The sequence below is a fragment of the Salmo salar genome, chromosome 09 (assembly GCF_965601325.2).
Source record: "Salmo salar chromosome 09, fSalSal1, whole genome shotgun sequence".
NCBI classification, from domain to species: Eukaryota; Metazoa; Chordata; class Actinopteri; order Salmoniformes; family Salmonidae; genus Salmo; species Salmo salar.
Window position 1 is genome coordinate 137,853,255 of NC_138299.1, and position 258,863 is coordinate 138,112,117.

Below are 258,863 nucleotides of genomic sequence, written 5' to 3' on the forward strand. Positions count from 1 at the left end.
AATGGAATGAAAGGAACAAAGTCAAACGTGGTTTTCTCAGGGGCACACAATTTTCACGCCATTTCGGTGCTATACATCACGGTGGGCGTAGATTTCAGCACGCATACGGGTGCACATAGTATCAAGAACAAGACTGGTGTCATGTAGAAAATGACAGCGGATCAGATATCCATATCATGGAATCTATTCAACACACAACTAAAGCCATAGAGCACAGTTTGACAATTTGGCCACGCCTAACTACAGTAATGGATGTTACTGTTTCATCAGGGAGACATAAAAGATGAAGTAAACAACTGTAATCAAGTTTGCTATTTCATGCAGCCACAGAATAGAGAGATGCTAAACAAATATTTTGTATTCAAATTTCGCATTGTTTAAAGTTGAGAAATGGCCTATTATCGTGAGACTGGGTGTGTATGTATGCCTCCAAAATAATATGGTAACATTGGCCTCGTGCATATGCCCTCAAACAAATAAATAAAACCAAGGTCATCCAAAATCCATCAGATTATGAGTTTTTTTTTATTAAACCAGCAACGCAAATAATTAATCTTAGTGATTGACACAATACTGATATTTGTATATGTTGACTAACTAATCGCATTGAAATTAGATTACATTTAGTCATGATCAGTTTCATATATTTCATTTAAGTACATTTTGTAGGTTGGCGTGATAGCGGCATTGACGTTGTTGGTTGGTTAGCAAACAAAACTTGACGTTACAAATTAACTTTGGGGGAAACTGGTCCAGCCACTTGGTAGCTAGCTATTGTTAGTTCAAATAAAGCAACATGATGTACTCATATTAAAGTGCAACTGTAAACTATAAACCCACCACAGTTAGATTTATGAATTACGTCCTAGGTGGAGGGTTCTCGGTTGAACGTGGACGCTCATCATCCGACAGTCCTAGCACTTTGAAACCCACGCCCACCGTGACGTACAGCACCATCCACCCGACGAAACGGCTTGAAAAGAGTGTGTACCGTTTCTCTCACCTTAACCTGTCATGTTCACAGAGAATGACATTTGCATTGATTAGTTATCGGGGTCAAAGCTGCGTATGGGATATATCAGAGAGAATTAAGGAGCATGAATCTTGTTTTGCACATGAATGAAATTGCATTATTGGACACCATCATTATAAAACAGATGTAAAGGCATTTCCGGTTTCGGGACTATGCCTTTTCCGCCCTGATGCCCTTGTAGCTATGGAAACGTCCACCAGCCTGTTCACCCCTTCAGACCAGGCACTGCGTGTGATGTAGCTAGGGAGATGGTTTATGTGTGCCAGAATTACCGATAAATCAGACGTTTCAAGATGGCGTTACAACGACTGATGTCTTTTTTCATCCTTTACTCGATTCTTGGTAAGTTATTTTCATTTCCACTAAGATAAGGTGTAGTTTAACGGTACGTGTTGTGCATCGCAAATGTATTAATTCGCAGACATGGCTATGCTTTGTTATGAAAATGATCGCGCTGACTAGTTAAAAGGTTTTCCTACTATCCTAGCATACTAGTAGTAGCTTGGCCGGGTGTAAACATGCTGAGGATGAGCCACACAATTATTAGATGGTAATTCATTTTCTTTATACATGCGTTATAATCACATTGAAACGCTCACACAATCCTCAGCAGTTTTTCGTTAATATTTAAATAAAGAGAGAACAGGTTGTGCACACTGCTTTTGTATCTTCTAACGTTGAGCTCTCTTCATCTGTCGCTCAAAATGTGATGATGATGTCAACCGTTATTTCCATCCAAGCTGTCAGGTAGGCCTACATTTCATTGTATGAATTATTTTATTCTGCTAAAGACTCCGCTACCGCACGGCAAGCGGTACCAATGCACCAAGTGTTGAACCAACAGGACCTTGAACAACTTCTACCCCTAAGCCAGAAGAATTCTAAACAAGTCTGCTAAATATCTAACCAAATGGCTACCCGGATTACCTGCATTGACTCTCTTGCACTGACTCTATACACATACACTACATGACCAAAAGAATGTGGACACCTGCTCGTCGAAGATCTCATTCCAAAATCATGGGCATTAATATGGAGTTGGTCCCCCCTTTGCTGCTATAACAGCCTCCACTCTTCTGGGAAGGCTTTCCACTAGAGGTTGGAACATTGCTGATGGGACTTGCTTCCATTCAGCCACAATTTCATTAGTGAGGTCGGGTTCTGACGTTGGGCAATTAGGCCTGGCTCGCAGTTGGCGTTCCAATTCATCCCAAAGGTGTTTGATGGGGTTAAGGTCAGTTCTCTGTGCAGGCCAGTCAAGTTCTTTCATACTGATCTCGAAAAACCATTGCTGTATGAGACTCGCTTTGTGCACGGGCACATTGTCATGCTGAAGTTGGAAGTTGCAAGCACAGAATAATCTAGAATGTCATTGTGTGCTGTAGCGCTAAGATTTTCCTGAATTGGAACTAAGGGGCTTAGCCATGAAAAACAACCCCAGACCATTATTCCTCCTCCACCAAATTTACGGTTGTCACTATGCATTGGGGCAGGAAGCCTTCTCCTGGCATCCGCCAAACCCAGATTAGTCCATCGGACTGCCAGATGGTGAAGCGTGATTCATCACTCCAGAGAACTTGTTTCCACTGCTCCAGAGTCCAATGGCGGCAAGCTTTCCACCACTCCAGTCGATGCTTGGCATTGAGCATGGTGCCAATGTTTGTCTATGGAGATTGAATAGCTGAGTGCTTGATTATATTCACCTGTCAGTAACGGCTGTGGCTGAAATAGCTGAATCCACTAATTTGAAGGGGTGTATACTTTTGTATGTATAGTATACACACAGACTCAGCACTGGCGCTCCCTGTATATAGCCATGTTCGTTTCTACTCCCTATATATAGCCATGCTATGTTTACTCATTCTTTTTATTTGTTATTCACTGTCACTATTTCAACAGCAAAAATTATTACATTTTTTGTATCTTTTTACTCATCCATAGGGGATCCGTAAGTAAGTATTTTACTGTCTACAAAGCATGTGACAAATACAATTTGATTTGGCTGCTTTTACAGTGGCTGTGTTATAATGTCTGGGAAATGGGTTTTGAAAAAAGATATAGATAGATGGATGGATGGATGCACTGGATCAACAGCTTGGGTCTTTTGAGAGAGAGAGAGAGAGAGAGATCCCTTTCTTTATGTAGGCTATACAGTGGAAAGCTTTCGGCTATGGAATGCTTTTATTCCAGGCACACAATAGCAATCAGCCATTGTCTTCTTAATTAACCACAGATTCTCTCCCACAGTCTGAAAACTGTCTGAGTCAACAAAGCCTCATGCAGGTGGGGGGATACAGTGAAGCTTGGACACTGTCTGCCTGTCTGTTTGTAGGCAGAAAAAAATGAGACGTAGTTTAAGCTATTTATAGACTAGTAGTTCATATTATTACATTTACATTTACATTTAAGTCATTTAGCAGACGCTCTTATCCAGAGCGACTTACAAATTGGTGCATTCACCTTATGATATCCAGTGGAACAACCACTTTACAATAGTGCATCTAAATCTTTTAGGGGGGGGGGGGGGGTTAGAAGGATTACTTTATCCTATCCTAGGTATTCCTTAAAGAGGTGGGGTTTCAGGTGTCTCCGGAAGGTGGTGATTGACTCCGCTGTCCTGGCGTCGTGTGGGAGCTTGTTCCACCATTGGGGTGCCAGAGCAGTGAACAGTTTTGACTGGGCTGAGCGGGAACTGTGCTTCCTCAGAGGTAGGGGGGCCAGCAGGCCAGAGGTGGATGAACGCAGTGCCCTTGTTTGGGTGTAGGGCCTGATCAGAGCCTGAAGCTATGGAGGTGCCGTTCTTATGTTCAGTCTAAGTACATTGTAAAGGAATTGAAGGTTAATGAGTGGTTTTACAGGGATAGGCTGTCCCTGCTCTGTTTACCAGAGGAAGATTTGCTGGACAAGCTCTTCTCGTATCTCTCAGGATGGCCAGTCACTTTTGTTGTAAAAATAGCTCATGATGTACAGGGGTTTGAAAGTCAGTCGCTGTGACGGAAGCTGAGAGTCAGATCTCATCAGCGCTCACAGCTGAGCTAATATGACTGAGTGCTCCACTTTGGCAGGATCCATGTTTTCTCCACTCTCAGGGCTGGCTGAAGCCTTTGAGGCAGTGATCAAACCCATCCTAAAAGCTTACACGTGTTCTCACAGTCTCTGAGAGGGACGTACAATAAAACTAGCCTATCCTCCACCAAACCGCCAGGTTATTGGAGTACAGGCCCATCTTGCATATGAGGGAATTGTCTTTCATGTGCATCATGAATTGATAACCAGAGACATTTTAAATCAGCCGCAGTGCTTTTATCTGTCTGGATTATACCTTGGAAGTGCTTAATACACTCAGATGAATTGTGCTCCAATACATTCCAGTCTTGATTTCACCCCTCATTAGGAGTCCTTAATATCGCTGGCGCCCACACAGAAGGAGGGACTGTTTTTATTACTCACTGTGTGTTATTTTAGTAACTCTTAAGCCTCCCTAAGTATATCTCCCAATTGTTTCATTTGAGAGTGTTTTGTAGAGTTAGGATAAGTGATGAAATGACACTAATACTGAGACTTGTGTTCCCCTTGAGATGTGCTCCGCCTGTCTCCACCTAGACATGAGAAATTATTCAGGAGAAATGGTTAATTTTGACCCTAAGGCTCTTTCTCACCCTCTCTGTAGCTATAGGCCTACACCTCCTGACCCTCTAATCATTTAGGCCTATCTGTTTAACGGGCATTGGCATTTAACGGGCATTTCTTGACTTTTACAGGCTACATTCCATCACTTGGGGTAATCCTCCGAACCACAGACAAGACTGTGTGGGCAAATGAATTTGAACGTAAGTCACTGAAACACTGACTAATTCTATCTGAATTATTTTTCTTCCATTGCCCGTCTGTCTGCCAGTCTCTTCTGTTGTCTGCCGGTGTTTTGACATCGTAGTATCACGGTTTTCTTTCCAGCTATTGAGTTGACCTGCTTGATAGAGTCCATCTCAACAAACAACCCCAGAATCGAATGGAAGAAAATCCAAAACGGCGTCCCTAGTTATGTGTACTTTCAAAATCAAATTTCGGGTAAGATTATTATTTTTTTAAGCCCCTCATCAACACCATATTGGCCTCAGAACTGTGTTATTATTCTCTGTAAGTGAATGAGAGGTTGGAGTGGGTTTTTGCCTCTCTATTAGGGGACTTGGAGCACAGAGCCCAGCTGATCCAGCCGGCTAACCTACTGATCCTCAACACCAGCCGTGCAGACACTGCAGAGTACCGCTGTGAGGTCGCTGCCATTGATGACCACAAACACTTTGATGAAATTCTAATCAGTCTTGCTGTCAGGGGTGAGGTCGTATTGTCATATTCCCGTGTCACTTAACCAATGCAGAGCTCCCACCTTGTCATTGGCCTGCGATATATGTGTGTCCGCTGGTCAATCTCAGTATAGGCCTAGTCAGTGTTAGGTGTGTTGTTGACCGATGTTTTAATCCTGTAGTAGAGTTTGCTGTGTTTTTTCAGTATTGTCTATTTCTAAGTAAAGACTGTGTTATGTGCTCACTCTCTCTCTAAAGAAAACTGTTCTTTGGGTGCCGCAGTATGACCTCTGCCCTTTGCCTATGTGTATGTGTGTCTTCCAGAGCAGTTGGGAAAAAGCAGAAGTTGAATTCCAGTCGGACCATTGTGTACAATTATTATTTATTTATTGTCTGTGCAGTAAAGCCTGTGGTGCCCAGGTGCAGTGTGCCTGTGGCGGTGACTGTTGGCACGTCCTCTGAGCTGCGCTGCCTGGAGAACGAGGGCTTCCCTGCTTCACAGTACCGCTGGTTCCGCAACAACGAGGAGCTTCCCCAGGACCCAAAGAGCAGCCCCAAGTTTATCAACTCCACCTACTCCATTAACGCTGACACGGGTGGTCTGGTAAGGAATTAATGGGACTGGGAGATTGAACGGAAACTAGATATATGAATATCATGTTTAATGAGACAGTAGATCCAACTGTTGGATGATGTTGGTACAAGAGAAAAGCCGTTGATTTTGGCATTTTTCCCTCCAGAAATTCCGCCGGATGAGGAAGGAGGATGCGGGGGAGTATTACTGCCAGGCAAAGAATGTAGCTGGACATGCACAGTGTCCCACACAGCTGATGGACGTCTGTGAGTAGGCCATGCTGCACTAAACACCCGACTGACATTCTTACTGCGACTATGTATTGTTTACATCCCCGTTACATCCCCGACATCCCCGTTATTTGCAAGAGGATGCGACGCAGGACAAAGAGCCGGATGTCTTGTCAGGACCCGGAGAAGGCGAGTGGGAAAGCTGCCATTACCGTCAATACTACTCGCCAACGTGCAATCATTGGACAATAAATTAGACGAGGTACGATCACGAATATCCTACCAACGGGACATCAAAAACTGTAACGGCTTATGTTTCACGGAATCGTGGCTGAATGACGACATGGATATTCAACTAGCGGGATATACGCTGCACCGGCAAGATAGAACAGCACACTCCGGTAAGACGAGGGGGGGCGGTCTGTGCATATTTGTAAATAACAGCGGGTGCACGAAATCTAAGGAAGTCTAGATTTTGCTCGCCTGAGGTAGAGTATATTGTGATAAATTGCAGGCCACACTACTTGCCTTGAGAGTTTTCAGCTATACTTCTCGTGGCTGTTTATTTACCACCACAGACAGATGCTGGCACTAAGACCGCACTCAGCCAGCTGTATAAGGAAATAAGCAAACAGGAAACCACTCACCCAGAGGCGGAGCTCCTAGTGGCCGGAGCTCTCCCTCGCCCTCCATTTTGTAAGTCCGACCACAATTCTATCCTCCTGATTCCTGCTTACAAGCAAAAATTAAAGCAGGAAGCACCAGTGACTCGGTCTATAAAAAAGTGGTCAGATGAAGCGGATGCTAAACTACAGGACTGTTTTGCTATCACAGACTGGAATATGTTCCGGGATTCTTCCGATGGCATTGAGGAGCACACCAAATCAGTCACTGGCTTTATCAATAAGTGCATCAAGGATGTCATCCCCACAGTGACCGTACGTACATACCCCAACCATGGATTACAGGCAACATTCGCACTGAGCTAAAGGGTAGAGCTGCCGCTTTCAAGGTGCGGGACTCTAACCCGGAAGCTTACAAGAAATCCTGCTATGCCCTGCGACGAACCATCAAACAGGCAAAGCGTCAATACAGGGCTAAGATTGAATCATACTACACCGGCTCCGACGCTCGTCTTATGTGGCAGGGCTTGCAAACTATTACAGGCTACAAAGGGAAGTACAGCCGCGAGCTGCCCAGTGACACGAGCCTACCAGACGAGCTAAATCACTTCTATGCTCGCTTTGAGGCAAGCAACACTGAGGCATGCATGAGAGCATCAGCTGTTCCGGATGACTGTGTGATCACGCTCTCTGTAGCCGACGTGAGTAAGACCTTTAAACAGGTCAACTTACACAAGGCTGCGGGGCCAGACGGATTACCAGGACGTGTGCTCCGGGCATGTGCTGACCAACTGGCAGGTGTCTTCACTGACATTTTCAACATGTCCCTGATTGAGTCTGTAATACCAACATGTTTCAAGCAGACCACCATAGTCCCTGTGCCCAAGAACACAAAGGTAACCTGCCTAAATGACTACAGACCCGTAGCCCTCATGTCCGTAGCCATGAAGTGCTTTGAAAGGCTGGTCATTATTCACATCAACACCATTATCCCAGAAACCCTAGACCCACTTCAATTTGCATAACACCCCAACAGACCCACAGAAGATGCAATCTCTATTGCACTCCACACTGCCCTTTCCCACCTGGACAAAAGGAACACTTATGTGAGAATGCTATCCATTGACTACAGCTCAGCGTTCAACACCATAGTACCCTCAAAGCTCATCACTAAGCTAAGGATCCTGGGACTGAACACCTCCCTCTGCAACTGGATCCTGGACTTCCTGACGGGCCGCCCCCAGGTGGTGAGGGTAGGTAGCAACACATCTGCCATGCTGATCCTCAACACTGGAGCTCCCCAGGGGTGCGTTCTCAGTCTCCTCCTGTACTCCCTGTTCACCCACGACTGCATGGCCAGGCACGACTCCAACACCATCATTAAGTTTGCAGACGACACAACAGTGGTAGGCCTGATCACCGACAACGACGAGGCAGACTATAGAGAGGAGGTCAGAGACCTGGCCGGGTGGTGCCAGAATAACAACCTATCCCTCAACATAACCAAGACTAAGGAGATGATTGTGGACTACGGGAAAAGGAGGACTGAGCACGCCCCTATTCTCATCGACGGGGCTGTAGTTGAGCAGGTTGAGAGCTTCAAGTTCCTTGGTGTCCAGATCAACAACAAACTAGAATGGTTCAAACACACCAAGACAATCATGAAGAGGTCACAACAAAGCCTATTCCCCCTCAGGAAACTAAAAAGATTCGGCATGGGTCCTGAGATCATTTTAAAGGTTCTACAGCTGCAACATCGAGAGCATCCAGACTGGTTACATCACTGCCTGGTACGGCAATTGCTCGGCATCTGACCGCAAGGCAGTACAGAGGGTAGTGCGTACGGCCCAGTACATCACTGGGGCTAAGCTGCCTGCCATCCATGACCTCTACACCAGGCGGTGTCAGAGGAAGGCCCTAAAAATTGTCAAAGACCCCAGCCACCCCAGTCATAGATTGTTCTCTCTACTACCGCATGGCAAGAGGTACCGGAGTGCCAAGTCTAGGACAAAAAGGCTTCTCAACAGTTTTTACCCCCAATCCATAAGACTCCTGAACAGGTAATCAAATGGCTGCCCAGACTATTTGCATTGTGTGCCCCCCCCCCCCTCCAACCCCTCTTACGCTGCTGCTACTCTCTGTTTATCATATATGCATCGTCACTTTAACTATACATTCATGTACATACTACTTCAATTGGCCCGACCAACCAGTGCTCCCGCACATTGGCTAACCGGGCTATCTGCATTGTGTCCCGCCACCTGCCAATCCCTCTTTTACGCTACTGCTACTCTCTGTTCATCATATATGCATAGTCACTTTAACCATATCTACATGTACATACTACCTCAATCAGCCTGACTAACCGGTGTCTGTATGTAGCCTCGCTACTTTTATAGCCTCGCTACTGTATATAGCCTGTCTTTTTACTGTTGTTTTATTTCTTTACTTACCTATTGTTCACCTAATACCCTTTTTGCACTATTGGTTAGAGCCTGTAAATAAGCATTTCACTGTAAGGTCTACACCTGTTGTATTCGGGCGCACATGACAAATAAACTTTGATTTGATTTAAATATGTCAGTGTGTCATACCGCTGCCACACTGAACATACTATTATGTGTTACCAAACCTGCAAGTGACTCACATGCATCTACTCTAGTGCACATTAATCATAGCGGTTGACATGGACATGTATTCCAAGGTCATTCCTTTAAGTCAGGGTTCCCAAACTGGTGGCCAGTGGGCTAAATTATTATGTTTTAGATTAATATTATATCTGATTGGGCTTCTTGCGGTCAATTTGCAGTCTACAAATTATTTGTAATTTTCCTTCGGCCCCCCTCCATCCTCTCACCCCCCAAAAATGTATTGTACCACGGCTGTAAGTTCTTTAAATTTGGGTTTATGTTACCCAGATCTCATCTCAAAATGCCCTGTTTGTATTTTCAGATGATGTCGACATTGTGTGGATTTTCCTGAAGGTGTTGGCGGCATTGGCTGGATTCATTGTTGTGATGGTGGGGGTTTGTCATGCACACAAACATCGCTGCTTCTCGTCCGGCAAGGATCTCACAGGAACCAAGTGAGTAGGGCTATGCAGTTTCAAATAGAGGTCGACCGATTAATCGGCATTGGCTGATTAATTAGGGCCAATTTCAAGTTTTCATAACAATCGTAATCGGCCTTTTTTAATGCCGATTATGGACAATTACATTGCAATCCACATGGAAACTGCGTGGCAGGCTGACCATTTATTACGCGAGTGCAGCGTCAAAAGGACCTTGTGGCTGCAAGAAGCCAAGGTAAGTTGCTAGCTAGCATTATACTTATCTTATAAAAAAACAATCAATCTTCACATAATCACTAGTTAACTATGGTTGATGATATTACTAGGTTAACTAGCTTGTCCTGCTTTGCATATGATCAATGCGGGGCCTGTTAATTTATCATCGAATCACAGCCTACTTCAACTTTGCCAAATGGGTGACGATTTAACAAAAGCGCATTCGACAAAAAAGCACAATCGTTGCACAAATGTACCTAACCATAAACATCAAAGCCTTTCTTAAAATCAATACACAGAAGTATATTTTTTTAAACCTGCACATTTAGTTAAAAGAAATTCATGTTAGCAGGCAATAATAACTAGGGAAATTGTGTCACTTCAACAGTTTGGGCCGCCTGGCTCGTTGCGAACTGTGTGAAGATCGTAATTAATTTGCCAGATTTTTACATAATTATGACATACCATTGAAGGTTGTGCAATGTAACATCAATATTTAGACTAAGGGTTGCCACCCGTTCGATAAAATACGGAACGGTTCTGTATTTCACTGAAATAATAAAAGTTTTGTTTTCTAAATGATAGTTTCCAGATTTGACCATATTAATGACCAAAGGCTCGTATTTCTGTGTTTATTATATTATGATTAAGTCTGATTTGATATTTGATAGAGCAGTCTGACTGAGCGGTGGTAGGCAGCAGCAGGCTCGTAAGCATTCATTCAAACATCACTTTACTGCGTTTGCCAGCAGCTCTTAGTAATGCTTGAAGCACAGCACTGTTTGACTTCAAGCCTATCAACTCCCGAGGTTAGGCTGACAATACTAAAGTGCCTGTAAGAACATCCAATAGTAAAAGGTATATGAAATACAAATGGTATAGAGAGAAATAGTCGACGCGTCATAATTCCTATAATAACTACAACCAAAAACTTCTGAACTGGGAATATTGAAGAACTGGGAATATTGAACCACCAGTTTTCATATGTTCTGAGCAAGGAACTTAAACGTTAGCTTTCTTACATGGCACATATTGCACTTTTACTTTCTTCTCCAACACTGTGTTTTTGCATTATTTAAACCAAATGGAACATGTTTCATTATTTATTTGAGACTAAATAGATTTTATTTGTGTATTATATTAAGTTAAAATAAAAGTGTTCATTGTTCATTCAGTATTGTTGTATTTGTCATCATTGTTGTAATTGTCATTATTTACCGATTAATCGGTATCGGCTCTTTTTTGGTCCTCCAATAATCGGTATCGGCGTTGAAAAGTCATAATCGGTCGACCTCTAGTTTCAATGTTTATCTGCCACGTGCACAGGATACAACAGGTGTAAAACAGTACAGGGAAATTCTTACCTTGAGAGCTCTTTCCAACAATGCAGTGAAAGTAATAGTAATATAGATAATAATAGAAAATGTAATTAAAAATAAAATGTAAAAATTAACCCAAAAAGTACGATATAGTATGAAAGGGAAAGGGGGATACCTAGTCAGTTGTGCAACAGAATGCATTCAACTGAAATGTGTCATCTGCATTTAACCCAAACCCTCTGAATCAGAGAGGTGCGGGGGACTGCCTTAATCGACATCCATTGTTCTGTACAGGGCTTTTAAAGCTAAATGGACCAGTTTAATAGTGACATATTATGTGCTGTGAATTGCTTAGTACGTCTTTGTGTGGAAATGAAGGATTTATTGTCTGTTTTAGCTACAAACTTCCAGCGCAGGATGATGGCGTTGACTATGCCGAAGCAGATGAGGTAAATAAAATTAACTTAATTGTGTTTTCTATATTATTATTATTGAGCTAAAGTGTAATCACAATGTATTATTAAAAATGACAAAGGAAAATAATTATCAACTGCAGGTGGATGTATTTTTTTGATCATTTATATTTCCATCAGGGTCACTTCCGTCACAAATCATCATTTATCATTTGACATCTGAGATAGAGGAGACACACTAAAGAGGAGACACACTGAAGAGGAGACACACTGAAGAGGAGACACACTGAAGAGGAGACACACTAAAGAGGAGACACACTGAAGAGGAGACACACTAAAGAGGAGACACACTGAAGAGGAGACACACTGAAGAGGAGACACACTGAAGAGGAGACACACTGAAGAGGAGACACACTAAAGAGGAGACACACTGAAGAGGAGACACACTGAAGAAGAGACACACTGAAGAGGAGACACACTGAAGAAGAGACACACTGAAGAGGAGACACACTGAAGAGGAGACACACTGAAGAGGAGACACACTGAAGAAGAGACACACTGAAGAGGAGACACACTGAAGAGGAGACACACTGAAGAGGAGACACACTGAAGAGGAGACACACTGAAGAAGAGACACACTGAAGAGGAGACACACTGAAGAGGAGACACACTGAAGAGGAGACACACTGAAGAGGAGACACACTGAAGAAGAGACACACTGAAGAGGAGACACACTGAAGAGGAGACACACTGAAGAGGAGACACACTGAAGAGGCGACACACTGAAGAGGAGACACTCTGAAGTCAAAAGAGTGTCAAATCCCATAATGGGGCTTCGTGTGAGAAATTTGAGCTGTAACATTGCACATGAACCTACAAGCTTGCCAAAGTTATCATAATGAAAAAGATCAATCATTATTTCAATTTTGCTTTCTGATAGGCAACTGCAACGTCATGTCCCTGTTAGTACACTGTTGACTTTTTTTGTAGCACAAATATGTTTCGTCCTCGGTCATTACTGTAACTAATTACAGTACAATTTTTTTAAAGCTGTGACTTTTGAACTTCCACCAGCATGTTCATCTTAACTGACGCTGGAACATTCCCCCATACTGTTTTTAGACAAACAAGGTTTTTTACTTCCTAAAATTTCTACAAAGTACAACAAACCTGTTTTAAAAAAAACAGTATTTCATTACCTCTGAATGCAAGCTGGACTAGTTTATGTTAATATGAAGGTAGGTTGTGTCAATAGTTTTATATACACTACCGTTCAAACGTTTGGGGTCACTTAGAAATGTCCTTGTTTTTGAAAGAAATCAAATTTTTTGGTCCATTAAAATAACATAAAATTTATCAGAAATACAGTGTAGACATTGTTCATGTTGTAAATGACTATTGCAGCTGGAAACAGCTGATTTTTAATGGGATATCTACATAGGCGTACAGAGGCCCATTATCACTAACCAACACTCCTGTGTTCCAATGGCACGTTGTGTTAGCTAATCCAAGTTTATCATTTTAAAAGGATAATTGATCATTAGAAAACCCTTTTGCAATTATGTTAGCACAGCTGAAAACTGTTGTTCTGATTAAAGAAGCGATAAAACTGGCCTTCTTTAGACTAGTTGAGTATCTGGAGCAACAGCATTTGTGGGTTCGATTACAGGCACAAAATGGCCAGAAACAAAGTACTTTCTTCTGAAACTCAGTCTATTGTTGTTCTGAGAAATGAAGTCTATTCCATGCGAGAAATTGCTGATAATTGGCCTCTGTACGCCTATGTAGATATTCCATTAAAAATCTGCCGTTTCCAGCTACAATAGTCATTTACAACATGAACAATGTCTACACTGTATTTCTGATCAATTTGATGTTATTTAAATGGACAAAAAAAAAGTGCATTCTTTCAAAAACAAGAACATTTCTAAGTGTCCTCAAACTTTTGAACAGTTGAATGCAGTATGTAGTACCAGTTTGGACACACTTACTCATTGAAGTGTTTTTCTATATTTTTTACTATTTTCTACATTGTAGAGTAATAGTGAATCATCGAAACTATTAAATAACACATATGGAATCATGTAATAACCAAAAAAGTGTTAAACAAATCAAAATATATTTTAGATTCTTCAAAGTAGCCACCCTTTGCCTTGATGACAGCTTTGCACACGCTTGGCATTCTCTCAACCAGCTTCACCTGGAATGCTTTTCCAACCGTCTTGAAGGAGTTCCCACATATGCTGAGCACTTGCTGCTTTTCCTTCACTCTGCGGTCCAACGCATCACAAACCATCTCAATTGGGCTGAGGTAGGGTGATTGTGGAGGCCAGGTCATCTGATGCAGCACTCCATCACTCTCCTTCTTGGTCAAATAGCCCTTACACACCCTGGAGGTGTGTTGGGTCATTGTCCTGTTGAAAAACAAATGATAGTGGGACTATGCACAAACCAGATGGGAAGGTTTATCGCTGCAGAATGCTGTGGTAGCCATGCTGGTTAAGTGTGCCTTGAATTCTAAATCCCTGACAGTGTCACCAGGAAAGCACCATCACACCTCCTCCATGTTTCACGGTGGGAACTACCTACACATGAGGAGATCATCCGTTCACCTACTCTGTGTCTCACAAAGACATGGTGGTTGGAATCAAAAATAAATAAATTGGACCCATCAGACCAAAGGACAGATTTCCACCGGTCTAATGTCCATTGCTGGTGTTTCTTGGCCCAAGCAAGTCTCTTCTTATTATTGGTGTCCTTTAGTAGTGGTTTCTTTGCAGCAATTCGACCATGAAGGCCTGATTCACACAGTCTCCTCTGAACAGTTGATGTTGAGACGTGTCTGTTACTTGAACTCTGTGAAGCATTTATTTGGGCTGCAATTTCTGAGTCTGGTAACTCTAATGAACTTATCCTCTGTAGCAGAGGTAACTCTGGGTCTTCCTTTCCTGTGGCGGTCCTCATAAGAGCCAGTTTCATCATAGCGCTTGATGGTTCTTGCGACTGCACTTGAAGAAACTTTCGAAGTTCTTCAAATGTTCCGTATTGACTGACCTTCATGTCTTAAAGTAATGATGGACTGTCGTTTCTCTCTCTTTGCTTATTTGAGCTGTTCTTGCAATAATATGGACTTGGTCTATTACCAAATAGGGCTGTCTTCTGTATACCACCCATACCGTGTCACAACACAACTGATTGGCTCAAATACATTAAGAAGGAAAGAAATTCCACTAATTAACTTTTAACAAGGCACACCTGTTAATTGAAATACATTCCAGGTGACTACCTCATGAAGCTGGTTGAGAGAATGCCAAGAGTTTGCAAAGCTGCCATGGAAGGCAAAGGGTGGCTACTTTGAAGAATCTCAAATATAAAATATATTTTGATTTGTAACCTTTTGGGTTACATGATTCCATGTGTGTTATTTCTTATTTTTGATGTCTTCACTATTATTCTACAATGTAGAAAATAGAAAAAATAAAAACCCTGTAATGAGTAAGTGTCCAAACTTTCGACTGGTAATACATACATACAGTGGGGCAAAAAAGTATTTAGTCAGCCACCAATTGTACAAGTTCTCCCACTTAAAAAGATGAGAGGCCTGTAGGTACATCATAGGTACACTTCAACTATGACAGACAAAATGAGAAAGAAAAATCCAGAAAAATCACATTGTAGGATTTTTTATGAATTTATTTGCAAATTATGGTGGAAAATAAGTATTTGGTCAATAACAAAAGTTTCTCAATACATTGTTATATACCCTTTGTTGGCAATGACACAGGTCAAACGTTTTCTGTAAGTCTTCACAAGGTTTTCACACACTGTTGCTGGTATTTTGGCCCATTCCTCCACGCAGATCTCCTCTAGAGCAGTGATGTTTTGGGGCTGTCGCTGGGCAACACGGACTTTCAACTCCCTCCAAAGATTTTCTATGGGGTTGAGATCTGGAGACTGGCTAGGCCACTCCAGGACCTTGAAATGCTTCTACGAAGCCACTCCGTCGTTGCCCGGGCGGTGTGTTTGGAATCATTGTCATGCTGAAAGACCCAGCCACGTTTCATCTTCAATGCCCTTGCTGATGGTAGGCTTTGTTACTTTGGTCCCAGCTCTCTGCAGGTCATTCACTAGGTCCCCCCGTGTGGTTCTGGGATTTTTGCTCACCGTTCTTGTGATCATTTTGACCCCACGGGGTGAGATCTTGCGTGGAGCCCCAGATCGAGGGAGATTATCAGTGGTCTTGTATGTCTTCCATTTCCTAATAATTGCTCCCACAGTTGATTTCTTCAAACCAAGCTGCTTACCTATTGCAGATTCAGTCTTCCCAGCCTGGTGCAGGTCTACAATTTTGTTTCTGGTGTCCTTTGACAGCTCTTTGGTCTTGGCCATAGTGGAGTTTGGAGTGTGACTGTTTGAGGTTGTGGACAGGTGTCTTTTATACTGATAACAAGTTCAAACAGGTGCCATTAATACAGGTAACGAGTGGAGGACAGAGGAGCCTCTTAAAGAAGAAGTTACAGGTCTGTGAGAGCCAGAAATCTTGCTTGTTTGTAGGTGTCCAAATACTTATTTTCCACCATAATTTGCAGATAAATTCATAAAAAATCCTACAATGTGATTTTCTGGATTTTTTTTCTTCTCATTTTGTCTGTCATAGTTGACGTGTACCTATGATGAAAATTACAGGCCTCTCTCATCTTTTTAAGTGGGAGATCTTGCACAATTGGTGGCTGACTAAATACTTTTTTGCCCCACTGTACATACATACAGTTGAAGTCGGAAGTTTACATACACTTAGGTTGGAGTCATTAAAACTCGTATTTCAACCACTCCACAAATTTCTTGTTAACAAACTATAGTTTTGGCAAGTCGTTTAGGACATCTACTTTGTGCATGACACAAGTAATTTTTCCAACAATTGTTTACAGACAGATTATTTCACTTATAATTCACTGTATCACAATTCCAATGGGTCAGAAGTTTTCATACACTAAGTTGACTGTGCCTTTGAACAGCTTGGAAAACTCCAGAAAATGTTGTCATGGCTTTAGAAGCTTCTGATAGGCTAATTTACATAATTTGAGTCAATTGGAGGTGTACTTCAAGGTTCTACCTTCAAACTCAGTGCCTCTTTGCTTGACATCATGGGAAAATCAAAAGAAATCAGCCAAGACCTCAGAAAAAAAATTGTAGACTTCCACTAGTCTGGTTCATCCTTGGGAGCAATTTCCAAATGCCTGAAGGTACCACATTCATCTGTACAAACAATAGTACGCAAGTATAAACACCATGGGACCACGCAGCCGTCATACCGCTCAGGAAGGAGACGCGTTCTGTCTCCTAGAGATGAACGTACTTTGGTGCAAATCAATCCCAGAACAACAGCAAAGGACCTTGTGAAGATGCTGGAGGAAACAGGGTACAAAAGTATCTATATCCACAGTAAAGCGAGTCCTATTTCGACATAACCTGAAAGGCCGCTCAGCAAGGAAGAAGCCGCTGCTCCAAAACCGCCATCAAAAAAGCCAGACTACGTTTTGCAACTGCACATGGGGACAAAGATCGTACTTTTTGGAGAAAAGTCCTCTGGTCTGATGAAACAAAAACCAAAATAGAACTGTTTGGCCATAGTGACCATCGTTATGTTTGGAGGAAAAAGGGGGAGGCTTGCAAGCCAAAGAACACCATCCCAACCGTGAAGCACAGGGGTGGCAGCATCATGTTGTGGGGGTGCTTTGCTGCAGGAGGGACTGGTGCACTTCACAAAATAGATGGCATCATGAGGTAGGAAAATTATGTGGATATATTGAAGCAACATCTCAAGACATGGACCCCAAGCATACTTCCAAAGTTGTGGCAAAATGGCTTAAGGACAACAAAGTCAAGGTATTGGAGTGGCCATCACAAAGCTCTGACCTCAATCCTATAGATAATTTGTGGGCAGAACTGAAAAGGCGTGTGCAAGCAAGTTGGCCTACAAACCTGACTCAGTTACACCAGCTCTGTCAGGAGGAATGGCCCAAAATTCACCCAACCTATTGTGGGAATCTTGTGGAAGGCTATCCGAAACGTTTGATCCAGGTAAAACAATTTAAAGGCAATGCTACCAAATACTAATTGAGTGTATGTAAACTTCTGACCCACTGGGAATGTGATGAAAGAAATACAATCTGAAATAAATCATTCTCTCTACTATTATTCTGACATTTCACATTCTTAAAATGAAGTGGTGATGCTAACTGACCTAAGACAGGGAATTTTTACTCGGATTAAATGTCAGGAATTGTGAAAAACTGAGTTTAAATGTATTTGGCGAAGGTGTATGTACACTTTCGACTTCAACTGTACATACATACATACATACATATAATGAGTGGGGCATGTTTAAAAAGCTGATGAACTCTTTTACATGCAGAGCTAAGGGGCGCAGTGAAACTGTCTGTTGTGCTTAAAAGCCAACTGACTTCATTCTCTGCGTTCAGAATAACAAAGAAACATATTACAGTTATACAGTATAATCCCATTATAATGCTGCAAGTTAAGATGTATTATTATGATTATATCAAGTAATTATGATTTTTTTTTTCAGAGTGCCGTGTCTGTGTATAAGTGACCTTCTTTGCTTACTAATTACGTACTTTATAAATATTGGACATATTGTCCAGTTTTGACTCACAATTAACTGTATTTTCTTTATGAACACAATATACAATATTAATGGATATACAGGAAATTGAACTTTTTTAGAAACAAATGTCTACACATACATGTTTATCAGTGACAATATATAAGTATGAAACAATGTTTCAAATTTAATTTGTTAAAAATGACTTTTTGAAACATGGTTATTTTGTTAAATAACACTACTCAGGAACTGTTGTAAAATGTAAAATGTTCGTTGTAGTGCAAGTAATGGATACTGTTATGCTTACATCATTTTGTCAATAAAGACAAATAACATTAGTAACTGTATTTATTGTATTGTTGGGACTTTTTATTCGCAAATGACTACAGAATAGTTAATCTTTTATTTTGAAAAATAATGCAGTCAACCAGACAACCCCGGAAGTGCAACAACATAGGAAGTTCGTTTGCAATATTATGCATTTTCAGGAAATATACAATTTAACGTGAATAACGTTCTAAAGGAAACAATCAAGACTCACTACATTGTTAATCGGTGTCTGAATGACGGATACATCTTGAGTTCGAGGGAAACGCAACATTCTTCAGTGTTTGTAGATATCACCATGCGACATGTTTTGTAGTATTTAGGCTATTTCATCGAAAGGGATATGAAGACATGGTGCTGTGTATAATTGAATTCAATTGAATTTGAGAAGAAATATAAAGGTAAAATAACGCTAACATTTGCATATTTATCCAGACCTTCCATCTGCATGTGCTGACTATAAGCAGAATTACTACGTTGTGATCATTGCTGGTAACAAACAAGTCGGTGTTTTTGCACTTTCCGTCATTTCGAATGAACGACAGAATTTACTTAAGTAAGAAATAGGTCACTGAAAGTGTCACCAAAATTGGTCTTAAAAGATCTGATCAGATCCGATCAATCTTAACCTTGTTCATAAAACGGGCCAGAAAATAACAAGCATGAGTTTCTTCAGTTTTGGCCAAAGTGCAGAAATTGATGTAGTTCTGACTGATGCTGAGACGAGAAAGAAGGCTGAACATAAGACTGAAGATGGGAAGAAGGACAAATATTTCCTATTTTATGATGGGGAGACTGTGGCAGGAAAGGTCAACGTTACACTGAAGAACCCTGGGAAAAGACTGGAACATCAAGGCATCAAAATCGAATTTGTAGGCCAGATTGGTGAGTGTTCTTAGTTTAATGCAGTGATATCTATTCCAAATGAATCATAATAAATGCAATGTCGCTTTATATTGGACTTTTTAGTCAACAACAGTTGTGTCGAATGTGCCAATAGGCCTAGATGCATTCCATGAGAGTGATTATTTTGCGATGTCTTTGAATGTCTGAAGTGTATACCTGTCCTTCCTTCACAGAGCTGTACTACGACAGAGGAAACCATCATGAGTTTGTCTCCCTGGTGAAAGATCTGGCAAGGCCTGGTGAGCTTACTCAGTCACAGACCTTCGACTTTGAGTTCACCCATGTTGAGAAGCCCTATGAGTCCTACACAGGCCAGAATGTGAAGCTACGGTAAGGAAACATTCGGCCTGAACATTCTCTGCCAAAATAACTATTACGTTATGGCTCACTTTTTAACCCGAGATCCCCTTTGACCCGACAGTCATGTGCCTAGCACTACATCCTCAGCAAGAGTAATGTTTGTGTGCTTCACATGCTCAATGTCTTGCATTACACACACAAATCATGATTAGTGGTTATGATAATGCCCATCTTTTATAGCCTCAGGATGCAATGAGGATATGTTGTTGGATGACATCTGTTGAGATTACAGCAGGTTTGCTCAGTGTCTGTTGGTTGTACTTGCAGGTATTTTCTGCGCGCTACGGTGAGCAGGAGACTGAATGACATCAGTAAAGAGATGGATATTGTGGTGCACACACTCAGCACGTACCCAGAGCTCAACTCGTCAATAAAAATGGAAGTTGGGATCGAAGACTGTCTCCACATTGAGTTTGAGTACAACAAATCCAAGTAAGGCTGAAAGAGACATTTTTTCAGTACCCTCAGTCACCTCAATTTTTTTGGTCAATTTACAAAATAACAAAATGCCACCACTCCTAGTCACAGGAACATGCAGAAATCATTGTAGCTTAGAACCTTTCCTTTGACTATTTGTCTTTGCGGCAGAGCAGTCCTGTGACAATCATTCCTGTCTTTCACAGGTACCACCTGAAAGATGTCATTGTGGGTAAAATCTACTTCCTGCTGGTGCGGATTAAAATCAAGCACATGGAGATTGACATCATCAAAAGGGAGACAACTGGCACCGGTCCTAGTGTGTACCATGAAAATGACACCATCGCCAAATATGAGATCATGGATGGAGCTCCTGTCCGAGGTAAAGGATATAGTGAAGATTGTATGCTTTTGAAAATTGCAATTCTCAAACTACCTATCAGGTCTAACTGGGTGTTTTAATTATGTTTAAGGAGAGTCAATTCCAATACGGTTGTTTCTGGCTGGCTATGAGATGACCCCTACCATGCGAGACATCAATAAGAAGTTCTCTGTGCGTTACTACCTTAATCTAGTGCTGATTGATGAGGAGGAGAGACGCTACTTCAAACAGCAGGTACAGAACAGTGGCTTCTGATGGGTGACTGTTAGCAGTGATCCCAGATTAAATTGTGTGCCCTTATAGAGGGAATTTATCAGGTGTCAGGTTCAACATGGTGTATCCATTGTTCACTGTGATGCACATTATATATTGCATTCCTACCTAGCAGTAAATGTGTCCCTATGGAAATGCTTTAGTGATTAAGACAATGAGCTCATGACCACTTCCTTCTCAATCAGGAAATCACACTGTGGAGGAAAGGGGATGTGGTGAGGAAGAGCATGTCGAGCCAGGCCACCATCGGAGCCCAGCGGTTTGAGGGCTCAGTCAGTTTAGAGAGTGCTCTGGAGAAGGCGGCGAGGGAGGACAGCGCCTAAAGCTGCCTCCACTCATTCTCCTCACAGAAGACTGGCAGTGTCTGTGGAAAAGTAGTGGGGGCACCTGTCAGCTCACATGATCACTGATAAAGTAGCCCTCTGTTTGTTAGGGCTGCTGAATTAAGGGATAAAGGAAGGATGAAGGGAAGTCTAGAGGTAAACACCTGAACAATGAAAAAGAAGCCTGCATGAGGCATTACAGCGGCCTAAAATTCCGCTGCAGGTGAACTCCATCAACACACATATCCAGTGAAAGTAAAGCCGGCCACTTATTTAGATCTCCCCTGTGCGTGATACCCTAAAAATTGAATATTATACCGTCATGTCATCTTCAATTTATCAACTTTCTTCGTCACAAAATATATTTCTAGCTTTATATAAATGGATTCTAACTCCGTATACAACACTGTATTGTCACAGGGAGTTAGTCATGAGTAACAGCAATGCATTTTGAAAACATTCCATACCCAGTCAAATGCATTCCTGACATTTTAATGTGGTCTGTCATAATGAAATCTGAAATTGTATCTTTGCACAGATATGTATCCGTTGCTTCTCCACATACACATTCTCCTCTCAGTCCTTGTGTAATGATTGCAGTGAGATCAATGGAAGGTTTCTACTGCATTGGAAGTGTCATCTAATTTCTTTGAGTGAGAGGGCTAGATAAAGTATTACTAACCCATTCATTTTAAAGTCCTGCAAATAAGAGCTATAGAACTCTCACCCTCTTATACCATCATGTACAGTGAATAGCATACAGACGGTGTCAAAATATGACCATTACATTCACATGCTTTACCTAAGCATTCCAATAGTGTTAGGCAGGGATTTTAAGTGCTTGTATTTGAGGTCTGATATTAAGTCTTCTGTTTCGTCCAAGTTAGACTTGAAATGTCGTGCCTAAGTGTATCTAGCAAATTAAATCCTGTTGCCTCATTACATTTAACGCACTTCTTTTAGCCTGAAATTTCTGTATTTTTTTGTGCTCTGCAAATGACTAATTATAGCCCCTTCCCCAAAACTGAAATAAATTGATGCCATATGCATTGTTATCCACAGACTCATTTTGGTATAGAAATAAGTTGCTTGCACCTGAAATATTTCAATGGACTGATGATTGATTACCTTGGAAATGAAAATGTTGCATGTTTAGACTGAAATGATCCCCTTTATAGACAGTGAAGGCAAACACATGAACTGTCTTAATATAAACATATTTAATATTAGAAATAAACTCCAGGGTGTCTGACAAACACAGAAACCTTGAGACAATTTTCATTCAATACAAGCACAATGGTTCAATAGACAGTAAACATATTAGCATCATCATCATCTTGTCCAAATCTTCACAGTGGGTCTTTGTCCTCCAAACTCACTTTAATTTGTTTTTAATATATGATTTTACTTAGACAAAAGCTTTGTAAACTATGATGAGGTGGAGATTTGACAACCATATTACTCAGTGTCACTGATCTCCACGTACCTCTGGTGAGGGGCTGGACAGACACCCTGGTGAAGAGAGCCATGCCATTCAGGGGCCTGCCTTGTGCTGCAGGTGGGTCTTCTTCAACTCAGACAGAGGAATGAAGTGATTCAACATCCTCTCAAACTGGACACCAACCTGACAGTCAAACATGAAACAAGCCAGCAGAGTACTAGTACAGTAAATTGGATTGTGATTTTTAAAAAGCCTGTTACATATCAGTGATGTATCTTGATCTCAAGCCATTTGGAACGCAAACAAATGTAAACATGAAATCATTCCATACTCTATCTGGGGTTGTCTGCCTTGCTGGAGGTGTCGTAATGGACATCTTTCTTGTAAAACTGGTCCACATAGGACTCCTTTACAATCTGGAAAAGAGAAAGCAGGTGAGAGGCACCATACCTGAAACACAACCAACAGAAATAGGAACAGGTAGAGGCTCACCTTCATAACTCCAGATATTCCAGGCTCCTTGCAGTTACTGTGCTAGAAGAATACTTGCTGCCCCGCTTTCATGTCTCGCATGAAGTTACAGGCCCGGTAGTTCCAAACAACATCCCAACACCCAATTTGGTTGGGAAGAGTCTTCAAATCCTTGATCCCAAACTGGCATAGTAAATAAGTAAGCCTTGACGACCCATAGGGCAATAGCCTATCTCCTGTTTCTGTATATCGTTAGGCAGCTTGATGTAAAAGTATACTCCCTAGACAGGATGCTAGTCTGCCTCAGGGCCTTGCCCCCAATCCATTTCCTTAGTGCTGAAAGCCAAGCAGATCCATCAGGTCACATTTGAGTCTTTGGTATAACTTGACTGGGGGATTGAACCCCCAACCTTCCAATCTAAGGGAAGACACATTAACCACAAAGCCTGACATGGAATAGCCATAGATGACACCATCCTATTATTATTAAGGAGAACAGAATATCTTGACATTTATGCCATTTTCAAAGCATATGTCTGGCTCTGTGACAGTACTGTGGGGGTGGGTATAATTGGAACGTTTCAACAGGAATCTGTGCCAAAAACTTTGTAAAGTACAAGGTTGCCAAAAACAACGCATACAAAGTAGCACGAAAATAGCCATTCGAAAATCAAATCATAGTGCTAGTAAAGTGATTGTGCAACAGTTTCAGGGACGTTGACAAACCTTGCAATGTCATGTATTGTACAGAAATGTGAATGCTTTTACTTACTGGATTGTAGTGTTCCACGGGTTTCATTAAAATCAGTTAATTATGCAAAGGATTACATTGTTACTTACTGGTATGTTATAAAGATGCGAATCGAAGTGGTCCCGTCAGTACGCTGCAAAAGGAAGGACTCAGAATAATGAATAACTCCCGCGCTAGTGACGTAGTTCAAAGGCACGTGATGTAGAAACAGTTCGCTTTAGTTTGATTTCTCTGTTTAGGACTCCTTAATGTCTATGGTTTAAGCAAGCAATTGACCTTAGGGTATTTCTCGGTGGTTAATGAAATTACGAGAAAAATTAGGCTTTTCCTGAAAAAGGATCGAAGAAAACTAACCAGGAGCTGCACAATAAAAATAAGAACTACACTTATCTTATGTAATGGAACTACATTTCCCTACAGCATCAGCGTGACATAACCAGTGACCAACATGGCGGCTGTTGGAACGTTCTCTAGAGTTGCCAGACTGAGTTTATGCATTGGCAGAAGATGTCGTTTAATATCGAACAGCGCACAGAGACGAGGAATAGCTTCATGCATTGACCGTAAGTTCCATGAGCATTTTGGGGTTTAAATCGTTGGTAGAGTAATGCGGACTTGCACTGCTAGTCATCTGACGTGTTAACATTAGTTGGGATGAGCAGAATTGCTCGCTAAACTAGTTAGCTGACTAACGTTAGTAGGTAACTGACTGCATAAAGTGTCTTGTTTTTCATTGCTAAGTGTGCATTTTCCAGAAATGCATTGCTACTTATGTACTACTTAGTCATATTGACCTCTGTTGGTAACGTTCTACTGTACTACCTAACGAGCTATGTAACAACCTCTGGTGGTCAAGTGATACTCAATCGTTATTTTGCAGCTAAAGTAGTCGTGTTGATGCATTGTAACTGTATGAATTTTAAGAATTATTTATTTATTTTTTATTTCACCTTTATTTAACCAGGTAGGCAAGTTGAGAACAAGTTCTCATTTAAAATTTCGAACTGGTCAAGATAAAGCAAAGCAGTTTGACACATACAACAACACAGAGTTACACATGGAGTAAAACAAACCTACAGTCAATAATATAGTAGAAAAATAAGTCTATATACAAAGTGAGCAAATGAGGTGAGATAAGGGAGGTAAAGGCAAAAAAGGCCATGGTGGTGAAGTAAATACAATATAGCAAGTAAAACACTGGAATGGTAGATTTGCAGTGGAAGAAAGTAGAAATAGAAATAATGGGGTGCAAAGGAGCAAAATAAATAAATACAGTAGGGGAAGAGGTAGTTGTTTGGGCTAAATGTATAGATGGGCTATGTACAGGTGCAGTAATCTGTGAGCTGCTCTGACAGCTGGTGCTTAAGGCTAGTGAGGGAGATAAGTGTTTCCAGTTTCAGAGATTTTTGTAGTTCGTTCCAGTCATTGGCAGCAGAGAACTGGAAGGAGAGGCGGCCGAAGGAGGGATTGGCTTTGGGGGTGACCAGAGAGATACACCTGCTAGAGCGCGTGCTACAGGTGGGTGCTGCTATGGTGACCAGCGAGCTGAGATAAAGGGGAACTTTACCCAGCAGGGTCTTTTAGATGACCTGGAGCCAGTGGGTTTGGCGACAAGTATGAAGCGAGGGCCAGCCAACGAGAGCGTACAGGTCGCAGTGGTGGGTAGTATATGGGGCTTTGGTGACAAAACAGATGGCACTGTGATAGACTGCATCTAATTTATTGAGTAGGGTATTTTAGGCTATTTTGTAAATGACGTTGCCGAAGTCGAGGATCGGTAGGATGGTCAGTTTTACGAGGGTATGTTTGGCAGCATGAGTGAAGGATGCTTTGTTGTGAAATAGGAAGCCAATTCTAGATTTAACTTTAGATTGGAGATGTTTGATGTGAGTCTGGAAGGAGAGTTTACAGTCTAACCAGACACCTAGGTATTTGTAGTTGTCCACATATTCTAAGTAAGAACCGTCCAGAGTAGTGATGCTGGACGGGCGGGCAGGTGCAGGCAGCGATCGGTTGAAGAGCATGCATTTAGTTTCTTGCATTTAAGAGCAGTTGGAGGCCACGGAAGGAGAGTTGTATGGCATTGAAGCTCGTCTGGAGGGTAGTTAACAGTGTCCAAAGAAGGGCCAGAAGTATACAGAATGGTGTCGTCTGTGTAGAGGTGGATCGAGACTCACCAGCAGCAAGAGCGACATCATTGATGTATACAGAGAAAAGAGTCGGCCCAAGAATTGAACCCTGTGGCACCCCCATAGACTGCCAGAGGCCCGGACAACAGGCCCTCCGATTTGACACACTAAACTCTATCAGAGAAGTAGTTGGCGAACCAGGCGAGGCAATCATTTTAGAAACCAAGGCTATTGAGTCTGCCGATGAGGATGTGGTGATTGACAGAGTCGAAAGCCTTGGCCAGGTCAATGAATACGGCTGCACAGTATTGTTTCTTATCGATGGTGGTTATGATATCATTTAGGACCTTGAGCGTGGCTGTGGTGCACCCATGACCAGCTCTGAAACCAGATTGCATAGCGGAGAAGGTGCGGTGGGATTCGAAATGGTCGGTAATCTGTTTGTTGACTTGGCTTTCGAAGACTTTAGAAAGGCTGTGTATGCTGTGCAGTGCAGTGCTGATATATGTCTGTAGCAGTTTGGGTCAAGAGTGTCCCCCCCTTTGAAGAGGGGGATGACCGCAGCTGCTTTCCAATCTTTGGGAATCTCAGATGACACAAAAGAGAGGTTGAACAGGCTAGTAATAGGGGTTGCAACAATTTCGGCAGATCATTTTAGAAAGTGTCCAGATTGTCTAGCCCGGCTGATTTGTAGGGGTCCAGATTTTGCAGCTCTTTCAGAACATCAGCTTACTGGATTTGGGAGAAGGAGAAATGGGGAAGGCTTGGGTGAGTTGCTGTGGGGGGTGCAGTGCTGTTGACTGGGGTAGGGGTAGCCAGGTGAAAAGCATGGCCAGCCGTAGAAAAATGCTTATTGAAATTCTCAATTATAGTGGATTTATCGGTGGTGAGAGTTTCCTATCCTCAGTGCAGTGGGCAGCTGAGAGGATGTGCTCTTATTCTCCAAGGACTTTAGTGTCCCAGAACTTTTTTGAGTTTGTGTTGCAGGAAGTACATTTCTGCTTGAAAAAGCTAGCCTTTGCTTTTCTAACTGCCTGTGTATATTGGTTTCTAACTTCCCTGAAAAGTTGCATATCACGGGGGCTGTTCGATGCTAATGCAGAACGCCACAGGATGTTTTTGTGTTGGTTAAGGGCAGTCAGGTCTGGAGAGAACCAAGGGCTATATCTGTTCCTGGTTCTACATTTCTTGAATGGGGCATGCTTATTTAAGATGGTGAGGAAGGCATTTAAAAAAATAACCGGGCATCCTCTACTGAAGGGATGAGGTCAATATCCTTCCAGGATACCGGGGCCAGGTCGATTAGAAAGGCCTGGTCGCTGAAGTGTTTCAGGAAGCGTTTGACAGTGATGAGTGGCGGTCGTTTGACCGCTGACCCTTTACGGATGCAGGCAATGTGGCAGTGATCGCTGAGATCTTGGTTGAAAACAGCAGAGGTGTATTTAGAGGGCAAGTTGGTTAGGATGATATCTATGAGGGTGCCCGTGTTTACGGCTTTGGGGTGGTACCTGGTAGGTTCATTGATAATTTGTGTGAGATTGAGGGCATCAAGCTTAGATTGTAGGGTGGCTGGAGTGTTAAGCATGCATGGTGGTGTACAGACAGTCTTACTTGAGGAAAGCCACTTGATTCCTATTGGTCAGCCATGTCTCCTTTCCACCTCTCAAATCAAATTGTATTGGTCACATACACATGGTTATCAGATGTTAATGCGAATGTAGCGAAATGCTTCTGAGGCAGAGGTGTGTGTGTTCTACGACCCTGCCTTGGGGTGGGCTTCTGTCCTGATCTACGTTGACTTGACAGATGTGATGTAAGGGCAAGTGTGATGTGTGTGATGTTCAATGGTTTTTCAACTATTTCTCTTCAAGTAAAAATGTTTAAAACGATTCTGGTAATTATGCCGCACTCAACAGTACTGCCATTGTCTAACACTGCTAGACTTTATGCAGTATGTGCCCTTCGTGACTATTCTTAACACCGCTAGACTTTATGCATTATGTGCCCTGCGTGACGCTATTCTTAACACTGCTAGACTTTATGCAGTATGTGCCCTGTGTAACCGGTGCTGTACTGCGCCGCTGTAACTCTGCGTTGTGTGTGGTTGATTGAGACTATAGATGTGGACTTTGGAGATCAGGTTGTTTTAATTAAGCAGAATTCACTCTCTGCATCCTGCATCTGCATCCAAAAGAAAATAAAACATTTGTAGAGCACATATGTTCTGCGAATCGTCGCCTCTTTCTACAACAGATGCACAATACAAGGGACTGGGGTCATTCGAGGAGCTAGCCATCGTTCACACATACAATAGCCTGCTAATACCTTAGATAACTATTAACCACATGTTGAATTCAGAATGTTAATATCATCCTAAAAACTACAGTTACAAGTGCATCTTAACAATACACTTATGAGTAACCTCTAAATATACAACATTATTCATGAACAAAACACTGTGTGTGTGTGTGTGACTTTGTGCTTAAAATAATCAAACTTTTCTGAAGACGACAGAAAAAGCATGCCTACCTCTCATAGTTCATCAAAATGATTTGAGCACAAAGGGCAAAATGCAAGTACACACTCCCCTACTCCCAAGATGCAGGCATGCATAATAACAAATCAACATGCCATATTCATATATGAACCTGGTGAAATTCACACAGTCTTTTAACAACTGTTACACCTGCATGACTCTATTCTTAACTCCCTCCTTGCAGCTGCTCATGGCCTCAGTGATGAACAGAAAGAGTTTCAGAAGATGGCCTTTGACTTTGCAGCAAATGAAATGTCTCCACACATGGCTGAGTGGGATGAAAAGGTATTACTGTGAAGTGCAGTTTGTTTAGCTATTCCCTTTCAGCCCATACATGTCAATGGAATAAAAGGAACCGTATCAAACATATGGAAACTACCTGTTTGACTCCTTTCCATGAATGCCATTCCAGCCATTAGCTTCTCCCACCAGCCTCCTCTGCAATCACTAAACCCCTTTTTTTATGAGAGGGCATTTGTATGAAGGTAAAAAGCAACTTTCGTTGTTCAGGAAATCTTCCCGGTGGAGACCATGCGTAAGGCTGCCCAGCTGGGGTTTGGGGGGATCTATGTCCAGCCGGAGGTGGGGGGATCTGGCTTGTCTCGTCTGGACACCTCGCTCATCTTTGAGGCCTTATCGACAGGCTGCGTTAGCACCACAGCCTACATCAGCATTCACAAGTAAGGCATGGCCAATGCCAGCAATCACCACAACCTCTCAAAAGTGTCTGCTCAAGAGATTCACCAAACATCACATATAGATGATGGACTAATATTAATTGAAAGCAGGGGTAAGTATGGGGTGTTCATTAATAGATGCTCATTTCTGTGCAGCATGTGTAACTGGATGATTGACACCTTTGGCAACACTGAGCAGAGGGAGAAGTACTGCCCTGAGCTTTGTACGATGGACAAGTTTGCCTCTTATTGTCTCACTGAGCCAGGTTGGTTTTTTTGTCCTCATCTTTCTATTATGTGATGGTGTCATGCATTGACACCATGAACCTGTATAGTGTGGCTATCCTTTCTGTCTTATTGAATCTCATTTCCCATTCATGTTTCAGGCAGTGGCAGTGATGCTGCTTCGTTACTCACTACTGCAAAGTTGGAAGGAGACCATTATGTTCTCAATGGGTCCAAGGTACTGTTTTTATTCATCGCCTTACTGTAGCTGATATGAAAGAATAAATTGTGATGTAAAGTGGAGGTATCACTCTCACTGTGTTTGTCCTGCTGCAGGCCTTCATCAGTGGAGGAGGAGACACAGATGTGTACATTGTAATGTGTCGGACGGGAGGGAAAGGTCCCAAGGGGATCTCCTGTGTGGTGGTGGAGAAAGACACTCCAGGACTCAGCTTTGGCAAGAAGGAGAAGAAGGTAGCTGGCCTTTGATTGATGTTGATAGTCTTAAATTGGTCATTTTGAATACAATCCTTATGTCTAATAAACTGTAAAGCAGGAGCCTACAAACTTACATGGTCTATAGTTAATTTCTACATGTCTAAGTGAAGCCATGCCCACCAGGGGGCATAGTTGTGTTGAAGCCCTGAGGGATGCAGTGATTCTCCAACGGAGGCCTCTGTTCTCTCTCTCTACAGGTGGGATGGAACTCTCAGCCAACCAGAGCAGTGATCTTAGAGGACTGCCACGTCCCAGTGACCAGTCGGCTGGGTCAGGAGGGACAGGGCTTTAACATCGCTATGAGAGGCCTGAATGGCGGCAGGATCAATATTGGTGAGGTGGCAACAGGTTTACCTTTTTGTTTCAATGGTTTGTTATTTGAGATATATATATACCTTAGCCAAATACATTTAAACTCAGTTTTTCACAATTCCTGACGTTTAGTCCTAGAAAAAATTCCATGTCTTAGGTCAGTTAGGATCACCACTTGATTTTAAGAATGTGAAATGTCAGAATAATAGAGAATGCTTTTTTTTTCAGCTTTTATTTCTTTCATCACATTCTCAGTGGGTCAGAAGTTTACATACTCATTTAGTATTTGGTAGCATCGCCTTTAAATTGTTTAACCTGGGTCAAACGTTTCGGGTAGCCTTCCACAAGCTTCCCACAATAAGTTGGGTGAATTTTGGCCCATTCCTCCTGACAGAGTGTTTTGTAGGCCTCCTTGCTCGCACAAGCTTTTTCAGTTCTGCCCACAAATGATCTATAGGATTGAGGTCAGAGCTTTGTGATGGCCACTCCAATACCTTGACTTTGTTGTCCTTAAGCCATTTTGCCACAACTTTGGAAGTATGCTTGGGGTCAGTGTCCATTTGGAAGACCCATTTGCGACTAAGCTTAAACTTCCTGACTGATGTCTTGAGATGTTGCTTCAATATATCCACTTCATTTTCCTACCTCATGATGCCATCTATTTTGTGAAGTGCACCAGTCCCTCCTGCAGCAAAGCACTCCCACAACATGATTCTGCCACCCCCCTACTTCACGGTTGGGATGGTGTTCTTTGGCTTGCAAGCCTCCCCCTTTTCCTCCAAACATAACGATGGTCATTATGGCCAAACAGTTCTATTTTTGTTTCATCAGACCAGAGGACTTTTCTCCAAAAAGTACGGTCTTTGTCCCCATGTGCAGTTGCAAACCGTAGTCAGGCTTTTTCATGGCGGTTTTGGAGCGGTGGCTTCTTCCTTGCTGAGCGGCCTTTCAGGTTATGTCGATATAGGACTTGTTTTACTGTGGATATAGATACTTTTGTACCCGTTTCCTCCAGCATCTTCACAAGGTCCTTTGCTGCTGTTCTGGGATTGATTTGCACTTTTTGCACCAAAGTACGCTCATCTCTAGGAGACAGAACGTGTCTCCTTCCTGAGAGGTATGACGGCTGCGTGGTCCCATGGTGTTTATACTTGCATACTATTGTTTGTACAGATGAACGTGGTACCTTCAGGCATTTGGAAATTGCTCCCAAGGATGAACCAGACTTGCGGAGGTCTACAATTCTTTTTCTGAGGTCTTGGCTGATTTCTTTTGATTTTCCCATGATGTCAAGCAAAGAGGCACTGAGTTTGAAGTTAGGCCTTGAAATACATCCACAGGTACACCTCCAATTGTCTCAAATTATGTCAATTAGCCTATCAGAAGCTTCTAAAGCCATGACATCATTTTCTGGAATTTTCCAAGCTGTTTAAAGGCACAGTCAACTTGGTGTACAGTATGTAAACTTCTGACCCACTGGAATTGTGATACAGTGAAATAATCTGTCTCTAAACAATTGTTGGAAAATGACTTGTGTCATGCACAAAGTAGATGTCCTGACCGACTTGCCAAAACTATAGTTTGTTAACAAGAAATTTGTGGAGTGGTTGAAAAACGAGTTTTAATGACTCCAACCTAAGTATGTAAACTTCCGACTTTAGCTTTATCTGTGTTTATTATTATTTTTTTCTGAAGTCGGTTTTCCTTAACCCATTTACTTCACATTTTGAAAACACAACCAAGGCTCAGGTGTCTGCTACATTAACTTACTGTGCATTATCTGCCTGCAGCCTCTTGTTCTCTTGGGGCGGCCCATGCATGTGTACAGCTGGCGAGAGATCACCTGTTAGTACGCAAGCAGTTTGGAGATACCCTCTCAAGCAACCAGGTAAGCGTTCCATCAGGTCTACAGCTCTGAATTGGGAAAGACCTTTAGTGATACTGTGTTTGACGGTTTCTCTCTGGGTTTCTTTTGTAGTTCCTGCAGTTTAAGTTGGCAGAGATGGCCACCAAGCTAGTGGCGTCGCGTCTGTTGGTGCGTGAGGCTGCCTTGGCACTGCAGGAGGGCAGGTCTGACGCTGTGTCCCTCTGCTCCATGGCCAAACTCTTTGTCACTGACGAGTGCTTCAACGTGAGTCAATTCGTTTTTCCTCTTTAAAATGGTTCTTAGGGATACTGTGTTATTTTAGTATTTACTGTAAAACTTCCATTAGCTAGCTATTAGCCTGGAAGTGTATTTGTTTTAACTGCAGCAGACTTGTGTTTTGACATGCAGGGATCAGTCATTCAACGCAAGGTAGAGGTGCAGTGAAATTCCACTGCAGCATAATGACACTTTTTGGGGGGGACCCAGAGCTTATTGTAGGCCAGTGTTTCTTTGCTAAAATGTGAAACGATGCCCAACCATTAAAATGGACCAGTGCATGTTGGAGACTCAACGTTTTACAGTAAGTGGTCTCCTCTTACGCACTGGTAATGATGTAGAAGTCTATTAGATGTAGCTGCACATCGGTATCTTTGCCCTCTCTCAACAGATCTGTAACCAGGCACTCCAGATGCATGGTGGATACGGTTACCTCAAAGACTACGCTGTTCAGCAGTTTGTCCGGGATATCAGAGTACACCAGATACTGGAGGGTATGTATGCACCGCTCTTACTATGACAAAGCTGTCCTTGTGAAATTGTGCTTTTTAACATAATGGTTCAGTATTTTAATGGCAATGCACACATCTTTATAAACTTGATCACTAGCCACTGTTGCATTGACAAATTACTGATTTACCCTTTTATATTTTCTCTCTTTCAGGAACAAATGAAGTGATGCGGATGATAATTGCCAGAAGTTTACTGTCAGAGTCTGGATAAATATAATGCCATGGGCTGGCCAAAAATGGACTTTCTCCTGTCTTGAAGGGATGGTGTGGTGGCAGGCTTGTTGTTTGACTGTATCCCTCAAGTGTCTTGGAACGCCCCTCTTTTAAAGGGGGAATACTATAGGCTAAAGCTGTAATTAGGTCTTTTTCTGTTTGTGTGGAATGAAATAACAGCTGCTCATTGAGGGATATGGAAGTGGAACCATATTAGATGTCATATTTGTCCATGCTGTATTTTGTGGATCAGTATTGGGGTGAAGGTTTTTGGTTATCTATATCAGATTAGTTCGATGACATCACGGTTTCTCCTGCACATTCAGATATGGTGGCAACATTTGAAACATGAGCAAGTTTGGTTCTCATGATTCAGTTTAATCATAAAACAATATTAAATGTATCATCCAGGTGGGTTGGATGACTGAGGTTTTATATAATACACTGCTCAAAAAAAATAAAGGGAACACTAAAATAACACATCCTAGATCTGAATGAATGAAATAATCTTATTAAATACTTTTCTTTACATAGTTGAATGTGCTGTCAACAAAATAATCAATGGAAATCCAATTTTATCAACCCATGGAGGTCTGGATTTGGAGTCACACTCAAAATTAAAGTGGAAAACCACACTACAGGCTGATCCAACTTTGATGTAATGTCCTTAAAACAAGTCAAAATGAGGCTCAGTAGTGTGTGTGGCCTCCACGTGCCTGTATGACCTCCCTACAACGCCTGGGCATGCTCCTGATGAGGTGGCGGATGGTCTCCTGAGGGATCTCCTCCCAGACCTGGACTAAAGCATCTGCCAACTCCTGGACAGTCTGTGGTGCAACGTGGCGTTGGTGGATGGAGAGAGACATGATGTCCCAGATGTGCTCAATTGGATTCAGGTCTGGGGAACGGGCGGGCCTGTCCATAGCATCAATTCCTTCCTCTTGCAGGAACTGCTGACACACTCCAGCCACATGAGGTCTAGCATTGTCTTGCATTAGGAGGAACCCAGGGCCAACCGCACCAGCATATGGTCTCACAAGGGGTCTGAGGATCTCATCTCGGTACCTAATGGCAGTCAGGCTACCTATGGAGGGCTGTGCGGCCCCACAACGAAATGCCACCCCACACCATGACTGACCCACCGACAAACCAGTCATGCTGGAGGATGTTGCAGGCAGAACGTTCTCCACGGCGTCTCCAGACTGTCACGTCTGTCACATGTGCTCAGTGTGAACCTGCTTTCATCTGTGAAGAGCACAGGGTGTCAGTGCCGAATTTGCCAATCTTGGTGTTCTCTGGCAAATGCCAAATGTCCTGCACGGTGTTGGGCTGTAAGCACAACCCCCACCTGTGGACGTCGGGCCCTCATACCACCCTCATGAAGTCTGTTTCTGACCGTTTGAGCAGACACCTGCGCATATGTGGCCTGCTAGAGGTCATTTTGCAGGGCTCTGGCAGTGCTCCTCCTGCTCCTCCTTGCACAAAGGCGGAGGTAGCGGTCCTGCTGCCGGGTTGTTGCCCTCCTACGGCCTCCTCCACGTCTCCTGATGTACTGGCCTGTCTCCTGGTAGCGCCTCCATGCTCTGGACACTACGCTGACAGACACAGCAAACCTTCTTGCCACAGCTCGCATTGATGTGCCATCCTGGATGAGCTGCACTACCTGAGCCACTTGTGTGGGTTGTAGACTCCGTCTCATGCTACCACTAGAGTGAAAGCACCGCCAGCATTCAAAAGTGACCAAAACATCAGCCAGGAAGCATAGAAACTGAGAAGTGGTCTGTGGTTACCACCTGCAGAACCACTCCTTTATTGGGGGTGTCTTGCTAATTGCCTATAATTTCCACCTGTTGTCTATTCCATTTGCACAACAGCATGTGAAATGTATTGTCAATCAGTGTTGCTTCCTAAGTGGACAGTTTGATTTCACAGAAGTGTGAATAACTTGGAGTTACATTGTGTTGTTTAAGTGTTCCCTTTATTTTTTTGAGCAGTATATTTGGTACTGCATTATAAGAACCATGTTTTAAAGGTCCAATGCAGCTGTTTCTCTATCAAATCATTTCTGGATAACAATGATGTTGGCAAAATTTTTATTGAAAACAATGACCAAATTCTCAAGCAGCTCTTACACTAAATGGCCATTATAATTTCACAGTATTCCAACCTCAAAACACAGGTAATCACAATTGACTGCACTAGACCTTTAAGAACCTTTTGCCGTTAAGGGAAGAATATTTAAAACCCAGATATCTCAGTCATTGACAAATTATACATTCCAGCTACCTAATTGAGATTAGTAATATATTCTCTGTGTACATAAATGTAATAAAACTACAAATATTCTTATTAGATACAAGTATGGGTCAACGCTTTCTTGTCTTTAAACATTTCCAGTATTGAAATTCTATTAAATGGGCTGTTCACAACTCAACATGAACAGTTGGCCTGAGAAGAACGCTTTACATCTCTGAGCAGTAATGTGCTTAGTGTCAACATGATGGTGAGAGTTGATGAGCATACATTCTCTCCAGGCAAACCCTCGTCAATTGTTGTAACTGGCGTATATAGTCATGGCCAAAAGTTGAGAATGACACATTCATTTTAACAAGGTCTGCATGATGGCAATTTGCATATACTCCAGAATGTTATGAAGAATGATCAGATGAATTGCAAAGTCCCTCTTTGCCATGCAAATGAACTGATTCCCCCAAAAACATTTCCAATGCATTTCAGCCCTGCCACAAAAGGACCAGCTGACATGTCAGTGATTCTCTCGTTAACACAGGTGTAAGTGTTGACGAGGACAAGGCTGGAGATCACGCATGCTGATTGAGTTCGAATAACAGACTGGAAGCTTCAAAAGGAGGGTGGTGCTTGGAATCATTGTTCTTCCTCTGTCAACCATGGTTACCTGCAAGGAAACACGTGCCATCATCATTGCTTTGCACAAAAAGGGCATCACAGGCAAGGATATTGTTGCCAGTAAGATTGCACCTAAATCAACCATTTATCGGATCACCAAGAACTTCAAGGAGAGCGGTTCAATTGTAAAGAAGGCTTCAGGGCGCCCAAGAAAGTCCAGCAAGTGCCAGGACCGTCTCCTAAAGTTGATTCAGCTGCGGGATCGGGGCACCACCTGTACAGAGCTTGCTCTGGAATGGCAGCAGGCAGGTGTGAGTGCGGCTAAGACTTTGAGGATGGCCTGGTGTCAAGAAGGGCAGCAAAGAAGCCACTTCTCTCCAGGAAAAACATCAGGGACAGACTGATATTCTGCAAAAGGTACAGGGATTGGACTGCTGAGGACTGGGGTAAAGTCATTTTCTCTGAATCCCCTTTCCAATAGTTTGGGGCATCCGGGAAAAAAGCTTGGCCGGAGAAGACAAGGTGAGCGCTACCATCAGTCCTGTGTCATGCCAACAGTAAAGCATCCTGAGACCATTCATGTGTGGGGTTGCTTCTCAGCCAAGGGAGTGGGCTCACTCACAATTTTGCCTAAGAACACAGCCATGAATAAAGAATGGTACCAACACATCCTCCGAGAGCAACTTCTCCCAACCATCCAGGAACAGTTTGGTGACGAACAATGCCTTTTCCAGCATGATGGAGCACCTTGCCATAAGGAAAGTGATAACTAAGTGGCTCGGGGAACAAAACATTGATATTGTGGGTCCATGGCCAGGAAACTCCCCAGACCTTAATCCCATTGAGAGCTTGTGGTCAATCCTCAAGATGCGGGTGGACAAACAAAAACCCACAAATTCTGACAAACTCCAAGCATTGATTATGCAATAATGGGCTGCCATCACTCAGGATGTGGCCCAGAAGTTAATTAGCAGCATGCCAGGGCGGATTGCAGAGGTCTTGAAAAAGAAGGGTCAACACTGCAAATATTGACTCTTTGCATCAACTTCATGTAATTGTCAATAAAAGCCTTTGACACTTATGAAATGCTTGTAATTATACTTCAGTATTCCATAGTAACATCTAAAGACACTGAAGCAGCAAACTTTGTGGAAATTAATATTTGTGTCATTCAACTTTTGGCCACGACTAAGTCAAAACTGTCAAATATATGGATTCACAAACAACTTGTTCCAACAAAATGTTTTAGAGAATAGGCCTTGTTTTAACCTTAAAGAATCTGTCTGATCATGGCATTTGAAAACAGCAAAAAGAATAAAACAAGTCTTTGAACTTGTGCAGACTTGAATACAGTAGATTCCACAAGTGTCATATTTTCTCATTTGTCTTCTTTAGCATGAGTTCTTCATTCTACTTTGAACTGCAATAAAAGTGATTTTAATTTGTAGCAAATCCTTCTCTCCTCTATACAGTCTTCCTTTGAGAAAGTCTTTCCATTTGCATCAGTTTGTGTTCAAAAGTAAAACGTGAGACACTCCAGTGGGCTATACCAGTGATCCAGCCTGGCTCTGAGCGGGCACCAAGATGGGCACAGCACCTATCCGGGCCAGGGTGGTGGAGCTGATTGGCGAGGTGAGAGGGCGTGGCACCTGGGGCTGGGCCCCCTCAGTCTTGTCGGGCTCTGTGACCATGTGGCCAGGTGGGGAATGGGGTGGGGCACCGTTGAAACTGGAGGTTCTGCTGTGTCCATAGTGAGGCATGCTACTGATGCTGGGAGGTCGGCTATGGTTGGAACTGGGGGGTCGACTGTGCTTGGAACTGGGAGGTCGACTGTGCCTGTGTGGAGCGCTACCGCCAATGTGGTTTGAGCTTGGTGGTCTGCAGTGCCCATGTGGAGAGGGGGCACCAATATTGTTAGAACTTGGGGGTTGACTGTTCCCATGTGGGGAGGGGGTACCAATGTTAGAACTAGGGGGTCTGCTGTGCACATGTGGAGAGGTGACACCAACATGGTTAGGACTGGGGGGTTGACTGAACCCATGGGGAGGGGTGTCAACAATGATACTAGTGCTGAGGGGCCGGGTGTGGCCAGGGGGTAGAGTCCCACTGATGTGGTTAGAACTGGGGGGTCGACTGTGCCTGTGTGGAGAGGTGGCATCAATGTTGTTTGCAACACAGAGGGGTCTGGTGTGCCTGGGTGGAGGTGTGCCACTGATGTACCCTGGGAGGCCCTGCAGGGGGTTGAGCTCTCCAGGCCGAAGGCGGTAGGCGTTGAGCACAGAGCCTGTGTCAGAGGCCGGAGCAGTGGGGTAGGGGAAGTTGTTGGGCTGCTGGGGGTCTCGTAGATGTGGGCTCGTGGCTATGGAGGACAGCGTGCCATTTTTGGAGAGGATGTCTGAGCCTGTGCCGCTCTTTGCCCAGGAAACACGCTTGGGTGCCTGGGCATCCTCCCTGTAATGGATAGACAGACAGACAGCCAATGAGAGAACACAAACCAAGATCATATCACATGCTACACACATTCTCCAATCACCAACCTGCAGAAACTGAATTAGAACACTGTCCATGGAGTACTAGTAGTTGTACATCCTGTGACGTTTAACAACTGCACCTGTCTTTCCAATGACAAAGTCTCACTTGATATCATTGGCTAGCTCCTCCTCTTCGTGGTCTCTCCTCCTCAGTATGAAGATGAGGAAGAGTATGATGGCTACCAGTGCCACGATGGACCCCAGAGTAGCAGCAACAATCGCTCCAGCATTAGAGGCTGTGGAAGAGGACGCCACAGAGAGGATTAGAACAGGAAACAAGAGCAGTCTGTATATACTAGTATGAGATTGTGTGTTTACTTCCTATACATACAGGTGAAGACCTCCAGGTTGATAGAGCAAGTGTCAGAGCCGGCAGTGTTGCTAGCTCGGCACACATATTTCCCTGACATGCTCTTGGTGAGGTTACTCAGCCTGAGGGTGCCTTGCCTCTCATCTGAAAGAGAAAGACAGAGTTACACACTCTTACCTCTACATCATGAACATATTCATGTACTGTACAGTGCACAGAATGTTATACACAATCTCCATCTACAGTAATGTTGAGTTACACTAGGTAACACGGGTAGCTACAGTATCTATGCAAACAGACTACACACTCTAGTAAGTACAATACTCTCTTGGTTCCGAAGCTATAAGTATTGAAGGGTATCCTGGTCCTAGGGAGTCAAATCCCACTGGGCGCAGATGTCAATTCAATGTCTATTCCACATGGAAACAATGTCGATTCAACCAGTTTTTGCCCAGTGGGATGGGCTGTTGGTTCTCTTTATACCAGTGCGGATCCTCTTTGATATCACCCCTTTCTGTCCCAGGCATAAATAATGAGGTTATATGGAGAGACCTCACTAGCAAATGGTTAAACACCAGACAAGGAGTCTCCACAATGATGAATCAGAACCTGTGGCTTTTCACAGCTGGACTTCATCAGTTGACATAATCCTAGTTGCTGTGGTCCACTTGTCATAGCTGGCGTGGGGATGCTCTATTGTAAGTGTGTAGCACTGGGGGCACTAGAGAATAATAAACATGTGAAGCAGCTCTTATCAAGCAAATCCCCTCAAAATCCGATTGGAAACGTCATGAGAGAATATTTTCATCAGATGTTTTCAAATTAAATCACATTTTATTCATCACATGCGTCATAAACAACAGGTGTAGACTAACAGTGAAATGATTACTTACGGGCCCTTTCCAACAATGCAAAGAGAAATGTATTAATAATATAAAGATAACACAAGGAAAAAATACACAATGAGTAACGCTAACTTTATACACGGGGTACCAGTACTGAGTCAATGTGCAGGGGTATGAGGTAATTGAGGTAGAATGTACATATAGGTAGGGGTAAAGTGAATAGGCAACAGGATAGATAAGCAGTAGCAGCATAATATGTGGTGAGTCAAAATAGGCTAACTATTTAGCAGTCTTATGCCTAGAAGCTGTTCAGGGTCCTGTTGGTTCCAGACTTGGTGCATCGGTACCGCTTGCTGTGCGGTGGCAGAGAGAACAGTCTATGACTTGGGTGGCTGGGGCCTCTACCCATATATACCAATATAAAGGATCAAGGGGGAAAACAAATAGTTATATCTTCATCATATATTCTGAGGCATATCATAAATGGAGAATCAAACAACCCAGTGACTCAACCAGCTCAACTCAAGTAGAGAAGCTAAAGTTCACAATATGATGTCAGTACCTTTACTAATAACCAGACTAGAAAATCCTATAAATAAACTATGGCGAATGATGTCCTCTGTCCTAAATTTTTATTGTGACAAACAGCTGTTTGTCCCTGTCCCAAAGTCTAGGAATGAACTGCTGGCTGGGATGCTTGTTTGATAACCTCAGCATGCACCATCTGCTGTTCTCTCTGGGAGGGTGGGGGGAAATCATTAGGCACGCAAAGCACACAAACTCCGCAACGCAATGGTGCTACTGCCAACTCATACTTACTTTACTTTCAGAATAAACAAAACCTCTTGGAGAAGATATCATTTGCAGATGGACGTGCCTATAGGTGTGTACAATTGGCACCTGACATTAGTAACCCAGAGGAGCCAGACAGAATTGCTACAGATTAACGACAGATCAACCCATTCTTAAATTTGGCAGATTTTCTGAATTGCACTGGAATCAAGATCCAAAGACATCACCAATCTCTATATACCAAGAAAGTATTGTACTGATCAAAATACACTGAAATCAAACCATGAAATAACTAACTACAGTACTAACTACAGTAGCAAGTGACTATCACAAACATTTCTACTGGAAAGATCTAAGAACGCAAGAACACAAACAAACTCACAGTATTTGTGCCAACTGTTAATTGTGCACCTTCATGTTTCATACATATCAAGAATGTTAAGACACAATCTTAGTCTACGTACAAGACAAAAACAAAACACTTATTTTGGATTAAATCAAAACTCAATGACCTCAGCAAACGCAGCAGAGTGGACCTTGCAATCATAGTTTTGATTTAATCATTGAATGTCTGTCATTTGATGCAATGGACCAATGACAGCCATTGTGAGAAAGTCCAGGCTTTCTCTTTCTCTATGGCCTTGATACGTAGCCTACCTTTACATTCACTACTTGACTTTACTGTTGCCTTTACAGTCATTTACCATTTATTTTCTATTAGCATATTGATTACTGTGGACTTTCGTACTTTTATATTGTGTTATTTGAGCATGTTATGAAGAGGTTAACCTACAGTATAGTGGTTGCTATGTTATGTAGTTTCATCTTCAGGCCAGATGTCTAAGGGTCAAGGGCTCATATCAGTTGATCCATACCAAAGGAAACATTTTCTATCACGCAAGTCTAACCAGCCTGGTCAAAGACATGTAATCTCAGATTGACTGAGTTTATAAAGGGCAATGCAGATGTATTCAAGGCAAAATCATTTGTGAGGATTAATAAAGACATGCCTTTGGATGAATAACATATACAATTCTTCTAAAGGTTCAACTTTATAGCTGTGTCTGTCCAGTGGTGGGTCAGGGGAGTTTACCTGGGGATGGGGGGTTGGGGTGACACCAGCAAGATTATAGAGCGCAATAGAGTCTTTTTGTAGGCACAAACTCTGCCATGACTCATTGGCCAATGCCTATGGAGGGATGAATGGGTTTTTTGGTGGGTTTTTGGATAAACGCCAAAAAATAAGGTCTGTGGTAAACTCAGGCTCAGGATATTTGATACAGTTTGTTCTATGAGATAAACTTTGTCAGCTAATGCCACTATTGTGAATGTTGAAGCACTTAATGCACATAAAACACGCACTTAATGCACATAAAGGCTTCATAATTAATAAAGGCCATGTTAACTGACTGATATTATCTCATAGAACAAAACCTATAAGATCTCCTAAGCCTGTGTTTACCTCAGACATTATTTTTGGCATTTATCCCAAAACCCCATTCCTTCCTCATTAATTCCCCTATAGGAATGGCTGAACAAACCAGAGGTAACTCATTTCCGTTTTTTAGGCTGTGGGGCTCTACAGGCTTCTGAGTCCTAAAGGGGTTGTGGTGGGTTGAGGATGTATGTGTGAAACCCTTACCCATGAACCCTAGAACAAGCAAGGGCGAGGGGCAGGCTCTCCATTCTGTGGTCATGCAGGAGAGAAAAGTGGCAGAGATAGTGACTGAGAGAAGAAGGGCTGGTGCAGAGAGTGATTAGGGAAGAGAGACATCAACCCCTAGCCCTTAGAAGGGAGTTGTAAGGTGTTGATAGCTGCAAAAGTTTGCAAGAAAAGAGTGATGAGAGAGGCAGGAGAAAAGTAGAGACCGGGAACAATAGAAACACAGCATCTTAGAATGAAGCGAGAGAGACATGCTGATTGTCAATAAAGCGAGCTTCCCTCAATCAAACTAAAATAGCTCATGGGGTGTGTCAGAAAATATTGTTTCCATTTTCACGGCGGGATGAAATACCTGGAGGTGTCGTAAAAGGGCTGGCTTTTGATGAATGAAGAAGTTGTAGGTGTGGCAAAGGCTTGACCAATCAATAGCTAATATGTGGTGGCTTCAAGTCATGCACGGTCTTTGACGTTGTGTGTTGTCATGCACTCCAATTCAGTGGGAGGGCATGAATGTTCATCTTAGTCTATTGTGATTTGTGGAGTATAGTTTTTTTTCAAAACCAACAGTGACCTAATAGGCCATAATAGCAATAACAAAAATGTATCTAGTTTTTTGGTAAATATGTAAAAAATGTATGCAGTCTACATTGTAAGTAGGTAATTGGCTTCAATATGGAATTATCTTACACAGCACTTTCATAAGCAGAAAATACCTTACATAGGCTACATTAGGCTAAATTGCGTTGCATCATATGCGAGCCATGTATGGACATGTCAAATGTTAAATAAGCAAGATTACATTTTCAGTTAGGTTGGTATAGCATTACGAAAGAGAATAATTTACATAAGCTTGGTTTTTAATCAAATCAAATAAAAACGAAGACAAATTTTATTACAACAACTTCAATGTTTCTACAGTAGGTAGGCTCAGGTCACATGGTGTTGTAAATCACATCTCTTGTTCCATACGGGTAATTTAGGCTAAGCAATGTGCTACCACTGACAAAGTTACTACCATAAACAACTCAAACTTGCCAAATGTTTCAGTACCAGAAAATAATTAGCCTGCTGCTGCTGGACCAAAACAATTAAAATGAACACTTGAGTTTGATAATACCAAGCCCTTACGCTCAGTCGAAAGTAGTGCCCTTTAGAAAGCCAGTAGAACACAGGGGTGGAGGCTCTGTCACAGAGAGCATGTGCCAGGTCAAAGAGAAAAATACACAGGATCAGAGTGTTCTAGAGATTTTGCAGGTTTGTCGGTGTGTGTTTGGTGGCGCATTCAAACCCACAGTCCTGGACATTGAGTCAATAAGGCAGTGAAACAGATGAAGTGTATTATTTGCTGGGTAATCTATAGAAGAAGCAAGGGGATCAGAGATCAGAGGAGGAGCTATTCCAATACTTGGTCAACCAGTGTAAGCCTCATTGTTGCTCAGAAACAGCTGGTGCTTTCACAATAATTGTTTCCACTGTATTTTCACATCTTCACAAAATAATACAATATAAAAGGCATATGTGCAGTAAAGTAAGAAAAATAAACCTTGATTTAATATTTTTCTCTCGCTCTCTCTCTCTGCAAGTCTGACATAAGCATGCAGAGTGTACATTGTGAACGTTTCCCATTCTTTAAAGAGGATTAAGTGATGCATGTTGTGGCATTTCAAAGAAAAAAACTCAGTCACCAGAGAGAAAAAAAGAGAGAAATTAGAATCTGCAATCTCATCGCCAACACACCACACATTTGTCCTCAACATTTAGCCCGACTCACAGAGTTAACAAGCGAACCCCTGGCAATACATTCCAGAGGAGAAGGTTAGGAGAGATAACACCATATGGGAGAATGCATCCTGAATGGGTTTTCTGAACAGATCTACCAGTAAAAACATGGAAGATACTATGGCTGTGTTCACACAGTCAGCCCAATTATATTTCTATTGGCAAAGGAGCGGATCTGATTGGTCAAAAGACCAATTAGTGGAGAAAAAAAATATCAGAATTATAGGCTGAATCTCTGAAACTATATATTTGTTATTCATTTGGAATCATCTCCATCTTATGTCAATGGCTATTTAGAAGCTAGGTATTACTTAGAGTCTATCAATGTATCTATTTTAGCTCTCATTTTGACAATCTTAGTGACAGGCAGGGCTCCTTACTACAATAACCCATATAAAGCTGCTGTGAAGAGGACAATGACAGTTTGCATTGACTAAAATGATATTGCACCCATCCACAGTAGTGGCAGGTGTTTTCAGTGCTGGTTAGTAGTGGTTACTCTGCATCACATGGTTGAGTGCTATACATCGGCGATGGATGGAGGTGAGCTATCCTTTGTAATCCTTATATCATACAGTACAGTACATACACTGAGTGTACAAAACATTAGGAACTCTTTCCATGACATATACTGACCAGGTGAATCCAGGTGAAAGCTATGATCCTTTATTGTTGTCACCTGAGACAATTGAGACGATTGAAACATGAATTGTGTACCATTCAGAGGGTGAATGGGTAAGACAAAAGTTTGAAGTGCCTTTGAACGAGTTATGGTAGTAGGTTCCAGACGCACCGGTTTGAGTGTGTCAAGAACTGCAACGCTGCTGGATTTTTCATGCTCAAACGTTTCCTGTGTGTATCAAAAATGGTCCACCACCCAAAGGACATCCAGCCAACTTGACACAACTGTGGGAAGCATTGGAGTCAACATGGGCCAGCATCCCTGTGGAACGCTTTTCGACACCTTGTTGAGTCCATGCCCCGACGAATTCTGATGGCAAATATTGGTGCAACTCAATATTAGGAAGGTGTTTAATGTTTTGTACTCTGTGTATATTCAATAAGGAATCAATCCATTCTGATGGGGACTACTCGTATTATCATAAAACTTAACTGAGGCAGTGAGGTAATGTGATTGGCTAACATTATTGGTACAGATATTAAGGAGTACTCACTCTGCATGGGGGAAAAGAAGACCTCTGACATGGGGGCATTCTTGGTCCACTTGTACTGAGGGATGGGTTTGCCCGAGCTGGACTTACAGCTCAGTGTCACGTTGCCGTTCAGCACAGATGACCCAGTCATCAAGCACACTGGAGGCGAGGGAGGGACTGAGTGAGGGAGAACAGATAGTTAGAAACAACAGAAGAGCTATGAGAGAAACAAATTAAAGGATTTGGTCTACTACAATTGACCCCAATTGACCTCCTGAAGTATCGTATTAATCCATTTCAATTGAACAGGGTACTGTATTTCCAAGAATGCTGGCTACACTGCACAAGGTAATGGAAATGTGCCAACACACTCCATCTGTTGAAGCTGAAGGAAAATATTATAGAGACAGCCCAGTGCATATGTACAAACTGCAGTACAGTTTACACTTTTGTGATTCCATCTCTGAGTGTTGGCCCAAAAAACAGTCAAGTATTTTTGGAAAGTGCCAGAAACGAGGCGTCCGGTCCAGATGGTACCTTTGACATTAAGGCGCATTTCTCCAGAGAGTCCGGCGGCTCCAGGGATGATGACATTGCAGAGGTATCGTCCTGAGTCTGACTCCTGGGTGTTGTTGATGTAGATGGAGAGATTGGCCGAAGGCATGGACAGGCTGAACCCAACACGCTTCCTGAACTCAGGACTACCTATCCCTGGCTCACCGTTACTGTAGGAGATGACCTGCACATACAGACAGACAAGGGAAATACTTCACAAGGGAAATACTTCACAATAGGGAACGCTACGGTAGATTGTGTTCCTTTTCGCAGTTCAGGAACCAAATGTACTGTCAGCAATGATAGGATTTTACCCGGATGAGCACTCCATTCCATAGAAGCCCTCTATTTGCGCCAGCATACTGTATATAAACTCTACATATTGTTAGCCTTTTTCAAGCCAGAATTTGTGTTGCTTGTCGAGGAGAGAGACTAGCATTTTTGCAACACTGCACGAGAGGATTTGTTGTAATGAAAACCAATGCAAGTAACTACAGAAATACAGGTTCTCTAAATATACAATACTGATATTGAGCTGAAATACAATTTTCGGTGCTATCTATAGCCACACAATTGTACCGTATAACAGAAGTCAATGTCCTTCAGATAATCCTGATATGTATGTACAGATGGGAGTTAGAATTTTTAGACTGATTTTCTGTTAAAGATAAGCTCACAGGCCAGTGAAACTACTGAGATTATCGTAATCACTGAAGAAGCCACGCACACACCCATCGAGAGGTTTTCTAAACATACAGGAGATACATGCAACACAACCACACCGTTAGTGACGTATGGTTACCACCACAGGAGGTTGGTGGCAAGCACATTAATTGGGGAGGACGGGCTTGTGGTAATGGCTGGAGCGGAGTAGGTAGAATGGCATCAAATACATGGTTTGATGCCAATCCATTGGCTCTGTTCAAGCCTTTATTATTAGCCGTTCTCCCCTGAGCAGCCTCCACTGGTTACCACATATTTCGTCTGTATCTATAAAACTAAAGAGCCATCAGGATGGTTGTTGAGAATAATCCTAATACACAGTCTCACAAAACTACATGCATAGGCGGTAAACTAACCTCATCCCCAGGCTCAAATTTCTGGCACATAGAGCATAGTAACATTGTGCCACAAAGTGGGGACTTGAAAGCGAGCCTGCTACAGCTCTATTAGATGGGTCATAAAAATGGCTAAAAATCGCCTTTTCAAAATGAATGTTATTTCACATTGACCATATTATTTTTGGGAAGCCCAATTGAGTCGGAGTTCGGGCATATAACGTTTATATCAATAATTCCCAACCAAATTTATGGAGCCTGAGACATTTTGACAAAAACAATGGATATATGTTGCCCTAAGAGTTGTGCAAAGTTAGTAGAATCTTAATGAAAATTATTCACAGCTGTAATGGCTGCCAAAGGAGCTTCCACCAACTATTAACTTAGGGGGGTGGAGACTTATCCAATTATGATACTTCAGTTCTTTTTTTTCTTAATTTGGAAAATGTTATATAACTTTCTTTCACTTTGAAAATGTGGAGTAGGTTGTCTGGATGTATAGGAAAGAAATCTAATTGATTTCCTTTTTAGATTTCATTTTAAGGCAGTAAAATGTGAAAAAAGTTCAAGGGGGTGTAGAATTTCTATAGGCACTGTACATGCCATTAAGATTAAGATTACTTTATTGTCCTCCAAAAAAACAGACATACCGGTTTTTGAGAGGTGCAGGGGGCTGCCACACTAGGCACCTGTTGTTGTAGGGGGTTAAATGCTTTGCTCAGGGCACAACTGCAGGCAATGGCATCCAGGATTTGATACCAGCAACCCTCTAGTTGACAGCTCATTTCCAACCAGCTTTTTCCAGTCGGACACGGGATTCAAACTGGCATCCCTCGGGTTGCTGGCTCGCCCCTCTAACCACTAGGCTACCTGCCGCATAGCTGAAATACCTGTGAGATGTGGCATTACTAGAAGGAGATTGGATTACTGAGAATGGGAGGTTGGTCCGGTACAAAGTAAAATTGTCTGAAACCTGAGCAAAGCAGCTCCCAGCCCTGAAATGATCAAACAGCTTCTTCAACAGTTTATCAACAGCTTGAACACAAGTCTATTCCTTCAGACCGCACACCAACTAGAGGGACATAACACTTCAGAGAAAAGTTCATGACAAAAGATCCAGCAACACTGGTTTCTGTGGAAACTAGAGGTCGACCAATCACAATTTTTCAACGCCGATACCGATATATATACAGCTGTATGTATGTATATACAGCTATATGTATGTATGTGTATATATATGTATGTGTGTGTGTATGTATGTGTATATATATATATACACATATATACACACATACGCATATATATATATATACACACATATATGCATATATATATACACATATATACACACATACGCATATATACACACACATATATACACACATACGCATATATACACACACATATATATATATATATATACACATATATACACACATACGCATATATACACACACACACATATATATATATATATATATATATATATATATATATATATATATATATATATATATGCACACATACATACATACATACATACATACACATACACACACACATATATATATACACACACATATATATACACAAACACACACACACACAAACACACATATATATACATACACACATATACTGCTCAAAAAAAATAAAGGGAACACTTAAACAACACATCCTAGATCTGAATGAAATAAATAATCTTATTAAATACTTTTTTCTTTACATAGTTGAATGTGCTGACAACAAAATCACACAAGAATAATCAATGGAAATCCAATTTATCAACCCATGGAGGTCTGGATTTGGAGTCACACTCAAAATTAAAGTGGAAATCCACACTACAGGCTCATCCAACTTTGATGTAATGTCCTTAAAACAAGTCAAAATGAGGCTCAGTAGTGTGTGTGGCCTCCACGTGCCTGTATGACCTCCCTACAACGCCTGGGCATGCTCCTGATGAGGTGGCGGATGGTCTCCTGAGGGATCTCCTCCCAGACCTGGACTAAAGCATCCGCCAACTCCTGGACAGTCTGTGGTGCAACGTGGCGTTGGTGGATGGAGTGAGACATGATATCCCAGATGTGCTCAATTGGATTCAGGTCTGGGGAACGGGCGGGCCAGTCCATAGCATCAATGCCTTCCTCTTGCAGGAACTGCTGACACACTCCAGCCACATGAGGTCTAGCATTGTCTTGCATTAGGAGGAACCCAGGGCCAACCGCACCAGCATATGGTCTCACAAGGGGTCTGAGGATCTCATCTCGGTACCTAATGGCAGTCAGGCTACCTCTGGCGAGCACATGGAGGGCTGTGCGGCCCCCCAAAGAAATGCCACCCCACACCATGACTGACCCACCGCCAAACCGGTCATGCTGGAGGATGTTGCAGGCAGCATAACGTTCTCCACTGTGTCTCCAGACTCTGTCACGTCTGTCACGTGCTCAGTGTGAACCTGCTTTCATCTGTGAAGAGCACAGGGCGCCAGTGGCGAATTTGCCAATCTTGGTGTTCTCTGGCAAATGCCAAACGTCCTGCACGGTGTTGGGCTGTAAGCACAACCCCCACCTGTGGACGTCGGGCCCTCATACCACCCTCATGGAGTCTGTTTCTGACCGTTTGAGCAGACACATGCACATTTGTGGCCTGCTGGAGGTCATTTTGCAGGGCTCTGGCAGTGCTTCTCCTGCTCCTCCTTGCACAAAGGCGGAGGTAGCGGTCCTGCTGCTGGGTTGTTGCCCTCCTACGGCCTCCTCCACGTCTCCTGATGTACTGGCCTGTCTCCTGGTAGCGCCTCCATGCTCTGGACACTACGCTGACAGACACAGCAAACCTTCTTGCCACAGCTCGCATTGATGTGCCATCCTGGATGAGCTGCACTACCTGAGCCACTTGTGTGGGTTGTAGACTCCGTCTCATGCTACCACTAGAGTGAAAGCACCGCCAGCATTCAAAAGTGACCAAAACATCAGCCAGGAAGCATAGGAACTGAGAAGTGGTCTGTGGTCCCCACTTGCAGAACCACTCCTTTATTGGGGGTGTCTTGCTAATTGCCTATAATTTCCACCTGTTGTCTATTCCATTTGCACAACAGCATGTGAAATTTATTGTCAATCAGTGTTGCTTCCTAAGTGGACAGTTTGATTTCACAGAAGTGTGATTGACTTGGAGTTACATTGTGTTGTTTAAGTGTTCCCTTTATTTTTTGGAGCAGTATATATATATATATATAAAGTCGGAGGTTTACATACACCTTAGCCAAATACATTTAAACTCAAGATTTTCACAATTCCTGACATTTAACCTCTCTGGGGTATGTGGGTTGCTAGCGTCCCACCCGCGGGACACACTATTCAACAGCCAGGGAAATAGCAGGGCGGCAAATTCAAAACAACAAAAATCTCATAATTCAAATTTTTAAAACATGCAACCATTATATCCCATTTTAAAGATACACTTCTCGTTAATCCACATTGTCCAATTTCAAAAAGGCTTTACGGCGAAAGCATAACATTAGATTATGTAAGGACAGCGCTGAGACAAGAAAAACCACACAGCCATTTACCAAGCAAGGAGAAGCATCACAAAACCAGAAATACAGCTAAAATTAATCACTAACCTTTGACGATCTTCATCAGATGACACTCCCAGGACTCAATGTTACACAATACATGTATGTTCTGTTCGATAAAGTTCATATTTATTACCAAAAACTCCATTTTACATTGGCGCGTGATGTTCAGAAAATGTTTTGCCTCCAAAACTTCCGGTGAATGAGCACATCAATTTACAAAAATACTCATCATAAACGTTGATAAAATGTACAACAGTTATTGAAAGAATTATAGATACACTTCTCCTTAATGCAACCGCTGTGTCAGATTTCAAAATAGCTTTTCGGCGAAAGCACATTGTTCAATATTCTGAGTACAGAGCTCAGCCATCAAAGCAAGCTATACAGTTACCTGCCAAGTTCTGGAGTCAACAAAACTCAGAAATAGTATTATAAATCTTCACTTACCTTTGCAGATCTTCGTCGGAATGCACTCCCAGGACTCCCACAAGAAATGTTCGTTAAACTCCATATTTATGTCCAAATACCTCCGTTTTGTTGTCACGTTCAGATCACTATTCCAAAGGCACAATGCGCGAGCGCAAAACCCTAGACGAAAAGTCAAAAAGTTCCATTACCGTTCATAGAAACATGTCAAACGATGTTTACAATCAAACCTTAGGGTCTTTTTATCATAAATATTTGATAATATTCCAACTGGACAATAGCGTATTCATTACAGAGGAAAAAGAAAAAACGGCGCGGACTGCGCAGTAAACAACTCATTGGCCTCAGGAAGTCCACTTGTTGAGTCAGCTCTTATTCTCTCCCCAGTAACAGTAGAAGCATGAAACAAGGTTCTAAAGACTGCTGAGATCTAGTGGAAGCCTTAGGAAGTGCAAAATGAAACCTAAGTCACTGTATACTGTATAGGCAATCACTTGAAAAACTACAAACCTCAGATTTCCACACTTCTCAGGTTTTTTCCTGCCATATGAGTTCTGTTATACTCAAACATCATTCAAACAGTTTTAGAAACTTCAGTGTTTTCTATCCAAATCTACTAATAATATGCATATCCTACCTTCTGAGGTGTTTATACTTGCATACTATTGTTTGTACAGATGAACGTGGTACCTTCAGGCGTTTGGAAATTGCTCCCAAGGATGAACCAGACTAGTGGAAGTCTACAATTTGTTTTCTGAGGTCTTGACTGATTTCTTTTGATTTTCCCATGATGTCAAGCAAAGAGGCACTGAGTTTGAAGGTAGGCCTTGAAATACATCCACAAGTACACATCCAATTGACTCAAATGATGTCAATTAGCCTATCAGAAGCTTCTAAAGCCCTGACATCATTTTCTGGAATTTCCCTAGCTGTTTAAAGACAGTCAAGTTAGTGTATGTAAACTTCTGACCCATTGGAATTGTGATATAGTGAATTATAAGTGAAATAATCTGTCTGTTAACAATTGTTGGAAAAATGTATTTGTGTCATGCACAAAGTAGTTGTCCTAACCGACTTGCCAAAACTATAGTTTGCTAACAAGAAATTTGTGGAGTGGTGGAAAAACGAGTTTTAATGACTCTAACCTAAGTGTATGTAAACTTCCGACTTCAACTGTATGTATGTATGTATGTATGTATGTATGTATGTATGTATGTATATTATTTTGTAAAAATGACAATTACAACACTACTGAATGAACAATGAACACTTATTTTAACTTAATATAATACATAAATAAAATCTATTTTGTCTCAAATAAATAATGAAACATGTTCAATTTGGTTTAAATAATGTAAAACACAGTGTTGGAGAAGAAAGTAAAAGTGCAATATGTACCATGTAAAAAAGCTAACGTTTAAGTTCCTTGCTCAGAACATGGGAACATATGAAAACTGGTGGTTCAATATTCCCAGTTCTTCAATATTCCCAGTTAAGACGTTTTAGGATGTAGTTATTATAGGAATTATGATGCGTCAACTATTTCTCTCTATACCATTTGTATTTCATATACCTTTCACTATTGGATGTTCTTATAGGCACTTTAGTATTGCCAGCCGAATCTCAGGAGTTGATAGGCTTCAAGTTATAAACAGCGCTGTGCTTCAAGCATAACTAAGAGCTGCTGGCAAACGCAGTAAAGTGCTGTTTGAATGAATGCTTACGAGCCTACTGCTGCCTACCACCGCTCAATCAGACTGCTCTATCAAATATCAAATCAGACTTAATCATAATATAATAAACACAGAAATACGAGCCTTTGGTCATTAATATGGTCAAATCCGGAAACTATCATTTTGAAAACAAAACTTTATTCTTTCAGTGAAATACGGAACCGTTCCATATTTTATCGAACGGGTGGCAACCCTAAGTCAAAATATTGTTGTTACATTGCACAACCTTCAATGTTATGTCATAATTATGTAAAATTCTGGCAAATTAATTACGGTCTTCACACAGTTCGCAACGAGCCAGGCGGCCCAAACTGTTGCATATACCCTGACTCTGGCACTGAACGCAAGAGAAGTAACACAATTTCCCTAGTTAATATTGCCTGCTAACATTAATTTATTTTAACTAAATATGCAGGTTTAAAAAAATATACTTCTGTGTATTGATATTTAGAAAGGCACTGATGTTTATGGTTAGGTACATTTGTGCAACGATTTTACTTTTTCGCGAATGCGCTTTTGTTAAATCACCACCCATTTGGCGAAGTTGAAGTAGGCTGTGATTCGATGATAAATTAACAGGCAACGCATTGATTGTATGCACCGCAGGACAAGCTAGTTAACCTAGTAATATCAACCATGTGTAGTTAACTAGTGATTATGTGAAGATTGATTGTTTTTTAGAAGTTTAATGCTAGCTAGCAACTTACCTTGGCTTCTTGCAGCCACAAGGTCCTTTTGACGCTGCACTTGTGTAAAAGGTGGTCAGCCTGCCACAGTTTCCTCGTGGATTGCAATGTAATCCGCGTCCAAAAAGGCCGATTACCGATTGTTATGAAAACTTGAAAATCGGCCATGCCGATTAATCGGTCGATCTCTAGTGGAAACCATGCATGATGTCTGAGGAAGAGGAGATGGCTTACATACCTGCTTGGAGTCGTTGGCCATGAAGTTCCAGATGACACTGTTCCTGCCGATATCAGATGTGGGGCTGTACCAGGCCTGCAGGACCACCATCTGACCCTTCACCACCTCCATCTCTCTCCTGGGCATCTCCACCCGCTGGGAGTCACCTTGACAGAGCAAACACACAGAGACAAAGTCACTAAAACTCACCTGACACAGCACCAACGCACAGCCATTTCCAATACACTCCCTACCCTCTTCGTGCTAACCCTTCAGTGTTTGCAGATGTGAAGTCTCTGGATAGGTATAAGCGATTTAGTTGTGAAGCTTCGACCATATTGCTTCCACAGATCTGCCAACATTGAAGGGTTATAGGAAGGGGTAGGGAGCGAATTGCAGTCAACAAAACTCTTCCAATCTAAATCAGTCCACTAGGGCTGTGACGGTCATGGAATTTTGGATGATGGTTATTGGTCAGCCAAATAACTGTGGTCACCGTACTAACAGTTTGAAAAAATAAAACAATTTAAGGCGCACATTTTGTTCTTTCCTATTTTCCTGACTGCAGGTGCTACTGCTGCAAGGAGGGGGGCACTGCCTCGACAACTGATGACTTGTTTGCTACAACACTTTTCAGCAAGGTGCAACAAACGTTTCACCACGTTGTAGAGTCCATGTTACAACAAAGACAGACTCAACCACACGAATGCCTGGCCGTCCCGTCTTCAGTCAGCTGTTCATTCCACAATAAAAATACATTTTATTTTCATGATGGTCTTCATCCATAACCGTTGGTTACACGGTAATTATGCCAGCCCTACTTGTCACAGAGTGCTTCACATAATGGCCAAGCCTTGAAGCCCATTCAGGTCTTCCTTGACATCTTCTTGACAACTGCATAGCCCTCTCTTGCAATCTGTTTGTTTTCACCCATCATAATTCAACACCGATACTGGTAATCCCCCTAACACTACAAACACTGGCCAGATGTAAACCTGCAAAGCCCAGATGAGATCAATGGAAGGGGAAGACGGAGCACATTAGAAAAATGAGATCAAAAGCAGAATAATGACAGTGCCTTGATTAATATTGGATAAAGAGCTGTCATCCCCCACAGCTGTTTGAGAGGGCTTTTACGTAACCTGGGCAACATTCAGCTGGACTCGGCTCCACAAAGTTTCTGACAGACCAAAATGGAGATAACAGATCTCACAAATCAATAATTTACCCACATTTGGGATGTTGTACTTGGTTACCAGAGTTATGTTTGTTCCTACTGTATGTGGTCAGACAACCCTGAATTGTTTGCAGTAAACTTGAACTGTAACATAGTTATACTGCTGATATAGCCAACAACCTCAAACAAAATTACACTTTTCAGAAAAAAACATTCATAAGCTTACCTTGAGCGTTTGAGCCATTTGGGATATCCATAAAAAACATAAGGTAAAATCAAACATTTGAGTTGAGTGAACTTTCTAAGGAGACATTCGCTAATGTCAAGCATTAGAAATGATTGGAATATCTGGATATGCATAAAATAATCTCAAGCATTTAGTTGATTGAACTGTCTGAGGATTTAAGTGCTTACTAGTTCACATTTAATGACCAGGTCTAACCCATATCTCCTCCTACACAATATCAAGACTACACGTCAAGAAATAACCCATATAACTACACTTAGGATAATCATAAAGACATAAGGCAGAGCAATAAAACCTAAAGTGTCATCCAGCAGCCTACAACCAAAGCATTGAAAGAGGTTGAGGAAGAAGAGGCAGATTATAAAATTAAGGTGTAGAGGAGCATGAAAGTTGGAATGAGAGAGATCGGATGATGAGAATTGAATGAATGGATGAGAATGAAATGAGAGAGATAAGAGAAGGAGAAAAAGAGGAGAATTTGAATTAGAGTATGGTGGTGGGCAGGCTCACTCACAGGGTGCCGGCCAGTCCCCTGAGCTGGTCAGCTGAAGATGGATCATCTGATCCCAGCAATCGTAGTCCTCGCCCTCCGCCATCTTGGCGCTAGGTCCCACGCACACACACACACAACCCCTCTCCACACACACACACACACAGAATAACCCCTCTCCACACACACACACAGACAACCCCCTCAGCGTGACGTGACGAGGGTCTCAAATCCCTAGTCCGCAAAAACACTAGCCCTATAAGAGGAGGGTCTTAACCCCCAATCCCAATAAACACAAACATTCAGCAAGACGGTCAAGTCCGTACACACACATACATCTAGCTAGGCCAGGGGCTGGTCAACAGCTGCAGTGTGACAGCACATCGGTTACTTTCTTTCTGGAATTAAACTGTATTCAGCTGGGTGAATTAGAGAGAGAATGAGAGCAAGAGTGAGAGGGGGAGTGAGAGCGAGCAACTGGCATCTGTCTGGCGTCAGGACTGGCATGTTGTTCTTGGATTATAGTCGCAGTGACTCTATGCTTTCTTATTGCCCCTGGTATCATGTGACCCCATTGCTATGGTTTCCCTTGTTTAGCTCCTATTGACTAATCCCTAAACAATCCCTGGCTCAATCCTTCAACCCTGACTCTGACTCTTGCTTCACGTGACCCAAGTACAGCAGCTCGGCTGGACACAGATGAGGTAGGCTAACACATGGTCACTTTGACAACTGTCTCTGTGCTGACTGTTGTTATGACTGGCTTCTCATTCTCATATTTGTAGCTCAATCACTTCTCTTTGCCTGCATAGGTTTTCAAAACATATACTAACAGAAACGGATAGGCCTAAATAAAACTACTTGATGCATGTCCTGAACTTGAACTTGCATTGAACTTACAAGTTTATTCGAGATTGTTGTTCCACAGAAATTACTAAGGCAAATGAGAACCAATGCACCAATGGAAAATGCAACATCTACTCTTGTGCCAATGAAAGTCCAACTTGCCAAAACAGTAATCACAGCTGATTCTGTCAGACTGACTGAAGTGGATTTAATAGCATCATCATTGTATTAGCCATTCTGTTATTCCACAACATAGACCCTGGATTGGTTCTCTGATTTGGCTTGCAATTTGTCTCTCTAATCCTGTTAGGGATAGAAACTCATTTTTCTGCTTGAGAAGGAAAATTTAAAAGGTGGGCTATTGGGCTATTCCATTAGTGGGAAGTCAATGGGGGCATCATCTTTACTGAGAAATTATGAGTGTGTTTGAAAAGAGCAATGCTACACTCTTAGAAAAAAAGGAGCTATCTAGAACCTAAAAGGGTTCTTTGGCTGTCCCCATAGGAGAACTCTGAATAACCCTTTTTGGTTCCATGTAGAACCCTTTTGTGTTATATGTAGAACAATTTCCACAGAGGACTCTACAAGGAACCCCAAAACATTTCTAAGAGTATATAGATGGAGATGAGGAATATATAACTGTTCTTCCTACTATGGGATATAGATAGTATATAGATGCAGATGAGGAATATAGAACCGTTCTTCCTACTATGGGAAAACCGATGTAGGATGTGAATGGATTAGGTTGATTGCGTCACTTTGAAAAAAGTAATTTAGAGTGATACTTTATGACCCTGAATTTTTATCATAGCCTACATACCTATGGGAAACATTCAATACAACTATGTGCAGCTAAGTCTAAGCCCTCCAGACTTTTAGGGATAATAATTCAGTGTATCCTAATGCGAAGGAGTATTGGACTGTGTTGTAGATTAGAATGATGAATGGGAATGGTTCTTTTAAAATGATACACTGCGCCTTAATGCACAATAATGCTCTATATTCCCGTGACTATTCTTACCGCTTTTTCTTGGGCTAGGTTTATCCTCCGAACTGTGCCATTCAATTGTTTATTAAATGAAGGAAAATCTTCCCTAATCCCTGGCTCTGTCTCCACTCTCCATCTGGGTTGTGTGTTGCTGCAGACAGATGAGACACACTGGAAGGTGTGGATATGGGTATCATTAATCTACATCTATCAACAGATAAACCCTTGAAAAGCTGCCACTGTAGAACACAATGTAGGCCGGGCATCACTGTCAACTGGATTGTTTAATAACTACCATGTTTTTACATGAACAATGTGGGTGTTTAAAAAAAAAAAGATACATCTTGCCTTTGAAATACAACTAGACTCATCTGTTCCCCAAAAATGTATGATAGACATTAGTATAGTGGGCCTTTTTGGAGAGTTCTAAAATCTATGGAAAAAAATATCTCAGCAAAAACTGTCATGGCCATGCCAAGCTGTTGGCCTGATCCATCAGGATGGTTGAATGAGGCTACTAAGCTGGTGCTCAAAATAGAGCACACTGAGAATATGTCAGTTACCATGAGCAGCCAAGAGGGGGCAGCAAATCTTTATGAGAATCACCAACTAAGCAACAGACTAGAATCACATGGATGTAGTGGAGTCATTTAAAATCAATGGCCAATGTTTAGTAGCCTGATGACTCATACTGAATTTAATTCCAAATGCTCCACCTATCGCTAGACTGCAATGATATAAGTCATTTTCTGCTGACGTCAAAGTGAGGGGAGTTGTACAAAACAAGTCATCAGCGATTGGATCGTCTCTAATCAATTAGAGTATCAAAGCCAATGACTACTTCCGAAACAAAGCTCTACCTATGTGTGTTCAGGTTCTGGCCCAACCCATAGGTTTCAGGGACCAATCAAAACGGTTTGAATGTGTTCGCATTCGAGAAGTTTTCGGGGAGGAGATCAAATCCAGATTCATCGTGGAGAAGAAACGTTAGTGGGCGTGGCATTTGGCCGGAGCGATGTGGATGGGTAGCCAGGCAAAATGTTTAGTCCCTCCATTTTTAGATGATCAATAACCCATAATAATCCATGATAGTAATTAAATGATATCAAAGCAAGTATGTTAAAATATAGGCTTAACACCTGAAATCCACAATGAAAAACAACAAATGGAAATTCCCTACGTTTTAAACACCACCAGTACAACACAGGCTCCTTGAAAAATACAAATTGCTTATAAGACATTCAAATGATTCCAGTCCCCAGCTGAAACACACAACCATGCCCACCCTCCAGCCTTCAAGCCTCGGGCAGAAGATAAACCAACTCTCATTAAACAGAACCACTTATCTTTCACTATAATCTCTCGTTTCACCGTAGTCTTTATCTCCTGAGGGTCCTGTGTTCAAGCTACAGCACAGCCCCCACTATCTCTCCTGTGCTGACTGAGAAAGCCTTCAAATGAACCACTAATCTGAAGCTGCTGGAGAAAGTTGCAGCAGCACGCTCCGGAGGGGCTGAAGGTCTTCACAGGAAAAAGGGAAGGATTCACAGGGCAATGACTAGGAAAGACTGTCTGAGTGGCAGGGGGGCTACAGTTTACAAATGGGCCGTGACCGATGTAGCATCACAGACAGAGTGGCATTCAATGATGGGAAAATATGAGGCTTCATTACAAAACGTGTCCTGACACAGTACCCAGTCCACAAAGCTAAGCCTGTGTTTGGCTATGTAAAAAGAGGATTAAGGTAAAGTGAGGATATGGAGGGTATATGAGGAGTGAGTTGGGTTCTGGATGGTGCAGAGGCAGTTAGTGATGTAGGACAATGAGATAGCCCTCTTTGTGGAAGACTTTGTGCATATACTGTTTGTGGCTGACCCCTGGGGCTTCAAACAGATGGTGCTTAAATAATAAATATTTGGAGGAGGCTCCTTTAAATTGGATTACATTAGCGTAATCTCTGAAGCTATTTTAAACCATTTTGAGTATGCCATCGCAGCACAGGAGCTTTAATTCCTCTAAAGTTTGACTGTGTTCAAATTGATTCTGTATGCAAACATGGGCTCTAATTCCCACACCCCGTCTCTCCACCACATACAGTACTGGTATGGTCTCTCCCTCTCTCACACCTAGTCCCTCTCTCACACCTAGTCCCTCTCTCACACCTAGTCCCTCTCTCACACCTAGTCTCTCATCACATTATAAATTGATCAATGGAAAAAACCTTAAGAGCACTTCAGAGAGAAAAACATATTTGACCAGCTAAGCTGATTTTAGATCACTATTTTTCAGGTCTTTAACCGTGTACATTGGCGAGGTTGGATACAGGCATTGAGGTTGTACGAGAGGAAAAGGTAATGGAATACAGCATTACAGGGACATCACCAGGACCTGGCTTTTGGGTCAGCCCTGAATCTTTTGAGCTGCTGTGATGGTGTGACAAATATTCAATGGTTTTTGTTTTCTTTCTACAAATCTGTCTAACTTTTGAACGGTAGAAGCTAACAGATCTTCTCTACAGACACAGAACTGGTGCATTTCTGTCACTTAGCATATCATAGACTCCCATACATATACAGGTGTGAAAAACATAGAAAGCGGGTATCATATCAATTTGTTCATGAGAATGGGGAGAATACGATAAGACTTAAACCTTTGCCACCCCAAAGTGGACACATTATTCCGCTGGCCCATGTGGGGAGATGCATGATTGATGTCAAAATAGTCCTCTATGGCTTCAGAGACTCTATGAAGCTATGAAACCACATTGGGCAATTCTATATAGAGGGCCATCAATCAGAGCAGTCCTTTTAAACACTAAATTGGACTGAAAAACGAACACTCTAAATCTCCTCACTGCCTGTGGCACTAGGACAAAGTCCCCCTCCCTATATCACCATTACACCCCCCCCCACCCCCCCCACCCCACACACACACACACACACACACACACACACACACACACAGGCAGATGGATTGGACTTGAATAATGCATTTTGGCTAATCCAAATAAGAGAGAGTGTTAGGCCCAGTCAACATGAAAGAAAGGAGCTTCCCCTCGATCACTAATGAACATTACCTCATGACCGTTACATCATCATTAACGACCAGATCATGACCACTACAATAGTTAATATTCATATCTCCATTGATCACTGTCATAAACCATAAGCCATGACCTACTTACACTGATAAAGAGAGAGTGACTTGTAGAACATAGTGGATAGGGCTTGAATTAAGACAGTAATTAATAACAGACAGTGATCCTTCATCCTTCACACATCAAGAGAGATCCTGTAGGCTGAAGACAGAGGTCAGTTTTGACTGATGGTATTCTACTATGGTGCCTTTTGGAGGGTAACTTGTCTGCTCCACTCTACAGGACTGAGGCTGTCCAACAGTCAGAACTGTGTTTGGACTAGGGCCCAGTGCAGTTCATGGGTGTCTAATCTTTGCACGATGCTGCTCCTGTTTGCTTAGTGCCTTGTCTTTTCAGCGTTGTTTACATGAATATTTCTGCTTGGAAACAGACTGCCTGCATGCCTTTTTGTGTGTGCATCGCTGAATGGACTGTCAGTCTTGGAAGCTTTGACATCTAACATGGAACATTTATCACACTTTCCCAGCTGAGAAAGACATGAGACAGAGGAGAGGAAAGGAAGGCACACACACACACACACACTGAGCACAGAGGTGGAAAAGGATGGATATATTGAAGCTTTGATCAGTGTACACTACATTTCAAAAGTTTGGGGTCACTTAGAAATGTCCTTGTTTTTGAAAGAAAAGCAATTTTTTTGTCCATTAAAATAACAAATTGATCAGAAATACAGTGTAGACATTGTTAATGTTGTAAATGACTATTGTAGCTGGAAATGGCAGATTTGTTATGGAATATCTACATATGCGTACAGAGGCAAATTATTAACAACCATCACTCCTGTGTTTCAATGGCACGTTGTGTTAGCTAATCCAAGTTGATCATTTTAAGGCTAATTGATCATTAGAAAACCCGTTTGCAATTATGTTAAACACAGCTGAAAACTGTTGTTCTGATTAAAGAAGCAATAAAACTGGCCTCACAAGTCCTCAACTGGCAGCTTCATTAAATAGTACCCGCAAAACACCAGTCTCAATGTCAACAGTGAAGAGGCAACTCCAGGATGCTGGCCTTCCTCTGTCCAGTGTCTGTGTTCCTTTGCCCATCTTAATATTTTATTTTTATTGGCCAGTCAGATATGGCTTTTTCTTTGCAACTCTGCCTAGAAGGTTAGCATCCCGGAGTCGCCTCTCAATGTTGACGTTGAGACTGGTGTTTGCGGATACTATTTAATGAAGCTGCCAGTTGAGGACTTGTGAGGCGTCTGTTTCTCAAACTAGACACTAATGTACTTGTCCTCTTGCTTAGTTGTGCACCGGGGCCTCCCACTCCTCTTTCTATTCTGGTTAGAGCCAGTTTGCGCTGTTCTGTGAAGGGAGTAGTACACAGCGTTGTACGAGATCTTCAGTTTCTTGGCAATTTCTCGCATGGAATAGCCTTCATTTCTCAGAACAAGAATAGACTGACGAGTTTTAGAAGAAAGTTATTTGTTTCTGGCCATTTTGAGCCTGTAATCAAACCCACAAATGCTGATGCTCCAGATACTCAACTAGTCTAAAGAAGGACAGTTTTATTGCTTCTTTAATCAGAACAACAGTTTTCAGCTGTGCTAACATAATTGCAAAAGGGTTTTCTAATGATCAATTAGCCTTTTAAAATTATAAACTTGGATTAGCTAACACAACGTGCCATTGGAACACAGGAGTGATAGTTGCAGATAATGGGCCTCTGTACGCCTATGTAGATTTGTATTAAACATCAGCCGTTTCCAGCTACAATAGTCATTTACAACATTAACAATGTCTACACTTTATTTCTGATCAATTTGATGATATTTTAATGGAAAATTGGTTTTCTTTCAAAAACAAGGACATTTCTAAGTGACCCCAAACTTTTGAACAGTAGTGTAGATTCCTTACCAGGGATATGGCAGGGATATGAGACATTTTGATGTAAACAGATACACTACAATACAGCAGCCATGCCCTCTGATAAGAGCTTTACACCATTGTGACAACAACATTGAAGGCAAAGCTGAATAAATAATCATTTGCAATGGGAAAATGCATCATGCGTGTGTGTAAATCCTTTAATGTGTGTAAACAAAAACAGGTGCAGCTGTTTAACACCATAGTGTGCAAGTCAAGACTACTAGTTTAATGGAAGTGGAGGGTTGGGCGATATGGCCAAAATAGCATATTACTATATTAAAAAAAAGAATGGGCGGTTTTTGATGTTTTTATATAATAAAAGTTATACATTTGCATTATGAGTATTGTGTGACCCTTGGGGGGCAACACATACATTCTAAGTTATTCCAATGGGTCTTTCTCCATTCTGATTGTTTTATACCGTTAAATTAAAATCCAAAATAATTTTCATCAATTTCAGGCATTTTCTGCACTCATTTGAGACCATTTTCACACGGCCATGTATGGCTGCACAATATGGGCCTTATTTTTAATCAAACGTTGCAATTGCGATTTGACTTGTGATTTGGAGCAAAACACTTGGGTGAACTGTTGCAATCATGGAAATAGAATGGTTGTCCTATAGTTAAAATATAATAGTGGGCACTGAATAAAGTGTTGTTTGACATGACAATGAATGAAAATGCCAGGGAGGAGTTATTGTGACAGGGTAGGAACCAAAGTGTTTCCTGGGGGAACTATAATCTTTGGCTACATTAAATGTTTTCTCTTAGGGACTTTATGTACATAACATATTCTTCCTTTGCATATTCCTCTTTGATTTAGATGATACTGTTGAAAAAACAACATGCTGATTTATGTCCACACCATAACTTGTATTATCAGGCTGTATAGCTAATTACGTTTGTGCTGACTCAGTACATTTATTCTCTAGCTAGTGATTAGCATTAGCAGCTAACAAGATTTAGGCCCAACTTGCTAGGAAAAGACAAACTAGCTGTTTGCAGATATAAGAAACACAAACTGATAGTGTAATTATAGAACGGTAGTGGATTTATATTAAGAATCAAAGAGAAAACAGCTTCGTTATCAACATTGTTGCATGTGCTGCATTGATCATGCAGATCGAATGCAAGTGTCTCGTGGTCGAGGAACAACAAATGCGCTCCTTGAATGACAGGGGGTGGGACTAGGTCTGTGTGGAAAGCGCATAGAAATAGCAGGGAGAGATGACTCAAGTAGCGAAGTAAACTTGAAAAATTGACATTACACACGATGTATCACATTTAACAAACCAAACATTCAAATATCGTTATAGAAGGTAAAGCAAAAACCCAAACCGGTCTGTGCATCAATACCGGTATATCATAAAATACGCTATACCGCCCAGCAGTCTTGTCCCATGTCAGTGGCCTCATCAGAACAGCTGTCCATCATCTAACAGCCCACACTGGCCTGGGTCTGGCTCTCCCTGGCAGGAATGATGGCAGGACATGAAAGGAAGGCTGTGGACCTAAATGGCTCTGGCCTGCACTGTTACACCACCAGAGCAGCAGGCAGCCCACCATCTTGGGCTCTGAAGGAGATATTTATAAGTCATTAGTGTAGCGGGGGGTGGGAAATCAGGAGGGTACGGGTTGGCCCTTTTATATCCAAGAGAGAGGGCCGCGGTGCTGACAGGCTGACTAGTGACAGAGAGTCAGTGCTGGCTGGGGGAGTCTGTCTCTGCCTAAGTGCCTATCGCACCGTGGAGCCCTGATGAGCCCAGCACAGGTTAATGCAGGCCTGTAATTAAGAAGATGTGATCTGATTTCAGATTTCCGCTGAGCTCTTATCTGAGAGGAATTACAGGGCCCATCATACAATACTCGAAAGCCTCTCAAGCATAGAAAACAGATATTTGCATGCATGTCACAATGTTTTACAATATTACAGAAATCTTGAAGATGAAAGAGATGTTTCCTTTGAAGGGGTTAGTGTGCTGATGGGGAAGCAAACACTCCACCACAACGTCTTAGAACCTGCCAGGGAACAACCTTTCTCCTCAGTGACGGTAAGCGGCAGCTTCATCTCCATTGTTCAGGCAGGGTGGGTCAGGAAACCATCAGGAGAGGAGAAGGTCAGGAGGTAGGAGCAGGAATAAAAGGCCGACAGCCAGGCAGCTGCCTCCATAGAGTTATGGCTTCCTCTGGATGACTATGTTTCTCCAGACGGGGAGGTGTGTGTACCTTCAGCCCTTGAACACAATAGAGTGGCCTTTCAGAACCTCAAGAACATGACTTATGGCAGCAGGAAAAATATTGACTTTGCTTATGAGTCTAACCTAGAGAGGTGGTGGATGGCAAATCTAAACACAGGAATCTTGTCCCGAGTTCCACCTACACGCTCAATCCACAAAGACATTCATATAGATTTGTAACGCCCTGGCCATAGAGAGGGGTTTTTTGTTCTTTATTTTGGTTAGGCCAGGGTGTTACATTGGGTGGGCGTTCTATGCTCGTTTTCTAGGTTTTTTGTATTTCTTTGTTTTGGGCCGTGTGTGGCTCCCAATCAGGCACAGCTGAAGTTCGTTGTTGCTGATTGGGAGTCACACATAAGGAGCATGTTTTTCCCTTTGGGTTTTGTGGGTAATTGTTTCTGTTGTGTGGTTTGCACCTGACAGGACTGTTTGGCTGTCGGTTTTCTTGTTTTGTATAGTGTTCTTTCTGTTATAAAATTCAATGATGACCACTAACTCCGCTGCGCCTTGGTCTACTCTCTCTCCCGACAGCCGTTACAGAATTACCCACCACAAAAAGACCAAGCAGCGGAGAAGAGGGCAGATGGAAGTCAAGGAGGACTATTGGAAGCAGCGCACTCGGGAGGAGATGGCATCCTTGTCGCTGGAGGTGTTGGAGTCAAGGATTGACTGGACATGGGAGCAATTGCGGGACCACTGTGACAACCTGCCTGGGAGGCAGGTAGAGCCCGAGAGGCAGCCCCCCAAAAATTTCTTGGGGGGGGCACACGGGGAGTGTGGCAGAGTCAGGTTGGAGACCTGAGCCAGCTCCCTGTGCTTACAGGAGGCAACGTAGTACTGGTCAGGCACCGTGTTATGCAGTAAAGCGCACGGTGTCCCCAGTACGCGTGGAGAGCCCGGTGCGTTACATCCCAGCTCCTAACATCTGCCAGGGGAGATTGGGCATCGAGCCAGGACGGGTTGTGCAGGACGGGTTGTGCAGGCCGTGCACTCTAGACCTCCAGAGGGTCTTCAGGACCCGGTCTATCCTGTGCCTGCGCCCAGAACCAGGCCTCCTGCATGTCTCCCCAGCCTGGTGAATCCTGTGCCGCCTCCACGGACCAGGCCTCCAGTGGGTCTCCCCATCCTGGTCAGTCCTGTGCCTGCTCCACGGACCAGGCCTCCAGTGGGTCTCCCCATCCTGGTCTCTCCTGTGTCGCCTCCACGGACCAGGTCTCCAGTGGGTCTCCCCATCCTGGTTAAGCCTGTGCCGCCTCCTCGGACCAGGCCTCCAGTGGGTCTCCCCATCCTGGTCCGTCCTGTGCCGCCTCCTAGGACTAGGCCTCCAGTGGGTCTCGCCAGTCCGGAGCCACCAGAGCCGCCCGCCAGTCCGGAGCCGCCAGAGCCGCCCGCCAGTCCGGAGCCGCCAGAGCCGCCCGCCCGGAGCCGCCAGAGCCGCCCGCCAGTCCGGAGCCGCCAGAGCCGCCCGCCAGCCCAGTGAGTTCTGTGTCTGCGCCTAGGGCCAGGCCTCTTACATGTCTCCTCAGCCTGGTGAATCCTGGGTCAGTGCCGCCAGGGACGCCCGCCAGCCGGGCGCAGCCAGGGACGCCCACCAGCCGAGCGCAACCAGGGTCGCCCGCCAGCCGGGCGCAGCCATCGCCGCCCGCCAGCCGGGCGCAGCCGTCGCCGCCGCCCGCCCGCCCGCAGGGCGCAGCCGTCGCCGCCGCCCACCCGCAGGGTGCAGCTATCACCGCCCGCCAGCCGGGCGCAGTCAGGGTCGCCCACCAGACCTTCGGCGCGGCCAGGTGCGCCACCTAAGAGGGCGACGCCGAGGGTGGAGGGGGGGGGGTACTGTAACGCCCTGGCCATAGAGGGGTTTTTTGTTCTTTATTTTGGTTAGGCCAGGGTGTTACATTGGGTGGGCGTTCTATGTTCGTTTTCTAGGTTTTTTGTATTTCTTTGTTTTGGGCCGTGTGTGGCTCCCAATCAGGCACAGCTGAAGTTCGTTGTTGCTGACTGGGAGTCACACATAAGGAGCTTGTTTTTCCTTTGGATTTTGTGGGTAATTGTTTCTGTTGTGTGGTTTGCACCTGACAGGACTGTTTGGCTGTCGGTTCTTGTTTTGTATAGTGTTCTTTCTGTTATTAATTTCAATGATGAACACTAACTCCGCTGCGCCTTGGTCTACTCTCTCTCCCGACAGCTGTTACAAGATTTGTATTAATGGTTAATCCTGTCCATATGAATGGCATTGTGGATACTAAGAATTTCATAGTATTCTTACTAATCTATGCCAGGCCAAGGGATAAACCTTCAGCTGATACTTTAGAAGGATCCTCATTGATTATTCCTGGAATTTCACCAACTGTGTGTATCAGATCTTCTGTTAGGAATTCTAACCTAAATATTCCAGTATTTTGGATTTGAGCAAATACAGTAGGCCTCAACGGTCAATATGTTTACTATAAGGGACTACTTTTGGCTATGTGGGCACAAGCTACTATCAGAATTCAGGACAGTGTCAGTTTGACAAGAATACATGTTCCCTGCAGCTCAAGTCATGTTCATGACTCCATGTCTCCAGTCCACGGAAATTAGGTCATAAAGAATTAACACTGTACTGTGAAAGCTAGGGATTATACACACTGAGTATACCAAACATTAGGAACACCTTCCTAATATTGAGTTGCACCCCCCTTTTTTGCACTCAGAACAGTCAATTAATAGGGGCATGAACTCTACAAGGTTCAAAAGCGTTCCACAAGGATTCTGGCCCATGTTCACTCCACAGTTGTGTCAAATCGGCTGGATGTCCTTTGGGTGGTGGACCATTCTTGATACACACGGGAAACTGTTGAGCGTGAAAAACCCAGCACCTACTACCACATGCCGTTCAAAGGCACTTCAACTTTTGTCTTGCCCATTCACCCTCTGAATGGCACACACGCACAATCCATGTCTCAATTGTTTCGAGGTTTAAATAAGTCGAACAAGGCAGTCCTCATTAGATACATGGTAAACATCGCACATCACCGATAGAGATAAAGACCGATATTGTGGTGGCGTTTGAGTGAGGATAGCTAGAGTGTGGGTTGAGGAACGGTTTGAGTGTACGTATGTGAATCATGGTGAGAGACGCAAGAGGTGTGATGATTTAATGCTATCTAGATAAAAGACTGTGTGATGAAAGTCCTGAAGAGACAGGCATCCCAGCTAACAACAATTGTTCCCACAACTTTAAAGAGTCTCATTTGGTCATTAACTTAACGTTTTCATAAGAATGTTCCTGTGATGTGCAAGGAATGTTTCCAAGAGACCGTTCCATTAATGTCAAATAGAACTTACCCAGAATGTGGTTACCAAGTTCTTATAACTTAAAATATGAATGTTCTACACACGTTTCATGGGAATGATGCAAGAACATTCATGTGTCAAGTTCTGTGGGTTAGGAGAATATTCCATCAATGTCCCACCAAAAAAAAAAAAATAACAGGACATGGTTGCCATCTTCTCAGAATATAAGATAATGTTCTAGACACGTTTCATGGGAAGGTTGCAATAACAAGTGTCCAAATAATTAATTACACATCACATATTCTTACTGTAGCCGAGCCAATCAAGGTCTTGATTGGTGAACCACTGATCCATTCATAGCTCTTTGACTGTTGGCAAGGTTAGGGATACTCACAAACACAGTGCTTTTGACATAGCGTTTTCCACTTACAGTGCCTTCAGAAAGTATTCATAACCCTTGACTTATTCCACATTTTGTTTTGTTACAACCCGAATTCAAAATTGATTTTTTTTTTTTTAAATACCTCACCCATTACACACAATACCCCCTAATGACAAAGTGAAAACATGTTTTTAGAGTATTGAAAATGAAATATAAGATACCTAATTTACATAAGTATTCACACCCCTTTGCTATGACACTCAAAGTTGAGCTCAGGTGCATCCAATTTTCTTTGGTCATTCTTAAGATGTCACAACAAATTGGAGTCCACCTGTGGCCAATTCAATTATTTGTTAATGATTTAGAAAGAAACACACCTGTCTTTATAAAGGTCCCACAGTTGACAGTGCATGTCAGAGCAGAAACTATACCATGAATTTCAAGGAACTGTCCCTCGATCTTTGACTTAGAATTGTGATGAGGCATTTGTATCTGGGGAAGGGTATATAAAACAATTTGAGTGTTCCTCTCTAGGTTTCTTCCTAGGTTTTGGCCTTTCTAGGGAGTTTTTCCTAGCCACCGTGCTTCTACACCTGCATTACTTGCTGTTTGGGGTTTAAGGCTGGGTTTCTCTACAGCACTTTGAGATATCAGCTGATGTAAGAAGGGCTATATAAATACATTTGATTTGATTCATTGGGAAATTTAAAAAATATGGACACGAGAGCTGGCCATCCAGCCAAACTGAGCAACCGGGCAAGAAGGACCTTGGTCAGGGAGGTGAACAATAACCCAATTACCACTCTGACAGAACTACAGAGTTCCTTGACTGAGATGGAAGAACCTGCCAGAAGGACATCGGTCTCTACAGCATTTCATCAATCTGGGCTTAATGAGAGAGTGGCCAGATGGAAGCCACTCCTGAGAAAAAGGCACATGACAACACGCCTTGAGTTTGCAAAAAGGCACTTGAAAGACTCAGAGCATAAGGCAAAATATTCTGTGGTCTGACGAGACAAAAATCGAACTCTTTGGTCTGAATGCAAAGCGCTATGTCTGGAGAAAACCAAGCACAGCTCATCACCCGTCTAACACCATCCTACCATGAAGCATGGTGGTGGTGGCAGCATCATGCTATGGGGATGCTTTCAGCGGTAGGAACTAGAAGACTGGTTAGGATAGAGGGAACATTGAAGGGAGCCAAATACATGCAAATCGTTGAAGAGAACCTGCTAAAGATTGCAAACTACCTTAGACTGGGGTGAAGATTTACATTCCACCAGGACAATGACCCCAAAAACTCTGGAATAGCTACAGAACAAGAATGTGACAGTCCTTGAGTGGCCCAGCCAAAAGCCTAGACGATAGCCTACAGCATGAATTCTGTTAGCATGAGACAAAAGGCTTTAAAAAATATATATACAGTGCATCTGGAAAGTATTCAGACCCCTTGACTTTTTCCACATTTTGTTACAGCCTTATTCTAAAATGGCTTAAATTAAATCTATCAAATCTACACACAATACCCCAATGACAAAGCAATTTTTTTCTAATAAAATAACAAATACTTTAATTATATAAATATTCAGACCCTTTACTATGAAACTTGAAATTGAGCTCAGGTGCATCCTGTTTCCATTGATCATCCTTGTAGAAACAGCTAAACTTGATTCCTAAATAAGATGGCGCGGGAGAACAAGGCTATCGTTTTACGTATTCCTAACCAATTGTATTTTTTGTTCATAACTTCTTTTTTTAAATGATTTTGTACATAACGTTGCTGCTACAGTCTCTTATGATCGAAAATACGGCCCAGTACATCACTGGGGCTAAGCTTCCTGCCATCCAGGACCTCTACACCCGGCGGTGTCAGAGGAAGGCCCTAAAAATTGTCAAAGACCCCAGCCACCCCAGTCATAGACTGTTCTCTCTACTACCGCATGGCAAGCGGTACCAGAGTGCCAAGTCTAGGACAAAAAGGCTTCTCAGCAGTTTTTACCCCCAAGCCATAAGACTCCTGAACAGGTAATCAAATGGCTACCCGGACTATTTGCATTGTGTGCCCCCCCCCCCCAACCCCTCTTTTAAACTGCTGCTACTCTCTGTTTATCATATATGCACAGACACTTTAACTATTCATGGACATATGGACATATGTACATACTACCTCAATTGGCCCGACCAACCAGTGCTCCCGCACATTGGCTAACCGGGCTATCTGCATTGTGTCCCACCACCCGCCAATCCCTCTTTACGCCACTGCTACTCTCTGTTCATCATATATGCATAGTCACTTTAACCATATCTACATGTACATACTACCTCAATCAGCCTGACTAACCGGTGTCTGTATGTAGCCTCGGTACTTTTATAGCCTCGATACTGTTTTTCATTGTCTTTTTACTGTTGTGTTTATTTCTTTACTTACCCATTGTTCACCTAATACCTTTTTTGCACTATTGGTTACAGCCTGTAAGTAAGCATTTCACTGTATGGTCTACACCTGTTGTATTCGGCGCACGTGACAAATAAACTTTGATTTGAAATAACTTCTGGTTATCAGAACTGCAATTACTCACCACGGACTGGCAGAATCCTTTTTTCCATTAACAAGTCCGATGAGCCCGACATTGAATTATATATTGCTTCCCGGGAACAGGCCCAGATCTCCGTCATTTGCGTGAAGAAAAGGCAGAGAAAAAGCAGCAAGGGGGCGGGCTGCCATCTGAGAATTCATAGGCGATCGAATAAACCCCCATTTCCTTCCATTCTGCTAGCAAACGTGCAATCTTTGTAAAATTAAATCGATGACCTATGCGGAAGATTAATCTACCAAAGGGACATTCAAAACGAATATCTTATGCTTCACTGAGTTGTGGCTGAACGACGACATTACCAACATACAGCTGGCTGGATACACACTGTATCGGCAGGACAGAACAGTGGCGTCTGGTAAGACAAGGGGTGATGGACTATGTATTTTGTAAATAACAGCTGGTGCACCATATCTAAGGAAGTCTTTTGCTCGCCTGATGTAGAGCATCTAATGATAAGCTGTAGACCACACTATCTACCGAGAGAATTTTCATCTGTGTTTTCATAGCTGTCTACATGCCACCACAGACTGATGCTGGCACTAAGACCGCACTGAATGAGCTGTATTCCGCTATAATCAAACAGGAAAACCCTCTCCCAGAGGCGGCACTCCTAGTAGCCAGGGACTTTAATGCAGGGAAACTTAAATCCATCTTACCAAATTTCTATCAATCAACATGTTAAATGTGCAACCAGAGAGAAAAAAAAAAAACTCTGGACTACCTTTACTCAACACACAGAGATGAATACAACGCTCTCCCTCGCCCTCCATTTGGCAAATCTGACCATAATTCTATCCTCCTGACTCCTGCTTGCAAGCAAAAATTAAAGCAGGAAGCACCAGTGACTCGATAAATAAAAAAGTGGTCAGATGAAGCAGATGCTAAACTACAGGACTGTTTTACTAGCGCAGACTGGAATATGTTCCGGGATTCCTCCGATTGCATTGAGGAGTACACCACATCAGTCATTGGCTTCATCAGTAAGTGCATCGATGACGTCGTCCTCACATACCCCAACCAGAAGCCATGGATTACAGGCAACATCCACACTGAACTAAAGGCTAGAGCTGCCGCTTTCAAGGGGCGGGACTCTAACCCGGAAGCTTATAAGAAATCCCCCTATGCCCTCCGACGAACCATCAAACAGGCAAAGCATCAATACAGGACTAAGATTGAATCGTACTACACCGGCTCTGACGCTCATCGGATGTGGAAGGGCTTGCAAACCATTAAGCTACAAAGGGAAGCACAGCCGAGAGCTGCCCAGTGACACAACCCTACCAGATGAGCTAAACTACTTCTATGCTCGCTTCAAGGCAAATAACACAAACATGTATGAGAGCACCAGCTGTTCCAGAAGACTGTGACCACACTCGCCACAGACGACGCGAGTAAGACCTTTAAACAGGTCAACATTCACAAGACCGCAGGGCCAGACAGATTACAAGGACGTGCACTGCGAGCATGCGCTGACTAACTGGCAAGTGTCTTCACTGACATTTTCAACCTCTCCCTGTCAGTCTGTAATACCAACATGTTTTAAGCAGACCACCATAGTCCCTGTGCCCAAGAACACTAAGGTAACCTGCCTAAATGACTACCGACCCGTAGCACTCACGTCTGTAGCCATGAAGTGCTTTGAAAGGCTGGTCATGGTTCACATCAACACCATTATCCCAGAAACCCTAGACCCACTCCAATCTGCATACTGCCCTAACAGAGCTACCGATGATGCAATCTCTATTGCACCCCACACTGCCCTTCCCACCTGGACAAAAGGAACACCTATTTGAGAATGCTTTTCATTGACTACAGCTCAGCGTTCAACACCATAGTGCCCTCAAAGCTCATCGCTAAGCTAAGGACCCTGGGACTGAACACCTCCCTCTGTAACTGGATCCTGGACTTCCTGACGGGCCGCCCCCAGGTGATAAGGGTAGGTAACAACACATCCGCCATGCTAATCCTCAACACAGGGGCCCCTCAGAGGTGCGTGCTCAGTCCCCTCCTGTACTCCCTGTTCACTCATGACTGCACGGCCAGGCACAACTCCAACACCATCATTAAGTTTTCAGATGACACAGTGGTAGGCCTGATCACCGACAAGACAGCCTATAGGGAGGAGGTCAGAGACCTGGCCGTGTGGTGCCAGGACAACAACCTCTCCCACAACGTAATCAAGACAAAGGAGATGATTGTGGACTACAGGAAAAAGAGGACCGAGCCCACCCCCATTCTCATCGATGGGGCTGTAGTGGAGCAGGTTGAGAGCTTCACGTTCCTTGGTGTCCACATCGCCAACAAACTAAACATGGTCCAAGCACACCAAGACAGCCGTGAAGAGGGCACAACAAAACCGATTCCCTCTCAGGAGACTGAAAAGATTGAGGATCTGAGGACCCATGCCCAAAAGGTTATACAGCTGCACCATCGAGAGCATCCTGACTGGTTGCATCAGTGCCTGGTATGGCAACTGCGCAGCCTCCGACCGCAAGGCACTACAGAGGGTAGTTCGTATGGCCCAGTACATCGCTGGGGCCAAGCTTCCTGCCATCCAGGACCTATATACAAGGCAGTGTCAGAGGAAGGCCCTAAAAAAATTGTTAAAGACTTCAGCCACCCTAGTCATAGACTGTTCTTTCTGCTACCGCACGGCAAGCAGTACCAGAGCGTCAAGTCTAGGTCCAAGGGTCTTCTAAACAGCTTCTACCCCAAGCCATAAGACTGCTGAACATCTAATCAAATGGTTACCCAGACTATTTGCATTGCCCCCTCCCTCTTTTACACCGCTGCTACTGTGTTATCATCTATATATAGTCCCTTTAATAACTCTACCTACATGTACATATTACCTCAACTAACCAGTGCCCCCCACCTTGACTCTGTACTGGTACCCCCCCCCCCCTTGTATAGTCTCACTATTGTTATTTTACTGCTGCTCTTTAATTACTTGTATCTCTTATTCTTACTCATTTTTTTTAAACTGCATTGTTGGTTAAGGGCACGTAAGTAAGCATTACACTGTAAGGTCTACACCTGTTGTATTCGACGCATGTGACTTATAACATTTGATTTGAATCCAACTGTGTTAAATTCAATTGATTGGACATGATTTGGAAAGGCACACACCTGTCTATAGAAAGGTCATGTCAGAGCATGTCAGAGCAAAAACCAAGCAATGAGGTCGAAGAAACATTTCTGCAGCATTGAAGGTCCCCAAAAACATTTCTGCAGCATTGAAGGTCCCCAAAAACATTTCTGCAGCATTGAAGGCTCCAAAAACACTGTGGCCTCCATCATTCTTAAATGGAAGAAGTTTGGAACCACCAAGACTCTTCCTACAGCTGGCCGCCCGGCCATACTGAGCAATCGGGGGAGAAGGACCTTGGTCAGGGAGGTGACCAAGAACCTGATGGTCACTCTGACAGAGATCTATAGTTCCTCTATGGAGGACAACCATCTCTGCAGCACTCCATCAATCAGGCCTTTATGGTAGTGGCCAGACGAAAGCCACTCCTCAGCCTGCTTGCAGTTTACCAAAATGCACCTAAAGACTCTCAGACCACTAGAAACAAGATTCTGAATTCACGTCTGGAGGAAACCTGGCACCATCCCTACGGTGAAGCATGGTGGTGGCAGCATCATGCTGTGGGGATGTTTTTCAGCGGCAGGGACTGGGAGACTAGTCAGGATTGAGGGAAAGATGAATGGCGCAAAGTACAGAGAGATCCTTGATGAAAACCTGCTCCAGAGTGCTCGGGACCTTAGACTGGGGCGAAGGTTCACCTTCCAACAGGACAGCGACCCTAAGCACACACCCAAGACAATGCAGGAGTGGCTTCGGGGCAAGTACATTTTAGAATAAGGCTGTATTTTCAATAAATGTGCAAAAGTTTCAAAAAACCTGTTTTTGCTTCGTCATTATGGGTATTGTGTGTTTAGACGGATTAGGGGGGGGGGGGGGGGGAACGATTTAATCCATTTTAGCATGAGGCTGTAACGTAACAAAATGTGGAAAAGTCCAGGTGTCTGAATACTTCCCAAATGCAATGTATATACACAGTCAGAGATATGGGTTTCTTGAAAAAGTACATGTAATAATATTACAATATTTGAAGTCAGTAACTTGTTATATTACTCTGTTACTCATAAAAGTAATAGATTAATGTAAGTAACACATTACCCCCAACACTGGTCCCAAGTGACTGTTGCAATTTGTTTATTTTCCCACATTAAAAAGTTGGAGATGGAACTCTATGTTGTGTATTGTTTTGGCTATAACTGGCATCATCATTGCTTAAATGTCAAATGTGAGAAAGTACAGATATACTTCTGATATTCTGAGAATATGGCAACCATATTCTGGGTATAGTTCTATGAGAAGCAACATTACCGCTTGGGCCATGTTTTGGCCACAAATTAGGAATAACACAGATAGAGATGCAATGGCGAGAGCTGATGTGATTGCTGAACAGAGACATGTTTGTTCTACATGGTATATGTGGTGTAGATTGCAAAAAGACGATAGAGTTCTCTTTGAGATGCTCAGCTATCTAGAATTATACCGATTCCCATGTTTCAATGAGAAACATTTTTATTAGATCAGGTAGGTATGTGTGTTGTAGTTATTGCCAAATACTGACATTAACATTGTTGTGGAAATTTGAGATTGTAGATTCTTCAAACAACTTTATTAGACTTCCAAAAATGGAACAATCCCTCACTCAAATAGTTCAGAGTTGAAAGCCCAACAAACAGAGTTGGCTCTCTCCTTTTATAGAACGTACATCTGCTGATCTATGTGAGTTAGCAGATGTGCAGAAACAGAGCCGGGGAACAGAATTGTAAAAAGTAATCTGTGCAGATCAAGATAGAGAATGGTGGAGATATCAGCTGTTCCTCCCTGCAATTCCCATATAGCCAATTTCCTGACAATTGGAAATACAGGAGGCCACATACTGCGGTCGCACCAAAACGGCTCATAAATCTGTACTCTCAGATTTATGACTAAGTCACACAAGACAAGTTTGTATCAGTAAAAAATACTAGCATATAACAATGGACAATTCTTTAAGTAAAAACAGCATATGTCTGATTAAACAGCATAGTATGTAATTAAATGAATTCCCGCCACAACATACATTCAGTCACCAGTTTATTAGGTACACCACCCCGTTCACGAAAATGGCTCGCTCCTACAGACACTAAGTCACGTGGTCTGCTATATAAAGCAGGCAGACATTCATTGAGGCATTCAGTTACTGTTCAATTGAGGAGTGGAAAAACATTGCGTGGTGCGATGAATCTCAATTCCTGTGCTGACGGCAGAGTCAGGATTTGGCATAAGCAGCATGAGTCCATGGCCCCATCCTGCCTGGTGTCAACTGTACAGGCTGGTGGCGGTGGTGTATTGGTGCGGGGAATGTTTTCCTTGCACACAGTAGGTCCCTTAATACCAATTTAGCAACGTTTCAATGCCCCAAAGAATTCAGGCTGTATTGGAGGCAAATTGAGGTCTGACCCGATACTAAACTGGCCACTAAGTGTATATTACTACGAATGTGAGAGTAGATTGACTCCTCTAGTGGGTCTCAAACCCAGGAAATCAGCACCAACATCAAACACCCTAACCACTGTCCCAATAAACATATCTCTAAAGCATGTGAATATTGGGCCAGTATGCATAGGCTATGTCCAGAAGAAGCCCTAACCCCTCCTCCATAGGCACTTTGATCTAAAACAACTTGATAGGTGTAAGCAATAGGATTAATTCACTTTGAAGTCAATCTCAGCTCTGTTAAAAGTACACTCAAGAAAAACATATTTGTATTTATTAGGGATCCCCATTAGCTGCTGCCAAGGGAGCTACTCTTCCTGGTGTCCAAACATATTAAAGCACTTGTATTACATAAAACGAAAGATAAAACAGTACATCATAACATTATTACACCACTACATATCTACAGTACAAAATGTTTGATACCACCACACAACGATATCACAATGCATGTGTATGCATGTGTCTGTACCTTTGCGTCTCTTCAGTCACCGTTTTTCCACAAGGTGTATTTATACCTTCTTTTTTTATCTGATTCTACTGCTTGCATCAGTTACCCGATGTGGAATAGAGTTCCAAGTAGTCATGTCTCTATGTAGTACTGTGCGGTTGCCATAGTCTGTTCTGGACTTGAGGACTGTGAAGAGACCTCTGGTGGCATGTCTTGTGGGGTATGGATGGTGTCTGAGCTGTGTGCAAGTATTTTAAAAACAGACAGCTTGGTACATTCAGCTTGTGAACACCTCTTACAAAAACAAGTCGCGATGAAGTCAATCTCTTCCACTTTGAACCATGAGATTGACATGGATATCATTAATGTTAGCTCCATGTACTTTTAAGGGCCAGCCGTGCTGCTCTGTTCTGAGCCAACTGCAATTTTCCTAAATCCCTCTTTGTGCCACCTTACCACACTACTGAACAGTAGTCTAGGTGTGACAAAACTAGGGCCTGTAGGACTTGCCTTGTTGATAGTGTTGTTAAGGCAGAACAGTGCTTTATTATGGACAGACTTTTCCCCAATTTAACTACTGTTGTGTCAATGTGTTTTGACCATGACAGTTTACAATTCAGGGTTACTCCAAGCAGTTTAGTCACCTCAACTTGCTCAATTCCACATTATTCATTACGAGATGTAGTTGAGGTTTAGGGTTTAGTGAATGATCTGTCCCAAATACAGTGCTTGCTTTTAGTTTTGGAAATACTTAGGACTAACTTATTCCTTGCTACCCATTCCCGAAACTAACTGCAGCTCTTTGTTAAGTGCTGGAGTCATTTCAGTTGCTGTAGTGGCTGACGTGTATAGTGTTGAGTCATCCGCATACATAGACACACTGGCTTTACTCAATGCCAGTGGCATGTCATTAGTAAAGACTGAAAAAAGTAAGGGACCTAAACAGGTACCCGAGGGATTTCCTGATTCTACATGGATTTTGTTTGAGAGGCTTCCATTAAAAGAACACCCTCTGTGTTCTGTTAGACAAGTAACTCTTTATCCACATCATAGCAGGGGATGTAAAGCCATAACACATACGTTTTTCCAGCAGCAGACTATGATCAATAATGTAAAAAGCTGCACTGAAGTCTAACAAGACAGCCCCCATAATAATTGTATAAATTTCTCTTAGCCAATCGTCAGTCATTTGTGTAAGTGCTGTGCTTGTTGAGTGTTCTTCCCTATAAGCGTGTTGAAAGTCTGTTGTCAATTTGTTTACCGTGAAATAACATTGTATATGGTCAAACACCATTTTTTCCAGAAGTTTACTAAGGGTTGGTAACAGGCTGATTACTGGCTCAAATAGCCGACCAAAGGGGGCTTTACTATTCTTGGATAGCAGAAAGACTTAAGCTTCCCTCCAGGCCTGAGGGCTCACACTTTCTAGTAGGCTTAAATTGAAGATGTGGCAATATCATCTGCTATTATCCTCAGTAAATTTTCGATCCAGATTGTCAGAACCCGGTGGCTTGTCATTGTTGATAGACAACAATAATGTTCCACCTCTTCCACACGGACTTTACAGAACTCAAAAGTACAATTCTTGTCTTTCATAATTTGGTCAGATATACTTGGATGTGTAGTGCCAGCATTTGTTGCTGGCATGTCATCCCTAAGTTTGGCAAAATAAGCAAAGAAAAAGTAATTAAAGTAGTTGGCAATATCAGTGGGTTTTGTGATGAATGAGCCATCTGATTCAATGAATGATGGAGCCAAGTTAACCTTTTTTCCCAAAATGTCATTTAAGGTGCTCCAAAGCTTTTTTTACTATCATTCTTTATATCATTTATTTTTGTTTCATAGTATAGTTTATTTTTTCTTTAGTTTAGTAACATGATTTCTTAATTTGCAGTATGTTTACTAATCAGTTGGGCTGCCAGACTTATTTGCCATACCTTTTGCCTCATTCCTCTCAACCATACAATCTTTCAATTCCTCAACAAGGGGATTTAACAGTTTTTACTGTCATTTTCTTAATATTGATCAAAGTGATTCAGGAGTATCACTAAAATAGGTTAATATGCCCCACCAACATTAGACAACTATAAAGAAAGCCCTTAAATTGTTTAAATAACTCAATTAAATCAATGATGAGAGAATAGTCAAATTAACTGATACCTGACAGACATGGTGGCATAGCAGGAAGATCTGAATGGTGTGAACTAAGAGGTTGTGAGTTCAAATCCCAGGTGAGGACATGGTGAATAATAATTACTGTATAAATGAACATGGACAATGTAATCCGGCATCTCAAAGTGTGTCAAATATGTCCGTTGAAAACACTATGCTAGAAGCACTGTGTCTGAATATCCCTAACATTGCCAACAGACAAAAAGAGCTGTGAATGGATGTGTGGTTCACCAATCAAGGTCTTGATGGGCTTGGCAACAGTAACAAGGTGGAATGACATTTTTAAGGGTGGGAGAACATTTCTATGGGACCGTCAGGTGACTTCTTGACAACTGCTACACAGAAATGTTCTTGCAACTTTCCCATGAAACGTGTCTAGAACATTAATATTGTATATTCTGAGAACATGGCAACCATGTTCTGTGTATGCTTGATGTGACGTTGATGGAATATTCTCCTAACCCTCAGAAAACTGGACACATGAATGTTCTTGCAAAGTCCCATAAATCACTTCTAAAACATTAATATTGTATATTCTGAGAAAATTGTAACCACCTTCAAGATTAGTTCTGCTTGACATGAAGGGAATGTTCTACCATCATCAACATATGCTAAAATGGTTCTCAAAAGTTGTTTTCTAACATAGATAGTTAGGGGAAGATTCTAATGGAAAACTGGACACGTAAACATCAAAAACATTCTCTCTCCCTAGAATTGTTATCTGGGATGCAGCAAAACCCTAGGACCAGGGCTCAGGTGGCCCTGCACCATGGTCAGTGCCAAGCCAGTGTACGCACACACACACACACACAGCGAGATCAATGCCAAGCCAGAACTCAAATCCAGTAGACAAACACACAACCAAATATGTGTGTCCATAATGTGTACCCCACAGTGGAGTTTGGCCAGCGCTGAGAGACATAACACAGCGCTTAGCCTAGTACTTAGAAAACACTGGAAATACTTTGTCAGTCATGGCTCCACCTGAGCCCTGCAGCCTGATAACACCAGACTGCTGCTGCTACCCTGTTCCCAGGCAGTTTTCAAAGCACAGTTTTGTATTTGTTTTGTAGTGTTTAATATTGAAATAAACAAACATGGCGAGGTCCTAATTATAGATCAATGGAATATGTGATAAGAACATTAAATCAAAAGATGATTAAAGAGGACCTTTGCTCGGTCTGTCAACCTCTAGGAACATACTGTAGAGGGATAATCAATGGGGTTGGTAAGGAGGGACATCACCAAGGACTGTCACTCACTGATTATACAGCTCATTGGAGAGACCCAAGAATCCATAGGGGCCACTTTACATGTAAATGGCACTGGGGATAATTCTATATCGAAGATTGAAGCGAGGTCTAATCCTGCACTTGATGTTTGATATAACAAGTTTGCATACTATTTTACAAAGGTGCATGATAAAGTCACAGTATGTTGTATGCACATTGGCACAGCCCATGACTGCACATTATCACAGTTAAATCAAGGAGGTAAACAAACAAGACGGCTAATAATAATAATCCGTAATAGCCTTTCAAACTAAATTTAGGGGGGGGGGGATGTAAATCGTTGTGGTGAGAGGAGTGTAATCTGTATAGATTTTGTCACAGCCTAAATGGATTCAAATGTTTTGTTACCACACCCTGTCACAATAGATGAACAGAGACAGGCTTTTAAAGCCTCTTGGGTCTCACACTGTCTAACTGTGGCTAGGCTAACAAAATCAAAGGTCTGACTGCACGGAGATGCTTGGGAATATTGTCACTATGGGGGACCATGTTGTGGTTGTTTCAGGGGAAGGGGGTATATCTGACCATCATCTAGGACGAGACAATGGTTAATCAAATCTCCACATTTTTTTGCTCAGTTTTGCAGGCCTTCTCATACAGCTGCAACTGTGTTTGCATTCGTAAATCAAGACCTTTTTTGAGTTGGGCTCTGGGATGGTGCAACTGTTGAGAATCTATGGTTGTTGTGGGGGAAAGGGGTTGAGTGTGTATGAGTGTGTGTGTCCCACAACTGTTGGAGTAAAAGATGTTAGGGACAATATAGGATGACTCACAATAATTGTTTGCTAATATAATAATTTCTTGCCATAATGTAATTTTGGTAATGGCGAGAGGTAAAAATCCTTTGCATAAATTACTACAAATATGAATAACTAATTATGGAAAAAGATACAGATATTTGAATGGCTATATATAATACAAATCGAGGTGAGGGCGATGGAAATGCATTTGGTGGTTGATCTGCTTCTGTTCTGTGGGTGGCACCGTGTGCTCTTTTCGAAGAATGGGTCCAAGTCTCTCCGGTGCTATGGGATCGGTCTGCCGGGCATTGGGATGACAACCCAACTCGGGATGAGGAGGGGTTTTAGCGGGTGGAATAGTGGGGACCAATTGGAGGTTTACTTAGTAGCAATGCAAATATCATGGTACAGCCACATAGACACTCAATCATCTTACTTTTTAATGGTATGTTTACAAACATATATTTTGATAAATAGAATTTAAACTTGTGTGTCTCATTATGTTAAGTGGTGAAATAAGTATAGCCAGTTATAATTGTAATGGCTTAGCAGATAAGAAAAGACAATCAGTACCTGGCTAAACAAGAACGAATATAATAGCTATTGTTTACAGGAAACTCATTCAACATTTTTAGATGAAGTTGTGTGGAAAAAGGACTGGGGGGGGGGTGAAATATATATTTCTCCCATGGTCAAAGACATTCAAAAGGTGTGATGATATTAATTAACAGTAATTTTGATCCAAATGTGCAAATTGTCCAAACAGATCAAGGTAGATGGATTATTTTAAATATGTTATTCGAAAAACATATGGCTTATTAACCTATACGGTCCAAATAATGATGATCCAAGCTTCTTTGAAAATATATAAGAATTTATCAACTCTACAAGCAACACCCAGCTCTTATTATGGTGGGAGATTTTAATACGGTCTTAAATACCTCTATGGACCGTAAAGGAAATCACACTACAAACTATCACCCTCAGGCACTTAAGGAAATCATGAATGTCATAGATATATTGGAATTAGTGGATATATGGAGGCTTACATACCCTGACCTAGTGAGATATACATGGCGGAGGCTTAATCAAGCTAGTCGTCTTGATTACTTATGTCATTCTCTCTGGCACCAAAAGTTTACTAAATTTATAATAATAAAAATAAAAAGTGTTGATAGGGGACAGAATGCGGTCACACTTGTGCGGTCACACTTAAATGTGAGGCCATGCAATTCAGTGCTCATCTATAAAACAAAAGCTATTTAGATCAAAAGAGTCCATATTAACAAAGGAAATTGAAGGACCAACAGTACAGTTAGATAGCAATAAAAACTGTACCATAGAGGCACAGAATAAGTTAGAGGAAAAACAAAAAGAAATGGAGGAACTTATTCAAGAAAGATCCAGTGTAGTACATTATAAAAATAAAGCGAACCGGATGGAATATTGGGGGGGGGGGGGGGGAGAGATTGGTGGTGGACGGAATCTACAGAAACGCTACCAATTTTTTTATTGAAACTTCTTACAAATGGAGTCATGCATGATTCACTGAATTACATTTTGAAAGAGGAAGTACTTTAAGAATGTCTGTTTCTTTGAAAATATATAAGAATTTATCAACTCTACAAGCAACACCCAGCTCTTATTATGGTGGGAGATTTTAATACGGTCTTAAATACCTCTATGGACCGTAAATGAAATCACACTACAAACTATCACCCTCAGGCACTTAAGGAAATCATGAATGTCATAGATATATTGGAATTAGTGGATATATGGAGGCTTACATACCCTGACCTAGAGAGATATACATGGCGGAGGCTTAATCAAGCTAGTCGTCTTGATTACTTATGTCATTCTCTCTGGCACCAAAAGTTTACTAAATTTATAATAATAAAAATAAAAAGTGTTGATAGGGGACAGAATGCGGTCAGATCATCACATAATTGGCATATATATTACTCTTACAGAATTTCCATGTGGGCGAGGATATTGGAAATGTAATCAAAGCCTACTGGATGATAACATGTTTATAACTAGAACAGAATAATTTCTAGCTGACTTTTTCCGACATAACATAGGTACAGCAGATCCCCCTTATTGTATGGGACACTTAAATGTGAGGCCATGCAATTCAGTGCTCATCTATAAAACAAAAGCTATTTAGATCAAAAGAGTCCATATTAACAAAGGAAATTGAAGGACCAACAGTACAGTTAGATAGCAATAAAAACTGTACCATAGAGGCACAGAATAAGTTAGAGGAAAAACAAAAAGAAATGGAGGAACTTATTCAAGAAAGATCCAGTGTAGTACATTATAAAAATAAAGCGAACCGGATGGAATATTGGGGGGGGGGGGGGGGGGAGAGAGAGATTGGTGGTGGACGGAATCTACAGAAACGCTACCAATTTTTTTTATTGAAACTTCTTACAAATGGAGTCATGCATGATTCACTGAATTATATTTTGAAAGAGGAAGTACTTTAAGAATGTCTGTTTCTAAGTCTCCATCACCACTAACTGAAGCTAATTGTATGGATTTCTTTCCTATTAATAATGTAAAATTAACATCTGCACAGAAAGACTAATGTGAAGGCCAAATTACAGAGGAGGAACTTCTTTATGCAATTAAAGCCTTTAAGGCTGGAAAAACTCCAGGGCTGGATGGCATACCAGTCGAAGTATACCAAACCTTTTTGATATACTCAGAGGACCATTATTAGCATGTTTTAACCACTCCTATATAAACTGCAGATTATTGGACACGCAACAAGACTGATTTCATTATTACTGAAACAGGATCCAAGTAGTATATATAAAGATCCGGTCCATTTATTGTCAGTTATTATTCATCCTAATCAGACCGTTTTTTTTTTTTTTACATGGACGATACATTGGAGATAATATAAAGACAAGTATTGAAAACAATAGAATACTATGAAATATCGGGGAAACCAGGCCTGGTTTTCAAAGCAGATTTTGAAAACAATTTTGATAAAGTTCGACTGGAGTTTATATATAAATGCCTAGAATATTTCGTTTTTGGAGAATCTCTTATAAAATGGGTCGAAGTTATGTATAGTATCCCTAGGTGTAAAATAGTAAATAATGGCTACAAGAGGAGTAAAACAAGGTTGTCCACTATCGGCATATCTATTTATTATTGCCATAAAAATGTTAAAATTAGATCCAACAAAAATAGTAAGGGATTAGAAATCCGTGGCTTAAAAACAATGGTGTCATTGTACGCTGATGATTCATGTTTTCTTTTAAAACCACAATTAGGATCCCTCCACAGCCTCAGAGGATCAAGATATTTTGCTAACCTCTCTGGATTAAAAACAAATTATGATAAGTGTACTTACTATATTATGTATTGGATCACAAAAAAATGCAGCTTTCACATTACCGTGTAGTTTACCAATAAAATGGTCTGATGGAGATGTGGACATACTCTGTATACAAGTCCCGAAATAAATGATCTCACTCCAATAAATTTTCTATAAAGTTAGCAAAAATAGATAAGATCTTGCTACCATGGAAAGGAAAATACCTGTCTATTTGTGATTTAAAAAAATAAATAAAACCACCCTAATTAACTCTTTAGTCATATCACAGTTTACCTATTTGCTTATGGTCTTTCATACACCTAGCGACCTGTTTTCTAAATTATATGAGCAAAAATATATTCCATTTTATTTGGAATGGCAAGCCAGACAAAATTAAAAGAGCGTATAATGAATATGAATTCGGAGGGCAGAAATTATTAAATATTAAAGCATTAGACCTCTCACTAAAGGCATCAGTCATACTTAAATCTGAAATGGTTCTCTAGTAAATTAGTAAGAATGTCTCACCCATGTTCAAGAATGGCCTTTTCCACTTTATTCAGATTTCAAACAACCTAAAGTGAGCAGTTGTAAACGAAATCTCCAAAATATCATTATTTCTTAAACAAGCCTTAGAAAGTTGGTTGCAATTGCAGTTTAATCCATCTGAAAAGACAGAACAAGGTGGTTAAACTCAAATATACTAATTGATTAAAAAAGGGTATCATTTTTGTAAATGATATAAATAGGACTGGTGGAGTTGTGTCACACATGCAGCTAACACAGACATATGGATATGTCTGCTCTACACAAAATTCCAACCAACTAATTGCAGCCTTACCATGAAAATGGAAGAGGCAAGTAGAAAGGGGAAAAAGTAAGCAACTTGTCTGTCGGCCCTGCATTAAAAGACCATAAATGGTTAAAGAAAATGATGATAAATAAAAATATACCAATTACATTTAAGAAGCAAAAAAATTGACAGCTGTGCCATAGAAATTGCAAAATAGTTGGGAAGAGTTGATGTACCGATTCCATGGTACATTGTTTATGAATTGACACGCAAAACACCAGATTCAAAATTTCAAATATTTCAATTTAAATTATACAAAATTCTTGCAACCAATAGAATGTGTCCCATTGATTGATTGGGACAATCAATCAATCAATCAACAATCTTCCCAGCTCTGCAGATTTTGCTGCGAGGAGGCAGAGTCATTAGATAATTTATTTATTTTGGTACTGTCCATATGTAGCTCGTTTTTGGTCACAGGTCCAGGAATGGATGAAGAATTGCAACATTTACCTGAGAACTAACACTGCAGATAGCAATTACTGGGTGATTTGAAAAGTCCTAGTCAATCAATCAATAATATAATTATTTTAGCAAAAATGTTCCTTTAAATTTACAATCTGTAGAAGCTATGAGAATATAAAGGTTCAGTACTTTTGTGAAGCATCACAGCACAGTTAAAAATATATGGCAAATAGAAATCCAAAATGGATGGCATTAAGAGATCGATGGGAGGGGTTGAATGGAGATGAAGGGTGGGACTAATAACAAGATAACCAATGTAAAACATACGGGGTCTTTAAAATGTATATAGGTTCAGAAATTTTGCGAAATAGCACAGTTACAAATAAAAATCTAACTGGATGGACATCAGAAATAGAGGAAGGCCTAAAAACAAACAAAATATAACTATTGTAAAATAGATTGTCTGTAAAATGTGTTTAATATGTCTGAACTGAAGGTAGAAGCCTTAAGCGTTACTGTTTAGTTTACTCCAATTGGGGGAGGGTTTGCGGGGAATAATAAAGGTATATTCTAAAGAATGTGGGTGTCCCAAAAATATATGGGGGATTGGAAATGATGCAGACAAATTACATTGATGGAAGCAACAATCCATCCCTTAAAAAAAAAGAAAAAAAGCCCAGGCTCATCAGTAGGTATGAGTACACGTGGGCCATACAGGGAGTCTCCCAGCTCCCATTACTCATACTGCTCTCTTTAACATGTTGATAGAAATTAGGTAAAACTGATTTGACGTTTCCCTACATTAAAGTCACCAGCCACTAGGAACGCCGCCTCTGGATGAGCGTTTTCCTGTTTGCTTATGGCGAAATACAGCTCCTTTAGTGCGGTTTTAGTTACATACCACCACAGAGCGAGGTTGGAAGACAGATACGAAAAATACAGATGAAAACTCTGGGTAAATAGTGGTCTACAGCTTATCATAAGATACTCAACCTCAGGCGAGCAAAACCTTGAGACTTCCTTCGATATCATGCACCAGCTGTTTACATAAATGCATAGGCCCCTGCCCCGTGTCTTACCAGAGGCTGCTGTTCTATCCTGCCGATACAGTGTATAACCGCCAGCTGTATGTTCTTATTGTTGTCGTTCAGCCACGACTCGGTGAAGCATAACATATTACAGTTTTTAATGTCCCGTTGGTAGGATATACGTGCTTTCAGTTCATTCCATTTATTTTCTAGCGATTTAATGTTAGGTAGAACAGAGGGCAAGGGCAGATTAGCCACTCGTCGCCTGGTCCTCACAAGGTACCCTGTTTCCTTCTCCAGCGAATCATGGGGATCGGGGTCTGGTGTCAACAGTATATCCCTCGCGTCTAACTCATGATTCAAAGGGGTTTCCTTTGGTAATTGCTTCACTAGTCTAAACCATTTCAAATGCACGCAACACATTCTATTTCACCACTGTAGTAGTAAATGACAAAAAGTGAAAATTGTTGCGTATTTTTGTATCTTCCTCTACAAACTGCTGAAGATAGCAGCTGTGCCCTTAGAAATAAACACATGATTTTCACATTTTCCTAAAAGACTTTAATCTGTTCACGTGATCTTATGTGAAGTTAATGTGATAACATGTGACAACGTGTAAAGCAACATGTGATAACATGAAACTACACTTGTGGAAACCTGGTCACATGCAAAGTGTTCCAAAAACACATTTTCACATGTGAAATTGTGTCATTTTCCAAATGTGAAATCATTAGGTATTTCTGTAAGGGCGGGTACAGATAGGTAGGACAACATTCAAAACTTTAACATATGATACCAGAAGGGGAAAGTGCCACATATAGCAGTGGTTTAATCGATCAACGGGCTGTTCTATAACAGTGTCAGCCGAGGAATGGAGACAAAACTCAGTTCTGTCAGGAGATGAGATGCAGCCACCCAATAAACAAAATAATGTTAGCATTCATATATATGCATGCTGACAAGCTATACATTACCATATACATATGCATATATCATTTTTTGAAACATGTACTTTGCACAAAAAAAATGTTTTACATTTAGAGACAAGCTTGCAAGTTGTCGACAAGACCAACAACCGAGAGAAGAATAAAGCAACAGCATTGCCTACCTATCTGATATAGAAAATATTATCTATAGACTATAAGAGGCTATTATCATAACATGTGTTCAAACATCTAATATCCCTCTCTACAAGTGGCACTGAATATATTGCAGGTGTACTGGGTAGGCAGCCATTATTGACGGTCAGCCGTCTGTCCATCCAACTCCAGAGCTGGAGACACACAGGCACATGGGATTTACAGGTCAATAGGCCACCACTGAGGAGAGAGGAGTTAATTAGTCACATGAACAGTGTCACAGATGTTATTGCAGAGTACAGTGACATTCTTAATTGCTGTGCTACAACAGTGCAGGTCAAAAAGAGAAGTGAATGAAACAATAATAAATACATATTTGCAACAGTAACAAAATAAATGTCCATTGGGGGGTGGGGGTAGGAAGTCAAGGGGGCAGGGGAGCCTAGTGGTGGCTATTCAGCTGCCTGATGGTTAGAAGTTTTTTTTTTTTTTTTTTTTTAACAGGTGTGATGGACAGACCCCACACACACACACACACACACACACACACACACACACCTGGAACACAATCCATCACTCGACACAGGGTCATATGAGGGTAATCTAACAGCAGAGTGCACACATACATAAAACAAAAGCTACTGTACAGTGTGCTGTAGTTTCACTATCCCTTACTACACAGAGGGGACTTTCTGTATGCATATACAGTTGAAGTGGGAAGTTTACATACACCTTAGCCAACTACACTGAACCTCAGTTTCACAATTCCTGACATTTAATCCCAGTAAAAATTAACTGTCTTCGGTCAGTTAGGTCACCACTATTTTAAGAATGTGAAATGTCAGAATAATAGTAGAGATAATGATTAATTTCAGCTTTTATTTCTTTCATCACATTCCCAGTGAGTCAGCAGTTTACAGACACTCAATTAGTATTTGGTAGCATTGTCTTTAAATTGTTTAACTTGAGTCAAACGTTGCAGGTAGCCTTCCACAAGCTGGGTGAAGTTGGGTGAATTTTGGCCCAATCCTCCTGACAGAGCTGGTGTGTAGGCCTCCTTGCTCGCACACGCTTTTTCAGTTCTGCCCACAAATGTTCTATAGGATTGGAGGTCAGGGCTTTGAGATGACCACTCCAATACCTTGACTTTGTTGTCCTTAAGCCATTTTGCCACAACTTTGGAAGTATGCTTGGGGTCAATGTCCATTTGGAAGACCCATTTGCGACTAAGCTTTAAACTTCCCGACTGAGGTCGAGATGTTCCTTAAATATATCCACAATTTTCCTACCTCATGATGCCATCTATTTTGTGAAGAGCACCAGTCCCTCCTGCAGAAAAGCACCTCCACAACATGATGCTGCCACCCCCGTGCTTCACGGTTGGGATGGTGTTCTTTCGACTTGCAAGCCTCCCCCTTTTTCCTCCAAACATAACGATGGTCATATTGACCAAACAGTTCCATTTTGGTTTCATCAGACCAGAGGACTTTTCTCCAAAAAGTACCATCTCTGTCCCCATATGCAGTTGCAAACCGTAGTCTGGCTTTTTTTTTTAATGCCGATTTTGGGGCAGTGGTTTCTTCCTTGCTGAGCGGCCTTTTAGGTTATGTCGATATGACTCGTTTTACTGTGGATATAGATACTTTTGTACCCTGTTTCCTCCAGCATCTTCACAAGGTCCTTTGCTGTTTTTCTGGGATTGATTTGCACTTTTCGCACCAAAGTACGTTCATCTCTAGGAGACAGAACGCGTCTCCTTCCTGAGCGGTATGACGGCTGCGTGGTCCCATGCAGTTTATACTTGTGTACTCGTTTGTACAGATGGACGTGGTACCTTCAGGCATTTGGAAATTGCTCCCAAGGATGAACCAGACTTGTTCATCCTCTACAATGTTTTTCTGAGGTCTTGGCTGATTTTTGATTTTCCCATGATGTCAAGCAAGGAGGCACTGAGTTTGAAGGTAGGCCTTGAAATACATCCACAGGTACACCTCCAATTGACATCAATTAGCCTATCAGAAGCTTCTAAATCCTTGACATTTTCTGGAATTTTCCAAGCTGTTTATAGGCACAGTCAACTTAGTGTATGTAAACTGACCAACTGGAATTGTGATAGTGAATAAGTGAAATAATCTGTCTGTAAACAATTGTTGGAAAAATGACTTGTGTCAAGCACAAAGTAGATGTCCTAACCGACTTGCCAAAACTATAGTTTGTTAACAAGAAATTTGTGAAGTGGTTAAAAAACGAGTTTTATTGACTCCAACCTAAGTGTATGTAAACTTCCGACTTCAGCTGTCAGAGTGAACATGCATGCACCTGGCATAACCAAAGAGACGAGTTACAGTGTAGTTTACTGTAAACACTAATTTACTCTGTCGTCTCGATAAAGCTTGCTGATGACATTTATTAAAAACATCCCATTACTGACAGCTTGTGTGACAATAGTCTGACAGTTGCCGGTAGAGGGGTTAAGTCTTTAATTCTCCCACAGTTTAACGGGGCAGATAAGTTTGAAACCTGTCGTGTTGGGGGTAAATTCACTGTGTGTGTGTGATAATTCATAGAGATTAGTGGGAGTGTTTGTGTGTGTCAAGTGTGTGAATGCATATAATCTGTGAGTATGTGGGATAGTTTGTGTGAGGTGTGTCTGAAGAAGTCTATGCTGTGCACCTAAACACACGTGTCCATACAGTGTGTTTACATATGGTTTGGTTGGGCGGTGTCCAGATTTTCATATCCTCATTATCGTCCTTCTCTCACACCAGGATTTACAGCATTACCGGCTTAGTACACAAGGTGGCAAAAATCCCATTGGGCGTCTATTTAAATCAAATGAAATTGTATTTGTCACATGCGCCATGTATAGACCTTACAGTTAAGTGCATACTTACAAGCCCTTAACCAACAATGCAGTTAACACTTACTTTTCTTAAGTATTTGCTAAAATAAACTGAAGTAAAAAAATAAAGCAGATAAAGAAAAATAACAAATAAGGAGCAAAAATAAAATAACAGTAGCGAGGCTATATACAGGGGGTACCGGGACAGAGTCAGGGGGTACCGGTACAAGGTGAGGGGGCACAGGTTAGTCGAGGCAATTGAGGTATGTCCATGTAGGTAGCGGTAAAGTGACTACGCATGGATAATAAACAGTAGCAGCAGTGTAAAAAAATGGGGGAACGCTAACAAAATGAGCATAAGTAATAACGAATTTTAATAGGGGCGTCGCTAAATATGCTAACGAGAGCAAACGAAAATGAACAAATTGCGAAGACCAACAATCCAGCTCATAAAGTTATACATGTATAAGTAGGAAAGGAAACATATGGTACCTAGTCAGTTGTACAACTCAATGCCTTGGAGCTACCGAATGTCATTTTTGGTGAGTTTGGACATTTACAAGGAAATGTGAACGAGAGACATTGTGCAAACGAACAAAGTTTTGACATGCTTGTCTGAAGAAAGAACAGTACTGTGTACACACGGTCTGTGTGGAGTCTGGGAGTTGCTAGGGCAACAGGTCTGCCCTGCTCTGCTTGGAGAAGGAGCAGATGGGCCCAGAATGGAGAGGAGAAAAAAACACAAGGAAATCAAGCTGCAGTTGCAGCTGTACAGATAACTTTCTGTGAGAAGTCATAACCCTTTTTGATGAGTTAACACAATATGATGCCCCGTGACCGTACTAATTCAGTCACTTACTTATATAACTAGTAAGTTAAACTCAGAGGTCGCCCTAACAGAAATTCTGTTTTTCCCAAGCAAGGAAAATATATATTTTTTTAAAAGCACAACAAATACCTTGCTGTAAAAGTAAACGCAGATCTAAAATGCTTCTTATTGTAATTTCGGGTCAGCAAATAAATTGTGCTTCAGTTACACCTCTCCACTTGGATGAGAATTCACGAACGGGCATTCTATCAAAAGTCAGAGTGCTGACTGATGTACCTGGAGAAAAGCTACACTTTAGTGTGTACAGCCTACTTTTTCCAGTAAAATGCTAGATTAACTTTAAGCAAAACATTAGGAAATGTAGCTGGTTACATTCCTTCTATGATAAACATTAGAAATATGACGGCCATGCATCGTTTTTGCAAAAAAGACCTTGCTTTTTCATATTTGGCTGACAGCCAAATAGTGTTTCACTTCTGTTGTCATCTGATGACAACGAAGCAATTTTCTGCCGAATGTGATGCACTAATGTATTTTCTGTGAAAGAAGACTATAGTTGCACATCCCTGATCACTCTATTGAAGCAAAAACAAAAATGGGACTTTCAATATAAAACGCGACCACTGTCAATACACAGCTGGACTCTGGACCTGCTCCCGCTTTCTCCTGTTGTGCCATTTACACTGAACAAAAATAAATGCAACATGTAAATGTTGGTCGCATGTTTCATGAGCTGAAATAAAAGACCCCAGAAATGTTCCATATGCACAAAAACCGGATTATTTTCTGCACGAATCTGTTAACGTCCCTGTTAGTTAGCATTTCTTCTTTGCCAAGATAATACATCCAGCCGATAGGTGTGGGATATCAAGAAGCTGATTAAAACAGCATGATCATTACACAGGTGCACGTTGTGCTGACACAATAAAAAGGCCACTAAAATGTGCCGTTTTGTCACAAAACACAATGCCACAGATGTCTCATGTTTTCAGGGAGCGTGCAATTGGCATGCTGATAGCAGGAATGTCCACCAGAGAATTTAATGTTAATTTCTCTACTATAAGCCGCCTTCCACGTCATTTTAGAGAATCTGGCAGTACGTCCAACCGGCCTCACAACCACAGACCACGTGTATAAGTGTTGTGTGGGCGAGCGGTTTGGTTTGCTGATGTCAACGTTGACACTGCATGTAAGAACAAAAACCAAGCCATGTGGTTGAAGGAATTGTCCGTAGAGCTCCGAGACAGGATTGTGTCGAGGCACAAATCTGGGGAAGGCTACCAAAAAAATGTTTGCAGCATTGACATTTCCCAAGAACACAGTGGCCTCCATCATTCTTAAATGGAAGAAGTTTAGAACCACCAAGACTCTTCCTAAAAGCTGGTCGCCCGGCCAAACGGGGAAGAAGGGCATTGGTCAGTGTTGAGATAACGGCATAATGCCAATCCTGAGATGGCGCTAGTGGGGGCACCCATCTAGGATAGCTAAACAGGTGCATTATGATTGTCTGATTAGGATGTTGTGATAGGTAACACCTGAGTAAAGGATTATGCTTGCATCTCTAACTCTCCGACGAGAGTTATTCACATTAACATGGTGTCAGAGAAACGAACCCCCAAAGCCAAGCGCTACGGAAAAGAGGATAAGGTATGAGGACGATGTAATCGCTGTCGGATAAACGCAAACAATTTGAACAAATGAGCAAGGACGGAAAGCCTGCAACGTCTCTTCAGTCAAATTCCGGTGCCAGGCGCCATACATGAAATTAATATGAAAAATATATGCAGAGCAAGTGAAAGGACGAAGATCCAATTAAAAAAAGATTAGCACTGTCCCTGAGCAGGCAGAATCTGTCAATTATACCACTCAGAACAAATACCAAGCTTGTAGCCTCATACTCAGAAGACTCACAGCTGTAATTGCTGCCAAAGGTGCTTCAACAAAGTACTGATTAAAGGGTCTGAATACTTATGGAAATGTGATATTTATTAAAAATAAACTGTGCCAACATTTCCAAAAACCTGTTTTTACTTTGTCATTATGGGGTATTGTGTGTAGATTGATGGGGGGGTGGGGGGGGGGCGACATTTAATCAATTTCACAATAAGGCTGTAACGTAATAAAATGTGAAAAGTGAAGGGGTCTGAATACTTTCCAAACGCACAGAATGCTGTAGCGTTAAGATTTCCCTTCACTGGAACTAAGGGGCCTAGCTCGAACCATGAAAATCAGCCCCAGACCATTATTCCTCCTCCAAACTTTACAGTTGGCACTACGCACCAGGCAGGTAGTGTTCCTGGCATCTGCCAAATCCAGATTTATCCATCAGACTGCCAGATGGTGAAGCGTAATTCATCACTCCAGAGAACACGTTTTCATTGCTCCAGAGTCCAATGGTGGCGAACTTTACACCACTCCAGCCGACGCTTGGCATTGCGCATGGTGATCAGGCTTGTGTGCGGCTGCTCGTCCATGGAAACTTATTTCATGAAGCTCCCCTGACGAACAGTTCTTGTGCTGACTTTGCTACCAGAGGCAGTTTGGAACTTGGTAGGGAGTGTTGCAACCGAGGACAGACGATTTTAAAGCACTACACGCTTCAGCACTCGGCCGTCCCGCTCTGTGAGCTTGTGTGGCCTACAACTTCGCGGCTGAGCCGTTGTTGCTCCTAGACGTTTCCACTTCACAATAACAGCACTTACAGTTGACCGGGGCAGCTCTAGCAGGGCAGAAATTTGGCGAACTGACTTGTTGGAAGACGATGCCACGTTGAAAGTCCCTGAGCTCTTCAGTAAGGCCATTCTATTGCCAATGTTTGTCTATGGAGATCGCATGGCTGGGTGCTTGATTTTATACACCTGGTCAGCAACGATGTGGCTGAAATAGCCGAATCCAGTAACTTGAAGGGGTGTCTACATACTTTTGTATAGATAGTGCAGGGTTCCCCAAACTTGTTCCGCCAGCAATATTATTTGGCCCCCCAAAGCCCCCAAAATTAATACTCATTTAAAAATAGACCATTTTCATTCATGAGGAGAGAGAATGCCGGGGAGAGTCAACTAATAAAGCAGGCAGCGGACCATTTTGTGGTGCTGAAACGTAAAGCCGCAACCGCAGCGCAATCAATAGGAGGTGAACAGTGCCTGGTGCGGAGAATATAGCTAACTGGTTATGCAAGTGTTGCACAGCAACAGATGGGAGAAAAAAAAAAAAACTTAACTATACCAGTCAAGTAATTCACCAGTCTATTTCTTCCGAGCCTAAGCCTATATAAAATAATTTAACTGGCTATGCGGCTTAACAGCATCTTTCACAAGAAAAAAAATGTACCTAATAGAAGTGGGATTTTTAGGCCTACTTACAATTGCCTGTCGTTTCAGTGTGCTGAAGTTCAGTAGTCTTTCAGATGACAAGTCCAAATCTAACAACTCAAGTTTTCGCCATGTCCAGGACTGTTTTCCCTCTTCCTTGGAACTGGAGATTTAACCCGTTTAAGTGAAAGAATGTCAGCCAAAAAAGCCATGTGTGTAGCTTGCAGTTACAACATCTTAAGGATCGTATCCTTTTAAAAAAAAGGAATTTTTTAAATTTAGCCTAAAATGACATACCCAAATCTAACTGCCTGTAGCTCAGGACCTGAAGCAAGGATATGCATATTCTTGATACCATTTGAAAGGAAACACTGAAGTTTGTGGAAATGTGAAATTAATGTAGGAAAATAACACAGATCTGGTAAAAGACAATACAAACAAAAAAAACATATGCTTTCTATTTTCTTTGTGCCAAATTGGTCAATTGATATATTCAAGTGCATCACTAGAGAACACACAAAAACGATATGGTAATAGCTTCCCTGAAACTTCTATTTTCATTATCCACCTTTCTTTAGATACTTTGAGAGTGACATTCTCTTGCCATCAAGATAATTGTTCTGAATGAATGTTGACATAAAAAAAAAAAGTAGTGTAGCCTACAGTAGGCTACGTAGACCCGTTTCTCACCAATCAATGCACAGAGAAATAGAAAAAAAATATTTGAATAGAGACATGGCGATTATATGAGAGTAACCAGATCGAAAGTATTATGTTATGGTCACTGAATTTCTTATGTACTAATCATATGTGTTAAAAATGATTTATTTGTAGTGTAGGTCAATTAAATGATACTAATATCATATACTACTTATGTTCTGGCCTGCTGACTATTAGCTCAAAAAGAAATGTGGCCCGAGGCCAAACCTAGTTGATGAACCCTGATAGTGTTGTCTCTTGTCGTGTTGTGTTTTGTCCTATATTTCTTAATTTATTTATTTTTAATCCCAGCCCCCATCCCCGCAGGAGGCCTTTTGGTAGGCCGTCATTGTAAATAAGAATTTGTTCTTAACTGACTTGCCTAGTTAAATAGAAAAGGTGAAATAAAAAAAGATGGTGTATATAGTGAAAGAGCAGCGTGAAATGTCCCTTTAAAACACACTGCTAACCTTATGCCTAACCCTAAATTAAGATCAAAAAGCACATTTTTACAATAGACCATTTTGACTTTGTGGCTGTGCTATCTAGTGGAAACCGTATTTGGTGGGTAAGTAGGCAGGAGCTATACCACATTCGATAAATACAGTCTAGCACAGCACGGGTTAGCCCACACCAAGCTCCCACCAAGCCCAGCACGGGCCAGCCCCCACCGAGCCCAACACGGGCCATGAATGAAAAACACTTTCTCCTAACATATTGCACAAGTTGACTGCCGGTATTTATACTGAACAAAAATATTTCAAAGATTTTACCAAGTTACAGTTCATATGAGGAAATCAGTCAATTTAAATAAATTCATTAGGCCCTAATCTATGCATTTCACATGACTGGGAATACAGATATGCATCTGTTGGTCACAGATAATAATAATTTAAAAAAAATGGGCCTCAGGATCTGTGCATTCAAATTGCCATCAATAAAATGCAATTATGTTTGTTGTCTGTAGCTTGTGCCTGCCCATACCATAGCCCCACCATGGGGCACTCCGTTCACAACATGGACATCAGTAAACCGCTCGCCCACAACGCCATGAACGTGGTCTGCGGTTGTGAGGTCAGTTGGACGTACTGCCAGATTCCCTAAAACAATGTTGGTGCCGGCTTATGATAATTGAATGTTAATTTCTCCATCTGGCAACAGCTCTGGTGGACATTCCTACAGTCAGCATTCCAATTGCACACTCCCTCAAAACATCTGTGGCAGTGTGTTGTGTGACAAAACTGCACATTTTAGAGTGGCCTTTTATTGTCCCCAGCACAAGGTGCACCTGTGTAATGATCATGCTTTTTGATATGCCACACCTGTCAGGTGGATGGATTATGTTGGCAAAGGAGAAATGCTCACTAACAGGGATGTAAACTAATTTGTGCACAAGAGAGAAATAGGCTTTTTGTGCATATGTAACATTTCTGAGATCTTTTATTTTGATCTCATGAAACCAAGACATTACATTTTGTGTTTATATTTTTGTACAGGGTACTTAAAAAAAAGAAAGAAAAAGTAGCTACAAATATAAAAATGTATTGAAAAATGAAATCTCTATAGCTATACAGTTTAAACGGTACTGAACAAACATCATGTGTCTATTTCCAAATACCCCACTGTACGGTATATCGCCCAAGCCTACATTCGCATATGCTTGTATGTAAAGGCTGAGTAGAGGGGTTTACTGCTCTTAACCCCAACTCCATCTCTGAGCCAACCCATCCCCAGCCAGTCTGCTTCATCCTATGCCACTCAGAGATGAGGGATGGCTGATGTATCTTAGTCCAGGTCGCTAATCTGTCTCTCCACACTAATCTTATTTTCAGCCCAAGCTGGCTTTAAGGGAGAGGCAGGGAGTTTGGGACAAGCTGATCCCAACTGTATAGAGAACACGTCTTAATCTGGCCACTGCGCTGCGCATTGATTCCCAACAGTTGCATTAGGCAACGGGACCTGGCTGGCTGCGTGGGTGGGTGGGTGGATACCCTTTTCATAAGCTATTACCAATGTTTTACTTCATGTAATCTCCGCTATTCATGGTTTACCTTGGAGAAAGCAGCCCCCATTCAAATAACATCAGCTTGGAACCTTCAAGTCCAAATGCATTCAAGTTCATACAAAATTAACTATTGTAGTCCATAAAAGACAATTTGATTTGGTTGGGATACAATACAAATATATAGTATTAGTGGGAAATGCGAACAGATCATGTGACAACCTTCCAAGGCATAGTGTGTACACACAGTGTACCTTGTGCCATTACTAATTTGATTAAACTTGCCTGTCTATCAATCCCTTGTAGCAAATTCAAGGAAAAGGCGGTTATAATTAGTTCTGAGAAACTAAATGGAACAGTTCTATCCATGCCTCCAAAACAACCCATGTTTTTTTTAACGGTCTCTAAATTGGGGCTGTGCAATATAGCGTAACAAAAATAAATTTCTTCCAATTCATGGTCGATTAACGATATAAATGCAGCAAAAAAAGAAACGTCCTCTGTTAACTGCGTTTATTATAGGCAAACTTAACATGTTTAATCTTATTTTCATACTAATATTGACAACTGAGACATAAACGGAACAAGTTCCACAGACATGTGACTAACAGAAATGGAATAATGTGTCCCTACATTATTCTGGTGTGGCCACCAGCTGCATTAAGTACTGCAGTGCATCTCCTCCTCATGGACTGCACCAGATTTGCCAGATATTGCTGTGAGAGGTTACCCCACTCTTCCACCAAGGCACCTGCAAGTTCCTGGACATTTCTAGTGGGGGGGATCCCAGGCATGCTCAATGGGATGAGATCCGGGCTCTTCGCTGGCCATGGCAGACCACTGACATTCCTGTCTTGCAGGAAACCACACACAAAATGAGCAGTATGGCTGGTGGCACTGTGATGCTGGAGGGTCATGTCAGAATGAGCCTGCAGGAAGGGTACCACATTAGGGAGGAGGATGTCTTCCCTGTAAAGCACAGTGTTGAGATTGCATGCAATGACAAGCTCAGTCCGATGCTGTGACACACCGCCCCAGACCATGACGGACCCTCCACCTCGATCCCGCTCCAGAGTACAGGCCTCGGTGTAATGCTCATTCCTTCGACGATAAACGCGAATCTGACCATCCCCCCTGGTGACACAAAACCGCAACCCGTCATTGAAGAGCACTTTTTGCCAATCCTGTCTGGTCCAGCGATGGTGGGTTTGTGCCCCTAGGCGACGTTGTTGCCGGTGATGTCTGGTGAGGACCTGTCTTACAACAGGCCTACAAGCCCTCAGTCCAGCCTCTCTCAGCCTATTGCAGACAGTCTGAGCACTGATGGAGGGATTGTGCGTTCCTGGTGTAACTCGGGCAGTTGGTGTTGCCATCCTGTACCTGTCCCGCAGGTGTGATGTTCGGATGTACCGATCCTGTGCAGGTGTTGTTACACATGGTCTGCCACTGCGAGGACGAACAGCTGTCCGTCCGGTCTCCCTGTAGCACTGTCTTAGGCGTCTCAGTACGGACATTGCAATTTATTGCCCTGGCCACATCTGCAGTCCTCATGCCTCCTTGCAGGATGCCTAAGGCACGTTCACGCAGATGAGCAGGGTCCCTGGGCATCTTTCTTTTGGTGTTTTCCTGAGTCAGTAGAAAGGCCTCTTTAGTGTCCTAAGTTTTCATAACTGTGACCTTAATTGCCTACCGTCTGTAAGCTGGTAGTGTCTTAACGACCATTCCACAGGTGCATGTTCATTGTACACGTATGGGAAACAGTGTTTAAACCCTTTACAATGAAGATCTGTGAAGTTATTTGGATTTTTACGAATTATCTTTGAAAGACAGGGTCCTGAAAAAGGGCTGAGTTTGGATGACTCACCACCTGGATTCGGTCTAATGAAGCAACATTTGAAGTTGTGTTTTTTACATTATATAAAAAGTAGAGACTCAGAACAGCTACAAAATGGTATATCATACACTGTATTTGAGGAACAATGGGAAAGTAATTCTGCTTTGAAAGTTGATCAATTTGTAAACACAATTTTGAGAAAATTGCCTTTGAATGTTTTGCTATCTAGTGAAGAGCTTGTCTACCTACACCCATTCAGCATTGTTCACACCTTCACCCTAAGCTTTAGCCTCACCCATCTCGTGTCGCTCTCGAAGCGCACACTTGACGCTCTGGCCGATTATTTGTTTAAACTGGATAATATGAAAACAGCTTAACCAGCTCTGCTGGCAACGATTTCATTACGCTGTTTTGCAGAAGTTTACTGACACCAGCCATATTCAACGGGTGTTGTACACACATCACGCAACGTTAGCTAGTTAAACAATAAACAGTGACAATGTCACAGTGCAGAGAGCTAACTAACCATGTTCAATGTTAGCTAGCTAACATTAGGCTCTAACTAGAACAGCACACGGCTCTGGGAAACAAATGATGTCAGATAGGGAGCCAGCCAGCTAACACACTTTAGCTTAAGACCTATAGCTTGCTAGCTAGGTAAACAATGTACCGACAGTTGAAGTCAGAAGTTTACATACACCTTAGCCAAATACATTTAAACGCCGTTTTTCACAATTCCTGACATTTAATCCTAGTAAAAATTCCTCGTCTTAGGTCAGCTAGGATCACCACTTTATTTTAAGAATGTAAAATGTCAGAATAATAGTACAGAGAATTATTTATTTCTTTCATCACATTCCCAGTGGGTCAGAAGTTTACAAACTCAATTAGTATTTGGTAGCATTGCCTTTAAATTGTTTAACTTGGGTCAAATATTTCAAGTAGCCTTCCACAAGCTTCCCACAATAAGTTGAGTGAATTTTAGCCTATTCCTCCTGACAGAGTTGGTGTAACAGTCAGGTTTGTAGGCCTCCTTGCTCGCACACACTTTTTCAGTTCTGCCCAAAAATGTTCTATGGGATTGAGGTCAGGGCTTTGTGATGGCCACTCCAATACCTTGACTTTGTTGTCCTTAAGCCATTTTGCCACAACTTTGGAAGTATGCTTGGGGTCATTGTCCATTTGGAAGACCCATTTGCGACCAAGCTTTAACTTCCTGACTGATGTCTTGAGATGTTGCTTCAATATATCCACATAATTTTCCTACATCATGATGCCATCTATTTTGTGAAGTGCACCAGTCCCTCCTGGAGCAAAGCACCCCCACAACATGTTGCTGCCACCCCGTGCTTTACGGTTGGGATGGTGTTCTTCGGCTTGCAAGCCTCCCCTTTTTCCTCCAAACATAAAATGGTCATTATGGCCAAACAGTTCTATTTTTGTTTCATCAGACCAGAGTACGATCTTTGTCCCCATGTGCAGTTGCAAACCGTAGTCTGGCTTTTTTTATGCCAGTTTTGGAGCAGTGGCTTCTTCCTTGCTGAGCGGCCTTTCAGGTTATGTCAATATAGGACTAATTTTACTGTGGCTATAGATACTTTTGTACCAGTTCCCTCCAGCATATTCACAAGGTACTTTGCAAATACTCTGGGTAGCCATTTCATTAGCTGTTCAGGAGTCTTACGGCTTGGGGGTAGAAGCTGTTAAGAAGCCTTTTGGACCTAGCTTGGCGCTTGCCGTGCAGTAGTAGATAGACTGTTCTATGATTAGGGTGGCTGGAGTCTTTGGCAATTGTTTGGGCCTTCCTGCCTGGTATAGAGGTCCTGGATGGCAGCAAGCTTGGTCTCAATGATGTACTGGGTCGTATGCAACTACCCTCTGTAGTGCCTTGCGGTCGGAGGCCGAGCAGTTGCCATACCAGGCAGTATGCGCTCGATGCACCAGTATAAAACTTTGAGGATCTCAGGACCCCATCCCAAATCTTTTCAGTCTCCTGGAGGGGGACTAGGCATTGTCGTGCCCTCTTCACGGCTGTCTTAGTGTGTTTGGACCATGATAGCTTGTTGGTGATGTGGACACCAAGGAACTTGAAGCTCTCAACCTGCTCCACTACAGCCCTGTCGATGAGAATGGGCGCATGCTCGGTCCTCCTTTTTCTGTAGTCCACAATCATCTCCTTAATCTTGATCATGTTGAGGGTGCGGTTATCCTGGTACCACACTGCCAGGTCTCTGACCTCCTCCCTATAGGCTGTCTCGTCGTTGTCAGGCCTACCACTGTTGTGTAGTCAGCAAACTTAATGATGGCGTTGGAGTTGTGCTTGGCCATGCAGTCATGGGTGAACAGGGAGTACAGGAGGGGACTGAGCAAAACACCCCTGAGGGGCCCCTGTGTTGAGGATCAGCATGGCAGATGTGTTACCTACCCTTACCACCTGGGAGGGCGGCCCGTCAGGAATTATAGGATCCAGTTGCAGAGGGAGGTGTTTAGTCCCAGGGTCCTTAGCTTAGTGATGAGCTTTGAGGGTACTATGGTGAACGCTGAGCTGTAGTCACTGAATAGCATTCTCACGTAGGTGTTCCTTTTGTCCAGGTGGGAAAGGGCAGTGTGGAGTGCAATAGAGATTGCATCATCTGTGGATCTGTTGGGGTGGTATGTAAATTGGAGTGGGTGTAGGGTTTCTGCGATAATGGTGTTGATGTGAGCCTTTATCAGCCTTTCAAATCACTTCATGGTTACAGACGTGAGTGCCATGGGTCGGTAGTCATTTAGGCAGGTTGCCATAGTGTTCTTGGGCACAGGAACTATGGTGGTCTGCTTGAAACATGTTGGTATTACAGACTCAGTCAGGGAAAAGTTGAAAATGTCAGTGAAGACACTTGCCTATTGGTCAGCGCATGCTCAGAGTACACGTCCTGGTAATCAGTCTGGCCCTGAGGCCTTGTGAACGTTGACCCGTTTAAAGGTCTTACTCACGTCGACTATGGAGAGCGTGATCACACAGTCATCCGGAACAGCTAAAGCTCTCATTCATGCTTCAGTGTTATTTGCCTCGAAGCAAGCATAGAAGTTATTTAGCGAGTCTGGTAGGCTCATGTCACTGGACAGCTCTCGGCTGTGCTTCCCTTTGTAGTCCGTAAATAGTTTGCAAGCCCTGCCACATCTAACGAGTGTCGGAGCCAGTGTAGTACGATTCAATTTTAGTCCTGTATTGACGCTTTGCCTGTTTGATGGTTCGTAGGAGGGCATAGCAGGATTTCTTATAATGGTCTGGGTTATAGTCCCCTCCTTCTGGTCAGAGCTCATCCTTTTTTTTATTCAATGATTGCACTTGGCTAATAGTACTGATGGTAGAGGGGGATTACTCACTCGCCGTCGGATCCTTACAAGGCACCACGACCTACATCCCCGATATCTCGGTCTGCGAATGACAGGGATTTGGGCCTTGTCAGGTGTCTGAAGTAAGTCCTTCACATCCGACTCGTTAAAAGAAAAAAATAATCTTCATCCATTACAATGTGAGAATCGCTGTCCTGAAATCCAGAAGCACTTTTCAGTCACAAGAGACCGTGACAGAAATATTATTTACAATTTATGCACAAAAAAAAATACAAAATAAAATACTAAGAAAAAAAAAAAAACACAATAGCACAATTGGTTAGGAGCCCATAAAATGGCAGCCCTCTCCTCCGGCACCCTTCTCTCTTTCCCACGATTTCATCAAAATAGTTTAACCTGCTTTTGTTTAACAATAAATCACTCATCTGGCTTTCAAGTCAATAAAAAAAAAAGGCCTTTTTGTAAAAGAAATGACCAGAACCACACACATCCACTAATAATGGTCAATGTCTTGTAGCAGGTATAGAAAATGAACAGGTCTCAAACAAGCTCTCAAGCTTTTACGTAGCCAGCTAATCTTTATATTTCAAGTCTAGCCAACTATTTGCTAGGTAACAAAGTAGAACTGATGAAAACCTTCCTGTCGGTCTTCAACTGTTTGAACAGCATACTAGCCTGTCCACTTTGTTAATAAGATGCTTCAAGTGGCCTACTGTACCTGTATAATAATGTTTATTTCTTAGAATAAGAACAAGTTGCCAATAAAATGTGCATTCATTTTTTTATACACAGACAGCCGGCACATAACATTCTGTGGCTAAAATGCTGCCATGCACGACAGAAATTGAGATTACATTTGCCAGAATTGATACTCCCGCTTTAGTAGGGTCTGCTCTCCATCAATTTTGAGAGTGGAGACATAAAAATTGTATCGTTTACGGTTTGAAAACGGCCCTAATAAAGCGTTTAAATTAGAACGTAATGCCTGTACTGTAACATGCTGTACACAAAGCTCCGATTCTGCACTTCACAGCTCCGTATGGGTTTGACTGACAGCCATTCTGAACTTAAGCACCATGCGCAGTAAGTTGGCCCTATCTCTCCTGGTAATTGTGCAACTTTTGCTAATGTTGTCTGAGTAAGGGAAACGCTGTAAATAAAGAGGACTAAATGTATTTTTAAAAATGAGACTGAGGATTATAATAAAACAGCGCAAGTAAGCCAAACACCAGTGAATGCACGCATCTGAATGCACTCATGACTCCATTCTATGCGCACCAACAATACAATGTGTTTTTCTCAATTGCCTTAATGCCTAACATTAAGATTGTATTTTATAATTTAGCTAGTCATGTTGACAATAGGACAAGCTTTCAAATCATGCCCACCTGACCCAGATTGCGATTTATAAATGAACCGTTTTTTTGGCTTGAGTAAACAGTAATTGTGTGATGGCTGGGGATGCAAGGTTGTGTTCCAAATACACCAGTTAGTCCTGACTCAAACCCTTGTAATTCTTTGGTCTGATGTTGCACTGACCCCACACTTTTCAGGAATAGTCTTATTATGTTACTGAACGTATTGTGGCAGCCTAGGGGAGTCACGAGGTGAAACCCCCAATTAATAAGACAGCGGGAAACCGTTTTGTGATGCTCAAACAAAAGTTTCTTTAATAAAGGTTGGGGAGAAATACAACTGAAAGGCCTCAGGTAACGGGTGAGTCACTGTCTGGCGTGGCGGCTCCTTGGACCCCTGGTGTTAATGAACAAAACAGAGAGTGATGAGTCCGGCGTTTCAATACTTGCGCCAGGGGTGTGCTGCCCCGGGAATGGGTCCTCTTCCATTGGCCCAAAGAAAAGGGAGAGCGAGAGACAGATGAGTCAAACATTGCCTAGTATCTTCTTTGGTGTCTGATCGAGGTGCCCATCATACGCACTCTAGTTCTTCTGAAGTCTAAGCTTACCCTCTGCCTGTCTTCCCAAGAGTAACTGCACCTCTACTTATATCCATTTGGAGTAACGGGGGACAGGTGAGACCAATTTCAGGTGACAATTGATTGGAGCACCTGGACTGGGTAGTATTGGTGTTGACACCAGCCCCAGTTGGTGCCTGTAGAGCTGTCCATGGTGCCGACTTCCCTTGGCCTCTCTAGCACTCTGGAGCTAACCAAGGTCCTTCTTCTTTTGTAGCTCCCTGCTGCCCCCCGGGTTGCCACACACCTCAAGCTCATAGCCTTCTGGTGGGCTGTCGATCAACAATCAAATTTTATTGGTCACATACACATGGTTAGCAGATGTTAATGCGGGTGTAGCGAAATGCTTGTGCTTCTAGTTCCGACAGTGCAGTAATATCTAACAAGTAATCTTTCACAACAACTACCTTATACACAACTGTAAGGGGATGAATAAGAATATGTACATATAAATATACTGCTCAAAAAAATAAAGGGAACACTTAAACAACACATCCTAGATCTGAATGAAAGAAATAATCTTCAATATTTTTTTCTTTACATAGTTGAATGTGCTGACAACAAAATCACACAAAAATAATCAATGGAAATCCAATTTATCAACCCATGGAGGTCTGGATTTGGAGTCACACTCAAAATTAAAGTGGAAAACCACACTACAGGCTGATCCAACTTTGACGTAATGTCCTTAAAACAAGTCAAAATGAGGCTCAGTAGTGTGTGTGGCCTCCACGTGCCTGTATGACCTCCATACAATGCCTGGGCATGCTCCTGATGAGGTGGCGGATGGTCTCCTGAGAGATCTCCTCCCAGACCTGGACTAAAGCATCCGCCAACTCCTGGACAGTCTGTGGTGCAACGTGGCGTTGGTGGATGGAGCGAGACATGATGTCCCAGATGTGCTCAATTGGATTCAGGTCTGGGGAACGGGCGGGCCAGTCCATAGCATCAATGCCTTCCTCTTGCAGGAACTGCTGACACACTCCAGCCACATGAGGTCTAGCATTGTCTTGCATTAGGAGGAACCCAGGGCCAACCGCACCAGCATATGGTCTCACAAGGGGTCTGAGGATCTCATCTCGGTACCGAAAGGCAGTCAGGCTACCTCTGGCGAGCACATGGAGGGCTGTGCGGCCCCCCCAAAGAAATGCCACCCCACACCATGACTGACCCACCCCCAAACCGGTCATGCTGGAGGATGTTGCAGGCAGCAGAACGTTCTCCACGGCGTCTTCAGACTCTGTCACGTCTGTCACGTGCTCAGTGTGAACCTGCTTTCATCTGTGAAGAGCATAGGGTGCCAGTGGCGAATTTGCCAATCTTGGTGTTCTCTGGCAAATGCCAAACGTCCTGCACGGTGTTGGGCTGTAAGCACAACCCCCACCTGTGGACGTCGGGCCCTCATACCACCCTCATGGAGTCTGTTTCTGACCGTTTGAGCAGACACATGCACATTTGTGGCCTGCTGGAGGTCATTTTGCAGGGCTCTGGCAGTGCTTCTCCTGCTCCTCCTTGCACAAAGGTGGAGGTAGCGGTCCTGCTGCTGGGTTGTTGCCCTCCTACGGCCTCCTCCACGTCTCCTGATGTACTGGCCTGTCTCCTGGTAGCGCCTCCATGCTCTGGACACTACGCTGACAGACACAGCAAACCTTCTTGCCACAGTTCGCATTGATGTGCCATCCTGGATGAGCTGCACTACCTGAGCCACTTGTGTGGGTTGTAGACTCCGTCTCATTCTACCACTAGAGTGAAAGCACCGCCAGCATTCAAAAGTGACCAAAACATCAGCCAGGAAGCATAGGAACTGAGAAGTGGTCTGTGGTCCCCACCTGCAGAACCACTCCTTTATTGGGGGTGTCTTGCTAATTGCCTATAATTTCCATCTGTTGTCTATTCCATTTGCACAACAGCATGTGAAATTTATTGTCAATCAGTGTTGCTTCCTAAGTGGACAGTTTGATTTCACAGAAGTGTGATTGACTTGGAGTTACATTGTGTTGTTTAAGTGTTTTGAGCAGTGTATATGGATGAGCGATGGCCGTGCGGCATAGGCAAGATGCATTAGATGGTATAGAGTACAGTATATACATGAGTAATTTAGGGCATTATATAAAGTGACTAGTGATACATTTATTACATCCAATTATTAAAGTAGCTAGAGATTTGAGTCTGTATGTTGGCAGCAGCCACTCAATGTTAGTGATGGCTGTTTAGCAGTCTGATGGCCTTGAGATAGAAGCTGTTTTTCAGTCTCTCGGTTCCAGCTTTGATGCACCTGTACTGACCTCGCCTTCTGGATGATAGCGGGGTGAACAAGCAGTGGCTTGAGTGGTTGTACTTGATCTTTTTGGCCTTCCTGTGAAATCGGGTGGTGTAGGTGTCCTGGAGGGCAGGTAGTTTGCCCCCGGTGATGTGTTGTGCAGACCGCACTACCCTCTGGAGAGCCTTACGGTTGTGGGTGGAGCAGTTGCCGTACCAGGCAGTGATACAGCCCGGCAGGAGACTCTCGATTGTGCATCTGTAAAAGTTTGTGGGTTTTTGGTGACAAGCCAAATTTCTTCAGCCACCTGAGGTTGAAGAGGCGCTGTTGTGCCTTCTTCACCACGCTGTCTTTGTGGGTGGACCACCATTTCAGTTTGTCCATGATGTGTACACCGAGGAGGTTAACTTTTCACCTTCACTACTGTCCTGTGGATGGGGGGGGGGGGGGGGGGGGGCGCCTCTGCTGTTTCCTGAACGCCACAATCATCTCCTTTGTTTTGTTGACGTTGACTGTGAGGTTATTTTCCTGACACCACACTCCGAGGGCTCTCACCTCCTCCCTGTAGGCCGTTGTTGGTAATCAAGCCTACCATTGTAGTGTCATCTGCAAACTTGATGATTGAGTTGGAGGCATGCATGGCCACGCAGTCATGGGTGAACAGGGAGTACAGGAGAGGGCTGAGAACGCACCCTTGTGGGGCCCCAGTGTTGAGGATCAGCGGGGTGGAGATGTTTCCTACCCTCACCACCTGGGGGTGGCCTGTCAGAAAGTCCAGGACCCAGTTGCACAGGGTGGGGGGTCGGGACCCAGGGTCTCGAGTACTACGTGTTAAATGCTGAGCTGTAGTCAATGAACAGAATTCTTACATAGGTATTACTCTTGTCCAGATGGGATAGGACAGTGTGATTGCGTCGTCTGTGGACCTATTGCGGCGGTAAGCAAATTGGAGTGGGTCTAGGGTGGAGGTGATATGATCCTTGACTAGTCTCTCAAAGCACTTTATGATGACAGAAGTGAGTGCTACGGGGCGATAGTCATTTAGCTCAGTTACCTTGGCTTTCTTGGGAACAGGAACAAGGGTGGCCCATTGCATCCCTCCTGGACAGGGCATCGGCATTCCAATGGGATTTCCCGGACCTGTGCTCCACGATAAAGTTAGGCTTGCAACTCCAAAAAACATCTAGTGACGTGGGCATTACCATTGTTGGCTGTGGCCATCCATTTGAGGTGGGCATGATCTGTCACTAAGGTAAATTTCCTCCCCAGTACATAGTACTTGAGCTTCATTAAGGCCCATTTTATAGCCAGACAATTTTTCTAGGGTCGAATAGTTTCTCATTTTTGAGTAACTTACAGCTGATGTATGTCACGGGATGCTCCTTGCCCTCTCGAATCTGAGACAGCACAGCGCCAAGGCCCACCTCTGAGGCATTGGTACAGACCACAAAGGGCTCCTGAAAGTTGGGGGTGACAAGTACCAGTTCCACACAGAGCCTGCTGCAGGGTCAAGAAAGCCTGGTCCGAGTGACGTGGTGGGGCAGGTGTTGTCTGGTCATGTCATGGAGAGGGGCAGCAGTTGTGGCAAACCGGGGAATAAACCATTGATAATACTCCACCAACCAAAGGAAAGTTTACCTGCTTCTTTGTGGTGGGCTTTGGCCAGGTTGAAATACCCTCCACCTTTCGCTGCGGAGGTTTGATGCTCCGCCGGCCAATCGTGTAGCCCAGATATTCAGCCTCATTTAGGCCAAGCCTGTATTTTCTGGGGTTGGCCATCAAGCTGGCCTCTTGTAGGGCCCTCAAGACAACATCCAGCCATGATAGATGGGTGGTCCATTCTGAACTATGAATGATTATGTCAGCCAGTTAGGCTGCTGCATACTCATGGAGCTCTGTGTCCCCCCCGAACAGAAGGACGCAATAGTAGAATAATCCCTCTGGGTTGGAGAAGGCCAACATTTCTTTGGCAGCTTCCGTCAGGGGTATCTGCCAGTACCCCTTGGTCAGATCTCATGTGGAGATAGTGGGCAGGCCCTAATCTCTCAATTAGTTTGTCTACTCTTGGTATGGGGTAAGCATCAAATCGCATTTAACGATGATGTCGTGCTGAGCCACTGTGGTTCTTCCTGGTATCGCTGAGAAGACATGCGGTTATTGGCTGATCAGCTCCTGGAGATCGTTTCGTTGGCTGAGGCCCAGCAGCACCTCGGAGCGGGGGTTACACCAGATAGGGCAGTCAATGTTTCCCAGGGAGAGGCATGCCACTGCTTAGCAGGTTCACGTGATATAACCGAGTAGGTTTGCGTCTCCCTAGTTGCTTTACTTTGTAGTTCACCGCATTCACTCGTGCTACAATCTCATACCACTTGGCCAGGAATTTGCAATTGTTGGGGATGAGTACTAAGACCAGTTCTAAGACCAGCATGCCCCTGGGCCGTGTGTCGTACAGGCGTTGGAAGGGTGAGACCTCTGATGGAGAACAGAACAAAGGGTATTAGCTGGTCTCAGTTACAGCCTTATTCTAAAATGGATTAAATAAAAATAATCCTTATGAAGCTACACACAATACCCCATAATGACAAAGCAAAAAGAGGTTTAGAAATGTTTGCACATTCATCAAAAAATAAAAAAATAACACACACACACCTTATTTACATAAGTATTCAGACCCCTTGCTATGAGACTCCTGTTTCTATTAATCATCCTTGAGATGTTTCAACAAATTGATTGGAGTCCACCTGTAGTAACTTCAATTAATTGGACATGATTTGGAAAAGCACACACCTGTCTATATATGGTCCCATAGTTGACAGTGCATGTCACAGCAAAAACCAAGCCATGAGGTCGAAGGAATTGTCCATAGAGCTCCGAGACAGGATTGTGTAGAGGCACAGATCTGGGGAAGGGTACCAAAAAACATCTGCAGCATTGAAGGTCCCCAAGAACAGTAGTTTGGAACCACCAAGACTCTTCCTAGAGCGGGCTGCCAGGCCGAACTGAGCAATTGGGGAGAAGGGCCTTGGTCAGGGAGGTGACCAAGAACCTGATGGTCACCATTTCTCTAGAGCTCTGTCAGAGGTCGACCGATTATGATTTTTCAACGCCGATACCGATTGGAGGACCAAAAAAAGCCGATACCGATTAAATCTGAAAATTTTTTTTTAATGTATTTGTAATGACAATTACAACAATACTGAATGAACACTTATTTTAACTTAATAATACATCAAATCAATTTAGCCTCAAATAAATAATGGAAACACGTTCAATTTAGTTTAAATAATGCAAAAACAAAAAGTGTTGGAGAAGAAAGTAAAAGTGCAATATGTGCCATGTAAAAAAAACTAACGTTTAAGTTCCTTGCTCAGAACATATGAAAGCTGGTGGTTCCTTTTAACATGAGTCTTCAATATTCCCAGGTAAGAAGTTTTAGGTTATTATAGGTCTATTTCTCTATACCATTTGTATTTCATATACCTTTGACTATTGGATGTTCTTATAGGCATTTTAGTATTGACAACGTAACAGTATAGCTTCCGTCCCTCTCCTCGCCCCTACCTGGGCTCGAACCAGGAACACATCGACAACAGCCACCCTCGAAGCATCGTTACCCATCGCTCCACAAAAGCCGTGGCCCTTGCAGAGCAAGAGGAACAACTACTCCAAGTCTCAACTTGAAGCATTGCGAAGAGCTGCTGGCAAACGCACGAAAGTGCTGTTTGAATGAATGCTTACGAGCCTGCTGCTGCCTACCACCGCTCAGTCAGACTGCTCTATCAAATCATAGACTTAATTATAACATAACACACAGAAATACGAGCCTTAGGTCATTAATATGGTCGAATCCGGAAACGATCATTTCGAAAACAAAACGTATATTCTTTCAGTGAAATACGGAACCGTTCCATATTTTATCTAACGGGTGGCATCCCTAAGTCTAAATATTGCCGTTACATTGTACAACCTTCAATGTTGTCATAATTATGTACAATTCTGGCAAATTACGGTCTTTGTTTGGAATAAATGGCCTTCACACAGTTCGCAACGAGCCAGGCGGCCCAAACTGCTGCATATACCCTGACCGCTTGCACGGAACGCAAGAGTAGTGACACAATTTCCCTAATTATAAGAAATTCATGTAAGCTGGCAATATTAACTAAATATGCAGGTTTAAAAATATATACTTGTGTATTGATGTTTAGGTTTGGTGCAACGACAGTGCTAAATCGTCACCCGTTTGGCGAAGTAGGCTGTGATTCGATGAGAAATTAACAGGCACCGCATCGATTATATGCAACGCAGGACACGCTAGATAAACTAGTAATATCATCAACCATGTGTAGTTAACTAGTGATTATGTGAAGCTTGATTGATTTTTATAAGTTTAATGCTAGCTAGCAACTTACCTTGGCTTCTTGCTGCCCTCACGTAACAGGTAGTCAGCCTGCCACGCAGGCTCCTCGTGGAGTGCAAAGTAAGGCAGGTGGTTAGAGCGTTGGACTAGTAACCAGAAGGTTGCAAAAACGAATCCCCGAACTGACAAGGTAAAAATCTGTCGTTCTGCCCCTGAACAAGGCAGTTAACCCACCGTTCCTAGGCTGTCATTGAAAATGTGTTAACTGACTTGCCTAGTTAAATATAAGGTGGGGGAAAAAAAAAAAAATTGGCCAGATACCGATTGTTATGAAATTGGCCCTAATTAAATCGGCCATTCCGATTAATCGGTTGACCTCTACTAGAGATCCTCTGTGGAGATGGTTGTCCTTCTGGAAGGTTCTCCCATCTCTGCAGCACTCCACCAAATCAGGTCTTTATGGTAGAGTGGCCAGACGGAAGCCGCTCCTCAGTAAAAGGCACATGACAGCTCACTTGGAGTTTGCCAAAAGGCACCGAAAGAGCTCTCAGACCATGAAATACAAGATTCTCTGGTCTGATGAAACCAAGATTGAACTCTTTGACCTGAATGCCAAGCATCACATCTGGAGGAAACCTGGCACCTTTCCTCACTAATGCTTGTGGCTGAATGGAAGCAAGTCCCCGCAGCAATGTTCCAACATGTAGTGGAAAGCCTTCCCAGAAGAGTGGAGGCTTTTATAGCAGCAGGGGTAGGGGGGGGGGGGGATAAACTCCCTATTAATGCCCATGATTTTGGAATGAGATGTTTGATGAGCAGGTGTCCACATACTTTTGGACACCAGTGTGTGTGCATATTCAGTGCAAAAAAGGGTGGGGGGGGGGTAGAAGCTGAAGGTTCTGTTGGTTCCAGACTTGGCGCACTGGTACCACCGACCGTGTGGTAGCAGAGAGAACAGTCTAGGATTAGGGTGGCTGTAGTCTGACCATTTTTTGGGGCCTTCCTCTGACACTGCCTGGTATAGAGGTCCTGGATGGCAGGGAGCACGGCCCCAGTGCGGTCGGGTGCCTTAGAACTGAGGGCCCATGCCAAATATTTTCAGCCTCCTGAGGGGGAATAGGCATTGTCGTGCCCTCTTCATGACTGTCTTGGTGTGTTTGGACCATGATAGTTTGTTGGTGATGTGGACACCAAGGAACTTGAAGCTCTCAACCTGCTCCACTACAGCCCTGTCAATGAGAATGGGGGCGTGCTCGGGCCTCCTTTTCCTGTAGTACACCATCTCCTTAGTCTTGGTTTCGTTGAGGGATAGGCTGTTATTTACCAAATTGGTGGCAAGTGAAAGCTTTGTACGCGTCTGTGTGTGGAGTACAGGTGATCTAGAATAAAAAAAATTAAAAAAAATCCCTCCGATTTTGCATTTAACATGTTGATAGCGATTAGGTCAAACTGATTAAGTTTCTCTGCATTAAAGTCGCCGGCCACTAGGAGCTCCGCCTCTGGGTGAGTGGTTTCCTGTTTGCTTATTTCCTTATACAGCTGACTGAGTGCGGTCTTAGTGCCAGCATCCGTCTGTGGTGGTAAATAAACAGCCACGAAAAGTATAGATGAAACTGTAGACCAAACGATTTGCCAAGAGTTATAAAATACTCTACTTCAGGTGAGCAAATTCTAGAGACTTCCTTAGATTTTGTGCACCAGCTGTTTGCAAATATGCACAGACCCCCCCCGCTCGTCTTACCGGAGTGTGCTGTTGCATCTAGCCGGTGCAGCGTATCCTGCTAGCTGAATATCCATATCATCATTCAGCCACAATTCCGTGAAACATAAGCCGTTACAGTTTTTGATGTCCCGTTGGTAGGATATTCGTAATTGTACCTTGTCTAATTTATTGTCCAATGATTGTACGTTGGCGAGTAATATTGACGGTAACTGCAGCTTTCCCACTCGCCTTCTGCGTATCCTTACGAGGCACCCCACTCCGTCCTATGTACCAGAGTCTCTCTTGCCAATAACGGGGATGTTGGCCTTGTCGGGTGTTAACAGTATGTCCTACTTGTTGAAGAAATAAATCTTTGTCTAATCCGAGGTGAGTGATCGCTGTCCTGATACGGTGGCAGAAACATTTTGTACAAAATAAGTTACAAATAATGTACAAAAAAAACACATACTAGCACAATTGGTTAGGCACCCGTAAAACTGCTGCCATTTCTTCCGGCGACATTTTAAAGTTTGGCGCAATTTTAAAACAACCTCATTGATGGGGCTCTAGTGGAGCAGGTCGAGAGCTTCAAGTTCCTCTGCGTTAACATGGTCCACACACACACAGTTGTAAAGAGGGTACGTCAGCACCTCTTCCCCCTAAGGGAACTAAAAAGATTTGGCATGGGTCCTCAAAAGGTTCCACAGCGGCAACTGCTCGGCCTCCGACCGCAAGGCACTACAGAGGGTAGTGCGTACGGCCCAGTATATCACTGGGGCTAAGCTGCCTGCCATCCAGGACCTCTATACCAGGCGGTGTCAGAGGAAGGCCCTAAAAATTGTCAGACCCCAGCCACCCCAGTCATAGACTGTTCTCTCTACTACTGCATGACAAGCGGTACCGGAGCACCAAGTCTAAGACCAAAAGGCTTCACAACAGCTTTTACCCCCAAGCCATAAGACTCCTGAACAGGTAATCAAATAGCTACCCGAACTATTTGCATTGTCCCCCCCAACCCCTCTTTTACGCTATCATATATGCATAGTCACTTGAACCATACCTACATGTACATGCTACCTCAATTAGTCCGACTAACCGGTGCATATAAATATAAAACCTCGCTGTCATTTCTGGGGTTTTTTTCTTCACTTATCTATTGTTCAACCAATACTAATTTTTTTATTAAAAATTACACTGTTGGTTAGTAAGCATGTCACCTGTACATGACAAATAAACTTTGAATTGATTTGTTGTCCTGCCACCACACTGCCAGGTTGCATAGTGCTTTTAACTCATGTTCATTTATACAGTAATTAACACTCAACATGTGGAATTTGAACTCGCAACCGTTTAGTTCACGGCATTCCAATCTTCCTGCTACGCCACCATGTCTGTGTTAATAACTGATTTCACTTCAAAAGTAATCCGATCTTTTAAAATAACTCAAGAAAACTAAACTATTGTATTTATCATAGCAATTATGGAGTAACATTAAAACAGTAATATGCCCCACCAAAATCAGACAATACAGAAAAACCTACAATTGCTGAAATAAGTAAATCAAAGAATAGATTAACTGATAATTGACAGACACTGTGGTGTAGCAGGAAGATCTGAATGCCATGATGCAAGAGCCTGTGAGTTCAAATCCCAGGTGAGCACGTTAATTACTGTAGGAAATGAACATGCAATGTAATAATCTGGCAACGTGTCAATATGTAACTTGAATTTTTTTTAAGTGTAGAAGCACTGTAACTAGCTTCCCTTTTCTAGTTGAACGACCATATGAGTCAAGTTGAGCAAACACATTTTAAGTTGAGAAAACGTAGGCACAAATTCAGTCAAGTTGGAGCTAAGTTTGGGCCAACCAAAAAAGGCTGTGGAATCAGTTTATTATTATTATTATCATCATCATCATCATCATCTTTGTCAGTGTATGGTGAACGAAGCTTGTTGAATCATGACTCTTTCCAGTTTTCAGTTGATCATTCTCCGGTAGGGGGTCCTGCGTGCTCTGGGCATTACTAACTAACTAAAATGAGTTGAAAGAATTTTTTTTGACTGAACGAGTCAAAAAGATCAGAGTCAGTCAAATTTGCCAATCTTCATGTCGCTATTTCTGCTCAAGGAGGTGTCCACGCCTCAGTGACGCTGATGGAAGAGAGGGAGGGTGCAGCTTTCCCATTTGACATCAGAAGATGGACCAATAAAATCGTCAAATAGAAAGGCTGCATTTTCAGAATGTGATTTTTATACGGGGCCCAAAATATTTTGGGGGTGTGAACATTCCACTACTGCTGATATGGAGATTTTGTGAAATTACAATGCAAAAATATATGACAATGCTCTCCTTTAAGTTCTCTATTACAGAGAAATATTGTCTCAATGTCTTTCGGTGTCCAAATGACTGATTATATTGGACAAAACCTCAAATGCAAACAGAGTTAAAACTTTCATCTTTGTTGTTTTGAGTGGCAGGAGGAGGAGAGGTTTGGTGTATGTGTAGGAAGGTGTACACAGAACAGAAGGAGTGAAGGAGACAAGACCAGAAAGACAACTGGAATAGCTTCAGTGGATTGCAGCAAGGGAATGGTCATCTAGGATTGCGGGCTGCCTCGGATATGGAAGGTTTGAGATGGAAGTTACTTGAAGACTTTCTGCTGTGGATAGGTACTCCAGGTGTGAAATTAGAACGTAAATAAAGAATTTCATTAACCTTTTAAATTCCAATGTGACTTTTCGAAGAGTGAGAAGAAACTGGTTGAAAGTTATGAGACAGAAAGTGACAACCTTAGATACAATTTTCAGAATCCATTGCTGCAGAGAATTCTGACCAACTTTCTGTGGCTTGAGACCAATTCAGTCATTTCCAATAGGTCCAGACATCCTAGTATAGCACTGCACATGGCTGCACTGATGAATATGGTAGTGATCACCACTGAAGTATGAGAAATTCTATGAATGCCTAACCACAATCTGTATCTGCTTTCAGACAATTGCTCCATTTATACGGTGGATGAATACTCCAATAAATACTGACATGCTCAGTGAGTGCAATTGTTTGTGTGACTGCACCCTTGAAAGAATACAGGGGGGCTTCAAACACCAGTCACAGAGGTGGACTCATGTTTATGCAGATCAAGAGCCTCTAGACCTGGGGCATGTTCAGCAGGACACACTGTTTTGGAACGTTCAGATGGAAATATGTTATGTAGAACAAACATCTCTTTCCGACATGCAGAACAAGGTATCATGTCGGCTTTGTTCACGGCATTTCTATCTGCAATGTTTGGCAACTGAACGTGGCACTGGTTTTACAGTATATGGCCTAAACCTGCCTGTCTGAAGATGTCACTGACTATGATACAGAACCTAAAGATCTCAGTGTCAGGCCTGATTGGCCACAGACATTTAGAACCAGTAAATCAATTCCCCACAACCCTTAAATTGTCTATTTTACACATAAGACTCTGTATGCATCTGAATCATCAAACCCCCAAATGTACATTTGGTGATCCATGTCTGACAAAGGCAACGTCTGCTACTCTGAGTACATGATGCCTTATTCTGTATTGAAAACATGGACTAATAGTAGTGCTGCATTAGAAATAGCATCAGAGAGCAGAATACCCACAGATAATTATTTTAGAAGTAAAGCCATTTAGAAGAATTGCAGCCTGTTAAATAACAGAATGATTTGTGACAACTGAACAGAAAAATGGCGTCAGTTTCAGATTTGAAACTATCAAACAATCAAATATGTCCCTATATTTTCAGAATGAATTCCATATTTTAGGGACCTGAGGTATGGTAGATGCCAAACCACGTGAATGGAGTGCATACTAGGACTTCATCTTAGCACCTGAACCGGAAAATACTTTAAGGGAGCCTGAGCAAGCCTGAAAATGCCAATGGTTACTGGGCTTATCAGGTCGAAGCAGGTTTCTGAGAAGCAGCCCTGCGCACATTTAGAGAGCCAACCAGCCAACCTCAGGGCTTGAAATAGAAATGAGAAAAGCTCAAAAGTTCCACTCCCAAGAACATCTAATAAAAATCATTCTGTATATTTTCCCCCGATATGTAACCTAATTTCTCCTGTTATCATATAAATAAATAAAAAAAACTCTGATGAAAAGTTACTAGGAGCCAATGACAGCGCAGGGCAAATAAATGTATTTGGTTTGATTAGACATTCTCCATTCAGCCAATAAGGTTGTGTTGCACATCCATAAAGGCAATATAATCTACCAGGACTTCCAAGGCTCTTAGCAATGTCAAATGTCTTGACTCAGGGGGACTTAAAACCTGGTAATTCCAATAGCCAACGGTAATTGCCAAAGCAGGTTGCCTGGAATGGCACTTAAATCTATTGGTCTGATTTCCTTGATTACGTACCGCTGGAGACAGGATAATTGAAGAGCAAGTTGTATCCAATTCCCTGATCTGAGATCTAACATGTTCATATTCTGTAATTCCTTATTGACTTAGAGAATATTGTTAGGGAGGGAGTCAGTCCAACTAGGAAATAAGGGGTCTTTATTAAGAGGTAAATTGAAACTGCAGCCGACTAATGAAAAGCCTATTGTGGAAGAAAGCGGCATCCCACTTAAAACTGTACACAACGATTGGCATGTGTTTTTCTGTTGATCATTAGAAAAACAAGATTTCAGTCGGAGCTGTATTTCCTGACCGATTGTGCGTTTGGTTAATTATGTTTTCCCCCCCACGAGGCACTATAGAAGCCTATTTCCATTTCTCAAAATCCCCAGATTGAATCTAAAATAAAATTACAGATTTCTTGAGTTGATGTTTTTGCAGAGGATGTTTTCGTTGTACAATTTTAACATTAAGTAAGGTGTTTGGAGCAGTATTTCTCAAGTAAGACATATCTTATGTAAACAAATTCAGAGCTGCTGGGCAGGTCTGTCTCACTGTCTATGCTACTGGACAGAGTGCAATCATTGTAGCTGTTCACCCCATGTTAGTTGGCAAATGGACATCGTTAAATCAAAACCCAACCTTCAGTTACCCATTGTGACGCACGGATGTTCCAAACTCAGTTTAATTGAGGATACCCTAGGATAGGGGGCGCCACAGCGCATTTTGAAAAAAATGTGTTCCCATTTTCAACGGCCTACTAATCAAACTCAGAAGCTAGGACATGCATATACTTATTATATATGGATAGAAAACACCCTAAAGTTTCTAAAACTGTTTGAATGGTGTCTGTGAGTATAACAGAACTCAAGTGGCAGTCAAAACCCCGAGACCGATTGAACCAGGAAGTGGAATTCTGAATTGTGGACTCGACTTCTCATCTTTCCCTATTAATCACACCGTGAGCAATGGTTCAGTGAGCACTTCCTATTGCTTCCACTAGATGTCGCCAGTCTTTTCACAGTGGTTTGAGCCTTATACAGTCGAAACTCAGTGAATGACACGCATTGGAAATTGGTCACAGGGGATGGGCCATCACCATTATGACGCCGGCGGCCCTGTCTACCCCCACCTTTGGAAACGTTTCAAAACACTCTACAACCGTCCCCGTCGAATCTGATTGGCTCTCTTGGTGTTACAGGCCCTGAAGATTAATGTTTTACAACGTTTGACATGTTTGAACGAACCTAAATGGGAAAAAAATGTTTTATTTCGAAACGGCTGTGCCGCGCCCGGCAGAGTATTTGGATACAGCATTCAGACGCGCTAACAACAGAAAGCTAATGGAACATAAATGATGGACTTTTTCGACCGAAAATACATCTGTTGTGGACCTGGGATCCCTGGAAGTGCTTTCTGATGAAGACAACTAAAGGTAGGCGATTATTGACAATATTATACAAGATGAGATGTGACATGCGATTGTTCCAAGATATCGCCGAGCTCGGTTTATTAGCTCATTTTCTGTGTATCGCATCTCCTTTTATCGCAAAGTGTGATTACCCAGTAAAGCTAATTTAAAATCTGGTATGACAGGTGTTCAAGAGATATTCATCTATAAATGTTAGATTGACAATATAAATTTAAAAAATCGTTTGCGAATAGTAATAAATTGGAATTATGCGCTGTTTCCCGGGACGTATTTGAGGGGAAAATAGTCAGTCAACGTTACGCGCCGATGTAAAATGCTGTTTTTATATATAAATATGACCTTTATTGAACAAAAGAATGCATGCATTGTATAACATGATGTCCTAGGTGTGTCATCTGATGAAGTTTGTAAAAGGTTAGTGCTGCATTTAGCTGTTTTTTGGTTATTTGTAATGCAAGTGGTTGGTCGGAAAATGGCTATGTTGCTGCTTTTTACGATGGACTCATCTAACATAATCTAATGATTTGCTTTTCCTGTAAAACCTTTTTGAAATCGGACGACGTGGGTCGATTCAGGAGAGGTGTATCTCTAAAAAAAAAAAAAAAAAAAAAAAAGTATAATTTTTTTTTTTTTTAATTAAGATTTTTTTTTTAATGCTAATTGGCGATATGATTTTTCGCTGGATTTTGATCCCGCTAACGGGATCAGACGCTGAAGAGGTTTAAGCCGAGACTGACTTTATGACCAAAATTATCCTATTTACATGTTGTAGTCAATTTTGACCCCAGAATAACAGTTTGCCACGAAGTCTCACACATGAGAGAGAAGCATACTTAGCTGGCTGTAATCAGTGTTGGACAACAGCCATACCCTGTGCTGATCAATCCCCTGCAGTAGCCTCCTTAGAAGGTCCTTAGCCTCACAAAACCTGGCTTGTAAGGTCTAAAGCCTGACAGCACCTTCTAAGACCAGGTCACACCCCTCCTGATTTACCCAATCCACCTGGCCCGAGGCCTGCAGCCAGCAGAGGATACAGCATGCCTCGATCTCACTCCTCAATGAATACTAATCTCTCATCTCCCCACAGCCAAAACCATCAATCTCCCTCCTCCGTTCCAACACAGCCATCTTCTGCCCTTTTCCCCTGACAAAGCCATCTAGCTTTACTCTGCAAGCCCATCATCCATCATTACAGAGCAAACCAATCTCCAACAGCTCTCTACCACAGACCCATCCTCTGCCATTACACCCCGGATCACATCTCTACAATCACACACAAACTAATCTTCCACTCGCTCACTACAAAACTCTTCACTTCGACCCGGTAACCCGTCTCCTACTTGCACAACAAAGCCGACAGAATAAAGGCAGGCTTTACGGACAGACCACTTTCCACACCTTTATACCCTGCCTCGGAAATCAATGGCAAGCCATTTTAAAATGTCAATGAAAGATGCTTTTAGAGGTTTTGGTACATAAGAGGTGGAATAACAGTTCTACAGCTGAGACTAGACCACCACAGCCTCTCACTAGGCTCAACCTGATTACAATGAACTGCAAAAGAAAATGCAACACTATGTGCAGAATGTGGATTTGTTCTGATTCATGGCATGTATGGTAGGATACACTAACAGGGATGATTCATAAAAATGTGTTGGTTTGTGATCTTCCATTGATTGTTTCGATCTCTGAAGCCCACACAGTGCTGTCAGTTTGAGCGAAAGGAGATTCTACCCCATTAGTGCATGCTATTTTCCCAGGATGCACCTGGCCTAAATCACCACCCAAAGCCAGGGAGCAAATGGCACGTCGCTTGCTCAGAGATCTGCCATTTATGATTTGACACCGTGATACCGTTAACCCCTGGACATCAAGTACTCCAACTGACATGCATTATATGAAAAGTGAAATTGAGCCAAACGACATAAAAGTCAATACTAAAAAAGGTGAATAAGTGAACTGAAACTATTGAGGCCAAAGCAAGGAGGACTTTTTTTTAATGAGCATGGCCTTATATCTATTACAGATTATTGGATAACTGTCATTCATATTTTATTCACCCAGTTCAATGTAACATCGATAGGTTTAGGCTACTACTGTAAATGATTTTCCAATTGTCCCTAAACCCATTATGGAGGTTGCTACAACCTAGCCTATGAATTAAAGTTTACGAAGTAGATGCACACAGGTCGAGATAGAAATTTGATGTTACAGACAGTGACACATTCAATAACGCCTTGCACACCCTTGCCTGCATCTAGCTGATCTAGGGTGTAATCATTAGTCCAACATTTGCAAACAAGAGTTTCTATTAGACAAATTCAGGTATGTTTATCCCCTTTTCGTTCCGTTTGCTTCTGCTTAAGAAACATTAACAGAATCGGCGGAATGACCCCTGAACACACAAACACAGCTCACTCTCATAGCAGCCACATTGTATCCCTTCTCGCATCTATGCGCTCTCCTCCTCTCACCTTTTCCCTTTGTTTGTGAACTTCAATGCACATTATCTCAGCTGTATGTGACCAGGTGAAAAAACCTTTCCAAGCCAAACCATATCAGAACCGCTACACACAGCCTACATTGTGGTCACCATATTAGCTTAAGTAACGTCACAGTCAACATAGCTAATAGAACTAATGCGTTAGTAAAGCCGCTACAATGATGCAGTAATGTTACAGTGTATAGTCAGTACACAGTTTAGCAGGCAGTTACACCAGCGGGCCCCGGTGGCAATACATTTGTAAAACCAAAAGCTTACCTTGACTTGGAAGAGTACCAGTGTTCTGTTGGATATAGCCAGCTAGCTAACACAGCATCCCTCTGTTTGAGCCAGGGCTAAATAGTAGGCTAAAATTATTAAATCTCTCCACCACTCTTGCTTCTCCTTCATTTTTGAATAAATGAATTTGTTAAACTATTGTCTTTCTCTCTTTGAGTCAACTACTCACCACATTTTTTGCACTGCAGTGCTAGCTGAAGCTTACAGTTTCAGTGCTAGATTAATTATCTGATCCTTTGATTGGGTGGACAACATGCCAGTCAATGCTGCAAGAGCTCTGATATGTTTGAGGACGTCCTCCGGAAGTTGTCATAATTACTGTGTAAGTCTATGGAAGGGGGTGAGAACCATGAGCCTCATAGGTTTTGTATTTAAGTCAATGTACCCAGATCACGGAAACTAGCTGTCCTCCGGCTACACCATGGTGCTACCCTACAGAGTGCTGCTGAGGCTACTGTAGACCTTCATTACAAAACAGTGTGTTTTAATTAATTATTTGACGACATGTGAATATATAGTTTTATCTAAAAAGGATAACTTTAAATGTTTTCCATTTTTACGAAATTCCCTGAGGAAGGTCCTCCCTTGAGGAGCCTCCACTGTCTGTCAGTAATTGGCAGAGTAGGGTGATCGTGGCGTGGCCTCACTGGCCTGTGTTCCAACTCCTCTCACCAAACCAAAGAGTTCCGTTCCCCCCACCTACCTGCCCTCCTACTCCCTTCCCTGACCTCCCCCGCCTGATGCCTGCCCTCTCTCACCTGCCTGCCCTCCTCCACCTTCCCATCCCTACATCATTAGTCACATGAGGACAGGATATAGATGGAGATGTGTTGGTGGTGAAGGGCTCCTGTCAAGCTGCAGCTGTGGCAGCACCCACACCGCCCCCTTTACTGCAGTCTGTGTGCCTCAGCTCGCTTCACTGCCACACTCAGCTTCCTCATCAGAACCGCTCTGTTTCCTTCCCCACAGAGTCACACTGTACCATAGTAAATACAAACATAAATCACTGAACTGTATGTTCGACTGAGTATTATCGTGCCACAAAGACAGGCCTATTTTCAACCCATTAAACAACCATTATAGGCTACTTTTGTCTTGTTGGCTGCTAATTCAGGTAAGACTCATCAGCAAATTGACAGTGTATAAAAGGTTACTGTATGCTATTCTGAAGGGAGCTCAAACAACAAAAAGAATGGAAAGAAACACAGGAGTCTATATTACAATACATATTCAAGTATTAAAACAACTCAGTGTAACATGTTTGCCCATTCACTGTCAGTAGTAGGAGTTAATGAGGTGAAATATTGACTGTAGGTGCTACTCGTCCTGGCTGCATCGTGGGGGGTATATATAATAACAATAATAAATTGCCCCAGCTAGCTTGGCACTAGCCTTTCTAATGATCTCTGCTGAGAGAGGAGCTGACGCCGAGGCACTGGCTCCCTCCGTGCCATCCGCCCCCACTTACTATAGAACACGTGATTTTGTTAATTTCACATTTAGACAACGCTGAACACAAGTAAAACACCTCTGGGGGTGGGGACAGTACTATTGTTCAATCAACTTTAATACCAAAGATTTTTGCCTACCATAAAGCACTACTTAGTGATTAATTGCTCACATGGACCCAACATATACTGAAATATGTGAATTTCTCTCCTGTTATGATTTGACAGAAAGAGTTGGGTCTGCCAAGAGTGGGTGAAAATGCACGTTGGTGATGAAATCTCACTTCCTTATGTTATAAAATACATTTTACCAAGACAAATATAATTCTTCACGTTCTGAATTGTTCATTGAGGTCGTTCTCTAACATATCATTAACAGTGTATTTACATAGAGATAAATGTTTGTGGAATCAGCTGTCTCTAACAAAGAAAACTGTCACATAGCAATGTTGTTATTATCATATCTCTTCGGTCAGGCCTAATTGGCCAGTTTAAGTTCAAGTGTGACATTTGCACTAGCTGTCAACCCTGTCAGTGTGTTTATTGACAAGAGGCTTCCTCAATCCAATAGACCCCCAGCCTACTTTTACTGCTTTTGCTCCCCAGCGAGGAAGAAAAGAAGCTTACAGATCACATTAACGCCTGCTCCTCCACAAGGTACAGATACAGCAACAGGAGACACTAACGGCTAATACACAGTAGCAACATATTACAAAGAAACAGGATTCGTTATTTCTCCCTCTAAATAGCTTGGGTATGAAATACTATTCCACAGATATTCTGTCCTAATCTGAGCATAGCAACTGTGATAACATGCAAAAATCTAATGAAAACTTGACTGACATTTTGTTCTGTAAATGGAAGCTCTCATTGACAGTAGGCTTACTTAAATGTTAAGAGGCAACAACTTCAGCTGGGTGAGCATTTAATAGGCCCCATCATGTGCTCGCATTAAGCACACACACACAGATATACCCATACACACCCAGAAACTAGCAACACAGTGTAATCACCTTCCTTATCTAGCAGCAAACTGCACTATCAGGGTCTGACATCTGCAGAACGTTTTGGGGGCCGAGTTGAGCGGTTATAACTGATAGCCCAGAGCAGTGGTTTTCAAACCTCTCCTCTGCGACCACCAAACGTCTCACAATTTTGTTGTAGCCCTGAACTAACTCACCTAATCAAGGACTTGATGATTAGTTGAATCAGGTGTGCTAGCTGTGGAATAGGTTTTAAAATCCCTGGCCTAGAGCCCTCAAATTCATATCTGGACCTCTAAACCAGTTCCACTGTTTTTCCCCCCGTTCTTCCCCTCTAATCAAGGTCTGATTTGGAGTACTCAAATCTTACCCTAAGAGGTCTGGAATACTGCTAGTTTTCTGTTTTACCTGATAATTGCACCCACCTAGTGTCCAAGGTCTACATCAGTCAATGATTAGAGGGGCAGAATGAAAAACGAATGAACAAAGTAGTGGAACTGGCTTCGAGGTCCAGAATTAAATTTGAGGGATGCATTTAATACTAACAAAAGGGAAATGCCTTTTCTGGCTCATGCAGTTCAGTTGTCCACCCTTATATACTGTTAACCTAATTGATCAAACTCCACCCAGGTGTCCTGTCCTACGGCATAGATGATAAATCCTCTCTGACTGGAGGAGCCAATGGTCGCTGTCAATCCCCGGACATCCTATGTAAGTAGGACAGACGGAAGTAAAATAATGCTGTGAGTTGATGAGTTCATGTTGGCCGTGGCCTATCCTACAACACAGGGTTTAGTCCAGGCTGAATGGATAGTGTCATCATGAACACACTCCAACTCCATGTTTGCCATTTTAATCCCAGCCTGACGTGAAACCAGTCCCTTAGCCAGTCTGTCGTCATCACTCGCGTTTTAATCTCATCAACCAAGACCGCCACCCGGGCCGGCCGGTGAATCTGTACCTTGTCCTTGCCTTGTTAAAACGCCAGGGCAAATCAGAGGATTACAACCTCCTTTGACTTCAGCAGCGTGGGCTGGGCAGCTTAGCGACAACCACAATGCTCATCTCACTGTGCTGCTGGGAGTCAATCTCGTATGGGAGTTTCCTCAACACAAAATAAATTACAATATAAAACATGTTTATTTTGTTCCAACTGGTGGCATGCTGGTGATTTTAATTTGGCCCCCCAAGTTTGAGAAACAAAATAAAACATTTTTTTTTTTTTTACATAACTGTAAAACACCAGCAAATCAAAACCAGGCTATTTTTATTTGGGAAATATTTTCCAAAGTATTCCCACAGAGATATGCATGATCGTACAGAAATGTTAGCAAGGTTTGAAGTGATAGTTTTAATCAAATATTATCTGTTTGAGGTTATTGCGGTCAATTTGCACTCTACAAATTATTTGTAATCATGTTCCGGTCCCCTAACCATCCGCTCAAGAAAACAAAAATCGGACTGCGGCTGAATCTACCTGATTAAACACGACATCTCTACCATCAGAATAACAGTGCAATTTGAACTGTCCTGACAGGTGAAAGGACATATGTAGTAGCCAGTGAGACAGCCTACCTATGAGCACACCACACCTTTCTCCCCTCCACTATTGAAGAAACCAACACCTGGATCAATTGTACTTTGAAAAATAATAGCCACCTAAAAAACATGTAGATATATCTTATTATTCCCTGTACTAGATACATTTTCATTTCAGGGGCCAAATCTCAGGAGGCAATTTCTACAAACTACATTACAACACTATTGTAACACCATGCACATGCTTTTGGGCCAGACAATGGATCCCACGTCTAATCTATATCATATATCTATTGAAGTCAAATACTGTAGATTTGGAGCCAAGATCTGCTTTTCGTCATGCTAGAACACTAGACTATAGAGCGAGGTCTTCACACAGGTATTCATTGGCTACATCATATTTATAAAACAGGTGATAGCCTACCGTACAGCCAACAATTTGTGAAATCGCCTGAGGAATTTTACAATGCTGCATCTTCTGAAAGCTACACAGAACCACTAAATGTGAAAAATAACGTATACCACAAGACCGTAACCTAACAGTCTGTATGTGTAAATAAATGACGCATAGAGCTGGAACGACAATAATGATTGAAATAGTAGAAAATGTATCACTTGTTTACATAATCTAAAAAAACAAAAACGGTAAATAGAATAGTTGCGGCACAGAATGATCTTACCTTGAAAAATCCATAACAATAACAGGAGCGCTCGGACTCTCCCAGACATCGCCATTGCCCAACATGAACCGCACGTGCCCAGTGCAAGACGAACAGCAAACTTGTCTACAGAGGGAGTGGGCGTCTGTTGTCTTTTTGAAGTTCGTCTCCTGTTCAGTGGTCTCTCATCCGCTCCACTTCTGGCCAACGTGAATACTGGAAGTAGAACTTACACACTATAGAAAGGTAATGTTTTTTTAATTATTTCAGTTTTCCCGTCCGCCGAGCAAACATTGCAGAGCACTGGCGCTGGTACACTTCCACCGTACAGGGTCAAATAAGAAACCATTTGTCGAGAAGTCGACGCTCTGTTTCCCTTGACTTTACCCGTCACTCCTGAAACCCTTACATATGTGCTGCGTCCCCTCTCCAGAGTTGAAATGTAGACAGTAGTCTCGCCTCCTTACCCTCGAAGTGAACAGTTATAACGGGTCACCTGCCAGCCTGCACCTGGGCGCACATGAAACGCCCCGCCCCCTATCATTATAGGCATGGTTTAATTTTGCACAGGTTGTTTTTATACTTTCTACTCTATAACATCTCTACACAAGACTAATAATCTATAGTACTAATTACTATGAACTAAGGCTTGTAATGAAACCTTATTAACTGTGGAAAAAAGTTATTAAAGGCACAGTGCGTTCAAAAAAAGTGATTTGCCCGTGGTTTTTATACGAGCACTCCATATATATATATATATACTGTACCAGTCAAAGGTTTGGACACACCTACTCATTCAAGGGTTTTTCTTTCTTTTTACTATTTTCTACATTGTAGAATAATAGTGAAGACATCAAAACTATGAAATAACACATGGAATCATGTAGTAACCAAAATAGTGTTAAACAAATATATATTTTAGATTGTTCAAAGTAGCTGCCCTTTGCCTCGATGACAGCTTTGCACACTCTTGGCATTCTCTCAACCAGCTTCATTAGGAATGCTTTTCCAACAGTCTTGAAAGAGTTCCCACATATGCTGAGCACATGTTGGCTGCTTTTCACTCTGCGGTCCAACTCATAACAAACCATCTCATTTGGGTTGAGGTCGGTGATTGTGGAGGCCAGGTCATCTGATGCAGCACTCCATCACTCTCCTTCTTGGTCAAATAGCCCTTACACAGCCTGGAGGTGTGTTTTGGGTCATTGTCCTGTTGAAAAACAAATGATAGTCCCACTAAGCGCAAACCGGATGGGATGCCATGCTGGTTAAGTGTGCCTTGAATTCTAAATAAATCATTGACAGTGTCACTAGCAAAGCACCCCCACACCATCACACCTCCTCCTCCATGTTTCACAGTGGGAACCACACATGCAGAGATCATCCGTTCATCTACTCTGCATCTCACAAATACATAGCGGTTGGAACCAAAAATCTCAAATTTAGATTCATCAGACCAAAGGACAGATTTGCACCGCTCGTGTTTCTTGGCCCAAGCAATTCTCTTCTTCTTATTGGTGTCCTTTCGTAGTGGTTTCTTTGCAGCAATTCGACCATGAAGGCCTGATTCACACAGTCTCCTCTGAACAGTTGATGTTTAGATGTGTCTGTTACTTGAACTCTGTGAAGCATTTATTCGGGCTGCAATCTGAGGTGCAGTTAACTCTAAAGAATGTATCCTCTGCAGCAGAGAACTCTGGGTCTTCCTTTCCTGTGGCGGTCCTCATGAGAGCCAGTTTCATCATAGCGCTTAATGGTTTTTGCAACCTCACTTAAGGAAACTTTCAAAGTTCTTGAAATGTTACGGATTGACTGACCTTCATGTCTTCAAGTAATGATGGACTGTCATTTGTCTTTGCTTATTTGAGCTGTTTCTGACATAATATGGACTTGGTCATTTACCAAATAGGGCTATCTTCTGTATACCACCTCTACCTTGTCACAACACAACTGATTGGCTCAAACACATTAAGAAGGAAAGAAATTCCACAAATTAACTTTTAACAATGTAGTCACCTGCATTCCAGGTGACTACCTCATGAAGGTGGTTGAGAGAATGCCAAGAGTGTGCAAAGCTGTCATCAAGGCAAATGGTGGCTACTTTGAAGAATCTCAAATATAAAATATATTTTTTATTTGTTTAACACTTTTTTGGTTACTACATGATTCCATTTGTGTTATTTCATAGTTTTGATGTCTTCACTATTATTCTACAACGTAGAAAATTGTAAAAAATTAAGAAAAACCCTTTAATGAGTAGGTGTGTCCAAACTTTTGATGGGTACTGTATTTCCACACTGAGTTTGGAATAATACTGTGAAATTTATGATAATGCCCTTTTAGTGTAAGAACTGTTTGAAAAGACTGGCTGAAATTTCAGCCAGGATCACCAGACATCACCGGGTAGTAAATTAGTTAATAGACCAATAAGAAAGAAAGTTCCAAACCACTCTGCCAATAACAGCTAGTTTTCAGTTTTCCCCTCCTCACTCAGACCACTCCCAGATAGTCCCAGCAAATTATTTATTGATAAAATGCTCATTGCTAAGAAGCAGTTTATTTTTTATTTTTACTATTTTAATTTAAAACAATCACAGTAAGGTACTTAATTGTTGCCCAAAAATGATTTTATATTGAAATAAAAATGGCTGCATTGGAACTTTAAGGTCAAGTGCTAAGGGGACACAAGCATTGGCCTACAGGCTTGTCAAAAATCTAAGAAGATAAGCATGGCAGTGGCCTGTCTTCTGAAGGGATAGGGTGTATGGAATAATGCTGTGAATGAGCATGGAGAAGATTATTCCTGATTTGTACTGAAATGTATATTCAGGTCAATGCCATAGATATAACGTTTCAGGGATTTAGTTCATACTGGAATTTAATTCCAGATAAAGCCTATAAAGATGCGAAATCAGTTAAAGTGCATTACCTGAGTCTCATGTAAAAAGTTTCTATATATATAGGACACACTTCTTTCGCATGTAAAAATCCCCAGGAAACATGAACAGATTGTTGTGTGAAAGGACTGATAGGAGCACGAGCTAGGCTGTAGTGTAAGTCTGAGGTCCTGCCTCAGCTCATAAATGGGTTGTCAGGTGAAATATGAATGTCTGCGGGGCCCATGTGTTGTTTTAGTTGTTGTATGTAATGGATTTATTACATGATATCAAATCCAGCATCTTTTAGACTGATCTGTCCTCACCTCGACCTGCGGTGAAGTACACAACGAACATGACTGCTAACCTCAACCCACTACCTCATCACATCAGACCTGTGTGTTCCACGACTTAGAGTTAATAATTGACTGGCAGACTCTTGAATTTTTCATGGCCTCATATTTTCGGTCCTGCTTTTCCTGCTTTTTAACATTGCCAGCCAATTTGACGGAGGTCATAGCTTACGAAGAAGATTTTCACTGGTTATAAAATAGACCTTCAATTAATAACATGAGTTGTTATGTTACACCAGCTAGTCTGAATGGAGGTGAAATGTGATTGTCTGAGGCTCTGAGCATCGTCCTCCAGTAGACAGGTATAGGTAAATGAGAGAGACCCTGACATGACCTGTCTATGTAATTGATGCTCATGTTTTACTCTCACCAGATCGGAACAAAATCCAAAGATATCTGAAAAGCCTACTGAAAAGATATAGCTAGTATTTGAACCCCTCCAGCTTATTCACACTAACATACCAATAAAACTTGATGCTGATGGCTAGTGTAAATTATTGATAATTAATGGTGGGTATATGGAGAGAGACACTAATCTCAAACTGCACAGTGGGAACATTCTAAGTCTGCAGTGTTTTTCACTCCACATATATTCCCAGAACAGATTTTCAAATTGTGTGGCAAGCTTTACAGAGTAGGCCTTTATATCACTGTTACTTTGTTTAAGGAACTATAAAATGTACACTATATCCCACGTGAGATCAACTGTGATTTGTGAAATTGGATTGCCTTAAAATGTATTTGTGTGAACATAATTAAAAGTCCCATGCAGCCATTTTTATCTCTGATCTTTACTGGGTAACAATTAAGTACCTTACTGTGAATGTTGTCAATTAAAATGGTCAAAAAGAAACAAAAATGCCTCCCAATGGCGCAGCGTTCTAAGGCACTGCATCGCAGTGCTTGAGGCGTCACTACAGACCCTGGTTTGATCCCAGGCTGTGTCACTACTGGCTGTGACCAGTCCTATAGGGTGGCGCACAATTGGCCCAGCGTTATCTGGGTTAGGGGAGGGTTTGGCCAGGGGGGGGCTTTACTTGACTCAGCGATGAGACTGGATTGCAATTGAATATCACGAAAAAGGGGGTAAAATACAAAAAACTAAAATAGCTTCTTAGCAAAGGGCAGTTTCTTAAGCAAGAAATTAGCTAGGACTGTCTGGGAGTGGTCTGAGTGGGGAGGGGAAAACTGAAAACTAGCTGTTACTAGCAGAGAGGTTTGGAACTCTCTTTCTTATTCATTTGTTAACTAATTTACCTCAGGATGATGTCCCCATAGAAGGCCTAAACTCCATCCCACCAAAACAGGCAGAACTTTCAGGCGCTCTTTTCAAAAAGGGCATTATCATCCTGTTCACAATTTCACAATATTATTCCAACCACGTAGAGTGGAAATATATATAAAACACAGGAAATCATGTTTTTGACTGCACTGGTCCTTTTCAGTTTTCACCTAAAATGACATACCCAAATCTAACTGCCTGTAGCTCAGGACCTGAAGCAAGGATATGCATATTCTTGATACCATTTGAAAGGAAACACTATGATGTTTGTGGAAATGTGAAATTATTGTAGGAGAATATAACACATTAGATCTGGTAAAAGATAATACAAAGAAAAAAACAGGCCAATATATGACTTAGGAATCTATGTGCAATTTAGATTTTGGCCACTAGATGGCAGCAGTATATGTGCAAAGTTTTAGAAATATCCAATGAACCATGACATTTCTGTTGAAAATGTTGTATCAAGACTGCCCAAATGTGCCTAATTGGTTTATTAATACATTTTCAAGTTCATAACTTGTGCACTCTCCTCAAACAATAGCATGGTATTATTTCACTGTAATAGCTACTGTAAATTGGACAGCTCAGTTAGATTAACAAGAATTTAAGCTTTCTGCATATATCAGATATGTCTATGTCCTGGGAAATGTTCTTGTTACTTACAATCTCATGCTAATCACATTAGACTACTGTACGTTAGCTCATCCGTCCCCCGGGGGGACACCGATCCTGTTAAATAAGTACTTCCTTGTTGTCCATCCATTCTGTATAATAGCTTATTTCAAAGGCATGTACTCCCTAATTATTTGGTATCTTTTCTCTTTGAGCTGCAGTTGACTTCCTGAAGAAGTTCTTTGTTAAACATGTTCATGTGCGAAGAACCCCTTATCTCAATTCCAGGTGGAATATGGGTTTCTCTGTCCTCGACTGTGGTGTCCATGCTTTGATAGTGTGTCTGGTCTGGCACGATTAATGACTCAATTCAACTCTTTGTGCCTTGTTCCTCAGTTTACTTTCTCGTTTTCTAAACAAGTGGAACTCAAATACAGCAGAGAATCTATCACTGATTAGTTTGTTATTAATGTATGATTGATTAGTGCCATCTAGTGGTCAAGAGGTGAAGAGCATTCGTTTTCACAACCAGACGACATTCTGCAGTATTTTAATTTAAATGTAAAATTGAGAAAAATCTAGAAACATAATCTACAAGGAGGATATCCCCCAATCTCCTTGTGTGAACCCTCAGTCTCAACATCTTTCTCTGAAAAGCATCTCTTTACTGAAAAAATGATTTTATTCACACAGACAGATGCCAAAGAGGTAAATACCAGTCTCTCGTGACAGACTATCATGTCCAGCACACGTGAGATTTGGTTCGGGATTCCGTGATTACATAAAAATAATCTGTTGATTTTAGACATACTAGAATTGTAGCCTATTTTAATGCATCATATCCATATCTCTCATCATCTGTGGCACTTATTAGGGTGATGCATTTAACCACTTTAGAGTACTGCGCCCTCATAATGTATTAGTGTACAGCATCACAGTCACAGACAGTACTTTTATACCGTAATATACAGATCCCACAGTCACAGTAGGATCACAATACTTGAATCCACAGGAGGTTGGTCGCACCTTAATTGCGGAGGACGGGCTCGTGTTAATGGCTGGAGCGGAATAGGTGGAATGGTATCAAATACATCAAACACATGGTTTCCATGTTCCGGTCATTATTATGAGCCATCCTCCCCTCAAAAGCCTCCTGTGCTTGAATCCCTAAAGGGACTATGTGAATGACTTGACTATGAATGAGACACCAGGTTTATTAGGAGAGTGGATGGGCTGGTTGTATGTCTCCAATACATATCAATGCACAGCCTTCTAAATATGTGTATCTTTGTTCTCCCTTCCACCATCCCTTTTGCCCGCCCTCATTCCAACAGGTCGGACAGAGGGGAAAAACGTAACGTTCACACCTCTGACTGTCTCTCTGTCATCAATGCACTTTATCATGTTCCCCTGTGCTCTAAATGTATACAATATCTCCCCCACTTGTACATATACAGTACTGCTGTTCCTGACGGCTGTAGCCTCCCTGTTTGTGAGCAATCACTAGAGGAGAGATAATGGCCGTGTTCGAGAGGATCAAACTGTAGTGTATCATGGGTACATTGTGACTGACTGACTGATCTACAAATAATAATGAGTAGTTCTTTTTCCTTTTCTTTTCTTTTTTTTACATTCCAAAAACAAAAACAAACGTACCGTATACATACGAACGACAACTTACAGACAAATAAAAACAATGACTACATCTCATCCGCCCAGACACGCATGCTAACACTTCCATCCCTATTGCCTGCATTATTGTTTTCCAATTGATATTAAATTGTACCAGTAATTTTTTTTTTGGTTGCCCATCCTATTTCAATATTTAAATAATACATAATTTGATTTTTCCGTTGTGTCAATGATGGCGGATTGATTGACTTCCACATTTTTAGTATATGTTTTTTCAAAATGAGTAATGAGAAAAGAATCGTTCAGCCCATTGGGTGTCTCACTACACCCCCATATGTCATGTCTTGGAATATGCAGAGAGATTGATTAAAAGTACGTTTACATTGTAATACTTCTGACAACTTTTATAGCTCCGCCTACAACTTCCAAACTTTATAGCATTCCCAGAAAGCATGGATTATTGAGTCATTATTAGTTTTACACTTGAGACATGACTCTGCCGTGCTGTAGAACTTCTGAATTGCGTATCTTGTATAATCAATTCTATACATTAGTTTATACTGGAATAAGCGTACATTTTTGTTAACTGTAAATTCGTTAGTTATGCTCCAACTTTCCCTCCATCTTATGCCAATATCAGTTATGAGTTAAGTCTTGGTTCCAATAGTATATTATTTTTTCTAAGAGATTTTCACTTGGATATGCTTTCTATGAGGTTTTGTAGATGTTCCCTATCATATGAACATCCTTTTCTGACTCAAGTCCAAAAGATTTCAAATCAAAATTTTGTGATATGTAACTTTTAAGTTGCATGTATTTGAAAATATCTACATTGGTCAGTCCAAAATTACTTTTTACTTCTGTCATGGAAATAAATGTATTTCCTATTACCAAGTCATTTACGGTTTCTATGACTTTATTTTTCCATGTGGGCCAATTTATCGATGAATTCTGAAAAGCTATCCAAGGATTATTCCATAAGGTTGTGTTTCTACTTATTATTTATGATGGAAAGTGATTTGTAGATTAGTCAGTTGGCACTGTCAGCTGCAATGTCGAACAAGCCTATTGTGACAGGGTTGGAACCAAAGTTTTGGTCAGTGTTTCCTGTGGGACCCTAATTAGTGTGGACTGTAATAAAGCACAACTAGTCTGTTTCAGTTTAGGCGTGTGTGAATGCATGCATGCTCGTTCGTGTGTGTGTTCGTGTGTGTGTGTGTGTGTGTGTGTGTGTGTGTGTGTGTGTGTGTGTGTGTGTGTGTGTGTGTGTGTGTGTGTCCAGTTGCTGTGCTACACTGAAAAAATATATAAACGCTACATGCAAGAATTGCAAAGATTTAACTGAGTTATAGTTCATATAAGGAAATCAGTCAATTGAAATAAATTCATTAGGCCTTAATCTATGGATTTCACATGACTGGGAATACAGATATGCATCTGTTGGTCACAGATACTGTACCTTAAAAAAATGTAAGGATGTGGATCAGAAAACCAGTCAGTATCTGGTGTGACCACCATTTGCCTCATTAAGCGCGACACATCTCCTTCGCAGCGTGGATCAGACTGTTGATTGTGGAACGTTGGCCCACTCCTCTTCAATGGCTGTGTGAAGTTGCTGGATATTGGCGGGAACTGGAACACGCTGTCGTACATGTTGATCCAGAGCTTCCCAAACTTGCTCAATGGGTGACATGTCTGGTGAATGTGCAGGCCATTGCACAACTGGAATTGTGTACAGAATTGTGTACAGATCCTTGCAACATGGGGCCATGCATTGTCATGCTGAAACATGAGGTGATGGCAGCGGATGAATGGCACGACAGTGGGCCTCAAGATCTTGTCACGGTATCTCTGTGCATTCAAATTGCCATCGATAAAATACAATTGTGTTCATTGTCCATAGCTTATGCCTGCTCATACCATAACCCACTGCCACCATGGGGCACTCTGTTCACAACGTTGAGATCAGCAAACTGCTTGCCCACACAACACCATACACGCGGTCTGCCATCTGCCCGGTACAGTTGAAACCGGTTTTCATCCGTGAAGAGCAAACTTCTCTAGCGTGCCAGTGGCCATTGAAGGTGAGCATTTGTCCACTAAAGTTGGTTACGACGCCGAACTGCAGTCAGGTTAAGACCCTGGTGAGTGCGACAAGCACGCAGATGAGCTTCCCTGAGACGGTTTCTGACAGTTTGTGCAGAAATTATTCGGTTGTGCAAACCCACAGTTTCATCAGCTGTCCAGGTGGCTGGTCTCAAACTATCCCGCAGGTGAAGAAGCCTGATGTGGAGGTCCTGTGCTGGCGTGGTTACCCATTTTCTGCGGTTGTGAGGCCGGTAAGACGTACTGCCAAATTCTCTAAAATGACGTTGGAGGCAGCTTATGGTAGATAAAACAACATTAAATTCTCTGGCAAAATCTCTGCTGGACATTCCTACAGTCAGTGCCAATGGCACACTCCCTCAAAACTTGAGACATATGTGGCATTGTGTTGTGTGACAAAACTGCACATTTTAGAGTGGCCTTTTATTGTTTGCAGCAGAAGGTGCACTTGTGTAATGATCATGCTGTTTAATTGACTTCTTGATAGCCACACCTAAAAACCTGTTTTTGCTTTGTCAATTTGGGGTATTGTGAGTAGATTGATGAGGGGAAAATGTGTTTTATCCATTTTAGAATAAGGCTGTAACGTAACAAAATGTGGAAAAAGTCAAGGGGTCTCAATTCTTTCCAAATGCACTGAATGTAGGTTAGATGTTTAGAAACACTCCAGAACAGGAGAGGATGACATTTAATAGGGATCCGTCCACTTACATCCCTCCGACCGCAAGGCACTACAGTGGGTAGTGTGAACAGCCCGGTACATCACTGGGGCCAAGCTTCCTGCCATCCAGGACCTCTATACCAGGCGGTGTCAGAGGAAGGCCCTAATATTTGTCAAAGACTCCAGCCACTCTAGTCATAGACTCTCTCTGCTACCACATGTCTACCCAGACTATTTGCATCCTCTCTTTTACGCTGCTGCTACTCTCTGTTATTATCTATGCATAGTCATTTTAATAACTCTACCTACATGTACATATTACCTCAATTACCTCGACTGACCGGTGCCCCTGCACATTGACTCTGAACTGGTACCCCTTGTATTTTGCCTTGCTATTGTTATCTTACTGCGCTCTTTAATTATTTGTTACCTTTATTTCTTATTTTTTTATAGGTATTTTTCTCAAAACTGCATTATTGGTTAAGGGCTTTGTAAGTAAGCATTTCAGTGTTGTATTCGGCGCATGTGACAAACAAAATTTGATTTGTGTCACTGAGCTCAAAGAATCTGCTATGGTCTATAACCAACCAGGCACAGGATCTGTATGTTGCATTTACAAAACCAAACCAAATCAATAAGGGGCGGCAGGTAGCCTAGTGGTTAGAGTGTTGGATCAGTAACCGAAAGGTTGGTGGATCGAATCCCTGAGCTGACAAGGTAAAAATCTGTCGTTCTGCCCCTGAACAAAGCAGTTAACCCACTGTTCCTAGGTCGTAAATAAGAATTTGTTCTTAACCGACTTGCCTAGTTAAATACAAAAAACAAGCTATAGCTAACATCCAGGGGCAATCTGTATTGTGCTATCTGTGGTAATTATTCCTCTGCCCCTGACTTCAATGAGAGCAGGAGAGATCCCATTATTCAGTGTGTAATCAGTACCTCATCACCTGGCCTATGGTCTTTGTTTAAGCTGCTCATCAGTAATGGAGCTCCATATTTGGCCAGATGGGTCAATTCATAATATAAGGCAGGGTTAGAATGAGGAGAACCCAAGATTGACCTTCTCCTTCAAATACTTGTGTTAATTAGTTTGAGTTCCATTGTGGAATTGGCATAATGTTCCTTAATCTTGATATATGTCTATTTTTTTTCTTCTTTTTTTTTTTACATTTTATCAATAATGTTTAGCCTGGCGCTATTCATCAATACAACTATTCGTCAATGCCAGCCTATAGATTGAGTTGACAACTGGGCAGAAGTGAGATTGTGTCAGTGAAATTACCCCCACTGGACCTTAGTTGCCCCAGTTGCTGGTGGAATGACATGGGTGGCAGTAAAGGGATGGTGGGGTGTACTATGACAAATTATTGCCCCTGCTGGACTACTAGTTCCACAGAGAAATGTTGAAATATGTAAATACATGCTGTATGCCTAAATACTTAAATACTGTGTGTTTTTTACTTTCCCACCCAATCCTAGGGATAGTTTCGATTCAACTGTTTATGCATTTATCTCTGACGACACATGCCCTCTCACTCCATAGACTCGAAGGACCCCGATCACAATTCCAGAATGACTGAGGAAGGGGTGGAGCAAGTGAAACAGAGAGAGAGAATTGGAGACCTTTGACAAGAAGAGGGCATGAGACAAAGTATTAGAAAACGTTTTGATGTTTCTTTGTCATTTTAGAGTTCAATTTTAAATTCATAGGAAAACTTTGATATGCAGAACACAGCCTAAAGGATCAGGACAAGAAGGGTATCAGAGAGGACCGCTGGACTGTCACTTTTTCACTCAGTCAAAATGCTTCTCTATCTTATCCGGACTCTGCTGTAGATTAACTTCTATGCTGACCCTTAGAGCAGCAACTACAGCAACTATACTAATATGCCCAGACCTGCATCTGAGCCATCAGTCTTCTCCCTGAACATATCCTCTCTGAATCTGGAAAACGCTACAATCTTCAATGGTGAGTGAATAGTCTTAAAAAGCTTCTCAACATATAATCTTTTTTTTTTATCTAACTTTACAAAAGTATGCTAAACAGGTTCCATGATCATGGCTGACAAATATAATGTGTTAACAGCTAACAAAACTCAAAACAGTGGCAGCTATTTCTAAGTATGGTATTGAATGTTGTCAATTATTTTAAAAAGGGTGTGCATTGAATGCACAGTAGCCTACCTTGAAATGTAAGTCGGTCTTGATTACTGTCTCCAATCGGAAAAATACTACTATAATCCAATATGGTCTGCTCTAAAGACAGATAAAGAGTGAAGGGAAGAAGCAGAGCAAACTTTTACCTCTCCAGTATTCTAGTCAGATTCAGTATGTTGAATTACTGTAACCGACAAGGTGTCTTGGTCTCGAGTGAGCAACAGGTCAGTTAGGATGGGACTGGGTTGGAAAGTTAATGCACTTATTCTCAAGGGGAGGGAGATGATAGAGAGAAAAACTAAATGGATTTCTGTCTTTCATAAAATAAGTTCTATTAATCTTTAGCAATACTCAGACATGATTAAACCATTGTAACGTACAGTACCAGTCAAAAGTTTGGACACACCTACTCATTCAAGGGTTTTTCTTTATTTTGACTATTTTCTACATTGTAAAATAATAGTGAAGACATCAAAACTATGAAATAACACATATGGAATCATTTAGTAACCAAAAAAGTGTTAAACAAATCCAAATATACTTATACCATCATTACTCTAAGACATGAAGGTCAGTCAATACGGGAAAATGTCAAGAACTTTGAAAGTTTCTTCTAGTCCAGTCGCAAAACCATCAAGCGCTATGATGAAACTGGCTCTCATGAGGACCGCCACAGGAATGGAAGATCCAGAGTTAACTCTGCTGCAGAGTATAAGTTCTTTAGAGTTACCAACCTCAGAAATTGCAGCCCAAACAAATGCTTCATAAAGTTCAAGTAACAGACATATCTCAACATCAACTGTTACTGTTCAGAGGAGACGTGAATCAGGCCTTCATGGTCAAATTGCATTATCATGCTGAAACATAAGGTGATGGTGGCGGATGACTGGCTAGACAATGGGCCTCAGGATCTCGTCACGGTATCTCTGTGCATTCAAATTGCCATCAATAAAATGCAATTATGCTCGTTGTCCATAGCTTACACCTGCCCATACCATAACCCCACCTCCACCATGGGGCACTGTTCACAACGTTGACATCACGTTGACATCAACAAACCGCTCGCCCACACAACGCCATACACGTGGTCTGCGGTTGTGTGGCCGGTTGGACGTACAGCCAAATTCTCTAAAACTACATTGGAGGTGGCTTATGGTAGAGAAATGAACATTCAATTCTCTGGCAACAGCTCAGGTGGACATTTCTGCAGTCACCATGCCAATTGCACGCTCCCTCAAAACTGTGGCATTGTGTTGTGACAAACCGCACATTTTAGACTGGCCTTTTATTGTCCCCAACACAAGGTGCACCTGCTTAATGATCATGCTGTTTAATCAGCTTCTTGATATGCCACACCTGCACCTGTCAGGTGGATTGAATATCTTGGCAAAGGAGAAATGCTCACTAACAGGGATGTAAACTAATTTGTGCAAAACATTTGAGAGAAATACGTTTTTGTGCATATGGAGAATTTCTGGGATCTTTTATTTCAGCTGGTGAAACATGGGACCAACACTTGCGCTTATATTTTTGTTCAGTGTATAATAAGCTACATAGAATTGGCCCCCACACTCTCAGTCTATGGGGTACCGACAGCATACATCTGTCTGTTAGCTATCTATTATAGCCCTATTCCCCAGAGCCAAAGAGACACATCTCAGATGCAGAGAGGGCAGCCAGAGGAGATGTTGAGGAGTATTTCTGTCTGTAATAAAGCCCTTTTGTGGGAAAAAAAAACTCCTTCTGATTGGCTGGGCCTGGCTCCCCAGTAGGTGGGCCTGGCTGCTAAGTGGTTGGGCCTATGCCCTCGAAGGTCCACCCATGGCTGTGCCGCTGCCCAGTCATGTGAAATTGATAGATTAGGGTCGAATGAATTTATTTCAATTGACTGATTTCCTTATATGAACTGTAACTCAGTAAAATCTTTGAAATTGTTGCATTTTATATTTTTGTTCAGTATACACTACCGGTGAAAAGTTTAAGAACACCTACTCATTCAAGGGTTTTTCTTTCTTTTTACTATTTTCTACATTGTAGAATAATAGTGAAGACATCAAAACGATGAAATAACACATATGGAATCATGTAGTAAGCAAAAATTGTTAAACAAATCAAAATATATTTTAAATTTGAGATTCTTCGAAGTAGCCACCCTTTGCCTTGATGCCAGCTTTGCACTCTTGGTATTCTCTCAAACAGCTTCACATTGAATGCTTTTCCAACAGTCTTGAAGGAGTTCCCACATATGCTGAGCACTTGTTGGCTGCTTTTCCTTCAGTCTGCGGTCCGACTCATCCCAAACCATCTCAATTTGGTTGAGGTCGGGGGATTGTTGAGGCCAGGTCATCTGATGCAGCACTCCATAACTCTCCTTCTTAGTCAAATAGCCCTTACACAGCCTGGAAGTGTGTTGGGTCATTGTCCTGTTGAAAAACAAGTGATAGTCCCACTAAGCCCAAACCAGATGGGATGGCGTATCGTTGCAGAATGCTGTGGTAGCCATGCTGGTTAAGTGTGCCTTGAATTCTAAATAAATCAGACAGTGTCACCAGCAAAGCACCCCCACACCATAACACCTCCTCCTCCATGCTTTACAGTGGGAAATACACATGTGGAGATCATCTGTTCACCCATACCGCGTCTCACAAAGACACAGCGGTTGGAACCAAACATCTCCAATTTGGACTCCAGACCAAAGGACAAATTTCCACCGGTCTAATGTCCATTGATCGTGTTTCTTGGTCCAAGCAAGTCTCTTCTTATTAGTGGTGTCCTTTAGTAGTGGTTTCCTTGCAGCAATTCGACCATGAAGGCCTAATTCACACAGTCTCCTCTGAACAGTTGATGTTGAGATGTGTCTGTTACTTAAACTCTGTGAAGCATTTATTTGGGCTGGTAACTCTAATGAATGTTTCCTCTGCAGCAGAGGTAACTCTGGGTCTTCCATTCCTGTGGCGGTCCTCATGAGAGCCAGTTTCATCATAGCTCTTGATGGTTTTTGCGACTGCACTTGAAGAAACATTCAAAGTTCTTGAAATTTTCCTCATTGACTGACCTTCATGTCTTAAAGTAATGATGGACTGTCGTTTCTCTTTGCTTATTTGAGCTGTTCTTGCCATAATATGGACTTGGTCTTTTACCAAATAGGGCTATCTTCTGTATACCCCCCTACCTTGTCACAACACAACTGATTGGCTCAAACGCATTAAGAAGGAAAGAAATTCCACAAATTCACTTTTAACAAGGCACACCTGTTAATTGAAGTGCATTCCAGGTGACTACCTCGCGAAGCTAGTTGAGAGAATGCCAAGAGTGTGCAAAGCTGTCATCAAGGCAAAGGGTGGCTATTTAAAAATCTCAACTATAAAACATATTTAAATTCCTATAACACTCTTTTGCTTACTAGATGATTCCATATGTGTTATTTCATAGTTTTGATGTGTTCACTATTATTCTACAATGTAGATAATAGTAAAAATAAAGAAAATCCCTTGAATGAGTAGGTGTTCTAAAACTTTTGACTGGTAGTGTATATTATTTTCAAATAATCCTATCATCTCAGCAGTGGAGGCTGCTGAGGGGAGGACGGCTCATAATAATGGCTAGAACAGAGTAAATGGAATGGCATGAAACACATGGAAACCGTTTGATATATTGGATACCATGCCACCTATTCCGCTCCAGCCATTACCACGAGCCCGTCCTCCCCAATTAAGGTGCCCCCAACCTCCTGTGCATCTCAGGCCTCTAAAGTCTGAGATATTTGTTGCATGCAGCACTGAGGTCTATGACTGTTTACAGTTTTTGTTTTGCCACTTGTGTATGACTTAATAATATATTTTTTTATTCATACAATGGAAACATTATACCAAGCCTTTATAACATTGATCCTTCTAGTGATGATAACCCTTAGTGGAAAGGTTCCCAAACATTGTGTTATTGTGATCTCTAGTGGTAGACTGGAAAAATACAGGTGAGTTGATCTCGCTGATGGCTCGTAAAAAAAGCTGTGAAACAATAACATATCTCTCTCTGTTCATGTTAGACAATTACTAGTGGGGTTACCCATCGTTACAACATCCCTAACCCTAGCTTCATGTCCACATCCTGGTTCAACCCTAACCCCTTAGCTTCAACCACAAACCTAACCCCTTAGCTTCAACCACAACCCTAACCCTAGCTTCATGTCCACATCCTGGTTCAACACTAACCCCTTAGCTTCAACCACAAACCTAACCCCTTAGCTTCAACCACAACCCTAACCCTAACCCTAGCTTCATGTCCACATCCTGGTTCAACCATAACCCCTTAGCCTCAACCACAACCCTAATCCTAATCATAACCTTAGCCCTAAACCTAACCCTAAATACAATGTAAGTACAGCGCATCAATGGGTAATTACAAAACTTGTTACTGTAATTATAATTACACAGTAATAAGGGAACTGTAATATAAAGTACATTTATTAAGCTACCATATACACTGTTTTAGGACCATTCAATATAATATGGAACCTATTCACATTTCATGACAAGGCAATGTGTTGAATTTACCATGAGAGGACTGCATTTGGACAGAATGGCCAGTAGGTGGCACTATGAGCCATATATACTTCGTAAGAGAAATCCTTTGAGAGTGATCCTAGTGATTTATTCCCCCTCCACTACTCTCTGTGTCCTGCCTCCTGCCTCCCTCCTGCTCCCTACCCCGTTCTACATATTTTCAACTGTTGTAATATGTTTGGGCCTGACTAGCCCCATATGGCATTGTATGGTATGACGTGCTGCACATATGTCTATCTATCTGAGCAGTGTGAAAGGACATGATGACAATGACTATAACCGACTATAACCCCATGTATCCAATCTCTCTCTCTAGGTGCAGCAGGCAGCCTAGCGGTTAGAGCATTGGGCCAGTAACCGAAAGGTCACTGGTTTGAACACCTGAGCCGACAAAGTGAAAAATCTGTCGACGTGCCCTTGAGCAAAGCACTTAACCATAATTAGCTCCAGAGGCACTGTACTACACATTTCACTACACCTAACTGGTGTATGTGACAAAAACATATTTTTTTTTCTTATACAGCCTCAGCTGCCTTGCTTCCAGCACTGTGGCTGCAAAATCAAGAACAGCCCTTTAACCATTACATGTTTGAGGCTGCAATTCAATCACACCTGGGTGTATGCACTTGCTTAAAAATACACTCCGGGATCTTAAGCACAACAAATGCGTATCATATTGCACAAAATGGATTCGTAACATATCACACTAATTGCAAAAACCACATATCATACATATTGTAAAATTTGTGACATATCACACAAAATGGATGATGTAGTACACAATTTGATGATGTAGTACACAAATATGGGGACCCGTTTTGGCTCCTGAACACCACTTTCAAAACTAGTGGCTGAAATTATACAAAGGTTTGAGAGTGCATCTTTAATACAAGCAAGACTTAGACTTAGACTCCCAAAGCTGGAACAACTACAGTGCCTTCAGAAAGTATTCACACCCCTTGACTTTTTACACATTTTGTTGTGTTACAGCCTGAATTTAAAATTGATTAAATTTAGATTTTGTGTCACTGATCTAAAAACAATACCCCATAATGTCAAAGTGGATTTATGTTTCTAGAAATGTTTACAAATTAATTAAAAATGAAAATCTGAAATGTCTTGAGTCACTAAGTATTCAACCCCTTTGTAATGGCAAACAAATAAGTTCAGGAGTAAAAATGTACTTAACACGTCACATAATAAGTTGCATGGACTCACTCTGTGTGCAATAAGTGTTTAACATGCTTTTTAAATGACTACACAATCTTTGTATCCCACACATACAACTATCTGTAAGGTCCCTCAGTCAAGCAGTGAATTTCAAGCACAGATTTAACCACAAAGACCAGAGGGTTTTCCAATGGTTCGCGAAGAAGGGCACAAATTAGTAGACGTGTAAAAAAAAAAAAAATTAAATAAAGATATTGAATATCCCTTTGAGTATGGTGGTGTTAATAATTACACTTGTATCAATACACCCAATCACTACAAAGATACAGACGCCCTTCCTAACTCATTTGCCGGAGAGGAAGGAAACCGCTCAGGGATTTCACCATGAGCAGTGGTGTAAAGTACTTAAGTGAAAATACTTGAAAGTACAACTTAAGTCATTTTTTGGGGGGCATCTGTACTTTACGATTTATATTTTTGACAACTTTTCCTTTTACTTCACTACATTCCTAAAGAAAATAGTGTACTTTTTAATCCATAAATTTTTCCTGACACCCAAAGGAACTGGTTGCATTTTGAACGCTTATCAAGAGATCATCCCTACTGCCTATGATCTGGTGGACTCACTAAACAGTGTGAGTGTTGGAGCATGCCCCTGGCTATCCATAAATAAATAAAACAAGAAAATGGTACCATCTGGTTTGCTTAATATAATAAATTAGAAAGTGTTTATACATTTACTTTTGATAGTTAACTATATTTTAGTAATTACATTTATTTTTGATACTTAAGTATATTTAAAACCAAATACTTTTTAGGCTTTTACTCAAGTAGTATTTTAATGGGTGACTTTCACTTTTACTTGAGTCATTTTCCATTAAGGTATCTTTACTTTTACTAAAGTATGGCAATTGGGTACTTTTCCACGACTGACCATGAGGCCAATTGTGATATTAAAACAGTTACAGAGTTTAATGGCTTCGACAGGAGATAACTGAAGATGGATCAACAACATTGTATTTACTCCACAATGCTAACATAAATGACAGACTTAAAATAAGAAAGCCTGTATAGAATAAACATATTCCAAAACATGCATGCTCTTTGCAATAAGGCAAAGTAATACTGCAAAAAATGTGGCAAATAAATAAACTTTTTGTCCTGAATACACATTTGTATGGGGAAAATCTAACACAACACATGACTGAGTACCACTCTTCATATTTTCAAGCATGGTGGTGGCTGCATCATGTTATGGGTATGCTTGTCATAAGCAGGAACTATGGAGTTTTTAGGATAAAAATAAATGGAATAGAGTTAAACACGGGAAAAATCCTAGAGTAAAACTTCTTTCACCTTTCAGCAGGACAATTACCGAAAACACAAGGCCAAATATACACTGGAGTTGCTTACCAAGATGACATTGAATGTTCCTGAGTGGCATAGTTACAGTTTTGATTTAAATCGTCTTGAAAATCTATGGCAAGACTTGAAAATGGCTGTCGAGCAATGATCAACAACCAACTTGACAGCTTGAATAATTTTCTAAAGAATAATGGGCAAATATTGTACAATCTAGGTGTACAAAGCACTTAGAGACTCACAGCTGTAATCGCTGCCAAAAGTGATTATAACATGTATTGACTCCCTATAGCTCAGTTGGTAGAGCATGGTGTTTGCAACGCCAGGGTTGTGGGTTCGATTCCCACGGGGGGCCAGCACAGAAAAAAAAATGTATGAAATTGTATGAAATGTATGCATTCACTACTGTAAGTCGCTCTGGATAAGAGCGTCTGCTAAATGACTAAAATGTAAAATGTAAAAAATGAATACTTATCTAATAAAGATAGTGTTTTATTTTCCATTCATATATTTAAAAAATTGACATTAGAGTATTTTGTGTAGTTCATTGACAGAAAACATAAATTAAATCCATTTTAATCCCACTTGTGGAGAAAGTCAAGGGTACCTTCTTAAGGCACTCTATATAGCAGAGAAAGACTTGCAGTCAGTTGTGCCAGAGAAAGAGCAAGTAAGTGTTTTCCTTGGCTCATGAACACTTAGTGGAGGAGATCCAACAGCAGTCAGCACTCCTGGTCAGGTAGACTGATGAGAAAGAATAATTAGTAATACAAACCACCTCATTCCCTCTGGGGTGGCTCAATACAAGTACAACTCGCCTACAATTTGCCACTGATGTTTGAGGGCATGATAAGAGAGTGTACGTTCACGTTGTCTATATTGAAGGGCCTGAAATGAGAAAAGATGGGCTGGCCGCCAAATACAGCTGTATTATTAGTTGCTTACCTTAGCACTGTACTGTATTGGATGTAAATGACCTGCCGTAGGGCCCTGCATGGCAGTGACACCAGGTCTATAAATAAACCCCAGGCTGAGGCTGTGTCCCAAATGTCACCCTGTTACCTATATACAGTAGCGCACTACTTTTGACCAGTGACCTATGGGCCCTGGTCAAAAGTAGGACACTACAAAGGGCATAGGGTGCCATTTGGGACGTAGCCTGAGTCCTCCAGGCTGACTGAAGGTCCCTCACACAGCCAGGTAGGCAGGCAGGGGAAGACAAAGGGTCTGCACCAGTGACTAATGAGACTGGCTGATCAGTTACCACAGAGGTTGACAGCTAAGGACCCTCTCTGTGGGAGAGGAGAAACACGTGACGAGGTGAGCCCAGGAGAGGCAGGTAGAGCGAAACTAGGGTCCCTAAAGGAGCTTTCTACACTGTACAGGGAACAACCAACCATGATCAGAGGCTCACATTTAGAGTTGTACTGCGGTTGAGAGTTGTGTTTAATTTGTCATTAGAGTTGTACATTTCTGGTTCAAATCAAATCAAATCAAATTGTATTGGTCACATACACATGGTTAGCAGATGTTAATACGAGGGTAGCGAAATGCATGTGCTTCTAGTTCCGACAGTGCAGTAATATCTAACAAGTAATCTAACAAATTCACAACGTCTACCTTATACACACAGTGTAAGGGGATGGAATAAGAATATAAATATATGGATGTGTAATGGCCGTGAAGCATAGGCAAGATGCAATAGATGGTATAAAATACAGTATATACATATTTTTTATTTTTATGTAACTAGGCAACTAAATTAAGAACAAATTCTTATTTACAATGACGGCCTAGGAACAGTGGGTTAACTGCCTTGTTCAGGGGCAGAACGACAGATTTTTTCCTTGTCAGCTCAGGGATTCAATCCAGCCACCTTTTGGTTACTGGCCCAACACTCTAACCACTAGGCTACCTGCCACCCCTGAACAACAAGTTGAGTTATATGAGTTGAGTAATGTAGGATATGTAAACATTAGTCAAGTGGCATTATTTAAAGTGACTAGTGATACATTTATTAAATCCATTTATTAAAGTGGCCAGTGATTTGAGTCTGTATGTTGGCAGCAGCCTCTCTATGTTATTGATGGCTGTTTAACAGTCTGATGGCCTTGAGATAGAAGCTGTTTTTCAGTCTCTCGGTCCCAGCTTTGATGCACCGATACTGACCTCGCCTTCTGGATGATAGCGGGGTGAACAGGCAGTGGCTCGGATGGTTGTTGTCCTTGATGATCTTTTTGGCCTTCCTGTGACATCGGGTGCTGTAGGTGTCCTGGAGGGCAGGTAGTTTGGGACGGTGATGCGTTGTGCAGACCGCACTACCCTCTAGAGAGCCGTGCGGTTGACGGCGGTTCAGTTGCCGTACCAGGCTGTGATACAGCCCGACAGGATGCTCTCGATTGTGCATCTGTAAAAGTTTGTGAGTGTTTTAGATGACAAGCCAAATTTCTTCAGCCTCCTGAGGTTGAAGAGGCGCTGTTATACCTTCTTCACCACGCTGTCTGTGTGGGTGGACCATTTCTGTTTTTCCGGGATGTGTACGCCGAGGAGCTTAATTAAAACTTTCCACCTTCTCCACTACTGTTCCGTCGATGTTGATACGGGGGTGCTCACTCTGCTGTTTCCTGAAGTCCACGATCATCTCCATTGTTTTGTTGACGTTGAGTGAGAGGTTGTTTTCCTGACACCACACTCCAAGGGCCTTCACCTCCTCCCTGTAGGTCGTCTCGTCGTTGTTGGTAATCAAGCCTACCACTGTAGTGTCATCTGCAAACTTGATGATTGAGTTGGAGGCGTGCATGGCCACGCAGTCATGGGTGGACAGGGAGTACAGGAGACGGCTGAGAATGCACCCTTGTGGTGCCCCAGTGTTGAGGATCAGCGGGGTGGAGATGTTGTTTCCTACCTTCACCACCTGGGGGCGGCCCGTCAGAAAGTCCAGGACCCAGTTGCACAGGGCGGGGTCAAGACCCAGGGTCTCAAGCTTAATGATGAGTTTTGAGGGTACTGTGGTGTTCAATTTGAGCTGTAGTGAATGAACAGCATTCTTACATAGGTATTCCTCTTGTCCAGATGGGATGTGTGATGGTGATTGCATCATCTGTGGACCTATTGAGGCGTTAAGCAAATTGGAGTGGGTCTAGGGTATCAGGTAGGGTGGAGGTGATATGATCTTTGACTAGTCTCTCAAAGTTCTTCATGATGACAGAAGTGAGTGCTATGGGGCGATAGTCATTTAGTTCAGTTACCTTAGCTTTCTTGGGAACAGGAACAATGGTGGCCATTTTGAAGCATGTGGGGACAGCAGACTGGGATAGGGATTGATTGAATATGTCCGTAAACACACCAACCAGCTGGTCTGCGCATGTTCTGAGGACGCGCCTAGGGATGCCGTCTGGGCCGGCAGCCTTGCGAGGGTTAACACGTCTAAACGTTTTACTCACGTCGGCCACGGAGAAGGAGAGCCCACAGTCTTTGGTAGCGGCCCATGTCGGTGGCACTGTATTGTCCTCAAAGCACGCAAAGAAGTTGTTTAATTTGTCTGGGAGCAAGACGTTGATGTCCGCAACGGGGCTGGTTTTCTTTTTGTAATCTGTGATTGTCTGAAGACCCTGCCACATACGTCTCGTGTTTGAGTCGTAGAATTGCGACTCTATTTGGTCTCTATACTGACGCTTGCTTGTTTGATTGCCTTGCGGAAGGAATAACTACACTATTTGGATTCGGTCATGTTTCCAGTCACCTTGCCATGATTAAATGTGGTGGTTCGCGCTTTCAGTTTCAGTTTTGCTAAACCATCAATCTACGGTTTCTGGTTAGGGAAGGTTTTAATGGTCAGTGGGTACAACATCTACAATGCACTTCCTAATAAACTCACTCACCGAGTCAGCGCATACGTCAATGTTATTGTCTGAGGCTACCCGGAACATATCCCAGTCCACGTGATCGAAGCAATCTTGAAGTGTGGAATCCGATTGGTCAGACCAGCATTGGATAGACCTAAGCACGCGCGCTTCCTGTTTTAATTTCTGCCTATAGGAGAGGAGCAAGAAGATGGAGTCATGGTCAGATTTTCTGAAGGGAGGGCGGGGGAGTGCCTTGTATGCATCGCGGAAGTTAGAGTAGCAGTGGTCCAGTTATTTGCTCGAGCGGGTACTACAATCAATGTGCTTGTAGAATTTAGGTAGCCTTGTTCTCAAATTAGCTTTGTTAAAATCTCCAGCTACAATAAATGCAGCCTCAGGATATATGGTTTCCAGTTTACATAGAGTCCAGTGAAGTTCTTTCAGGGCCGTCGAGGGATCTGCTTGGGGGGGATATACACGGATGTGACTATAATCGAAGAGAATTCTCTTGGGAGATAATGAGGTCGGCATTTGATTGTAAGGAATTCTAGGTCAGGTGAACAAAAGGACTTGAGTTCCTGTATGTTGTTATGATTACACCATGAGTCGTTAATCATGAGGCATACACCCCCGCCCTTCTTCTTACCAGAGAGATGTTTGTTTCTGTCGGTGCGACGCATGAAGAAACCCGGTGGATGTACCGACTCTGACAACATATCCTGAGTGAGCAATGTTTCCATGAAACAGAGAATGTTACAATCTCTGATGTTTCTCTGGAAGGCAACTTGTGCCCTAATTTCGTCCACCTTGTTGTCTAGAGTCTGGACATTGGCGACTAATATGCTAAGAAGCGGTGGATGGTGTGGTCGTCTTCTAAGTCTGACTAGAAGGCTGCTCCGTCTGCCTCTCCTGCGGCGACGATGTTGTTTTGGGTCGGCCTCAGGGATAAGATCCAAAGTCCAGGGTGGAGGTCCGAACAAAGGATCCGCTTCGGGAAAGTCATATTCTTCTTAAGTTGACGTCGCTTTTATATCCAATAGTTTTTCCTGGCTGTATGTAACAACACTTAAGATTTTCTGGGCTTACAATGTAAGAAATAATACATAAAAAAGCGAATTACTGCATAGTTTCGTAAGGACTTGAAGCAAGGCGACCATCTCTGTCGGCGCCATCTTTTTGGGGGGGATATACTGAAGAGTTTGTGTAAAAGGGAAAATGTAGTTGTCTGGAAAGTCTTGTCTCTGGATTGGGTTTCCAGGTTATGGTATGGAGCCAGACGATGATCTGAGAGACATGAGATCAGGGCTCAGGGTGGACAGCTGAACCTCACATTCTTTACCGGAGTCCAACTCACTAGCCTGTCCCACCATCTGTACCCCGCCACACTTTCCCCACCATCCACATACTCTACCCCATGCAGAGGGATGAATTGACTTTAAACATAGCTTGGGACCATTGGTTATTACAATTAACAACATTATTTTTGATCATAAATCACAAATACATCAATGGCCTCTACCTAAATGCACATTGCTGAATCCCAAGTAAACAACACAACTGCTCTCAGGTAAAAATACATATATATATAAACATTTATATACATGATATACATTATATAGAAAGGCACAAAAAGGAATGTATTTATTTTGACTGCATCATGAGTGAAATCCCTAAGAATTGGGCATGAGTGCATGGATAACCTCCAACACCTGAAGAGAGAGTGTCTACTGGTGCCATTTGTTGTTGTTTAAATATTGACTGACACCCAATGGTGCCACACTCCTGATGAGATGTTTCCATTTTCTCTGTTTAGCTTTGTAGACTTTGATAAGGTCCACGCTTCCATTGGAGCTGGGGGTTAATGCTGTTGTTGCCGGGACAGGCGTCTGGACCACTTCTGTTGCCCAATTTCCAGCCCAATTCAGGGGGACAAAGGGAGAGTAGGCGCCTGGTTGTCCATGAGCACTCTCCATCATGTTGGGCTCTCAATAAGAGACATGGAGACAATGCATTGAGAGGGCAGGGGGCAGGGGCACACAGAGGCTGGGGTGGAGGCAGAGAAATGGAGCCTGCCCTGGGGAACATGGTGTCCTTCTCCCCAGAGAGTACAGGCACCAGAGGCTGTGCAAGAGGCAGATTGCAGATCAATGAGAGAGAGGAGGAGTGGGTGTGAACCAGCACCTGTTTAATAAATCACTATGGAATCTGGGGTCTGTGGAGGCTCGGTGGCAGGCAGTGTTAAAGGAATGAGCTGCTCTGGACTGTGGATCACAGTGGAAGGCTATCTTCATCATCAGCAGCAGTACATGTACTGTAGCAGCAGCAGAATATCATTATCCTTTATCATCATCATTATGATTATAATTCTCTTCAACAGGAGGAGAAGCTGTGATAATTTAGTAAATGATTAAAGTCACAACCATAATAATCCTCATCATTATCCCCTTGATTACAGTTCTGTTGGTCAATAACAACATATGCCCTCTGTGATGTAGTTTTCATCCATTTGTGTTAGCCTACTTATAGGCAACACATGACATTAATCATTTCAGACAATTGACAGGCTAGGATTATGTTTATTGAATTACCTATAATTGCTTTGCCATACGATGTTAGGCACATATGAGTTGGGGAAACTGACACCTGCAATTACTGTAAAGATTGACATGGCTGAAACACAGACCTTTAGGTTGTGAATCATCTCACGGTCATCTAGCCATGCGTAGCGCAGCAGAGGGATTTGAAGTGGCAAGGTCAGAGCCTGCACAGATGTCGCTCCTGTCTCTTTAAGAATACATCCTTGTATTTGTGGTTTTGTAGCTGAGAGCTGTGTACGCAGTTGATTCAGCATGTGCGTCGGGTGCCATTCGTAAAGTGGTGGTCTCTTATTCCAGGCACACATACAGAGATGCGAGCGGGAGCGCAACTTCTCAGACGAAGCTGTCTTGTTTATATTTTATAGATTCATATATTTACGTATCGATTTCTTGTTTTGCTGAGGACGTTTCGCTACAATATGATTTCATTATGATTTTGCGTGCATAATGTGCGGGGGCGAAGTGATGCGGCGATGTATTTCTTCGGGCAGAATTGTCACGGGGTCCGGAGAGCTGTTGTCAAAGAAGTTCTGTGGGGTAATTTTAACCGTTTGAAAAAAATTCAGCTGAGCTCGTAGTAAGCACTGTAATTGTTACACTTTGATAAATTTGGTTACTGAATGTGACTGAGGGTTGAAAACCAGTTTGGACATAGACCGACCTGTCACTACGCAAAAATGACAAACTACAAGAATATGGAGACACATACCACGCATGTCTTGCTATTGGCGGTATCAATCATCTGTACCGCCTTGGGTAAGAGAGAAACTACAATATGAACTCTTCCATCTTTTCAACTTTTACGTGTAGCTGATGCATCAAGTACAGGTAACTGCCAAAATATAAGGAAGATTCTGGAGTGGCCCTTGAGGCAGTGTTTTCCAACATCATCAACAAAACACCAAATTATGGAATTTATTGTGGCTGAATGTTGTTGCATCCCTCCAATAGAGTTCCAGACACTTGTATAATCTATGCCAAGGCGCATTGAAGCTGTTCTGGCGGCTTGTGATGGCCCAGCACCCTATTAAGACACTATGTTGATGTTTCCTTTATTTTGGCAGTTACCTGTAGGCTAGGCTAAGGAACAATGTTTTGATGGGGATTAATATTCAATGAAAATTAATGCAAGCTGTTGATTTCTTTTTATTTTAGTTTTACATTATATTTATTATTTTAAAAGGCTATATCACAAGGTTATGCAAATCACTGTATTACACTGTAAAACACTGCTTTTATCCAAAACATAGCTTTATAGTGTGGAGTGTATGGAATCACATTTGATTTTAAAACATTATTGTGAGGTATTTTTCATGAGTCTAAAAACGTTTTGATTTTTTTTCCTAAACATATTGAGAGGAAAACAGTAATTGTAGACAAAATGTTATATTTGTAAACAAAAACGAATCTAAAGTTATTGCAATCCAAAAATAAATGATATCAATGATAAAAAAGGAAACAGCAATAATTTTTCTTTTCAATTGAATATGTTCATGTCACTAGCTAGGTTTCCATTCAATTCGATACATATGTTCATGTGAATATTTTTAAATCTGCATAAAAACAATGGCACATTTTCCCAGCAGAGATGTTTCCATCAAATTCACTTGTTGCAGATAAAAGGCTGTGTGTGATGACGTAGTGTACATAAAAATACATTTTGCTGTTAAATTCCCATGTACAGAATAAAAAATAAGTTAAATGGGTTTCCATCGCATTTTCAACTCTGCTGATGCATTTCTCACAATTTTTTTTTGTGTTTATATAGTGAGATATTGGCACAGGCGCTTTAAAGCTAATTTATCCTTGCTCTTGTAATATAGTATGGAGGGTGTGACGCAATTGTGGATCCTCCGAAGGCTTGCGGAGGCCAAATTGAGCTCCTTGTCCGCATCGCCATGTGCCTCCAAATTTTGTAACAACGTGGAGGGCTCCCTATAGCTACACATTGACATGATTGGGTGACGGTAGGTGGGGGCGGGAGGTCCTGTATAAACACAAACTCACTTCCTTGACAACAGCTCAGCTCCGCAAAGTACAAGAAGTATGAATGCTCTGACTTCTGCGGAGGCTGCATCAAAGTAAATGCGGTATTTATTTTATTTAACTAGGCAAGTCAGTTAAGAACAAATTCTTATTTACAATGACGACCTACCACGGCCAAACCCTAACGACACTGGGCCAATTGTGCGCCGCCCTATGGGACTCTCAATCACGGCCGGTTGTGATACAGCCTAGAATCAAACCAGGGTCTGTAGTGACGCCTCTAGCACTGAGATGCAGTGCCTTAGACCGCTGTGCCACCCGGGAGCCTCTCAGGCTTGTAATATTTTTTTGGGTCCGACATGTACATTACTCGCATAAAAAGGTTGGATGGAAACCTGGTTACTTACAAGCAATCTTCTCTGCTTTGTTTGCAACTTTTCTTCACCCATGCTTGCATTTCTCAAGTCTCTTCGAATCACATTTCTAAGGTTACAATATTTCTTTCCCCTACGCTTTAATTTTTTTATTTCTCTGTTGGGTTTAGAAGGGAGCGAACTAAATGGGGTACTGTTGGTCAATACATTTTGGAGTGAGAGTTCAGCAACCACACCCACAGAACACATCATCAACGCTGTCATCCTCTACCTAGCTACATCACTCGCTGTACTGCGGAACAGTAGTGCTCAGCAAGCGGGAGTGAAAGACACTGCCCAGGTGTCGTACTGTCGGCTTGCAGAGCATATGCCGTGTTCAAGACAACTGGGAACAAAAATAAATTAAATGTTTTCAACTCTGACTTTCCAACCTGAAGATCACTGATGTCATGATTTTACCTCGTTTTTTTGTGTTCCCAGTTGCTCCAATACTCCCCCCATTGAGCAGTAGACTCTATGTACCGCTGTAGCATCCAGATGGCCACTACTAATATTCCAAGTTATTTCTCATGTAGGCTGCCATCCTACTCAAAATAAAATCAAGTGGGATGGAACAAATTGGCCATAGCAGGTAACATGTGACCATACAGCTGAGCAGCGTGTAGGAGGGAGGGTCCAAGGTGTGAGAAGTGTGCAGAAGGGCATGAGACAAAGGAATGTGTAGTATTGGGGAAAGTAATGGAATGTGTTAATTGTAGGGGTGCCCATGGAGCTGGGGATCAGAAATGTCCCGTGCGAGAGAGGCAGGTTGAGGTTTCCAGTGTTTGAGTAGTGCAGAAGTTGTCAAATGCGGAGGCAGTGAAGATGTGTTAAGGGGGAGGAGTGGTGAGAGTAGTAGAGATATACCAGTACAGGGGGTTAGGCCAAAAAGTGATACATACGTTTCAGTAAGATTGGATTTTTAGCATTTTATAGCAATGGTTATCAACTGTACTGCAGGGATGGAACGGAAGTCGCAGAAAATTGATGTTGAGATGGCAGCTGCAGAGAGGTATTTGGGTGTGCGAGACTTGACATCAGAGTTACAGGGTGTGTTAAGTGGTGATGGCATGAGGTAGGAATAAATACATTTAATTAGTGAGTGTAGTGTTAGATGGCAGGGTATTTATTTAGTACATTTTTATTTTTCAAGCAAAGTATAAGGGAGTTGTACTCCAGTCTAGTAGGTGGCGGTAATGTAACAAATTGGATGCCAACCACCGTTAAACCTCATAGAAGAAGACCATACAGCTGCCCAGTGGGAAGCAACTCATGTCGGGAAGCACCTCGGTGCAACACTGGTGCACTGGTCATTCACACTGTCTTGATGTGCTTCCCTGTGAGCAGAAACGTTAGCTAAATAATTGGCATGTTATGGTGAAATACATGGTGATCAATATTACAAGTTAATTATCCCTTTGCCTTGATGACAGCTTTGCACACTCTTGGCAATCTCTCAACCAGCTTCATGAGGTAGTTACCTGGAATGCATTTCAATTAGCAGATGTGCCTTCTTAAAAGTTAATTTGTGGAATTTCTTTCCTCCTTAATGCATTTGAGCCAATTAGTTGTGTTACAAGGTAGGGGGGTATACAGAAGATGGCCCAATTTGGTAAAAGACCAAGTCCATATTATGGCAAGAACAGCTCAAATAAGCAAAGAGAAATGACACTCCATCATTACTTGAAGACATGAAGGTCAGTCAATACGGAACATTTCAAGAACTTTGAATGTTTCTTCAAGTGCAGTTGCAAAAACCATCAAGCGCTATGATGAAACTGGCTCTCATGAGGACCGCAACAGGAAAGGAAGACCCAGAGTTACCTCTGCTGCAGAGGACAAGTTCTTTAGCGTTACCAGCCTCAGAAATTGCAGCCCAAATAAATGCTTCACAGAGTTCAAGTAACAGACACATCTCAACATCAACTGTTCAGAGGAGACTGTGTGAATCAGGCCTTCATGGTCGAATTTCTGCAAGGAAACCACTATTAAAGGTCACCAATATGGGGCCAAACACGAGCAATCAACATTAGACCGGTAGAAATTTGTCCTTTGGTCTTGAGTCCAAATTTGAGTTTTTGGTTCCAACCGCCTTGTCTTTGAGAGACACGGTGTGGGTGAACAGATGATCTCCACATGTGTATTTCCCACTGTAAAGCATGGAGGAGGAGTTGTTATGGTGTGGGGGTGCTTTGCTGGTGACATTGTCTGATTTATTTACAATACAAGGCACACTTAACTAGCATGGCTACCACAGCATTCTGCAGTGATACGCCATCCCATCTGGTTTGGGCTTAATGGGACAATCATTTGTTTTTCAACATGACAATGACTCAACACACCTCCAGGCTGTGTCAGGGCTATTTGACTAAGAAGGAGAGTGATAAAGTGCTGCATCAGATGACCTGGCCTCCATAATCCCCCAACGTCAACCAAATCAAGATGGTTTGGGATGAGTCGGACCGCAGACTGAAGGAAAAGCAGCCAACAAGCGCTAAGCATATGTGGGAACTCCTTCAAGACTGTTGGAAAAGCATTCCAGGTGAAGGTGGTTGATAGAATGCCAAGAGTGTGCAAAGCTGTCATCAAGGTAAAGGGTGGCTATTTGAAGAATCTCAAGTATAAAATATATTTTGATTTGTTTAACAATTTTTGGGTACTACATGATTCCATATGTGTTATTTCCTAGTTTTGATGTCTTCAATATTATTCTACAATGGAGAAAATATAAAAATGTAAGAAAAGTCCTTGAATGATTAGGTGTTCTAAAACGTTTGACCGGTACTGTAGTTTGTTTTTGGCTTGCAATACTTTTGATTCATTTTTGTGTACAATATTTATTTGTTTCCTTAATACTTTTTGAACATTACACTATATTTATTTTTTTCATTTAAAAATTCCAAAGTTTTTTGACTCATGAAAAATGACTTATAATTCTTTCGTTAATCAAATGTGATGCCATAGGCATGCGTGTGTGTGCATGCTTTCATGCGTTTGTGCGTGCCTGTGTGTAATTGACATTCTATCCCCCAGACACCCCTCCCATCAAACTCTTTTTAAGTCGCTGTCAGATCACACTGGTGCCATATGATGTGAAGTGTATTGAGTGATATGCTTCACACATCTTGAGTTTTCTTATGCATGTTTCCACCAGAAGTATTGTGTTGACACTGACAGGGACTCACAACAGACTCATAGGACATCAATGCAGCTGCCTCAGTCACTGTGAGCATCTATGTCATAGGCTACTGTAGGACCTCAAGAATTCCTATGATCTTTTGAGAGACTGGCAATCCTATGATGAAAGGATAAGTACTACAATATTTGAAAATAATGACCCTGAGACAGGATGATTGATGTCAAAAACATGAACTACTCGGGTACAATTGAAACCACGGTCATGTTTTTAAAAAAACTAGCTTTTACTTTAAAGACACAAATGATAGACACTTGTGTACTACAGGGGTGCATGTAAGACAATGCTGCATCATCATTTTAGCAGCAGTGGTCTTGGTTGACTTTGGTCTCCACTTTTAGAGTCAGTCTCTGAAAATAGCACTACCTTACTTTATTGTGAGAACAGGGCTGTTAATGCGTGGTCTCCATTCTCTCTCTGGAGTCCATCAATACGCCAATACTTTCCTAAGTTGTTTTGAACTTGTGTGTTGCATGTGTCCTTCTAAGCCTCTGTTTGATTGCGTGAAAAAGAGGGATCCTCCACAAATTGCATTCGACTGAAGGCAGAAAGGGGGAGAATTGTGTGCCTCGGGTTGAGCAAGACAGAGTTGCCAGAGCTAACGGTCTCTGCTTAACATATTGATTGCAGTCTCAGCACTTAACTTGCCTCACCAGAGTGTTTCACACGCACAGACTGATCAATCTGATTCAGGTCGGAATTAAATTGTTTTACTCTATGTAACGACAAATCACTGCTATTTCAATGAAGTTAAGTTGAATAAATTCAGAGCACTTGTTGTGCTTGGCGTTATACTAATCCAATGCTAAACACCCTTCTAAAGGCGACAGTTAATGAAGTAGCCATCAGAGATATCTGTCCAATTCCTCCTCCCCCTGGTTACTTAGCTAGTGAAACATCATGGCTGCAGGTTCACCCAAAGCCTCAGAGCTGCACTTAATGAAAATGGTCTCTGGTCTGGATGATGAAACCACAAGAACAGTGTCTGCTCACAGCCAACTACTGTAGTACACAGCCTGGCTTGAGTCATATCACTGAATAATGTCCTGCTTCTGGGACATGCTGATGACATCACTGAGATGAGTCATGGGCTGTAAGGGCAACTGCCAGGCAAAGGCCCTATCTCAGATGGGAACTATATGAGACTGTAGCACACACACAGACCACTTGACTTTTCCCACATTTTGTTACGTTACAACCTTTTTCTAAAATTGATTAAATACACACAACCCCCCTAATGACAAAGCAAAAATAGGTTTATAGATTTTTTTTAGCAAATTTATAAAAAATTTAAAACAGAAATGCCTTATTTACATAAGTAATCAGACCCTTTGCTATTAGACTTGAAATTGAGCTCCGGTGCATCCTGGCACCATCCCTACGGTGAAGCATGGTGGTGGCAGCATCATGCTGTGGGGATGTTTTTCAGCAGCAGGGACTTAGCACACTAGTCAGGATCGAGCGAAGGGTGAAGGGAGCAAAGTACAGAGAGATCCTTGATGAAAACTTGCTCCAGAGCTCACAGGAACTCAGACTGGGGCGAAGCACACAGCCAAGACAACGCAGGAGTGGCTTCGGGACAAGTCTCTAAATGTCCTTGAGTGGCCCTGCCAGAGCCCGGACTTGAACCTGATCGAACATCTCTGGAGAGACCTGAAAATAGCTGTGCCGCGACGTTCCCCATCCAACCTGACAGAGCTTTAAAGGATCTGCAGAGAGTAATGGGATAAACTCCCCAAATACAGGTGTGCCAAGCTTGTAGCGTCATACCCAATAAGACTCAAGGCTGTAATCACTGCCAAAGGTGATTCAGCAAAGTACTGAGTAAAGGGTCTAAATACTAATGTAAATGTAATATTTAGGTTTTTTATTTTTAATACATTTGCAAAATTTCTAAAAACCTGATTTTGCTTTGTCATTATGGGGTGTTGTGTGTAGATTGATACAAAAAAATACATATTTAGAATAAGGCTGTAACGTAACAAAATGTGGACAAAGTCAAGGTGTCTGAATACTTTCCGAATGCACTGTAACATGCGAGTCAATGGAAGACTACAAGTTTAAGACTGAGAACATTACTATGAGTCTGCCCTTCAAAGACCATTTGACAGCGTGCCAAGAGTAACCAAACTTTTTTCCTTATGACTCTCGAATGGTTCTCAAGGGCTTTTGGGTCCATTCCATTATGTAAATGATATAAGAAGTGAAATCTTAATGAATAAATCTCAGTGGATAGCAACCAGCCCCCAAGGTAAGCAGCCCCTACAAATTTGTGTGGTGGTGGCCGAATGTATCCTTGTGTGCCAGCTACATTATTACCCAACAGGTACACTCTGTCTCCCCTGATTTTTGCATACTGCGAAAAATATAGGAAACAGGGTCTGGGGTGTAGCATCTCTGTTTTGAGGAGTGTGTGTTCCCAGCGCCGACCTAGAGGGGTACTCTTACCCTGAACAACAACAGGATTTGAAGTGAAGCAGGACGTAGTTCTCCCTCTGGTTTTGTTGTTTTCACACCATGTTAGCATGACGGGGGTACACTTATGCCCTTGGGGAAGAAAGACACTGACGCATGCTTAATATTTGTAAATATTAATTAATGAAAGAAGCCCAATTACGTAATGTCATAGCTAGCAGCCATAGGCCAAATATAGCCTTGATCAACAGGGCTGTAAAGATGGGGTTTGATCTTCGCATAAGCTCTTCTCCTGCTAACTCTGCCTGCTTAATAAGACAGAAGTGTATGAGAAGTCATGAGCCAATATGTGGGTGGGTTTCTGAAGTTGCAATTAGGGCCAATTCAATAGCTTGTCTATCAGATAGTGCTTGGCTTATTTTGCTGTCACTCTCTGACAGGGCTTGGTTGCTTGCTCTGCTGTGGATGCTTCATGTTCTCCATGAATAGCTTTTACTATCTTAATAAATCTACAGTGTATGATGATGGATGTTATTTAAACTCATCATCCTTGCATAATGACTTAAACATTATCTTTAAAATGATTAGCTCTTTGGACTCCGTCGCACAGTATGCGAGTTGTAGATGTAAATGGAATTGTAGTTGTGTTACTACATCAAGGTTAGTGCTTTATTAACCTAACGAGGGGAGAGAATGTCAGCTTCATTCTTGAAATCTGCACAACATCTATCTAATGAGGTATGACCATAACAGGAGCTAGCTATTTGCTTTAAGTTTCTTTCCTACCAGAGATCCAGGAATCTTTAGTAGCCATACAGTGCTCCAGACAGATTCTCTGTTACTCTGTACATAACCTTCACTGCTGCGTGGAGATATCCTTGAGAGGCTGGTAGAGAGTGATCACCTTGTTTGAGGCCAACAGCCTCTCATTCAATAGGCCCCTCCCTCTGGAAGACACTTCAAGGTTGCCCACAATTCAGTCTTACGGACAACCCAGGCTCCTGCTCTGGCATTTGATAGCGCTGGAAGCTTCTTCTGTGTGGCGTGTGTTGAGTGAAGGAATAGTCTGATTGTGAAGTGGGTGTATGTACATTATTTCTCCAGTGTGTAGTATTACAATAATGACACAAACCTTACATAACTACTTATTGGATCAACACAGATGGGAGCATTTTGTGACACAGCACAGATTTAAGATTTGGCTCTGTTCTGTGTTTATTCATTTATGTGGACATTTGGATTCATGAATATGCCCTTCCCTTAGCTGTTCACCCTTAGTGTGTTTAATTTTGTTAGTTCATTTGGAAACAAGGATTGACCTAGAATTATAATTTGGGGCAAATCAAGTCGCACCAAAGCATTTTTAAGAATTCCATATGCACATTGAACTCTCTGAGGACCCACCATGCTATTTATTTCATGTGGTTGAATGCTATCCAGGCCAAATGGGCCATGAGTATTAGCTGAATGTTTGTACCGCTTTATAAAAGCCTCCAATATCGGCAAATACATGTTTTTCTCTGTTACAAACATGGTTGGTTGCTTATGTTTCTCTCTTTGAAAGGTGCACTCAACTGCCACCCACAATCTTCTTGTCATAAACCAAACATAGCCTGATTACACATCAAAGCAGCCTTACAACGTGACCCAAATTAACTACCCTCCAGTGCATGACTCCCTGTCTTCACTAAAAGATCCCATGGCACTTATCGTAAGAGTAGGGGCGTTACCCTGGTGTCCTGGCTAAATTCCCAATCTGGCCCTCATACCATCATGGCCACCTAATCCTCCCCAGCTTCCAATTGGCTCATTCATCCCCCTCCTCTCCCCTGTAACAATTCCCCAGGTTGTTGCTGTGAATGATAATGTGTTCTCAGTCAACTTACCTGGTAATATAAGGGTTCAATAAAAAAATGTAAATACATTATAACTGGCTGAAATAGTACTCATACAACTATGTCATGTTTCAAAAGGATTTCTTTATCCAGATGAAGGGTACTGCTATGGGATCCCCGATGGCTCCAAACTATGCAAATATGTATGTGCGTTACATGAAGAAACAGTCAATTCTCAATCCTCTCAAAAATGATTTGGACACTGTACATTGATGATATTTTAGTTCTATGGAGGGGTGATGCAGAACAGATCTAGGCGTTCCATGCTTTTCTTAACTCTGGTTTTGAGCACTTGAGATTTACTATGCAATCTAACACGTCAAATCAGTTTCCTTGATCTTTTGATTATTTGTGAGGTTAATGTTCTATACACAGATCTTTACAAGAAACCCACTGACTGTATCAGTTTGTTGAAGGCTGATAGCTGTCGCCCTCTTCCCTTGAAAAACAGTTTGCCCTACAGCCAGTTCTGTCAAATCAAAAGAATTTGCAAAAAACAATCACACTCCGACAGAAACATGGTTGCGATGCAAAGACATTTCCTTGAAAGAGAGTACAGAAATGGTCAGATCAACACTGCCATTGAGGAAATCCAAAACAAATCGAGATCTCTTTCAAGGACAGTTTCGCAAAAATAACCATTCTTGCGTTCTCACTACACACTAAGTGCTCTGAACAAATTCAGGGAATCGTTCACAAACATTGGCACATGATAAGATCTGATGACCGTATCGGTAATGTGTTTTTTCGGAACCTCCCTTGGTTTTATTCTCGCAGGGCAGAAATCTCAGAGATCAATTGATAAACTCTGATTTACCACACCAAAATGAAATGAAATGGCACTTACAAATGTAGATCCTTCAAACACCCCCAAACAGGGAAACAGATCCCAATCAAAGGTGTTATCATGTGCTCCACTAAGGCAGTTATTTCTCTTATTTGTCCTACTGGTAAAAATCATGTGAACTAAAAGTAAGAATATCTGAGCATCGTAGCACCATTAGGTGCAAAAACTCGACGTACTCAGTTGCTGCCCACTTTTTGGAACCAAACCACCCTATTTTGTTCCTTTGTTATATCGGCATAGAACACGTCACACTCCCTAGGAGAGGGGGGGAATTTTACAATTTAATGTTAAAATGAGAGTCTGACCTGGAGCTTTAATTTAAATACCATCGATCCCTTCGGTCTCAACGTAGTTTGATTTGAAGCTATTCCTATGACTTTTGCTATCCATTGTAAATTATATTGTGTTTTGTAGGCCTATATGATGTAGCCTAATTGTATCTATGATCATATGTTATCCATTCATGCTTTTTATATGTACTATTGATATTTGTAAATTGACCAATGAAATCAGGGCCCAGCTGTCAACATTGGAAATACATTTATTGCATTCCTTTTCTTCATAAAGCAAACATCCTGATCATACACTGAACAGAAATATAAACCCAACATGCAACAATTTCAAAAATGTTACTGAGTTACAGTTCATATAAGGAAATGAGTCAATTGAAATAAATTCATTAGGCCCTAAATTATCGATTTCACATGACTGGGAATACAGATATGCATCTGTTGGTCACAGATACCTTAAAAAAAGGTAGGGGCGTGGATCAGAAAACCAGTCAGTATCTGGTGTGACCACCTCATGCAGCGCAACACATCTCCTTTGCATAGAGTTGATCAGGCTGTTGATTGTGGCTTGAGGAATGTTGTCCCACTCCTCTTCAATGGCTGTGCGAAGCTGCTGGATATTGGTGGGAACTGGAACACGCTGTCGATATAGAGCTTCCCAAACTTTCTCAATGGGTGACATGTCTGGTGAATATGCAGGCCATGGAAGAACTGGGACATTTTCAGCTTCCAGGAATTGTGTACAGATTCTTGCAGCATGGGGCTTTGCATTATCATGCTGAAATGTAAGGTGATGGCAGCAGATGAATTGCACGACAATGGGCCTCGAGATCTCATCACTGTATGTCTGTGCATTCAAATTGCCATCAATAAAATAAAATTGTGTTCATTGTCCGTAGCTTATGCCTGCTCATACCATAACCCCACTGCCATCATGGGGCACTCTGTTCACAACGTTGAGATCAGCAAACTGCTTGCCCACACAACGCCATACATGCGGTCTGCCATCTGCTCAGTACCGTTGAAACCGGTATTCATCCATGAAGAGCAAACTTCTCTAGCGTGCCAGTGGCCATTGAAGGTGAGCATTTGCCCACTGAAGTCGGTTACGACGCCGAGCTGCAGTCAGGTCAAGACCCTGGTGATGACAACGGCACGCAGATGAGCTTCCCTGAGATGGTTTCTGACAGTTTGTGCAGAGATTCTTTGGTTGTGCAAAGCCCACAGTTTCATCAGCTGTCCGTGTGGCTGGTCTCAAACTATCCCGCAGGTGAAGTAGCCGGATGTGGAGGTCCTGTGCTGTTGTGGTTACACGTGGTCTGCGGTTGTGAGGCCAGTTGGACGTACTGCCAAATTCTCTTAAATGACGTTGAAGGCGGCTTATGGTAGATAAATTCAATTCTCTGTCAACAGCTCTGGTGGACATCCCAGCAGTCAGCATGCCAATGGCACGCTCATTCAACTTGAGACATCTGTGGCATTGTTTTGTGTGACAAAACTGTACATTTTAATGGACTTTTATTGTCCCCAGCACAAGGTGCACCTGATCATGCTGTCTAATCAGCTTCTTGATATGCCACACCTGTCAGGTGGATGGATTATCTTTCCAAAGGTGATGTATGGAACATTTTTGGGATCTTTTATTTCAGCTCATGAAACATGGGACCAGCACTTTACATGTTGCATTTTATATTATTGTTCAGTGTACATCAAAGCATCTTCTGAGAGAACAGGTGTTGTGATGCCCTTGGTGCCACAGAGTTTGCAAGGATGATACACTTGTCACTGGAGTTTGATGTTGTCACAGGAGTTTGCTGCTTTTGGTTGTCACACAGCCAGATAAAGGTGTTTGCCTTTCAACTATGGCTGAGCTGTCTGCTATTCCCCAACAAAATTATAAAACACATAAGCTTTATGGCCTGGCCTGTTGCTTCTGCTATGATGTAAGTACCCATTAGCTCTCAGTAATCCCAGAGAATGGCATTATGGGAAAAGCAGCAGACACTCCTCTATTGTCTGATTTAACTTCTTGTGGGGGAACTCAGCCAAATTTGCAGATCAAGTCCCAGCATCTGTGAACCATAGGGGAGATGAGACTGGTCATAACAACAACTCAGCTGGAATTGTATTAAGATTTGAAAAAAGGAAAGAGCGATGGAATGTGTCATGATGAAGGCTGCAGAGAGATGAGTCGAGAGGGGAGTAGTTTAAACTGAATATGAAATGTGCAATAATATTTTCAAATGTTCGTTTTTTTCTTTTGCCTTGCTTTTTGTCATTATGAAAGCAATGAGCGAGATTGAAGGTGCTACAGCTCATCTGATATTACAAGCACTCACCCACATCCTGCATTAGTGTTAGCTGCCCTCGTGCGTAACCTGTGGGTTTTAGCTGGTACAGCTACCGTGGTGGGATTGTTGTTTGGGTGTTTTCCTCAGGTTCATGGCATGTTGGTCAGTGTTTCTGACTTCAGGGTAATTCCACAGTAACGGAATTACGCTGAGATTCCGATTTTTCACTTTAAAATGTATGCCAAACAAAAAACATTGGTTTTAAAAAAAACATCACTCTATGCACAAGGACTTCCACCAAAAATTTTACAAAAACACATTTACTTGAAGAACAGTGTAGATGCAAAGTTTGGTAACAGAATGACGGCACAAACAGCACAAACCGTATGGTTTGTTCAACTTTTCAATACATTTTTGTTTGGTATACATTTTAAAAGTGACATCTGAGTTTCAGCGTAATTCCGTTACCTTGGAATTGCCTGTCATAAATAAAACAAATCTGCTTACAGTTAAACGCTTGGATTTGTCCACACGTTTCAGATGTAACTACTATAGTGTAGCAGCAAGCATGTATGTCAATAGGTTGAGGTATGCTCCTCCCCACCATACGCTTCTGGTAATGAAGGTTTTCATTCCACAGGAGATTATAGACGGACCGCAGTAAAAATAACACAACATTCAGATTCAGATTCAGAAAGTCTTAACTGTTGCATTGTGGGGCTGGCTATTCGGTTGAAGCAGTTTAAAAACAGGCAAACAAGTAAACAAAAAATAAGATGGACAAGAAAAACATAAGAGGATAATTAAACAAAGGAGAATCAAATGTTTTACTGCTTTAGAAGCCTCCGTTATTCTCAGTGACATGTTTTTCTCTTAGTAACAAACAGCAAGCTTGGTTGATTGCCTGTGACTCTTTAAAAGGTGCACTCAACTGCCGCCCCATAATCTTCTTCTGAACAAAAATATAAACAATAAACAATTAAGGATTTTACTGAGTTACAGTTCATATAAGGAAATCAGTCAATTTAAATCAGTAAATGAACCCCTAATCTATGGATTTCATATGACTGGGAATACAGATTTGCATCTGTTGGTCACAGATACCTTAAAAAAAGGTAGGGGTGTGGATCAGAAAACCAGTCAGTATTTGGTGTTACCACCATTTGCCTCATGCAGCGCGACACATTTCCTTTGCATAGAGTTGATCAGGCTGTTGATTGTGACCTGAGGAATGTTGTCCCACTCCTCTTCAATGGCTGTGCGAAGTTTCTGGATATTGGCGGGAACTGGAACACGCTGTCGTACACGTCGATCCAGAGCATCCCAAACATGCTCAATGAGTGATATATCAGAGTATGCAGACCAGTTCATTTTCAGCTTCCAGTAATTGTGTACAGGTCCTTGTGACATGGGGCCGTGCATTATGCTGAAACATGAGGTGATGGCGGCAGATGAATTGCAAGACAATGGGCCTCTGGATCTCGTCATGGTATTTCTGTGCATTCAAACTGCCATCGATAAAATGCAATTGTGTTCATTGTCCATAGCTTCTGTCTGTCTGCCCATACCATAACCCCACCACCACCATACTGGCACTGTTAACAACGTTGACATCAGCAAACCGCTCGTCCACACAACGCCGTCTGCCCTGTACAGTTGAAACAAGGATTCTTCCATTACGACGCCGAACTGCAGTCAGGTCAAGCACGCAGATGAGCCTCTCTGAGACGGTTTCTGACAGTGTGTGCAGAAATTCCAGGTTGGATGTACTTCCAAATTCTCTAAAATGACAGAGGCGGCTTATGGTAGATAAATGAACATTCAATTCTCTAGCAACAGCTCTGGTGGACATTCCTACAATCAGCATGCCAATTGCATGCTCCCTCAACTTGAGACATCTGTGGCATTGTATTGTGTGACAGAACTGCACATTTTAGAGTGTCCGTTCATTGTCCCCAGCACAAGGTGCACCTATGTAATGACTGTGCCGTTTAATGCACTTCTTGATATGCCACCCCTGTGAGGTGTATGGATTATTTTAGCAAAGGAAAAATGCTCACTACCAGGGATGTAAACAAATTTGTACAAAATTTGAGAGAAGTAAGCTTTTTGTGAGAATGGAAAATATCTGGGATGTTTTATTTCAGCTTATGAAACATGGTACCAACACTTTACATGTTGCGTTTATAATTTTGTTCAGTGTAAATCAAACAGCCTGATTTATTCATCACAGCAGCTTCACAGGTGCCCTTGGTGCCACAGAGTTTGCACTGATTATACAGTACACTTGTCACAGCAGTTTGCTGCTTCTGGTTGTCACATAGCCTTTCAACTATGCCTGAGCTATGTGCTTTTCCCCAACAAAATTGTAAAACACAAAAGCCTTATGGCCTGGCCTGTTGCTTCTGCTATGATGTAAGTACCAGGGTTGGGGTCAATTCCAATTTAATTCGAAATTGGAATTCCTGAATTAACGTTGAATTCAAATTATTGAATTTGAATTAGACTGTTTGAATTGGAATTGTGAAAACCTTTTAATATTTGGAATTGTATTGGATTTAATTATTTATACATTTCCCAGTTATTTCCCAGGAATTAAAGAACTTAGTATAAAAAATGTACAATAGGATTTGTTTTAAATCATTTTTGCTTGGCTGTCTGAACAGTGAAATGTTCAGCCTGAGGGAATAGTATTTGAATTTGGAATTGTTCGGGATAATATTGAATTGAGAAATTCATTGAGCATTAAAAGTGCTACAGCTCATCGGATATTAGGGCCCTATAAAATCTTAGTTGCAGATGGAATCATGGAATCCAGACATTAAAACGGAATTCAACAATATTCAAATGTTTTATTGAACTTGTTAGGAAATGCATTAATTTGCCCAAGTGAATCATAAGACATGAACAAAATGCATTAGTGATTCATATTTTCCTGCAACTTTCTGAAACGGCACAGGAATGCCCCTGTCTGTGTGTGTGTGGTGCGTGCATATGTCTACACTTTGTATAGCCGTTAGCGATGATGCTAATGATAACCTTCTTCTGGTAGAGATGGAAAGGCTTTCCCAAAAATCTTCTCACTTAAATGTTAACTACAACGTAGCCTATGCCTTCCAGGCAGAATGATATCATGACTATTTGTGTCAATCCAGTGGCCATTTGTTTTGCAAACTCTGCATTCACATGAGCGCTACAGCAACACCTCTTAACCAAACAAAGGTTTCTTTCTGGTGCACACTTGCATTTAAGGGTAACATTTCTCAGACTTAAAAAAATTGTCTCCTTGTGTGGTTTAAACATTGTTGTGGACTTAGAACATCCAATGTTGTTGTTCTTCTATAAAATAAAAAAGAATTTAATGTGAATTTGATAGGAGAAACAAAATGGAAAAATGGAAACCTGAAAATGGAAAAAAATGACAGAATCAGGCAAAAAACAACAGATTTTATGTGGCCCTCTTCAAGCATTCATCCGCATCCTGCATTAGTATTAGCTGCCCTCGTGCGTAACCTGTGGGTTTTAGCTGGTACAGCTACCGTGGTGCGATTGTTGTTTGGGTGTTTTCCTCAGGTTCATGGCATGTTGGTCAGTGTTTCTGATGTGCATCAAATGAGGTCATAAAAAACAAATCTGCTTACAGCTAAAAGCTTGGATTTATACACACGTCTCAGATGTAACGACTATAGTGTAGAAGCCAGCATGTACAGTGAGCTCCAAAAGTGAAATGATTGAATGACTGAGGTTTAAGTGTAGACTGTCTGCTTTAATTTGAGTGTAATGACATCCGTATCGGGTTAACCGTTTAGAAATTATAGCACATTTTGTACATAGTCCCCCCCCATTTTAAGGGACCAAAAGTATTGGGACAAATTCACTTATTTGTGTAATAAAGTAGTCAAAAGTTTTTACTATTTGGTCCCATATTCCTAGCACGCAATGAGGTTAGCTGGTCCTCATTGAAGTCCTGTAGAGCACTTCATTATTACACAAGCTTCCAACTTACCTGACTTTGTTGTTAAAGTATATAAAAAAAAACATTAGATACCAAACCCGTTCACAGGGTGGGTTAACTCTTGAGGTTCCTTGGGTCTCCACCGAATTACTCTAGGTAAAATTAGCTTTTAGTTTTAATGCATCTCATTGCTGGAACCAACTGCAAAATACACTGCAATTGGCCGCTCTGATACAGCTTGGGCAATTTAAAATATTGATTGTGGAACTATTTGGTGAGGAATGTGCCTGTTTTTCTTGATTGTTGTGCTGTATTTTAGTTTTGTTAATCTGATTTTGATTTGATTGGTCTATTAATTGTATGTACAGGGCTCCCTTGCGAAAGAGACTCTGGTTTCAATGGTGACTCCCTGTTTTTAAATGAAGGTAAAAATGAAATAAAAAGAAAAAAATGCATTAAGCTTGTGACTCTACAAACGTGTTGGATTCTTTTGCTGTTTGTTTTGGTTATGTTTCAGATTATTTTGTTTCTAATAGAAATGAATGGTATATAATGTATTGTGTCATTTTGGAGTCACTTTTATTGTCAATAAGAATAGAATGTTTCTAAACACTTCTACATTAATGTTGATGCTACCATGATTACGGATAGTCCTGAATGAATCGTGAATAATGATGAGCGAGAAAGTTACAGACCCACAGATATGTGAACCACCGGCTCGATTTGGTCTTATGTAGCAACATTTGAAATTGTGTTTTTTACATTGGATAAAAGTAGAGACTCAGAGCTAGAAAATGGTATATCATACAATACAGTTGAGGAAGAAGGGGAAAATATTTCTGCTTTGAAAGTTGATAAACTTGTAAACCCCCCTTGAATGTTTTGATACACCTTCTGGAGAGCTCTTCTTTGTCTACACCCATTCAGCATCGTTCATACCCTCTTAAGCATTAGCCCCAGCCATCTCTTTAAGGATTCACGTGAGGCCATGTGCTATAACGAGGGAATACTTAGTGTACTAAGCAACCAAAGATTTCAAGACTAAAAGCTGGTTTATACTACGTCTATCGACATGTCTGTAGACAGTTGTCGCAGTGACATCATGAACATTCTATTGTCGTCCGACATCAAACTTGTCATTATGAAAACGTATGAACATAAAAATTACAGGCTGCATGACATCAGCAGCCTGGTGGTCCAAAATAGCATAACTGGTGTATTTTAACACAAACACATCCATTTAAAAATAAATGTAGTATATGTCAATCTAGCAAACCAGGCAACTAAAAGCAACTTTCTAAACAATTGCTCTGTTTTGGTTTGTTTCTAGCTTGTTAGCTAGCTAACTAACGTTAAGTTAGCTGGCTAGCCAGTTCAAATAATAACTATATCATATAGCTGACAACGTCTTAACTTTAGCTAATTTGTATTCATTATTACAGGAAAATAAACTCACAACAAGATCATTATTTACAAGTTAATGGTGAGCTAATTACATAAAATAACTTATGGTTGTGAGTGTGACGAAATAAAGCAGGGCATTCTAAAGGGCTTTTTCTTTACTTGGACACTGGTTGGCCAAACGTTATATCCTAATTTGACTTTGGTTCAGGTCCGGTTGTTCTTCACATTACTGTCTCTGTTAAACGCACACTATATCAAATAAAATAAAAGTATTTGTCACATGCACAGGATACAGAAGGTGTAAACGGTACAGTGAAATGGTTACTTGGATGGTAGAGTCTTTTTTTTGTTTAGACATCTCGTTGGCTAAACAATGAACCATAATTCCAACTCATAACTTTACTACCCTACATGACTCTATAGTTATCTAAAGCTTACCAACTACGTTCAATGTTAGCTAGTTAGATAACATTAGGCTATAACTAGCAATGCAAATGGCTCTGAGATACTAATATTACTACACAGATCTTACACGTAATGTTAGCTAGCGAGTCAGCCAGTTAATGTTAGCTAGCTAGCTAACAATACACTTTAACTTGCAATGAAAATGACTTCATGACAAAATTAGAAACGTATCATATCTGAATATGTAGCTAGCTAGACTGTCTTACTCGTGTACATGGTTGAACGCTTCTCCCTCTCTGTTACAGATGCCATTGTTGCCCTTAGTTTGAAACTGTAATCCGGAGGCAGGTGTTTTACACAACAGCCTTCTTTGTATTCTCTTTTTGACTCCCTCCGCATAGTTGCAACCAAATGGCTGAATTTTCTCCATCTCCTTTGCTATCATACTCTGCTTCCACCGGCATTCCACTGATTTCAAAACTCGGTCCTCCAGAAAGTGGAAAGCATTAGCAACTCTTTTGCAGTTTTTCGGGATATCTTTTTTATTGGGCACAAAATAATCTAAAACACAACCAAAACGAATGGCAAATGCATCCAACAAATGTGTAGTCATAAGCTTGATGTAGTCATTGCATGCTGTGAATATGGGACCAAATACGTAACTATTCGACTAGTTTAATACACATCTAAGTGAATTTTTCCCCAATACTTTTGGTCCCCTAAAATGGGGGGACTATTTAAAAAAATATGTAATTTCAAAATGGTTCACCTGATATGGATAGAAATGCCCTCAAATTAGAGCTGACAGTCTGCACTTTAACCTCCTAGTCAGTGTAACATTTAAAATCCAAAGTGCTGGAGTAACAGAGCCAAAATAACAACAAAAGATGTACTGTCCCAATACTTTTGGAGCTCACTGTATGTCAATTGGTTGCTGTATGCTCCTCCCCACCATACACTTCTGGTAATGTAAGATTTTCACTTCACTGGAGATTTATAGACTGACTGCAGTAAAAATAACTCTAACACGATATTCGATGGCATGGTGAACATTCAAATTCAGAAAATCTTAACTGTTGCATTTCCTGGGCTATTTGGTTGAAGTAGTTTAAAAACAACAGGCAAACAAGTAAGCAAAAGTCAACAGATTGACAGGAAAACATAAGAATAGAATTAAACAAAGGAGATCCATAGAGAATTACTTTTGATTGTAAAAAATAAAATACATTTGCTCATTCACTGCACATTGGATTTTTTTCTTAATTTGAATTATATATACTGCTCAAAAAATAAAGGGAACACTTAAACAACACATCCTAGATCTGAATGAAAGAAATAATCGTATGAAATACTTTTTTCTTTACATAGTTGAATGTGCTGACAACAAAATCACACAAAAATTATCAATGGAAATCCAATTTATCAACCCATGGAGGTCTGGATTTGGAGTCACACTCAAAATTAAAGTGGAAAACCACACTACAGGCTGATCCAACTTTGATGTAATGTCCTTAAAACAAGTCAAAATGAGGCTCAGTAGTGTGTGTGGCCTCCACGTGCCTGTATGACCTCCCTACGACGCCTGGGCATGATCCTGATGAGGTGGCGGATGGTCTCCTGAGGGATCTCCTCCCAGACCTGGACTAAAGCATCTGCCAACTCCTGGACAGTCTGTGGTGCAACGTGACGTTGGTGGATGGAGCGAGACATGATGTCCCAGATGTGCTCAATTGGATTCAGGTCTGGGGAACGGGCGCGCCAGTCCATAGCATCAATGCCTTCCTCTTGCAGGAACTGCTGACACACTCCAGCCACATGAGGTCTAGCATTGTCTTGCATTAGGAGGAACCCAGGGCCAATCGCACCAGCATATGGTCTCACAAGGGGTGAGTCAGGCTACCTCTGGCGAGCACATGGAGGGCTGTGCAGCCCCCCAAAGAAATGCCACCCCACACCATGACTGACCCACCGCCAAACCGGTCATGCTGGAGGATGTTGCAGGCAGCAGAACGTTCTCCACGGCGTCTCCAGACTCTGTCAATTCTGTCACGTGCTCAGTGTGAACCTGCTTTCATCTGTGAAGAGCACAGGGCGCCAGTGGCGAATTTGCCAATCTTGGTGTTCTCTGGCAAATGCCAAACGTCCTGCACGGTGTTGGGCTGTAAGCACAACCCCCACCTGTGGACGTCGGGCCCTCATACCACCCTCATGGAGTCTGTTTCTGACCGTTTGAGCAGACACATGCACATTTGTGGCCTGCAGGAGGTCATTTTGCAGGGCTCTGGCAGTGCTTCTCCTGCTCCTCCTTGCACAATGGCGGAGGTAGCGGTCCTGCTGCTGGGTTGTTGCCCTCCTACGGCCTCCTCCACGTCTCCTGATGTACTGGCCTGTCTCCTGGTAGCGCCTCCATGCTCTGGACACTACGCTGACAGACACAGCAAACCTTCTTGCCACAGCTCGCATTGATGTGCCATCCTGGATGAGCTGCACTACCTGAGCCACTTGTGTGGGTTGTAGACTCCGTCTCATGCTACCACTAGAGTGAAAGCACCGCCAGCATTCAAAAGTGACCAAAACATCAGCCAGGAAGCATAGGAACTGAGAAGTGGTCTGTGGTCCCCACCTGCAGAACCACTCGTTTATTGGGGGTGTCTTGCTAATTGCCTATCATTTCCACCTGTTGTCTATTCCATTTGCACAACAGCATGTGAAATTTATTGTCAATCAGTGTTGCTTCCTAAGTGGACAGTTTGATTTCACAGAAGTGTGATTGACTTGGAGTTACATTGTGTTGTTTAAGTGTTCCCTTTATTTTTTTGAGCAGTGTATATTCCAGACCCAAAACTGTAGTATGCATTGTTCGAGCCATCTACTCTAAAAGCTTAGCAAAAGCCCTTGGCTTGGAGAAGTACTCTTCTCCCATACAGCAGAGGGTAACAGTAATGGATCCCAAGAGGGAGGGATATAGGAGAGCTTTCTCTCTCTCCTCTCTCTTTCTCCTTCTCTTTCTCTCTGATATTCTACCTACTTCAATCTTTATTGGCTTTCTCTCTCTGTCTTGTTTTAGTTAGCATGTCACTGGCCTTCATGTCTTCTCTGCTGAAATCCTGACTGACAATGAGATTGGCCATTACCATCTCCTGTGGCTTCTTCCTCCTTTGAAAATACCCCATCAGAATAAAACCTGTCTTCTTCAGCAGGCTACCAACCATTACTGACAAATGACATTTCAATGGACGAACAAAGTTGGTTAAAAGGCTAGAAGTCATTACAGTGTGAAGAGTATACAAGCAGGATACTTGCTCAAGGGAATGTCTGATAAGGTGTTTTGTTAAACACTAGAATAACAAAGGCCCAGAAGGTAAAATAAAGATGTGATTTATCTCTATGGAGTTGGAAGAAACAACAACAACAACATGAGATCTTCAGTACCAAAGTTCTGATCCTTGTTGTCAGCTTTACTATCATGGTGCATCAGATCTCAGTGGTGAGTGACAGACATTTCTCTATTATTGTCCAACCCATCTGTCTCTCCCTCAGACTTCATGCATCTATACGTCCATGTTAGTGGAGATGGATTTGGGTTAGCCTGCCATAGAGGTTTTCTACTGCCTTTTTTCTCAATGGGATTACATTGTGTTGTGATGTTTTCTTTCAGAGATTGCAGGTTTGGGCTACAGTAGGAGTGACTGATAGACAGCTGCATGGATAGTAAACTTCTTTCACCTCACAGGGTCCCGTGCACGTTTTGAGGACAGCCCACCTCGGATCTTGGAGGACCCCTCTGACTTGATTGTGTCCAAGGGGGAACCCGCAACCCTCAACTGCAAGGCAGAGGGGCGGCCTAACCCCACTGTGGAGTGGTACAAGGACGGGGAGCGGGTGGAAACGGACCGGGATGACCCTCGATCTCACCGAATGCTCCTTCCCAGCGGCTCTCTCTTCTTCCTGCGTATCGTCCACGGACGACGCTCCAAACCAGATGAGGGCGTTTACACCTGCGTGGCACGTAACTACCTTGGAGAGGCTGTCAGTCGAAACGCTTCACTGGAAGTAGCCAGTAAGTCTTTGTAATTTTACTTGCTGTAAATGTCACCCCATGACCTCTCTCTGTCTCTCGCTCTCTCTCTGTCTCTCTCTGTCTCTCTCTCTGTCTCTCTCTCTGTCTCTCTCAAATCACAACAGGTGAAGAGGACAGGCTTTCAGCTGCTATCTTGAACTTCTGAAAATATGACCTTTAGAGAGACTTGTCTATTATTCTGGCCCTTAGGCTCACGTGGTCATCACTAGTTGTCACAGTCATAAACCCTGCCTATTTCTACAATTGATATATATTTTTTAATCTTATTTTAACTCTAACTTTAATCACACTGTAACCTTTTGCTTAACCATAAATTAAGACCAAAAATAATATTATTTTTTTATTTAAAAAAATATATATATAACAAATTATGACTTTGTGTCTGTGGTAACGAGTGACAACCGCATTACTTGCCTCTTTCTCCTTGTAATTGTGGCAATGTGGCGTGACCTTGGGCTGAACACAGGTCCTTTCTGCCGTTAGGAAATGGATTAGCGGAGTGTGCTGATTAGGAAAAGGAGCGTAACAGATTAGGGAATGTCTCCTCGTTTAAAAGCACAAAACAGCAATTTGCCTGCATCTTATCTTCCACCAGAGCACAGAGTCAGCCAGGCCTCCCTCAGCCTCGGCCTCTAACTGCTCACTGACTTCCACAGCTCATGTTCAAAAATAGGGCCAGCTTTAGTTCAGCTTCCACACTGAGTGATATATCCACACTCATAAGCGGCAGAACATGAAATATTAGAGAAAAACTAAAAATATTAGAGCAGAACAGCTTCCAGAGAAAAACATTTAAGCGCCACAGTTATATCGCTGTTTTTGATGATGAATTCTCCTCAGCCAGTGGAGATGTAGCCGGAGATGACAGTCCTACCAGTAAGGCTATGCATCACCTAGATGCAAGAACTCTAACGGTGACTAACTGTAGTAATGACTATTGTCCTAGGTCTGGTGCCTCTGGGTAGCTGGTGAATATGTTGATTATGATTGATTAGGACTGAATTGCTACCATGGTAACGATAGTGAAATGTCACACTGAGATCAATGCAACTCCTGGCTTGGCAGTAGCTCAGAGGAAAGATACATTGAATTGCTGTGGCATGTAGGCATGCCTAGATCTGACCTCTGAACCATGACACCTCACCCTGCCCTGACTGTCATGGGGATTGGCTACAGTAGAGTTTTACCTCAACGCGGTTGTCGAATTTAGATTTCTACACAGTTCATTCCTTCCACACAATCAGTCCCTTCACTGCACAAATGCATCGGAAGTGACATGTATTTCATGCTTAAATGTTTTTCGCCTTCGGGGTCCACAACTCAGGCTTCAGTATAACTAGACACTGTTGCTTCATTTGACTTCCTCAGAATAAGTTTCATGTTGGGTATGGAAATACTAAACAGTCAGTTATTGCTGGATGTGTTCTTGTTGTTGGCATGAATAAGCTGTAAGCGACCAGCTGAATAGCAGGGCTGTTGAAGCACCTAGATAATGAGATATTGTGTATGAATCCATTCACATATTCCTCCCAGAAACAGCAGTGTTCTGCTCTGTCGGTTAGCCTTTATGTAAGAAGAAGAGGAAAGCGGTATCTATTTCAAAGCCGTGAATGTGAATGTCTGTCTGAGGGAGCAAACAGCCGCGTTCTTTGAGCTGGATTAAAATAAAGTAGGACAAATAAAAAATAAAACTTGCTTAAAAGGCTTTAGGGCCAGATGTCCCTCTTTCTCCTGATGGGGAGATTATGAAGGAATGACATTTTGGGCTGCAGCTTGTTTCTTGGCCTCTTCTACACTACAACTCTGCCACTGGTCTCTTCTTTAAAGCCTGAAGAAGAAATACATGAGAGATGTTTTCTGTATGGACAGATATCGCAGTGGCCAAACTGTTCATTTGAACTCTCTTTATTGTTACGACAACACGTTACTCATTTTTTCTTATCATAATCATTTACATAAAGGATTAGAGATTTTGAATAATCAAGTTGGCCTTAACAAGTGCCTAAGGATGAATTTGTAGGCATGAGTTGACCACTCGTCCAACCGTTGAAACACAACAGGCTCAGGAGACCTGGCACTGCCTGAGTCCCTCTTTAACCTCAGTAAACACAGACAATGGCTGGATTAAATCAATCCCTCCTCTCGACAGGCGCCCACTGGCTCTATTAGCCATGACACGGCAGTAGCAGAGAGATAGGATTAGACCACCTCTAATGGGTGTACTCCTACTGTACTGAGACAAAAGAACAATGACTGACTGACCATCAGGTCACTTTACTCTAGGACCTGCTCTCAGCTAGAACACTTCCACTTGCCTGCCAGGCTCCTATCCCATACACACATCTTCATCTACATTGACATTTTAGTAAATTAGCAGACGCTCTTATCCAGAGCGACTTACAATTAGTGTGTTTATCTCAAGATGGCTCGGTAAGACGACTACATATCACAATCATAGCGGATACATTTTCCCTCAATAAATATGTTATTAGCAAAGTCAGTGCTAGTAGGAAAGGTGTGGAGGGTGGCAGGACAGAGAAGAGCTCTGACTGGACGGAGCGGGAGCTGCCTTGCGCTGCTGTACACAGCTCGCCACTGTGTCCTCTGGTTATTGTTTTTTTGTCATAAATCTTGTTCTGCAGAGTGGTCGCTAGCTGGCACAGCCACAAAGTCATAAAATCTGATTTTAACCACACCACACCTAATTCCTAACTCTTAACAAATTAAGACCAAAAATCACATTTTTGTTTTCATGCTTTTTTTACAATGTAGACAATTTTGACTTTGCAGCTGGCTCATCTAGTGGATATCGCTCAGTTCTGTCTCAAGGGAAAGACTCATCCCAATTGATGTCAACCTGCACTCTGTCCCTCCAACAACTCTGCCCAACCTCTCAACCCTGTCCCCCACGTCACCTTTAGAGTGCCCCCTCCATCCTCACCTTCTCCCTACACAACTCCCCAATCCTGTCAATCCTACTCCTCCATCCTGCCTTGAGAATGTTCAGTGAATCTGGTCACTGACTGATGTTTAGTCTAGTGGTGTCCATAGTGAACTGACTGACAAGGGCCACACGATGCAAAACAGCCTATTATTGCCATGACTACTCTCCCATCTCCCCACTTCAAAACATTAACAGATGGCCACTACGACTGCACTAAAGCTGCACTCTTACTAAATGCAAAATATTGAGATTAATGTCACTTAAAAATACAGTGCTGAATATTCTGAGGATATTCTTAATCTCTTAATCTGTATATCCCTGAAGCATTACAATTATGAAAATAAATGGCACTGTCCCAGAATAGGAATGTAGCAGTAACAGTAAAGTATGAAAATGTATGCACTCAATGTAGTTCGCTCTGGATAAGTGTCTGCTAAATGTCTAAAATGTAAATGTAACAATTATTACGGTAGTAACCATGGAGCATAATGGTTAGTCATTTAACAACATTGTTTAAGCTGAGCTAAAGAAATAGCAGGAGGTAGATGAATATGGGCTTTATTTATCCCCAGGCCAGGACCTTAGGTGCCCTCTTCCCCACTCCTGTCACCGTAAGGTGAGGTTGGGATAGTTCAGATTCAGGATGTCCTGGTACTTACTCACCACCATTGGGAATCACAGTGTGAGTCACGTCTGGTACAAAGCCTGTGTTTTGGATGTTACCTCAGGAAGTCCCCTGGCCATCTGTCTGTCTGAGAATATCAGAGGTTCCTGTGGTGCCATCATCATTTCATAAAAATATAACAGTGTGTGAGTTCTGTGAAACGACTTTTAGCATGTCAGCCTTTAAAGCTTGGGTGCAGGAGGGATCATATTAACTTCCAACAGCTTCAAAGAGTTGCTCTTGGCTGCTCGCACTGCAGAGTTGGGGGGAAATTATCTGAGGCTACTTTCCGCTCTCTGACACTTGTTTCAAGCCCTCAAATGGCCCACATTCTGGGACTTCTGTGGTTGAATGTGTGGGTGAGAGTGGAGAGGTGTTTGTGTGTGTGTATGGTTATGGGATTAGCTCATTGGCTCTATAACCATGTCTTCTCTTCAGTTCCCTCGACATGGCTGGGTAGTGATGTTCTCTGTGCTCCTGGTCTCGTCTCCACACCGGCCCTTTACAGACTGAGCTCTAAAAATAATTCACCACTTTCAATTAGCTCTCAGCTGTCTGAAGCTTTTCAAACAAGCAGCCAGCTGAGTGGGGACTACTGAACAGACTGTTGGGAGGGACGGGTGTGTGCTTTGACAGGTTATAGTTCATCCATCAATTGTCTAAAGGGGGTTCTTTAATTGTGTTGGCGTCTCCTTTTGTTGGGTTTTGGGGGCGGGTGGGACGGGAGCTCAGGGGGTTCCGTTATACCCCTGAAGGAACAGATGTTCAGGCAGCGCATGCCTGTAAATGTTCCCTTAAACTGCCCCCCTGCCTATGTACTTAACTCACCCCAGACTGCAGGGGCGCAACTGCTACTATTTGGATGAGCTGATAGGCCTTGTGTATCTTAGATTCAGATGAGGTGGATATATTACAATCTGAGACAGAAAAAACTCCAGTTGGATGTGATGAGGTATTCTGACAAGCTTTTTAATGTTCTGAACAAGCCTTTACTTTTGAAACAAATGGGAAACCGAAATCGACTTTTCTAAAAGTTTAAATGTCACGCCAATGACAAAGTCTAGTCTCAGCTGAGGAATTAAATGTGCTTCATTATAATACAGAAAAAATGCCTCCAAATGATCAAAAGTAGAGATACTGCTGCATTTGAACAGGCAGCGACTTCAGGCAGCCAGAGAGTGTGACAGATTGTCTCATATTGGGGGGCTGGCGAGAGGGGGGAGGTTGAGCAGACAGATCGACAGATGACCACTTCAATCATGACAGCGGATCTGAAACGCAGCCGGCTCAGCGACGGCTCAGCCACCATTTGTCTGCTTCTCAGAGATTGGAATATTCATAGCAACACGTTTCCCAAGATAATTGCAGCCCTTACAACTCAAGATAGAGGAGAGCCAGTCTCTACGCTCTAGATGGCTGTGATAAACTAAATGAGATGGTAGTCAGTCAGTCACTGTAGCTTTGAATATAAATGCCATTTTAAAAGACACAGGTAGCTGCTGTGTTGATGAGGGATCTGTCAAACACACGTCAGGGGATAAGTGATGGGGGTAGTGTGGCTTAGCTGGAGAGACGTCCAGTTGACAGACAGGTGATGAGTTCACTAATGTGTTTAGTATAGATTACCTGATGTTTGAGATTGGACTAATTCACAGCATATTTGCAGTCCTAATTGATTTGATTGGATGTTGATGCATTACCGTGCTAACAGATGGATAGTTTGACAGGCAGGTAGATGGTCTTGGTCTGATTGTTTACTTTGTAAAATGCCAACCTAAAATATTTATAAAGGTATAAGAAGATATGGTTTTCTGGAGTAGTGTGTGTTGGTCAAGGAAAAAGCCAGAGGAAAGGGTTCATAGAGAGGGTCACCTGCAGACCCTCAGAGTGTGTGTGTGTGTGTATGCATTTTCAACGCTGGAATAGTAGTGCTGCACAGGTTTCCTGAGGCCTCGGCCAGGCATCAGAGCACATAGTTTCTTTCCTCTGTCAATCATTGCTGGGATTTAATGACAAAGGATGCTGCCAAGTCAAGCCTCTCATCCTGTCTTCCTTTGCAGAGAAAAGGCTGCTAAACTCACTGTATGACAGTGACATAAAGATCATGTCCCCTTTTTTAGTTCTGTCGTCGTTTTGTGTCACTGTCAGATTTGTAGTGCGGAGATGTGAGTTAGCATAGTTTCCAGTGTGAGGCAGAAGCATTGCATTAATGTGTGATGCCATGTTTCCCTCTGAAAGGTTAAATTATTAATGTGTTTGTATTTGTTTACTCTGTGTTGGACTGAGAGATGTGCATTATTCATCCACTCTGACAGTAGAGACTGCAGACTAGGATGCAGCACAGGAAACATCAAAACACTGCACAACAAGGAATTTGCCAGGGATTTGAACAGTCATGTACAAGCACAAAACACAATCTACTGCTTTCACCCAATCAGCTTGTTTTCCTCTCGTCTAACCTTCAAACAGAAACTCTACATATAAAATATGCTCAAATTGATATTTAAGGACAATATTTGAGATTACACTTGTGATGACATTGACAGAATACCACATTGGAGATGGATGTGTACTCCAATTCTGATGTATATATCTCATATAGGTTGCATTTGAAAGACAACATATTCTCAATAACATACACTACCGTTCAAAAGTTTAGGGTCACTTAGAAATGTCCTTGTTTTTGAAAGAAAAGCAATTTTTTTGTCCATTAAAAAAAACATCAAATTGATCAGAAATACAGTGTAGACATTGTTAATGTTGTAAATAACGGTTGTAGCTGGAAACGGCTGATTTTTAATGGAATATCTACATGGGCGTACAGAGGCCCATTATCAGCAACCATCACTCCTGTGTTCCAATGGCACGTTGTGTTAGCTAATCCAAGTTGATCATTTTAAAAGGCTAATTGATCATTAGAAAACCCTTTTGAAATTATGTTAGCACAGCTGAAAACTGTTGTTCTGATTAAAGTAGCAATAAAACTGGCCTTAGACTAGTTGAGTATCTGGAGCATCAGCATTTGTGGGTTTGATTACAGGCTCAAAATGGCTAGAAACAAAGCACTTTCTTCTGAAACTCATCAATCTATTCTTGTTCTGAGAAACGAAGGCTATTCCATGTGAGAAATTGCCAAGAAATTGAAGATCTCGTACAACGCTGTGTACTACTCCCTTCACAGAACAACGCAAACTGGCTCTAACCAGAATAGGAAGAGGAGTGGGAGGCCCCGGTGCACAACTGAGCAAGAGGACAAGTTCATTAGATTGTCTAGTTTATTGGGCAGATGGCTGATCTGGCTGATGCTCCAGATACTCAACTAGTCTAAAAAGGCCAGTTTTATTGCTTCTTTAATCAGAACAACAGTTTTCAGCTTTGCTAACATAATTGCAAAAGGGTTTTCTAATAATTAGCCTTTTTGAAAATGATAAACTTGGATTAGCTAACACAACGTGCCATTGGAACACAGGAGTGACGGTTGCAGATAATGGGCCTCTAGGCCTATGTAGATACTGTATTAAACATCAGCCGTTTCCAGCTATAATAGTCATTTACAACATTAACAATGTTTACACTGTATTTCTGATAAATTTGATGTTATTTTAATGGACAAAAAAATTGCATTTCTTTCAAAAACAAGGACATTTCTAAGTGACCCCAAACTTTTGAACGGTAGTGTACATTTAAAGGTACTAAATTAATAGATAAAAACAATCTGCTATATAGTTTGACTCTGTATATTTTTCCTAATGTGTTTACCTACAGGGTCAAATAGAAGTACAGTAATATGAATAGATAGACTAAACCATGCCAATGCTCTCCTCTTCCCAGTCCTGAGGGATGACTTCCGCCAGGCCCCCAGTGATGTGGTGGTGGCAGCCGGTGAGCCAGCGGTCCTGGAGTGTGTTCCCCCCCGCGGTCACCCTGAGCCCACCGTCTCCTGGAAGAGGAACAATGCCCGCGTCAGCAACAAGGATGACCGCATCTCTGTGAGTCTCACCTATACAGTTTTTCACGCCACTGTATGACCCCTGAACTATGACCCCCTAGTTTCAGCATCAAGCTCATTAGACTTAGAAGTAAAACCCTCTAGAGTTTGCATACACTAGAGTTCCAACCCACTCAAGTTCCAACCAAACCTCACTGAGCTCAGTGCAGTTAAGAACCAAGTCAACCCAAACTGTCTCAAAGGCCATTAATGTAATTAATGATGCATGCTGATGATGGTGGAATCCTTAATGATACATGCTGATGAAGGTGGAATCATAAATTATACATCAATTTGAAGTGCTGATGTCAGATGGTGGAAGTACTGCCTCTCCTCTGAAAAGCCCAAAGGCTAATACATGGAGTGATATGATGACCTGTCATCATTGTCTTGTTTTTCAGATGCGTGGGGGCAAGCTGATGATCTCCCACACCAGGAAGAGTGATGCTGGCATGTATGTGTGTGTGGGCACCAACATGGTGGGAGAGAGGGACAGTGATCCTGCTGAGTTGGTGGTGTATGGTGAGTCTCTCACACCTGTGTGTGTGTGTGTGCGTGTGCGTGTGCGTGTGTGTGTGTGTGTGTGTGTGTGTGTGCGTGCGTGCGTGCGTGCGCGCGTGCGTGCGTGCGTGCGTGTGTGCGCATTACGCTGTCTTCGTGTGTAACTCTGGGTCTCTCTATGCAGAGCGTCCTGTGCTGATACGGAGGCCGGTGAACCAGGTGGTGATGGAGGAAGAGACCGTTGATTTCCTGTGTGAGGTACATGGAGACCCCGCCCCCACAGTACGCTGGCGTCGAGAGGAGGGGGAGCTCCCCCGCGGGAGGTGAGGACACATTGACGGACAGGTCCACTCACTAATAGAAAATAAACTGATTAATTGACATCTGAAGAGATAGACAAAACACTCAGTGACACATTGATTGATGGAGTGCTGGAGGTACAGACTGACAGAATGAGGAAAGCCCATTCACCAGGAATGCAGATAGGGCTCTCCCTGTGCAGAGCTCATGCCCTTTTCCTCTTCCAGTGCCCTTTTTGGTGGTGGTATAATCTTCCCCAAAATTAATTTGTTGTATAAATATTGTGTTATTGTTGTTCGGAACCCACTACCACATTCGTTGTGGCGTCATCAAGTTTGCCACCCCCCTAGTTTAAATTTCAACATTTGATTAACACTTGATAACACTTGATTTAGCCTCCATCAATAATATTTGCTCTGGTTGGCTGATACACATAGCAGAGAGAGGCAGAAGGATGTAGAGAGGAGAGGCTGCATCAACGACCTTCGGACCCAACTCCACCCGTTCTTCAGTCGGGAGTTGCACATGTATGTCAGGGCAGCAGCAACACAGGCAGTCTAGACTCTAGCTAACCACCATATACTAAAATATCAACACAAGCAACTGACAGCCAGCCATATATCATGAGTTAGAAGATTATTAATATTATATAATTAAGTTATTCTTATTATTTGATATGAGCATTGAAGAGAAATCATAATCAGTAAAAGAAATCTCTCTAGGTCACTAGCAGATTTACATCAATCATCAATATCAATGATCAATTGATAGCCCACCCTCTTTTTCGATGTTGTTGTGACTTTACTTTCATTAATCTGATGACTGTTATTTATTGAATCAACTAACTATGTTTAATTGTTACCTGATTTAAATGAATCATGTTACAATTAACTCATTAGGAGTTTGGGGCACCATGAGAGCGGTTGTTTAAAGAGTTACCATCTCCCGAATTAAACTCTAAAGATCTTTACTATCACATCCATAAAACAGTCAACGTGTTAAATGATAACCTCTTATTGTCAGAATGCTCAAGGAAGCAGGAGGGTTGAAGTCAGGCACAGGAGACACAAGTCCGTGAACACTTGTCTTTAATAAATAATCCACACTTGCCAAAAAAACAGGTAGGGCAGGGCAAGGTAAAACAAATACCCATTAACAGCCCGAACACAGCGTAGGGACGCAGCCCAAAACACACTGCCACAAAACCCACAGGCAGAAGGAAAAAACACCTGTTCCCCAGACGTACAACCTGACGAAAATGATCACGCACAAACACAGACATACCTTGCTAGACTAAATAACCCCCCCTACTAATAACTAAACCAAAACAGGTGTGTGCCTACCTAGACCTAACCAACAGAAAGTGAAACAAAGGATCGATGGCAGCTAGTAGGCCGGCGACGACGACCGCCGAGCGCCACCCGGTCGAGGAGGGGCGCCACCTTCCGTTGGTGTCGTGAAGCTTATCATATCATCGTTCTGAACAGTCGTAACCTCATGCATCTGCAAAAACCCCAGCCTTACTTACGATTCAGTACTACACAAATTGGTTTAATTACTTATTTACTAGCTAACTAAATAATAACACAGAATAAATATACCCACATAATACATGAGGAAAAGGTCCCTAGCGGACTAACACAATATGGTGGCTTTTTACACAACAACATGGAGAGAGAGAGAGAGAGAGAAAAAGAAAGACACTTATCATTGATACATTTTAGAAACTTTTCTCACAGTAATCAAATACTTTGCACACAAACTGTCACCCGTTTGAAGTAAGAAATCATGAATGTTTTCACTGGCCTTTCAGGAGGCACGCTTGTATGGCTCTGATTGTCCGAAAGGGGTCTTCCCTTTCCCGTCTTCTACTGTTGTTCACTCTGGAAGATGCTCCTTGGAAGGTGGCTAGCCAGCCGTGTCAATGGTTCCCATTGGTGATGAGAGTAGTAGAATATGGTGATTTGAGAAGAGTAGTAGGATGGTCCCACTTAAATTCACTTTTCTAGATATTTGACGTAGAACAGCTAATTAGCCGTACCAGTGATTGTCTGGAAGGTGAGCTTCTCGCCTCTTCGTCGTGTTGATATTCAAGGTTCAAACCACTCTGGATGTGAGCTGCAGCTCTACACGCATCTGGTCTGGGAGGTGAGTTTATTTTCTCCACCTCGTCTTGAGGTTCAATGCTCCAACCATTTCAAATGTGTAGCTTCCGCTCCACGCATTTCTGGTCTAATGTTAATTTCTCCACCAATTATTTTATGCACTCTGGCCGAAGGGGATGGCTCCGTCAGGCTGACACGCTCTCTGACCTCACTCTGGGCGTAGCTACCTACCATGTACAGTTTATAGGAGATAGATTATCCTATGGCTCCTAAAATCACATTCCAATCTTAACAAAAAATTATTTTCCATATTTTATATACAACGTTAAGGATGGAGACTTCATACCTATAGTGTGTGTACTTTTCAAGTTACAGTATTTCCTTTATAACCTTTTTAATGGCATTACAAAATAACAACCCATATGACATGATTATTCTTTAGATCACCACTGACCATTCCCCACATTCTTATGTTAGAAATATGTTCCAGTATTCACTTTTAGGACGTGTTAGAGAAATCAAATCAAAATCAAATTGAGTTTCGGCGTGAAGACTGTCTGTGTAGACAAAGCACATTCCTTGGTGGATTTTGGAGAGGGACAATGTCAATCATGTGTTTAGGAGGCACTGTAACTAGCTTGCATATAATTTGTGATGAGCAAGTGTGTTGCAGAAATAAATAGGGCTATGCTTATTTTTTTGTTACAAAGGCATTCAGTATAATTTCGAGATATGAATTATAAAAGTTACGTTTTTTTAAGTGGTGGGTCATTTTGAGCACATGTCCTCTGAAAGGTCTGTGCATGGCCCTGGGGATGCATATGGGTTTAAAGTATATGACATATTGATTGATGCAGTGCTGGAGGTACAGACAGACTGACAGAATTAGGGAAGCCCGTTCACCAGGGATACATATGGGATTAAAGTATGTGACCAAGAAAGCACAGCTACAGTAATTACTCATTTATTCATGCCTTCCCTTCCCTCAGCCAATACAAATTCATGAATTGAAGGCCAGTGAGGATTCATTAGTTAACATGTGACTCTACGACTTCACTATACAGTTGAAAGATCATCCGGGGGACAAAATATAAATATTTATATTATTATGATTATACTGTAACTATGGGGAGGGGCGGTGGGTGGGTGGGTAAGAAAATAAAAATACTTTAATTACTCTAAGATGGTCTCATGGTGACGGAGGTGACTCACTCTGCCCATTCTGATTGGCTATTTGACCCTAACACAGTTGACGTGTGCATCTCTCTCTGCAGATGTATTAAGTTATTGGGTTGACTCATCCTTTCTGCATTTAATTGTTTTTTTTAATCTACAGTTTCACATTACTTTATACAGTTACATTTTGATGGGTCAGGTACATTCAAGGTCACTTTTACATAGTTCAAGGCAGTGCTTCTCACACCTGGACGTGTCCAAAATCTGTCTTGCCGACTACTTACTAAAACTACATACTGTGCACTAATCGTACTACATACCATTTAGAACATACTGTGTAGTAAAAACAAATGCAGTAAGCAACAAATATCATCATACTGGGCTCATCCTACTGAGAATGTGTCGTCTAATGCACAATTGCGTTGATTCCCTCCATTCGTTCATTTGAGTACAGCGCGTTCCCTTATCTCATTATTAATTGATTATCACACGTGAGTCTGGAATGACGATTCTCTTCTTTAAAAGTGTGCATTGAATTCTACTAGATGAAAACCTGAAATGAGTATAACATCCTGGCATTTTAAAGCTTACTTGAGTCTCGAAATTTCACATACTATAAAACGTTCTATTTTCGCATACCTAAAATGCCTACTATTTAGAACGGAAATATGGGTATTCTGACACGGGCATGGTCTTTCTGTCTCGATGGTTAGATTCATGAAAATACTTTTGACTCTGTGTGTCTCTGTTCCAGGTTTGAGATCCACAGTGACAACAACCTACGTCTGACTAGGGTGAGAGAGGAGGACGAGGGAACTTACACCTGTATGTCTGAGAACAGCGTGGGCAAGACAGAGGCTTCAGCCACGCTAGAGGTCCATGGTAAGAAACAAAGATTCTCTCTCTCTCTCACTCAGTCACACACACTGATATGCGTTCTCACCCTTCTCATACTGTACAGTACGGTCACACACTGTTATGTCCACTTCATTTGACAGTGGTCATTTAGAGTTGTCAAAGCTCTGCCCATCCATCCGTATGTGTTGGAATACGTGTTGGCATATCAATGTATTTGTGGTGGGCTCTCTTCTCTTCAACTCCACTGACAGAAGCTTATGCTAAACCGTATGGATTACTCCCTCTGACAGCTGTTTGGGAGATGGTGCACTTTAACACTGCCAAAAAGCAGGACCACTATTAATAAGAAGTGTGTGTGTGTGTGTGTGTGTGTGTGTGTGTGTGTGTGTGTGTGTGTGTGTGTGTGTGTGTGTGTGTGTGTGTGTGTGTGTGTGTGTGTGTGTGTGTGTGTGTGTGTGTGTGTGTGTGTGTGTGTGTGTGTGTGTGTGTGTGTGTGTGTGTGTGTGTGTGTTGGCTGAGTGGGCAGCAGAGTTGACTTTATCCTCCATTGCTTTTGTCAGTCCTGATGAAATATAAACCCTACCTCTTCAAACAATGCATTCCCTTCCTTCTGTTCCATGTTTCATTGACTATGTAGTAGATGTCATGTTTTCATTTTACTGTAGTCAGCCATCTCATTCCGTTTAATTATATTTCCCCCACACCATTCTGACTTTGTTTGTAGATTTTTTTCAAATACATTTTAAAAGCTAGGGGGGGTTATAATATTTAATGCATTCAGTATCATCAGCACCTAATGGTTTAAAAGAGCCTGTAAACATGACTTACTGCGTGGTTGGGATTCTAGTCTACTGGCTTGTTGCAGCACTCAGGCAGTGCAGTAAGTAAGCCTGTACTCTGACACAGTGACTTAATGTGTACCAGATTAAGGATTGGTATCAAACAAACACATCTGCTGTTTTTGCTCTTATTAAAGAAGTATGTTGAGATATGCGGTCACAAAGTTCAGACATTCACTTTGTTTGTTACCATAGAAACCCATGATTGCTGAATGCGAAATTATTCCAATGGAAAAATACCACTATTCATTTATATTGTAAAAAAAAATATCTAAATATTAAAAGGTAACAGAACTGCCTATACATGTTCACTCTCATCCTGACTCTATTTGAAGTGAACATAAACCACATTAATGTTGAGTAACATGGTTTCTCTACACGGTTCCCTGTCATAGTTACATCCCCCCTGCTGGCTGGTTAGTGATGTTAGTGTAGTGAAGTCAGTCTCTCTCTGTGGCTGTGTGTGCGTGCTCCATCTCAGATGTGGGAAGATCTGCTGTGTTCTCCCTCAGAGTGAAAATCAAGACACGACACAGATGACTCAGTTCCCTTGAGGATTTAGCCTGATCCCATGTGTGTGTGCGTTGTGTGTATGAAGACAGGGAAGAAGCCTGCTGAGGAGAGTAAACAGCAGGAGAGCTCAGAATCTATGGAATTGGAGTCAATGCTGCAATTGTGCAGTCAAAGTCTATAGGAAGACAGGATGTGGTGGGATCAGAAGCAAGCTGTGGCCACAACACACAACCTGACTGCCAGTTCATTTCCACTGATATCACTCCAAAGTAAACCCACAAATACCATCACAATAGTTTAAGATTGGAATTAGATGATGGCTCGTCTCAGTATGAAAGATATGCATCAATGTCTTCACTCGATAATGTGAAAATGAGAAGGCAGATTAATCAAAGGGAAACCATATCAACTGGCTGAGGGTTAAAGAGAGTTGAGAGTTAAAGACAGCAGTCAAATCATGGAGTAAAAAGGGTAGTTCTATATGCTAAATGTTGAATAAATACTGTTCTGGAATTACATAGTATGTATTGATTATGCAGGGGAGGCAGGAGAAAACTGTGAATTTAAACACTATAATTTAAAGCCTAAAATCTGAATCTTCTAACCGAGTGTTTCTGCTCTACTCTCCAGTGCCCCCACAGATCAGCATTAAACCCCAGGACCAGATCTCCGCTCAGGGGTGCAGTGTCACCTTCCGCTGTGGCACCAGAGGAAACCCCTCACCTGCCATCTTCTGGAAGAAAGAAGGAAGCCAGGTAAAAATGACAAACAGGAAGTGAGTGGTCAAGAAAGACTACTTCCTAAATAAAACATTTAAAAAAATGACTAATAAAATTCAAACTATGTACTGTAGAAACTACAACATATGTTGTCATTGATAAATGGCCCTTTAAACTGATCAACAAAGTAATGATGTTATGTCACATTTAAGTAGGATTTTGATTTGTTTTAGCCTTATTTTGATCAGCAGCAGACAAATAGTTTTCTCACCATGTTTGTTTGGTGGTGACTCATTTCTCTCAGCTTGAAACAAGCCGGGGAATTGTTTGATTTAACAATGCTTTTCACACATTTTTCTTGATTGCCCATGCTCTTAAAGAGACGTTGGCCGAGGTGAAATGAGGGAGGGAGCTCGTTTGTATTTGGCTGTGAGAGGCGACAACCAATAGGTGTTGGAAGGAATCACAGGACATTTCCTGGCGAGGAAGTCACTGTTACCTGCAGACAGATGAAGAGAGGGGGAGGAAGGGTAGATGAGGGGAGTGACTCAGATGAGCTACATCAGGTGGGAGAGGAGCTGCCTCCTTGGGAAATAGGCATAGAAACACTATGTTTAAAACCTTCTATCATTATAACTTTCTATAAATACCTAATGATAACATTCTGATAACAGTGGGGTAACAATCAATATCACTTAGTCTAGATGGTTCTAGTAGAGAACATAGAGGAGTTAACCCTCAGATCCACCAGGCAGAGGGATGTTGGCCTGAGGCTCTCTGAATAAGTTGCAATGTGTTCCAGTCTATGTGATAGTTGATTTGCCTGGTCCCCTGTTTGTGAAGCGGTTTGCTGTACTTTTGGGATTATCTTGTGACCTTATAACCCTGGTCCTCCTCTCACTCAGTCTAAGCCTCTTAGAGGAATGAAATGGATGGATGGATGGATGGATGGATGGCTGTCCCTTCCCCCTATTTATGCCCATCTCCCCCTCTCATCACTCTGGCCGTGTGTAAAGCATCTGTCAGCTCACATCAAGCCAACAGACCAAACCAAAAGTCTGTAGTTCTCCTGCTATTCTGTATTGTGTTGGAAAAGTGATGGCCATATAATGCATGGATACACAATCTCTCTGATTCATCACTAGCTAAGATGCAAGTTTTTCTTTCTCTCTCTCTCTGTCTGTCTGTGTGTGTGCGTGTGCGTCTGTGTGTGTGTAGATGCTGTTGTTTCCTGGCCAGCCCCTCTCCCAGTCCGGCCGCTACTCTGTTTCCATGAGTGGTGAGCTGTCCATCACCGACGTGCACCTAGAGGATTCTGGGTATTATATCTGCCAGGCCATCAGTGTAGCAGGAAGTGTCCTGACCAAAGCCCTGCTGGAGGTGGAAGGGGGTGAGTTTGAGGGATGGAGGGGGTTACTTTGGGACGAGGAAGGACATATGGTACTGGGAGAAGAGAGCCCAGCAAAAATATATTGATATTACAACACACATATATGGATGGGCAGATAGCCTTCGACAGCTCTACATAACCACTGTCAAATAAAGTGGACATTAGTGTGTGTGACAGGACCCACTGACATAATATCCTGTCTGTTCTTCCCTTTCACCCATAGGTCCTTCAGACCGTGTTCCACCAATCATCCGTCAAGGCCCAGCCAATCAGACGTTGGGTCTGGGGTCCGTTGCCCAGTTGCAGTGTCATGCGATTGGTGGACCCTCACTAAGGATCATGTGGGAAAAGGACGGGGAGAGGATTGTGGGGGACGACCCCCGCATGACTCTGATGGAGAACGGGACACTGCAGATCACTAATGTTGAGGTACGTGTATGATGTCATGGAATAAAAATATGGCTGTGATCTGATTGTCTTTTGATCCTCATTAATAAATTAGTATCGCGCGGCTGTACAGAAATGCCTGCCATCCATCATTGTTATATTTTTACTTTTTCCAAAGCCAGAGGGCAACCAACAAATGTTTTTATGTTCTCCTCCATTATAAATACCACTCTGCGTTGAAAAAGAAATCAAGGTGAAACTGAATTTCAAACCGACCTCTCTGGCGCGATTACCTGCCTACGCAGTGTGTAATTGTAATGTTAATGAAGGGGCTTGTTTGTAAATGTAAATGTGTTCTGCTTTGATGAAAGAGCAGTCCGTGGCCCTTTTGTGCTGTGGCCTCACCTGGAGGTGAGCGTGCAGAGCGGGGAGAGCAGCACGGTTTGTGCTAATTGACTGTGGTCACGCATGATTAACGATTTCAAAGCCTTTAATTACATCCCTGGCACAACTCTCTCTCTCAGCAGTGGTGCTCAGCAAACTTGGAGCATTAACACAAGGTCCAATGCGTCATTGAGGCAGGGGAAATCTGCCATGTCACTGCGCTCAATGGAACAGAAGAGATGCATTAGCTTGGCATGGAGAGGGATGGAGGGAGGGAGGGAGGGAGAAGGGGGGGGGGGGGGGGGGGGAATGGAGAGGACGAGATGTAGAGGGAGAAAGAGGGGCTAAAAATATTTAGCCTAGAGATGCCCCCTCCTAGTCTTCAATATTTCAGCAGTGGTTAAACTCACAACGAGTTCATCTGTCCACATACTACCAATCCACAAACCAGAGGTCGATGCTGTGGTGAATGATCTAACATGGATTTATGTTGGTTACAGTAGACTGGCACTCCACCATTAGGCCAGTGGAAGACATATATACATACAGTACTGTGGAAAGGGAGAGCAGGTAGACCAGGGTTGTCAAACTCATTCCATGGAGGGCCGTGTGTCTGCTGGTTGTTGTTTTTTCCTTTCAATTCAGACCTATACAGTCAGGTAAGTGGAGTGACTTACTAATAAGTGAGCTTCATTCATTAATCAAGTACAAGGGAGGAGCGAAAACCCGCAGACACTCGGGCCTCCGTGGAATGAGTTAGACACCTGTGAGGGAGACCATGCACATTGGGAGATGAATCACATTTCCACTGCTGTTCTCTCAGGAGTGTTCAGCGCATAGGACTCCTACTACTACTGTGGCTGAGTGATGTCTGCTTTGTGGCAAAGTGGCATTTCATAAAATATTTTAACTTTACACTTCTAAAAGTGAGTCTCAGGACGGCGGCAAAGCAGTGAACAAAGAAGCAATTAATAAGTAAAAAGAGGAGATCCGCTGAGATTTGCTCCACTCGGATTAACAAACACAGAAAGTATCTAAAGCACTGTGGTTCCAATGTTTTGGGTCGCCTCTCCTCATGAAAGGGAGCTAAAATGCACCTTGCTGTTGCTAGGATAAGGATTCGGGAATGTACACTTGTGTGGTGTCCAGCGCCACGGGCGAGTCGAGCTGGAGCGGGACACTCACCATGAGAGGTAAACACAAACACTCCTCTTGGCGCCTCACAAAACCATACAAACCCCATTGGTTTCAAATGATACAGTACATGTACATTATGCTTTATGGAAACCTACTTTCCTGCTTTAGCTACAGTATTCATCACTACTGTGTGTGGATATCAATAGACTTGAAAAATACAGTCAAACTCAGACTATATCCCGGTACACCAAGTTACCATTATCACACACCACCACTGTGTCTCATGTTATCTCATGCCGTATCCCTGTTTGTGTCCCAGAGGACGGAGCCCCTGGGTCATCAGTTCCCCGGGTGTCAGAGTCCATCCAGCTGCCAGGGCCGCCCCAGAAGCCTGTGGTGACGGATGTGACCAGGAATACAGTCACTCTCACCTGGCAGTCCAACCCCCACGAGGGTGGGGCTGCTGTCACCTCCTACATCATCGAGGCCTTCAGGTACAGTATGACATGCAAGGACTGGGTACCAGAGCCATATATTTAGAAACCGCATTGTCCAACCTCTCTTAATACATGGCTCTGCAGGGTACTATATAAATAGGGGATTTCTATTTCACTGCTGGGTACTACTGGGGTCTTTCTAGGTCTGTTGCTATATCAGTTGTGTCCTTGATTTGTATTCACATACAGAGATTCTCCATTTGGTTTAACATACATGTGCTACAGTGGCAGGAAATAATGACGTGAAGGGCAAATGAGCCATGGCAGATTAAATAAAAGCTTAAAGCATTCTGGAGCAGAGAATCCTAGAATCGGTCGCATGAAGAAAAAAGCTGCATTTTCCCTGTGGTCCTGGAAGGAGAGAATAGCCAGAGAGCTCTTATCACAGAGGCAGAGAGGGTAGAGGTTCTGGGCAGGCAGAGCCAGACACACATACAGAGCAACAAGCTGCCTGCTGATTGGCACTGAGACTGACAGCACAGTTTGAGACAAGACATTCCCATGGGTAGCTGTTAGCTACTTTCCTCAAACTTCATCTAACAGAGCACAGTCTTTAAATAGAGCTAGCTGCTGGATGGGGACGTCTCCTATTATTCCTCCGCTAACCCTCCTAGGGCTGGAGAACAGGGCTTAATGGAAGAAGAGAGGGATGGTTGGAGGATAGCAGAGGGCATATTGTTACGCAGGTCTTACTTTTACCTTTATTTAACTAGGCAAGTCAGTTAACCTCTCTAGGGGGTGTGGGACGGTAGCGTCCCACCTGGCCAACATCCAGTGAAATTGCAGAGCGCGAAATTCAAAAATACTCAATTCAAATATTTAACATTCTTGAAAATATATGTGTTATACATCAAAATAAAGCTTAACTTCTTGTTAATCCAGCCGCCGTGTCAGATTTCAAAAAGGCTTTATGGCGAAAGCAAACCATGTGATTATCTGAGGACAGCGCTCAGCACACAAAACATTACATACAGTTACCAGCCAAGTAGATTAGTCACAAAAGTCAGAAATAGCAATAAAATGAATCACTTACCTTTGATGATCTTCGTATGGTTGCACTCACAAGACTCCATATTACACAATAAATGTTTGTTTTGTTCCATAAAGTCCCTCTTTATATCCAAAAATCTCAATTTTGTTGGCGCGTTCTGTTCAGTAATCCAATGGCTCAAATGCGGTCACAAGAGGCAGACGAAAATTCCAAATAGTATCCGTAAAGTTCGTAGAAACATGTCAAACGATGTTTATAATCAATCCTCAGTTTGTTTTTAGCCTAAATAATTGATCATATTTCAACCGGACAATAGCGTCATCAATATTAAAGAAAAACAAGAAAGGCGCGCTCTCGGTCGTGCGCAGTAACCAGCTCTGAGGACATCCCAGGGTCCACTCACTCAATGTTGTCATTCTCCCTCATTTTTCAGAATAAAAGCCTGAAACAATGTCTAAAGACTGTTCACAACTAGTGGAAGCCATAGGGAACGGAATCTGGGTCCTATCCCTTTAAATGGTGGATAGGCTTTCATTGGAAAAACAGCCATTTCAAAGTAATGGCACTTACTGGATGGATTTTCCTCAGGTTTTCGCCTGCCATTTCAGTTCTGTGTTTTCTATCCGAATCTACTAATTATATGCATATCCTAGCTTCTGGGCCTGAGTAGCAGGCAGTTTACTTTGGGCACGCTTTTCATCCAGAGGTGAAAATAGTGCCCCCTACCCTAGTGAGGTTAAGGAGCAGGTCAGAGTTCTAGCGCTGCTTCCTTAAGGCGTCCACATGCTTTCCAGGCAAATCAGTTCGGAAGAATTCGTGCATATATTATGACAACATTTTGTGATGTGTTTTTGTTCGTTTTGTACTTCAGAAGGGTTTTTTCGCCTGTTCGGGCACACATTTATTTCTTCGGAGCCGAAGTTTTCATCCCTTCATCAGTGATTGGTCAACATTAGGGATTCTTATTTTTTGTGATTCAACCAGAGACGACTCGTTTTCATGCACATTTTTTCATTGGGAAAGACTACACCAAACATCTTAGTAGTAAATTACGCAACTAAGAAATCCTCTGCAAAAATGTCAAAATGAATCACAGATTTCTGGAGTTATTTTAGATTAATTCAGACTATTTTGAGGAAGTGTTTACTGGCTACGGCGTCTAAAAATGGTCAAACAGTACTATTGACGCTTTTTCTTCTTTTTCAAGTGAAGGTGTTTTATTAAGGGAGTATGCGAGCACACTCAGTCGGTTCCTGGCTAGGTGCCAGCCGAAATGAAGCATGCTGATGCATTTTGACTGGTCGCTTATCACTCACTGGGTAATTGACTGGACAAATCATACCATAGACTAGGTAATATGTACTGTAGGTCCTCACTGGACTGAGACGATAATAGCATTCATTTACCCAACATTCATCTTTGCTGGAGGACCCAAATTGTCAAACCACACTCATTGTTGCGTTATTTGTCATATCAGGATAAGGACAAGGCCAGACAATCCTCCCAGAATTCAACCTGTAATTGATTAATGTTATTTTCCAGCCAATCCGTTGGCAGTGTGTGGCAGACGGTAGCTGACCATGTGAAACAGGAGAAGCACACCGTCATCGGCCTGTACCCAAACACTGTCTACCTGTTCATCGTCCGAGCAGTCAACTCCTATGGTCTGAGTGACCCCAGCCCAATCTCTGAACCCATCAGGACACAGGGTCAGTATGGACACAGAACAGCATATAATATGTGTATAATCAGTCAATCACTTGGACTTTTTCGTAGTAAAGTGTTCTGTGATGTTAGGCTGTTCTGAGTGCAGTGTGTTATGACATTAGGATGTTTTCAGTACAGTGTGGTATGACGTCAGGCTGTTCTCAGTACAGTGTGGTATGACATCAAGCTTTTCTCAGTGCAGTGTGGTATGACGTCAGGCTGTTCTCAGTACAGTGTGGTATGACATCAAGCTTTTCTCAGTGCAGTGTGGTATGACGTCAGGCTGTTCTCAGTGCAGTGTGGTATGACGTCAGGCTGTTCTCAGTGCAGTGTGGTATGACGTCAGGCTGTTCTCAGTGCAGTGTGGTATGACGTCAGGCTGTTCTCAGTACAGTGTGGTATGACATCAAGCTTTTCTCAGTGCAGTGTGGTATGATGTCAGGCTGTTCTCAGTGCAGTGTGGTATGACATCAAGCTTTTCTCAGTGCAGTGTGGTATGACGTCAGGCTGTTCTCAGTGCAGTGTGGTATGACGTCAGGCTGTTCTCAGTGCAGTGTGGTATGACGTCAGGCTGTTCTCAGTGCAGTGTGGTATGTCAGGCTGTTCTCAGTGCAGTGTGGTATGACGTCAGGCTGTTCTCAGTGCAGTGTGGTATGACGTCAGGCTGTTCTCAGTGCAGTGTGGTATGACGTCAGGCTGTTCTCAGTGCAGTGTGGTATGACGTCAGGCTGTTCTCAGTGCAGTGTGGTATGACGTCAGGCTGTTCTCAGTGCAGTGTGGTATGACGTCAGGCTGTTCTCAGTGCAGTGTGGTATGACGTCAGGCTGTTCTCAGTGCAGTGTGGTATGACGTCAGGCTGTTCTCAGTGCAGTGTGGTATGACGTCAGGCTGTTCTCAGTGCAGTGTGGTATGACGTCAGGCTGTTCTCAGTGCAGTGTGGTATGACGTCAGGCTGTTCTCAGTGCAGTGTGGTATGACGTCAGGCTATTCTCAGTGCAGTGTGGTATGACGTCAGGCTATTCTCAGTGCAGTGTGGTATGACGTCAGGCTGTTCTGAGTGCAATTCTCTTGTGGTGTTGTAGATGGGAGTCCTACAGAGCAGGGGGTAGACCGCAGACAGGTGCAGAGAGAACTAGGGGAGGTGTCTCTCTACCTGCAGAAGCCTGTGGTCCTATCACCCACCAGTGCCCAGGTCTCCTGGACTGTGAGTAAAACTGAGTGTCATAACCTGGAAAAACAATATGCTACTTTGTACTGTGCTTTATACTTTATAATATCTCGGGAAATATATAATTAACCACCTCTATGTCCCTCCCCCTGTGTTCTGTCATTGGTCAGGTGGCACGTCAGTCTCAGTATGTGCAGGGATACAGGCTGCTGTACCGCTCCACTGGCAGCGCCTGGTTAGTCCAGGACGTGAAAGTGGGGCCTGAGCTCACCACTGTCCTATCAGACCTGCACACAGACACAGAGTACGAGGTGAAGGTCCGCCCCTACTTCAACGAGCTGCAGGGACTGGACAGCCCCCTGGTGCAGCTACGCACCCCTGAGGAGGGTAAGACACGCAGCGGGATGCAGGACGGTCCTTCTCTGTGAAGTCCGTAGGCATACAGTAGTTCACTACATTTTATTGTTGCTGCTCAGACTTCCCTTAGAATTGATAAAGATTTGTTTGCTTCTAAAATGACTCAATGCTGTGATGTGTTACTGTAGGACACCACAGCACATGCGTATAGGAAAATCTATTTTATTGACCAAAGTCTATTTTTGATTTCCTGGGTCTCATTAACCAACAGTTGTCCATGTTCACATCCTTCCAGTGTTGAGTGCTCCCCCGCAGGCTGTGTCGGTGGTCCAGCTCAGCAACAGCTCTAGCATCAGTGTCTCCTGGGAACCTCCCCCCGCTGATGTGCAGAGTGGTACAGTCCTGGAGTACAAGGTGAGATTACAGCATGGAGACTGTTGAAGCTGTACCTGGCTGGAGGAAGGTGCTACTCTAGACTACTCTGTCTGATGTTAATTTAGTGAAAAGTGGGCAGTTAATTAGTCACTACAGCTGGTCGTGGGAAAGAGAAAATTAATTAATTGTTTGAATCATCAATGTGCTGATTTTAAGCAGTCGGTTTTATCCTTGTTGCCAAAACATGCTGTGCTGAACAGAAATGCTGTGCTAGTGGTTTTAATTAAACATTGCACATTGCTGCCTGCTTAGTATCAGTTAACTGCAACACTTCTGTAGGATGCAAAAACACAATTTAACTAATTTAGTCCTCAGATTTAAATCACTTGTCCTCATCTTGTCGATTGGATCTCCTCTTGGTTTTGCTTTGCAGTCAACAAAAAAAAACGTATTTTCTCAGACTTTTCTGGAAAGGCGTTTTAAAGTCTATCGTATACCCATGTCGTGCCGGCTAGCAACAAAATATCTCCACTTCTGGTTCAGTTGTCCTCTTGGCAACATGATCGACTTGATGCTTCTAGTGTTATTAAATGTTGTAGGTCGTTTCTGTCCCTCTGGAGTTTCTGTTCCATTTCTGTCCCTCGTGAGTTTCTGTCCCATTTCTGTTCCTCCAGAGTTTCTGTCTCTCCACCACTCAGTATCAAGCTTGTTTCTCTGTCTGCCAGGTCTGGTGCCTGGGGAGTGACACTGAGTTGAAGACAGAGAGCCATATCAACAGGACAGTGGATGGAGCAGTATTGTCCATCCTACTGACTGGACTGCTACCAGACCTCCAGTACAGTGTGATGGTGGCTGCAGTCACCAACTTGGGAGTGGGTGAACACAGCCCACCTATAGACCTGGTCCTCAGTGAGTCAGCTTTACCACTAGAAGAGACCCTTCCTTAGCTGCAACATTAATAGCCAACATTAATAGCCAATTAATACCCTGGTCCTCAGTCAGTATGGTAGAAGACTAAAGACGAGGCTTGAGGTTTTTGAATTGTTTGTTACTGGTATACGGTATTTCAACACTTCTTGCTAGAAAACCAATGGGGTAAGTTAGTTATCTCTTTATTCAGGAAGCCATATTGGAAATTAATTTGCCAGACTGATAACCTGGACTCTCTATCATTCAGCCCTGTCACTGGACATGCCTTCAGACCCTCTGCAGAAAGACAGCAGCGTCAGTCTATCAGAGCAGATCACGGGAGTGGTCAGCCAACCAGCATTCATAGCTGGGTTGGGTGTGGCCTCGTGGCTGGCGCTCATGGGCTTCAGTGGTTGGCTATACTGTCGCCACCGCAAGAGGAAAGAGCTGGGACACTACACCACCTCATTTGCCTACACACCTGCAGGTATACTGTAACATCCTTAACCTCAACCCCAACATTGTATTCACATAGCATACAAACAATACCATTAGCATTACACCACTAATCTGTCCCAATTCTGTCACCATCACATTTGCCAAGTCTGGGTATCTGAGTATCTTATAATGTGACTTGTTGTAATCTGTGGGTTCAGAATCCTAGTGTTGCTGTGATCTATGCCTTTTAGTGTATCTAGGTCAAACTCAGCAGCATGGCTGCCATGTGTTTGATGCCATTCCCCTCAGCAGCCTCCACTGCTTTGAGTAAGATATGTTTTTAATTGCAGCCATTGCTTTTGTTGTTTTTCCTGCAGTTGGATTTGCTCACAGTGAAGGATCTGGTCTCAGCAACGGAAGGTAGAGATCTTGGTTTTACTCAGATATTCAATGTGAACAAGAATCAAATCAAATTTTATTGGTGACATACAAGTGTTTAGCAGATGTTATTGCGAGTATAGCAAAATGCTTGTGTTTCTAGCTCCGACAGTGTAGTAATATATAACATATACCCAACACACACAAATCTAATTAAAGGAATGAGTGCACTCTTTTTATTACAAACAGCATAGACTTACAGTAATATCTGACCTTTTAGTTCTCTCCATCTGCCTACAGTAGACCAGGGATGCTGGGCTCCAACATGGGGAACTACCCATGGCTAGCAGACTCCTGGCCAGCCCCTGGCCTTGCCCACAATGGAAAAGACTCAGTCAACTGTTGCTCTGGCAAACTGGACTCTACAGACAGATACTACAATGGTGAGAGCCCACAGTCACTTCTTGCAACTTAGGGTGGGATAAAATGCAGTAGTTTGAACAGAGGCAAAATTAATAGTAATAAGCCGCCATTGCTGCTCAAATGATGGAAGCTATTTGAGCTTTTGTGATTGACCAGGAAATTGCAGAGGGAAGATGAAGTGGTTCATTCAAGGAAATGGGTTCCACTTTACATTTTTTTATTTACTTTCTATTTCTGTCCCGCAGTTGGCATCTCCAATTACCTGAGCCAGTCTGAGAAGTACAGCTCAGTGTCCACAGACAGTCCCATCTACAGCACCATCAATACAGCTGCTGCCGAGGACCTGCAGGGTTTAGCCTACTACAACAAATACTCCAACACCCCATACACCCAGGGCTCCAACACCCCATACACCCAGGGCTCCAACACCCCATACACCCAGGGCTCCTACACCCAGGGCTCCTACACCCAGGGCCCTGACCCCTACGCCATTACCCCCGTCCTCTCCAACTCTGGCCTCTTCAGTCTGGAGCAGGACCTGGACCAGTTGACCATCCAGTCTAGAGAGTACGCCAAGCTGCAGTACGCCAGGACAAGCAATGGTAGAGGCAGCTATTACACTTCTCATGTACTGTAGTTAAGGGCTCATGGAATGTTCGTTAGTGAGGATATAGCTAATTCTGTTACATAGTTGATGTGGGTGTTTGTATGCTGTACACAAATGTATTGTACATACATATGTTTAACATAGCTCATTTCTAATGTTCTCCTCAGCTTGATTTAAATAAGTGTGTGGGTTGTCTGCTGTCTCTCTACTGTAGCCAAGCTGGTGAAGCAGAGGTCCACGTGTCCTCCATCCAAGCCTGCACCACTCAACTGGGAGGACGTGCTGTCTCTACCACTGCCTGCTAATAAAGAACGGAGTTACACAAAGAGAGACAGGGATGAGGGGAGGAACAGGTAACACCTAGCGCCATATCCCCTGTAGACACCCTCCCATGGGACAGCTTGTTAAGTACAGATGAGGGAACTAACGGTGTATGGAGGGAAATGGCAGTAGAGGGAAGGAAAACCAGGAGTGCTGAAGTTGTTACATATTCAACCTTTTCTCCATAACTCATTGTGATTTTTTTCCTGATGTTTCCTTTTTATCTATTCTCTGACACCCTCATTTGAGGGCTATGTTTAGTTTGAATGTATGGCTTGCACTCTATTTGACCTGATAGTTTACCTGAACTATATAGCAAGAGTTCGTGACGTTAGGGCCAGAACCTGTCCTCTGATTCAAACCAGATTGTAAACTCTAATGATGTTTACTATGGTTAAAGTTGGAGTTAAAAACATTCTTGTCTGGAGACTCAGGAGAGACTCTTATTGTGGCTGCATCAGGGGGAGTGTAGAGTGTCCTCTAACTGACTGTGACAGATGAGATTGTGACCATAACTGGGGGGACCTAGCTGCTCTGACTGTACAGCGTCTTTTGTAATGACATTAGCCACCGTCTGACAGTGTGGATTAGCACTTTCCTGTTTCAATAACAAGTCCTCTATTAAATCTGCTCTGATGTCCTCTGACGTTGTCACGGCAACATAAATCATTTGAAGTCACTCTTGTGTTTTGTAACCCAATGCTGTTGGTTCCTCTTTTAAAATGTAACTCTGTCAACTACTGTTACTGTCTCTGGATATGGCTGTTAATGTGCCTCGAAGACTTTTCTTTATGAAGTACAAGTATTGTGTAAGATATACCCCTTAGATTTATACTGGGGTCTTACTGACAATGTTTTTCACTCAATGTGTCAGGTCCTCTTAGTTGTTAAACCAGGGGTCTTTTCTCCTCTTCCTCCTGCTCCCAGTAGCTCAGATGAGGATGAGGAGGACTGGTGTCCCCCGCTGCCAGCCAGGACCTACCTGATGGAAGGCTCCAGGGATGAGTTACCCAGCCTGCCCTCCTCCAGAAGAGAGGAGCTGACCCAGGGCTCCACCTCCAGCATGCGGTCCACAGCCATACTTCCCCCATCCCCTCAGGAGGAGACAAACCCCCTCAACCCCAACGACAGCCCCCCGCTGCAGCACTTTGACCTGCTGGCCTGCTACGGGCCCAGTTCCCAGGTCTCCCATTCCAACCCCAACCTGTTCGCCAATAAGGATGATGTCAGCGGGCCATATGATGTCAGCGGGCCATACCACACCAACCAATGGGGAGACACCTTCATGGGGGAGAGCTATATTTCAGAGAGGTGTGACGGAGGAGGTTAGTTGTACACACCTATCCCCTGTCTTTACACACCTGTTCCCCTCTCATAGTTCTAATGCATAGGATAATTATTTATATGTGTAGCTAGCCTCTTGAATATGACCAGCCTGGTCACAGAACTGTTTGTGCCTAAGCCACGTCCTTTGTCATGTGTTGCCATGCCATGCATACAGTCTGTGTTTGGCATGATAATGAACTGGACAAGAGGAGTTGGCTAAAGCACACACAGATCTACTACCAGGCTAATCCATAACTGCATACTTATCCTGAATTATTCAATGTTGTCATGTTACGTTAACACCAAGTATTTGTATATGAAGATGGTGCTGTGTCTTTTATTCCCTTTGAATGTCTACTTGACGATGACATCACTGTTCTTTTCTGTCAGGACAATATCCTCCTTTCCTGGCTGAGTCCGCCCACGCTACTCAGGGGCAAAGAACCAGGAGCAAGAAGAAAGTCCTCAGGGAGGGTCAGCACCGACGAGAGCTGCATGACCAAGCAGGTAAGACATATTGGACACTGGGCTACATTTATGTTATCTTCATATCATATCTTCTCTTTGTAGAGGCTTTTATACAAGGCAACACACACAGCTTTTGGAATAACAAGTTACTCCAGCTTATTATTTGTAAGAACTTAGAAATGTTTCTTACTGGCTCTAACTTCTTGGTATTTTGCTAGAGGAGGTTTTTAAATGCACATGAGTAACATTCCCGCCTTGGGATTCAAGCCACATCCTTACAGTACAGTGTATTTACATTTTGGTAATTTAACAGGTGGTCTTATCCAGTACGTATTGGTTAAAGTCCTACAGTGTGCATCCAACTGTGAATAGATAGACTGCAGTGCTTTAAAGAGGCAACCTGTTAGGTCAAATGAAGGCAGTGTTTTTTTTATCATGAGCTGTCAATCAGTCTGTGCAGACCTGCCCCCGCCGCCGGCCCCACCCCCTGCCGCAGACGACCCCCTGCAGCTCCTGGCTGATGTGCTGGGCTGCAGCCGGACACCGTCGGCGGACAGCTCGCCGGCTCTGCAGAGGAGAGGAGACTACTCCTCAGCCCATAAGAGGGGGCCTGCCATGTGGGACTCACAGGGTATGCATCAAACCATCTAATTAATGCAAATTAATACAAATATGCAAATACACATACAGTACAGTATTATAAAAGCCATAACCACAGACACATATTGTGATTGAGGTCTAGTAATGCTCCGTCTACATTCATACGCATACAAATCCTTTGTGGACTTAAAATAATGCATTGGTTTAAGCACACATATCTAGCAGCAATCCCCTCTACTCAGGTGGACAGAGATGGTGGAAGGTCTAGTCTGGTTCAGCACTTAGAATCTGACCCATATAATTCCAGCTGCACTTTTGAGTGATTGCATATTGTCATCTGCAGATGAGGGGGTAATCCCGTACTGCCCATCCAGCTTTTTGCCCCGGGGCCAGATGTCAGGCTACGGTTCCCTTGGTGGAGTGGCCTCCTTGCGGGCTTCAACTGGACAGAGAGGGCCTGGAGCTGTCCGGAGGAGGGACGAGGTGAGTCCAGGATGAAGGACAGCAGAACTACCTGGTATGGCTCAGTAGAGACATGATGTTAGTCCTGTAGTTGTTATCAGTGTTGATGTTCTACTAAAGTCTAGTACTGTAGTGGGTTAATGTAAGGCAATGATTTGGTGATTATCCAAGACAAGTTTGGGTCTTAATAAGTGTTGATTGGTGAGGCACAGAGAGACAAGAGACCCAGTGGCCCAAGAGACACCTGGCTCTCCGCTGCTTTAATTTCTCTACCAGTCTGGGATGGTTTATCCAACATGTTGTTAATATTAATTCCAAATCAAGACTGCAGTGTTTCCATCTATAGTATGTTGCACAGGGTAGATTATGGACATGTCAAACTAATGTTTTGACAATGGCATAGATGTAGGCAAATATGGGGGGTCAGTAGATTTATGAGAGCGCAACATAAATGGAATACTCATATTTGTGTGGCTAAACCGTGGCTAAATTACAGTGTCAGGATTTGTTTTTGGCACCAGCCCCATGGGATGATTGTGTTGTGTGTTTGTTTACTTTCAGAACCTCATGTAGCTGGAAGCAGATTATGTGATGTGATGTTCTCCGCCATGTGTTTTTTAAAAGGTTGTTTTGCTTCTTCCATTTTTGCTGAAATCCAGCCTGTTGCCATGGTGTCAAAGAAGAGCTGAAGACGAAAGTGAGAGCATTTAGGCTTGCCACCTGCTTTTTCAATATTAGTTCATATTTGTGTTTTTTATTTATTCATAATTTGTATGTGATTTGATGTCCTGCCTCTGTATATAAACATCTTTGCAACTTTTTTTAAACATAACCTGGGATAAAGATAATATATTGTATTTTAAGAAAAGGGAAAGAAAGTCTTAAAATGACTATAGATATTATACATCAGATGTTTGAATGTACCTTATGTTTATTGTTTACCATGGTGATGTTTGTGTAATGAAAGGATATGAGGCAGAAACTGTTAACAAGACCTTCTGATAGTTGGGCATCTGTGAGGTTCTGTGAGTGTGTTAACAGTTTCTCTTTCTCTCTCGCGCGCTGTCATTGTGGAGTCAACCTCCTGCTTCTTCTGAACGGGCATATCGATCTTTTCAACAGCAGATGAAGCAGCCTTGTCATTTTAGGTTGTGATGCTGAAAATGTGTGATCCTATACCCTTGTTAAACACCAATTGTTATGTTCTGTCATCAGTGGAATGATTTGTTAAAAAATACCAATAAAACATTTGTTACTCTAAAGACATGTTTCTCTAGACTGTTTCCTGGAATCGATCTAGTGTAGGTAATCCTATCCTAAAAACCTGCTATATTGATTCACATTTACAATAAAAAAGTACCCTTTTCCCTGGGTTCTTTGTATTGTGCCACTGTGCACTGACTTTGATGTAATTGTTAACTGCTAAACCCAGACCGATTTCAGATTGGTTTTTCTGCCAGACAGTAGAAAGTAGTTAACAGTAAGGTGGTGAGGGGGACAACCCAACACAAAACTACAGTAGAGAACTGGATCAGGCAGGGATATTCTACAGTTAAAAGGTAACCAGAGGAGGGAGAAGTGTTTATTTTGTGTGGAATATTGGGCAGGATATGTGAGGTGTGTTAAATCAACTGACTGGCTGGGAGCGTGGTGGATGAGGTTGGGAGAGAGAGGAGCATGTGAGCTGTTCCACCTGAGACGCACTCTTCCCAGGCCTCTAGAAGCTCCTCTGTGTACAATATGAACCTCCTTTATTCTGTGTCTCTAGTGACTGGTACACTGGTATCAATCATAAATCCATGCAGTTATCTTTCAATAACTGGTCTCAAGTCATTCTGAAAACCTCCGCTTAAGATCCTGTTGTTAGGTAAGAACATGTAGGGGTTTGTCTGTATAGAATGTTTTTTCATCATAAATATAGGAACAGAAATAAACAAACATCTATTGAGATGTTTTATATCTGTGGCAGGGTTGGGGTCAATTCCATATAAATTAGTCAATTCAGGAGGTACACTAAAATTCAAATGCTCTTCAATGCTTTTCGATGAGGAACATTTTTTATTTTAATTTGATTTCTTTTTTTTTTATTGACTGGAATTGAAATGGAATTGACTCCAACCCTGATCAGCTGTATATGATGGGATTGTAAATATGAGAACTGATCTGTTCAGTAGAGATTCATATAGGTCAACCATGAACCCACCATGAACCCATACACACAGTAAGAACATAAAATACCTACATGTTTGATATCAATGGTAGATGATGGGATAATAAATGTAATGTAGATTATAAATCAAGCATGGTTGTCATCATGGAGAGATGATCCCATGTACTGTTGACTAAATACTCCAGAGTCAGTTACCATGTGGAGGATGACGTTGGCCAGATACTGGTTAGATGAGTAATAGAGGCCTGCGGAACTGGCTCCATATGTGGATGTATAACTTGATAGAAGGCACCATCTAGTGGCTGTTACATAGTGTACATAGGATGTGCAGATCATTATTAATTTAATTTAACTAGGCAAGTCAGCTAAGAACAAATTATTATTTACAATGACGGCCTACCCTAAACCAGACGAAGCTGGGGCCTATGGGACTCCCAATCACGGCTGGTTGTGATACAGCCTGGAATCGAACCAGGGTCTATAGTGACATCTCTAGCACTGAGATGCAGTGCCTTAGACCGCTGCGCCACTCGGAAGACCACATTAGGCCACACAGACGCTGTCATAATGGAGCATTTTTTTGTCTCTTAACTTGCTCAAGCATGACTCAAAATTTGAGCAAAACTAGTAAATTAATTCAAAATGTGTACAAAAAATATGTATATATTTATGCACTCACAACTTGCTTTGCTCGCTAAGTTGCTTTGGATAAAAGTGCATTTATTCTAAATGGCATTTATATTAAAAGAACTCTCAACAAATCACTGGCTGTTGACAGACATCTTCAGCCTAACGAAACACACACACACACAAAAAAATATATATATATGTATATATATATATATATATACAGTGGGGTCCGAAATTATTGACAGCCTTGATAAAGATGATAAATAATGACTGTATACAGTGCATTTGGAAAGTATTCAGACCCCTTGCCTTTTAACTCATTTTGTTACATTACAGCCTTATTCTAAAATTGAGTGAATTCGTTTTTTCCTCATCACTCTACACACAATACCCCATAATGACAAAGCGAAAAACAGGTTTTTCGAAATTATTGCACATTTATTAAAAATAAAAACAGAAATACCTTATTTACATAAGTATTCAGACCCTTTAATTGTAACGTTAGACTTGTTTACGTGCTGCTGTGCGGTTTGTTACTAACCTTACCTTGCTACCTGCCAACTTTACGGTTTTTAATTTTTAATTTCCGTTTTATATTTTTAGTTTTTCCCTCGCTTGACTTTTTTCATTCAACTTTTTCACTCCAGACGCTTTACCTCAAATCAAATCAAATCAAATGTATTTATATAGCCCTTCGTACATCAGCTGATATCTCAAAGTGCTGTACAGAAACCCAGCCTAAAACCCCAAACAGCAAGCAATGCATGTGAAAGAAGCACGGTGGCTAGGAAAAACTCCCTAGAAAGGCCAAAACCTAGGAAGAAACCTAGAGAGGAACCAGGCTATGAGGGGTGGCCAGTCCTCTTCTGGCTGTGCCGGGTGGAGATTATAACAGCACATGGCCTAGATGTTCAAATGTTCATAAATGACCAGCATGGTCAAATAATAATAATCATAGTAGTTGTCGAGGGTGCAACAAGCACGTCCGTTAACAGGTCAGGGTTCCAGGCCCTACACCCAAACAAGGGCACTGCATTCATCCACCTCTGGCCTGCTGGCCCCCCTACCTCTGAGGAAGCACAGTTCCCGCTCAGCCCAGTCAAAACTGTTCGCTGCTCTGGCACCCCAATGGTGGAACAAGCTCCCTCACGACGTCAGGACAGCGGAGTCAATCACCACCTTCCGGAGACACCTGAAACCCCACCTCTTTAAGGAATATCTAGGATAGGATAAAGTAATCCTTCTAACCCCCCCCCCCCCTTAAAAGATTTAGATGCACTATTGTAAAGTGGTTGTTCCACTGGATATCATAAGGTGAATGCACCAATTTGTAAGTCGCTCTGGATAAGAGCGTCTGCTAAATTACTTAAATGTAATGTAAATGTTCCATACCTGGACGTGATTCGTCAGGACCTCCACCAGCCGAAGCTAAGTAGTAACATTAACATTATGCCTTCTAATTGCTGTCGCTGTACTCATAATATACAGGAAAACGATCGCCTTATGGCGATGATAGCTGTGCTGCAAACCCAGCTTTAGATGCACTCGTTAGGCAAGGGTAATTTAAGTGTAGGAAAGGATGAAACAGCGCCTGTGCCACCAATAAGTACAGATAGTACAATTTTCTCATGGTTTCTGGAAGGAAATGCTGTAGGAATGCTCAACCGGTGTCGCTCATTCAGCCGACAGAAACTTTCAACTGGTTCTCTCCATTAAGCAACGGGTCGGAGTCAGAGGCCGAGCCTTCTCTGGTCTCTACTCCTCCCGTTACGGGGTCTGAGACTCCGGAAACTATCATCTCAAAAACAACACGTTTTTTTATTTCAGTGACATACGGAACCGGTCCGTATTTTATCTAACGGGTGGCATCCCTAAGTCTAAATATTCCTGTTACATTGCACAACCTTCAATGGTATGTCATAATTACGTAACATTTTGGCAAATTAGTTCGCAACGAGCCAGGCAATGAACGCAAAAGCAGTGACACATTTTCATGTTAGCAGGCAATATTAACTAAATATGCAGGTTTAAAAATATATACTTGTGTATTGATTTTAAAGAAAGGCATTGATGTTTATGGTTAGGTACATTGGTGTAATGACAGTGCTTTTTTCGCAAATGCGCTTGTTAAATCATCGCCCTTGTCACAGGCGTCGATGAAAGGTGACCAAAACGCAGCGGGTATATTGCTCATCTTCTTTTATTATTAATAAAGTGAACACTTAAACGAAAACAACAAACCGACAATCAACAGTTCTGCAAGGTACACAGACTATACAGAAAGCAACCACCCACAAACCCAAAGGAAAAAACAGGCTGCCTAAGTATGGCTTCCAATCAGAGACAACGAAAAACACCTGCCTCTGATTGGAAACCATACTCGGCCAAACATGGAAAAAAGAAACATAGAAATAGAAAACTAGAACCAAAATCCCCTAGAACCAAAAAACACAAAACACACAAAACAAACACCCCCTGCCACGCCCTGACTATACTACAATTACAAATGACCCCTTTACTGGTCAGGACGTGACACCCATTTGTCGAAGTAGGCTGTGATTCGATGAGAAATGAACACGGACCGCATCGATTATATGCAACGCAGGACACGTTAGATAAACTAGTAATATCATCAACCATGTGTAGTTAATTAGTGATTATGTTAAGATTGATCGTTTTTTATAAGATAAGTTTAATGCTAGCTAGCAACTTACCTTGGCTTCTTGCTGCCCTTGCGTAACAGGTAGTCAGCCTGCAATGCAGGCTCCTCGTGGAGTGCAATGTAAGGCAGGTGGTTAGAGCATTGGATTAGTAACCAGAAGGTTGCAAAAACGAATCCCTGAATCCCCCCTGAACAAGGCAGTTAACCCCCGTTCCTAGGCCGTCATTGAAAATAAGAATTTGTTCTTAATCTGACTTGCCTAGTTAAATAAAGGTGTAAAAAAAAAAATCGGTGGCCAAAAATACCGATTACCGATTGTTATGAAAACTTGAAATCGGCCATTCCGATTAATCGGTCGACCTCTCCTCTAAACCTTCAAGCTGCATACTGGACCCAATTCCAACTAAACTACTGACAGAGCTGCTTCCTGTGCTTGGCCCTCCTATGTTGAACATAATAAACAGCTCTCTATCCACCGGATGTGTACCAAACTCACCAAAAGTGGCAGTATAAAAGCCTATCTTGAAAAAGCAAAACCTCGACCAAGAAAATATAAAAAACTATCTGCCTATATCGAATCTCCCATTCCTCTAAAAAAAAATTAAAAGCTGTTGCGCAGCAACTCACTGCCTTCCTGAAGACAAACAATGTATACATAACGCATCAGTATTGTTTCAGACCCCATCATAGCACTGAGACTGCACTTGTGAAGGTGGTAAATTACCTTTTAATGGTGTCAGACCGAGGCTCTGCATCTGTCCTCGTGCTCCTAGACCTTAGTGCTGCTTTTGATACCATCAATCACCACATTCTTTTGGAGAGATTGGAAACCCAAATTGGTCTACACTGACAAGTTCTGGCCTGGTTTAGATCTTATCTGTCGGAAAGATATCAGTTTGTCTCTGTAGATGGTTTGTCCTCTGACAAATCAACTGTAAATTTCGCTGTTCCTCAAGGCTCCGTTTTAGGACCACTATTGTTTTCACTATATATTTTACCTCTTGGTGATGTCATTCGGAAACATAATGTTAACCTCTATGGGCTAGGTGGGACGTGACCTTCCCACTCTATTCAACAGCCAGTGGAACAGCGTGGCGCGAAATACAAAAAATCAAAAAAATGCAATAATTTAAATTTTTCAAACATACGACTATTTCACACCATTTTAAAGATAAGACTCTCATTAATATAACCACATTATCCGATTTCAAAAAGGCTTTACAGCGAAAGCAAAACATTAGATTATGTTAGGAGAGTACATAGCCAAAAGTAATCACACAGCCATTTTCCAAGCAAGCATATATGTCGCAAAAACCCAAAACACAGCTAAATGAAGCACTAACCTTTGATGATCTTCATCAGATGACAACCCTAGGACATTATGTTATACAATGCATGCATGTTTTGTTCAATCAAGTTCATATTTATATCAAAAACCAGCTTTTTTACATTAGCATGTGACGTTCAGATCTAGCATACCCCCCCCCCCCCCACCCCGCAAACATCCGGTGAATTTACTAAATTACTCACGATAAACGTTCACAAAAAACATAATCATTATTTTAAGAATTATAGATACAGAACTCCTCTATGCACTCGATATGTCCGATTTTAAAATAGCTTTTCGGTGAAAGCACATTTTGCAATATTCTCAGTAGATAGCCCAGCCATCACGGCTAGCTATTTAGTCACCGACCAAGTTTAGCCCTGACCAAACTCCGATTTACTATTACAAAAGTTTGATTACCTTTGTTGTCTTCGTCAGAATGCACTCCCAGGACTGCTACTTCAATAACAAATGTTGGTTTGGTCCAAAATAATCTATCGTTATATCCAAATAGCGGCGTTTTGTTCGTGCGTTCTAGACACTATCCGAAGTGTAAATAAGGGTTACGAGCATGGCGCAATTCGTGACAAAAGATTTCTAAATATTCCATTACCGTACTTCGAAGCATGTCAACCGCTGTTTAAAATCAATTTTTATGCCATTTTTCTCGTAAAAAAGCGATAATATTCCGACCGGGAATCTGCGTTTAGGTAAACAGAGGAAAGAAAACAAAGCATTCGGTCGACGCGGGCACGCGCCTGAGTCTCACAGTACTGTAACCAGCCACTACCCAAACGCGCTACTTTGTTTCAACCAGAGCCTGCAAAGCCACGATTCAGCTTTTTGCCGCCTTCTGAGAGACCATGTGAGCCGTAGGAAGTGTCACGTAACAGCAGAGATCCTTTGTAATGGATAGAGATGGCAAAGAAGGCCAAGAAATGGTCAGACAGGGTACTTCCTGTACAGAATCTAATCAGGTTTTGGCCTGTCAAATGAGTTCTGTTATACTCACAGACACCATTCAAACAGTTTTAGAAACTGTGGAGTGTTTTCTATCCAAAGCTAATAATTATATGCATATTCTAGTTTCTGGGCAGGAGTAATAATCAGATTAAATCGGGTACGTTTTTTATCCGGCTGTGAAAATACTGCCCCCTATCCATAACAGGTTAATGTGAGTCTGGAAGGAGAGTTTACAGTCTAACCAGACACCTAGGTATTTGTAGTTGTCCACGTATTCTAAGTCAGAGCCGTCCAGAGTACATTTACATTTACGTCATTTAGCAGCCGCTCTTATCCAGAGCGACTTACAAATTGGTGCATTCACCTTATGATATCCAGTGGATCAACCACTTTACAATAGTACATCTATATATATATATTTTTTTTTGGGGGGGGGGGTTAGAAGGATTACTATATCCTATCCCAGGTATTCCTTAAAGAGGTGGGGTTTCAGGTGTCTACGGAAGGTGGTGATTGACTCCGCTGTCCTGGCGTCATGAGGGAGCTTGTTCCACCATTGGGGTGCCATGGCAGCGAACAGTTTTGACTGGGCTGAGCGGGAACTGTGCTTCCGCAGAGGTAGGGGGGCCAGCAGGCCAGAGGTGGATGAACGCAGTGCCCTTGTTTGGGTGTAGGGCCTGATCAGAGCCTGAAGGTACGGAGGTGCCATTCCCCTCACAGCTCCGTAGGCAAGCACCATGGTCTTGTAGCAGATGCGAGCTTCAACTGGAAGCCAGTGGAGTGTGCGGAGGAGCGGGGTGACGTGAGAGAACTTGGGAAGGTTGAACACCAGACGGGCTGCGGCGTTCTGGATGAGTTGTAGGGGTTTAATGGCACAGGCAGGGAGCCCCGCCAACAGGGAGTTGCAGTAATCCAGACGGGAGATGACAAGTGCCTGGATTAGGACCTGCGCCGCTTCCTGTGTAAGGCAGGGTCGTACTCTGCGAATGTTGTATAGCATGAACCTACAGGATCGGGTCACCGCCTTGATGTTAGCGGAGAACGACAGGGTGTTGTCCAGGGTCATGCCGAGGCTCTTAGCACTCTGGGAGGAGGACACAATGGAGTTGTCCACCGTGATGGCGAGATCATGGAAAGGGCAGTTCTTCCCCGGGAGGAAGAGCAGCTCCGTCTTGCCGAGGTTCAGCTTGAGGTGGTGATCCATCATCCACACTGATATGTCTGCCAGACATGCAGAGATGCGATTCGCCACCTGGTTATCAGAAGGGGGAAAGGAGAAGATTAATTGTGTGTCGTCTGCGTAGCAATGATAGGAGAGACCATGTGAGGATATGACAGAGCCAAGTGACTTGGTGTATAGCGAGAATAGGAGAGGGCCTAGAACTGAGCCCTGGGGGACACCAGTGGTGAGAGCACGTGGTGCGGAGACGGATTCTCGCCACGCCACCTGGTAGGAGCGACCTGTCAGGTAGGACGCAATCCAAGAGTGAGCCGCGCCGGAGATACACAACTCAGAGAGGGTGGAGAGGAGGATCTGATGGTTCACAGTATCAAAGGCAGCAGATAGGTCTAGAAGAAGAGAGAGTTAGCTTTAGCAGTGTGGATAGCCTCCGTGACACAGAGAAGAGCAGTCTCAGTTGAATGACCAGCCTTGAAACCTGACTGATTTGGATCAAGAAGGTCATTCTGAGAGAGATAGCAGGAGAGCTGGCCAAGGACGGCACGTTCAAGAGTTTTGGAGAGAAAAGAAAGAAGGCATACTGGTCTGTAGTTGTTGACATTGGAGGGATCGAGTGTAGGTTTTTTGAGAAGGGGTGCAACTCTCGCTCTCTTGAAGACGGAAGGGACGTAGCCAGCGGTCAAGGATGAGTTGATGAGCGAGGTGAGGTAAGGAAGAAGGTCTCCCGGAAATGGTCTGGAGAAGAGAGGAGGGGATAGGGTCAAGCGGGCAGGTTGTTGGGCGGCCGGCCGTCACAAGACGCAAGATTTCATCTGGAGAGAGAGGGGAGAAAGAGGTCAAAGCATAGGGTAGGGCAATGTGAGCAGGACCAGCGGTGTCGTTTGACTTAACAAACGAGGATCGGATGTCGTCGACCTTCTTTTCAAAATGGTTGACGAAGTCATCCGCAGCGAGGGAAGGGGGGGGGAGGAGGATTCAGGAGGGAGGAGAAGGTGGCAAAGAGCTTCCTAGGGTTAGAGGCAGATGCTTGGAAGTTAGAGTGGTAGAAAGTGGCTTTAGCAGCAGAAACAGAGGAGGAAAATGTAGAGAGGAGGGAGTGAAAAGATGCCAGGTCCGCAGGGAGGCTAGTTTTCCTCCATTTCTGCTCGGCTGCCCGGAGCACTGTTCTGTGAGCTCGCAATGAGTCGTCAAGCCACGGAGCAGGAGGGGAGGACCGAGCCGGTCGGGAGGATAGGGGACATAGAGAGTCAAAGGATGCAGAAAGGGAGGAGAGGAGGGTTGAGGAGGCAGAATCAGGAGATTGGTTGGAGAAGGATTGAGCAGAGGGAAGAGATGATAGGATGGAAGAGGAGAGAGTAGCAGGAGAGAGAGAGCGAAGGTTGCGACGGCGCAATACCATCTGAGTAGGGGCAGAGTGAGTAGTGTTGCAGGAGAGCGAGAGGGAAAAGGATACAAGGTAGTGATCGGAGTAGTGATCGGAGACTTGGAGGGGAGTTGCAGTGAGATTAGTAGAACAGCATCTAGTGAAGATGAGGTCAAGCGTATTGCCTGCCTTGTGAGTAGGGGGGGACGGTGAGAGGGTGAGGTCAAAAGAGGAGAGGAGTGGAAAGAAGGAGGCAGAGAGAAATGAGTCAAAGGTAGATGTAGGGAGGTTAAAGTCACCCAGAACTGTGAGGGGTGAGCCATCCTCAGGAAAGGAACTTGTCAAGCTCATTGATGAACTCTCCAAGGGAACCTGGAGGGCGATAAATGGTAAGGATGTTAAGCTTGAATGGGCTAGTGATTGTGACAGCATGGAATTCAAATGAGGAGATAGACAGATGAGTCAGGGGAGAAAGAGAGAATGTCCACTTGGGAGAGATGAGGATTCCAGTGCCACCACCCCGCTGACCAGATGCTCTCGGGGTGTGCGAGAACACGTGGTCGGACGAGGAGAGAGCAGTAGGAGTAGCAGTGTTTTCTGTGGTAATCCATGTTTCCGTCAGCGCCAAGAAGTCGAGGGACTGGAGGGTAGCATAGGCTGAGATGAACTCTGCCTTGTTGGCCGCAGACCGGCAGTTCCAGAGGCTGCCGGAGACCTGGAACTCCACGTGGGTCGTGCGCGCTGGAACCACCAGGTTAGAGTGGCAGCGGCCACGCGATGTGAAGCATTTGTATGGCCTGTGCAGAGAGTAGAGAACAGGGATAGACCGACACATAGTTGATAGGCTACAGGAGAGGCTATGCTAATGCAAAGGAGATTGGCATGAAAATTAACTAAACAACTGGGGAAGCGAGAGAGCAGGGCCTCCCTCACTAACAATTCACTGAAACACTAAAACGCTAAAATATAACTTTTCTAGCTACTACTAGAAATTAAAGTAGTGATGCTGGACGGGCGGGCGGGTGCGGGCAGTGATCGATTGAATAGCATGCATTTAGTTTTACTTGCATTTAAGAGCAGTTGGAGGCCACGGAAGGAGAGTTGTATGGCATTGAAGCTCATCTGGAGGTTAGTTAACACAGTGTCCAAAGAGGGGCCAGAAGTATTCAGAATGGTGTCGTCTGCGTAGAGGTGGATCAGAGACTCACCAGCAGCAAGAGCGACATCATTGATGTATACAGGGAAGAGAGTCGGCCTGAGAATTGAACACTGCGGCACCCCCATAGAGACTGCCAGAGGTCCGGACAACAGGCCCTCTGATTTGACACACTGAACTCTATCAGAGAAATAGTTGGTAAACCAGGCGAGGCAATCATTTGAGAAACCAAGGCTGTCGAGTCTGCCAATAAGAATGTGGTGATTGACAGAGTCGAAAGCCTTGGCCAGGTCGATGAATACGGCTGCACAGTAATGTCTCTTATCGATGGCGGTTATGATGTCGTTTAGGACCTTGAGCGTGGCTGAAGTGCACCCATGACCAGCTCGGTAAACCAGATTGCATAGCGGAGAAGGTACGGTGGGATTCGAAATGGTCGGTAATCTGTTTGTTAACTTGGCTTTCGAAGACCTTAGAAAGACAGGGTAGGATAGATATAGGTCTGTAGCAGTTTTGGTCTAGAGTGTCACCCCCTTTGAAGAGGGGGATGACCGCGGCAGCTTTCCAATCTTTGGGAATCTCTGATGATACGAAAGAGGATTAACAGGCTAGTAATAGGGGTTGCAATAATTTCGGCAGATCATTTTAGAAAGAGAGGGTCCGGATCGTCTAGCCCCGCTGATTTGTAGGGGTCCAGATTTTGCAGCTCTTTCAGAACATCAGCTGGCTGTATTTGGGTGAAGGAGAAATGGTGGGGGCTTTGGCGGGTTGCTGTGGAGGGTGCCGGGCAGTTGACCGGGGTAGGAGTAGCCAGGTGGAAAGCATGGCCAGCCGTAGAGAAATGCTTATTGAAATTCTCAATTATAGTGGATTTATTGGTGGTAACAGTGTTTCCTAGCCTCAGAGCAGGGGCAGCTGGGAGGAGGTGCTCTTATTCTCCATGGACTTTACAGTGTCCCAGAACTTTTTTGAGTTTGTACTTACTACAGGATGCAAATTTCTGTTTGAAAAAGCTCGCCTTAGCTTCCCTAACTGTCTGTGTATATTTGTTCCTAACTTCCCTGAGAAGTTGCATATCACGGGGGCTATTCAATGCTAATGCAGAACGCCAGAGGATGTTTTTGTGCTGGTCAAGGGCAGACAGGTCTGGAGTGAACCAAGGATTATATCTATTCCTAGTTCTACATTTTTTGAGTGGGGCATGCTTATTTAAGTTGGTGAGGAAGGCACTTTTAAAGAATTACCAGGCATCCTCTACTGACGGGATGAAGTCAATGTCATTCCAGGATACCCCGGCCAGGTCGATTAGAAAGGCCTGCTCGCAGAAGTGTTTTAGGGAGCATTTGACAGTATTGAGGGGTGGTTGTTTGGTCGCAGACCCATTAAAGATGCAGGCAATGAGACAGTGATCGCTGAGATCTTGATTGAAAACAGCAGAGGTGTATTTGGAGGGCGAGTTAGTTAGGATGATATCTATGAGGGTGCCCGTGTTTACGGATTTGGGGTTGTCCCTGGTAGGTTAATTGAAAATTTGGTGAGATTGAGGGCATCAAGCTTAGATATTAGGATGGCCGGAGTGTTAAGCATGTCCCAGTTTAGGCCACCTAGTAGCACGAGCTCAGAAGATAGATGGGTGGCAATCAATTCACATATGGTGTCGAGGGCACAGCTGGGGGCAGAGGGTGGTCTATAGCAAGCGGCAACAGTGAGAGACTTGTTTCTGGAAAGGTGAATTTTTAGAAGTAGAAGCTCGAATTGTTTGGGTTCAGACCTGGATAGTAAGACAGAACTCTGCAGGCTATCTTTGCTGTAGATTGCAACACCGCCCCCTTTGGCAGTTCTATCTTGGTGGAAAATGTTACAGTTAGGGATGGAGATTTCAGAGTTTTTGGTGGTTTTACTAAGCCAGGATTCAGACACGGCTAAGACATCCGGGTTGGCAGAGTGTGCTGAAGCAGTGAGTAAAACAAATGTAGGGAGTAGGCTTCTAATATTAACATGCATGAAACCAAGGCTTTTACGGTTACAGAAGTCAACAATTGAGAGCACCTGGGGAGTGTGAGTGGAGCTAGGCACTGCAGGACCTGGATTAACCTCTACCTCACCAGACGAACAGAGGAGAAGTAGGATAAGGGTACGGCTAAAGGCTATACGAACTGGCCGTCTAGCACGTTCGGAACAGAGAGTAAAAGGAGCAGGTTTCTGGGAACGATAGCATAGATTCAAGGCGTAGTGTACAGGTAGGATGTGAGTACATTGGAGGTAAACCTAGGCATTGAGTAATGATAAGAGAGATATAGTCTCTAGAGACGTTTAAACCAGGTGGTGTGGGAGGTGGAACAACATGGTTGGTTAAGGCATATTGAGCAGGGCTAGAGGCTCTACAGTGAAATAAGACAGTAATCACTAATCAGGACAGTAATGGACGAGGCATATTGATATTAGAGAGAGGCATGCGTAGCCAAGTGAACATATGGGTCCAGTGAGTGGTTGGGCTAGCTGGGGACACGGCGATTCAGACAGTTAGCAGGCCGGTGCTAACAAGCTAGCAATTAGTAGGCCGGGGCTAAGAAGCTAGCAGTTAGCAGACCGGGGCTAGCAAGCTAGCAGTTAGCAGACCGGGTTAGCAAGCAAGCAGTTAGCAGACCGGGGCAAGCAAGCTAGCAGTTAGCAGACCGGGGCAAGCAAGCTAGCAGTTAGCAGACCGGGGCAAGCAAGCTAGCAGTTAGCAGACCGGGGCAAGCAAGCTAGCAGTTAGCAGACCGGGGCAAGCAAGCTAGCAGTTAGCAGACCGTGGCTAGCAAGCTAGCAGTTAGTAGACCGGGGCTAGCAAGTTAGCAGAAGGGCCTTTGGGGGATGTCGCGATGGAGGTAAGTCTGTTTTTGCCTCTTTGTGCGCTGACGTCTATAGACCAGTCGTGGATTAGTAGGGTTCCAAGTAGCTCTAGGTAGCTAGCAGGCCGCGGTTAGCAAAAAGGGCCTTCAGCGGAGGGGCCTGTTGGAATCCTCGGGCAGATTATGTCGGTATTCCAATCCTAGAGGATTGGCGGGGTTCCGTGCCTCGAACTGGCAGTAGAAGGGGTCCGGATATTGTAGCCCAGGAGTGGGCTTCGGTGGTAGCCCAGGAGCCCTAGCCGGGCTAGCTTCAGGCTAATTGGTGCTTGCTCCGGGATGGAAACACTAGCCAGGAGTAGTCACCTAGGATTGCGGTTAGCTAGTTGCGAAGATCCAGATGAAAATGTTCAGAGTTTGCGGTAGGAATCCAGGGATATGGAGAGAAAAAAATAGGTCCGTTATGCTCTGGTTTGAGTCACGTTATACGAACTGGCGAGAGCTTTCCGAGCTGAAGGTTAGCTGATGACCGCTAGCAGTGGTTTGCTGACTGATAGCTGGTAGGTAGTTAGCTGGCTAGCTTCAGCTGAGATATTCCAGATCCGAAGTAAATAGAAATTGCAACCCGCCACATTGGGTGCGGCGAGTTGCAGGAGAGTATTTAGAAGTTGAGGTTTAGTAAAATATTTTTAAAAGATATGCGAAGAAAAGGATATTAAAAGATATATACAAGGGACACGACAGGACAAAGACAAAGACCTCTTACTGCTACGCCATCTTGGATGAATCATACTGGAATCATACTTCATTAATATATTTAAATATATATAAGTATGCCCCTGATATACTAAAGCATATTTAAAATGATTTAAATTGGAACTATTTTAAATGCATTTAATATTTGTGTTTTATTAGCATTTAAGTACAGTGCATTCGGAAAGTCTTAAGACCCCTTCACTTTTTCCATTACGTTACAGCCTAATTCTAAAATGGATTACATACATTGTTCCCTCACAAATCTACACACAATACCCCATAATGACGAAGTGAAGATCGTTTTTTTCTTTTTTAAATTTCGCAAATTTATAAGAAAACAAAACCAGAAATACCTTATTTACATACAGCACCTGTCAAAAGTTTGGACACCTACTCATAAAAGGGTTTTTCTTTCTTTTTAGTATTTTCTAAATTTGAGAATAATAGTGAAGACATCAACACTGTGAAATAACACATATGGAATCATGTAGTAACCAAAAAAGTGTTAACCTCTCTAGGGTATGTGGGACGAAATCGTCCCACCTACTCAACAACCAACAGCCAGTTCTGCCGCCTTCTGAGAGCCTATGGGAGCCGTAGGAAGTGTCACGTTACAGCAGAGATCCTCAGTTTTCAATAAAGAGAGTGTAGAAGGCCAAGAAATGGTCAGAGAGGGCACTTCCTGTAAGGAATCTTCTCAGGTTTTTGCCTGCCATATGAGTTCTGTTATACTCACAGACACCATTCAAACAGTTTTAGAAACTTTAGGGTGTTTTCTATCCAAATCAAACAATTATATGCATATTCTAGTTTCTGGGCAGTAGTAATAACCAGATTAAATCGGGTACGTTTTTTATCCGGCCGTGCAAATACTGCCCCCTACCCTAGAGAGGTTAAATAAATCAAAATATATTCTATATTTGAGATTCTTCGAAGTAGCCACCTTTGCCTTGATGCCAGCTTTGCACACTCTTGGCATTCTTTCAACCAGCTTCAATAGGAATGATTTTCCAACAGTCTTGAAGGAGTTCCCACAGATGCTGAGCACTTGTTGGCTGCTTTTCTTTCAATCTGTGGTCCAACTCATCCCAAACCATCTCAATTGGGTTGAGGTCGGGTGATTGTGGAGGCCAGGTCATCTGATGCAGCACTCCATCACTCTCCTTGGTCAAAAAGACCTTACACAGCCTGGAGGTGTGTTGGGTTATTGTCCTGTGGAAAAACAAATGATAGTCCCACTAAGCGCAAGCCAGATGGGATGGCTTATCACTGCAGAATGCTGTGGTAGCCATGCTGGTTAAGTGTGCCTTGAATTCTAAATAAATCATTGACAGTGTCACCAGCAAAGCACCCCTACACCATCACACCTCCTCCTCCATGCTTCACGGTGGGAACCACACATGCAGAGATCATCCGTTCACTTACTCTGCGTCTCACAAAGACACGTAGGTTGGAACCAAAAATCTTGAATTTGGACTCATCAGACCAAAGGACAGATTTCCGCTGGTCTAATGTCCATTGCTCGGGTTTCTTGGCCCAAACAAGTCTCTTCTTATTATTGGTGTCATTTTGTAGTGGTTTCTTTGAAGCAATCTGACCATGAAGGCCTGATTCACGTAGTCTCCTCTGAACAGTTGATGTTGAGATGTGTCTGTTACTTAAAATCTGTGAAGCATTTATTTGGGCTGCAATCTGAGGTGCAGTTAGCTATAATTGTCACACCCTGATTTGTTTCAGCTTTCTTTTTGCTTGTCTCCACCCCCCTCCCAGTGTCGCCCATCTTCCCCATTATCCCCTCTGTATGTATACCTGTGTTCACTGTTTGTCTGTTGCCAGTTCGTTTGTTCATGAAACCTACCAGCGTTTGTTCCCCTGCTCCTGCCTGTTTCTTGCTCCTGTTTTCTAGTCCTTCCCGGTTTTGACCATTCTGCCTGCCCTGACCCTGAGCCTGCCTGCCGTTCTGTACTTTACCCCACCGTACTTGATTATTGACCTCTGCCTGCCCTGACCCTGAGACTGCCTGCCGTTCTGGACCCTTTGCACCCTCTCTGGATTATTGACCCCTGCCTGCCTTTGACCAGTCGTTTGCCTGCCCCTGTTTCAGATATAAACTTTTGTTTCTTCGACAGTGTCTGCATCTGGGTCATACCTGAAATGTGATAGTACGAACTGACCATGACTGACCCAGCAGACTCGGACCAGCTCCGCATCGCCCTCTCCTCCTAAGATGCCACCATTGGAAGGCACGAGGAGTTGCTTCGTGGTCTTATTGAAGGGTTTCAGACCTTGACCGAAAGTCACAACCAAGCATTGAACACATTTCTAGAGCAATTCCATGGGTTGTCTACTATGCAGCCTACCACGACGGTAACCTCCCAGCCCCTCAGTAACCTGTCTGTTAGCAGCGCCGTCACCCCGGTCTCCCGGGAACATGGCTTACCTCCCCCAGAGCACTTCGATGGAAAGTTGGGCACCTATCGGGCGATTCTACCTCAGTGTTCACTCATCATCGAGTTGCAGCCCTCCTCCTTCCCCTCGGACCGCTCTAAGATAGTGTACCTCATCACGCTGATGTCCGGGAGGGCTCTCGCCTGGGCTACGGCAGTATGGGAACAACAGTCGGCCGTATGCTCCAGACTGGAGGAATTCGTGGCAGAGGTAAAGAAGGTTTTCGATGCTCCATTGTCCGGGAGAGAGGCTGCCCGGAAGTTACTCAAGCTTTGACAAGGCTCCCACAGTGTGGCAGACTACGCAGTGGATTTCCGCACGTTGGTAGCTGAGATTGCCTAGAACCCGGAAGCACTGTCGACATGTTCCTGCATGGAGTTTCAGAGGAAGTAAAGGACGAGCTTGCTGCTCGGGAACTACCGACGGATCTCGACTCGCTCATTGCCTTGACCATTCGGATCGATGGGCGACTACGGGAACGTAGGAAGGAGAGGAGATTCGATTTCACTTGCCCGTCTTTGGATTCCACCTCACCTCCGAGGTATCACGGAAGTCCCCGACGGCTCCGTTGCCGAGAGAACCCGAGGCTAGCCGAGTAACCCCGAGAGTCTCCGGAGGCTGCCGATTCACCTCTTCCCGAGCCCATGCAACTAGGCAGAGGTAGGCTGTCTCCAGATAAATGGCTATACAGGCTTCACATTAAGAGCTGCCTGTATTGCGGGACTACTGGTCATTTTGTCTCCACCTGTCCACTAAAAGCCCAGGCTCTCCGGTAGGAGTGAGTACTCTGGTGGGCCATACGGAGAACTTTTCCTCTCCCCTTACTCGCATCCCTTTTCATGCCATGTTGCTGTGGGGGAACCAGTCGAAATCTCTCCGGGTCCTCAATGTGTCACGACTTCCGCCGAAGTCGGTCCCTCTCCTTGTTCGGGCGGTGTTCGGCGGTCGACGTCACCGGCCTTCTAGCCATCACTGATCCATTTTTCATTTTCCAATGGTTTTGTCTTGTCTTCCTTCAAACCTGGTTCCAATCCCATCAATTACATGTTGCGTATGTAACCCTCTGTTTCCCCTCATGTCTTTGTCGGAGATTGTTTATTGTAAGTGTTTGTGTACGTCTGTACTGGTGTGCGTCGGGTTATGTTTACCCATTGATTTTTATTATTATGTTTTCCGGTGTTTTTCTTTTTAATAAACTGCGCCGTTGGAAACACAGTTCTTTCTCTCCTGCGTCTGACTTCTCTGCCGCCAGTTAAACACCCCTTACACATTAACTCCGGGGCCGATGAGAGCTTTATGGACGCTACCCTGGCTTCCGAGCTGGATATCCCCACTCAGCCCCTCTCCATTCCCATGGATGTTAGAGCACTGGACGGGCGCTCTATAGGTCGGGTCACACACAATACCACCCCCGTCAACCTACGTGTGTCAGGGAACCACAGCAAGACGATCCAGTTCCTGCTCATTAAGTATCCTCAGGTTCCCGAGGTATTGGGATTCTCTTGGCTCCAGTGACACAATCCCCTTATTGACTGGTCTGCCGGTGCCATCATGGGCTGGAGCCCGTGAAGGCCTGAAGTCAGCGCAGCCTGTCCCAGGACATCTTCCTGGGGCCTCGGAAGTTGCCCCGGACTTCTCCACCATTCCCGCAGAGTACCAGGACCTCCGGGAGGTGTTCAGTAAGGTCCGGGCCACTTCGCTTCCGCCGCACTGACCATATGACTGCGGGATTGATCTTCTCCCATGCACCACTCCGTCCCGGGAATGACTGCACTCTCTGTCGGGTCCGGAGACCAAGGCTATGGAGACCTACATTGAGGACTACCTAGCTGCTGGGTTCATCCACCCTTCTGCCTCCCCCACCGGCACAGGGTTCTTCTTTGTGGAGAAGAAGGACAAAACCCTGCGCCTGTGCATCGACTACCGAGGTCTCAACGATATCACGGTGAAGAACCACTACCCACTACCTCTCATCTCTCCTGCCTTTGAGCCGCTCCAGGGGGCCACCATGTTCTCCAAGCTGGTGGGTATTCGGGAAGGGGACGAGTGGAAGTCTGCCTTCAACATGGCCAGCGGCCACTACGAGTACCTGGTCATGCACTTTGGCCTTACCAATGCCCCTGCTGTGTTCCAGGCGCTCGTTAACGATGTTCTCCGTGACATGTTGAACCGGTTCGTCTTCGTCTACCTCGATGACATCCTTGTCTTCTCCCGCTCCACCCAAGAACACGTGCTCCATGTCCGACAGGTTCTCCAATGCCTCCTGGAGAACCAGCTTTTTGTAAAAGCAGAGAAGTGCTAATTCCATCGCCCCATCATCCCCTTTCTGGGTTACATCATCGCTGCAGGGAGCGTACAGATGAATCCCAAGAAGGTGAGCGGTGGTGGATTGACCCCAGCCTACGTCCAGAGTGCAGCTGTTCCTGGGTTTCGCCAACTTTTATCAGCGCTTTATCCAGGGCTACAGCACCCTAGCTTCCCCCCTGTCTGCACTCACCTCTCCCAAGGTTCCGTTCACATGGTCCCCAGCTGCTAATTGGGCGTTCCGGGATCTCAAACACTGCTTCACCACAGCTCCCATCTTGGTTCATCCTGACCCGTCCCGCCAGTTTGTGGTGGAGTCCGATGCTTCGGATGTTGAAGTGGGCGCTGTCCTGTCCCAATGGTCTGCCCTGGACCTCAAGTTGCATCCCTCTTCGCCTTCTTCTCCCACCGCCTCAACGCCACAGAGAGGAACTATGATGTGGGGAATCGTGAGCTTCTCGCGGTGAAGATGGCGTTGGAGGAGTGGAGGCACTGGCTGGTGAGGGCGGAACATCCATTAACTGTGTGGACCGATAACAAGAACCTGGAATATCTCCACACCACCAAGCGCCTCAATTCCAGGCAGGCTAGGTGGGCCCTATTGTTCACCCGGTTCAACTTCTCCCTCTCCTACCGGCCGGGATCCAAGAATGTCAAGCCAGATGCACTGTCACGTCGCTATAGCCCCACGACTACTACCCCAGAACCTGAGACCGTCCTTCCCGCCTGGCGACGGGACTCAGCTGGGGAATAGGGAAGCAGGTTCGGGAGATGCAACATTCCCAGCCGAACCCCGGGGGGGGGGGTCCAGATAACCGGATGTTCATGCCTGATGCGGTCCGTTCACTCCTCCAGGCTTGCCTGCCACCTGGGCTACCGGCAGACCCTGGCTTTTGTGCGACAACACTTTTGGTAGCCTATCATGGTTCCTGACATCTCCGCATTTGTTGCCGCTTGCACGGTCTGTGCACAGAACAAGACTCCTCGGCAAGCTCCGGCTGGTCTCCTCCAACCTCTGCCTGTCCCTCACCGTCCCTGGTCTCACATCTCCCTGGACTTTGGCACGGGTCTCCATGATGGCAACACCGCCATCCTTACCATTGTGGATCGGTTTTCCAAAGCCGCTCACTTCATTCCTCTCCCCAAGCTACCCTCTGCCAAGGAGACAGCCCAGCTCATGGTGCAGCACGCCTTCCGGATCCATGGACTGCCCGTTGACATGGTCTCCGACCGGGTCCTCAATTCTCGTCCCGGTTCTGGAATGCGTTCTGCACCCTCATTGGGTCAGCCTGTCCTCCGGGTTCCACCCCCAGTCCAACGGCCACTCGGAGTGAGCCAACCAGGACCTTGAGACTGACTACTCTGCGCTGCCTGGTCTCCGCCAACCCCACCACCTGGAGCCAGCAGCTTGTGTGGGTCGAATACGCCCGCAACACCCTTCCCTGCTCTGCCACGGGCCTATCCCCTTTTGAGTGTTCCCTGGGGTATCAGCCCCCGCTCTTCGCAGAAGGCATACCTTCTGCCCAGATATTTGTTCACCGCTGTCGTCGTACCTTGAGGAGAGCCCGGTCGGCCCTTCTCAAGAGCACCTCCAGGTATCAACGACAAGCGGATCGTCACCGGACCCCGGCTCCCCGGTATCGTCTCGGGCAGATGGTACGGCTGTCCACGCGGAATCTTCCCCTCCGGGTGAAATCCCGTCGTTTGCCTGCCCCTGTTTTAGAAATAAACTTTTGTTTCTTCAACACTGTCTGCATCTGGGTCATACCTGAAACATGATAATAATGAACTTATCCTCTGCAGCAGATGTAGCCAGTTTCATTATAGCATTTGATGGTTTTTGCGACTGCACTTGAAGAAACTTTCAAAGTTCTTGAAATTTTACAGATTGACTGACCTTCATGTCTTAAAGTAATGATGGACTGTCATTTCTCTTTGCTTATTTGAGCTGTTCTTGCCATATGGACTTGGTCTTTTACCAAATAATCTATCTTCTGAATACCACCCCTACCTTGTCACAACACAATTGATTGGCTCAAATGCATTAAGATGGAAAGAAATTCCGCAAATTAACTTTTAACAAGGCACACCATTTAATTTAAATTAATTCCAGGTGACTACCTCATGAAGCTGGTTGAGAGAATGCCAAGAGTGTGCAAAGCTGTCATCAAGGCAAAGGGTGGCTACTTTGAAGAACACTTTTTTGGTTACTACATGATTCAATATGTGTTATTTCATAGTTTTGATGTCTTCACAACTATTCTACAATGTAGAAAATAGTAAAAATAAAGAACAACCCTGGAATGAGTAGGTCTGTCCAAACTTTTGACTGGTACTGTATATTTCTCATAAATTAGAAGTATACTAAAATGGTATTTGAATTAGAATTCCTGTATTGTTATTTTTACAAATAAAGTGTATTTATAATGTGTTTCAAGTTTACTTTTACAAATACACTTCTACTCATTAACCACATTAGCTATTGTAATTATCCATGTATAGGTTACCTTTTTTCAGTGAATGTTAACATGCTATTTATAAAGCAGTTGTGGCTGGAGCAACAATTTAAAAGTAACATATATGATACAGTACTTGTGCATCAGTGGCATTTCACACTTTAGTTGTTCACATTACAGTGATAAAGTACCATTTCAATAAAATGTGTAATTGAAAGCACAACATTATTCAGTTTGAAAATGAACATCAAAACATTTGAATAAGCTAAAAATTAGAACAATATAATATTATAAATTATAAAAAAAATGCAGAAAAGGATGCTATTATTATTATTATTATTATTAACTATTATTTTAGCGTTTTTTTGAACGTAAACTTTAAATATATTTTGTGGACATTTAAGTTGAATATACTTTTGTGAAAGTATACTTAAGTATATTTTCTTGAGATATGAAAAGTATACTTTCAGGAAGCATGTTTCTCAGCTGTGCATGTTTCCTTAGTGGAATAAACAATTGTTATCATTGTCAACTTTCTCTGCACTCTTCTGAACAGGAATTAAGAAAGTACTTAACTCCTCATTGGCACTGAAACTACATTACCTCGCAAAAGTATTCATACCCCTTTGGATTCTTCACATTCTATTGTTACAAATGGGACTATGCATTTAATGTGATATAGATTAGATTAGAAATCAAGCATGGTTGACATCATGGAGAAAATTTGCAGAGATGATCACATGTACTGTTGACAAAATACTCCGGAGTCAGATACCATGTGGAGGATGACAAGAAACACTCACATGCTTATTACCAATTGGCCAGATACTGGTTAGATGAGTAATAGAGGCCTACGGAACTGGCTCCATACTCATTTGGACTTATTCACATTTTATTGTTACAAAGTGGGATTAAAAGGGATTTAATTGTGATGTTTTGTCAACAATCTACACAAAATACTCTGTCAAAGTGGAAGATTTTTTTTTTTAAATTGTAAAGATTGATAAAAATGTAATAGCTAAAATATAGTCATTGCATAAGTATTCAGCCCCATGAGTCAATACATGTTAGAAACACATTTGGCAGTGATTACAGCGGTGAGTTTTCTTGGGTAATTCTCTAATTGTTTTACAAACCTGGATTGTGCAATATTATCCCGTTATTCTTTTCATAATTGTTCAAGTGCTGTCAAGATGTTGGGGATTGTGAATTCCCCCCCCAGTGTCTGATGTAAAGCAGAATGAAGCAGGTTTTCCCTACAATTTTTCCTGTGCTTAGCTCCATCCTGGTTTTTTTTATCCTGAAAAAAAACGAATCCGTATCTGCTGATGTCAAGCATAGCCATTCCATGATGCACTTACCACCATGCTTGAAAATAAGTAGGCAGTTATTCAGTGATGTGTTGTGTTGGATTTACCCCCAAACATAAGGCTTTGCATTTAGGCCAAAAAGTGTATTCCTTTGTCGTGTTTTTTTGGAGTCTTACTTTAGTGCCTTGTTGCATACAAGATGCATGTTTTGCATTTGTATTCTGTATATTTGTATTCTTCTTTTCACTCTGTCATTTAAGTCATTGTGGAGTCACTACAATGTTGTTGATTCATCCTCAGTTTTCTCCCATCACAGGCATTGAACTCTGTAACTGTTTTAAAATCACCAAGTGTTGAAATCATACAGAGAATTTGAGTTCATTGTTGACAAAAATAATTAAATTAAATACATTTTAATCGCACATTGTAACACAATATAGAGTGAAGAATACACTTGCTGTATACTTATAGTGTACTTGATCACTCATAAGCAGAGTTTGAATGAATATACTGAATTCCAATTAGTGTTTGAAGTTGAAGTACAGTTTTAATGAGTCTGTACGTTTAATGATAGTGAGCATATAGTATACTTAAAGACTGAAAAACAATTAATTTAAAGTACACTTTTAATAAGCATATTGAAGGTTGATGATAGTGTATTTATAGTATACTAAAAGACTGAAATAGCAATGAATATAAAGTACAATTTTAATAAGTGTGTTGAAGTGTAATTATAGTATATGTATATATATATATATATATATATATATATATATATATATATATATATATATATGTGTGTGTAGTATATAGTATAGAATAGTACATTTCGTATTTTAAGTATATTATTATAATTTTTTATATATAAGAACACTTTAGTATACTTGTAATTTATTAAATATATTTATTTTTGCTTTGGATTTCATTCTCCGGACTTGAAACCCACTGAAAACCTATGGTTTGAATTGAAGAGGGCAGTCTATAAGCGCAGACAAAGGATATCAAGGATCTGGAAGGATTCTGTATGGAGAAATGGTCTTAAGATCCCTCCCAATGTGTTCTCCAACACATACATTTCTTTAGAAAAAGACTTCACGCTGTTATTCTTGCAGGGCTAGGTATTAAAAAAGGGGTGTCAATCATTTTGACTCCTACCTTTTTGAGAGAAAAAAAGTATTACTTGTTAAACAAAATCTTTTTCTCGGAGCAATTGTATGAGTTTAAAATAATATAATTTTCCCATTTATTTGAGCATAGCTCAGTATTTGAATTATTTATTTCATACAGTCATTTTTGCTCATCTTTATCAAGGCTGTCAATAATTTCAGACCCCACCGTGTATATACAAATTTAAAACATGTTCCTGCCTCCCAAAAAACGTAACTCTCCACCAAAAAATGTTAAATACATAATTATTGATTGCTTTTACTGAAAATTTGTTAATTATGGAATAGCACTGAATAACTAGAATCACTGTTTTGTGACTATGAAATACATTTACCACCATTTGTTCAAGACACCTGCTACCCTAGCAGGGGAAAGTGTTACATAGTGACTCATATTCATCACAGTGTGTATTTAAAGCTGCTTTTTGGATCAAGGTCAGAGAATTACTGGCCAGTTGAAATTCAATTAATTGAATGCAGTTTTGGGAGTTCAATTGTAGTTTCGATAAAGATTTTAATATTTTAACATCTGATGTTGTGAGAGATAAGATTATCTAAATGTAACTTTCCCAACATGAGAGCCCAAACTATACTTTTGAAAATGTTCTGTGTGAAATAACTATGTGAAATGTACTTTTACTGCATAGTGTGGGAGCCTATTGCTAACCCATGTCCACTGTGGATGGTAGTGCAGCATTTTGAATTATACCCCTGTGTCATCAGTATTACTGTGACTTACCCAGCACTTCAATAGTTTTGTATTTTCAGCAGATTCTCTAAAACACAAAACTCATCCCCTGTGATTGGTTGTGGCTCAGCATGCTCTATTGTGCCTCGAGGCCGTTTGTTCGCCTGGTTTCCGACACACAAACTAAACTTTCCTGCCAGCCTGGGCAATACTGGGCTCCGGAGTGCCTTGACAACCCCCCTGTAATATTGGAATTTCTAACTTTTTTTCAAAAAGGATAATAAAGGTAGGTTGTTACTTACCTAAAATTTGACGTAATGTGTGCTTTGACATGATGTAGGTGACTTAAAGTTAATATTTCTTCAGAGAAAGGACAGAAGAGAGGACAGAAGAGAGAGGACAGAAGAGAGACAGATCAGTCATGTCAGGGTAAATACAGTGTATCAAAGCTAAAACTATGTGCCACATTTGAAAATACCTTGCTCTAACAAACTGTCTAAAAGCAGCAGGCCTATGGTAAAACAAGTGGAATATGAATGTGTACCTTGAAAGATTATTATTTTCAAAATATCATTGATTCAGACCCTTTCAACTATTCAAAGCATGCAATGTTGTGTTACTCTATACTGTATTCACCAGCCATGAGATGGTAGTGTATAGAGATGCTTCAGTGTCCCAGCCAGATGTGCTGTAGGCTAACTGTCTCCTCTGTCAGTGTGCTTGGCAGGATGTACAGCTTCATGGGCGGTGGGTTGTTCTGCGCTGGAGTCGGGAACATACTCCTTATTATCTCCACAGCAACCGATTACTGGATGCAGTATCGTCAATCTAACAACTACATGCATCAGGGCCTGTGGCGCTACTGTATGCCAGGGAAATGCATGACACATACAGATAGCATTGGTAAGAGCAACATGTCTCCTTTGTCATCAAATGTACTGTAAGTTAAATAAAGGCCTTGATGAGGTCACGTTCAGTCATTTGTTCCATGCTGTGAATATCTAGTGTAAAATCATTTCCACAATAAAGGAATCAGCTCCTTTTATTTGAGCAGGTTTAGTTGCTAATAAATCACCACATTTCAATAGTTGGGGCAATATTTTGAATATTGTGTAATAAGTAATTGTTAAGTGATGTGTCACATTTGAGTAAAGTGTGAAATGTAATTCAGTAGTAGACAGGAATAGTAGTAATGCTTATTGGGTAAGTACCTGTACTGTACTGAGTATCAGCCTTGTCCTCTCTGTCACCAGCGTACTGGGATGCCACCCGTGCCTTCATGATCCTCTCCCTGCTGGCCTGCTTCATTGGCATTGTGATCGGCGTCATGGCTTTCATACGCTCCTCCTCCTTCAGTGGGTTTGACAAGACGTTTGCTGCCGGCATCCTCTTCTTCATCTCCTGTAAGTGTTTCCTTCCCCCTCCTCCTGTCATTTCTCCCTGTCACTCTCTATATCAAGCATAGAAATAGAATGAATTAATTCCATGCGATCAAGTCCCTGTTGAGGGATGTGATAAAGGGAATAAAGCAGTGTTTGATTGACTACTCTCCACAGGTTTCTTTGTACTGCTAGCGATGGCTGTGTACACTGGGGTGACGGTGAACTACTATGGGAAACGATATGGGAACTGGCGCTTCTCCTGGTCCTACATCATGGGTTGGGTGGCCGTGGTTCTCACTTTCTTCTCAGGTAGGATGATGTGGTTCTGCCTATAGAGCTAAATGCATTCATTTACTATCTGTGTGTCCCAAATGGCAAACTATTGCCTGTAGTGTTCTACGTTTGACCAAGGCCCATAGGGCTCTGTAGTGCACTATATAAGCAGTAGGGTGCCATTTTAGATGGCTCAGTCCAACATGATTAATTTGAATATTTTTTCTTCTTCACATAAGTAAATAATCCAGTGGACAGTATGTCCATGAACTGAATGGTATTGTCTTCCCATTTTCTTTTACAGGTATCTTCTACATGTGTGCCTACAGGATGCATGAATGCCCGAGAAACTCCAACTCCCGCTGATTTGACAAACAAAACAAAACACAGCTGACACCGGGGTTTACACACCAACAGTAGCTATGTCATTTCTTGTTTACCTGACCACTATTGAATATGCAATAAAAAGGGTAAATCCAATTGTGTGTCTTCTTTTTATTGCGTGGTATTCATCTGTCTGATATGAAGAATATACACCACGGTTATGGTAATGTCCAGTTAGAAGTTTGAACGTTTCTTTAATGCTGCATTATGTAACTTTTTGGGTGACCCGACAAATTCATAAAAATATGAGTTATAGATCAGTCATTCTGATTAATAGCAAATCTAAGTGGTAAATATGTTCTATTTGCAACATTTCTATGGTTCCCGTTCTTAAGTTTCATTTTTGCATCTTTTACATTCAGTTTTGTACACCAGCTTCAAACAGCTGAATATACAATATTTTTGGTTATGTAAATATATTTCAGCGGTTTAAATAGTACAGTGATTCTCTCTACACACTCTATGTGCTTTTTATTGTAACAACTGAAATTAGGCAAACTATTATAATTTTAGCAACCAGGAAATGGCGAGTGATTTCTGCATAGCACAGCTTTAACATCTAAATGATAAAGCCTGATGGTCATCAAGACTGTCATAGGTGTCAAAATTAAAAGGAGGATCTGGAAGAGCGTGAATTCAAGAGACTCTTTCTTTTTTAATAGTTATCTTTAGCCAACAGTGCAGTGCAAAGACCAAAACATTTTGCAGTCACAGAATTCCACTTGTGAAAAACATGCTCTGTATAGTAACCATTCACTGGTTAAACTGAAAATGTTTAACAATAGGTAGAACAGTGCCCATGAAAAATATTCAATTCATTGGTTGCTTTCAGCATAAAAAGATGAATGACCAAAACAAACATAAGTAGTCAATGCAGATTGTGAAAATAAAGGTTCAGCCCATTCCAAGCTTTAGAATGGTGACCACTATTTAGCCATATCCAATCAGGAGTAAATGTATACTCGGAATGGTTTAGTCGACTTCCTCAATGGTTGGTCCAGAGGATCCGCCTCCTCCGTGTGTGGCACCACCAGCCCCTGGCATCCCTCCTGGCATCCCTCCTGGCAACCCCCCGGGCATGCCCCCTGCAGCCTGGTACAGCTTGGTGATGATTGGGTTACACACCTTCTCCAGCTCCTTCTGATGGTGCTCAAACTCCTCCTTTTCTGCAGACTACAAGGAGAGAGAAAGAGAAAGATAGACATTAGTGCTCCAACCTCCTTGTTGAACCACCAGACATTTGTTTAATCAAATTACAATGAGGGACTCAGAGCGCTATACTTGATTTTAGATATGAACATTAATCCACTCCATTCTGGTTGAAAGACCCAGAGGCAGTAACTGTACCTGGTTCTTATCCAGCCAGCTGATGACCTCGTTGCACTTGTCCATGATCTTCTGTTTGTCCTCGTCGCTGAGCTTGCCCTTGAGCTTCTCGTCCTCCACGGTGGACTTCATGTTAAAGGCGTACGACTCCAGGCCGTTTTTGGACGCCACCTTGTCCCTCTGGACGTCGTCCGCAGCTTTGTACTGCTCAGCCTCCTGGACCATGCGCTCTATGTCCTCCTTACTCAGACGACCTATGGAGAGAGGGACAGACAATGAGATGGAGGCTTTGTTAAAGCATTGTTGGAGAGGACATCCCTATTTAAAATGGTGTGCTTACTTTACAATAGCATAGTATTTAAAGCTACATTCTGGGGTTCAGATGTTCAAGATTCAAAGGGTAAATATCAATAAATTGAAATGACAGTGAACAGATTCCCAGATCCCAGACTATAGACTAAAAACGCAATCTGTGATGGGATCATCCATGTTTGGACATATATATACAGTTGAAGTCGGAAGTTTACATACACCTTAGCAAATTACATTTAAAAACTCGGTTTTTCACAATTCCTGACATATATCCTCGTAAAAATTCCTCGTTTTAGGTCAGTTAGGATCGCCACTTTATTTTTAGAATGTGAAATGTCAGAATAATAGTAGAGAGAATGATTTATTTAAGCTTTAATTTCTTTCATCACTTTCCCAGTGGGTCAGAAGTTTACATACACTCAATTAGTATTTAGTAGCATTGCCTTTAAATTGTTTAACTTGGGTCAAGCGTTTCATGTAGCCTTCCACAAGCTTCCCAAAATAAGTTGGGTGAATTTTGGCCCATTCCTCCTGGCAGAGCTGGTGTAACTGAGTCAGGTTTGTAGGCCTCCTTGCTCGCACACGCTTTCTCAGTTCTGCCCACAAATGTTCTATAGGATTGAGGCCAGGGCTTTGTGATGGCCACTCCAATACCTTGACTTTGTTGTCCTTAAGCCATTTTGCCACAACTTTGGAAGTATGCTTGGGGTCATTGTCCATTTGGAAGACCCATTTGCAACCAAGCTTTAACTTCCTGACTGATGTCTTGAGATGTTGCTTCAATATATCCACATAATTTTATAATTTCTAAAATGTTTACATTTTTTATACACTGCTCAAAAGAAAAAGGGAACACTTAAACAACACAATGTAATTCCAAGTCAATCACACTTCTGTGAAATCAAACTGTCCACTTAGGAAGCAACACTGTTTGACAATAAATTTCACATGCTGTTGTGCAAATGGAATAGACAACAGGTGGAAATTATAGGCAATTAGCAAGACACCCCCAATAAAGGAGTGGTTCTGCAGATGGGGACCACAGACCACTTCTCAGTTCCTATGCTTCCTGGCTGATGTTTTGGTCACTTTTGAATGCTGGCGGTGCTTTCACTCTAGTGGTAGCATGAGACGGAGTCTACAACCCACACAAGTGGCTCAGGTAGTGCAGCTCATCCAGGATGGCACATCAATGCGAGCTGTGGCAAGAAGGTTTGCTGTGTCTGTCAGCGTAGTGTCCAGAGCATGGAGGCGCTACCAGGAGACAGGCCAGTACATCAGGAGACGTGGAGGAGGCCGTAGGAGGGCAACAACCCAGCAGCAGGACCGCTACCTCCGACCTTTGTGCAAGGAGGAGCAGGAGAAGCACTGCCAGAGCCCTGCAAAATGACCTCCAGCAGGCCACAAATGTGCATGTGTCTGCTCAAACGGTCAGAAACAGACTTCATGAGGGTGGTATGAGGGCCCAACGTCCACAGGTGGGGGTTGTGCTTACAGCCCAACACCGTGCAGGATGTTTGGCATTTGCCAGAGAACACCAAGATTGGCAAATTCGCCACTGGTGCCCTGTGCTCTTCACAGATGAAAGCAGGTTCACACTGACCACGTGACAAACGTGACAGAGTCTGGAGACGCCGTGGAGAACGTTCTGCTGCCTGCAACATCCTCCAGCATGACCGGTTTGGCGGTGGGTCAGTCATGGTGTGGGGTGGCATTTCTTTGGGGGGCCGCACAGCCCTCCATGTGCTCGCCAGAGGTAGCCTGACTGCCATTAGGTACCGAGATGAGATCCTCAGACCCCTTGTGAGACCATATGCTGGTGCGGTTGGCCCTGGGTTCCTCCTAATGCAAGACAATGCTAGACCTCATGTGGCTGGAGTGTGTCAGCAGTTCCTGCAAGAGGAAGGCATTGATGCTATGGACTGGCCCGCCCGTTCCCCAGACCTGAATCCAATTGAGCACATCTGGAACATCATGTCTCGCTCCATCCACCAACGCCATGTTGCACCACAGACTGTCCAGGAGTTGGCGGATGCTTTAGTCCAGGTCTTGGAGGAGATCCCTCAAGAGACCATCCGCCACCTCATCAGGAGCATGCCCAGGCGTTGTAGGGAGGTCATACAGGCACGTGGAGGCCACACACACTACTGAGCGTCATTTTGACTTGTTTTAAGGACATTACATCAAAGTTGGACCAGCCTGTAGTGTGGTTTTTCACTTTCATTTTGAGTGTGACTCCAAATCCAGACCTCCATGGGTTGATAAATTGGATTTCCATTGATTATTTTTGAGTGGTTTTGTTGTCAGCACATTCAACTATGTAAAGAAAAAAGTATTTAATAAGATTATTTCTTTCATTCAGATCTAGGTGTTGTTTAAGTGTTCCCTTTATTTTTTTGAGCAGTATATATATATATATATATACAGTTGAAGTCAGAAGTTGACATACACATAGGTTGGAGCCATTAAAACTCGTTTTTCAACCACTCCACACATTTCTTGTGAGCAAACTATAGTTTTGGCAAGTCAGTTAGGACATCTACTTTGTGCATGACACAAGTAATTTTCCAACAATTGTTTAGAGACAGATTATTTCACCTATAATTCACTATATCACAATTCCAGTGGGTCAGAAGTTTACATACACTAAACTGACTGTGTCTTTAAACAGCTTGGAAAATTCCAGAACATGATGTCATGGCTTTAGAAGCTTCTGATAAGCTAATTGATATAATTTGAGTCAATTGGAGGTGTACCTGTGTATGTATTTCAAGGCCTACCTTCAAACTCAGTGCCTCTTTGCTTGACATCATGGGAAAATCAAACGAAATCAGCCAAGTCCTCCGAAAAAAAATTGTAGACCTCCACAAGTCTGGTTCATCCTTGGGAGAAATGTCCAAATGCCTGAAAGTACCACGTTCATCTGTACAAACAATAGTATGCAAGTATAAACACCATGGGACCACGCAGCCATCATACCGCTCAGGAAGGAAACGCGTTCTGTCTCCTAGAGATGAATGTACTTTGGTGCGAAAAGTGCAAATCAACCACAGAACAACTGCAAAGGACCCTGTGAACATGCTGGAGGAAACAAGTACAAAAGTATCTATATCCACAGTAAAACGAGTCCTATATCGACAACCTGAAAGGCCACTCAGCAAGGAAGAAGCCACTGCTCCAAAACCGCCATAATAAAGCCAGACTACGGTTTGCAACTGCACATGGGGACAAAGATTGTACTTTTTGGAGAAATGTCCTCTGGTCTGATGAAACAAAAATAGAACTGTTTGGCCATAATTACCATCATTATGTTTGGAGGAAAAAGGGGGAGGCTTGCAAGCCGAAGAACACCATCCCAACCGTGAAGGACGGTGGCAGCATCATGTTGTGGGGGTACTTTGCTGCAGGAGGGACTGGTGCACTTCACAAAATAGATGGCATCATGATGCAGGAATATTATGTGGATATATTGAAGCAACATCTCAAGACATCAGTCAAGAAGTTAAAGCTTGGTTCCAAATGGGTCTTCCAAATGGAGAATGACCCCAAGCATACTGTCAAAGTTGTGTCAAAATGGCTTAAGGACAACAAAGTCAAGGTATTGGAGTGGCCATCACAAAGCCCTGACCTCAATCCTATAGAAAATGTGTGGGCAGAACTGAAAAAGTGTGTGTGAGAAAGGAGGCCTACAAACGTGACTCAGTTACACCAGCTCTGTCAGGAGGAATGGGACAAATCCACCCAATTTATTGTGGGAAGCTTGTGGAAGGCTACATGAAACGTTTGACCGAAGTTAAACAATTTAAAGGCAATGCTACCGAATACTAATTGAGTGGATGTAAACTTGTGGCCCACTGGGATTGTGATGAAATAAATACAAGTTTAAATAAATCATTTTCTCTACTATTATTCTGACATTTCACATTCTTAAAATAAAGTGGTGATCCTAACTGACCGAAAACAGGGAATTCTTACTAGGATTAAATGTCAGGAATTGTGAAAAACTGAGTTAAAATGTATTTGGCTAAGGTGAATGTAAACTTTTCACTTCAACTGTATATATATATATATATATATATAATGTCCACACTATGAGGTTGGAATAATACTGTGAAATTGATTAGGTGGGATGGAGTTTTGGACTGCTTAGCGACATCACCAGCGGGTAAATTAGTTGATAGACCAACAAGAAAGAGAGTTCCATTCTTGTCTGCCAATAACAGTCTGTTTTCAGTTTTCCCCTCCCAACTCAGACCACTCCCAGAGTCCTAGCTTAGTTCTTGCTTGAGAAATGGCTCTTTGCTTAGAATCTATTTTGGTTTATTTTTGTCCTTTTAAATTGAAAACAAGCACAGTAAGGTACTAAATTGTAACCCAGAAATAATTTGATATTGAGATGAAATCGGCTGAACAGAATTTTTTGTGACACTTGAATTCAACTAATTGCCCCTCCCCTACCTTTTGGAGAGCAATTGTATGAGTTTTAAAGAATAGAATTTCCCCATTTATTTGAGCATAGCTCAGTATTTGAATGATTTATTTCAAACAGTCATTTTTGTTCAACTTTATCAAGGTTGTCAAGAATTTCAGACACCACCGTGTAAAATGTTTGATAAAATGTTTTCTGATTATGTTCCCGCCTCCAAAAAGACTTAACTCTCCACCAAAAATGTTTGAATACATAATTATTGATTGCTGCTACTCAAAATGTGTTACTTATGGAATAGCACTGAATAACTTGAATCACTGTTTTGTGATTATAAAATAGATGTACCATCATTTGTTCAAGACACCTGCTACCCTAGCAGGGGAAAGTGTTACATAGTGACTCATATTCATCACAGTGTGTGTTTGAAGCTGCTTTTTGGATCAAGGTCAGAGAATTACTGGCCAGTTGAAATTCAATTAATTGTAAGCAGTTTTGGGAGTTCAATTGTAGTTTCGATAAAGATTTTAATATTTTAACATCTGATGTTGTGAGAGATAAGATTATCTAAATGTAACTTTCCCAACATGAGAGCCCCAACTATACTTTTGAAAATGTTCTGTGTGAAATAACTATGTGAAATGTACTTTTACTGCATAGTGTGGGAGCCTATTGCCAACCCATGTCCACTGTGGATGGTAGTGCAGCATTTTGAATTATACCCCTGTGTCATCAGTATTACTGTGACTTACCCAGCACTTCAATAGTTTTGTATTTTCAGCAGATTCCCTAAAACACAAAACTCATTCCATGTGATTGGTTGTGGCTCAGCATGCTCTAGTGTGCCTGGTTTCCAACACACAAACTAAACTTTCCTGCCAGCCTGGGCAATATCAGGCTCCGGAGTGCTTTGACAACCCCCTGTAATATTGGAATTTCTGACTTTGTTCCAAAAAGGATGATAAAGGTAGGTTATTACTTACCTAAAATGTTATGTCATGTGTGCTTTGACATAATGTAGGTGACTTAAAGTTAATATTTCTTCATAGAAATGACAGAAGAGAGGACAGAAGAGAGAGGACAGAAGAGAGACAGATCAGTCATGTCAGGTTAAATGCAGCATATCAAAGCTAAAACTATGTAATGGCCATTTGAAAATACCTTGCTCTAACAAACTGTCTAAAAGCAGCAGGCCTATGTGATAAGGGAATTTATTTGTTTAAGGTAATGACAAAATAATTCCACCCTGAAACATATTTATTAGATTATGTAACATGTATTATGAATAATTAGACAAATGTAACTATTAGTAATTATCAGATTATGTAACATGTATAATGAATAATTAAATTGATAAACTTAAGTCCAATAAGGTTTGGTTGAGACCAGTAAGGGAGAGACATGTGTGTGTGTGACTAACAAAATACAGAGGACAATTAAACTATTCATGACCTGACCTGGTTGGAACTTTAAGAAACTTACGACAGGAAACTGAGTCCTGTCGAGGTCCGTCAATTCTCGGGAGGATAGAACTGCCAGCTTGGTAGTGATAGTCGAGGAATGCGGACTGTGGGGAAGATACATCCCACCTACTGTTTGTGTGTCTGTATGTGCGTGTAAGGAGGTGGGGGCAATAAGAGTTATAAAATGTCATGTCTTCACATTTTTTTACTTTAGAACTTTCTCTGAATAAACTGTACGGACCTTTTGCATAAACTGAGTCTTTGCCTAATTATTATTAAACCCAGGGTCTTACAAACCTCAGGGATTGGTCAAAGCTTAAATAATTGTTAGTTATTGTCATTGAAAATTCTCGTGACACTATGATAAAACAAGTGGAATATGAATGTGTACCTTGAAAGATTATTCTTTGGAAAATGTAATTGGTTCAGACCCTTTCAACTATTCGAAGCATGCAATGTTGTGTTACTCTATGCTGTATTCACCAGCCATGAGATGGTAGTGTATAGAGATGCTTCAGTGTCCCCGCCAGTTGTGCTGAAGGATAACTGTCTCCTCCTCCTGTGCTTGGCAGGATGTACAGCTTCATGGGCAGAGGGTTGTTCTGTGCTGGAGTCGGCTCAGCTCCTTTTATTTGAGCAGGTTTAGTTGGGAATAAATCACATTTCAATATTTGGTGCAATATATTGAATATTGTGTAATAGGTAAATGTTAAGTGATGTCACATTTGAGTAAAGTGTGAAATGTAATTCAGTAGTAGACAGGAATAGTAGTAATGCTTATTGGGTAAGTACCTGTACTGTACTGAGTATCAGCCTTGTCCTCTCTGTCACCAGCGTACTGGGATGCCACCCGTGCCTTCATGATCCTCTCCCTGCTGGCCTGCTTCATTGGAATTGTGATCGGCGTCATGGCTTTCATACTCTCCTCCTTCAGTGGGTTTGACAAGACGTTTGCTGCCAGCATCCTCTTCTTCATCTAACCACTAGGCAGGTAGCCTAGTGGTTAGACCGTTGGATTAGTGAGCGAAAGGTTGCAAGATCGAATCCCTGAACTGGCAAAGTAAAAAGCTGTTGTTCTGCCCGAGCAAGGCAGTGTTAGGCACTCTTCCTAGGCCGAATTGGAATTTGTTCTTAACTGACATGAGATTTGAATATGTATGTTGGCAGCAGCCACTCAATGTTAGTGATGGCTGTTTAACAGACTGATGGCCTTGAGATAGAAGCTGTTTTTCAGTCCCTCGGTTCCAGCTTTGATGCACCTGTACTGACCTCGCCTTCTGGATGATAGCGGGGTGAACAGGCAGTGGCTCGGGTGGTTGTTGTCCTTGATCTTTTTGGCTTTCCTGTGACATCGGGTGATGTAGGTGTCCTGTAGGGTGCCGTTTGAGATGGCTCTGTCCAACATGATTCATTTGAATATTTATTTTTCTTCACATAAGTAAATAAACCAGTGGACAGTATGTCCATGAACTGAATGGTAATCTCTTCCAATGTTCTTTTACAGGTATCTTTTACATGTGTGCCTACAGGATGCATGAATGCCTGAGAAACACCAACTCCTGCTAATTTTACATAATAATAAAAAAAAAAAAAAAGTAAACACAGCTGAGACCGGGGTTTACGCACCTACGTCATTTCCTGTTTACCTGACCTCTATTGAATATGAGTTAATTAAATTGTCTGTCTTCTATTGCGTGGTATTCATCTGTCTGATAAGAATATACACCAGTTATAATTATGTTCAGTTATAAGTTAGAACATTTCTTTAAAGCTGCATTGTAACTTTTTGGGTGACCAGACCAAATTCACATAGAAATGTGAGTTATAGATCAGTCACTCATTAAAATCAAATCTAAGTGGCAAATGTTCTATTTGCACCCTTTCTATGCTTCCCATTCTTAAGTTTAATTTTTGTATCTTTTACATTTCAGTTTTGTACACCAGCTTTAAAAGGCTGAATATACAATATTTTTGGTTATGTAAATATATTTCAGTTGTTTAGATGGTACAAGGATTCTCTCTCTACACACTATATGTGCTTTTTTTGTAACAACTGAAATTAGGCAAACTATTATAATTTTAGCAACCAGGAAATGGCGAGTGATTTCTGCATAGCACAGCTTTAACATCTAAATGATAAACCCTGATGGTCATCAAGACTGTCATAGGTGTCAAAATTAAAAGGAGGATCTAGAAGAGCGTGAATTCAAGACTCTTTATTTTTTAATAGTCATCTTTAGCCAACAGTGCAGTGCAAAGACAAAAACATTTTGCAGTCACAGAATTCCACTTGTGAAAAACATGCTCTGTATAGTAACCATTCACTGGTTAAACTGAAAATGTTTAACAATAGGTAGAACAGTGCCCATGAAAAATATTCAATTCATTGGTTGCTTTCAGCATAAAAAGATGAATGACCAAAACAAACATAAGTAGTCAATGCAGATTGTGAAAATAAAGGTTAAGCCCATTCCAAGCTTTAGAATGGTGACCACTATTTAGCCATATCCAATCAGGAGTAAATGTATACTCGGAATGGTTTAGTCGACTTCCTCAATGGTTGGTCCAGAGGCTCCGCCTCCTCCGGGTGTGGCACCACCAGCCCCTGGCATCCCCCCTGGCATCCCCCCTGGCATCCCCCCTGCATCCTGGTACAGCTTGGTGATGATTGGGTTACACACCTTCTCCAGCTCCTTCTGATGGTGCTCAAACTCCTCCTTTTCTGCAGACTACAAGGAGAGAGAAAGAGAAAGATAGACATTAGTGCTCCAACCTCCTTGTTGAACCACCAGACATTTGTTTAATCAAATTACAATGAGGGACTCAGAGCGCTATACTTGATTTTAGATATGAACATTAATCCACTCCATTCTGGTTGAAAGACCCAGAGGCAGTAACTGTACCTGGTTCTTATCCAGCCAGCTGATGACCTCGTTGCACTTGTCCATGATCTTCTGTTTGTCCTCGTCGCTGAGCTTGCCCTTGAGCTTCTCGTCCTCCACGGTGGACTTCATGTTAAAGGCGTACGACTCCAGGCCGTTTTTGGACGCCACCTTGTCCCTCTGGACGTCGTCCGCAGCTTTGTACTGCTCAGCCTCCTGGACCATGCGCTCTATGTCCTCCTTACTCAGACGACCTATGGAGAGAGGGACAGACAATGAGATGGAGGCTTTGTTAAAGCATTGTTGGAGAGGACATCCCTATTTAAAATGATGTGCATACCTTAAAATGGCATAGTGTTTAAAGCTACATTCTGGGATTTGGATGTTCAAGAATCAAAGGGTAAGTATCAACAATTGAATTGCCATGAACAGATACCCAGATCCCAGACTATAGATTTACAAGGCAATCTGTGATTGGTTCAGCCATGTTTGGACTTTTGAATATACTCTATATATATCTACACACACAGTACCAGTCAAACGTTTGGACACACCTAGTCTTGACTATTATAGTCTTGACTAGTATTGACTATTTTCTACATTGTAGAGTAATAGTGAAAACATCAAAACTATGAAATAACACATATGGAATGATGTAGTAACCAAAAATGTTTAACAAATCAAAATATATGAGATTGTTCAAAGTAGCTTCAAAATACCTCATGAGCCTAGTTCAACAGTAGTACCCCGTCGGAACCAAAAATAATATTCAGATATTACACGTTTCTAATTTAGTCAGAAAGTCATTTTCATTTAAGTTGAAGTGTACTGTTAGCGAGCTAGCTAATGTTAGCTGGCTCGCTAGCGAACATTACGTGCACGATCTTTGTAGTAATATTATTCGTACCGCAGAGCAATTTGCTTGCTAGTTATAGCCTAATGTTAGCTAGCCAACCTTGAACCTGGTTTTTGTTGCCTGCAGATTCATGCAGGGTAGTAACGTCATGAGCTGGGATTATGGATCATTGTTTAGCTAGCTACATGTCTTAAAAGTTAATGATGTCACTGTAACAACTATTGATAGACGTAGTTGGTAAATTCAGAGCGCAGAATAACTGACAAATTTATGAACGCTCAACAGTCATTGAATATGGCCCATGTCAGTAAACGTTGGAAAAAAAGCATAATTAAATTGTTGCCAGCAGCACAGTTGCAGTCACTTACGATCTGGATAACATAAAACAGCCTAACCAGATATGTTAGGACGAGTAAAATGGTCAGAGTGAGCCGTTCTCTCATATGTGTCTGGAAGTCGCTAGCAAGCTAGCCAACGTTAGCTTGGGTGCTTGACTGCTGTTAGGAGAGAATGCTTGGATCAAACCTACTCCTCGACCTCACATGCAAATTCTTAAAGAGATGGGTGGGGCTAAAGCTTGAGGGTGTGAACGATGCTGAATAGGTGTAGACAAAGAGGGGCTCTCCAGTAGATGCACCAAAACATTCCAAGGCCATTTTCTCAAAAGTGAGGTTCTAAGTTTATCAAACTTTCAAAGCAGAATTACTTTCCCATTGTTCCTCAACTGTAGCGTATGATATACTATTTTCTAGCTCAGTCTCCACTTTGATCCAAAGTAAAAAATGATTTAACATTTTGCTACATAAGACCGGATCGAGTCGGTCGGTCACATATATGCTACTTTAATTAACTCCTTTGTTTGTAAACAATATAATTGTAAACAAACACTGTTCAGCCTCAAAACATGGTTAAAACTATCATTTTGATATCATGGATGATCAGTCCTTGCATCCATAGCTAGGTCTATAAATTTGAGAGAGGTTACATTTCTCCAGCCCCATCCCTCAACTTTCCCCCCCAAAACAGTGGTGGTTGGGTGCTTTTTTTTATTGTTTGAAAATCAGATTTGCCCTTTAACTGTAACTACTACTAAGTCTACCTTTGTCATTGGTGATGGTGATCTTATTCTCCTTGCCAGTGCTCTTGTCAGAGGCGGACACGTTCATGATGCCATTGGCGTCGATGTCAAAGGTGACCTCTATCTGAGGCACACCCCGGGGGGCTGGTGGGATCCCACACAGCTCAAACTTCCCCAGTAGGTTGTTGTCTTTGGTCATGGCTCTTTCCCCCTCATACACCTGACAGGACACAGACACACACGCAGGTCAACACTGATGTGGATACATTCAAATTCTCATTTCAAGTTTTAATGTAAACACTAACAAATAAATTAGTGTGTGGGTCAATATTGACTCCAATCCAAATTCAACTTAAATATCAACTAGAGTATATGCTAACATTTTGACACTGATGGACACAATCCATTGAGGTACCTAGGAATGAGTCATAGTACATCCCCCTCACCTGAATGAGCACCCCAGGCTGGTTGTCTGAGTATGTGGTGAAGGTTTGCGTCTGCTTGGTGGGGATGGTGGTGTTCCTCTTGATGAGCACGGTCATGACCCCTCCGGCCGTCTCAATGCCCAGGGACAGTGGTGTGACGTCCAGCAGCAGCAGGTCCTGCACGTTCTCAGACTTGTCTCCGGACAAGATGGCCGCCTGGACAGCTGTCAGACACAGGGGTCATCACTCATTCTTAAACAAACCATCAAAGAATTTACAATGCCCTTTCCATATTAGTCTCCACCCGGCACAGCCAGAAGAGGACTGGCCACCCCTCATAGCCTGGTTCCTCTCTAGGTTTCTTCCTAGGTTTTGGCCTTTCTAGGGAGTTTTTCCTAGCCACCGTGCTTCTACACCTACATTGCTTGCTGTTTGGGGTTTTAGGCTGGGTTTCTGTACAGCACTTTGAGATATCAGCTGATGTAAGAAGGGCTATATAAATAAATTTGATTTGATTAGGGCTTCTCTGGATGAAGGTTAGAAAGGGTAGAACAGGAAAAGACAGTTGACAAGAAGGTTTACTGGGCAAAGCTTTGCCCAGTAAACCTTCAGATAAAAGAGGGAGCTAGAAAAACAAAGAGCCTCACCTGCACCATAGGCGACAGCCTCGTCAGGGTTGATGCTCTTGTTGAGCTCCTTCCCGTTGAAGAAGTCCTGCAGCAACTTCTGGATCTTGGGGATGCGCGTGGAGCCTCCCACCAGGACAATGTCGTGGACCTGGGCTTTGTCCATCTTGGCGTCCCTCAGAGACTTCTCAACGGGGTCCAGGGTGCCTCTGAACAGGTCAGCGTTCAGCTCCTCAAAGCGAGCCCTGGTAATGGAGGTGTAGAAGTCGACACCCTCATACAGAGAGTCGATCTCGATGCTGGCCTGGGTGCTGGAGGAGAGGGTGCGCTTGGCACGCTCACAGGCAGTGCGCAGACGACGCACGGCCCTCTTGTTGTCGCTGATGTCCTTCTTGTACTTGCGCTTGAATTCTGAGATGAAGTGGTTGACCATGCGGTTGTCAAAGTCCTCTCCTCCAAGATGGGTGTCTCCGGCAGTGGACTTCACCTCAAAGATCCCGTCTTCGATTGTCAGGATGGACACATCAAACGTACCACCGCCCAGGTCAAAGATTAGGACGTTTCTCTCCATTCCCACCTAAAAACATTTTTTTTTTTTGTGAGTTAAATTATTTTTTGGGTGAAAATTTGTCTCTCAAAACACATGGTCAATGGGCCTCAGGTATGCATTACAGTTCTGAGTTCTAAGTACTGTTGTTAGTGTTGATAAATATATATAAATTAACCTTCTTGTCCAGGCCATAGGCGATAGCAGCAGCGGTTGGCTCATTGATGATGCGGAGTACGTTGAGACCTGAGATGGTCCCTGCGTCTTTGGTGGCCTGGCGCTGAGAGTCATTGAAGTAAGCTGGCACAGTGACCACTGCATTGGTTATAGTCTGCAGGAGGAAATATTTACAACTAAGTGAACAGACAAGACAGTCTTCATTTTTGAAAGTCACCTCTACAGTGTGAAAAGAATGCATTTATATTTTGTTAAACCATTCAGTAACACCCAAAAGACCATAACATGCATTGCTATGAAGACAGAGTGATAGGACTGTTGTGATGCTCACCTTGCCCAGGTAGGCCTCTGCAATCTCCTTCATCTTGACCAGCACCATGGAGGAGATCTCCTCTGGGTAGAAGGCCTTGGTCTCTCCCTTGTACTCCACTTGGACCTTGGGCCGTGTCGAGTCGTTGATCACTGTAAACGGCCAGTGTTTCATGTCTGCCTGGACGACACTGTCATCAAACTTCCGCCCAATCAGCCGCTTCGCATCTGGGAAAAGATAAGAGGGTAAACAGGAGTTAATGCCACACAAGTACATCTTATATACCGTACATGGTATTCAATCAATTTCTCCAAGTTAATTTCTTACCAAACACTGTGTTTGTGGGGTTCATGGCCACTTGGTTCTTGGCGGCGTCCCCAATCAGCCTTTCTGTGTCTGTGAAGGCAACGTAGCTGGGTGTGGTCCTATTGCCCTGGTCGTTGGCAATGATCTCCACTTTGCCATGCTGGAACACACCCACACATGAGTAGGTGGTGCCCAGGTCAATGCCAACTGCTGGTCCCTTTGACATGGTGTCTGAAAATGAAGAGCGATAACATTAAAACAAACTGTGTGGTGGCAAAGTTGAGATTTTTTAAGAGATCTAGGTATGAACTCATTGACCCAGGTAAGTGATCCTGAGGGTAGACTCTAGGGGACAACTCTGTACAACTGGTCAAGTTGGGTCTATTTTAGTATAGGCCTGTGACACATGATGCTATTTTCAGAAAAGTTCATACAATAGTAGCCTATCGTGTCATTGAAAGACCCCGGGACCACCTGTTCAAAAAGGAGTATGGCATTATTGGATACTCACACTGCTCTCAAGGCAGGTCTGACGGTTTTTACTAGCGGAAGTGACTTTTCGTAGCAGGTTTATGAGAACTTAAGCAGCAGGTTAGGATAATTAATATGGCATGTTAGGAAAATGTATGTGTAATGTTAGGATAATTAGATTAAGGTTAGGAAAAGGGTTAGACATTGCTAAAATTGTCACAACCCCACAAAGCTAGATACAAACAGGTCTGCCCTGAGAACAGTCTTAGTTTCCACTAATGCGATTCTGCATTCAAAAGACTCATCCTTGTCTTGACCTTCAGTGCAACAGCTGTCTTTCAACCATACATTCTTCAAAGCATTTCGTCTTGATACAGACAGTTATTTTAGTAGCAGGTTAGAAGAGCAATTTCGCTAACCTTAGTCTCATAACCTGCTACGAAAAATTAACTTCGGTATCGAAGCAGCGTGAAAAGTGTTTCCCTAGTTACAGGTTGGGAGTAGGCAGGGGGGGTAAAGAAGACGTGCTTTATTACGTCATTTTACATTTGAGTCATTAGCAGACACTCTTATCCAGAGCGATTACAGTTTGTGCATTCATTTTAAGGTGGCCCAACCACATATCACAGGCATTGAAAGTACATTTCTCCTCAATAAAGTAGCTATCAGCAGTCAGAGTTAGAAAGAGGGGGGGTTAAGTGCAAGTACTGTTTACGTTTTTTTAATGTCCGCCTGTTTTAACTGAATAGCTAAAGTAACTCCATACTTATTGACACTTTAACCAAATGAACATGATAGAACAAATCCTGGAAGCGATTCCTCACTATCGCCTACTCAAATACAAAACAAACATTCTGCCGGGAGTTGTGTCACTGAGGGCACGCCCCTGCCCTGCGGGTTGGGAAATTGCTGGAACATTCTGTTCAACTTCACCACCATCCAACTCACGTAGGCTTCCCATTAAAACAGGTTTCACACGCAATTATTTAAACTAGAACATATGTTACCAGGACATTAGGCTACATCGAAAAAGGTAAACCAATTGTTCAACTGAATAGGTTAATGTTGGAAGGCAAGCCTTTTTCACAGTTAGCCTAACAGAGAGTGTCCCTTTAAACTGCAAGCAAACGGAAACTGCCATATCCGACGACGCAATCGTTGAAACTATTTTTGCATTCAAAAATAATGTAGCCATTTTCAATTAGAATCTGGGTTTACAGGAGACGTTGAATATGAAACCCAACCGTAGGTAACGTTTCCTGTGAATCCAGATTATGCCTAATATAGCCACTTATGCTTGCTGTTTCAGTATTGCTTCAAACTTGTTAGCCTAACTTACTGTTTTTCATCTCCAACAATTGTAATGCTGATATTCAACCTCCATTTCAAAATGCTTACCTTATTAAAGATTAGAAATCAGACAGAAAATGTAGCTTCACCCTGAACAGTACAGAAGGTTTCCGCCTCTACAATATTCTCGCAGAAACTGGGCGGGCTGGTGATTTTTGAGGAATATAAAGATTTCCGCAGAACAGTCTAGAACTGAGCGACGAAGCCAATCAAGTCAAGCTTCGTGTGTGCCACAGGGAGGGGGAGTTAATTGAATGCAAGTGTCACAAAAAATGATGTCCTAGGCAGGCCAAAACTCTATCCCACCTAAACAATTTCACAGTATTATTCCAACCAATTTTTAAAAAAACTTTATTTAACTAAGCAAGTCAGTTAAAAACAAATTATTATTTACAATGATGACCTACCAAAGCATCAGCTACTCTTCCTGGGGTCCAGCAAAATTAAAGCAGTTATAAACAATTGAAAACATTTCGCAACAGATTTCACAACACATTAAGGGTGCGTTCATAAATTCACTCTGGCTGTCTACTCCGATTTCAGAGCACTCTTGTCTGAGAGTGCTAGTGTTCAGAATAACTGATTCATTTATGGCCGGTGTCAGTAAACGTCGGCAAAAAACGCAATTAAATTGTTGCGAGCAGCACAGTTACATGGAACCAGCCTAACCAGCTTTGCTAGGGCAAGTAAAATGGTCAGAGTGAGGTGTTCTCTCATTTGTTTCTGGAAGTACTGTAGCTAGCAAGCTAGCCAACGTTAGCCAGTTAGCTTGGGTTCTTGACTGCCGTTGTGAGGTCAGAACTCTCAGATCAACCCTACTCCTCCGCCAGATCATCTAGTATGCGGTCTGAACGCTCCGATAGAAACGCTTGGAGTACACTCTGGCACTCCAGAGTGAATTTACGATCACATGCCCTCCGGCCACTACTCTATTATTACATATCTACAACACAAAATCCATGTGTACATGTGTGTATAGTGCGTATGTTATCATGTGTGTGTATGCGTGTGGCTGTGCCTGTGTGTGTCTCTTCACAGTCCCCACTGTTCCATAAAATATATTTGTATCTCTTTTTTAAATCTGAGTTTACTGCTTGCATGAGTTACTTGATGTGCATAATTGAATGTAGTCATGGCTCAAGGTAGTTAGTTATGTGAGCCTCCCATATGTAACCGATGTGAAATGGCTAGTTAGTTAGCGGTGGTGCGCGCTAATAGCGGGTGCATTCAACATGTCAATCTCTCCACTTACTTTGAGCCAGGAGAGATCGAAATGCATATTATTGTTAGCTCTTCGTGTACGTTTAAAGGCCAGCCGGGCTGCCCTGTTCTGGGCCAATTGTAATTGTCCTAAGTCCCTTTTTGTGCCCACATGACTGGACAGTAGTCCAGGTGCGACAAAACTTGGGCCTGTAGGACCTGCCTTGTTGATAGAGATGTTAAGAAAGCAGAGCAGTGCTTTATTATGGACAGACCTCTCCCCATTTTAGCAACTGTTTATGTTTAGACCATAATAGTTTACAATCCAGGGTTACTTCAAGCAGTTGCTCAACTTGCTCAATTTCCACATTATTCATTACAAGATTTAGTTGAGGTTTAGCTTTTGATTTTTCCCAAGTACAATGCTTTTAGTTTTTGAAATATTTAGGACTAACCTATTTATTGGAAGTTACACTACCGGTCAAAAGTTTTAGAACACCTACTCATTCAAGGGTTTTTCTTTATTTTTACTATTTTCCACATTGTAGAATAATAGTGAAGACATCAAAACTATGAAATAACACATATGGAATCATGTAGTAACCAAAAAAGTGTTAAACAAATCAAAATATATCTTATATTTGAGATTCTTCAAATAGCCACCCTTTGCCTTGATGACAGCTTTGCACACTCTTGGCATTCTCTCAACCAGCTTCATGAGATAGTCACCTGGAATGCATTTCAATTAACAGGTGTGCCTTCTTAAAAGTTAATTTGTGAAATGTATTTCCTTCTTAATGCATTTGAGCCAATCATTTGTATTGTGACAAGGTAGGGGGTATACACAAGATAGCCCTATTTCGCAAAAGACCAAGTCCATATTATGGCAAGAACAGCTCAAATAAGCAAAGAGAAACGACAGCCAATCATTACTTTAAGACATGAAGGTCAGTCAATATGAAACATCTCAAGAACTTTGAAAGTTTCTTCAAGTGCAGTCGCAAAAACCATCAAGCGCTATGATGAAACTGCCTCTCATGAGGACCGCCACAGGAATGGAAGACCCAGAGTTGCCTCTGCTGCAGAGTATAAGCCTCAGAAATTACAGCCCAAATAAATGCTTCTCAGAATTCAAGTAACAGACACATCTGTGTGAATCAGGCTTTGTGAATCAGGCCATCATGGTCGAATTTCTGCAAAGAAAGCACTACTAAAGGACACAAATAATAATAAGAGACTTCCTTGGGCCAAGAAACACGAGCAATGGACAGTGGAAATTAGTGGAAATCTATCCTTTGATCTGGAGTCCAAATTTGAGAATTTGGTTCCAACAGCCGTGTCTTTGTGAGATGTGGTGTGGGTGAACGAATTATCTTTTTTTGCCCCAAGATGGCATAGCAGTCAGACGTCCTTTGTCCTCCTCTTGTCGTGTCCCGTGTATATATATGTTTACATATTTTCTTTGCATATCTTTTTACATATTTTTTTTCTAAAAACTCAACCTCAAAACACTCTCCTGCAACCCGCCTCACCAATTAAAAAAAAAAGTATTATTTACCTCAAATCTGAAATCCTCAACAGAAGCTAGCCAGAGGTTAGCCAGAGGTTGGCCAGTTCACTGGCTAACGTTGGAGTTCAGCTAGCCACGGTTAGCAGTCATCAGCTATCCATTAGCTCGAAAAGCTATCGCCAGTTTTGTACAGCGCGACTCAGACCAGAGCATACCGGACCTATTCTCTCTCCATATCCCCGGATTTCTACCGCAGGCTCTGGACATTTACACCTGGATCTTGCAGCTAGCTAGCTGCTACCTGAGTGACTATTGGCAAACGTCGGTCCCGGAGCTAACATAAATTATTCCGGAGCTAGCCAGCTGAAGAGTTCCATCAGCCACTCCGGGGCTACAATCGCCTATATGGACCCGTTTTACTGCCGATGCGGAGCCCCTTCGGGCCTTCACGACTGGACTACCGACGTTATCTGCCCGAGGGAGTTATCCAACTGGTCCCTCTGTCGTGACGTAACCCGAACGCCCATCTGCGGCCCGCTAATCGTCAGCTGTCTTATCGGCTGCTATCTGAATAGGTCTATCGGACAATTTTCTTGGGCCACTATAACTATAACTATTTTGCCAATTGAACTGGTCGCCCCTACCACACGGAACCCCACTAATCTGCAGATGGAAACGCACAAGGTGGCTAAAAACAGACCTCCCTCCATCTTCTACCAGCTTGCTACCTATGGCTCGGCTAGCTGTCTAATTCTCACTGGACCCTTTGATCACTCGGCTAAGCATGCCTCTCCTTAATGTCAATATGCCTTGTCCATTGCTGTTCTGGTTAGTGTTTATTGGCTTATTTCACTGTAGCGCCTCTAGCCTTGCTCATTATACCTTATCCAACCTTTCAGTTCCTCCACGCACACATGCTATGACATCTTCTGGTTTCAATGATGTTTCTAGAGACAATATCTCTCTCATCATCACTCAGTGCCTAGGTTTACCTCCACTGTATTCACATCCTACCATACCTTTGTCTGTACATTATACCTTGAAGCTATTTTATCGCCCCCAGAAACCTGCTCCTTTTACTCTCTATTCTGGACGTCACAGACGACCAATCCTCATAGCTTTTAGCCGTACCCTTATCCTGCTCCTCCTCTGTTCCTCTGGTGATGTAGAGGTGAATCCAGGCCCTGCAGTGCCTAGCTCCACTCCTATTCCCCAGACGCTCTCTTTTGATGACTTCTGTAACCGTAAAAGACTTGGTTACATGAATGTTAACATTAGAAGCCACCTCCCTAAGTTTGTTTTATTCACTGCTTTAGCACACTCTGCCAACCCGGATGTCCTAGCCATGTCTGAATCCTGGCTTAGGAAGTCCACCAAAAACTCTGAAATCTTCATTCCTAACTACAACATTTTCAGACAAGATAGAACGGCCAAAGGGGGCGGTGATGCAATCTACTGCAGAGATAGCCTGCAGAGTTCTGTCCTACTATCCAGGTCTGTACCCAAACAATTTGAACTTCTACTTTTAAAAATCCATCTCTCTAAAAACAAATCTCTCACCGTTGCCGCCTGCTATAGACCACCCTCAGCCCCAAGCTGTGCTCTGGACACCATATGTGAACTGATTGCCCCCCATCTATCTTCAGAGCTCGCGCTGCTAGGTGACCTAAACTGGGACATGCTTAACACCCCAGCCATCCTACAATCCAAGCTTGATGCCCTCAATCTCACACAAATGATTAATGAACCCACCAGGTACCACCCCAAAGCCGTAAACACGGGCACCCTCATAGATATCATCCTAACCAACTTGCCCTCTAAATACACCTCTGCTGTTTTCAACCAAGATCTCAGCGATCACTGCCTCATTGCCTGCATCCGTAATGGGTCAGCGGTCAAACGACCTCCACTCATCACTGTCAAACGCTCCCTGAAACATTTCAGCGAGCAAGCCTTTCTAATCGACCTGGCCCTGGTATCCTGGAAGGATCATAACCGCCATCGATAAGAGACATTACTGTGCAGCTGTATTCATCGACCTGGCCAAGGCTTTCGACTCTGTCAATCACCGCATTCTTATTGGCAGACTCAACAGCCTTTGTTTCTCAAATGATTGCCTCGCCTGGTTCACCAACTACTTCTCCGATAGAGTTCAGTGTGTCAAATCGGAGGGCCTGTTGTCCGGACCTCTGGCAGTCTCTATGGGGGTGCTACAGGGTTCAATTCTCGGGCCGACTCTCTTCTCTGTATACATCAATGATGTCGCTCTTGCTGCTGGTGATTCTCTGATCCACCTCTACGCAGACGACACCATTCTGTATACCTCTGGCCCTTCTTTGGACACTGTGTTAACCTGTTGGGGCTAGGGGGCAGTATTTTCACGGCCGGATAAAAACGTACCCGATTTAAACTGGTTACTACTCTTGCCCAGAAACGAGAATATGCATATAATTAGTAGATTTGGATGGAAAACACTCTAAAGTTTCTAAAACTGTTTGAATGGTGTCTGTGAGTATAACAGAACTCATATGGCAGGCCAAAACCTGAGAAGATTCCATGCAGGAAGTGCCCTGTCTGACAATTTGTTGTCCTTCTGTTGCATCTCTCTCGAAATTACAGCATCTGTGCTGTTACGTGACACTTTCTAAGGCTTCCATTGGCTCTCTAAAGCCTTTAGAAAGCGGAATGATGCGTCTCCTGTCTCTGGGCAAGGTACAGCAGCAGAGTTTGTAAGTGGCCTGCCTGGGGACAGTGACACTGGAGATGCGCTTCACGAGACTTCGCCATTTTTTTCTTTCTCTCTTTGAATGAATAAAACGTTGTCCGGTTGGAATATTATCGCTATTTTACGAGATAAATAGCATAAAAATTGATTTTAAACAGCGTTTGACATGCTTCTAAATACGGTAATGGAATATTTTGAAATTCTTTGTCACGAAATGCACTCGCGCGTTACCCTTCGTATAGTGACCTAAACGCACGAACAAAACGGAGGTATTTGGATATAACTATGGATTATTTGGAACCAAAACAACATTTGTTGTTGAAGTAGAAGTCCTGGGAGTGCATTCTGACGTAGAACAGCAAAGGTAATCCAATTTTTCTAATAGTAATTCTGAGTTTAGGTTGTCCCAAACTTGGTGGGTGTCAAATTAGCTAGCCTGTGATGGCTGAGCTATGTACTCAGAATATTGCAAAATGTGCTTTCGCCGAAAAGCTATTTTAAAATCTGACATAGCGTTTGCATAAAGGAGTTCTGTATCTATAATTCTTCAAATAATTATGTATTTTGTCAACGTTTATCATGAGTAATTTAGTAAATTCACCGGAAGTTTTCGGTGGGTATGCTAGTTCTGAACATCACATGCTAATGTAAAAAGCTGTTTTTTTATATAAATATGAACTTGATTGAACAAAACATGCATGTATTATATAACATAATGTCCTACGTGTCACGTCCTGGCCAGTATAAGGGTTAATTGTTATTGTAGTTTGGTCAGGACGTGGCAGAGAGTATTCGTTTCATGTGATTCGGGGTGGTGTGTTTGTTGTAGGGGATTTGATTTGTGTATTCCGGGGTTTTTGGGCACTGTTCCTTGTTATGTATGTCTATGATTGATCTAGCTGTTGTATGTCTATGTGTGGTCAATTGGGGTTGGGACTCTCAATTGAAGGCAGGTGTTGTCCATTTGCCTTTGATTGAGAGTCCCAATTGAGAGTCCCAATGTCTTTTGTGGGAGATTGTTTGTGTGCACTGCGTTTGTTTGAGCCTGCCACACTGTTGCCGTTGTAAGTACTGTTTATTGTTTTTTTTGTTCAAGTGGATGCTTTACATGTTTTCTTTAATAAACATGAGTGTCCACAATCCCGCTGCATGTTGGTCTTTTCCGCAACACGATGAAAACCGTGACACTAGGAGTGTCATCTGATGAAGATCATCAAAGGTTAGTGCTGCATTTAGCTGTGGTTTTGGTTTTGTGACATATGCTTGCTTTGAAAATGGATGTGTGATTATTTTTGGCAGGGTACTCTCCTGACATAATCTAATGTTTTGCTTTCGCTGTAAAGCCTTTTTGAAATCGGACAACGTGGTTGGATTAACGAGAGCCTTATCTTTCAAATGGTGTAAAATAGTCATATGTTTGAGAAATTGAAGTTATAGCATTTTGAGGTATTTGTATTTCGCGCCACGCGATTCCACTGGCTGTTGAATAGGGTGGGACGCAAACGTCCCACTGGCCCAGAGAGGTTAACTAACCTCCAGACGAGCTTCAATGCCATACAACTCTCCTTCCGTGGCCTCCAACTGCTCTTATTCAACCGATCATTGCCCGCACCTGCCCACCCATCCAGCATCACTACTCTGGACGGCTCTGACTTAGAATACGTGGATAACTACAAATACTTTGGTGTCTGGCTAGACTGTAAACTCTCCTTCCAGACTCATATTAAGCATCTCCAATCCAAAATTAAATCTAGAATCGGCTTCCTATTTCGCAACAAAGCATCCTTCACTCATGCTGCCAAACATACCCTCGTAAAACTGACCATCCTACTGATTCTCGACTTCGGCGATGTCATCTATAAAATAGCCTCCAACACTCTACTCAACAAACTGGATGCAGTCTATCACAGTGCCATCCGTTTTGTCACCAAAGCCCCAAACACTACCCATCTCACTGGTTTCTCAAACGATTGCGTCACCTGGTTCACCAACTACTTCTCTGACAGAGTTCAGTGTGTCAAATCGGAGGGCCTACTGTCTGGACCTCTGGCAGTCTCTATGGGGGTACCACAGGGTTCAATTCTTGGGCCAACTCTTTTCTCTGTATACATAAATGATGTCGCTCTTGCTGCTGGTGAATCTCTGATCCACCTCTACGCAGACGACACCATTCTGTACACTTCTGGCCCTTCTTTGGACACTGTGTTAACAACCTTCCAGACGAGCTTCAATGCCATTCAACACTCCTTCCGTGGTCTCCAACTGCTCCTAAACACAAGTAAAACTAAATGCATGCTCTTCAACCGATCGCTGCCTGCACCTGCCCGCCTGTCCAGCATCACTTCTCTGGACGGTTCTAACTTAGAATTTGTGGACAACTACAAATACCTAGGTGTCTGGTTAGACTGTAAACTCTCCTTCCAGACTCACATCAATCATCTCCAATCCAAAGTGAAATCTCGAATTGGCTTCCTATTTCGCAACAAAGCATCCTTCACTCATGCTGCCAAACATACCCTCGTAAAACTGACCATCCTACCAATCCTCGACTTCGGCGATGTCATTTACAAAATAGCTTCCAATACCCTACTCAAGAAGCTGGATGCAGTCTTTCACAGTGCCATCCGTTTTGTCACCAAAGCCCCATATACTACCCACCACTGCGACCTGTACGCTCTCGTTGGCTGGCCTTCGCTTCATAATCGTCGCCAAACACATTGGCTCCAGGTCATCTACAAGACCCTGCTAGGTAAAGTCCCCCCTTATCTCCGCTCACTGGTCACCATAGCAGCACCCACCTGTAGCACGCGCTCCAGCAGGTATATCTCTCTGGTCACCCCTAAAGCCAACTCCTCCTTTGGTCATCTCTCCTTCCAGTTCTCTGCTGCCAATGACTGGAACGAACTACAAAAATCTCTGAAACTGGAAACACTTATCTCCCTCACTAGCTTTAAGCACCAGCTGTCAGAGCAGCTCACAGATCACTGCACCTGTACATAGCCCGTCTATAATTTAGCCCAAACTGCTACCTCTTCCCCTACTGTATTTATTTATTTATTTTATTTTGCTCCTTTGCACCATATTATTTATATTTTATCTCTGAACTTTCTTCAAACTACAAATCTACCATTCCAGTGTTTTTCTTGCTATACTTTATTTACTTTGCCACCATGGCATTTTTTTGCCTTTACCTCCCTTATCTCACATCATTTGCTCACATTGTATATAGTCTTATTTTTTTATTTTATTTTATTTTATTTTTTAAAAAATTTATATATATATATATATATATTATTCTTTTTTTTTTTTCTTCTACTGCATTCATTGATTGTATGTTGTTTTACTCCATGTGTAACTCTGTGTTTTTGTATGTTGTCGAACTGCTTTGCTTTATCTTGGCCAGGTCGCAATTGTAAATGAGAACTTGTTCTCAACTTGCCTACCTGGTTAAATAAAGGTGAAATAAAAAAATAAAAAAAATACAATCTCAGCTCACTGGTCACCATAGCAGCACCCACTTGTAGCACGCGCTCCAGGTATATCTCACTGGTCACCCCCAAAGCCAATTTCTCCTTTGGTCGCCTTTCCTTCCAGTTCTCTGCTGCCAATGACTGGAACGAACTGCAAAAATCTCTGAAGCTGGAGATTCCCATCTCCCTCACTAGCTTTAAGCACCAGGTGTCAGAGCAGCTCACAGATCACTGCACCTGTACATAGCCCATCTGTATACAGCCCATCTATCTACCTCATCCCCATACTGTATTTATTTATTTATTCTGCTCCTTTTGCACCCCAGTATCACTGCTTGCACATCCATCTTTTGCACATCTACCATTCCAGTGTTTAATTGCCATATTGTAATTACTTTGCTACCATGGCCTATTTATTGCAAATTATTTTATCTAATTTGCACTCACTGTATATAGACTTTTTGTTCTACTGTATTATTGACTGTATGTTTTGTTCATTCCATGTGTAACTCTGTTGAATGTGTCTAACTGCTATGCTTTATCTTGGCCAGGTCGCAGTTGCAAATGAGAACTTGTTCTCAACTAGCCTCCCTGGTTAAATAAAGGTGAAATAAAAAAAATATAATTGAAGTAGCAGCAGGGCACTAGAGGTAAACTTCAACACACCTAAATGTATAGTTCCTATATATGGCATGAGCAGAATCTTTTGTATGGTAGCGGATTGCTAGTCAGAGTAAATGTTTGATAGCTAAAGGCCAGAGCAAATGTTGTATGCACTTGCTTGACAGATTCATATTAAAGGATTTTATTAATATTTTTTGTGTGTGAAATAATTGTCCATCCTCAATGTCATTTTTAGATGTTTGCTCTTGGGCCAACAAAACTGGCAACACTAGTCTAGGCCTTTACCTAAGAAAAGTTATACTAGTTTGATTCTCCTATCGTTTATTTTGTGACAATGGGTGCTGTATTACTGGGAAAGCAGCCGTGGACTGTCAGTGGGGAGAGTATCATGGATGTCTTGGTTGGGTGGTTATGTTGATGTATCATTCAAATGTTCAAGTGTAGCTTCAGCTTGATTATGGAGAATGTTCTCCCTTTGTGCAACAAGTCAAAACAGCAGCATGTTGAAAAGCTTTCACAGAACCTACACAAGTAATTATTTTTGACTATTTGTCTTATTTAAGAAATTTCACCTGGCACCTGTCTTTTGGTTTCTGTCTATTCAGTATCCTAAATACAATATTAGTTCAGTCAAAGAATGTGTAAAAGTCTAAAGAAAACCTAAACCAGCAGCATAACAAAGTACAGTTTTGGTAACAGATTGAAGTACTAGTAGTCTAACTTCTCACATCCATCAGTAGTCTAAAACACTCTTTTGGCGTGATATGTGTGTACAGAACTGTTTGGGTTCTCTTTGGGTGTGTGTACTGAATGCCTAGTTGACTGGCAGGGCTTTTTTTGGCTGCACTCCTCCTGGCTGTGGTCTGCCAAGAAATGGATTAAGACGATGAAGAGAGAAATTACTCTTCAAACCCACAAGAGAAAAAGGAGCTGATGGACTTTTTGGGCACAAAAAAAAGGCAAGGTCATAAAAACGTTATCCAAAGAGTTAATATATTATCCCATAGGTGACAAACATGTAAAGCAATTCAAAATGTAGCAGTGGGTGGCACCCACTAATGTACAAAGATTGTACTGTACAGTATTGCACTGTGGGAAACTTCTAGATAAGGACATGCATATAGCTCTACGTCTCTGTCACTAACAGTTTCATACTTATATTTACCCCTATGACTCATGGTCTAAATCCCAAATGGCACCCTATGCCATTGATAGTGCACTAATTTTGACCAAGGCCCTGGTCAATAGTAATGCACTATATAGGGAATAGGATGCCATTTGGGATGCTGATTGATGGGATATTGACTCTCCACTGCCCTGGATCAGATGCACCTGTTCCCTTTACACTCTGAGGGAGGGCTGGGAGCCAGACGTGAGGCTGAGGTCTTTTGAGATGGTGAAGACGGATCGTCAGCTGCACTGCAGTGACACGCTGGCCCAGCTCTGTACCTCCCTCTGCTTCTCCAGAACCATGGAGTTCATGAGCAACCAGCCCTGTCTCAATGACCACTTCTGTCATCACCTGGGAACCCTCACAAAGCCCACTAGTGTGAGGATGTAGAGATTATATATATATATAGTACCAGTCAAAGGTTTGGACACACCTAGTCATTCAAGGGTTTTTCTTTATTTTTACTATTTTCCACATTGTAGAATAATAGTGAAGACATCGAAACTATGAAATAACACATGGAATCATGTAGTAACCAAAAAAGTGTAAAACAAATCAAAATATATTTTATATTTGAGATTCTTCAAAGTAGCCACCCTTTGCCTTGATGACAGCTTTGCACACTCTTGGCATTCTCATGTCTTAAAGTAAGGACGGACTGTCATTTCGCTTTGCTTATTTGAGCTGTTCTTGCCCTTATATGGACTTTTTTTCTCCAAATAGGGCTATCTTCTGTATACCACCCTTACTGTACCTTGTCACAACTCAACTGACTGGCTCAAATGCATTAAGAAGGAA

The 258,863-nt window shown here is 42.5% G+C and overlaps 8 protein-coding genes and 1 long non-coding RNA gene across 15 annotated transcripts; 5 read left to right on the forward strand and 4 right to left on the reverse strand.

Annotated features, from left to right (window-relative positions):
• Positions 1–1,080: 1,080 nt before the first annotated feature.
• LOC106613020 (junctional adhesion molecule 3B) lies at positions 1,081–13,122 on the forward strand. The gene is made up of 9 exons (XM_014214848.3): positions 1,081–1,375; positions 4,795–4,863; positions 4,988–5,101; positions 5,215–5,367; positions 5,739–5,941; positions 6,078–6,177; positions 9,717–9,849; positions 11,767–11,818; positions 11,963–13,122. Exons 1-9 carry the CDS (start codon positions 1,327–1,329, stop codon positions 11,996–11,998), a joined length of 909 nt encoding a protein of 302 aa, XP_014070323.2. The 5' UTR covers positions 1,081–1,326; the 3' UTR covers positions 11,999–13,122.
• Positions 13,123–18,835: 5,713 nt separating this feature from the next.
• LOC106613018 (vacuolar protein sorting-associated protein 26B-like) lies at positions 18,836–22,442 on the forward strand. Its single transcript, XM_014214847.2, has 6 exons — positions 18,836–19,619; positions 19,814–19,970; positions 20,268–20,432; positions 20,624–20,799; positions 20,891–21,033; positions 21,258–22,442. Exons 1-6 carry the CDS (start codon positions 19,397–19,399, stop codon positions 21,393–21,395), a joined length of 1,002 nt encoding a protein of 333 aa, XP_014070322.1. The 5' UTR covers positions 18,836–19,396; the 3' UTR covers positions 21,396–22,442.
• A 154-nt stretch (positions 22,443–22,596) lies between these two features.
• LOC106613019 (uncharacterized) lies at positions 22,597–24,393 on the reverse strand. Of its 2 annotated transcripts, XR_014378904.1 has the most exons (4): positions 24,148–24,384; positions 23,329–23,725; positions 23,168–23,252; positions 22,597–23,019 (listed from the first exon to the last, which is right to left on the reverse strand). It is a non-coding gene; the product is annotated as an uncharacterized LOC106613019 (long non-coding RNA). The 2 variants fall into 2 exon arrangements; XR_001330405.3 differs by having other exon boundaries at positions 23,329–24,393.
• A 71-nt stretch (positions 24,394–24,464) lies between these two features.
• LOC106613017 (isobutyryl-CoA dehydrogenase, mitochondrial) lies at positions 24,465–35,662 on the forward strand. Its single transcript, XM_014214845.3, has 11 exons — positions 24,465–24,621; positions 28,908–29,008; positions 29,234–29,403; positions 29,557–29,666; positions 29,787–29,863; positions 29,962–30,099; positions 30,321–30,456; positions 32,226–32,323; positions 32,414–32,566; positions 32,970–33,072; positions 33,243–35,662. Exons 1-11 carry the CDS (start codon positions 24,507–24,509, stop codon positions 33,299–33,301), a joined length of 1,260 nt encoding a protein of 419 aa, XP_014070320.1. The 5' UTR covers positions 24,465–24,506; the 3' UTR covers positions 33,302–35,662.
• Positions 35,663–35,809: 147 nt separating this feature from the next.
• On the reverse strand, positions 35,810–126,557 carry LOC106613014 (endothelial cell-selective adhesion molecule). Its single transcript, XM_045724636.2, has 7 exons — positions 126,055–126,557; positions 53,513–53,658; positions 45,780–45,981; positions 45,264–45,419; positions 39,031–39,153; positions 38,806–38,935; positions 35,810–38,619 (listed from the first exon to the last, which is right to left on the reverse strand). Exons 1-7 carry the CDS (start codon positions 126,107–126,109, stop codon positions 37,713–37,715), a joined length of 1,719 nt encoding a protein of 572 aa, XP_045580592.2. The 5' UTR covers positions 126,110–126,557; the 3' UTR covers positions 35,810–37,712.
• Positions 126,558–151,479: 24,922 nt separating this feature from the next.
• Positions 151,480–204,623, forward strand: LOC106613016 (roundabout homolog 2). 3 transcript variants are annotated; one of them, XM_045724639.2, is made up of 26 exons: positions 151,480–152,007; positions 174,082–174,408; positions 181,869–182,026; positions 182,427–182,547; positions 182,711–182,849; positions 186,862–186,989; positions 188,948–189,072; positions 190,255–190,426; positions 190,650–190,855; positions 192,309–192,390; positions 192,654–192,828; positions 195,365–195,531; positions 196,612–196,733; positions 196,868–197,084; positions 197,350–197,468; positions 198,155–198,338; positions 198,607–198,825; positions 199,154–199,196; positions 199,455–199,597; positions 199,823–200,179; positions 200,399–200,537; positions 201,433–201,830; positions 202,222–202,338; positions 202,751–202,930; positions 203,243–203,382; positions 203,923–204,623. In XM_045724639.2, exons 1-26 carry the CDS (start codon positions 151,929–151,931, stop codon positions 203,932–203,934), a joined length of 4,269 nt encoding a protein of 1,422 aa, XP_045580595.2. In that variant the 5' UTR covers positions 151,480–151,928; the 3' UTR covers positions 203,935–204,623. The 3 variants fall into 3 exon arrangements, with proteins under 3 accessions (XP_045580595.2, XP_045580593.2, XP_045580594.2); XM_045724637.2 differs by having other exon boundaries at positions 204,021–204,623; XM_045724638.2 differs by having other exon boundaries at positions 201,436–201,830; positions 204,021–204,623.
• Positions 204,624–228,876: 24,253 nt separating this feature from the next.
• LOC106613049 (lens fiber membrane intrinsic protein) lies at positions 228,877–230,906 on the forward strand. 4 transcript variants are annotated; one of them, XM_014214931.3, is made up of 6 exons: positions 228,877–229,057; positions 229,138–229,200; positions 229,499–229,674; positions 230,025–230,174; positions 230,328–230,462; positions 230,731–230,906. In XM_014214931.3, exons 2-6 carry the CDS (start codon positions 229,193–229,195, stop codon positions 230,790–230,792), a joined length of 531 nt encoding a protein of 176 aa, XP_014070406.1. In that variant the 5' UTR covers positions 228,877–229,057; positions 229,138–229,192; the 3' UTR covers positions 230,793–230,906. The 4 variants fall into 4 exon arrangements, with proteins under 4 accessions (XP_014070406.1, XP_014070405.1, XP_014070408.1 ...); XM_014214930.3 differs by having other exon boundaries at positions 228,879–229,057; positions 229,487–229,674; XM_014214933.3 differs by lacking the exon at positions 229,138–229,200 and having other exon boundaries at positions 228,879–229,057.
• Positions 230,907–231,710: 804 nt separating this feature from the next.
• On the reverse strand, positions 231,711–232,414 carry LOC123744744 (heat shock cognate 70 kDa protein-like). The gene is made up of 2 exons (XM_045724640.2): positions 232,158–232,414; positions 231,711–231,983 (listed from the first exon to the last, which is right to left on the reverse strand). Exons 1-2 carry the CDS (start codon positions 232,359–232,361, stop codon positions 231,783–231,785), a joined length of 405 nt encoding a protein of 134 aa, XP_045580596.1. The 5' UTR covers positions 232,362–232,414; the 3' UTR covers positions 231,711–231,782.
• An 8,124-nt stretch (positions 232,415–240,538) lies between these two features.
• Positions 240,539–247,613, reverse strand: LOC106613013 (heat shock cognate 70 kDa protein). The gene is made up of 9 exons (XM_082956343.1): positions 247,414–247,613; positions 245,566–245,775; positions 245,260–245,465; positions 244,930–245,082; positions 244,226–244,781; positions 243,600–243,802; positions 243,175–243,373; positions 241,241–241,473; positions 240,539–241,066 (listed from the first exon to the last, which is right to left on the reverse strand). The coding sequence occupies exons 2-9, from the start codon at positions 245,768–245,770 to the stop codon at positions 240,878–240,880; spliced, it is 1,944 nt and encodes a 647-aa protein (XP_082812469.1). The 5' UTR covers positions 245,771–245,775; positions 247,414–247,613; the 3' UTR covers positions 240,539–240,877.
• Positions 247,614–258,863: the final 11,250 nt, after the last annotated feature.

Excerpts from the sequence above, each read along its gene's own strand:
- LOC106613013 (XM_082956343.1), bottom strand. The coding sequence starts at position 245,770 with ATGTCAAAGGGACCAGCAGTTGGCATTGACCTGGGCACCACCTACTCA. Across the intron at positions 245,466-245,565 it reads CCCCACAAACACAGTGTTTG|ATGCGAAGCGGCTGATTGGG; the intron begins GTAAGAAATTAA and ends ATCTTTTCCCAG. Across the intron at positions 241,474-243,174 it reads CACCATCACCAATGACAAAG|GTCGTCTGAGTAAGGAGGAC; the intron begins GTAGACTTAGTA and ends CTCTCTCCATAG.
- LOC106613049 (XM_014214930.3), top strand. Across the intron at positions 229,675-230,024 it reads GACACATACAGATAGCATTG|CGTACTGGGATGCCACCCGT; the intron begins GTAAGAGCAACA and ends CTCTGTCACCAG. Across the intron at positions 230,463-230,730 it reads GGTTCTCACTTTCTTCTCAG|GTATCTTCTACATGTGTGCC; the intron begins GTAGGATGATGT and ends TTTCTTTTACAG.
- LOC106613017 (XM_014214845.3), top strand. The coding sequence starts at position 24,507 with ATGGCGGCTGTTGGAACGTTCTCTAGAGTTGCCAGACTGAGTTTATGC. Across the intron at positions 29,864-29,961 it reads ATGTTCTCAATGGGTCCAAG|GCCTTCATCAGTGGAGGAGG; the intron begins GTACTGTTTTTA and ends GTCCTGCTGCAG. Across the intron at positions 33,073-33,242 it reads AGTACACCAGATACTGGAGG|GAACAAATGAAGTGATGCGG; the intron begins GTATGTATGCAC and ends TCTCTCTTTCAG.
- LOC106613016 (XM_045724637.2), top strand. The coding sequence starts at position 151,929 with ATGACAAACTACAAGAATATGGAGACACATACCACGCATGTCTTGCTA. Across the intron at positions 199,598-199,822 it reads TACAGACAGATACTACAATG|TTGGCATCTCCAATTACCTG; the intron begins GTGAGAGCCCAC and ends TCTGTCCCGCAG. Across the intron at positions 203,383-204,020 it reads CTGTCCGGAGGAGGGACGAG|CCTGTTGCCATGGTGTCAAA; the intron begins GTGAGTCCAGGA and ends GCTGAAATCCAG.
- LOC106613020 (XM_014214848.3), top strand. The coding sequence starts at position 1,327 with ATGGCGTTACAACGACTGATGTCTTTTTTCATCCTTTACTCGATTCTT. Across the intron at positions 1,376-4,794 it reads CATCCTTTACTCGATTCTTG|GCTACATTCCATCACTTGGG; the intron begins GTAAGTTATTTT and ends TGACTTTTACAG. Across the intron at positions 9,850-11,766 it reads AAGGATCTCACAGGAACCAA|CTACAAACTTCCAGCGCAGG; the intron begins GTGAGTAGGGCT and ends TGTCTGTTTTAG.
- LOC106613018 (XM_014214847.2), top strand. The coding sequence starts at position 19,397 with ATGAGTTTCTTCAGTTTTGGCCAAAGTGCAGAAATTGATGTAGTTCTG. Across the intron at positions 19,971-20,267 it reads GGCCAGAATGTGAAGCTACG|GTATTTTCTGCGCGCTACGG; the intron begins GTAAGGAAACAT and ends TTGTACTTGCAG. Across the intron at positions 21,034-21,257 it reads GACGCTACTTCAAACAGCAG|GAAATCACACTGTGGAGGAA; the intron begins GTACAGAACAGT and ends CTTCTCAATCAG.
- LOC123744744 (XM_045724640.2), bottom strand. The coding sequence starts at position 232,361 with ATGGTCCAGGAGGCTGAGCAGTACAAAGCTGCGGACGACGTCCAGAGG. Across the intron at positions 231,984-232,157 it reads GCTGGCTGGATAAGAACCAG|TCTGCAGAAAAGGAGGAGTT; the intron begins GTACAGTTACTG and ends CTCTCCTTGTAG.
- LOC106613014 (XM_045724636.2), bottom strand. The coding sequence starts at position 126,109 with ATGGCGATGTCTGGGAGAGTCCGAGCGCTCCTGTTATTGTTATGGATT. Across the intron at positions 45,982-53,512 it reads TGGCCAACGACTCCAAGCAG|GTCATCTCCTACAGTAACGG; the intron begins GTATGTAAGCCA and ends CTGTATGTGCAG. Across the intron at positions 45,420-45,779 it reads AATGCGCCTTAATGTCAAAG|TCCCTCCCTCGCCTCCAGTG; the intron begins GTACCATCTGGA and ends TCCCTCACTCAG.